At 44.6% G+C, this 208,135-nt stretch overlaps 2 protein-coding genes across 5 annotated transcripts; both read left to right on the forward strand.

Moving 5' to 3' along the window:
* Positions 1-18,052: 18,052 nt before the first annotated feature.
* LOC147623793 (methyltransferase) lies at positions 18,053-146,085 on the forward strand. Of its 4 annotated transcripts, none has more exons than XM_086820407.1 (8): positions 18,053-18,384; positions 44,452-44,525; positions 44,639-44,781; positions 118,419-118,465; positions 118,728-118,836; positions 118,960-119,021; positions 119,170-119,284; positions 144,478-145,424. In XM_086820407.1, the coding sequence occupies exons 1-8, from the start codon at positions 18,148-18,150 to the stop codon at positions 144,498-144,500; spliced, it is 810 nt and encodes a 269-aa protein (XP_086676533.1). In that variant the 5' UTR covers positions 18,053-18,147; the 3' UTR covers positions 144,501-145,424. The 4 variants fall into 4 exon arrangements, with proteins under 4 accessions (XP_086676533.1, XP_086676532.1, XP_086676531.1 ...); XM_086820406.1 differs by lacking the exon at positions 144,478-145,424 and adding an exon at positions 145,440-146,085 and having other exon boundaries at positions 18,054-18,384; XM_086820405.1 differs by lacking the exon at positions 144,478-145,424 and adding an exon at positions 145,431-146,085 and having other exon boundaries at positions 18,058-18,384.
* A 16,982-nt stretch (positions 146,086-163,067) lies between these two features.
* LOC147623794 (uncharacterized) lies at positions 163,068-168,774 on the forward strand. Its single transcript, XM_086820409.1, has 6 exons — positions 163,068-163,369; positions 163,840-163,896; positions 164,031-164,184; positions 168,136-168,233; positions 168,330-168,395; positions 168,524-168,774. The coding sequence occupies exons 1-6, from the start codon at positions 163,247-163,249 to the stop codon at positions 168,560-168,562; spliced, it is 537 nt and encodes a 178-aa protein (XP_086676535.1). The 5' UTR covers positions 163,068-163,246; the 3' UTR covers positions 168,563-168,774.
* Positions 168,775-208,135: the final 39,361 nt, after the last annotated feature.

Here is a 208,135-nt window from a genome sequence, read left to right on the forward strand (position 1 = left end):
CACCTGCTTCTGGGGTCATCGAAAATACCCTAGGTGTTGTGGGGGGGTTCGTTTGGTTCTGTAACTTGTCTCCTACTCACTCTTGGGATGTTTATGAAGCCACGTGATTGGCACACCTAGTCTAGTTCCTGGGTGTGGGTGATGGATGAAAGGACATGTCTACAGGCACATGGATGCAAATGCTCCCAGTAAATGGATTTGTGCTTCAACGTGGAGGACCATCTCTGCAAATCAGCTCAAGCAAGCGCAAATGCATAGTAAACATTCCAAGTGCTTTTTGTCCAAAATACAGGGATGGCAAGATTGTTAATTGAAGAGCATGATTGACCAAGGAATTTCATGAGAGTGTAGAGAAGGGAAAGACCTTGGATGCACAGGTTATTCATGAGGCCATATAGTATCTTTCAAGTTCCCTAATTTTGTTTGATGTTTTCTATTTATCCCTGAGTGATGGGTGGTGTCATTTGTTGGATTAAATGCTATTATTTTTAACAAGAATGCAATTTCGTGCTGGTGTGTGCATGTTTAGAAAGTGTAGCTGTTCTATTCTATTTGAAGGTTGTTCGGCGAGTTTCGCTTGACTTTTCCCTTTGCTCAAAAAAAATCGCTTGGGAAATATTTTTCTTCTAAGAAGGAGAATTTCGGATAGGTGAGAGGGGTTTACAAGGTTGATTCTAGGATGGATTGAGGGAATAAAATATTTAAAATAAAGTAAGCAAATTAATATACCTTGATGTTTTTATCAAGTCAAACCTAATATATATTAATTTCTATTGTTGTCGCACAACGCTTTTGACTTTCGCTTCGGCTTTTGTCTTTAGAGACCTTAATATTGGCTTCTGCTTTTTTGGGCTTTTTGAAAAATCTTTCCTTGCTTTTTCCTCTTTAGCTTTTTGGATGACAATAATTTTTTCTTCAATGATCTTCTTGAGTTTTTATTGGTAGCTTGTTTTTCTCCTTCCTCCTTTGGTGGTGTCTGTTATTCTTTCCTTTGAACTTGTATGGTGTTGTTTTTTTGTAGTTATTTATCTTTGAATCCATAGTCTTTATTTGGCTTCAATGGCTTGTTTTTAATCTTCACCTTGAGCTTTTAATCTACCCAAATATGCTTTCTAAGCTGCCTTTCAATAAAGCTTCAAAATAGTTTTTTTTCTACCTTTATTAGGCCTTCTTCTTTTCAAAACAAGAATTTAAATATGGCTTTAGCAAGCCTTCTAATCGCCTTCAAAAACATGTTTGATAGACCTCTATATGCCCTTTTCCCAAAGCTTTTGCTAAGTTTTTGTATTGGGAGGGGTCTCAAACCCTCGAACATGAAGGACATCATTGGCAAACATGTGGTTTTTTTAACCCACATGTGAGGGAATTTTTGGATGTATTCATTATACGGGTAAGAGGAGCCTTAGGGTAATGAAGACAATATTGTGACACCTAAGATAAAAAATCATTTCTTTTGGGGGGATTTCAAATTTTAGCTCCAATCTCACATCTGAGCATGTTTTTGGACTCACGGAGTGAAGACAAACTAAACTAGCCCAATATTGAAATTTTTATGTTAAATAAGTCTCTCCCTATTTTAAAAAAAAGTCACCTTTAGAGCTATTGTGGTGACATAAAAGGACCAATAAAATGACAGTTCTAGCAAATCACTAAATGACACCTACACAAAATTTCATGAATTTTTTTTGTCATGTTACTAGGGCCTTGACTATGTTATTAACACTTGTGATGTGATTGGCTCTTTTAGCCTATGCTGCCTTTTTTAACTCTATGTGGGAGACTCTCTCTCCCCCCATGATAACACACTTGGCATGCTAGAGGCCTTTGAACTTTGTTGTTCGTTGCCATTGTCAGCGCTTGTTCGCCAACATATTGTTGTTAGCTCTGCTACATTTGGTTGGCATGCTACTTGGCTGGTGTGGATACAAAAAACCCCTTTTTTTCCTTGTGCTCAAACTTCAACACAATCTTCAATGCTAGAGATGATGACACTAGCTCCGATACCACAATTGGAGTGCATGCAAAAGAAAATAAAACTTTGGAAGCCCAACTCTCAATTCTTGTTATTGAATTATGATTGGCTAAAGCCCTTTATATACAAACTTTGTGGGAAAAAAAAAGCTAAAAGTGGAAAAAGCTTCTAAGCCTAAAAAAACAACTTTCACACACATAACCCTATTTTTTATTGTGTTCACATGCACAATTGATATTATGTTGTACACATCTATTTGCCTTCCTTCCAAATGTGTTGGATTTGTGCTCGCATCCTTTACGCATTTTTCTTAAGCTTTTATATTCTATGCTCACTTCTGGTCACCAAGACCCCATGCAAATACAATATAATTGTATACAATCAAGCTCTCGCCCATGTTCCAAACTCAATTTAGGTTTGTTATTTCCAACACCTTTGATGATGAGATGCATTATAAACAAACTCAACTAAGTGTAGATAACCATTTATAGGGTTTGCATGACTGTAGTAAGGTCTAAGGATATATTTGACTACTCGATTCACCCTCTCAGTTTTCCCATCAGCTTTGAGAAGGTATGCACTAAGCATATCCAAGTGGGTGAAAATGGCTTCAAGTAGAGTGGTCCAAACCCTTTAGGTGAATTGAGTATCGCGATTTCTAACTATCCTTCTAAATATTCCATAAGATATAGTTTTAGAATACCAAAAGGGTGATATAAGGAAGATTCACATAAGTTTAAGTGCTGGTGAGTATTGTATACTTCTAGCCACCCATGGCTCATAATCCATTGATAACTCTGGGCTACCACCTCGTAGTTGGCGGTGTTTCGGGAATATCATCTGGAACAAACAAGTCTAATTTTTCGATGTTGTTGTCTAGGATTTTAGAGTTCTGGAGTACCTGACACCTATGAAGGTTTAGCACAATTGGGTGCAAGGAATAAAAGTAAATATCATGTGGATTAGTTAATACTACATCCCCTCGAAAAATTCCCATAATGATAGTGGGATCAGCATTACGTTCAATATTTTTCTTAAAAATGAGTGTTAGTTCTCCTAGGCTTAGGTCCTCAGACAAATTTATATCATATTGAAGCAATATTGAAGCAATGAGAGGGTTAGTGTAAACAAAAAAAGAGTAAGAGTTTGAGAAGGGGCCCGAGGAGTTACTGGCAACAACTGACCTATCTCTGAGGCTCGCTCAAGGAGTAGGCGCATTTCATCTATAGGTTCTTGTCTTTAACTTCGATCTTGTATGGCAAGTTGATGTTCTAATTCTTGGATACAGGAGTCCTTGGTGCTGAGGAGGTCTGATATAACTGTTTCTCTAACCATTCTCACAGCATCCAGCTCCTCGAAGTGCCTGTTGCTTCTTCTTACACACGTCTGGCGGTAGCCTCCCTTCCCTGAGCCGCTGTGATTCTTTGAAGTCTTTCGGCATACCCAATCTTTGACTATCTTGTAACTGTTGGGTGACTTGCGCCATTGCTTCTTGGTGTGCAATCATCATTCTCTGCATTTCACCTTGATTGGTGTTGATGATGTCATTAAGCACTCTAACCTTCTCCGCATTTGCCTTGTTGTTCTGTTCTCTTTCTTGTTGCAAGTGGGTCACTCTGCTTTTTGCTCCCTTCAAACTTAAGGATAGCGTTTGGATCTGGCTTTGTAGCTCTTCTTCTTTGGCTACTAGGGAAGTGTGATGGAGCTCCTGTACCTCTGCTAGGCATGGATAGCTGCTAGCTCTTGATTATGGGAGACTTCCTTCTAAAGTTGCTATGTAGCTTGCTCCAGCTACGCTTTCAAATCCGTATTCTCTTTAATTCTTTACACAATAGTTTGGTTGAGAACCAAATTATTGTTTTCCAGCGCTTGGTACCTGGCCTCTTGCTCCTCGATTGCCTTTAAACTCTTCATGATGATCACATCCCTATGTGTAGCCTCCGTCGTTTGCTGCTGTTAGGTGTTCTTGCAAGGTCTGTACTTGGTTGTTTGACTCTTGAACTTGCTTCTAGAGTGTGGCATTACAATCATGAAGCATATGTGTCATGAGGAGATGGCACTGCCAAACTCGTTGCTCCTGCTCCCACACAATGATGCACTTGTGGCCACTGCCTATTCCAATCCTGCATCATGCAGCAGATTTAGTAGCTCATCCAGTCCTTCCACAGTTTCCTAAAAGAATTTTTTATAGTCCAGATTATGTAGGAATGACGTCTCTAGTATCACCTCTTCATGCTCCAAACGCGCCTCCTCTTGCTGCTTGGACTAGGTGTATCTTTAGCCCTTGGCCTTTTACCTGTATCCAATGGTGCTGCTGTGACTTGCACTAGGAGCAATGTTGTTTCTTCAAGTTCTTGGGTTTCTTCCGCTGGCACTGCTTCTGCTTTGGTCTCTGGCTGTGCAGCCCTGCAGGTGTGTCTGACATAGTAGAATCCTTTAGAGGAGACAGGTTTTTATGATTAACTGAGCTGGGCTTTGAGGAGGAGTCCTTTGATGTGCTTCTTCGTGTGTGGCCTCGCTGACAATGGCTTCTTGTTGCTCCAGTACTTCCTGGTACGACTTGATTTATTGTGCGAGCTCAGCCTCAATTCTTTGTGTTTCTTCAGCCACATCTGGTATGACACACCTCATCTTTCTTTCAGTCTTCTTTTTTCTTTCAGTCTTCTTTTTTCTTCCTCTCTTGATCTCCTTCATTATCACCTTAGTTTCCATGAGGACATCTTGTCCCTCTTACATTGCCCAGATGTTTCTCTTCCCTCCTTTACCTTCAATTTTTCCAGTATTGCATTACTGAGTTCGTCCACCGTCATGCTTTCGACTTGCTTGCTCGGAGTTTCAATCTCTTGGTGACTCGAAACACGCGAAGTTGTTTGCTGCCGAAGATATTCTGACATCTTTCGATTGTGGCAATTCCAGCACATTATCTTCATATTCAATTGCCAATTTGCAACATGTATCTAGAGTAGCCGGTCAGGCTAATACCAGATAATCATGCATCTTGTGGTCTCTAACTCCTCTCTGGAAGCAAGGTAATAATACTGATCTCAGTTAGCCTTTCCCGTAGTTTGCACCTTGAATTTAAGTGCTTTATTCGAGACACAGTTTCTCATCGACTCCATTTCCTTTTGTTTGATGTTGTGCAGTTGTGCCACAGGACTCCATCTGTCGCCACTTCTGGCAAAGTTGGGCACAAACACATTCTTGAGTCGTGTGAAGTTGACCTTATCCTCGAGTTTGAGGATTCGGAACCATTAATGCGCTTTCCCTTCTAGGGTTCGGAACCATTAATGCGCTTTCCGTTCTAGGGTCAGTGAGAAAGCATGAATCATTATTACATCACTACTAAGGGAACTCAATGTATTCACCTCCAAGAGGGAACTCAATGCATTCACCTAAGGGAAGAGCAATAGAACACAACTGTCATAGGGCATTGAGTCCCTTGAGGCCTCTAAGCTCACTTGAAGCCTCCAAGCTCCACCTCCACGCTGTCACTGTAGAGTCGCTCACACTATAACATGAGGTAATAACACTCTCTCACTCTTCAACACAAGAATGCAACATACAAGCATAGAAGAGGCACAAGTGCTAGAATGCTCTCTCTTAATCTCTCTTAAGACACAAAGAAGAGCTCTCAATAGCACAAAGGGGGATTGTGTCTATTCATTATGAGAAAATGCCTTATATACATTTGGTCCTTATTCACACTTGGGTGTCCAAAAATTACTTAACTAAGGCCTTGGGTGGCCAATATCTCATAACATACAACTTTTATAGTGCCTTAGAATGACACTTATTAATGTCCTCAAATGGAGGAGCATACTTGTTAATCCAAAGATTAACATATTTAGATGATGGTAAAGTGTTAATTTGGGTGCCGTTGAGCAAGATCTCATTAGCATGCTATCATGGGCAAATTGTAGCACCAATACCTTCTACAAGACTTGAGGTATAGCTTTTGGTATGCCAATAGCACACTATGGGGGCGAGCCCCTTCATGTTGTTCCAGCATGCCAATGCGGAGGTTACCTCAAGCCCCACTCCGCCGATGCTTGGCCCATCACACTTGACCTCATGGGTTTGGCCATGCCCATTCCTCCTCAAACCCTACATCTGGATGAAGTACTGCAAGGCCCCTTGAGCACTCCGAATTAATCTCGCTTACCTCCCCATCCACCAACGTTGGGCTTCGAACTTGTTCCGAACTGAGAAAAAGGAGAACACTAAATTACAATTCAACTTCTCCTAGTTCGCTCCTCCTACATCCCAAAGCCCATGCACGGAGGATAGCATGCTCACTAAGATGCACGCATTCATTACCAGATATGATTAGGTTCCTGATCCACTAATCGTGTGGCCACCATACATTTTTTCAACCTCATCACACTTCTGGAAGCCTTTCCACAGTGGCACCACTACCATGAGGGAGCTTAAGGCCTCGCCTTCAACCTCAACAAAGGCCCGACCCTGAGGTAGCTCTTCGGCTACTCTACGACTGCATCCAATGGATGCCCGCCTAGTATCTCAAAAAATTCAAAGATATGATGGAGATGGCCTTTTGGAACAGCTGCAATGCTTTTCACAGATCCCCCCATATCCAAAATCATGGTATGATTTTGTCCGAACATACTCCATCTGCTATTGGTGATTCTCTTTGTTAGCTCTAAGGATAGACCTAAATTAGGGAGGGGGTATGTTAATCACACTGGTTAACATTATTTTTAAGCATGGTTATGCTTCGTGTAACTCGTTTTTATGTAAACCACGCTAACCACTTTATGTAAAAGATATGTGGGATGACCGAGCTTTACGACTTGTGTAATGCCGGCCAATGAGCATAAGCCTAGGTGTACATTAGAGCTAGAAGAACCAATTTTGGCCCCCCAATTATATAATGGGCAGGTAGCCATTGTAAAAAGAGTGCTCATGTATATAAGTGACTTATGAAATATGAAAAGGGGCAATCCCATTATCACAATCGAGTTTCCCTCTCTCTCTCTCTCTCTCTCTATCTCTCTCACTCTCTTGTGGCTATGGTGGTAAGCTTGTATGCATTCATGTTTTCTTGCTTGATGTGCAAGCAGGTGAGGTTCTCATTGCTTGCCTCCTCTTCTTCTACTTGCTCTTTCTCTCTCACCTTCACTCTTGCACACATGAAGGTATTGAGTAGGAGTTGAGTTATCCATAGCTCCTTCTCTGCTCCTCACCTAGCTTATGGAAAGCTCCACTTGAGTGACACAAGTGGTGGTGGTGTGAGCCCCTAGCAGTCTCACATCAAGGAGTTAACTCTCAGTAGGGTTGGCTAAAGTCGCACAAATAGATTAGGCATCCAGATATCTTTGTCATAAGTGGTTATGTCGAATGGTTCACCGACGTTCTATAGACTAAAAGGTTATGTCGAATGGTTCATCGACATTCTACAGACTAATCTTTAGACCAAGTTTTGGTTTGTAACTTTCAATATTGAACCTCGAGTAGCACCTTCATATACTTGACTGCTTAATGACTATACCATCATCTTGTTGTTCTCTATAGACTAAAAGGTTATGTCGAATGGTTCATCGACATTCTATAGATTAATCGTTAGACCAAGTTCTGGTTTGTAACTTTCAATATTGAACCTCAAGTAGCACCTTCATATACTTGACTGCTTAATGACTATACCATCATCTTGTTGTACAAATCATATACCCAAGTAGTAGTGTAAAAGACCAAGATCTGACATCTCGAAATTTGAGGCAAGGTTTGTCTATAAAAGATGTAATGAAACCCTTATTAGTGTCTATAATAACATGTTAGAATGACAATAAGCAAATCTTGCTTGTATTATATAAAGTGCCTTTCATAAGACTATTTTAAAATCCTTGTCTAGTCATTAAGCATGAATCTTCTGGTACCAAGATCTGGGATCTTGTTTCAAACCATATAAGGCTTTATTAAGATTACATACCTTCTGGGTTGGGCAAATCTAGCTGGTTGACTCATAAACGTCTTCTTGTAAGTCACCATTCAAGAATGTTGTTTTGAATCAACACACTTTCCATCCAAAATGGGTTGCCAAAGCAATAATAAATTGGATAGTGGTCATGCGGGAAGTGGGAGCAAAAGTTTCATCTTAATTAATCTCTTTTTGTTGCTAGGTGCACAACCTTTTGCAACAACAAGTTTAGCCTTGAATCTGTCTCAATAAATCCATCGACCTTTCTCTTGACTTTAAAAACCCACTTAGTATTGATAGCTTTTTTGCCAAGTGGTAGATTCACTAAATCCCAAGTACCATTTTTCTAAATGGCATGAATTTCATCCTGTATAGCTTTTACCCCAATTTGGATATTCTTAAGCCTCTTCTAAGGATTCATGTTCATCTACATTATGTAGAGAACTAAGAAATGCAAACTTAACCATATCTATTGAAGAAGTGGTTCTAGCATTGGATTTGGTTCTACTCTGCAAAGGAGCAGACAATTTGCTATCATGTAAGGTGCTTCTAACCCATTTAGCCTCTATCTGAATAGAGAGTTTGAACTTTTAAGCCAGATTCATTTTCAACCATAGTAACAGTGTTAAAATACCTCTAATTTTTCCTTCATAAGGTAAGATCAGTCGTACTTGTTATAGGCATCATTGAATATATTAAAGTATAAGTTTCCTCCCAAAGAAGTATCCTCATTGGACCACACACATCATTGTGTATGAGCTACAATTTGTGATTAGCTCTATCTGTACGTACTTTGGGGGAAAGTTTGCCGAGAAAGTTTGCCAAGGATGCATCCTACATAAACATATCTCGATGGTGGAGGATCAAGTTTAGCAAGATTCTCTAGCAAGATTCTCTAACATCCTATGTTCTTGTAAAAGCATCAAACCACCAATAGAAGTGTGGCCAAACCTAACATGCCACAATTGGGCATCTTTCATTACATTAGAAGTGTCTACCACCACAGCAAAGACAAGCAACATCACACTTGTCATACATTAGCCAATTTATACAAACCACCAAATGGTTAAAGATATAATAAGTACAATCTATTTTTCTTGTTCTCTATCACCGACAATGCATTCATCATATACAAATTCAATATTAAGATGTGGACATGAAAAAGCAGGTTCTTTTGAATTCCTTGAACAAAAAGTATATTTTGAAGATAAAAATCCTCACCACTAACATTAGTGAGAACTACCTCACTAATACCTTTGACTGGATAAGAGGCATTATTAGCACGTGATAGTGTGACCACCTTGCATAGAATTGCACTGAGACATGCATCTTGTTCAGGATTATAATTGCAAACATCCATTAGTGAGAAGTCTTCATGGACAATGACATTAGCAAAGACCTCTTTCTTTGAACTCTAATTGTCAGAGATAGAATTGCTAGAACCCTTATTGGATTCCTTTTTTTTTTTGAAGTTTAAAGAAAATTTCAATTGCATGGCCAGGCTTTTTGCAATACTGGCAAGTTACCATCCTTAGCTATTTAGAATCACCCGTAGTCTCATAAGTTTTATTTAAATTGGTCTTCCACAAAATTTCTTACCCTTATTCTTGGCTACAAGAGCCTATAGAACTCTAAGAGGCATTCTTCCTAATTTTTACATAAAAGCATGGGTTGAACTGGGTTCTCAACAAAGACAACATCTCTAGTCACCAAACTCTGCTTTGTGGCCAAATGGTATAGTCTATATCCTTTAATTTCTAAGCTATATCCCACAAAAATACATTTTACCACCTTATCATCCAACATATTATGTTGTTGCTTAAGCACAAGAGCATAAGCAAGACAACCAAAAACATGCAAATGAGGCAAATGAGCCACATAGGGCTTCCTGCCATTCTAAGCATCATAAGGGTTAATTGTCTGCAAAGCCTTAGTGGGGCATCTATTTAGGATATACGTGGCACACTTAACTGATTCTAACCAAAAAAACATGAGATAAATCTCGGCCTTTAACCATGCAATGTGCCATCTCCATGGGAGATCTATTCACAAAACCACACCATTTTGTTGAGGTGTATAAGGCACCGTGCATTGATGTTGATCTATTCTTCCTCTCAGTCACACCATTTTGCTGAGGTGTATAAGGCACTAGACATAGATGTTTTATGCCTCTTTCAGCCATATATACATGATTTTTCTTTGACATATACTCCCCCCCTTGATTTATATGAAGGGTGCCAACTTTACATACATACACATTTTCAGTCATAGAAACAGTGTCTAAAGCATGTAAAACCTCTGGCTTTGTCTTCAATGGATACATCGAAGTATGCCTAGAGTATTCATCAATAAAACTCATGAAGTAGAGATATCCCCTGATTGATGGTGTCCTTGTGGGACCACATACATCACTATGTATAAGGTGTAATTTCTAGATAGCCCTAATTGATCCATCTTTTGGGAATGATGCTCGTTGTTGCATCTTGCTCAAAATGCTACCCTCACATACATGTTTGATGGGGGCCTCAAGCTTTGGCAACTCTAACATCATTTCTTACCTTCTAATGGTGGTGCTGATGCCATAACCATGCCTGACTCTTTCTTCTTCTCCTTCTCCAACATTTTTTTGCATTCATTGACGTAATGGTGTGGCTTCTGCTAGTAGTTGTATTTGCCTTTCTTTTTAAGCTTATCACTCCCCTTTTTGACATCTTTTCTAGAGACTGTCCTAATTGTGCCTTTGGCTTATAGCCACCTTGAGAAAAGGCTTTACCTTTACCTTTTTGACTGACAATAAATGCTTGATCTCCCACATACATACACGTTCAGTTTTACCTTGCTCTTCTTATAAGAGTGCTACAACTAACTTATCAAAATTAAGGACATTGGGGTCGCTTTTCATCTCATGAGCCAAAGTGTAGATGCAAAATCCTGGTATGAATCCGGTATAGCTATGAGAACAGTAAATAACAAAGAACTATCTGGATATGCCTCATCAATACATGCCAGTATAACTATGAGAACAATAAATACCAAGGAAGTGTCCAGATAGGCCTCATCAATACATGCCGGTATAGCTATGAGAACAGTAAATACGATACAATCAAAAGAGCATCTTGAGGAGAATATGACAATAGGGTGAGAACTAAGAGAACCTACTCTAATACTAATTGTTGGAGTGGAGATCAATGTAGTAACACACACATAGATGCAGCAAGTAAGGAGAGATATATGGAACACTCAAAGTAGATTGATAAGACTGAGTGAAGTGTCATGATGAGGTCACTTAGACACTCATAAGAGCGCGTACATATGCTTGGGGAAAAAACCTCCTAAAGAGGGAAAAAGTGTCCTGACCCATTATTAGCCTACATCCACACATCACTACCATATAAATGCTATAGAAACAACCATAAAAATATAGTTTGTCCAACTATTTAGAAGTAGAACTATCTATTTATCATAAAAAGCCTAATGGTGTATACTTTGATGAAACATATATACATGAAAAGTATAAATTATTTCTAGAGAGAGAGACAGAGAGAGAGAGAGATTTTATTAACGTCTTCCAAAAGACCAAACTCAGCCTATGAGACAGATCAGTGTACCTGTGTGGGGTATCCTCTGTCATCTCAACAAAATGAAAAAGTACTAAACTAAAAAGCTGAATCTAGGTATGCAATAAGTACAATGAGTGGGGGAGGGGATGGAGCTCTACTACTAGGAGAATGCAAAGCTATATGCATGGAGTATACAATCATGATATGCAACCTAGCTAGCTCAGAGTTTAGAGAGAGAGAGAGAGAGAGAGAGAGAGAGAGAGAGAGAAATGAAATGATATATTAACATCTCTAAGAGGCCATAATGGCATATGAGACCAAAACTGAGAGTACATTTGAAGTTGGTGTCTCATCAAAGAGAACAACTAAATGAGACTAAAAAGTACAATAAACTACAGTTATAAGAACACAATTGTAAGACTCTGAGATACTGAGTAGAAAATACTCGAAAATGTATATCAGGTAGATCCATGTATGCTGATCAGTTGAAGTGTTGCCCTCTCCTTAAATCAAGTATCTCCGCCCATGGGGCTGTCTAGAATGGAGAGGTCGTAGAAGCGAGGTAGGAGCCTCTGATGCCAAGCAATAATGGCTCTGATCTTTTGATGGTGAGGATGCGTGGTCGGGATCCGGTGGGTGTGGGCCGATGAGCAGGACATAAGATGACTGCTCTATTAGTGGTGACTCCTTGTTGGGAGCGTGGTCGGTGCCTTGATGGCCCAATGGAGGAGGTATCAGGAGGTGTGTGGGCTGGGTTGCTGTGCTGGTGCTGAAGAAATCTATTAGGGTCCTCTGTCTAGGTACATCATGGCTCGGTCTCCTGTCTACCAAGAGGGTCTCTCTGTGTCTCCTGTCTACCAAGAGGGTCTTTCTGTGTCTCCTGAGCTCAAGTAGGAACAATTCCAGGCATCTCTGATCCTCAAACTCCATGACCCTACGTAACGGCCCAAAACCTTCTCGGAAGAGGCAGTGATATCTCCCTCAGACTCATAATAGACTGTACATCGGCAAATGTAGTGCTCCTCTGTCTCTCTGCCTCCTAGTAGCATAGCTGACAAATGCGATCATCCAAGATCTGATGCACACTGTCTCAATCCGCAGCTGGTGTGATGAGGTTTGGATCTGTCCAATGGCACAACGTATCCCATGTGATAGGTGTACATACATGTACGCCGGGTGATAAAATCACCTGGTGAGAGGTGTAGAAAATGGCTCTTGTAAAATGAGCCATTTTCGTGCCTAAGGGCTCAAGGGGGCTAGTCCATGTCCTCTCTGTGTCCACTCTAATGATATCCATCCTGATCACGTGGTTTTGCTCTGAGCAGGTGAGATCCAAAAATGGACAATCTAGACTGTACTAAAAGGGTGGTAGTGCCTCTATCTGCAAACCATGTAGGCCAAACCATGATCTCATTTGAGCGTACCAGCAATGTGAGTATCTCCATCCTCTGCCAACTGTATGGATGAGGTTAATGCCAATCGAGAGTACCTCTGCTGAGGGGGATCCCATAGCCACTGTAAAAAGGTAACTGTTTGGAATAGGGCCTCGGTTACTACTGGTGTGCGGCACCCAGCTCAGCTCGAACAATCTCATGTGGTACTCATGATTTGCTCCGAATCATGCGGGCAATCATCATAATCAATGGTCTCTCCATTTGCCTCCATCCCTCATCTGTCCCTCTCTGAGATATGTGATGTATGCTGGGCCCCCAAATTGGAGCTTCGTACAGGAGGGTAGGTGTGACAAGCGTATCAAATAGCCACAATTTGGTGTGTGGCTCTTGAAACTGTATGTGTGCACACTACCTCTCAAGTGCCCCCAAGACTGCATGCCCTTGAGCTAATCTAGTTGTTGCTGCCTCCTTCAGGGAGAAATGCGGTCCTATGAAAGCAACTCCCAAGTAAACATATGACTTGATGTACTCAACCAGCTCCCCTCGAAAAGTGAACTAAGGCTCTGATCTCGTCACCCATGCCTATATGGTGTTAAACACCATAACCTTGGTTTTCCCAAGGTTCACTGTTAGATCTCTATCCGCACAAAAAGCTTGTAATGCATCCAGGTGTCCCTGTAATCCCTTCGGAGAGTCTGAGATTATAACAATATCATCAGCATATAACAAGATGGGTATCAACACCCCTGCCAGGCATGCCATTGGGCCCCCAAATCTGTCTACATAATCAGAGACCGCATCAATGTATAGTCCAAAGAGGGTGGGCGATAGCGGGCATCCCTGTTTCATCCCTATCGTGCTGGTCACCATATCGGATAGTCCGCGCCTGGAGCTCAGACTCTGCGTGTCACAGACTTATACAAAGTATATATCCCCCAATGCATATCCTCGAGTACCTCAATGTCATGCAATCTGTGTGTAAGCCTGGCACGTGGTATGGTATCGAAGGCTTTGCAAAGCAATAGTATATCCTTCTCTTCTGTGCCCAACCCTCTTCAATAAGTGCTTGAAGTGTCAGTATGTGATCTAAGGTAGTAAATCCTCTCCTGAAGCTGGCTTGTCCATGTGCTCGATGACCATGACTCTTTGCCCAGCGGCTCAGCTCTCCAACTCCAATATAGAGCCATATAGTTTGGCCAAGTAATGACCAATCATGATCGTCCTGTAGGTGCCTGCTCTGGTACCATGGGGTCCCCACTCTTAAAGATTGGTACAATGATATGCTCTGTCCAGCTTGCCAGGAAACCCTCACAAATGGCACGATCAAACACATGTACGATGAGCGGAGCCAAAGTGTCGCGCGCATATGAGAAGTGCTCTCCAATTAGCCCATCATGATCCTGTGCCTTTCCATTCTGTAACCTGTCTATCGTATCTAGCACCATCCACATAGTAAAAAAGGTGCTGCTAGCCGGTCTATCTCCCAGTGGAGGGGGGGTGGGGGGTTGTCCTGGTGCATCATATAGCTCTCTAGCATAAGTATGCCATGCCTCAGGTTTAGTAATCGGAGTACGAGGCTGTCTCTCCTGAAACATCTTCCATGCCCTCTTGTTGTCCTTCCCCAGGAAGAGTTGGTAGATCTCCTCCTCTAGCTTAGCCCGATAGGCTCGTTTCTTCCTCTCCACAAGGCGCCAAAAGATCATCTTGGCCTGTCTATGCGTGTGAGTCCGAATGGCAATCTCATGCTGTAGCTGTGCTTGTGTCTCACGACACTCATCATCATACCAACTGTTTTGTGGGACAGTGCTGCAAGGGTGGGTGGAAGGGATCATAGTGCAGGGAAAAGCATATGAGGTAGATGCATGTAGTACACTTGCCAATCCTCTCGTGATCTCATCTAGAGGGCTATACGGGTCTAAAGCGAACAAGCCATCAGATACTGCATCTCGGTAAACCCCAACTGTCTCACGTCATGTAAATTGATATCTCGGGTACCTAGGTAGATGAGTGGCTGGGCCATCTCTCGAAGATCTACCTACTAGTGTGAAACTCAGGTATGCATGATCAGCTACTATGCCAATGGGCCGACAATCGTGAAACCCCGCACATCAGGTATCAATGAAGGAGATCCCATCAAGTAGTCCACTGTGCTCGCTCCCCCTTTAGAGTTCCAGTGTGTGAGAGCATCTGATCCTTGCCATCTTGATAAGCCATTGTATATGACCAACCCATGTGCACTCCCAAGTGTGAGAAAATGCCTGCCATAATCTGTAATCTCCTCCTCATCCTGTGTTGATCTCTACAACCCTACATCCTTTGCTGTGATCTCCCGGTACATAGCCTCTTGAGTATCATACAGCTATGTCTACTCTGTGCCTGTACGTGCATAAAAGTCTCCCCCAATAGTAATGTCTCCCATGCTAGCAAACCTCATGATATCATCATATAGTGGCATATAGGGCGACTCTCCTGATGGTGTGCAAACCTGGAAAGGGCTGGGGGAAAGTAGCATACCGCCACATATAGCTCGCGGAGCCCCTCTTTGCATATTCGGACCCACATGTACCTTGCATCTGCATCTATGTACCACATGTATTTTGTCATGAAGCTCCTCCCTGAAAAGTATTGCCACTCCTCCAGATCCTCTGGTACCTCCCACTGTGCGTGGCTGAGGGCGAAAAATTGATTCCCATCTATAACCCCGCACGTCAGGAAGCCTCTTGTTTGTGCACTGATGGGTCTCCGTATACATAGCAATATCACTATGTCTGAAAGTATCCTCAAAGTATCCTGCATTTGTTCTAAGGGCTCCGTTGCAATTCCACACCGTGAATCGTAAGGTCTCATAGGCCGCGCACCGTCAAGCAGGCCTCCTCCTCTCCGTAATGATGACTCGGCCATCTCTATATACTGCCCATTTCCCCTCTTTCCTTGCCTCAAGCACACACGGCATGTGTTCCTTCCGGTGTGCTATCTGTGTCGGTGTAAGGTCCTCATCCAAATAAATCTTTCCCCCCTTAAGGGTCATCCTTTTGGAGAGGAAGGCCTTTCGGTGAGCTATCTGTGTCGGTGTAAGGTCCTCATCCAAATAAATCTTTCCCCCCTTAAGGGCCATCCTTTTGGAGAGGAAGGCCTTCTTCTTCTCCAAGTCACCAAACCTGATGATCCATATCTTCACCTTGGTTTCATCTCTGCCTACTCGCCATGCTCTGGTAATGGGTACATCAGTAGCTCCAATTTTTGTTGCAAGAGCTTTTGCATCCTCTTGGGGATTTGCCTTATCTTCCCACCCAGCTACGCGTACATGTAAGGCACGTGCCCGTCTATTGGCTTCCTCTTCCAATGTATCCTTCTACTTTTTTACTACTTCAATCCATGGGTTGACTTCCTTAATTTGTTTCGTTGTGGCATTGGCAATTTCAGCCTATGAATGCATTTCCTTCTCACTTGCAGCCACTTTTTCTTTACATGATTCCAAAGTGTTTTGCATTTCTGTGATGTCTTTTTCGCGGGTCAACCATACATGTCTTCAAAGTGCCTTCGTACGATGTGCAACTGTTGTGCCAATCTCCCGGAGCATGTTATCCTTCCATTTCTGCATCTCTTTTTTCATTTCCGTGTGCATCAAGGCTTGGGCTAATTCCATTTCAACCCATACTTGGGCTTGCATTTCTCCCTTAAATTGGACATATATCTCTTCCTTCAGCGTTTCGTATATCACTTTCCTTTGGGCATGCATCTGCTCGGTCCATTCCTTTTCAAGTTCCTGTCGCATGGTGTTCATCTCTGTCCTTATGTGAAGCTGTATCTCCTCATAAAGGGCCGCATCTTCGCAAGCCTTCGTGAGCCAGGGGCCATGATCCCTTCCCTTAGTCTTCTACAGTAGGCATTTGGTGCCTTCATGGGGGTGTGAAAGGTTGTCTCACCATCCTGTTTCTCCCTCTAGGGGTTGAGACATGTTTTCCCTAGTTGCTGCCTTGGGGGCCTAAGCAAGGGTCGGTGGGAAAAGGGAGGGCGACTGCTTGCACACAAATCAGAGCAGAGCAGAGAGGCGGCAGAGGTGCGCCGCACAGAGCAGCGAGGCGGGTGACTGCCTGCGCACAAATCTGAGCAAAGAGGCGGGCAAAGGTGCGCACAGAGCAACGAGGCAGGCGATTGCCTGTGCACAAATCAAAGTAGCAGGCGAGCAGGTGGGTGAGCATAGAGCAGAGGCGCATAGGTCATTTGAGAGAGAGAGAGAGAGAGAGAGAGAGAGAGAGAGAGAGAGAGAGAGAGAGAGAGAGAGAGAGAGAGAGAGAGAGAGAGGACATGGAGTACATACATGAATAGTTATAAGTGCATGTGCACCAAAGAGATTGTTGAGATATAAAGTTAAAGAAAATCTAATAAAAGTATGAGAATGATGGAAAGTACACATGGTGATAACATGACAAAAGCAAGCAGATATGTATTATAGAAAATGATCAAATCTTTAGTTGTCACATTTTAAGTATATCATTCATATATAACATGAGTATGAGGTACATTGGCTACATATAGTGTGATAGTATTAAAGTTGTCACATTTTAAGTATGTCATTCATACATAACATGGGTATGAGGTACATTGGCTACATGTAGTGTGATATTATCAAAGTTGTAAATATCAATCGAAGAAATGTTACCTAAAAACCTTACAACTTTTCATCATCCCCCTTCTTACTACATAAGCCTGCGTATAAGCTATTTTTATAGAGCAACATGATGGCCAACCTATTTTTATAAAAAATATTATCATTGCCTAGAAACATCGCTATTTTTAGCTCGAGAGGATCTTCTTAGTTTATAACTTTTGAGAGAATATAAACCATGTAACTCATCATAGTACCCTTAATGCAAGCAATTGATAGCTTTTGTTAAGTCTCTTGGTCATGTGTTCATAGTTCATAAAAACTATATACAATGGAGCTGAATATAATTGCAAGTTAAAGTGCAAACTTCATTTTCTCACACTCTAAAAGGCAACAAAGTTCAAAGTATTTTAATTAAAATTGAGCTCCAATTTAGCATTTTAATTTAAATTTAGCTCCAATTTTAGGTATAATCCTATATAGTTTTGGATTTGCAAGTTTAAGGGGGTGTTGAGTAAAATGTTTTCTATGAACATTGCTCTAGCCAAGGAAGGTAGTAAAGAACAAAAGCTATTATATAAAAAAAAAGTTTTTAGATTTCAGAGAGAATATATATTTTGTGATAATATTTATATATTAGGGAAAACATGAATATATAGTCGAATACCTAGCTGTCGATGCCAGCCATGGCGTCAAGGACATTTTTGAGTGTTTTTACTAGTACACTGTCTGCTTCTAGGGTTTCGAAATTGTCCAGAGAGCCCCTTTCATGTAGGGTTTCTCCTTTCATGAAACAATCCACAGAAACCCCTCCGGTTAGGGTTTCTGCTTTGGGAAAAAACTCCACCGCATCCCCAGACCAAGCGAGGGGTGGCCTCCCCCGTTTTTATGTTGAAGAACTTCCGTCTTTGCAGGTACATTTGAGTCATCTGCTAGATTTATTTGTTTCATCAGGTATAATAATGCTTGGAAAGGTTTTCTCCAAGATTTCACAGCTTTTATCTTGCGGAAAAATGGTTTTACGTAATTATCTAGTCCATTTGTTTTTGGAATAGTGCAAATTAATTCTCTTTGTAGAATTTGATTATTTAGAGATTTTCAGGTCCATTGTATACAGTTGCAATAAGTTTTGTAATTTTAAAATTTAATTTTGGAAATTATAGTTTTGAAATGATAGTTGCTTTGGATTGGTAATCTCATGGGCCTTCTATGTGGGTATTGGAGTTTGGCATATGAACTTCATCACGTCCTCTCCAATAAAATCATATACATCATCCTTTGCTATCCGTGGTTGAATGTTTGAGATGTCTGCAGGCTCAACAACAATTTTTTTATGGTCTACTTGCTTCATCATCCAGCTCACGGTGCCTGCACTATCCAATCCTCCAATTTTCTCTAATATTTGAAGGCATTAACATATGCCAACTTGTCTAGCTGGGAGGTGTTGAGTTTGAGAACATTAAAAACAACAAGCTTTGTTAGCCATGGCTCACCACTCACTCAGCATAAAATCTTTCGAAAGACTCGTCACTCATGACTCATGAACAAGTAAATTGTAAAACTTACCTATTGCGATTCTTTGTACGTATGTCGCCAGTAATGCTCCACAATCTCTGTGCGCAAGAGCAGCTTACCTCGCGTGAGAGAACTTGCATAGCCAAAGCCTGGAGAGTGGGATTAAAACCTCCTAATTTCTCCTACCAAGAAAGTGGAAGGGCCCGATTCTCAAGATTCCTTGCAATTATATGTGAGAAATTACCCTTGATACCTTTGTACTCCAAGAGGTCCTCCTCAAGCTGATTCCGCACTCTTCCATCATTATGGTAAAGCCTTTTCACATAGTCATTCAAACCAGAAAGCAGCACACGATCTGATCTATGCGCATTACTTCTCCACAAAGGGTGGAGGAGATGAGCCACACAATGAATTTGCCGTCGAAACCAAGACCATCTTCTGTCAAAGATCTCCAACATAGAGGCCACCCTGTGTAGGCAAAATAACATCATAAACTTAGTGAACTAGGAATTTAGAAATCAGGATCCAAAAGCTCATATAAAAATATGTACGTCTTAGCGCTAACTACTCTTCAATCACATATGGCACACTCGAGTCGCTCCATGAACTCATAAAGTTGTCCCATAGTAGATCTCTTATTGTCACATAAGCGCAACATTGAGACAATGGGAAAAAGTGCAGTCCGAATGGCATTTGCATCTGCCCAGAACTCATTGTTGTAAATGGTGTTTTGGATTTGACCAGCATCGAGCAAGTCCGACTCAATCCAAGCAAGCCACTCCTTGTCAACCACTATACGTCGTAAATCATCCTTGCATTTGACCAGGTTGCAAAACCAACGTACAAGTCTCGACTTTCAAATGGAAAAGTGCAGTCCGAATGGCATTTGCATTTGCCTAGAACTCATTGTTGTAAATGGTGTTTTGGATTTGACCACCATCGAGCGAGTCCGACTCAGTCCAAGCAAGCCACTCCTTGTCAACCACTATACGTCGTAAATTATCCTTGCATTTGACCAGGTTGCAAAACCAACGTACAAGTCTCGACTTTCAAATGGAAATACACACTTTCATTAGAATTTTCAATTGCTATATTAGAATTTATTACTTACCAATACAAGAGATATAACAAAATCTTGTCTTTGTCGGCTTTTTGAGAGCCCATTTGTAATGGTGTGTAAACAAACCAAAAGCAAATGATTTGTGTGTGACAAAGTTTATAAGCTGTACGGCTTTATCAACCACTTAAGCAACCCATGGAAGCTGTCCTGTATCTCCATTATAAGGTGGACGGAGTGTGCCGCACATGGAATCCACACAATATGCGGATATGTAGCTTCCGCTAGCTCTCCCATGAGTTTGCAATTACTAGCATTATTAGTGATGACTTGAACCATGTGTTGTGGCCCAACCTCTTCAATAGCCTCCGGTATGTGTTGGAAAATCAACTCTCCTATATATGAATCATGATACATGTTACATATACAGTTATACTTTAGACTGTAGAGTCGAGATTCGAGACATGTCAAGATAATCAGAAAACAAGACATGTCAAATTTAGAATCTTGATTCTTACCAGTAATTTGGACACCACAAATCGACACATCTATGGGCCATAGAAATGTCGTTCTAGTGCAACATGCCACTAGAACATTCAGCAAATGACACTGCAGATATCGTTCGATCCATCCGATATGATGGTGTAACCATATAGTGCCCAAGACTCGCTATGACATCCAACTAATCATGCACCATCTCAACCTGGCAAGTTAGCCTCGTAGTATGAAGGACATATGAAGCTGCAGGAGTGATCGAGACTATTGCACCCCTGTCGTTGAAACAACTGTAACAAATCTTTTGTATGCACCTAAGCGTGTAACATGAAATGCAATGTTACACTGATAGAAGAAGCGCTCCTCTTCGATCTCAGCTTACCTCTGTAAGCTTGGAGGCCAAACTTCATGCAATGTGCTAGAACAGGCATGGGCCCTCTATTGAGAAGAGGGAGCTATAGATGGCTGAGCTGCTTCTAGAGTTTCAACATCCTGTGTGCCACTAACACAAGGAGTGGTAGTCGCAGTACTAGTGCCCATACCAATAGACGTGGAGCGCCATGGACACCAGCGCGCAGCGCGAACAGCGCGGAGAGAGAGAGAGAGAGAGAGAGAGAGAGAGAGAGAGAGAGAGAGAGAGAGAGAGAGAGAGAGAGAGAGAGAGAGAGAGAGAGATGAAATGAAATGATATATTAACGTCTCTAAGAGGCCATAATGGCCTATGAGACCAACAAAACTGAGAGTACATCTGAAGTTGGTGTCTCATCATAGAGAACAAGACTAAAAAGTACAATAAACTGATTGTCCTACAATTATAAGAACAAAACTGCAAGACTCCGAGATGATTCTGAGTAGAAAATATTGGAAAATACTGGAAAATGTATATCAGGTAGATCCATGTATGCTGATCAGTTGAAGTGTTGCCCTCTCCTTAGATCAAGAATCTCCGCCATGGGGCTGTCTAGAATAGAGAGGTCGTAGAAGCGAGGTAGGCGCCTCCGATGCTGAGCAATAATGGCTCTGATCTGGCGATGGTGAGGATGCCGTGGTCGGGATCCTGGTGGGCGTGGCCGACGAGCACGACATAAGATAACTGCTCTATCAGTGGTGACTCCTCCCTGGGAGCGTGGTCGGTGCTCTGATGGCCCATCAGGTGTGTGGGCTGGGTTGCTTGTGCTGGTGCCGAAGAAATCTGTCAGGGTCCTGTGTCTAGGTATCGGCCTCCTGTCTGCCAAGAGGGTCTCTCTATGTCTCCTGAGCTCAAGTAGAAACAATCCGAGGCATCTCTGATCCTCAAACTCCATGACCTTGCGTAACGGCCCAAAACCCTAACGGAAGAGGCAATGATATCTCCCTCGGATGTCATTATAGACTGTACATCGGCAAATGTAGTGTTCCTCTGTCTCTACCTCCTGGTAGCATAGTTGACAAATGTGGTCATCCATGATCTGATGCACATTCCCAATCTGTCTACATAATCAGAGACCGCATCAATGTACAGTCCAAAGAGGGTGGGCGATAGCGGGCATCCCTGCTTCACCCCTATCGTGCTGGTCACCCTATCAGATAGTCCACCTGGAGCTCGGACTCTGCCTGTCACAAACTCATACAAAGCATATATCCCCCACTGCATATCCTCGGGTACCTCAATGTCATGCAATCTGTGCATAAGCCTGGCACATGGTACAGTATCGAAGGCTTTGCGGAAGTCCACAAAGCAGCAATATATCCTTCTCTTCTGTGCCCTGCCCTCTTCAATAAGTGCTCGAAGTGTCAGTATGTGATCCAAGGTAGTAAATCCTCTCCTGAAGCTAGCCTGTCCATGTGCTCGATGACCATGCCTCTCTGCCCATCGGCTCAGCTCCGGCTCCAATATAGAGCCATATGATTTGGCCAAGTAATGACCAATCATGATCGTCCTGTAGTTGCCTGGTACCATGGGGTCCCCACTTTTAAAGAGTGGTACAATGATATGCTCTGTCCAGCTTGTCGGGAAACCCTCACAAATGGCACGATTAAACACATGTACGATGAGCGGAGCCAAAGTGTCTCGTGCATATGAGAAGTGCTCTCCAACTAGCCCATCATGATCCTATACCTTTCCATTATGTAACCTATCTATCGCATCTAGCACCATCCGCATAGTAAAAAAGGTGCTGCTAGACGGTCTAGCTCCCAATGGAGGGGGGGTGGGGGGCTGTCTTGGTGCATCATATAGCTCTCTAGCATAAGTATGCCATGCCTCAGGTGTAGTAATCGGAGTACCAGGCTGTCTCTCTTGAAACATCTTCCATGCCCTCTTGCTGTCCTTCCCCAGGAAGAGTTGGTAGATCTCCTCCTCTAGCTTAGCCAGATAGGCTCGTTTCTTCCTCCGCACAAGGCGCCGAAAGATCATCCTGGCGTGTCTATGTGTGTGAGACCCAATGGCAATCTCACGATGTAGTTGTGCTCGTGTCTCACGACACTCATCATCATACCAACTGTTCTGTGGGGCAGTGCTGCGGTGGTGGGTGGAAGGGATCATAGTGCAGGGAAACGCATATGAGGCGGATGCATGTAGAACACCTGCCAATCCTCTCCTGATCTCGTCCAGAGAGCTATGCGGGTCTAAAGCGAACAAGCCATCAGATACTGCATCCCGGTAAACCCCAACTGTCTCACGTGTAAACTGATATCTCGGGTACCTAGGTAGATGAGTGGCTGGCCCATCTCTCGGGGATCTACCTACTATTGTGAAACTCAGGTATGCATGATCGGCTGCTATGCCAATGGGCCTACTGGAAATCGTGAAACCCCGCACATCAGGTATCAATGAAGGAGATCCCATCAAGTAGTCCACTGTGCTCTCTCCCCCTTTAGAGTTCCAGTGTGTGAGAGCATCTGATCCTTGCCATCTCAATAAGCCATTGTATATGACCAACCCATGTGCACTCCCGAGTGTGAGAAAATGCCTGCCATAATCTGTAATCTCCCCCTCATCCTGTGCTGATCTCTGCAACCCTACATCCTCTACCATGATCTCCCGGTACATAGCCTCTTGAGTATCATACATATCATCATATAGTGGTATATAGGGCGACTCTCCTGATGGTGCAAACCTGGGGGAAAGTAGCATACCGCCACATATAGCTCGCGGAGCCCCCCTCTGCATATTCGGACCCACATGTACCTCGCATCTGCATCTCTATGTACCACATGTATTTTGTCACGAAGCTCCTCCCTGTAAAGTATTGCCACTCCTCCCGATCCTTTGGTCCATTGTGCGTGGCTGAGGGCGGAAAACTGATTCCATCTATAACCCCGGACGTCAGGAGGCCTCTTGTTTGTGCACTGATGGGTCTCCGTATACATAGCAATATCACTGTGTCTGAAAGTATCCTCAAAGTATCCTGCATCTGTTCTAAGGGCTCCGTTGCAATTCCACACCGTGAATCGCAAGGTCTCATAGGCCGCGCACCGTCAAGCGGGCCTCCTCTCCGTAATGATGACTCGGCCATCTCTGTATACCGCCCATTTCCCCTCTTTCCTTGCCTCAAGCACACGCGGCATGTGTTCCTTCTGGTGTGCTATCTGTGCCGGTGTAAGGTCCTCATCCAAATAAATCTTTTCCCCCGTAAGGGCCATCCTTTTGGAGAGGAAGGCCTTCTTCTTCTCCAAGTCACCAAACCTGATGATCAATATCTTCACCCTGGTTTCATCTCTGCGTACTCGCCATGCTCCGGTAATGGGTACATCAGTGGCTCCAATTTTTGTTGCAAGAGGTTTTGCATCCTCTTGGGGATTTCCCTTATCTTCCCACCCAACTACACGTACATGTAAGGCACGTGCCCGTCTCTTGGCTTCCTCTTCCAATGTAGCATTCATCACCTCTACTTTATTGACTGGTGTATCCTTCTGTTTTTTTACTACTTCAATCCATGGGTTGACTTCCTCAATTTGTTTCTTTGTGGCAGTGGCAATTTCAGCCCATGAATGCATTTCCTTCTCACCTGCAGCCACTTTTGCCTTACATGATTCCAAAGTGTTTTGCATTTCTGTGATGTCTTTTTCGCGGTCAGCCATACATGTCTTCAAAGTGCCTTCGTACGATGCAACTGTTGTGCCAATCTCTCGGAGCATGTCATCCTTCCATTTCTGCATCTCTTTTTTCATTTCCATGTGCATCAAGGCTTGGGCTAATTCCATTTCAACCCGTACTTGGGCTTCCATTTCTCCCTTCCTTTAGCGTTTCGTATATCACTTTCCTTTGGGCATGCATCTGCTCGGTCCATTCCTTTTCAAGCTCCTGTCGCATGGTGTTCATCTCTGTCCTTATGTGAAGCTGTAGCTCCTCATAAAGGGCCTCATCTCGTTGGGCCATCTTCGTAAACCTTCGTGAGCCAGGGGGATACAACAAGTACAATGGCTAGAAATCATAATAAATGATTAAATACCCTTGCCTTCAGTATTTCTTCGCGATGGAAGCCTCCAAAACAATCCCCAACAGCCGGTATTCTTCATGGGCAGCCTTCAAGAGAGAGAGAAAGAGAGTAGCCATCATTAGGGCAGCCTGTAACGGTGGTAGAGGCTAGTGTGCAGCAAGAGAGCCTTCTTTAATGAAGAGAGAGGACTCCAATTTATAGATTTGGGCCTCCCATGAGCTAAAATGGCAAGAGAAGGCTACAATGATAAGTGGAGAGCCACACAATAGCTGAAGTGACAAGTGTGAGGCCACTTGTCTCACTTTGGTTCACTTTCTTGCCACATGTCCCAATCTAAGAGATGGGTCCTTTCATAAACTTTATCTCTAAAAATATCCCAACTGGTAGACATTCTGTCATAGGCACTTTGCCAACTCTTGGTATCTGCTCAATTCCAGATGTAATGACGCGAACAGAATTTCCATCAGAGTCGGGCCAAAAATAGCAACTCTCCTAAATTATAGGAGTGTGGTCCTTTGTATTCTAGGATAATCCCCCATTCCCAAAGCTTGTACTTTCCAAATATTTAGACATCCTGGAGTCCACCAGACCCCTTTCATACTGGGAAATGTCCAGGTTGGTGACACTATCAGACTACAGGAGCTGGACATCACTGACACAGGGCTGCAGCAATCATCACAGGACCGTGAGGAGGTCACAGTGTCCGGGAGATATTTCTTAGAGCTCGGAGTTGCACATGGTCTCGTTATCTATAACGGGATGTCCCGATGGCCCTCCTCCGGCGCCCTCATCTCCTTCCCTCGCTCAGGAGGTACTAGCACTGTGGACTACCTTATGGGATCTCCGGCTTTGGCACACCTTATCCCCGACTTCTCCATTCCGCCACCCCATTTTGAAGCTGACCATGCTGTCAGAATACGCAGCGGAGATGATGACAAAATCTGGAAACACAAGAGCAAGTGTAGAAAAATAGACAGTAATGGAGAGAGAGGCGTATAACTCTACTGTATATACACAAGATCTCGGAATACAATACAAGATTGGCAAGGGGCTGTGGGGCCATTTTATATGGCCCCCAAACAGCAGTCGGGCGGCCTGCTCCAAAGGCAGCCGACAGGACCAGCTATCCCAAGTCGGCCAGCAGCTATCCCAAGTCGGCCAGCTATCCCAAGTCGGCCATCATCTGAAAAAGGTCCACGACCTGTCCAAGACAGTCGGCCACCTCTAGCATAAACAGATGCAGTTGGCGAGCATCAGAGGTCCACGTGCCACCACAGGACTGCCTCCCAAGTCACAGAAAAAATGGGAAAAAATATGGGGAGTGAGGAAAAATGAAAACAACACCTACAAGGGTAGGCACACCCACAACAGAGGCCCTGGTGTCTCAGTAAAGACAGGAGATGACTTCTAATACTCCCTGTCAGCTCCTGGCTGTGAAACCAACCATAGGGAGCTGGGGTGCCGCTTGAGCAAATCCTGAGATAGTGACTTCGTGAAGAGGTCCACCGTACTGTCCCTCGTCGAACAGAACTCTAGCAAGATGTCATCAGCAAACGAACTGTTCACGAACAAAGTGCCTCTGGATGACTGTGGGTTCCTCCAGTGGAAGCCCAATCTTGCCGTGCAACCTTTGCAACCTTGCCACCTCACAAGCAGCCCGGTACTCTGCCTCTGTCGACGACAAGGCAAAAGATGACTGCCTCTTGCTGCTCCATAAAACTGCTCCTGGGCCTGAAGTAGATCTCCTTGTGTCTGGATCTCCTCCCCAATCTGAGTCACTCCAACCGTGGAGTCGGACTCCATCCATCGATCCCCTTCCTATGTAAAAGAGTCCATGATCCTTCGCATGCTGCAAAAACCACGAGATACGCAATCCTGCCTCCCAAAGAGTCATCTGCAAACACGAGCTCAACAGCCTCATCAGGAAGCTCCCGTCCAATCTGGTATCCATCAACCAAATCAATGAACCATTCTGCTTCCGAGTCAAAGAGACATCACACTGCTCACAAGGATCAACACCTGTATGGTGGAAAGCCAAGTCCTGGAAACCTGCTAAAGACCACGCAAGGCCTTCTGAAACCTGTCAACCACCCCCTCTGAACCCGGAACCACAAAGCCTGGAGAATCCACCTCCTTCTGCAAGTAATCAACTGCCACCTGCATGGCTTTCCATGAGATCTCCGTGGAAAGAACATCCTCATCTAGAGGAGTTTCTTTGTCCCGAATACTACGAGACATCAGAGCATAAGTTACCTGTTCAATTTCCTCTGACTGACGAACACAAGAACCACCAACATCAGTACTGGAAAGTTCTTGCCAACTGTTGCCATCAACTGGCAAGCTATCCACCATCTGGTCCCGGAAAGCTTGCACCCACCGCGTATCCACACTTAAGTGGCCATTACCAGACTGCCACTCATCACAAAACTGAAGAGAGTGCTGAGAGCTTGTAAACTCCATTCTCCACTCCGCCTTCCCACACTACCTGGCTTGTTGCTTTGTCTCGGAGAGCAACAAAATGCTCATCAAACTCCACCCGTACGCCAGTCTTGCAAAACTGATGCACTGACAACAGACGAAAACCAAGTGTGGGAACATACAACACCGGGGAGGAATGCTTCCCCCTCTGCCATCGAGAACTATCTCCAACCTGCCCTCACTGTGAATTGGGATAGTGGATGTATCCCCAGTAAGAATGTGACCAGAATACTTGCAGAGATCCTGTAAATCTGAATGGGAAGGAGTCATGTGCCTTGAAGCACCACTATCTAGAATCCACTCCCGAGTATCCGTAGGGGCGAGTCCTCCAACCTCCTCCCTGCCTGAAGAAAATGAAACATCGGTGTCCATCACCTCCAAGTGCACAAAAACCGGAGTCTTCACGATTGTTGCTGAGGAATCTTCACCCTTCTCAGTCTTCCGCTTGGGACATTGCCTTTCTCGCCACAATCATTACAGGTCCTCTCTGCCTTTAGTTTCTCGCGGTCAGTGCGGACTTCTTCTCAGAAGACTTCTCCGATGAAGCCTTCCCTTTGCCCGTGTTACGGCCTTTCGACCGTTGGCCAGTTAAGGCCTCCGAACCTCCACCCTGAGGAGGGTTCCTGAATTGTTCCTCCTGGTCCAAGACCATGGGCACAAGCTGTCAGAATATGCAGCGGAAATGATATCCAAACTTGGGTAGACAAGAGCAAGTAGACTGCAGAAAATAATCAGCACAAGAAACACAGAGAGATGTGTGTAAACTCTTCTCTATACACAAGATCCCGGAGATAACTGAATGAGAAAGTGGAGGAGGATGGGGGGCAATATATACAAGCCCATGAGGGCAGTCGGCCAGCTCTAAAAGAGGCCCACGACTGGACAAAACCCACGACTGCTGAAAAACAGCAGTCGGCCAGCATCTGGTGCCCCACGTCTGCACAGAACAAGTCGGCCAGCACTCAGACAGCCCACGACTGCTACAGATGCAGTCGGCCAGCTTCAGAGTGCTCCTGGCATCACCTGGCAGCCCTCCAGCCACTAGGAAAAAATGGGAAAAGTAGGGAAAAAAATACGGGGAGTGTGGAAAAATGATATATGGGCAGGGCACACCGACAACAGAGGCCCTGGTGTATACAAATAGACAGGAGATGACTTCTAACACCCCCTCTCAGCTCCTGGTTGTGTAACCAACCCCAGGGCGCTGGAGTGCCGCCTGAGCGTAGCCTGAGGTAGAGACTTCGTGAAGAGGTCCGCCGCATTGTCCTCCGTCGAACAATAAAGTAGCAAGATGTCACCCGCCAAGATCTTCTCACGAACAAAGTGATACTGTATCTCTATATGCTTGGTCCGGGCATGGAAAACCGGGTTTCGAGCAATAGCTATACAACTCTGGTTATCACATTGGATGACTGTGGGCTCCCTCTGTGGAAACCCCATCTCGCCAAGCAGCCTCCTGTGTCGAAGAAAGGGCAATAGTCGGCTGCTTCTTGCTGCTCCAAGAAACCGCTCCTGAGCCGAGGGTAAAAGTGTATCCTGAAGTAGATCTCCTCGTGTCTGGATCTCCTCCCCAATCTGAGTCACTCCAACCTTGGAGCTTGACTCCATTCCCTCCTGTGTAAGAGTCCCAGATCCTCGTACTCTGCAGATTCCGCAAGATCCGCAATCCTGCGTCCCAATGAGTCTTCAATGGCGTCTGCATAAAAGAGCTCAACAGCCCCACGGAGAAGCTCAAGTCCAATCTGGTGTTCAGCAACCAGATCAATGAACCAACCAACTTCCGATACTGCGAGGCATCAACTGGCTCACAAGGATCTGTAACGGTTAACTTTGTGTTCGGGTCCATCGGCGAAGTAATAGGCTTGCAGTTCTCCATCCCAAAGGCCTCAAGCAACTCATGAACGTACCGCTGTTGAGAGACGAAAAACCCCCTCTGGGTTTGCCAGATCTCCAATCCCAAGAAGAAGTGGAGTAAGCCTAAGTCGGTCATCTCAAACTCCTTTGACAAGGCAGCCTTCGTCACTCCAATGTGCTCCACATGACCGCCGGTGAGAATGAGATCATCCACATAAAGGATGATGAGTGTGACCATGCCGCGTTCCCGAAAGAGATACAGGTTCGGATCTGCAACCGATCTCTGGAATCCAGTCCGAATAAAGAAGGAATCAATCTTCTGATTCCAAGCCCGCGGAGCCTGCTTAAGACCATACAAGGCCTTACGTAACCTGTAAACCATCCCTTCCGATCCTGGAACAATGAAGCCTGGAGGCTGCTCAACGTACACCTCCTCCTGCAGGTCACCATTAAGGAACGTCGATTTTACATCCATCTGGTACACGGGCCACCTCTGAGAAGAAGCAAGGGCAAGAATGGTCCGAATCGTGGTCATCCGCGCTGTCGGTGCAAAGGTATCCTCGTAGTCGATGCCTGGCCGCTGAGCATAACCCTTAGCCACGAGCCTGGCTTTGTGTTTGTCCACCGACCCATCAGCCGCGTAACTTGGTCTTAAAGACCCATTTGACACCAATGACTGACCGCTTCGACGGCCTCGGTACCAACTCCCAAGTGTTGTTCTTCTCGATGGCGTCAAGTTCCACCTGCATGGCTTCCCTCCAAGTATCCTGTGAAAGGGCTTCCTTTACGGAAGTGGGCTCTTTATCCCGCATGATACGAGACATAAGAGCATAGTTCACCTGAAGAAGCTCAGCCGTGTTGCTTTTATCTCGAACTCGATGTGATCTTCGAGGGCCGTCCTCTGTGGTCCACTCGGAGGGTAGCTCCGTGACACCTGACTCCCGAAGGGTGTCCATCAACCACCTAGGTACTCGAACAGATCGTGGAGCCTCCTGTGGTCGCGGGGGCTCAACTCCAGCTGCGGGCTCAACCTCCTGTGATGATTGAGGTGGATCAACTGGAGTGGTAGACTGGGAATCATCATCAGACTCTGGATCTCCAAGAAGTGGCGGCTCCTCGACAGTGGATGCTGGAACATGCTCGTCAAAGACCACATCCCGGCTGACAACAATCTCGTTCCTCTCTGGATCATACAACCTGTATCCCTTGGAAAGAGAGTTATACCCCACAAATACCAGCTTGCGGGACTTGAAGTCAAGCTTCCCCCTCTGCTTCTTCGGAATATGTACATACACGTCACTCCCAAAAACACGGAAGTGCGAGACATCGGGTTTCTTGCCAAAATATGCCTCAAATGGAGTCATATGGGGTACAGAAGTCGTCGGAGAGCGGTTAATGGTATGGACAGCTGTCGCCACAGCCTCACCCCAAAGTGGACGAGGAAGATCTCGATGCTCCAGCATGGTCCTCGCCATCTCCACCACAGTCCTGTTCTTACGTTCAACAACTCCATTCTCCGAAGGCGATCCGGTATTGGCCAATTCCCTCTTGATGCCATGATCTGCACAAAACCGAAAGAATACAGTCGAGGAGAATTCCCCTCCTTTGTCAGCCCTGAGAGTCTTGACCTGAAATCCAGACTCTTTCTCCACCATCACGTGCCAATCCTTGAACCGAGCAAAAGCCTGGTCCTTCTGTGAAAGAAAGTAGACCCACGTGAATCTGGTACAATCATCAACAAGCAGCATGAAGTAGAGAGATCCTCCCAAGGATGGTATCTGCTGTGGTCCACACAAGTCAGTGTGAATCAACTCCAAAGGTTTCGAATCCCGCCTGGAAGCTTGCTTCGGAAAGGATTCCCTGTGCTGCTTACCACGTATGCAAGAACTGCAACGTCCTTGCCTACTACCAACATCTGGCAAGCCAACCACCATCTGGTCCCGGAAGGCGCGCCGCAAAGCATCCACATTTAAGTGGCCAAAACGAAAGTGCCACAAGTCTCCGACCTGAGAGCCTGTCAGTGAGGAGAGTGCAGAGAGTTTGTAGATACCGTTCTCCACACCGCCTTCCCAAAAAACTTTGCCTGTCTCACGGTCCCTTAGAGCAACTGAATGCTCCTCAAATTCCACCCGAAAGCCAGTCTTGCATACCTCATGCACTGACAAAAGATGAAAGCCCAGAGCAGGGACATAAAGAACACGGGAAGCATGCTTGCCCCCCTTGCCGTCGGGAATGATCTCCATCCGGCCCTCACTATGAATCGGAATAGTGGAGTTATCACCAATAAAGATACGACCTGACTGCCGCTTCAGATCCAGGAAGAAGTCACGGGATGGAGTCATGTGCCTGGAAGCACCACTGTCGAGAATCCATTCCCGAGTATCCTTTGCGGTGAAGCCAACTGCCTCCTCGCTCGAAGACGATGAATCATCGGAGTCCACCATCTCCAAGTGCACAAATGCCGGAGTCTTCGCAGCTGAGGCTGAGGACTCAGCACTCTTCCCTGTCCGCTTAGGGCACCAGAGCCTAGGGCTCTGATACCATGTCAGAATATGCAGCGGAAATGATATCCAAACTTGGGTAAACAAGAGCAAGTAGACTGCAGAAAATAATCAGCACAAGAAACACAGAGAGATGTGTGTAAACTCTTCTCTATACACAAGATCCCGGAGATAACTGAATGAGAAAGTGGAGGAGGATGGGGGGCAATATATACAAGCCCATGAGGGCAGTCGGCCAGCTCTAAAAGAGGCCCACGACTGGACAAAACCCACGACTGCTGAAAAACTGCAATCGGCCAGCATCTGGTGCCCCACGTCTGCACAGAACAAGTCGGCCAGCACTCAGACAGCCCACGACTGCTACAGATGCAGTCGGCCAGCTTCAGAGTGCTCCTGGCATCACCTGGCAGCCCTCCAGCCACTAGGAAAAAATGGGAAAAATAGGGAAAAAAATACGGGGAGTGTGGAAAAATGATATACGGGCGGGCACACCCACAACAGAGGCCCTGGTGTATACAAATAGACAGGAGATGACTTCTACAAGCTCCTGCCACGTGATGGTGCTAAGCCTGCCACTGGTAATCAAAGACGAGTAAAATGCTGAGTACTGAGAGGGCAAATGCGACAGCAACGTTATGGCCATGTCCTCTGACGATATCTCCTTCCCAGCCTGGAGAACTTCCTGTTGAAGAGCTTGCAGCTTGTTAATATGCTCTCGCATTGTCGACGACTTTGCAGGGCTCATAACCCGCATCTGTACTTCCAAGGATGAGGAAGATAAATGAACAGACCCTGGCGTTGGCACGATCCCACAACTGTGCCTGTGCCTCGCGGTCCTTTCGGATCAACGGTAACTCCCCTTCCTCTACTTCCGGCAGTGGAACCCCAACAACGATGAAATCAGCAAGGTCGTAAGACTCGAGAACAGATTCCATCATAACCTTCCATATGCTGTAGTTGTTCCCGTCCAACTGACGGTCCACCGGGAACGTGGGGAGTGTAGGGATCTTCACATGCTTCTCAGCCATCTCTAACAAATCTGCCATTGTGGGGATGTAATCTGAAAAAGGGTGGGTGGGCGGGAACAAAGAAGAACTTACACCTGTAAGTGGCTGTCCAGCAAATCAGCCCGCTGTCCTCTTGCTTCTCCTCTTCCCGAACAGTCCACCAATCAGCAACACAACAGTCCCCCTCTTGCTCACACAAATCCCAAGAACTATCAAGAGCCTAGGGCTCTGATACCATGTCAGAATACGCAGCGGAGATGATGACAAAATCTGGAAACACAAGAGCAAGTGCAGAAAAATAGACAGCAATGGAGAGAGAGGCGTATAACTCTACTGTATATACACAAGATCCCGGAATACAATACAAGATTGGCAAGGGGTTGTGGGGCCATTTTGTATGGCCCCCAAATAGCAGTCGGCCTGCTCCAAAGGTAGCCGATAGGACCATATATCCCACGACCAGTAGAAAGCACCAGTCGGCCAACTATCCCAAGTCGGCCAGCATCTGAAAAAGGTCCACGACCTGTCCAAGACAGTCGGCCACCTCCAGCATAAACAGATGCAGTCGGCCAGCATCAGAGTTCCACTTGCTACCACAGGACTGCCCCCCAAGTTACAGAAAAAATATGGGGAAAAATACGGGGAGTGAGGGAAAATGAGAACAACACCTACAAGGGCGGGCACACCCACAACAGAGTCCCCTGGTGTCTCAGTAAAGACAGGAGATGACTTCTAACACATGCCTACCTCTCTTTCACTCTTACTGCAAACCACCCATCCCTCCACCACCTCCCCCCATCTCACATTATACTCAGGTCCTCTTTGATCACGAGCTTGACCTTGTTTACTCCAACCACATCTACTGCCAACTCCAGGATGTGGAACCTAATGTCCCCCTATCCACCCTCACAACACAACTCACCACCATACTCCACACATCCGCCACAGCTTCTTTCATCTGCACGTGGCGGTCTACGGCCAAGCCACCTTGTGGTTCCATGCCCCAGAGCTGTTGGTATGATGACGAATGTCGGGCCACACGCTCCCGTCTTAAGCATGAGGTACGGATTGGGCAAATCACGAAGCGCCAAGCGCAATGGATTTCTCAACGGCTCACCCGACGTGAGAAACGGGAGTTCTATGCTCGGAAAGAGGATGAGTTATAACGACTTTTCTTAGGGCCGAACTGCAAAGAGGCATGGAGGAAACTCCGAGAACATCGCCCTCCCACACCTATCACTTGCCCAGGCACATGGCACTCCTATGCATGCTCCCTCTATCATATCTCCCATCAGCCACCCCTACCCGCACCTGTTACGACCCTGTGTTTTTCCGTTTGGACAACAAGCAGGTGGGCACGGGCACAGGCACGGGCACGGGATGGACAGTGTGAACATGCATCAGTTTGGATATGAAAAGGAAACCCATATGTGTGGCCAGCCCAAGTGTGAAAGGGGGCAAAAAGGAGTTTTAAAGTTTATAAGGTTTAATAACCTTTGGTGATAAAAACATTATTATTATTTGAGGCATGCGTTTTTAATGTTGCTTTTGGCGTTTTTGAGAAAAGCGAATCACCTCTTTTTAAAAAGGGCGAAGGGTGGCGCATGGAGCATGGCGCATCCCCTTGAGCAGGTCGCCGTGTGGAGCTGACGTGTGGAGCTGACGTGTGGTCGCTGTGTGGGCTACAGGGAGTGCTGGGCGCTGCTGCGCATGGGCTATAGGAAGTGCCGGGCACTGCTGCGCATGGGCCACAACAGGGTGCTGCTGCGTAAGGGCTACAGGGGCCAGGCTGCTGCGCGCATGGTGGGCTACAGCCAGGCGGGGGCTGCAGCTAGCAAAGGGGCACCGGGCGGCTGGGCTACAGCCAGTGGGCTACAGCTAGCAACCGGCGACCAAGTGGGCAGCAACGGGCAGCCAGAAGGAGGCGCCAGGGGGGAGGCACTGCTGGACAGAGACAGCCACTGTATAACCTCTCTCTCTCATCATAAGGGCCTGGTGTGTTTTCTCTTTTGTGTACCATGGATGTACGAGAGACCTTGAACAGGAGAACAAGCTATAGATGCACGAGACAATGTTCATGGGAGAGATGGTGTGATTTCTCTTCGTGTCGAACTTATATGTGCTCAGGGATTTGCTTACAGGTTCTCTATTTTTCTCTCGCTTGGAAAACAATCGTGGGTTTTTGGCACCGTGATTGGATGGTGCATATGTGGATTTTTCTCATGGAAACAGGACGTTGGCTTTTCGAGAAGAAACAGGGCTTTGGTATCGAGGAAAGAGGCCTATGGTTTATGGGATACAGGTCTTTGGTTTATGGGATACAGGTCTTTGGTTTATCGAGGAAAGAGGCCTATGATTTATGGGATACAGGTCTTTGGTTTATCGGATACAGGTCTTTGGTTTCATGTGGAAAACATGTCTTTGGATTCATGTGAACAGGTTATAGTTTTCTTGAGGTTACATGCTGTGACTATAGGAAGGTCATATGGTTTGGTACAGGTTATAGTTTTCTTGAGGTTACATGCAAGCTGTGACTATAGGAAGGTCATATGGTTTGGTACAGCCCTACTGTTGTTTGGGAAAGGGTTTGTGGGATCCATGGTTGAGATGGAGAAGACCTTTTCAAGCAGGGAGGTGTTGTACAGGTGTGCCTTCTCTATGGAATGCTTTGCTGTGATAACGAGAGTTCTTATTTGGAAGTCCTGGGTGAAAAGCTTCGAGGGATCCTATTGGTAGAGGATTCTACGAGTTGTACTATGTACTCAAATTTTTGTTCAAGTAAAGAAATACCGCAAGGGGAGCCACTGCGTTTTGGGGCCAATCGGTGTCCTTGTACTATTTGCAGGAGCACTCTAGCTCCCCCTGTTTGTTTCCTTTTCTAGGTTCCCATGGGTGATGAAGTGGTTTGTGTGCGAGTGTTTGTTTCATCGCCCGTCAGATTTTTGAAGGCTGGTATCACCACCACCAGACCCCCGCCCCACCACCTCCACCTTCTTCACAAAGGGCATGGTCCGCAAGGCCATTCGTAGACTACGCAATGGGTGAGCGCCCAAGATCACGAGGGACTCATTGCCGAGTATATCTCGCATGCCCATGATACCCTAGCGCCCCTACTAGCCTACATGTTCAATAGAGCCCTTTGTGAAGGATTTCCACCCTCTTGGTCCACCAACACCAGCCTTGATGTATGGAGCAGCTTTCCAGGGGCCAGATTTATCCGATGAGGATTGGCAACGAGTTGAGAGGCCCCAGGTCATGATGTTCTCCTGTATGATCCGTAGCAAACCATCAGTCCCACACCAGATTATCCAGGCAGAGTTTGCTGCAGTCTTGATGGTAGTGGAGGCACTCTTTCAGACAGTCACGTACCTCCCATCGCATCAGTCACATGGATCCCCACAGGTACCCGAGGCTTGCCCTGGAGTCCTCCAGACAGCTAGCACTTGAGGGACACTCTGGTGTATGGTATGCACTAGTTTCCACTTGGTTCTCAGTATATGGGCTCTGCATGGACCGCCTACCCTCCCTTTTGGACTCCCCTTTTTTCCGGCTGTCTCACGAGGATACCAACCGGGTTATCCGGTCAGATCTTCTTAGCCTCTACACACATTGCACATGGATCACACCCCTGGAGCTCCCCACGAAGATGCACTTTTGCAGAGACCACTTCCTCACACTCCCTGAGTGTTCACATATCCCATGCCATGCGGATTGTGATTGGCCAGATACAGGTTTCTTCCCACCGCCTCAGACTGGAGACAGGTAGAGCTGAGCGCATCTTCAGAGCCGGGCTACTTGAGTGTTCACATATCCCATGCCATGCGGATTGTGATTGGCCAGATACAGGTTTCTTCCCACCGCCTCAGACTGGAGACAGGTAGAGCTGAGCGCATCTTCAGAGCCGGGAAGCTCGTACGGACACCTAGAGAGGAGAGGATCTGCAGACTATGCCACACAGAGGTTGAGACAGAGGAGCATTACATATGCCGCTGCCCAGTATACTATGAGATCCGCGGGAGGTTTCACTGTCTATTTCGTGAGGGATTCGGTCCACTCTCCAGGATCATTGACTTCTAGGACGAGCGTTGCCTGGGCCTCTTCTTGCTTGAGCTCTGCAGACACAGGGACACCTTCTTGAGACACAGGCCCTAGCCACCCCGCCCCCTCCTTCGGCAGCCAACCATCACCAGTTTCTTCCGGACCCAGGAGGTGGAGGACACCGACATAGTGGATCTTCCGGACCCAGGAGGTGGAGGACACTGACATAGTGGATCTTGTGGACCCTCCATGAGTTGCTCTGGACCTACCTCGCCTGAGAAGAGTTACCTCAACCGAGCCTCTGCACTTCAGCATGCTCGACGCCCTCGACCCTCCCGTTGGCCACGATCACCTCATCAGCTCTAGATCGAGGACATGCTCCATCGCCATCGAGCTACCTTTCCACGTGACATAGCTGAGGGAGACCTCTCGGCCATACTCGTCAACCCCATGCCTGACATTTTGGAGAGTGGTTTACCATCTACTCGGAGCTGATGTTGCTCCCATGTTTTTATGTTCTTAGTATTCCATGACGAGTTTCCATGGACAGTTTTGTATCACCCCAGTGAGATAGCTATATTTATGTTTTCATTCTGTTTTATTTTCCATTCCATGATGAGATATCCTATGGACATTATTGTACCACTTTGGTCTCATAGGCCCACTGGGTCTTTAGTAGACGCTTAATATATCTTTCTTTCTTTCTTTCTCTCTCTCTCTCTCTCTCTCTCTCTCCATATCCAGGAGCGGCTAGCTCACTTACACTCACACCCGAAGATCATGCTCCAAGGTATTTTTGCCTCGCCATCGCCTATGTATCACATATTACACCCCCATTATGGTATTGGTTGGAGCTAGACAGATCTGCATTGCATTCTTGTATACCCTACGCATATAGGTTGCATACTGAGCCTCTAGTAGAAGTGCTCCATCCATCACACCCCCCCACTAGCTTAGTACTTTCAGAGTTTGTTTCATGTTCATTTTGTCCTTTTTTTTTTCTGGACATCCAGAAGACATTGACAGTTGTACATTGATTTGTCTCATAGGTCGAGTTCGGCCTCTAGTAGACGTTAATACAGCTTTCTTTCTTTCTTTCTTTCTTTCTTTCTCTCTCTCTCTCTCTCTCTCTACCTCATGGATATGATGTAACCTTTTGGTCTCATAGTTCATTTTGGCCTTTTGAAGACGTTAATACAACGTTCTTTCTTTCTTTCTCTCTCAGACCCTAACCCTGCCAAATTTGTGGGGCATTGCCCAATGTTTCCAATTTTTCCCAAATTTCAGATTTGGGGAAACTTTGACATAAGCACAAATCCGAAATTTGGGGGAAATTGGACACAATGTGCCCAATTTCGACCATCGGCTGAACTCTGAATTTCTAATTCCCCCATATCTCGGATATAGGCTTATGTCGGAGCTCCTCCAAATTTGAAATTTGGGGAAAATTAGGCCCCATGTGCCCGATTTTGGGCAAATTTCAGATTTCTTCCAAATCTCAATTTGAGGAAAATCTGAAACTCACCCGAAATCGGGCACATGGGGCCCAAATTCCCATTTTTCCCCAAATTTCAGATTTGTGGGAGCTTTGACATAAGCCCAAATCTGAAATTAGGCCAAAATTAGGCCCAGTGTACTCGAATTTATCTCAGATTTGGGCTTATGTTGGAGCTCCCCCAAATCCGAGAACTTTCTCAGATTCGTATTGAGTCGCATTGAATTGCAATTTACAAGAAATCTGTTCGAATTTCGTGTAGCTTCGTGTTAAAGCGTAGCGTGTGTTTTTGTTTTTACTACAGGTTAGTGAGGTGACAGGTCACCATGGCTAGACATTCATAGTCTAGACGAAGGGGCGCCTCCGCCTCTTGTGGGAGAGGCAGTTTGCCGAGCACGATCCTTGGTCAGAGACAATGCTCTTAAGAGAGTACCCAGGTTCGAGTTTCAGAAAGACTAATGCAGTGGATGGCTGTGATGATGTCACATCGATAGTAGCAGGATGGATACTATGAGGGGATGGACCACTGGTAGAAGCTGAAGCACAAGTAGACTGAAGTCGAGTAGTAGACTCGGGTTGTAGCATGTCCACCACAAGTGTTGCTCTCTCCTCATTGACAATCTCCTCAAGTCTAGTGGCTTTAATAGGAGCCTCCAATTGTCCCATAAGATCAATGTTTCTCTGTCTATCTCCATCATATGATAGCCACACCTCCTCTGGCACAGCTAAACATGAATTTGTACTGTTGCTACTAGTCCAAGTCAAATGAGCTTTCACATGTCACACTCCTAGTCAACATGAATTTGTACTGTTGCTACTAGTCCAAGTCAAATGAGCTTTCACATGTCACACTCCTAGTCAACATGTTCCTACAATGCACACAAACAGTCGATAGATGTGTCAGGCCGTGGTGTCCGAATTATTGGTAAGAATCTAGATTCTAAAGTTAACATGTCTTGTTTTCTAATCATCTTTGACATGTCTCGAGTCTCGACTCTAGAGTCTAAAGTATAATTTTACATGTAATATGTATCATGATTCATGTGTAGGAGAGTCGATTTTTCAACACATACGGGAGGCTATTGAAGAGGGTTGGCCACAACATGTGATGCAAGTCATTCACTGATAATGCTAGTAATTGCAAACTCATGGGAGAGCTAGTGGAAGCTATATATCCGCATATTGTGTGGACTCCATGTGTGGCACACTTCCATTGACCTTATGATGAAAATATAGGATAGCTTCCATGTGTTGTTGTAGTGGTTGATAAAGCCTTACAGCTTATCAACTTTGCCACACGCAAATCATTTGCTCTTGGTTTGTTTACACACCATTACAAATGGGCTCTCAAAAAGCAGGCAAAGAGAAGATTTTGTTATATCTTTTTCGTCTTGTGTCGGTAATTAATAAATTCTAATCTAGCAATTGAAAATTCTAATGGAGACGTGTATTTCCATTTGAGAGTCAAGACTTGTACGTTGGTTTTGCAGCTTGGTCAAATGCAAGGATGATTTACGACGTATGGTGGTTCACCAGGAGTGGCTTGCTTGGGTTGAGTCTAGCTCGCGTACTACTTGTTAAATCCAGAATACCGTTTACAACAATGAGTACTGGGCAAGTGCAGATGCCATTCATGATGCACTTTTTCCCATTGTCTGAGTGTTGCGCTTATGTGATAGTGAGGGATCTACTATGGGGTTACTTTATAAGTTCATGGAGAGACTCAAGTGTGCCATATGTGATTGCAGAGTACTTAGCACTGAGATGTACATATTTTTATATGGGTTTTTGGATCCTAATTCACTAAGTTTATGATGTTATTTTGCCTATGCAGGGTAGCTTCTATGTTAGAGATCTTTGACAAAAGGTGGTCTTGGTTTCTACGGCCAATTCATTGTGTGGCTCATTTTCTCCACTCTTTGTGGAGAGTGATGCACATAGGTTAGATCATGTGCTGCATTTTGGTTAAAATGACTATGTGGAGAGGCTTTACCATAGTGATGGAGAGTGCAGAATCAACTTGAGGAGGACCTCTTGGAGTACAGAGGTAATAGGGATAATTCCTCACGTGTAATTGCAAAGGATCTTGAGAATGAGGCCCTTCTAGTTTCTTGGTGGGAGAAATTTGGAGGTTTTAATCCCACTCTCTAGGCTTTGGCTATGCGAGTTCTCTTACGAGAGGTAAGCTCCTTTGGCGGAAAGAGATTGTGGAGTATTATGGACGACCAGTTCATATTGTGCTAATTCTTTCTATCTTTAGCGGTGCATTTGTCCTATCAACTACTTATTTGTTGTACTAATTCTCTCTATTTGCTACTTCCCTTAGTTCTAGGCTTCATTATGGTTGAGTCTGCCCTCCATCTCCGGAGGTTTGACAGAAACTCAGTACAAAGGGCTTTGTGTGAATATATGCTCTTATGTGTGTGTGTGTGTGTGTGTGTGTGTGTGTGTGTGGAGTGCGTGTGTGAGTGCATATCTTGATACAGAGTTCTACACCCACTATTGGGCACTGATAACGTTAGTGGGGATGTCGTAGTATCTAGTCCATACTATGTATAATGGAGTTCATAGTTATATAGTCTTGTGGGTTGACTACCATGAGTATATAACATGCACGTTCCTAAAAGGTGAATTTGGGCATGTTCCTGGATTCATCTAGGTATATAATTCAGCCGTATTAGTGGACATGCAAATGCAGATTTCACATTGTGAACTTTTTGTCTGATTTGTGGCTAGTTGATATCGTGCTAATTCTTTCTATCTTTAGTGGTGCATTTGTCCTATCAACTACTTATTTGTTGTACTAATTCTTTCTATTTGCTACTTCCCTTAGTGCTAGGCTTCATTGTGGCTGAGTTTGCCTGCATCTCCGGAGGTTTGACAAAAACTCAGTACGAAGGGCTTTGTGTGAATATATGCTCTTATGTGTGTGTGTGTGTGTGTGGAGTGCGTGTGTGAGAGCATATCTTGATACAGAGTTCTACACCCACTATTGGGCACTGATGACGTTAGTGGAGATGTCGTAGTATCTAGTCCATACTATGCATAATGGAGTTGATAGTTATATAGTCTTGTGGGTTGACTACCATGAGTATATAACATGCACGTTCCTAAAGATGAATTTGGGCATGTTATTGGATTCATCTAGGTATATATATATTATGGGCGACATACATACAAAGGATGGCAATAGGTAAGTTTTACAATTTAGTTGTTCATGACTCATGAGTGACGAGTCTTTCGAAAGATTTTATGATGAGTGAGTGGTGGGCTGTGGCTAACAAGGCTTGTTGTTTTTAATGTTTTCCGGCTCAACACCTCCCAGCTAGACAAGTTCGCATATGTCAGTACCAACCTTCGAGTCTTGGAGAAGGTTGGAGGATTGGATGGTGCCGGCACAATGAGTTTGACGATGAAGCAAGTAGACCATAAACAGACTGTTGTTGAGTGTGTAGACATCTCAAACATGCAGTCACGCAAAACAGAGGATGAAGGACATGATGAGGTTCACACGCCAGACTCGCTTTACTATGCGACGTCACCATGGAGAGGCATCTTCTATTGCTGCTACGGAGACATCTGCTGTTGTTGCTAGGGGCCGCTCTAGACAAAGAGTTGTGGAGCCTTCTAGACTTACTTCCACTCCTTCAGAGTGTGAGAATAATTCTGAGCGTAGTGATTTTGGTGATTTCACGGATATATAGGCTTGTAGCCATGGCTGCAGCCTACTACTATAGTAGTTCAGTACATGATTTATTATTTTGGATTTTGTAATTTTGATGACTAGTGACTACTAGTGACTAGTCACTAGTCTTGACTCTTGACTTTTCTACATAGATGATATCATGATAGTACATTGGAGTCTTATATTCCGTATTTACAAGTTATGTAAACAGTTTGTTATGTTTCCTTTGAACTTTCAGAACTTCTCATGAGTCATGACATATTATTAGTTATTGGCAAATGCTCTATAGCATATGCTAAATTGTGATGGAATCTGGAATCTAGATTCTAGATTATAATTTATGGAATTTAAATGTCGTTTTTTATTTTCTTGTCGTCAATTCCAAGTCTTGTTTGTTGACTCTTCATGTTAGAATTACAAGTTGGAACTTTGAGGTTTAAAGTTTAGAGATGTCTTTTGTACTTGTTTTTTGGACCTTGGGCTTTGTTTATAAATTATGATGTGAATCATTGTAAGAACGTAATGTGAGTCTTAGTGGGGGGGGGATGGAATGCACTTGCAAAGTAGTTGAACCCAAGCTAGGTAGTTTTGGTGAAGGACAGGTTGCTTATAGGCATTGGATAGAGCAGAAACTTAGTACGAAGGGCTTTGTGTGAATATATGCTCTTATGTGTGTGTGTGTGTGTGGAGTGTGAGCATATTTTGATACAGAGTTCTACACCCACTATTGGGGGCAGTGATGACGTTAGTAGGGATGTCGTAGTATCTAGTCCATACTATGCATAATGGAGTTGATAGTTATATAGTCTTGTGGGTTGACTACCATGATTATATAACATGCATATTCCTAAAAGGTGAATTTGGGCATGTTCCTGGATTCATCTAGGTATATAATTCAGCCGTATTAGCAGACATGCAGATTTCACATTGTGAAGTTTTCATCCGAGTTGTGGCCAGTTGATATTGTGCTTATTCTTTCTATCTTTAGTGGTGCATTTGCCCTGTCAACTACTTATTTGCTGTACTAATTCTTTCTATTTGCTACTTTCCTTAGTGCTAGGCTTCATTATGGTTGAGTCTGCCCTACATCTCCGGAGGTTTGACAGAAACTCAATACGAAGGGCTTTGTGTGAAAATATGCTCTTATGTGTGTGTGTGTGTGTGTGTGTGGAGTGCGTGTGTAAGAGCATATCGTGATACAATGTTCTACACCCACTATTGGGCACTGATGACGTTAGTGGGGATGTCGTAGTATCTAGTCCATACTATGCATAATGGAGTTGATAGTTATTTAATCTTGTGGGTTGACTACCATAATTATATAACATGCATGTTCCTAAAAGGTGAATTTGGGCATGTTCCTGGATTCATCTAGGTATATATATTGGATAGAGCAGCTAGGTGGTGGACAACATTAGGCAAATGTCAGGCAACCGTCAAATAGCAGCAATGGGCCAGCCAAGCAGCAGATGGAAGGACCGATTGCCATATAAATAGGTCCCTCGCCTCGCCTCCCCTCCCCTCTTCATTCATCAATCAACATCTTCCTGCTTCAGAAATCGAGCAGCCTTCTGAAGCTCATGAACGTGCGTTTGGATGCAAGAGTCAGCATAGAGCAACCAACATTTGAGGAAAGTGTTGAATGCTCCTTAGCCAAAGGTTGAAGGGAGAGCTCACTATGCCTAGATGGAAGCAACAAGAGATCTCTACAACATGTGCAATGAACAAGCTCTCATGGAAGAATTATAAGTTCCTTATGTGAGCTTCTTTCTGCATAGAATCCCATGTTGATATTAGGCAAACAGGCTTCAGAGGAGCAGTTCCAGGATAGGGAAGTGTAAGCGATTGTTATGCCTTCAAAGGTCATAAATGGGCTGGCCTTTAATGATGATGCTAGATTCACAGCCAGGGGTGACCTTACTGATAGAGTCATTAATTATGAGTTACTGTAAAGTGACCTTAAGGACACTTACTTGGATTCTATGAGGCTTAGGGTTATCAACTAGGGTAACTTGTAGAATTGTGTTTATTGGCAACCATGCACACACCATATTACCTGCCCATGCACCCATGAAAGGGTTTGGTCACTTTGTTTGTGCGTATAAAAGAACTTTGCTCAATTGCTTTAGTGTCTGCCTATCATGGATTTAATTTCGCAAGTGTTTTCTAGTGATGGTAGAGGGAAGGTGCTTACTTGTAACCTATGCAATAATGCACTTTGCTGAAGATCATGGGACTTTTGTGAGCTCTATTCAAGAATGTGGCAAGGCTTAATTTGCTTGTGAAAACTGTAGCTCTGCACCTCACCCTTATCTTTCTCTTTTTAAAATGCGTCATTTGTAATGTATACAAGGGTAGATGCCAATACCAGAGGTTCAAATCTACTTGGCTGAGAATCATTGAAATGGTTTCTCTCCTTCTGGTTTATATAGTAGGGTTTGACAATTCCAATTCAAGGGGATGAGTTTTGGCACATGTCCAAGGTCTTGCGGCTTGGTATAGATGACAGGTATACATTAATTTCTGATGCTACGCTCAAGGCATAGTTGCTTTTTTCTCTTTCTGGTAATCTCACTATTAATAAGTAAGAAATCTTTGCACTGAATCGTTTCTCTTTTGAAGGGTGGAGCTATTTGATGGGAAAGGAGGCATTGTTGAAGGGGTCGTGGCAAGAATTGGTCGCAGCCGTATAGATATTGCGGCTGCTGGAGATGCTCGCTATCTCTCTCCAGCTGGGCCATACTGGCATGTGGCTGCCGCCTTTGGTAGGTAGTATTGCTTCAATTTATAAGTTTTGGGTAGCACATTTCTCTAGTAGGATATTCAACTCACATTTACACTTATAGGAAGCACCATGTAAAAGGACTGTTTCTATTGCAGTAGAGAAATAGACTATCATAGGCTCTCTAGGGTAGTGGTCAGAACATGTGCACTAAGTGGGAAGCCTAGAGGGCCATGTGTACCATTGTGGGTTTAGGGTCAAGGCAACAATGAGCTTTAAACTAAGGCAAAGGCTCAATGAGTTGTGACCATAACACCACAGGAAGCCAGAGCTAGCACAACATGGGTTAAAGAAGCTTCTTGAGAAATTGAGTGGAAGCTTGGTGGACATTGTGTAGTGTGATTTCATGCTTGGCTGAAGCTAGGCTGGACGGTGAAGGGAGGTTATCAATGAGCTATAAACCAAGGGAAAAGAACTGCAAGCTTAAGGCTAGAAGAAGCCAATTACCAGCCACAGGATTAGGGGGAGCTGTAACAATGCATTTTCTGTCTAGGGGAAGAGCATTTTCTCATGGCAGTCTTGCTTCAATCCACAAGGTGTATGCATACAACTGGAAAGCCATGCAATCAACATAGTGAAGCTCACAAAGGCAACTAGGGATAACCTGCACACGGCAGTCTCTCAAGCAATACGCTTTCTTAGGCAAGGAGTGTGCCTCCTCATTGATTATCCACGTTATACTTATATGGTTGGTAATGTCAGCCTTTGACAATCATGCACAAGTAACCTATGCTAGCCCAATTGTACAACTAGTAGAAGTACAAATGGGTATCTTGAAGAGATCAACACTGTAACCTCAGCCCAAGTTGCAAAGGAATCCTGCTGTCTGGATGAAAACGCTGGCTGGCTGTGTTTTTCCTAGTCTTCAAGTTCACCCAAAGGTCGTTTCTACAGAGGAGAGGAAAAAGTGTGTGATGATCATGAGGGGGGCCGGAAGGCGGGCTTATAGGATGAAGCCATGACCTTTTGTTATGGCCATTCAGCTGTTGGGGACTTTTCAATTGTTGTGGGACTCTTCAGGTCTAAATTGTGCGCGCGAACTGCTTTTGAATGTGGACATTGCCTGGTTGTAATGTATGGGAAGGGCTTCAGGGATACCCAAAACTCCGAAGGATGGGTGTGAATTTAACATTGTGGTTCAATCTGCACACATACCAGTTGTTTTTGGGTTTAACAGGTGGTGAGTATGAAACCGAGCCCTTATTTTATTATTATCATGTGTGTTCTCACCTTGTAATGTGCAAGCATGAAAGGGCCAGGAGTAAATGTTGGAAAATAATGTGAAGCTATCAAGGTATCGCAGACACTAAAGTTATTGGAGGCCAGGGAATTAACGTGGACCAAATGACAGCATTTAATGCCAAGTGGGTGGCAAGCGCCACCACATGGGGATATGTCATGCATGGAGGTCATTATGTAAAAGGTCAACCAGCCTTGAGAAGGAAGGAGACGTCACTTTTGTTTGTTGAGAGGAAGAAGTGTGCGACCTGCACATTTGCTGTGCGGCTATTGTATGGAGCAGGATGGACCCATATCCATCCACTGTGCTGGCACTTTGTATTAGCCACATGACTACCTGTATTACCTTTTTTTCAGTGACACATGTTCATAATATAGGTAACTAGTTTTCTTTTGAAGTTATTAGTTTTCCCATGAATTAGTACTTTCATGGAGTTATTGTACTACTCTTTGGGTCTCATAGACCCTTTGGGTCTTTTGAAGACGTTAAAATCTCTCTCTCTCTCTCTCTGCCCCAGATTGATGAGTTCCTCACCCACCATCGAGCATCTGTAGCTGCTACCTCGTCCCAGCTTCTCCTCGGCCCTCCAGATCTAGGGGCCCTCCTCACCCCCTCGCCGATGTTGGACATCCTTTATGGACCCCTACCACACATCGATGGATAGCTCTCTCCGCACTCACACCCCCGTATCCTCTACACCCACTTTGTATCCACGATGATGAGGATGGTGATCCTCCATGATGAAGATGATGATGATGATCCATACATATCTACATTTACCTAGGGATTAGTGTTAGTTCTTTTTGTTATGTTGTCTTTTTTCCCATGTGGCATGATGAGATTCCATGGACATGTTGTACACCTTTTGTCTCATAGGCCTGCTGGGTCATTTGCAAGACGTTAATATTTCTTCTTCTTCTTCTTCTTCTTCTTCTTCTTCTCTCTCTTGGCTTCTCCAAAATATATGTAGAATGGGGAGTTAGGGATGTCTTTTATAGGAAAAATCCTTGTTCAACTACTCCAGTTGGCTAGCCTTTTGTAAGCCCAAAAAAACATGTCATAAAATTCATCAATTGTGTTCACATTAAGCTAAGAAGGTGCCCAACCCTTGGCCCCTTGGCCCCTTGGCCATGCAAGTTCTACACATGCTTAGACTGCCTAAAATTGGTCCATAACTGCCCAAACCTGTCCATTACTACACCATGCTAATTTACTACTGATTCTACCATAACACTAACCCTAATTAAAGTGTACAAGCGTTCTATTATCATGGCCCATGCGTACAGGACTGATGCATGTGACAAAACCCCTCTTGCTTATTTTGGGCATAGGGAAACATCATCATCCCAAAGCTCTGCGTGGATCATCCATGCCTCAATCATGTCCTTCTTCAAGTCTTTTGTCGGGTGCTGGACTGAATCTTGAAAACAACTTCTCAATCTTCACGGAATCTTCTCGACAAAGATTGATGTTGTCTTGAGCTAGTTGAATGGGTACAATCAAATTTCTGTTTGGTAAATTTGATGGCTTTGAAAACTCACCCTTTTCCGGTAGCTCTTCCTTTGGATGCAATTTAAGAGCCCTGTCCTGCTCCCATGTCCTTGCCATTGGTTCACCATCAAGCAAATCAACATACTTGATCATTGGATTCCTTTCATTTTTATATACCTCTACATGATTAAAATCTAAGTTTGCCACAAGCTCATTTAGCATACCGATCTCCACGTCTCCCATCACTAACTTCACATGTGATGTCTCCACTAATACAGAATCTAGAACATTGGAAACCTGTGAAACTGTCGGAAGTGTATGAACTTCTTCTTGAATGCTCGAAACTTCTGAATTGGCTAGAACTTCTAGATTTGTAAATTGTGAATGGATACTGTCATCATCCACCACTGCAGTCTGTTGTTGGTGTTGCCACCACACTCTGGGTAGTGGATTGATTTTGAATCTTGAGAAATAGAAAATAGCACCTCCTCTTGGTCAATCACTGGTCCAAACTCCTAGGTTTTCCACTCCTTGAAATTTTCCCTCTTTTGACAATACTCCCTCGTGTGCTTTGGTGAAGCAACAACCTTTGTGCTTGCTTCCATTCTTATTTAATCTAAGGCAACTCGCCAAACCATTTATAGACGAAATATGAAGTCCTTATGTGTTTGGCTACGCTAGAGATAGTACTTGTGGTAGAGGTGTGCCTAATGTGTAAGTGAATAATAGAGAAGATAGAACAATAGAATAGAGAAAGACAACTCTTTCCTCAAACCCACGATTGGAATTTCCTTGATTTATGCTACTTTCATGTGCAGGCCATACACCTCCTTGCCCAATGCTTGCCATGTGGCCAATTAATCCTCTAAGGTATAAACCCCCTTGGGGCTTTCACCTTTTTTCTTCAATTAATGCCTTAAGATTCCCGTAAATGCCCTTGTCACTTTGGTCTGGAAGAAGTCGGTGAGCTCTTTGTACTGGTCCTCTGACGGGTACCGCTGGTCTATGCGCAAAAGGGACTCCCTGTGTCTGCGAAGCTTCAGGAGGAAAAGTCCGAAGCATCTCTGGTCTGGGAAATCCATGATCCTGGAAAGTGGTCCAAATCCTTCTCGGTAGAGGCAGTGGAACCTCCCTAATCTCATAGTATACTGGGCATCTGCATACATAGTGGGCCTCTATCTCAGCCTGTGTGACAAAGCTAACATATCTTGTCCTCTCGTGCAGCTGCCCTAGGCCCCCAGATCAGGCTGTCTCCACTCCCAATTGATGGGATGAGGTGCGGATTTGTCCAATAGCACATCGCGCCCCAAATGACAGATGTGTGTCCATGTAGTGCGGGCGGGTGATGAAGCCATCATTTGTCAGGCGAAGAAAATGGTCCCTTGTAAAAGGCCATCTTCGTCCCAAGGGGCTGGACGGGTGGGTGTCAAGTCCTCTGAGTATCCAGTCTCACGATGTCCTTCCTGATGACCCTGTTTAGCTCTGTGCGGCTGAGAGCAAAGGAGGGCGCCTCTATGCTATACTGGGACGGAGGGAGTGCCTCCATCTGCATGTCATGCATACCAAACCAAGTGCTCACCTGGGCATACCAACACTGCGTGTCTCTGTCTAGTGCCAGTTGTCTGGAGGACTCTAGGGCAAGCCTGGGGTATTTGTCCGGTGGGAGCCTCCATAATCTGTCCAGTATGTCACTGTCTGGAAAATAGCCTCTGTCACAATCGGTGCAGCCCCTATCTCCACCCGCACAATCTCGTGAGTCGTGTGGCAATGATGGCTTACTTCTAATCATGCGTGAGATCATCATCATAGCGGCCTCTCCATCGGCTTCCACCCATCATATACATCCTCCGTGTCTGTCTCAGCTGGCTCCTCCCTTTGTCTCCTCCTGTGGTATAAACTAGGACCCCAGATGGGAGCTCCATATAGTAGTGTGGGCGTGACTAGTGTGTCAAATAGCCAGAGCTTCGTCCCTGGCTCTTGAAACAGTATCTGTGAGCACTGCCTCTCAAGTGAGCCCAAGGATGCATAGCCTCACATCAATCTGGTTTCGGCTGCCATCCGCATAGAGAAACATGGTCCGGTAAAAGTGATCCCAAGGTATACATAAGAGGTCACATGCTCCACTAGCTCCCCACTATATGTAAACTGTTGTGCAGATCTACGTATCCACTGCGAGGAGGTGTTAAAGATCATAACCTTGGTCTTCCCAAGGTTTATGGTGAGGTCCTAATCCTCGCAAAAGGCGTGTAATGCATCCAAGTGTCTCTGTAGCTCCTTTGGTGAGTCAAAAATGAGGACAATGTCATCTGCATACAATAGAATGGGTATCAAAACTCCTGCCAAAAGTGCTCCTGGACCTCAGTGTCTGTCTATGTAGTTAGACACCTCATCAATGTAGAGCCCAAATAGAGTGGGAGATAAGGGACAGCCCTGTTTCACCCCGATAGTGCTATGTATGTCCTCTGATTCCCCCTCTTGGGCTTGCACTCTGCCATTGACAGATTCATAGAGTGTGAGGATCCCCCAAAGCATCTCTGTTGGTACTCCCATGTCCTGCAGTCTCCTCATCAATCTGGCCCGTGGGACTGTGTCAAAAGCCTTGCGGAAATCCACATAGTAGCGGTATATCCGGTGCCCATGTGCTCTCCCCTCCTCAATGATACCCCGTAATGTGAAGATGTGGTCCAGTGTGGGGTGCCCTGTAAACCGGCCTGACGGGCGGTGAAACAAACACTCGCACATAAAACACTTCAACACCATTGAGGACCTGGAAAAGGAAAACAAACAAGGGGAGCTAGAGTGCTCCTGCAAACAGTACACGGACACCGATTGGCCCCAAATCGCAGTGGCGCCCCTTGCGGTATTTCTTTAATTGATTATAAGAGCTTTGATTACAATATAAGGCTGGTAATTCAGCCGTCCTAGTAGAACTCCTGAAGCCTGCAAAGAACCTGCATCGGGCTTCTTGTCCACACGGCATCCACAAACAAATCCAGCCATTGTTCACATCGAAAGACTCTCACATTGAGTCTGCATACAGAAGCTTTCTCCCATGATCAAGGCTGCCACAACCATCCATAGCCTCTCACACTATGAACAGCATCACACCCTGACACATCCAGTGCTTCTGCATCACAATACAGACTCCCAAACTGTCTCTCAAAAGAGAACTCGTATCAGAGCACAACATACCATACAGTCGACACACCTGTACCAACCCTCTCTACCTTCCAAGGGTATTATCCATCTCTGTCATGGATTCCCTGTCCCCTGTCCAATCAGTAGCAAGGCTGTACCAAACATGTGTCCACTCCTGTACCTGCTGCCTGCATGTGACCTATCTCCTAGAGAAACCCAAAAACATGTTTCCTCGAGAAACCTACGACCTGTTTCCACATGAAACCCTTAGGCCTGTTTCCCTTTGAAACTTCTGTCCTGTTTCCATACATCTAGTTACCTGTTCCCTCATGAAACATCTGGCAACATAGAGATGCCCTTAACTGTAGGTCCCTCTGTTCCTTTCTAGCAGGAAGAAAACAATCTGCTCCATGAGCACGCAGCCATGCGAGCTTGCATCACTCCCATGCCAAGAAACATAACCAAGTGACCTTGTACTTGCAGCCAAAAACCCAAGCACATAGCTGAATTTGCAGCCAAACAAAAACAGCCCATAAACTGTCCCAAAACAGTCCCGAACCCAAAGCAAAGAGAAGCTGAAAGTTCCATCAGATGAACGCCATCGACATGATGTCTATGTTCATGAAAAACCAGCCCTTGTTCACCTTTATGTCAAGAAAAAAACCAGCCCCTCCTTTCTGTATCAGCTGTCGTACAGCAGCCGCCTAGATCAGCTGTACCTGTCCGTACAAATATGCCTGCAGCCGTACAATCGTACATCTGAATCTGCAGTCGTACAGCTGCCACGTGGACTGTACCTGACTGCGCCGCCTGTACCTATAGACAGCAGCCTGACCTGCCACGTGGACTGTACCTGCAGCAGTCGTATAGTTCTGCACAGGCTCTTCTATGCGCAGCCAACATGCAGTCCACCTCTACTTAGCCACCCAAAAAGCACATGCGCCTCATCAAGGGATAGGCGCCTCTTTTGCTTGCCAGCCCCCCGTTTTCCCAAAAAGCACACGTGGCCCCAAAATAGCATAAGGGCCACGTTTTTCTTTAATGAAGGGCTTTATAATAATTTTTAAAGGTTTTTAAACCTTTGTCCCCTCCAAACCCCTTTGTCCCCATGGGTTATGAGAGACTTTAATCAATCGGCTCCCTTCACACTTGGGGTTGTCCACACACATGGGCTTACTTTTTGACTCCAACCTGATGCCATTCACACTGTCCACCATGTCCCCGTGCACACCTGCATATTGTCCAGAGAAAAACACAGGGTCGTAACATACCCCCCTCTTGAAAAATGGCAAGCGTCCTCGATTGCACTCAATGGCACAGTAAAGCATCTCATGAGCAAAGACACCCCATATGGCAAAAACAATGGCCTTCCAATGCATCTGGGTGATAAAATAATCATCCTGCACAATAAGCCACACTGTCCTCTTGCTTGTTCCTTCAGAACCTACAGCAAAAGTCTAAAACCAAATGGAAACACGTTACCTGTGTTAGCCAAAAACAAAACCATGCATCAATCGACATATGACACACATATGCATGACACACACATGCATTCGCAAAATATGCTCCTCAAAATGCTCTACCTACTCCAAAGTAACAGTGTAAGGGCTGCTCGCAAGCCTTACGCCCATGGGCATCCTGCAGGACCCGCGACTGATGGTAAAACATGAGCATATGAAAGCACTCAATGCATCCAAACACTACATCCACTAAGTACTTTCCCACATATGTCTCATGGCCATCCCGCAGGAGTTACACCCAATGGTGCATCCATGACATAATAAAGCACTTGATGTATCATACCAACATACATGCAGCACATGACACAATGTAGAGTATTTCCCAATGTATTCTCAATGGTACCAGGATCCAATGGCACCAGAATACAAAAATACCTCTACCTCAAAAAGTGTATGCATACATGCACAAATAGGGTTCAATCCATATATCCATGAACCAAACCAACTCTAGGACTGCTCGCAAGACTTATGTCCTCCATAGAGTTATCCATAGTTGCAGTTATAGTTCAAGGTGCGCGCGACTGTGAACCATACTCAACCACCATCTCCTGTGACTAGTACACAATATCATAGAAGTCCCATAAGCAGATGTACTGTCAGCCTCAGTACCTTCGGGTGAATACAAAGATGTCACCAAGCGACTCCTAGATGACAACTGAGCCTGTCTGTAACAAGGGAGCGGAGGTGCTACCCCCCTCTTGAGCATCAGGCAATACTCCAGACCTATGCTCTGCTGAACCTGAATGAGCCGTAACAAGAGTCGACTCCAACTCATAGGCATCAAGATAAAGCTGCAACTCCTGAGGTGAATCTGCTAAGTCACCCTTCTCCATCCACTTCGCATCCATCAGTGAACCTCCTCCATCCACTTCGTATCCATAAGTGAACAGCTCTTGAACTTCACAGGATAGCGACGGGAAACCTTACCATGTACCTTTCTTTCCTTATGTGCCAGTATATGCTCAGGAATAGGAACCTCGTCAAGTTCCTCCACTTCCATCTGAGCCTCATCTGATACATCCTCAGGCACCCAAAACCTGCTTGCACTCCACCCAAGTGGTAAGCACAAGTCCTCGATGAAGCATAGTAGATCACCACTGCTAAACATAGAAAGAAACTGTCTTCCGAACCCATGAAGCCTCTATGAAGATACCACCGGTGACAAATTGTCGAAAGCCATAGCCTTCAACGCATCTCCTGCACCATAACACTTCAACTGCTTCTTGTTCCTGGCCGACTACTTCTTGTCCTTGGTGTCTTTTCTCCTGAACTTCATCTTCAGCTCTTGCTCTTCACCTCATATAGGCAAAGACACAATCCTGCACTGTGTCCTGCACTTCCTTTTCACTTTCCTCATGTTGAAGCTTTTGATGTGACAACCACGGGCTCGCCTCCTTGAGAAAGTCGACGATGTGTCCCGGCCAACGGAACCTTGTAAACCGGCCTGACGGGCGGTGAGACAAACACTCGCACATAAAACACTTCAACACCATTGAGGACCTGGAAAAGGAAAACAAACAAGGGGAGCTAGAGTGCTCCTGCAAACAGTACACGGACACCGATTGGCCCCAAATCGCAGTGGCGCCCCTTGCGGTATTTCTTTAATTGATTATAAGAGCTTTGATTACAATATAAGGTTGGTAATTCAGCCGTCCCAGTAGAACTCCTGAAGCCTGCAAAGAACCTGCATGTGGCTTCTTGTCCACACGGCATCCACAAACAAATCCAGCCATTGTTCACATCGAAAGACTCTCTCACATTGAGTCTGCATACAGAAGCTTTCTCCCATGATCAAGGCTGCCACAACCATCCATAGCCTCTCACACTATGAACAGCATCACACCCTGACACATCCAGTGCTTCTGCATCACAATACAGACTCCCAAACTGTCTCTCAAAAGAGAACTCGTATCACAGCACAGCATACCATACAGTCAACACACCTGTACCAACCCTCTCTACCTTCCAAGGGTTTTATCCATCTCTGTCATGGATTCCCTGTCCCCTGTCCAATCAGTAGCAAGGCTGTACCAAACATGTGTCCACTCCTGTACCTGCTGCCTGCATGTGACCTATCTCCTAGAGAAACCCAAAAACATGTTTCCTCGAGAAACCTACGACCTGTTTCCACATGAAACCCTTAGGCTTGTTTCCCTTTGAAACTTCTGTCCTGTTTCCATACATCTAGTTACCTGTTCCCTCATGAAACATCTAGCAACATAGAGATGCCCATAACTGTAGGTCCCTCTGTTCCTTTCTAGCAGGAAGAAAACAATCTGCTCCATGAGCACGCAGCCATGCGAGCTTGCATCACTCCCATGCCAAGAAACATAACCAAGTGACCTTGTACTTGCAGCCAAAAACCCAAGCACATAGCTGAATTTGCAGCCAAACAAAAACAGCCCATAAACTGTCCCAAAACAGTCCCGAACCCAAAGCAAAGAGAAGCTGAAAGTTCTATCAGATGAACGCCATCGACATGATGTCTATGTTCATGAAAAACCAGCCCTTGTTCACCTTTATGTCAAGAAAAAAACCAGCCCCTTCTTTCTGTATCAGCTGTCGTACAGCAGCCGCCTATATCAGCTGTACCTGTCCGTACAAATATGCCTCCAGTCGTACAATCGTACATCTGAATCTGCAGTCGTACAGCTGCCACGTGGACTGTACCTGCAGCTGTACCTGACTGCGCCGCCTGTACCTGTAGACAGCAGCCTGACCTGCCACGTGGACTGTACCTGCAGAGCAGCCGTACACTGTACCTGCAGCAGTCGTACAGTTCTGCACAGGCTCTTCTATGCGCAGCCAACATGCAGTCCACCTCTACGCAGCCACCCAAAAAGCACATGCGCCTCATCAAGGGATAGGCGCCTCTTTTGCCTGCCAGCCCCCCCTTTTTCCCAAAAAGCACACGTGGCCCCAAAATAGCATAAGGGCCACGTTTTTCTTTAATGAAGGGCTTTATAATAATTTTTAAAGGTTTTTAAACCTTTGTCCCCTCCAAACCCCTTTGTCCCCATGGGTTATGAGAGACTTTAATCAATCGGCTCCCTTCACACTTGGGGTTGTCCACACACGTGGGCTTACGTTTTGACTCCAACCTGATGCCATTCACACTGTCCACCATGTCCCCGTGCACACCTGCATATTGTCCAGAGAAAAACACAGGGTCGTAACATACCCCCCTCTTGAAAAATGGCAAGCGTCCTCGATTGCACTCAATGGCACAGTAAAGCATCTCATGAGCAAAGACACCCCATATGGGAAAAACAATGGCCTTCCAATGCATCTGGGTGATAAAATAATCATCCTGCACAATAAGCCACACTGTCCTCTTGCTTGTTCCTTCAGAACCTCCAGCAAAAGTCTAAAACCAAATGGAAACACGTTACCTGTGTTAGCCAAAAACAAAACCATGCATCAATCGACATATGACACACATATGCATGACACACACATGCATTCGCAAACAATATGCTCCTCAAAATGCTCTACCTACTCCAAAGTAACAGTCTAAGGGCTGCTCGCAAGCCTTACGCCCATGGGCATCCCGCACGACCCGCGACTGATGGTAAAACATGAGCATATGAAAGCACTCAATGCATCCAAACACTACATCCACTAAGTACTTTCCCACATATGTCTCATGGCCATCCGGTGCATCCATGACATAATAAAGCACTTGATGTATCATACCAACATACATGCACCACATGACACAATGCAGAGTATTTCCCAATGTATTCTCAATGGTACCGGGATCCAATGGCACCAGAATACAAAAATACCTCTACCTCAAAAAGTGTATGCATACATGCACAAATAGGGTTCAATCCATATATCCATGAACCGAACCAACTCTAGGACTGCTCGCAAGACTTATGTCCTCCATAGAGTTATCCATAGTTGCAGTTATAGTTCAAGGTGCGCGCGACTGTGAACCATACTCAACCACCATCTCCTGTGACTAGTACACAATATCATAGAAGTCCCATAAGCAGATGTACTGTCAGCCTCAGTACCTTCGGGTGAATACAAAGATGTCACCAAGCGACTCCTAGATGACAACTGAGCCTGTCTGTAACAAGGGAGCGGAGGTGCTACCCCCCTCTTGAGCATCAGGCAATACTCCAGACCTATGCCCTGCTGAACCTGAATGAGCCGTAACAAGAGTCGACTCCAACTCATAGGCATCAAGATAAAGCTGCAACTCCTGAGGTGAATCTGCTAAGTCACCCTTCTCCATCCACTTCGCATCCATCAGTGAACCTCCTCCATCCACTTCGTATCCATGAGTGAAGAGCTCTTGAACTTCACAGGATAGCGACGGGAAACCTTACCATGTACCTTTCTTTCATTATGTGCCAGTATATGCTCAGGAATAGGAACCTCGTCAAGTTCCTCCACTTCCATCTGAGCCTCATCTGATACATCCTCAGGCACCCAAAACCTGCTTGCACTCCACCCAAGTGGTAAGCACAAGTCCTCGATGAAGCATAGTAGATCACCACTGCTAAACATAGAAAGAAACTGTCTTCCGAACCCATGAAGCCTCTATGAAGATACCACCGGTGACAAACTGTCGAAAGCCATAGCCTTCAACGCATCTCCTGCACCATAACACTTCAACTGCTTCTTGTTCCTGGCCGACTACTTCTTGTCCTTGGTGTCTTTTCTCCTGAACTTCATCTTCAGCTCTTGCTCTTCACCTCATATAGGCAAAGACACAATCCTGCACTGTGTCCTGCACTTCCTTTTCACTTTCCTCATGTTGAAGCTTTTGATGTGACAACCACGGGCTCGCCTCCTTGAGAAAGTCGACGATGTGTCCCGGCCAACGGAACCTTGTAAACCAGCCTGACGGGCGGTGAAACAAGCACTCGCACATAAAACACTTCAACACCATTGAGGACCTGGAAAAGGAAAACAAACAAGGGGAGCTAGAGTGCTCCTGCAAACAGTACACGGACACCGATTGGCCCCAAATCGCAGTGGCGCCCCTTGCGGTATTTCTTTAATTGATTATAAGAGCTTTGATTACAATATAAGGCTGGTAATTCAGCCGTCCCAGTAGAACTCCTGAAGCCTGCAAAGAACCTACATCTGGCTTCTTGTCCACACGGCATCCACAAACAAATCCAGCCATTGTTCACATCGAAAGACTCTCTCACATTGAGTCTGCATACAGAAGCTTTCTCCCATGATCAAGGTTGCCACAACCATCCATAGCCTATCACACTATGAACAGCATCACACCCTGACACATCCAGTGCTTCTGCATCACAATACAGACTCCCAAACTGTCTCTCAAAAGAGAACTCGTATCACAGCACAGCATACCATACAGTCGACACACCTGTACCAACCCTCTCTACCTTCCAAGGGTATTATCCATCTCTGTCATGGATTCCCTGTCCCCTGTCCAATCAGTAGCAAGGCTGTACCAAACATGTGTCCACTCCTGTACCTGCTGCCTGCATGTGACCTATCTCCTAGAGAAACCCAAAAACATGTTTCCTCGAGAAACCTACGACTTGTTTCCACATGAAACCCCTAGGCCTGTTTCCCTTTGAAACTTCTGTCCTGTTTCCATACATCTAATTACCTGTTCCCTCATGAAACATCTGGCAACATAGAGATGCCCATAACTGTAGGTCCCTCTGTTCCTTTCTAGTAGGAAGAAAACAATCTGCTCCATGAGCACGGAGCCATGCGAGCTTGCATCACTCCCATGCCAAGAAACATAACCAAGTGACCTTGTACTTGCAGCCAAAAACCCAAGCACATAGCTGAATTTGCAGCCAAACAAAAACAGCCCATAAACTGTCCCAAAACAGTCCCGAACCCAAAGCAAAGAGAAGCTGAAAGTTCCATCAGATGAACGCCATCGACATGATGTCTATGTTCATGAAAAACCAGCCCTTGTTCACCTTTATGTCAAGAAAAAAACCAGCCCCTCCTTTCTGTATCAGCTGTCGTACAGCAGCCGCCTATATCACCTGTACCTGTCCGTACAAATATGCATGCAGCCGTACAATCGTACATCTGAATCTGCAGTCGTATAGCTGCCACGTGGACTGTACCTGCAGCTGTACTTGACTGCGCTGCCTGTACCTGTAGACAGCAGCCTGACCTGCCACGTGGACTATACCTGCAGAGCAGCCGTACACTGTACCTGCAGCAGTCGTACAGTTCTGCGCAGGCTCTTCTATGCGCAGCCAACATGCAGTCCACCTCTACGCAGCCACCCAAAAAGCACATGCGCCTCATCAAGGGATAGGCGCCTCTTTTGCCTGCCAGCCCCCCCTTTTTCCCAAAAAGCACACGTGGCCCCAAAATAGCATAAGGGCCACGTTTTTCTTTAATGAAGGGCTTTATAATAATTTTTAAAGGTTTTTAAACCTTTGTCCCCTCCAAACCCCTTTGTCCGCATGGGTTATGAGAGACTTTAATCAATCGGCTCCCTTCACACTTGGGGTTGTCCACACACATGGGCTTACGTTTTGACTCCAACCTGATGCCATTCACACTGTCCACCATGTCCCCGTGCACACCTGCATATTGTCCAGAGAAAAACACAGGGTCGTAACATACCCCCCTCTTGAAAAATGGCAAGCGTCCTCGATTGCACTCAATGGCACAGTAAAGCATCTCATGAGCAAAGACACCCCATATGGCAAAAACAATGGCCTTCCAATGCATCTGGGTGATAAAATAATCATCCTGCACAATAAGCCACACTGTCCTCTTGCTTGTTCCTTCAGAACCTACAGCAAAAGTCTAAAACCAAATGGAAACACGTTACCTGTGTTAGCCAAAAACAAAACCATGCATCAATCGACATATGACACACATATGCATGACACACACATGCATTCGCAAACAATATGCTCCTCAAAATGCTCTACCTACTCCAAAGTAACAGTCTAAGGGCTGCTCGCAAGCCTTACGCCCATGGGCATCCCGCAGGACCCGCGACTGATGGTAAAACATGAGCATATGAAAGCACTCAATGCATCCAAACACTACATCCACTGAGTACTTTCCCACATATGTCTCATGGCCATCCCGCAGGAGTTACACCCAATGGTGCATCCATGACATAATAAAGCACTTGATGTATCATACCAACATACATGCAGCACATGACACAATGCAGAGTATTTCCCAATGTATTCTCAATGGTACCAGGATCCAATGGCACCAGAATACAAAAATACCTCTACCTCAAAAAGTGTATGCATACATGCACAAATAGGGTTCAATCCATATATCCATGAACCAAACCAACTCTAGGACTGCTCGCAAGACTTATGTCCTCCATAGAGTTATCCATAGTTGCAGTTATAGTTCAAGGTGCGCGCGACTGTGAACCATACTCAACCATCTCCTGTGACTAGTACACAATATCATAGAAGTCCCATAAGCAGATGTACTGTCAGCCTCAATACCTTCGGGTGAATACAAAGATGTCACCAAGCGACTCCTAGATGACAACTGAGCCTGTTTGTAACAAGGGAGCGGAGGTGCTACCCCCCTCTTGAGCATCAGGCAATACTCCAGACCTATGCTCTGCTGAACCTGAATGAGCCGTAACAAGAGTCGACTCCAACTCATAGGCATCAAGATAAAGCTGCAACTCCTGAGGTGAATCTGCTAAGTCACCCTTCTCCATCCACCTTGCATCCATCAGTGAACCTCCTCCATCCACTTCGTATCCATCAGTGAACAGCTCTTGAACTTCACAGGATAGCGACGGGAAACCTTACCATGTACCTTTCTTTCCTTATGTGCCAGTATATGCTCAGGAATAGGAACCTCGTCAAGTTCCTCCACTTCCATCTGAGCCTCATCTGATACATCCTCAGGCACCCAAAACCTGCTTGCACTCCACCCAAGTGGTAAGCACAAGTCCTCGATGAAGCATAGTAGATCACCACTGCTAAACATAGAAAGAAACTGTCTTCCGAACCCATGAAGCCTCTATGAAGATACCACTGGTGACAAACTGTCGAAAGCCATAGCCTTCAACGCATCTCCTGCACCATAACACTTCAACTGCTTCTTGTTCCTGGCCGACTACTTCTTGTCCTTGGTGTCTTTTCGCCTGAACTTCATCTTCAGCTCTTGCTCTTCACCTCATATAGGCAAAGACACAATCCTGCACTGTGTCCTGCACTTCCTTTTCACTTTCCTCATGTTGAAGCTTTTGATGTGCCAACCACGGGCTCGCCTCCTTGAGAAAGTCGACGATGTGTCCCGGCCAACGGAACCTTGTAAACCGGCCTGACGGCCGGTGAAACAAACACTCGCACATAAAACACTTCAACACCATTGAGGACCTGGAAAAGGAAAACAAACAAGGGGAGCTAGAGTGCTCCTGCAAACAGTACACGGACACCGATTGGCCCCAAATCGCAGTGGCGCCCCTTGCGGTATTTCTTTAATTGATTATAAGAGCTTTGATTACAATATAAGGCTGGTAATTCAGCCGTCCCAGTAGAACTCCTGAAGCCTGCAAAGAACCTGCATCTGGCTTCTTGTCCACACGGCATCCACAAACAAATCCAGCCATTGTTCACATCGAAAGACTCTCTCACATTGAGTCTGCATACAGAAGCTTTCTCCCATGATCAAGGCTGCCACAACCATCCATAGCCTCTCACACTATGAACAGCATCACACCCTGACACATCCAGTGCTTCTGCATCACAATAGAGACTCCCAAACTGTCTCTCAAAAGAGAACTCGTATCACAGCACAACATACCATACAGTCGACACACCTGTACCAACCCTCTCTACCTTCCAAGGGTATTATCCATCTCTGTCATGGATTCCCTGTCCCCTGTCCAATCAGTAGCAAGGCTGTACCAAACATGTGTCCACTCTTGTACCTGCTGCCTGCATGTGACCTATCTCCTAGAGAAACCCAAAAACATGTTTCCTCGAGAAACCTACGACCTGTTTCCACATGAAACCCTTAGGCTTGTTTCCCTTTGAAACTTCTGTCCTGTTTCCATACATCTAGTTACCTGTTCCCTCATGAAACACCTGGCAACATAGAGATGCCCATAACTGTAGGTCCCTCTGTTCCTTTCTAGCAGGAAGAAAACAATCTGCTCCATGAGCACGCAGCCATGCGAGCTTGCATCACTCCCATGCCAAGAAACATAACCAAGTGACCTTGTACTTGCAGCCAAAAACCCAAGCACATAGCTGAATTTGCAGCCAAACAAAAACAGCCCATAAACTGTCCCAAAACAGTCCCGAACCCAAAGCAAAGAGAAGCTGAAAGTTCTATCAAATGAACGCCATCGAGATGATGTCTATGTTCATGAAAAACCAGCCCTTGTTCACCTTTATGTCAAGAAGAAAACCAGCCCCTCCTTTCTGTATCAGCTGTCGTACAGCAGCCGCCTATATCAGCTGTACCTGTCCGTACAAATATGCCTGCAGTCGTACAATCGTACATCTGAATCTACAGTCGTACAGCTGCCACGTGGACTGTACCTACAGCTGTACCTGACTGTGCCGCCTGTACCTGTAGACAGCAGCCTGACCTGCCACGTGGACTGTACCTGCAGAGCAGCCGTACATTGTACCTGCAGCAGTCGTACAGTTCTGCACAGGCTCTTCTATGCGCAGCCAACATGCAGTCCACCTCTACGCAGCCACCTAAAAAGCACATGCGCCTCATCAAGGGATAGGCGCCTCTTTTGCCTGCCAGCCCCCCCTTTTTCCCAAAAAGCACACGTGGCCCCAAAATAGCATAAGGGCCACGTTTTTCTTTAATGAAGGGCTTTATAATAATTTTTAAAGGTTTTTAAACCTTTGTCCCCTCCAAACCCCTTTGTCCCCATGGGTTATGAGAGACTTTAATCAATCGGCTCCCTTCACACTTGGGGTTGTCCACACACATGGGCTTATGTTTTGACTCCAACCTGATGCCATTCACACTGTCCACCATGTCCCCGTGCACACCTGCATATTGTCCAGAGAAAAACACAGGGTCGTAACATACCCCCCTCTTGAAAAATGGCAAGCGTCCTCGATTGCACTCAATGGCACAGTAAAGCATCTCATGAGCAAAGACACCCCATATGGCAAAAACAATGGCCTTCCAATGCATCTGGGTGATAAAATAATCATCCTGCACAATAAACCACACTGTCCTCTTGCTTGTTCCTTCAGAACCTACAGCAAAAGTCTAAAACCAAATGGAAACACGTTACCTGTGTTAGCCAAAAACAAAACCATGCATCAATCGACATATGACACACATATGCATGACACACACATGCATTCGCAAACAATATGCTCCTCAAAATGCTCTACCTACTCCAAAGTAACAGTCTAAGGGCTGCTCGCAAGCCTTACGCCCATGGGCATCCCGCAGGACCCGCGACTGATGGTAAAACATGAGCATATGAAAGCACTCAATGCATCCAGACACTACATCCACTAAGTACTTTCCCACATATGTCTCATGGCCATCCCGCAGGAGTTACACCCAATGGTGCATCCATGACATAATAAAGCACTTGATGTATCATACCAACATACATGCAGCACATGACACAATGCAGAGTATTTCCCAATGTATTTTTAATGGTACCAGAATCCAATGGCACCAGAATACAAAAATACCTCTACCTCAAAAAGTGTATGCATACATGCACAAATAGGGTTCAATCCATATATCCATGAACCAAACCAACTCTAGGACTGCTCGCAAGACTTATGTCCTCCATAGAGTTATCCATAGTTGCAGTTATAGTTCAAGGTGCGCGCGACTGTGAACCATACTCAACCACCATCTCCTGTGACTAGTACACAATATCATAGAAGTCCCATAAGCAGATGTACTGTCAGCCTCAGTACCTTCGGGTGAATACAAAGATGTCACCAAGCGACTCCTAGATGACAACTGAGCCTGTCTGTAACAAGGGAGCGGAGGTGCTACCCCCCTCTTGAGCATCAGGCAATACTCCAGACCTATGCTCTGCTGAACCTGAATGAGCCGTAACAAGAGTCGACTCCAACTCATAGGCATCAAGATAAAGCTGCAACTCCTGAGGTGAATCTGCTAAGTCACCCTTCTCCATCCACTTCGCATCCATCAGTGAACCTCCTCCATCCACTTCGTATCCATGAGTGAACAGCTCTTGAACTTCACAGGATAGCGACGGGAAACCTTACCATGTACCTTTCTTTCCTTATGTGCCAGTATATGCTCAGGAATAGGAACCTCGTCAAGTTCCTCCACTTCCATCTGAGCCTCATCTGATACATCCTCAGGCACCCAAAACCTGCTTGCACTCCACCCAAGTGGTAAGCACAAGTCCTCGATGAAGCATAGTAGATCACCACTGCTAAACATAGAAAGAAACTGTCTTCCGAACCCATGAAGCCTCTATGAAGATACCACCGGTGACAAACTGTCGAAAGCCATAGCCTTCAACGCATCTCCTGCACCTTAACACTTCAACTGCTTCTTGTTCCTGGCCGACTACTTCTTGTCCTTGGTGTCTTTTCTCCTGAACTTCATCTTCAGCTCTTGCTCTTCACCTCATATAGGCAAAGACACAATCCTGCACTGTGTCCTGCACTTCCTTTTCACTTTCCTCATGTTGAAGCTTTTGATGTGACAACCACGGGCTCGCCTCCTTGAGAAAGTCGACGATGTGTCCCGGCCAACGGAACCTTGTAAACCGGCCTGATGGGCGGTGAAACAAACACTCGCATATAAAACACTTCAACACCATTGAGGACCTGGAAAAGGAAAACAAACAAGGGGAGCTAGAGTGCTCTTGCAAACAGTACACGGACACCGATTGGCCCCAAATCGCAGTGGCGCCCCTTGCGGTATTTCTTTAATTGATTATAAGAGCTTTGATTACAATATAAGGCTGGTAATTCAGCCGTCCCAGTAGAACTCCTGAAGCCTGCAAAGAACCTAAATCTGGCTTCTTGTCCACACGACATCCACAAACAAATCCAGCCATTGTTCACATCGAAAGACTCTCTCACATTGAGTCTGCATACAGAAGCTTTCTCCCATGATCAAGGCTGCCACAACCATCCATAGCCTCTCACACTATGAACAGCATCACACCCTGACACATCCAGTGCTTCTGCATCACAATACAGACTCCCAAACTGTCTCTCAAAAGAGAACTCGTATCACAGCACAGCATAGCATACAGTCGACACACCTGTACCAACCCTCTCTACCTTCCAAGGGTATTATCCATCTCTGTCATGGATTCCCTGTCCCCTGTCCAATCAGTAGCAAGGCTGTACCAAACATGTGTCCACTCCTGTACCTGCTGCCTGCATGTGACCTATCTCCTAGAGAAACCCAAAAACATGTTTCCTCGAGAAACCTACGACCTGTTTCCACATGAAACCCTTAGGCCTGTTTCCCTTTGAAACTTCTGTCCTGTTTCCATACATCTAGTTACCTGTTCCCTCATGAAACATCTGGCAACATAGAGATGCCCATAACTGTAGGTCCCTCTGTTCCTTTCTAGCAGGAAGAAAACAATCTGCTCCATGAGCACGCAGCCATGCGAGCTTGCATCACTCCCATGCCAAGAAACATAACCAAGTGACCTTGTACTTGCAGCCAAAAACCCAAGCACATAGCTGAATTTGCAGCCAAACAAAAACAGCCCATAAACTGTCCCAAAACAGTCCCGAACCCAAAGCAAAGAGAAGCTGAAAGTTCCATCAGATGAACGCCATCGACATGATGTCTATGTTCATGAAAAACCAGCCCTTGTTCACCTTTATGTCAAGAAAAAAACCAGCCCATCCTTTCTGGATCAGCTGTCGTACAGCAGCCGCCTATATCAGCTGTACCTGTCCGTACAAATATGCCTGCAGTCGTACAATCGTACATCTGAATCTACAGTCGTACAGCTGCCACGTGGACTGTACCTGCAGCTGTACCTGACTGCGCCGCTTGTACCTGTAGACAGTAGCCTGACCTGCCACGTGGATTGTACCTGTAGACAGCAGCCTGACCTGCCACGTGGACTGTACCTGCAGAGCAGCCGTACACTGTACCTGCAGCAATCGTACAGTTCTGCACAGGCTCTTCTATGCGCAGCCAACATGCAGTCCACCTCTACGCAGCCACCCAAAAAGCACATGCGCCTCATCAAGGGATAGGCGCCTCTTTTGCTTGCCAGCCCCCCCTTTTTCCCAAAAAGCACATGTGGCCCCAAAATAGCATAAGGGCCACGTTTTTCTTTAATGAAGGGCTTTATAATAGTTTTTAAAGGTTTTTAAACCTTTGTCCCTTCCAAACCCCTGTGTCCCCATGGGTTATGAGAGACTTTAATCAATTGGCCCCCTTCACACTTGGGGTTGTCCACACACATGGGCTTACTTTGGAGTCACCTTCTTTCAGAATGGGCACAATGATATTAGAAGACCAACTGGCGGGGAAACGCTCGCATAGGACCCTGTTAAATAGATGAACCAGCAGTGGAGCCAATACATCCCTCACATGTGAGAAGTGCTCGGCAATCAGTCCATCACGATCCTGTGCTCTCCCATTCTGCATCCTGTCAATAGCATCTCTCACCATGCTCAAGTGGAAGGAGGAGTGGGGGGGGCGAGGCTTAGGAGGGTGGGGGAGAGGTGGTTGTCCGTGGACGTGATAAAGGGAGGTGGCGTATGCATGCCATATGTCGGGTGAGGCGATCGGGGTCGGTGGGCGACGATCCTGGAAGAGCCCCTTTACAGTCCTGTCCAGAAATAACTGGTACAGCTCTTGCTCGAGGTGAGCTAGGTAGGCTCGCTTCTGAACGTCCCACACCACGGATGGTGTATTTGCTTGTATTGTTGAATGAGTAGATTACTGACTGTATGGCTGGAATCTTGCACTCATACACTGGCGTGGATACTTGCAGAATACCCGCAAGTGGGCTGCCCTTGCTGTCTTCCACCTTGTGCTGCCTGGCAACACCTTGGCACTTGTGTTTGTAGACTTCGAGACTTTCTCCTTGCTGCGTTTTTGGAAATGCCGCTGGCCATCCTGGATCAGGACCTCTCTCCCTTGTGTTTGGCTATGCACAAGCCTCACACTTTGCAGAAATGTCAGATGCCTGACCCAAGGGACGGAGCCATCTATATATAGGGGATAATTGGGCTGAAAATGCTGGCCTACTTGCACATAAAGCCCACGACTAGCACAAAGGACAAATAAATGATGTGCTTTCACACATGGCCTTCTACAACTTGGCGCCTAGGGTTGTCTGCCCCTCTTGGTCCCTAATATGTCTTGGGCCAAGCCACTAGGGCTGCCCAAAGTGCTACCGACTGTCCTCATGCCAAAACTGGTCCGAATCCCCTAATTGGTGTTGCTAGTTACCATGCATACATGGGTTCACACACATCGTGCTCTTGGACATTGACTCCTACGACTAGATGGGTTCACACACATCGTGCTCCTAGACATTGACTCCTATACTGGACTAGTGCTCGTACACCCGGCTACAAGCCCAATAAGTGCTTAGAACACCTCTACATCATTCCAGAGGGTTGCGGGACATGCACTAAAGTCATTTGCACGACTTGCACACCTAACCATGACCATGTACGGGACTTGTACACTTAACCATGACGCTTTACAATGGATCTGTGGCTCAAAAGAGACCAAGTAACCACCATAGGTCTTGCATCTAGACCTTGCATCTAGACTGTACAGGTATGTCGATGTGGCATCCAAGTGCACGATGCATGTGTGAAGACATCCCTGAACACACACATCATCATGCGGTGAAATGTTGTTGGGACGTTCGTCAGTCCGAAGGGCATGACCACAAACTCCGAGTGGGCCCGTTGAGTGTGGAAGGCTATCTTGGGGAAGTCCCCTTCGACAATCCGGATTCCGTACTTGAAGCATCGAAAACACGTTTTAATCCACGTTTTAGATCAAGCATCGAAAACACCTTGGCTGTATACAGCCTCTCCAGGATATAATCAATCCAAGGCATCGGGAAGTTTCTCTAAGTGTCAGCTTGTTTAGAGCATGATAATCCACACAAAGTTTGGAAGATCCATCCTTTTTCTTGATAGAAAGGATCGTTACTGGCCAATGAGTGATAGCTCAAGTGCTGAAGATGTTTGCCTAGGACCAGGAGGTCTTGGGTTCAAAACCCCTCAAGGTGCTTCCTTGACGGCAGCACCTATGGGCGGATAAATTGTGCCTACTACGGGTGGTGAAAAATGGTAACTATGGGAGGATCTTGGGCCTAAGGCTAGTCTAGAAAAAAAAAGGATCGGTGTTGCAAATGAAGACACAGTAGAGCATGTGAAGCCTGATTGCAACAATTCTTGGAGTTGGCGGTCTAACTTTGATTCCATAGCCTTGCTATCGAAACTTACTCGGGGGATCCGAGCTTGGGTGGAGATCAATCTTGTGATCCTCTGGTCTAGATAGGGGGAGCTTGGGAGGGAGATTGCCCAGAAGAAAAATATTTTGGAATCGGTCATGTAGAGCCTGTTACTTTTCTGAAGCACTGGTAACGGTTTAGGCGGTGTAAACATAGATCAGTGCGCCCTATGTGCCTTTCCTCAGTTCTCGTTTAGCCTGCATGTGGTTGATGAGAGGAAAGTTAGGAATGGTTGGTTCACACTTTGATGATGACTGGGGGTTTGGACACACGTTCCAGAAAATCAAAAAAGTGTGCTGTTCCCAGTCAAAATCGGGGTGAAATTTGTGAAACCACCGAATCCCTAAGGTTATGTCTGCTCCTATAAGCGGAGCAACCATGAAATCTCGCACAAATTTTGTGCTCTGGATGACTAACTTAGCACTATGAGCCTCAAACTTGATACTCGTGGTTATTCTTGTGCTAAATCCCTCCACTTGTTTGTGTACTGAAGGTAGTGGGTGTGCTGAGCAGCTTGATTCGTGATCACATCCTCCATGTTGCTGTCGCTGTCAAACAAGATAACGACTCTTGGGCCACCTATGTCGCTGAAGGTCTTGAGCAACTCATTGCGCTCATACTCCTGGTCCTGGGTGCCCTTCCGCTTATCTTCGAGCTCTCAGCTGACAATGGCGCCAACTGTGGGATGTGAAGAAGTAGAGGCATCTTGGGTGGTTTGTGTGGGAGCCTAGCTCACCACTGATGTGGTCAGGGTTGGTGGTGTGGTTTGGGCAAGGGGTTTCTTAGGGCATGCCTTAGAAGTATGCCTTATTGTTTGACAATAAAAGCATCACCTCTCCTCGTTGTATTGGTTTTGCTCATCCTGGCTAAGCCTACCACCTGTCTTGCTTGGTTGCGCTTTCTAGTCTGGATTAAGTTTTGGGGCACCTAGCTGAGCCTACCACCTATCTTTCTTGCTTGCGCTTTCTGGTCTGGAGTAAGTTTTGGTGCATTAGTCGAGTTCTTGGAGTCAGAGGCTCCCATGCTCTGTCTTGGGGAAGACCTTGCTTGGTTTCGGGACTTGCCACCGGCAAGAGTTACCTTGGGCGCTGTGGGCTGGAAGTTCTTGGGCTTTCCAACATTGCACTTCATCTTGGCACTTTGCTCGAGTGCTAGAACTTGTTCGAAGGTCAGCGGTTCAAACATACGCACATCCCATTGGAGTTGCGTGTCTTAACATATAGGAATTACCGTTTCTTGTCCCTTCTCAGATTTTTGCACTGTAAAGCTAGGTGACCGACTTTATTGGCAAATTGGAGGACCGGTTTTTGGGTTTTGGCGCAATCCCCTACCATGAGCCGCTCAAGGTAACGAGGTAGTAGAAATCACTTCTTGAGATCAACGACAAATTGGTCCCATTCATAGGTAGCAAGCCCAAATTGGGCTTCTTTTGAAGCAATATCTTAGTGGACTCATTGGGCCTAGGCAGTAGAATTTGCCTAGGCCCAATGAGTCCACTAAGATATTGCTTCTCCTTCTATGTAGCAGCTAGCTAGCACAATTTTTTGCACATGTGAATTTCTACCAACATCAAAGTAAGCTTCAAACGGATGAATCCATGAATACAAAGATGTGGGATTGACTTTACCCAAAGTACTTAGTAGAATTCACATTCTCGTGAAGGTGAGTCGAGGAAGTCGCAGGTACCACCCTTGCATCAAGAGCTGCAAGGAAACACTCATGCTCCATGTGTGGTCTTTGTTCCTCTTGTGCGGCAACGCGAGCTGTTGCCTGTCTCCGAAGATCGAACTCCTATACCTGTAAGTCACGTAAAGTAGGGGATTGCTATGTCAACTTTGCAATGGAGTTAGCCAGGGCAGAGATTTGGGAAGTGGTATGGGAAGGGATCTCGTTGAAAATAACAGTTTCGTCGGGGGTTTGGTGTTCTCTCTCATCATCAGATTTTGCCATAGTGGGAGTCGTCAAGTTTTTCCTTGACTACAAATAAACCATGGACTGTGTGTGGGAGACGTTTCCGGTCGCTTCCGAAGGCTACTGAAGGCTAAAAGCCAACCGTAATTCGAGGGACAAGAGTCATACTGGAATGGGAGTGCTACCGGCGCCTATGAACCAACCACACAGGCGATTCTTTTTTCTTGGCTGAATTTCTTCACCAAAGGCAAAGCTCTAATACCATTGTAACATGCGGAAGCTTAAAGCCGAGGATTCTACTTTGATAAATACTTTCAAGTTTCAACCCTCGGTTCTTGACAATGAATAGCACAATGTAGAGAAGATAAGAGTGCAAAGAGAGAGAGAGAAAGAAAGAAAGAAAGATTTTATTAACGTCTTCCAAAAGACTGAACTCGACCTATGAGACAAATCAGTGTACCGGTGTGGGTAATCCTCTGTCATCCCAACAAAATGAAAAAGTACTGAACTAAAAAGATGAATCTGGGTGTGCAAATAGTACAATGAGGGGAGAGAGAGAGAGAGAGAGAGAAAGAAAGAAAGAAAGATTTTATTAACGTCTTCCAAAAGACCAAACTCGGCCTATGAGACAAATCGGTGTACCTGTATGGGGTATCCTTTGTCATCCCAACAAAATGAAAAAGTACTGGACTAAAAAGCTGAATCTGGGTGTGCAATAAGTACAATGAGTGGGAGAGGGGATGGAGCTCTACTACTAGGAGAATGCAAAGCTATATGCATGGAGTATACATGAGATTCCCCCGGTCGGGGTTGAGCACAATCTTGGCAAACACTTAAGCTATTAACATAATTAAACAATTTTAAATGGCGCAACACAATAGAGTAAGAAGCTGAATTTTATTTTTGCACACTGCACTAGGGCCGGAAAGGGCCGACCCCCCTTGTAATAGATTTTATTATCAAGGAAAACTGTTACAAGCCTCACGGGCATTCACATGCCAAACTGTTCAAGTGCATCCATGATCATGAAAACAGCATTGCAAACAAATTTGTCGCAGACGATGGAATCCATAGCTTCACTTGAGAGTAGCTTCGTTCCTTGATTCCTTGAAGCTTGTCAAACGCAGCTATGCTCCACTGGCATCCATACACATACACATGTGTGTGCCAGGACCGAGACATAGGAGACCATATTGACAAAGCATTCGAATCTCAAATTGAAAATTGCTTGCAAAATGCTCTTACCAAGTATTGGACGATCAATGTCGAGCTCCACCTCCGTGCGGACGAACTACAGCTTGAATGTGACCGTTTTCCACTTCCAGCTGAAATTAGGGTTTCTGATTTTTAGGGTTTTAAGCAGGTTATATGAGTCCAAAATTGGGCATTTTGGGCTCTTTAGATGCCTATGAGTAAGGGGCACAGCTTGGTATGGTTTCCTTCAAAATTAGGGTTTTTGAAATTAGGGTTTCTGCAGAATTAGGGTTTCTGAAAATTAGGGTTTCAGCAGAATTTGGGGGCGGTAGAATGGTTAGGAGACTCCATATTCATTTAGAAGAGAGAGATAGAGTGAAAAGGTGAGCAACTGGAGGCTTAACTGTGAAAGGAAGAATCTTCAAGCTTTCCATTGGAGCTGGGAGCAAGAGGGAATGAAAATCAGCACTCTCACCAAGCAAAAAGTTAGAGAGAATAACAAAAATAGGCTCTCTTGAAGGGGGGCGCCTATTTCTAGAGAGAGAGAGTGTAGAGAGAGGTAATTTTCAAAATGAGTAATAGCATGGTGGGAGGTCCTCATACTGCCACCCAGTCCATAACCATCCCTTTTCCACACAAATTTAGTGGGAAGGGTGCCTGGACACTCGCCTAGCCGACCGGAAGGGAATTCTAGTCTATTCTTACTTATAGTTTGTCCGCCCGAGCTTTAATGAAGTGTGGACGCCCAATCTCACTTATAACTTGGGCGGACACACTTATTAAAGTGTGGACCTGCAAAACAAAGAATACATTGCTTTAACTCATAAAAGAGTAAAGTGGTGTACTTACCACCTGTCTACAGCCCACAAACGAGGTCAGAATACAGTTTCACTCGCACGGTTCACAAGAGGGCGTCCCCTACATGTGAACTACACAAACAAATCTTGCATGCAATCAAATAGTTCATGCAAAGACAGGATTTTTAACTTGCAAACATGTTATGCAAGGATGCATTGAACAGTCTCCCTATTCATTTAGCTTGTAGTCTGTGGTACCACACTCTGGATTTGGGCGCAGATACACAATCCCAACCCATATATCCAGCCTACTGGCTCTCGGTGTAGACATAAGTCCCCAACCATAAGATGCCAGTCCATCCTACAGAACTCGTCCATAGGCCTGAAGCGCAGAGAATGCCCAAATAGTGACATCCTCCCCTGCTTCTAAACAGTTGACCGCAACTGAAATGCTTCCAAATATGCTTGGAGGAGCTGCGGATACTCCTGGAAGTATGTTTCATCCATCCATTTTGCATCCATAGGAGAATAGTTCTTGAATTTCACAAGGTAGCGCCTCTGGAGTTTGCCACCTGCAAACTTTCGCTCCTTATGAAACACAATTTGCTCTGGCTGCAATACCTCTTCCAGCTCTTCCACCTCTGGTGGATCTTCCATAACCGGTTCCAAAGGTTCCGGTCCCACATATTTGCGCAAGAGGCTCACATGGAATGCATTATGAATCTTCCAATGATCCGGTAAAGCAAGTCGAAAAGCCACATCATTGATCTTCTTGATCACCTTGAAGGGTCCATAATACCTGGTAGAGAGTTTTGGGCATGCTCTCTCCTTGCCAGACCTCTTCCTGAGTCTAGCTTTCTCAAATTTTAGCAATACCAAGTCATTCTCTTTAATGTCCAATTGCCTTCTATGCTTGTCGGCAGCTTTCTTATGCTTTGCTTGAGAGCGTGCAATGGCTGTCCGAACTTGTGAAAAGGCAATATCAAGGTCCCTGACAAAGTCATCAGCAGCAAATATCTCATCTTTTGTGCGTAAGATAGGTGGCAATACCACTTTGCCATAAATGATCTCAAATGGGACCTTGCCTGTAGAAGCATGTACCGTATTATTGTATGCAAATTCTACAAGCGGTAGATACTTTTCCCAAGAAGATTTCTGATCTGTCACATAGCATTTAAGCAAATCCAACACAGCTGAATTTGCAGCTTCACTTTGTCCATCCGTTTGAGGATGATAAGCTGAAGAAAAATTCAGCTTTGTGCCCATGTTATCAAAAAGAGCTCTCCAAAAGAGGCTTGTTGTTCGGGGATCCCTGTCTCCCACAATTGATTTGGGCATACCATGGTGTTTAAATACCTGTGACACAAAAATTTTGACCATATGTTCTGGTTTTATGGTCTTTTTGACAGGTAGAAAATGTGCTTGTTTACTAAACCTGTCCACAATTGTCCATATTGCATCATTGCCATTTGGGGTGCGGGGCAAATCCATAATAAAATCCATTGCAATGCTTTCCCATGGCTGGTCCGGAATAGGCAAAGGCTGAAGCAAACCAGGAGTCTTTTGCCTATCAAATTTTACCTTTTGGCAGGTGACACATGCACGTACATAGGCTTCTATATCTTTCCTCATACCTGGCCAAAAGAAGTATCTCTCAATCATTTGAGTAGTAGGGAGTATCCCTCTATGCCCTGCATAAGGTGGTGCATGACATTCATCCAAAACTTTTTGTCTCATGTTTGAAACCACACATAAGCAGTTATCCTTCATGATATAACCATCTTTGACCACATAAGAAGCATGTGTATGACCAGTCATTAAATCAGCCCATAAATCTGAAAAATCAGCATCCAAATGGTACATTTCTCGCATAGTAGACAAGTCTTGATGAGAAGCAACCGAAATTGCAGCCACATATGGTTTTCTGGACAATGCATCTGCTACCACATTTTTCTTGCCAGGAGTATGCAAAATCTGAAAATGAAACATTGAGAGAAAATTGGCCATTCTCATTTGTTTCTCAGAGAGTTTAGTTTGCGTAAGAAAGTACCGCAAACTTTGGTGATCAGTTTTGACAACAAATTCAGCTCCCAATAAGTAATGTTTCCATACTGTGAGAGCATGAATGACGGCCAATAATTCCTTCTGATAAACATCAAGAGTAAGTTCAGCATTTTGCAATCTCCTGCTTTCAAATGCAATGGCATGTCCTTCTTGATTTAAGACGGCTCCAATGCAATTGCCACAAGCATCACATTCTACCACAAATGGCTTTTGCAAGTCTGGAATGATTAAGACTGGCCCTGTGATAATGGCATTTTTGAGCTTATTGAAAGCATTAATCTCAACCTCTGTCCATTTAAACATAGGACGTTTCTTGGTGAGTTCATGCAATGGCGAAGCAATCATTGCAAAGTGAAAGATAAATCTCCTGTAATATGAACATAGACCAAGAAAGCTTCGGACTTCATGAATAGATTTAAGTTCTGGCCAATCTTTGATGGTTTGGATCTTTGCAGGATCCATTCGTACACCATCCTTTGATACTATGTGTCCCAAGTAGTGAATCTCTGAAAGGAAAAATTCACTCTTTTTGGCGTTGATCATAAGCTTATGCTGCCTTAGTTCTTCAAAGACCACTCTTAAGTGCTTTTTGTGATCCTCCTCATTCTTGGAGAATACAAGAATGTCATCAAAGAACACACCTGTAAAAGTTCTATGATTTCTGAAAATTCGGTCCATCATGCGATTGAAGGTAGCCGGGGCATTTGTAAGACCGAATGGCATAACCAAATACTCATAGAGACCAAAAGAAGTGCGAAATGCTGTCTTATGTACATCCTGTGGCATCACTCGCACTTGATGATAGCCGCTTTTAAGATCAATGCGACTAAAACAAGATGATCCATCCAGCTTGTCCAAGATATCATCAATCCTCGGTATGGGAAACCGATTCTTGATGGTAATCTTATTTAATGCCCTGTAATCCACACACATACGGAATGAACCGTCTTTCTTTTGTACAAGAAGAACGGGTGAACAAAATGGCGAAGAACTAGGCCGCACCAAGCCTTTCTTAAGTAGTTCACCCACTTGTTTCATAATCTCTTCTTGTTGGCAAGCACTAACACGATATGCTGGCCTATTTGGAGGTGAATTCCCTGGAACTAATTCAATGCGGTGATCTTCTGGCCGTGAAGGAGGCATTACATTAGGTAAAGAGTCAGCAAAACAATCCCCGAATTCGCTTAAAAATTTCAGCCTCTCTTTAGTAAGAGTGTCCACATGTACATTACTGTGTTCCACATTATCACGTACAAAAACCAAGTACGAAGAAACACTCTTTTTCATTGCTTTATTGATTTGTATATGAGATACAACGGGGATAGTATCACCCGACACACCTGCATCTAAATGATGCTCTCTACCTTTATACATAAAAGTGATTTTGTTGGTCTTGTAATTCTTGGTAGGCTCAAGGCGTGCATGCCAAGGTTTTCCCAGTAATACATCACATCCACTAAGAGGGGCAACGAGAAAGTTCTCGTGGTCGAGGTATCCTTGGATATGTATTCGCAGCTTTCCAATAAGGGGTGTAACCTTCACATCTTTTTCCAGAAAAGCTGAACATGCATGAATTTCGGGTCCCATGTCACCTACTTCAATCCCCAAGGCAGCAGCCATATCAGTGGAGATGAAGTTGTCAGTGGAGCAGTCATCAAACATGAATAAAGCTGGCTGGTCTTTTAGTTGTCCCCATGCTTTGCATACCATTCTATGCATGTTTGCATGTCCCGTGTTGCCCTGTACATCATATACCATGTTGACATGCACTTTAGGCTCTTCTGGCTTCTTATTCTTGTTAGGGCATTGTGGAGAGATGTGATCTTTACTACCACATCTAAAGCATTTGCCTTCACGAATGTATTGTACCCTTTGTTGAGGAGTCAAGCCATAAACACCCTTTTTCTGCCACGGTTTCTTTTCTTTTGCATTTTCAGCTCTTTGAGGGGCTTTACATCCTTCAAATCTGAATTTTCAGCTTTGTGCATGGCTTTGAAATCTCTTCTAAAGGGCTGTCCACCCTTTTGCACATTAAAACCAGCTTTCTCCTTACCCTTGCCCAAGCTTTGGTCAATTCTAGATTGCACCCATTTGACATTAAGCTCTTCGGAAGCCAAGACCGAGTTTATGAGTTGACGAAGAGTTTGGTTTGGATAGATTTGTAGTCCTTTTTGGAAGATGGGTTGCAATCCTGACTCAAATTTCCTCTTCTTTTCTTCTTCAGTAACGGTCATGAAGGGTAACACTTCCATTAATACCTCCCAAAATTTGGAGACGTAAGAGGTAATGGATTGCCCTTCTTTTTGCTTCAACCTGTCCCACTTCCTGCATATATCCTGAGTAAAATTTGGAGGCAAAAATTGATCATAAAACTTTTGTTTGAATTCAGCCCATGTAGAAATGGTGTTGCCGGAAAGCTTCTCGGCCAACCACCAATGAGCAGCAGTGCCTTTCATGTACATGCCCACATGTCTGAGTTTTGATGATTCTGAAAATTCTCCCTCATGAAAAGCAATTTCAAATTGGGAGATAAAAGATAGAGCTTTGGTAGAATCATATTCTCCATGAAAATACTCAAACTTAACTGTTTTGTCACCTGCAGTAAACTCTTTAGTCTTCTTCTTCTTATGTTGATGCGTTTCCTCTTCATCTCTCTCGATTGGTTGCTTATTTGCTTCATTAGTAGGAACATATCGCTCAATTCCATCATGAGGAGGGGCTGATTTATGAGTCGGTTCCTTGAGAAGACTTTCATGAGCTTTAATAGATGACCTGTGGGGAGGAGAAACATGTGCGGTAGAGGCATGATGAGAGGTAGCAGACGCCTCTTCTCTTTCCTGTCGCACAATAGATTTAAGCTTTGATGTTTCAGCTGCATGTTGATTCATAAGAGGAGGCTTTTTAAACCTAAGCCCTCCTTCCTTTCGAGTAACTACATCACCTTGTCCCATGAGGTAAGAGACAGCCATATCTCTTGGTTGAACCCCCAATTCCATGGCAACATTTTCCAATGCATCATTCACAAAAGGAGAATGCTTTGACACACGAGATACATGCCTTGACTGTGAGTCTTCATGCATATCCTTGAGTTGTTTTTGCATCATACATAATTGCCTTTTGAGATCTGCAATTTCAGCCTGCATAGCATCATGTGCATCACACTGTATAGCCTTCTCCTTACCTCGGGATGGCTGTCCCATATATACATGAGTTGCATTTCCTTCCCTTCTAACATAAGATGGCTGTCCGGCATGTGCAATACCATCATGTGACCCAAGAAAAACATTTTCAGCAGTGTATTGTTCATGCATTTGAGTATCATCATGCACATTGTCTCCTCTTGGCTTCACATATGTACTCTTCCTTGGATTTACATCCCGTGAAGTACCTGTTTGGCTCGCCATAATGCTTAAGAATGCTAACAGCTAGTGTAAGCTAGATTAGGACCGTCTTCCACACAGAAAGGAGGAAGATCCTAGGCTCTGATACCAATGAGATTCCCCCGGTCGGGGTTGAGCACAATCTTGGCAAACACTTAAGCTATTAACATAATTAAACAATTTTAAATAGCGCAACACAATAGAGTAAGAAGCTGAATTTTATTTTTGCACACTGCACTAGGGCCGGAAAGGGCCGACCCCCCTTATAATAGATTTTATTATCAAGGAAAACTGTTACAAGCCTCACGGGCATTCACATGCCAAACTGTTCAAGTGCATCCATGATCATGAAAACAGCATTGCAAACAAATTTGTTGTAGACGATGGAATCCATAGCTTCACTTGAGAGTAGCTTCGTTCCTTGATTCCTTGAAGCTTGTCAAACGCAGCTATGCTCCACTGGCATCCATACACATACACATGTGTGTGCCAGGACCGAGACATAGGAGACCATATTGACAAAGCATTCGAATCTCAAATTGAAAATTGCTTGCAAAATGCTCTTACCAAGTATTGGACGATCAATGTCGAGCTCCACCTCCGTGCGGACGAACTACAGCTTGAATGTGACCGTTTTCCACTTCCGGCTGAAATTAGGGTTTCTGATTTTTAGGGTTTTAAGCAGGTTATATGAGTCCAAAATTGGGCATTTTGGGCTCTTTAGATGCCTATGAGTAAGGGGCACAGCTTGGTATGATTTCCTCCAAAATTAGGGTTTCTGAAATTAGGGTTTCTGCAGAATTAGGGTTTCTGAAAATTAGGGTTTCAGCAGAATTTGGGGGCGGTAGAATGGTTAGGAGACTCCATATTCATTTAGAAGAGAGAGATAGAGTGAAAAGGTGAGCAACTGGAGGCTTAACTGTGAAAGGAAGAATCTTCAAGCTTTCCATTGGAGCTGGGAGCAAGAGGGAATGAAAATCAGCACTCTCACCAAGCAAAAAGTTAGAGAGAATAACAAAAATAGGCTCTCTTGAAGGGGGGCGCCTATTTCTAGAGAGAGAGTGTAGAGAGAGGTAATTTTCAAAATGAGTAATAGCATGGTGGCAGGTCCTCATACTGCCACCCAGTCCATAACCATCCCTTTTCCACACAAATTTAGTGGGAAGGGTGCCTGGACACTCGCCTAGCCGACCGGAAGGGAATTCTAGTCTATTCTTACTTATAGTTTGTCCGCCCGAGCTTTAATGAAGTGTGGACGCCCAATCTCACTTATAACTTGGGCGGACACACTTATTAAAGTGTGGACCTGCAAAACAAAGAATACATTGCTTTAACTCATAAAAGAGTAAAGTGGTGTACTTACCACCTGTCTACAGTCCACAAACGAGGTCAGAATACAGTTTCACTCGCACGGTTCACAAGAGGGTGTCCCCTACATGTGAACTACACAAACAAATCTTGCATGCAATCAAATAGTTCATGCAAAGACAGGATTTTTAACTTGCAAACATGTTATGCAAGGATGCATTGAACAGTCTCCCTATTCATTTAGCTTGTAGTCCGTGGTACCACACTCTGGATTTGGGCGCAGATACACAATCCCAACCCATATATCCAGTCTACTGGCTCTCGGTGTAGACATAAGTCCCCAACCATAAGATGCCAGTCCATCCTACAGAACTCGTCCATAGGCCTGAAGCGCAGAGAATGCCCAAATAGTGACAATACAATCATGATATGCTCCATCCTGTACCATACTGGGGGTATAAAATGGTATACATCAATGAAGGGGGTGTCCACAGCTCTTTGAAGAACATGCTTGGGTGTGCTCTGAAGCGAGCCAGTCGTTCCGCACCCTCTTTGTGAAACTGAGCTCTGATCTCTGTTATCTCTCTCTGGTATAGGCGTGGTGTCCGAAAGCCAGGTGTCCTCTGTCTCCTGCGGGCTCTGAGTGTCTCTGCTCTCTGGAGAGTAATTCCCTGCCGTGTAGGGGCTCGGAGTGGGATGGATCTCTGAAAAAATGTAGTAATCTGAGTCTGTCGTCCCCCCTCTAGAGCTGTCTGAGCTTGTAATGATGTCTTTCTCTGTGACGCTGTATGTCTAGAATGAATCTCCCCAGTATGCGCTGGTCTGCTGCCTCAAAGATCTGGCGTAGGGAATGTGGCTCTCTGAATAAAATGGGATCTCTCTCTGATGGTTGTATATGCTCTGCATCTGCATACATAATGCTCCTCACTCTCCACCTCCTCTCTGCACAATCTGCATACCCTCTCCTCTCGGGGGATCCGTGCTGCTTGCCAGTCTCAATCTCCAATCGATGTGATGAAACTCTAAGCTGACCAATAGCCACTTGGGAGCCGTGTGGTAAAAAGCCCTCCATGTATCTAGGCCTCTCTATAAATCCATCATCAGTGATACTCATGAAGTGATCTCTGTAGTATAGCATCTTCGGTGGAAGAGGCTGTGTAGGCGATATCCATGTCTCTCGTGTATAGAGCTGCCATAGGTCCTGTCTCAATACTCTGTTCCTCTCACTATGAGAGAGACGGATATGTGGTGCATCCCTGTCATAGTGGAATGGTGGTAGATGATCCATGTCTATGCTATGCTGTGAGAACCAATGTGTGACCTGTGCATACCATGATCCTCTGTCTCCCACCTCAGCCAGCTGTCTAGATGCCTCTAAAGCTCTGTATGACAATCTGTCTTGTGGCATCTCTCTGAATCTGTCTAGCAGGCATATAGTCTGAAATATGGCCTCTACCATCATAGGAGGCGCAGCAAACTCTGCTCGGATAATGTCATGAGGTACTGACGGTTTGCTGCGTATCATGCGTGCCATCATGAGGGCCTGTGGTCTCTCTATCTGTGTCCACCAATGGGTAGCAAGGCCTGGCGCCCATACCGCTGCTCCATACATCAATGCCGGTGTGACTAATGTGTCAAATAGCCACCCCTTCATCCGGGGCTCCTGAAAATGCGCTTGGTGGCACTGTCTCTCTAGCATAGCCAATGCTGCGTATCCCCGTGTCAATCCAGCTCTGGTTGCTGAACCCATGGTGAAGCGTGTGGCTGCTGTAGAGAAGGTAACCCCTATGTACACGTATGATGTCACCACCTCCACCTGGCGTCCTGCAAGAGTGAATGTCAGCTGACTCCTGCCCTGTCTTGATGTATGAAAGACCATAACCTTGGTTTTCCCAAGGTTCACAGTAAGACCCCTCTCTGTGCAGAAATCATCGAGTGCATGTAGATGCTGCTGTAGACCTCCTGGAGACTCAGACACTAATACAATATCATCAGCATAAAGCATAATATGTACTGAGGTACCTGCTAAATCAACTCCATCTCCGCCTCCCCGTGTAATGAAGTCAACCACCTCATCAATGTATAACCCAAATAGCGCGGGGGAAAGTGGGCATCCTTGCTTCACACCAATGGTGCTAGCAATAGTCTCGGACATACCTCCTGGACATCTGACTCGCCCAAAAACCTACTCATATAATGCATAGATGCCCCGTGTCATATCTGCTGGTATGCCAAGAAACTGCAAGCGCTGAAAGAGCCTCTCTCGTGGTATTGTGTCAAATGCCTTGCGGAAATCCACAAAGCAGCAATAGAGCTTTCTCTTCCTCACTCTGGCCTGATCAATCATACATCTCAAAGTGAATACAAGGTCAGTGGTAGAGAAAGCTCTCCTGAAGCCTGCCTGCCTTGATGAGCGTAAACCTACTCGCTCAGCATATAAGCTAAGCTCTTGCTCCAACACTGCACCATAGAGTTTGGCCAGCACGTGGCCAACCATAACTGTCCTGTAGTTGCTCGGATCGAGCATATCCCCTGTTTTGTGAATCGGCACAATGGTGTGCATCGTCCACTCCGCAGGCAAACCCTCTGCTAGTGCCCTGTTAGACAGGTGTGCAAGAAAAGGAGCCAAAGAATCTACTGCATATATGAGATGCTCACCCTGCAGGCCCATATGGTCGGCGGCCCGTCCATGCTATAGGCGGCGGATAGCTTCCTGTACCATCGAGTGGGTAAAGAAGCTAGCTGTGGTAGGTCGAGGCTCCTGTGGCTGAGGTATAGGTGGCTGCTGTGGGGCGTGGTATAGGCCCTTTGCATATGTGTGCCATGTTTGTGGGTGTGCAATAGGTGTCGGTGTCCGGGGCTCTCTGAAGTGCCGCCATGAGATAGGGCTATCTCTACTCATGAAGAAATGAAAGATCTCTAGCTCCTGTATCTCTGCGAAGGCCCGCCTTTTGCGGTGAGTAAGTCTCCTCATCTCTCTCCTCGACTCCTGCTCTGTGATGGCTCCCAAGGCTCTCTGTATGCGGAGCCGTGAGTATAGGGCTCTGCACTCGTCATCATACCATCTGTTCTGGGGCATAGTCCCAGATCTCGCAGGCTCTGCTGAGTGGACAGGCCTTCTTGCCTTCTCTCCTCGCGTGTAAGCTATTGGACAAATCCGGACCTCATCACACTAGCTGCGGATTGAGACAGGGCGATATGTGCATCGGATCGTGGATGACCGCATTTGTCAGCTATGCTACCAGGAGGTAGAGACAGAGGAACACTACATTTGCCGATGTAGAGTCTATTATGAGATCCGAGGGAGATATCACTGCCTCTTCCGAGAGGGTTTTGGGCCGTTACGCAAGGTCATGGAGTTTGAGGATCAGAGATGCCTCGGCGGATTGTTTCTACTTGAGCTCAGGAGACACAGAGAGACCCTCTTGGCAGACAGGAGGCCGAGCCATGATGTACCTAGACAGACAGATTTCTTCGGCACCAGCACCAGCAACCCAGCCCACACACCTCCTGATACTTCCTGCATTGGGCCATCAGAGCACCGACCACGCTCCCAGGGAGTCACCACTGATAGAGCAGTTATCTTATGTCGTGCTCGTCGGCCACGCCCACCAGGATCCCGACCAGGACATCCTCACCATCGGCACATCGGAGGCGCCTACCTCGCTTCTACGACCTCTCCATTCTAGACAGTCCCATGGCGGAGATACTTGATCTAAGGAGAGGGCAACACTTCAACTGATCAGCATACATGGATCTACCTGATATACATTTTCCAGTATTTCCCAGTATTTTCTACTCAGTATCATCTCGGAGTCTTGCGTTTTGTTCTTATAACTGTAGGACAATCAGTTTATTGTACTTTTTAGTCTTGTTCTCTATGATGAGACACCAACTTCAGATGTACTCTCAGTTTTGGTCTCATAGGCCATTATGGCCTCTTAGAGACGTTAATATATCATATCATTTCATTTCATTTCTTACACACACACAGACACACCCCGTCTCTTTGTTCAGACACCTCTAAGCACAAGCACAAACACAAACACACTAAACTATTTCTCTCTCTCTCTCTCTCTCTCTCTCTCTCTCACACACACACACACACACACACACACACACACACACCATTTTTTGAGAGCAGGAAGGCAAGAAGACTAGCTTCTTCCCTACCAAGTGTAGAGAACCATTTTTCAAGAGAGAAGGCTATCATGTGAAGACGGAGGTGCTACTCAAGAAGAGGCTTTGAAGAGTTGAAGAAGAGCTTGCTGATTTTCTTCATCAAAGGACTTCACTCTTGTGAGCATCCTTGCCACAAGAGAGGATAACCGGTTGTGTGACCCATTGGTAGGCCATTGGGGTGGCACACATTCGGGTGAGTTTCTCCAACACTTATTTGTGTGTGGTAGGCCACCACATACAAACTAGGAGATTACAAAGGCTTTGTTTTCTATCTTGTTTGATGGCGGTACCATGCTGATTCAAATCAGCCCATACACTTGTAAAATTCTGGAGGAATAATTCATTTTCACAGACAAAGCTCTAGAGGCATTCCAGGCAATGAAGAAAGTTGCCTTTGAGTCACCAGTTTTGAAGTTGGCGTCATGGGATGATGATCCTTTCGAGGTGATTACCGATGCCAGTAACCTTGCCATTGGAGTTGTTTTATAGCAAGATAGTAGGCCAGTGACTTATTATAGCTGCAAGTTGAAAAATGCTGAAAAGAATTGTTTGGTGTATGACAAAGAGCTTTTGGGAGTGATGACTGCTCTTAATTAAGCATTGGAAGCACTTCCTTTACAGGAGGGACTCCACAGTTCAGACAGATCACCAGGCATTGCAAGCCATGCTCAGTGCCCAATGGAGTGATAGGTAGTCCAGATGGAGTCAACTGTTCCAACAATTTGGGGGAATGATTGAATACGTCCCTGGCAAAAACAACCTGGTTGTTGATGCTTTTAGTCGAAAAGTCACAATTCAGACATTGCATGAGTCCACTGTGTTGGAAATTCAAGGCAAAAACAAGTGCGGATCTGGGCTCTCTCTTCCTCCTACATTTTTCCAGCTACCTGTCGCTACTACATGCAGCCCCCCTTTTGCCTCGCCTACCTGTGCATCCCCCTCCAATCTCTGCATTGCCCTCCTCCCCACCCCCCCCCCCCCGCTTTGCGCACGCTCTCCCTTGCCGGCCCCCTTCCCTGCCCGCGCCGCCTTCCCCCTCCCCCCTTTCCGCCTGCGCTCCCCCCCTCGCACCCCCCCCCCCCCCTGCCCGCTTGCTCGCCCTGCCCGCTTGCTCGCCCTGCCCCTACTCCCCCTCTCGCCCAGTTTCCCGCCTGCGCCCTCCCCCTTCCCCCCCCCCCCCCCCCCTTTTTTTTCTCTCTCTTCTCGCGCATTATGCCCCCCCTCCCCCCGTGTCTCTCCCTTCCCTCCTTTGTAGCCTCTCCTCTGGTTTTCTCGCCCCCTCCATCTTTTGAGCTCTCTCAGTTCTTGGGGCTTTCTCCATTCGGCAAGTCTCGGAATTTTTTGGTCTTCACTCTTAGGACGACTCTATGGCAATTGCTCCATCAACCTTGTTTGAGGCTGCTGTTACTTGCTTATCCTTCTCTGAAAGTGGACCTTTAGATCCTCGCTACGACTATTGCATCATTAAAGGTCTTCACTTTGGTATGCAAGATTGTTGGTAGCCGCCCAACGTGCGGACAACTGAGAGATCTTTTGTAGGCGAGCCTCATCGGTGGGCCTGCAAAGATCATAGACATTCATCCTCTTGGGCGTGGCTACTATTAGGTTGAGTTTGACTCGCCACAAGCAGCATCAGATCGAGTCATGTAGCCGAGCCATGTTACATTGTGTATGGCTGAGGTCTTCTTTGCATGGTGGCAACACACCTTCTTTGCATGGTGGCAACACACCTTCGATCCCGTGTCTGACCCACTGGCTGGCGTGTCAGGCTTTCTAGTGACAGTCTGCTTCCTAGGCCTCAGGAAGCTATACCTTTCTCTTCTCCCGGTGATAGATGGAGCCATTAGGAGAGTGAGGGAATCCTCCCCAGTGTTGCCTCGTCTCTCGCACGAGCGGCTGGGATTCCATCCCTTTGCATTTGTAATGCCTCGCTGGAGATAATGACTCATGTCATATCTCTACCATGCCTTTTGGGCAACCCCATCATTTAGCGAGCGGAGTACTTAGGCCTTCAGGGCCAATGTTTCATTTGTAGGTAGATGGGCCACCTCGCCAGAGCTTGCCCTCACCGCCGGTCCAGGAAACCACCTCCGCTGAGGAACCCCCCCCACCCCCCCACCCCCCCCCCCCCCCCCCCCCCCCCCCCGGGCGGCGAGACCCCGTTTAGATCCTCACTAGGGGGTAAAGAGAGAGGCAGGCTCTTAAGCAGCGGAGACCCTGCTGTCGGAGAGTGGTGGACGGTTGGCCTGTGCCGAGGCCGTTAGCTGACTATTAGAGTTGAGCGCCGCCGCTGCGCGCACCAAGCTGGTAGAGTATAGGAGGATTTGGTTCTCACAAAGAACCGTTTTGAGCATTTATCACAGGACCCAACTATCAGTGATGGGCCCCCTCCAATCACGGAGAGGGTCCCTGTGGCCCCTCTGGTTTGGCGGCCGCTTCCCCGCCGAGATTCCTCCTCTGGTTCCCAATTTCCGATGAGGCCAGCTGGCCCCACTGAACCCCCGTCAGGCCCCTCCCTGCAACCTCCCTCTCTGATGGATTACTCCGAGCCGGTCTCTTCTCCTTCCTCTCCACGCCCCCCCCCCTCCCCCCATCCTCGCCTCTAACTCTTCCCGCATCAATCCCCTCTGCTCCGTCCTCCTCCTCTGAGCCCGCACTCCCCCCTCCCTCCGCCTCTCTAGAGCACGCCCTCCGCCCTCCAGTCGCACCCGACTCGGAGCGGAAGCAGTCGGTGAGCTCCGTTTGCCGCTTGATGCATAGATTCTTTGAACCGGTAGAGATGACGATCGTTGCTTCCCCGGTGAGGGCTCTCCCGCCAGAGTCCCTAGATGGACCCCCCAGGATCTTCGGGTTGCTTGTGGATTACAATTTCTTCTGATGTCTTCCGATGGAAGGGACATACCTTTTTGAGGAGACAGTAGTGCCGATTCGGATGTGTGTGGTCTTTCATCACTCCAGACCTTCTACGCTAGAGAGTGGCGTGATGATCTTCTCTTTTCCTTTGAGTGTAGCCCTAGAGACGGAGTGGGACTCCGAGTTAATGGCTATCTCCATCCAAGGGCAGGTAGTTGAGCTTTCACACTGTCACCAGCCTGGACATTTCCCAATATGAAAGGGGTGTGGTGGACTCCAAGATGTCTGAATATTTGGAAAGTACAAGCTTTGGGAATGGGGGATTATCCTAGAATACAAAGGACCACACTCCTAAAATTTAGGAGCGTTGTTATTTTTGGCCCGATGGAAATTCTGTTCGCGTCATTACATCTGGAATTGAGTAGATACCAAGAGTTGGCAAAGTATGACAGAATGTCTACTTGTTGGGATATTTTTAGAGGTAAAGATTATGGAAGGACCGATCTTTTAGATTGGGACATGTGGCAAAAAAGTGGACCAAAGTGAGACAAGTGGCCTGACACTTGTTAGAAAGTGGATCAAAGTGAGACAAGTGGCCTTACACTTGTCACTTCAGCTATTGTGTGGCTCTCCACTTGTCATTGTAGCCTTCTGTTGCCATTTTAGCTTATGGGAGACCCAAATCTATAAATTGGAGCCCTCTCTCTTCATTAATGGAGGCTCTCTTGCAGCACACTAGCCTCTACCACCGTTGAAGGGTGCCCTAATGATGGCTACTCTCTTTCTCTCTCACTTGAAGGCTGCCCATGAAGAATACCGGCTGTTGGGGACTGTTTTGGAGGCTTCCATCGCGAAGAAATAGTGAAGGCAAGGGTTATTTAATCATTTATTATGATTTCTAGCCATTGTACTTGTTGTACCAGCCCTTGTATCAGCTTTTGTACTTGTTGTACCGGCTGTACCAGCCACCGTACCTATTGGACTAGTCACTATACATGTTGTACCAGCATTTGTACTTGCTGTACTGGCTGTATTAGCCACTGTACCTACTGTATCGGCTGAATGGAGAGTTGTACTTGCTGTACCTGTCACGACCCTGTGTTTTTCTCTGGACAATATGCAGGTGTGCACGGGACAGTGTGAATGGCATCAGGTTGGAGTCAAAAAGTAAACCCATATGTGGACAACCCCAAGTGTGAAGGGGGCCAAGTGATGAAAGTTCTCTCTCATAACCCATGGGGACAAAGGATTTTGGAGGGGACAAAGGTTTAAAAACCTTTAAAATTACAAGAACCCCTTTTTGGGGATAATCGTGGCCCTTATGCTATTTTGGGGCCACGTGTGCTTTTTGGGAGAAGTGGGCTGCAAGGAAGCATGGGGATGAACCGTAGGCTTTCTCTCTCTCTTGCTAAGAGTCGACTGCAGCATACACACGTGTTTTTCTCTTGGAAAGGGTGGGCGGCTGGACTGCAGCTACATGCAGGAGATTTGGTTCATGGGAAAGCTGGCGACTGGTTGGGCTGCACGCTGAGGACACACAAGCTTTTCCCTCTTTGCCACAAGCTTCTGTACTGGTCGGGCAGCACACAGTCTCTCTCTCTTTCGATTTAGGAAGGCTGGCGGGCTGGACTATTAAGGCACAGAAGCTACAGGTGCAAGTGAATAGTTCCACACGCATGCTTTTTGGGGAGAGAATACTGGCTGGCTGCTGCGCTACAGAAAGCACAGGCGCAGACTGAACCTCTCTTTCTCTCGTGGCTTTTGGAAGGAGGTTGTCTGGCTGCTGCGCAACAGTACACAAAGGCGTGGACTGCAGGACAAGAAGGCAGGACACAACGGGGCTTTTCCTCGTGTCTTTCTCTCTCTTGTGGAAAGCGACATAAAGACTGTAAGTCTCTCTTTCTTTGTGAGCAAGTGGGACTGCAGGTGATGTCTTTCGGAGTCTCTCTTTTCACTGGCTCAAGACTGTTCCAGAGTGGTTCTCTCTAGCCCTTTGTGAGAGGAAGGGTTTGGCAGTTCAGAGGGTGGAAACAGGACTGTTTATGGGCTGTTTTTGTTTGGCTGCAAATTCAGCTATGTGCTTGGGTTTTTGGCCGCAAGTACAAGGTCATTTGGTTATGTTTCTTGGCATGGGAGTGATGCAAGCTCGCATGGCTGCGTGCTCATGGAGCAGATTGTTTTCTTCCTGCTAGAAAGGAACAGTGGGACCTACAGTTATGGGCATCTCTATGTTGCCAGATGTTTCATGAGGGAACAGGTAGCTAGATGTATGGAAATACGACATAAGTGTCAAAGGGAAACAGGCCTAAGGGTTTCATGTGGAAACAGGTCGTAGGTTTTCTCGAGGAAACATGTCTTTGGGTTTCTCTAGGAGATAGGTCACATGCAGACAAAAGGTACAGGAATGGACACATGTTTGGTACAGCCTTGCTACTGATTGGACAGGGGACAGGGAATCCATGACAGAGATGGATAGTACCCTTGGAAGGTAGAGAGGGTTTGTACAGGTGTGTCGACTGTATGGTATGCTATGCTGTGATACGAGTTCTCTTTTGAGAGACAGTTTGGGAGTGTGTGTTGTGATGCAGAAGCACTGGATGTGTCAGGGTGTGATGCTGTTCATAGTGTGAGAGGCTATGGATGGTTGTGGCAGCCTTGATCATGGGAGAAAGCTTCTGTATGCAGACTCAATGTGAGAGAGTCTTTCGATGTGAACAATGGCTGGATTTGTTTGTGGATGCCGTGTGGACAAGAAGCCAGATGCAGGTTCTTTGCAGGCTTCAGGAGTTCTACTGGGACGGCTGAATTACCAGCCTTATATTGTAATCAAAGCTCTTAGAATCAATTAAAGAAATACCGCAAGGGGTGCCGCTGCGTTTTGGGGCCAATCGGTGTCCGTGTACTATTTGTAGGAGCACTCTAGCTCCCCCTGTTTGTTTTCCTTTTCTAGGTCCTCAATGGTGTTGAAGTGTTTTATGTGCGAGTGTTTGTTGCACCGCTCGTCAGGCCGGTTTACAGTACCAGCTCTATTGCATGAAGACTCGTGGTTTTTGGGGAAGAATCAGTACCCACATGGAGGTATATGGATATATTGTTGGCTCGGCATTTCTACAGCTTGTGTTCCGGCTTGGTTGCCTCGTGTTGGGCTGTGTTATGGCATTTGTATATGGATAATCCGGCATCTCCCGTGGGGAGAGTAAGGCCCTCAAAGCTTGTACATGATATTATTCTCCTTGGGTAATAAAATACTCCAAGGGGGGGGTCGGCCCATTCCGGCCTCTATGTGGTGTCACATGTGCAAACTCCATTTTTAGCATTTGTGGATGTTATGTCCAACTTTTATGTTTCATGCAAAGTGATGATGATGGATATATGTTAAGGCCGTGGCCATGTTTAAATGTTTTAATATGCATTGATGGTATCAACAAGTGTGTCAAAGGCCCTAGTCCCCCGCCCACCGCCTGCGAGTTTCATTGGTATTAGAGCATAGGCTTTTTGGGAAGCGGAGGCTTCCTTCTATCAATAAGGAAGAGAAAAGATCTGAATTGGGGATCACACTTACCATCATTGCTATTAACCATGGCCAGCCACTTCAGAGCCTATGAAGCAAGAGCATGAGGAATAGATAGCTTGGTCTAAGGATTTATGAATTCACAAAATTTATCTTGGAAGTATGGAGTTGGCTTTATGTGCACACGCTTAGCACTCTTTCCATATGGATATTGTGGATTATATTATCAAGCTTACAGGCAAGCTATATGGAGATTTATCTCAGGATATCTTAAGGATATGGTGACGAGATATTTCTTCATGACCTACCTGGCAAAGAAAAGCTAAGTATACTTTGACTTTGCAAAGTTGGTGCTTTTGCTATTTACTATGAAGTGTTTTTGATGTTCAGTAACCCTTGTATAGCCATGCAAGGAGAAAGGTGGTGTTGTTTGCCTTGAGATGGTTTCAGGGAAACATTGTTTATGGCTCTCTTTATTGGGATGGATGACATGACGCCTGGTTGGCACGGGACTTATGTCTATGCCAAGGGTCATGTGGACCGATGTCTTGTTGACAGGAGACTTAATTTGTCTCGCCCATTCACTTGGGACATGGATTATGATATCTGGACTTATGGGACTGATTTGTCTCGCCCATTTACTTGGGACATGATTATGATATCTGGACTTATGGGATTGTTTTGTCTCGCCCATTTATTTGGGACATGGATTGTTTTTTATTTTTTATTTTTAAAAGCCATATTAGAATCACTATCTCTCCATACAGAGGCCAAGAGGTTCATTGTTCATCTCACCATGCATGTGGATTCTTGTTGGGATTGTGAGAGGGCAATTCAATGAACACTCCACCAGACACATGGATTCGTATTGCGACTGTGTCCACACCATGCTTGTTGATCAGAGTTGGGATTGTATGGGAGAACATGAGAACTGTTGGGATTGGGAGAAAGGATTGCCAGAACTATGGAGAACCAACTTTTCTGTCACCATGGTTTGTGCTCTTGAATGGCACCAGTTTGTGTGCATAGCACATGTTTTTGTGCGAGGCACTAGTTTCTTGTGCATGGCACTTATTTAAGTGTCTTAGCACCTGGTTCGTGATTTTCATTGGCATATGATTATCTCGTTGATATTGGTGATTGAGACACAATTGGCTCTTGTGCCTGTGTTTAGTATATCTTCCATGGAATTCTCACCCATTTATTTTGGGACATGATTTTGATATTGGTATTATGGAGACTTATTTAGTCTCACCCATTTCTTTGGGACATGGATTCTTTAGTTATATTGGATTTTTGAGACTGTCTCGTCTCGCCCACTCGATGGGACATGATTATATCTTGAATATATGGCTTGAAGCTTAAAGTTGCGGACAACTTTTAAGAAGCTGGGGAGGATGTCACCAGCTTGGACATTTCCCAGTATAAAAGGGGTCTGGTGGGATCCAGGATGTCTAAATATTTGGAAAGTACAAGCTTTGGGAATGGGGGATTATCCTAGAATACAAAGGACCACACTCCTAAAATTTAGGAGAGTTGCTATTATTGGCCCGACTCCGATGGAAATTCTGTTCACGTCATTACATTTGGAATTGAGCAGATACCAAGAGTTGGCAAAGTGCCTATGACAGAATGTCTACTAGTTGGGATATTTTTAGAGGTAAAGATTATGGAAGGGCCCATCTTTTAGATTGGGACATGTGGCAAAAAAGTGGACCAAAGTGAGACAAGTGGCCTGACACTTGTTAGAAAGTGGATCAAAGTGAGACAAGTGGCCTTACACTTGTCACTTCAGCTATTGTGTGGCTCTCCACTTGTCATTGTAGCCTTCTCTTGCCATTTTAGCTCATGGGAGACCCAAATCTATAAATTGGAGCCCTCTCTCTTCATTAATGGAGGCTCTCCTGCAGCACACTAGCCTCTACCACCGTTGAAGGGTGCCCTAATGATGGCTACTCTCTTTCTCTCTCACTTGAAGGCTGCCCATGAAGAATACCGGCTATTGGGGACTGTTTTGGAGACTTCCGTCGTGAAGAAATAGTGAAGGCAAGGGTATACAATCATTTATTATGATTTTTAGCCATTGTACTTGTTGTACCAGTCCTTGTATCGGTTGTACCAGCTTTTGTACTTGCTGTACCGGTTGTACCAACCACCGTACCGGCTGTACCAGCCACCGTACCAGCTATACTAGTCACTATACATGTTGTACCAGCATTTGTACTTGCTGTACCTGTTGTACCAGCCATCGTACTGATTGTACCAACCATTGTATCGGCTGTACTTGTTGTACTAGTCATTGTACCTGTTGTACCGGCTGAATGGAGAGTTGTACTTGTTGTACCGTGGTTTTTGGGGAAGAATTAGTACCCACACGGAGGTATATGGATTATATTGTTGGCTCGGCATTTCTACAGCTTGTGTTCCGGCTTGGTTGCCTCGTGTTGGGCTGTGTTATGGCATTTGTATATGGATAATCCGGCATCTCCTGTGGGGAGAGTAAGGCCCTCAAAGCTTGTACATGATATTATTCTCCTTGGGTAATAAAATACTCCAAAGGGGGGGTCGGCCCATTCCGGCCTTTGTGGTGTCACATGTGCAAGCTCCATTTTCAGCATTTGTGGATGTTATGTCCAACTTTTATGTTTCATGCAAAGTGATGATGATGGATATATGTTAAGGCTGTGGCCATGTTTAAATGTTTTAATATGCATTGATGGTATCAACAAGTGTGTCAAAGGCCCTAGTCCCCCGGGCATCTTGAAACCGGCCTCTGGTGGAAACCAAAGTGCGGTAGACTAGCAGTCACCCTTCCACTTGTAGTCCAGATATAAAAAATGTGATTGGAGCTAGAGTGCCCCAAATCTGAAAATAGAACGACACCTGTTGGCCCCAAAGCTTGGCGCCCCTTGCGGTATTTCTTTATTCAATTTCAAAAATATGTAAGGCTGAGTACAACAAAACCAGCCAAGAGAATACACCTGTATGTCCAATCTGGCAGCCCATAATACCTCTTAGCACAGAGGATTCACACACACAGATCTGTGTCTCGAAGCAACACTCTGTGCTTCCCTCTGATCAGCCAAGACCATTCAGCAGGACAGCCTTGAGCATACATCTGGCATATCTCATGCAGCACAAACATACATTCACTGTCCAATCTCTGTTTCCACCCTTTTCAATCTGCCATACCCCTCCTCTCACAAGGGGCCAGATACCACAACTCTGCAGCAGACATAAGCCAATGGAAAGAAAGACAGATGAACAAGTTCAGAGCTTGCCAAATCAGCACGTGGTTCTGCACCCGTGAAACAGTTCGTACCAGTCTGCACTTGACAACGACTGTCGGTACTGTTTCCCCTGCAACCACTTGACTATCGCACCAACCAAGCTCTGGAAAAGCTCTGCCTGCAACTGGAAGTGCTGTACCTGTCTGTACAGACCAGAAAATCAGCACTGTACCTGTCCGTACAGCATGTACCAGCAGTCCACGTGGCACTGTACGTGCCTACGCTGCCTGAAATCAGCCTCTGTATCCGACTGTACCAGCTGGTACAGTTCTGTACCTGCAGCCAGTTGGCTGTCATCAGCAGTCGTACAGCTGCTTGTACCTACTGTCCGTACGACTGTACCTGCAGTACAGCCTCTGTTAGTACTCACAGCGCCGCCTGTACTTGCTCAACCTGTCAGCGCCGCCTGTACCAATAGATGAACCTGCAGAGCAGAGAAAACAGCCGCCTGACCTGTAGTAGCTGTACACGGTACCTGCTGTCCGTACAGAGCTGTACGGCTGGATTGTACGGCCTGTTTTGCACAGAAAACTCCAACAAAAACACAGCAGCCAGCAGTCCCACGTTTCTTCTCCTCTTCTCCACGCTTGACCTTGCACGATTCCCCAAAAGCAAGAGAGAGAGAGAGGTGAGAGAGGCATGCAACTCCAAAAGTGGAGTGGCCTCTCCCCAAAAATGTCCTAGGGCCCCAACTTTAATAAACATTAAAGTTCCCTAGGGGCCACTAAGGCCTAGGGGCAACCATCAATAAAACATTAAAAACATTAATGTCTTGGTCCCCCCTTTCACATCTGAAGTGTCCACACATCATTTCATTTGTCCGGGCACCCGAAATGTGAATCTTTTAATATTTTTGCTTAGCAACCACCATGCCCACACTTGTGGTGTTCCATTTTCACAGGGCCATGACATACCCCCCTCTTGAAAAATGGCAAGCGTCCTCGATTGCATTCTGGTGATACAGCAAAATATCCAAAGTGAAATATACAATATGGCAAGATCAGCGTCCCAATCTCTCTAAGCCATGCACATGTATCAACATCATTCACTGCAAACCAATGGCGTAGTAGTAGTTCAAGTTGTATACCACTGTGAACCATACACAACCACAACACCCAATGTGACTAGGACACATATATCATAGAAGTCCCATAAATAGATGTACTGTCAGCCATCAGTACCTTCGGGTGAGATAAAAACTGCACCAAGCGACCTCTAGATGTCATCTGAGCCTGTGTGTATCAAGGGAGTGGAGGTGCTCCCCCCCTCTTGAGCATCAGGTAATGCTCTAGACCCATGCTCTGCTGAACCTGAATGAGCCACAACAAGAGTCGGCTCTAACTCAAAGGCATTGAGATAAAGCTGCAAAACCTGAGGTGAATCTGTTAAGTCACCTTCCTCCATCCACTTCGCATCCATCGGTGAATAGTTCTTGAACTTCACAAGATAGCGACAGGAAACTTTACCTCGTACCTTTCTTTCCTTATGTGCCAGTATCTGCTCTGGAATAAGAACCTCATCAAGTTCCTCAACTTCCGGCTGAGCCTCATCTGATACATCCTCAAGCACATCCCCACGGAAAGGTCTAAGGAGACTCACGTGAAAAGCATTGTGAATCCTCCAGTGATCTGGTAGCTTCAAACGATAGGCTACCTCACCAATCTTTTCCAATACCTGAAAAGGTTTATAATAACGCATGCTCAACTTAGGGAATAAGCGCTCTTTACCCTTCATCTTCTTGAGTCTAGCCTTTTCAAAGCGCAAAAGAACCCAATCACCCAATGCAAACTCTAAAGCACGTCTGTGACGGTCTGCGGCTTTCTTTTGCTTCTGCTGAGTTTTCTGGAGTGCCAACTTAACTCTCCGATAAGCTTCATCCATGTTTTCCACATACTGATCAGCCTCAAAGATCTTATCCTTTGTATGCAAAATGGGTGGTACCTTCTTCCCTCCTTCCATAATCTCAAAAGGCGCCTTGCCTGTCGAGGTATGAACAGTGTTGTTATATGCAAACTCCACCAAAGGAAGATACTTTTCCCATTGCTGCTTGTGTTTTGACACATAACACTTAAGAAGATCCAACATTGTAGAGTTAGCCTCTTCTGACTGACCATCTGTTTGTGGATGAAATGACGATGAAAACTTGAGAGTTGTACCCATGTTGTCAAACAATCCTCTCCAGAACAAACTCGTCATCCGTGGATCACGGTCACTAATGATAGATGTAGGCAAGCCATGATACTTGAAGATGTTCGCCATGAACAACTTCACCATATGATCCACTTTGATCGTCTTACACACGGGAATGAAATGAGCCTGCTTACTGAACCTGCATATGATAGTCCAAATGCCATCATTGCCCGTTTGTGTCCGTGGAAGATCAAATATAAAATCCATGGCAATGCTCTCCCAAGGTCTATCTAGAATAGGTAAAGGCTGTAATAACCCTGGTGTCTTTTGACGGTCAAACTTTACCTTCTGACATACGATGCATTGCCTAACAAAGGCATCAACATCTCTTCTCAAGGTTGGCCAATAAAAGAAAGTCTCCATTGCTTTTACCGTGGCGTCAATACCTCTATGATTTGCATACGGTGGAGCATGACTTTCAATCATAACCTTGAAGCGCAATGGCCTGGTAACACACAGTCTGCCATGCATCAATAAAAACCCATCTCTGAGAGTATAATGCTCATGCCGCTGACCCTCAGACATCTGATCATACAATCTTTCAAAGTCCTCATCATGTGCATACTACTCTTTCATTTCATCAAGCTCATGATGATAAGCAAGTGAAACTGCGGAGACCCGTGGCTTGCGTGACAAAGCATCTGCCACTACATTCTTTTTGCCTTCCACATGCACAATCTGGAAGTGAAACATAGACAAAAAGTTTGCCCATCGCATATGCTTCTCTGAAAGCTTAGTTTGCGTGAGAAAATAACGCAAGGTCTGATGATCTGTCTGCACAGTCAAATCAGCCCCAAGCAAATAGTGTTTCCATGTAGAAAGAGCGTGAATTACAGCCAACATCTCTTTCTCATAAACCTGTAAATGCTTCTCGGCATCTTGCAATATTCTACTCTCATAGACGATCACATGTCCCTCCTGCATGAGAACTGCCCCAATGCTACTTCCACATGCATCACACTGGACAACAAAAGCCTTTCGGAGGTCTGGTAACACCAATACTGGATCCGAAGTAAGCTTTTCTTTGAGCTTTTTGAAGGCTGTAATTTCCCGATCAGCCCATCTAAACGGAGTTGCCTTCTTTGTTAAGGCATGAAGGGGCGAAGCAATTTTAGCAAAATACCGTATGTACCGCCTGTAATAGGAACACAATCCTAGAAAGCTGCGTACATCATGCACGGTCCTCCAGGCACAGCAGTGCGGTATTTGGGATGCCAGATTGGCCTCGATTTGTCACCTGAGCAGTAGATTGCCCCGCTTCTTCTGAGCATTCGAAAGAAGCTATTGTATTGGAGTACAGCTCGACTATCCTTGGCTGGGAGGGTGGTGGTGGCAAATCAGGTGCTGTTAGCGACTATGTGGTACATTACTTCTTGCTGGATTTTCTCGAGCTCTTGCATCAGCCAGGTACAGAGGTTGATCAGGAACTTTCTGTGGTCTGGGCGGGACGGTCAGCCAGCTCGGGCAAAGGTTGCATGGGCAGTTATTACACTTCCGCTGGCTCAGGGCGGTTTGGGCATTATAGATCCAGTCGATCAGAGTAGAGCCTTATTGGGGAAGCTTATTGTTCGGGGGTTGCTTCCAGGCGCTGAGCCTTGGAAAGAGCTCCTCTTGCAGCGACTGCAGGCCCGGGCGCATCCTGCAGGGGGTACTTGGGCACGAGAGATTCGCTGGATCTTCATAGAGATGAGGAGGACAGGCCTCAGTAGAGGATGGGAGGACAGATTTGCTTTGAGTATCCTGAGAGCTTGGGAGCTGCTGAGACCGGGGCTCTCTCTGCGGCCTCCTTCTTGTGTTGAGGAGCGGGCCAGGCAGCCGCTCATCTGGAGCCCAGCGGTTCGTACAGAGCAAGGTCACATGCTGGGTTCTCGGCCTCGTCTAGCCTGGGGACCTTTAGCGGCAGGCACAGCTCGTAGTTTTGGAGACTGGCAGGCTTTTTGCAGTCTACCAGAGGAGACTCAGGTGGAGAGGCTGAGTCACTTCAGAGGGGGGTTGATTATGAGGGGTGATATTCAGGAGGCACTTACAGAGGAGTGGTTCACACCTCTCGAGCCAGTGGCCCCACGGTGGATGGGAGCCTTTACACAGTTGGAGATCCTGATTGTTGTCAGAGCTAGCACTGAGGATGGCAGATGCCTCTATTATGAGATTCAGGATGAGGGCAGACTCCAGAGAGTGGAGGTGGAGTCGCCTTTGGTTGCAGAGTGCACCTTTCAGAGGATTCGGGTAGTGGCTGCCGCTTCTCGGAAGTGGCATATTGACCCCGACCCTGCTGATGTGCTCCCGGATTGGCGCATATGGGCATATGCAGCGCGCCCCTTGGCCCGTCTACAGTGGGACCCCGGGGAGTACGAGCGGCATGATCCTTATGCATCCCTTGAGGCCACAGAGATCACCTTTTTCCAGTATACTGTTCGGCTGGGACGGCATATTTTGACGGCGAGGAGGACGGTTTCTCCAGCGGCAGCGGGGCATTGGCGATTGCAGGGACTATCACAGGAGTTCCTGGAGGATTTCTGGGCTCGGCTCTGGGCTAGTCGACAGGCCCGCAGGATCTCGGCTTTTCAGTGGGCTCAGCAGTTGGCACTGGGCTTGTTTACAGCGGTCTTCCGGCGGCCTGCGTCCGATGCGGCCACCCTATGGAGACACAGAGACATTGCCTTTGGGACTGCCCTCAGGCACAACAGATTTGGCTGCGGATGCTGCGTATTCTGGCCCCCCTCTCTCCAGAGGGTATGTTTACGTGGGGTGCCGCTGCTTGGTCGACTTCGTCAGGGCCTGCTATGGGCTATGAGATGGAGCAGGGCAGTCAGGCCATCAGATTTATTAGGGGCCAGCCTCGCCTGGTTCCGGCACCGGATTTCTCGTCCGCCAGCTGGACACAGGAGAGGGATTTACGATGGGAGCTCCTCAGCAGCCTCACCATCTGGTTCACCTGGAGGGCCCGGTGCTTTACGGCCTTTGAGGGGAGATTAGAGCCACCAGCAGAGACTGTTCGGGGGATTTGGCAGGAGTTGATCCACACCCTGCGAGGACAGTACGACCGCATCCGGGGAGACTCGGATGAGGCGATCTTACGGCGCCAGGCCTTTCACACCACTTGGCGCTGTAGCCCGTTCTACACCCTACACACGGGATCCCCCCGTTGGCACTACAGGCCACCTGTTTGGCTCTTTCCCCCCCCCCCCCTATTGTATGATTTAGGCGCTCAGTTCTTTAGACTGATGCTTGTATTTTGCAGCACCTAGGGAGAGTCTCCCGGGCTGCCATGATGTATTCACTGCTCTTCTCTCTCTTAGGAGCAGGAGAGATCTTTTGTAGCCCTACGGGCGTTTTTTACATAACTAATGAAAGGATCTTTTCTCGGAAAAAAAAAAGTGACGCTTGAGGAAGGGCCTGTCGAACTCTGTTCCAAAATATCGCTCTACCTGCTACGACATTCAGGGCATATACATTGAGAAAGCCCACACAATCCTCTCCAATCATAACGGTAACCCACTATGCTCACTCAAAGACTATGCCACCTGAGCCTGTCACTGCCGGCAAGAGCTCCTCACTTACAGAAATACAAACTCCTCCCTGCGTCCTCGAGGGGCAAAAAGAGAGACCATAAAGTGTGGCTCCTACCTGGTAAAATCTTCCCACTAACGGCGGGTACCCCCCTCGGAAAGGTGGTGCTCCTGGAGGAAAAGAATGTCGATGGGTCCCCCGACTGTAGCTCTGTGAAGCTCGCCTCTGAGGATGCCTCACCTCTAAAAGCATTGAGGCTCCCCTAAACCCTGAATGTTCCACGTGGCTATCCGCATATCAATCTATGTGGGAAGCGGAACTATCGGGACTTCTCTCCACTCAAAGAGTCCTGGGCATGGGTTTAGATGGGGAATAATCACAATCTTTCTTGGGGCGAAGGCGCGCCAAGTGGGTGCGGATCCTCTCCTCCATGTGTTGCCACTCTGTTCGAGCGCGAGAGTAGGCATACTCCAAACTCCATCGATCACAATGGAGGTATCTGTAAGAAGGGGTGAGTGGTACTACGATTGAAATATGCAAGAACACAAAGAGCAGCACCTCCAGGCTGCAGGCAACCACCTCCCCGTCCTAATCCCTATGGCTTGAGCCTCCAAGCTCCATCCTAGCCAAAAGCCAGAGGTGGGTGAGCACATCACTGATGCGATAAAAAAAAACAGGCCGTACAGTCCAGCCATACAGCTCTGTACGGACAGCAGGTACCTTGTACGGCTGCTACAGGTCAGGCGGCTGTTTTCTCTGCTGCAGGTTCATCTACTGGTACAGGCGGCGCTGACAGGTTGAGCAGGTACAGGCGGCACTGTGAGTACTGACAGAGGCTGTACTGCAGGTACAGTCGTACGGACAGCAGGTACAAGCAGCTGTACGACTGCTGACAGCCGACTGGCTGCAGGTACAGAACTGTACCAGCTGGTACAGTCGGATACAGAGGCTGGTTTCAGGCAGCACAGGCAGGTACAGTGCCACGTGGACTACTGGTACATGCTGTACGGACAGGTACAGTGCTGATTTTCTGGTCTGTACAGACAGGTACAGCACTTCCAGTTGCAGGCAGAGCTTTTCCAGAGCTTGGTTGGTGTGATAGTCAAGTGGTTGCAGGGGAAACAGTACAGACAGTCGTTGTCAAGTGCAGATTGGTACGAACTGTTTCACGGGTGCAGAACCACGTGCTGATTTGGCAAGCTCTGAACTTGTTCATCTGTCTTTCTTTCCATTGGCATGATCCTGTTGATGAGGAGGAGACTTTGGATGCCCCCTTTTTTGCATATACAGTGTGGCTAGGCTGCAAGATTCAGATGCTAGAGATTGATGGCACCCCGGTAGTAGCAATACATTGGCAGTCACAAGGTCTCTCCTAGCGTTTCCTCTCAGATTTTTGGAAAAGGCTTTGGGACAGTTTTCGGCCTTGAAAGATCACCCTCTTCCTTTGGCTGATGGCACACAAGAGCTTGGCGGTCGGCATGAGGTTGGCCATTAGAGGTTGACCAGCAGCTTGCACGAGGTGCGGCCACCCTTAGGAGTCTCAGTGACATTGTCTTTGGGATTGCCCGAAGGATCAATAAATTTGGCAGCGGATTCTCTGCATCTTCATGATGGATAGGGCCTCGTCCCGGATCATTACATGGGGCACCGTCGCATGGGCCACAGAGGCTGAGGTTGTTAGGGCTTATGAGGAGGATGGTGGGGGGGCTAGCCCTTCTTCAGGTTTCTCACCTCTTCATTTCCGCAGTACCAGTCACACAGCCACCATGTACTGACCTCTAGAGGCCGGGCTCATGTGAGAGAGAGGAGATTTGCAACAACATTGCAACTTGGCACATATGGGCGAGCTAGATGTAGCGAAGCCGTTGGGGGTACCCACACTCCATCTGCAAAGTCCAGTAGCAGGAGCATTTCACTTGACATCACCATACCCTCGCGGTCAGTGGGGGAAGTTGCAGGGTGGCTTTGATCGCATGTGGAAGTGGTGGGAAGCTTTCTTGAGGCTCTCGCGGCCTGGTCCTTTTCTCACCGATAAAGGACGTGATCCCACGTGGCATTACAGACCGCCTGTGTGGTTATTTCCCCCCCTCCCCCTGTATGAGATAGTCTTCTCATAGAGTGGCCAGTCGGAGGGGATGTAACTATTTGGTCCTCCTAGCTCTATTTCACATGATGAAACCCATGCCCGGACACCAGACAGGTGGAAGAAGACATGGGGATAGGGTCCATAAGGTTTGATTAAGAAAAAGCATGAGTTTTGGTCAAAAAATAGGAAAAAGCAAAAAGTCAAACTAGGTTGACCACGTGCTAGGGACACCACAGGCAAGAGGAGACTGAGCCTGACCAAAAAGCTAAAAGCCATTTTTCAAAAAGCTGCAGGGCCAAATTAGAAAAGCAAGGCCCTGGAATCAGAAAAGAAAAAGCTAAATAACTTTGACAAAAGTTGAGTAAGATTTTATTATTGAAAAGCAAAAAGGGAAAAGCAAAAAGGGAAAAGCAAAGAGTAAAAAGGCAAAAGCAAAGCATGGATAAGCTTTTGGCAAGAAGTAGGGCCCTCTTCAAGTATAAAAGAAGCATGAGCCTTTCTTAAGTATCAAGTTGGAGAACAATCTCTTCATCTTTAAGGCATTGCCATCTCCGTTGAAGCTTGGAATTCATCTTCTTGATCATGAACCAAACCATGGAGTTTTTCATCGTTGCCCGCTAATCCAGAGCGCCTTCATCGGCTGTAGTGCCCATCATATGCCCGTGCGACTGTACGGATCCGTACAGCCATGCGGAATTGTACGGACATATGCAAAGTTGTACGGACTAGAAATTTCAAAAACCCTATAAATTTCAAAAACCCTAAAACTACTCCATAAACCCTAAAAACTGATTTTTGGAGGTTTTTATGGCCCGAAAACCATTAAAACAGGTTTTATATCAATTTTCTTGCCAGAAGGAGCTTTTCCATGGTTTTCTTCATTGACAAGGCTATAGGAGTTGTGGAGATTACTCATGGGATGCGTTAGTGATTCTTAGACTTGAACTTGGACTTGGTCTTGGACTTGGGACTTGGGACTTGGAACTTGGTGGAACTTGCAACTTGGAACTTGGACTTGAACTTGGGCTTGGATCTAGACTTAGACTTGATCATTGGATTGGAACTAGAACCTGGACTTGATCATTGGATTGGAACTAGGACTTGGATTGGAACTAGAACTTGGGACTTGGACTTGGATTTGGATCTAGACTTGGATTCATTGGATTTGGACTTGGACTTGGACTTGGATTTGGAGTTGGATTTGGAGTTGGATTTGGAGTTGGATTCATGGGATTTGGATCTGGACTTGGATTTGGACTTGGACTTAGATTTGGATCTGGACTCGGATTCATTGGATTTGGATCTCGACTTGGACTTGGACTTGGACTTGGACGTGGACTTGTACTTGTACTTGGACTTGGACTTGGACTTGGATTTGGACTTGGACTTGGACTTGGATTTGGATTTGGATCTGGACTTAGATTCATTGGATTTGGATCTAGACTTGGACTTGGAATTGGACTTGGTCTTGGATTGGACTTGGACTTGGACTTGGACTTGGACTTGGACTTGGATTTGGATCTGGACTTGGATCTAGATCTGAACTTGGACTTGGACTTGGACTTGGATTTGGATCTGGTACTAGCATTCTTGTGGGTCATTCCCGTGGTGTGCACGGCATTCGAGATCTCATACCTCGACACCGACTTTGACTTAGGCATTCTACATCGGCATATTTGTTTGCTTTTGTATTCATTGATTGTATTGATCTTGGCCAGCGTGCCCATGGATTGTTCCTGAATAAATTCGTGAAAGGGGACGGGGCATGTTTCTCGCTCAGTGTGGTGTATTGTGCAAGATTCCTATGCCCTTCTCTCTCTCCCTTCTCTCTCTCTATATCTTTATCTCTTGGATACGTGGTTGAGTCTATCACGGCACGCCCCGGTTGGCTTACAGTGGTATCAGAGCAAGATTTCTCTTGAAGAAACTTTCTTGGGGTGACAGAGCCATGTCGAGAGCAGAGGGAGACCAAGGGCCTAATGAAGGTAACAACTATGAGGCCAATACAAGACTTCAAGATGGGAACCAGGGTCGCTGATCCTTTACTCATGAGACCACGGCCATGGCATTAGAAGAGTACCATGACTTTCAACAGTTCAGAGAGTTTCTCCAAGATGAAGAATTCCTAACATGGAGAGCCAAGAAGGAAAAGGACCAAAGAAGGACTCAAATGTTTGAGGATTTCATCAAGGATCAAGCCACCGAAGCCGAAGGAGTTGAAGCTGCTAAAGCCTATCTTCGGGCCAAAGGAGTTATCATTGCAGAAGGATCTAGAGCTACCTGCTCTATTCCTCCTGGTGGAGACAAGGAAGTTACTCCCTGCTCTCTCAAATGCAGTTTCCTTAGGATAGGTAAGGGAAAGGAAGGTAATGAAGCTAGAGAGATCGGAAGATCTTCAGATTGACATCATACCAGGAAGTTTGACGAATGGTTTGCAGTGGTGCTTAGCCCATTGCATGTTTCAACAAATAAAGGCGTGGAATCTTTGTGGACCAAAGCTGAAACAGAACCCTTTTGAAGCATTGAGACTTTATGCTAGCAAACGACCGATGTTTGTTATTCTAGACCTTTTGGTGGTTGAACATGATGAGATTGCATTGGAGTAGGCTTGAACCAAGTTGGCCATGTTGTGGCCTATGAATGTCAAAGACAACAAGGAAGCAGATGCATTATCTCGGAGACCCTTGAGCCATGCGGTTTCTATGGGTTACCATATGGATTTCACTTTGATGAAGGATCCTTATGCTACCAAAGAGGATTTCAAAGATGTTTTGGAATAGATTGCAGAATAGAATTTTTTATGTCATCAAGTAGAATTTTCGTATAATGCAAACCCAGCTTATGTGTGACACAAGGAATTGAGGCCAAAGTAATGGAAAAGTGCCATGCTCCTCCCTACATGGGAGTCGGGTCCATAGTTGTTACGAGGCACGCCTCTAACAGTTCGAGTTGTTCGAGGCATACGAGGCGTTCGACTGCTTGATCGAGGCATCCACCAAAAAAAAATAAAAAAAATGTTGATTTGAGTCTTTAGACGAGGGCTTTAAGGGCCCAAGGCAGCCCCTCTCACACACACTCTCTCTCCCTCTCTCATACATTCTTTCCCTCCCTTCCTTAAGCCTTTCTCAAGACCCAAATACACACACTAGGATGATGATGTTTTTTTTTTCCCCCCAAGAAAAGACCCTTTCATTAGTTATATAAAAAACGCCCGTAGGGCTACAAAAGATCTCTCCTGCTCATAAGAGAGACAGAGCAGTGAGTACAGCATGGCAGCCCGGGAGACTCTCCCTAGGTGCTGCAGAATACAAGCATCAGTACAAAGGACTGAGAGGCTAAATCATACAATAGGGGGGGGGGGGGGGGGGGGGGGGAGAGCCAAACCCGTGGCCTGTAGTGCCAACGGGGGGATCCCGTGTGTAAGGTGTAGAAGGGGCCACAGCGCCAAGTGGTGTGAAAGGCCTGGCGCCGTAAGATCGCCTCGTTCGAGTCACCCCGGATGCGGTCGTACTGTCCTCGCAGGGTGTGGATCAACTCCTTTCAAATCCCCCGTACTGTCTCTGCTGGTGGCTCCAATCTCCCCTCAAAGGCCGTAAAGCAACGGGCCCTCCAGGTGAACCAGATGGTGAGGCTACTGAGGAGCTCCCATCGTAAATCCCTCTCCTGTGTCCAGCTGGCGGACGAGAAATCCGGTGCCGGAACCAGGCGAGGCTGGCCCCTAATAAATCTGATGGCCTGACTGCCCTGCTTCATCTCATAGCCCATAGCAGGCCGTGACGAAGTCGACCAAGCAGCGGCACCCCACGTAAACATACCCTCTGGAGAGAGGGGAGCCAGAATACGCAGCATTCGCAGCCAAATCTGCTGCGCCTGAGGGCAATCCCAAAGGCAATGTCTCTGTGTCTCTAGAGGGTGGCCGCATCGGACGCAGGCCGCCGGAAGACCGCTGTAAACAAGCCAAGTGCCAACTGCTGAGCCCCTGTGGGCGACCAGCCACTGAAAAGCTGAGATCCTGCGGGCCTGTCGACTAGCCCAGAGCCGAGCCCAAAAATCCTCCAGGAACTCCTGTGAAAGTCCCTGTAGCCGCCAGCCCGCTGCCGCTGGAGAGACCGTCCTTCTCGCCATCAAAATATGCCGTCCCAGCCGAACAGTATACTGGAAAAAGGTAATCTCTGTGGCCTCAAGGGATGCATAAGGATCATGCCACTCGTACTCCCCGGGGTCCCACTGTAGTCGGGCCAAGGGGCGCGCTGCATATGCCCATATGCGCCAATCTGGGAGTACATCAGCAGGGTCGGGGTCAATATGCCACTTCCGAGAAGCGGCGGCCACTACCCGAATCCTCTGAAAAGTGCACTCTGCAACCAAAGGCGACTCCACCTCCACTCGCTGGAGTCTGCCCTCATCCTGAATCTCATAGTAGAGGCAACTGCCATCCTCAGTGCAAGCTCTGACCGCAATCACGATCTCCAACTGAGTAAAGGCTCCCATCCACCGTGGGGCCACTGGCTCGAGAGGCGTGAACCACTCCTCTGTGAGTGCCTCCTGGATATCATCCCTCATAATCAACCCCCCTTTGAAGTGACTCAGCCTCTCCACCTGAATCTCCTCTGGGAGACTGCAGAAGGCCTGCCAGTCTCCAAAGCTTCGAGCTGGGCCTGCCGCTAAAGGTCCCCAGGCTAGACGAGGCGGAGAACCCAGCATATGACCCTGCTCTATGCGAACCGCAGGGCTCCAGATGAGCGGCTGTCTGGCCCGCTCCTCAACACAAGAAGGAGGTCGCTGAGAGAGCCCCGGTCTCAGCAGCTCCCAAGCTCTCAGGATACTCAAAGCAAATCTGTCCTCCCATCCTCTACTGAGGCCTGTCCTCCTCATCTCTATGAAGATCCAGCGAATCTCTGGTGCCCAAGTGCCCCCTGCTGGGGGCGCCCGAGCCTGCAGCCGCTGCAAGAGGAGCTCTTTCCAAGGCTCAGCGCCTGGAAGCAACCCCCGAACAATAAGCTTCCCCAATAAGGGTCTACTCTGATCGACTGGATCTATAATGCCCAAACCTCCCTGAGCCAGCGGAAGTGTAATAATTACCCATGCAACCTTTGCCGCCCGAGCTGGCTGACCGTCCCGCCCAGACCACAAAAAGTTCCTGATCAGCCTCTGTACCTGGCTGATGCAAGAGCTCGAGAAGATCCAGCAAGACGTAATGTACCACATGGTCGCTAACAGCACTTGATTTGCCACCACCACCCTCCCGGCCAAGGATAGTCGAGCTGTACTCCAATACAAAAGCTTCTTCCGAATGCTTAGAAGAAGCGGGGCAATTTGCTGCTCAGGTGACAAATCCAGGCCAATCTGGCATCCCAAATACCGCACTGCTGTGCCTGGAGGAATCCATCTAAAACTAGGGTCCAGGCTCCATGCCGGAGTAGGAGCACTACTGATCCAAAAGGCCACTGTCTTGCGCCAATTGATCAATGCTCCCGAGGCTGCACTAAAAACCTGGAGCGACTGCTCTGCCCGAAGAAGATCCTAACCAGTCGCCCACATAAAAGCGATCAATCCGAGATAGATTAGTCCCTCCCTGTCGACGATCCGACCGAGAGAAACTAAGACTGTCCTGAGAGCGGGAAAAGGCCCCATGCTGCCATGCATCAGTGATCCTCAGTGTCATGCAAAACCGGTCCCAAGCTGCAAGCTCCGTGCCGTGCACTGTAACATGGCTGCCTCCCACCCTATCGGCCGGGTCCTCAAGCATGTTGAAGTCTCCCCCGACACACCAATGTGCGGCCTCTGGCAATGCATCCATAATTTGGGTCCAGAACTCTGCTCTGGCACTAGCATGATTAGGCGCATAGACGTTGAGCACGCCCACTAGCTCATCATGCATCCTCAGAATGACATACTGTGCTCTGCCAGGCACAATGATCCCTCGATCCACAATGGCCTGCCGCCATGACCATGCAAACTCCTCCCTGTCCACCCAAAGGACCAAACCCTGCAGACCAAAAGGTATCCCATCTACCAGGCATCACCGAACCATATCTCCGGATCTTGCTCTCACCCAAGTGGTGCTACTGCATCATCAAAATATCAATGCTGCCACCAACCAGACATCTCTGAAGCTGCTGCCTCAAGCAACCTCGATAGTGTATAAAATGTGCTCCGCCCAGGCCCTGTACATTCCATGAGATGATCCTCATGGGTGACCTGCTGAGGTGGATGCTATCTCAGCCGTACGGCGGGCCTTCGCAAGCGGCTTGGATGGAGAGTAGTCCCCATTTGAGGGGCTTCAAATCTCGAATCTGCCCACCCGGTGTACCACAAGAATCACGGAGCAGGCGCCAGTGGCTGTGGCCCATGGCGACTGCCTCTTGCTCTGACAGAGCAACCTCGTGTATACATACATATCCAGGGTCGCGTGCTTGGATGGAGAGTAGTCCCCATCCGAGGGGCTTCGAATCTCGAATCTGCCCACCCGGTGTACCACAAGAATCACGGAGCAGGCGCCAGTGGGCTGTGGCCCATGGCGACTGCCTCCTGCTCTGACAGAGCAACCTCGTGTATACATACATATCCAGGGTCGCGTGCTAAGTCTGCCACTATACGCACGACCAAATGACGAGTCCCTGAGGCATCCACACTCCCGAGATCCAAGAAAAAATGAGCCAGCTCCCAGAGCCGGCCTATCACATCTGTCACCTCCAGGTCGCTCACATGATGAGAAAACTCAACTACCTGAGTCTTCAAAGTGCTAAGAGCGAGCTCTAGAGTCCACTCCCGGTCGCAAGGGCCACATAGAGGGAACGAGAAGGCCACCGCTGAATCAAGTGCCTCCTCCCCGCGGGCCGGAGGTATCACTACATGAACTCGGATGGGTGCTGGCTCATGGGGGCCCTCTGCTCCAAAAAGCCGAGTGAAGGTGTAATCGAAAGCCTCCGATCGCTGTCTAACACCGAGACGACTCAGCCGACTGCGGATAGATGATATCCGTGAAGCCCGAATCGGCATGGTAGGTCTCCTCTGTGGTGCTCGAGCGAGGTCGGTGCTCAGCGCCCTCCGGACTGCGGGCGAACGCCAGGGGACTGCCAGGGTCTCCCGGGAAGGCGAGGCGGGTGGGGGGGGCGAGGGGGGTGGAGAGGGAGCCGCTGCCGCAACCAGAGCGGGGACGGGAGGAGGCGAAGGTGGAAGCGAGGCGGTGGGAGGGGATGGGGGTGGGGGGGGAGAAGGAGGGGGTGCTGGCATCTCCTGGTCCTCAGTCGTCTCTGCAGGTGTCTCCTCCTGGAGGGGAGCGAAGCTGTTCCTCACGGGAACCCAGTGAGGCTGAGACTGTGGCTTCTGCTGCAGCGGTCTCTGAGCGTGCTGCTGTGGCTGTCTCCCTCGGCGGCGCCCCTGTCCAGGCTGCCACTCCGAAGTCTCTGTGGCCTGAGCAGGTGTCCCGGAGGCAGCCTGTCGTGCCGCATCTGTGGGCGGGCCATCAGGGGCCTGCTGCTGTGGTGAGGGTCGAGGTCTCCTGCGAGGGCAAGCCTCGGCCAGATGGCCGACCTGCCTGCATATGAAGCACTGGTTCGGGAGCCTCGAAAACTCCACTCTCTGATCAATCCATCCCCCCCCCCTATCCTAGGTAGCTGAATGACCTTAGGAAGGGAGGAGATGTCAGACACCAAAACTCTGACGAAGGGTAGCCCAGCTGCTCTGGCCACCACTGAAGCTGCTGTGGGGCCAGTCTCGAGTACCGAGCCCACCAATGCTCCTAGCCGAGAGAGGAGCGGAAGATACTCCCGACGGAGTCCAGGGAAGCAAACTGTAACATGAAAAAGGCGCTCTCCCTGCTCAGCCGCTGCTCGGTCAAAGCCATGCTGCCAAGGTCTGAAGAAAGCCCGAGCACCCCGGATGTCAAGGGGACTATGGCAAGGACCTTGGCCACACTTTGGGCGGTCTCAAACTCGATCTGATAATGTCCACGGCCCAGTAGCTGTACGTCCAGGATCTTGCCCACATCTGCAAGAAGGCGGGCCTGGAGAAGATCCCGGATCTCCCCTCTGCTGGGGCGAGTGCCGACTATACGGCAGATGGTGGAATGAGCCTGAAGGCGTTCCACCTCTGCGGTGAGGCTCGCTTCCTCTTCCGGCGAAAGAGAAAGCCTGATGGGGATGTCCTCGGGGGCGGGCGAGGGGGCTGCGGATGAGTCCCTCTGAGGCGAGGCGGGAGGAGTCTCCATCAGAGTCTGAAGCTCAGGCGAAGGCGAGGCGAAAGCGGAAATCCTACAAGAAATGGGCTGCACACAGAGAGGCGGAAGACCGGAGGAAAAGGAAAAAACAAAACCCCCTGGGGGCGAAAGATAGCACGAAAGGGGAGGGGGGGCGGAATGTCGAAGGAGAATCCCCCCTTGGGGGGTGGGCGGCAGCTACGCGAAAGAGGGGCGGGGAGGAGAAAAGCTGGCGGAGGGGGGGGGGCGGGGCGCTGCAGAAGTGGGGTGGGCGCGAAGAAGGGGGGGGGGGGGGGCGAACAAGCGAAGAGGCTGGGGGGGGGGGGGGGGGGCGAGATGGCGAGGAGGGGGGCGCAGCAGCGAGGGAGGGGGGGCGCAACAAAGAAGCAGGCGAAGGGGGGGGGGAACAAAAATGGCGGCGGGCAGAGCAACAAGGGAAGAGGGGCTCAAGACCTACAGCAGGCGGGGGGGGTAGGAGCAACGCGAGGGGACCAGGCGGGGGGCGCAGCAGTGCAGGACGCGCAAGCGGGGGTGAGGCGGGGCTTCAGCGCGAGCGAAAAACTGAATTGGAATGATGATGTTTTTGATTCCCACTTTTGGAGCTATCTCTATACTCTTATCAATTCATTTTAGTTCATTTCATTTTACTTTGTACTCTTGATGATGATGTATCCAGATGATGAGGATGTACTATTTTGGTCTCATAGGTCATTTTGGCCTTCTGCAGATGTTTAATACAACTCTCTTTCTCGGCCCCTTCTATACCCTACACGCGGGTACCCCCCGTTGGCATTACAGGCCACCTGTTTGGATTTTCCCCCCTCCTATTGTATGATATAGCCTCTCAGTTATTTGTACTGATATTTGTACTTTTTTGCACCTAGGGAGAGTCTCCCTAGCTGCCTTGATTGGATCTCTGCTCTGCCTTCTTATGAGCAGGAGAGTTTTTGTAGCCCATCGGGCATTTTTTATAACTAATGAAAGGATCTTTTCTCGGAAAAAAAATAAAATAAAAAAATACAACTCTCTTTCTTTCTTTCACACACTCACTCTCTCTCCCTCTCTTATACACACCCTCTCTCTTCCTCCCTCAAGGCTCATAGATAAACATTTTAGTCTCTCTCTCTCTCTCTCTCTCTCTCTCTCTCTCTCAACTTTCACTATACGTCATAGGAGGCACACACACACGAAAACAAGTCATGCGAAAATAAGTTTATGCATATAAACACAAATGCATGTGCACATGTAATGGACGAAATCTCTCTTTCATGAAACTTGTACAAGGATTTCTTGTCGGGCACAAAACTGGCGTGATAGAAATGTGAAGTCCTGATTTTCCTATGGAGTGACAGTCCCATAGGCAAAACACACATCCTGGCACGGGCCTTCCTATGGAGTCCTACCATGGAGTGATAGTCCCATGGATAAGACGCAATCCTGGTCATACACGGGTAGCAGCAAGCAGGCTCCTGTCCATATGGCACAATACTGGTCACACACATGGCACAAAATTGGTTCCCGTCCATGTGACACAAGATAATTGACCCTTTCACATGGGGCTCTGGCTTGGCCACATGTGAACATGGTACAAATCTGGCTGCTTTATAGAGTGACAATCCCATAGAAGTGGCTCCAGAAATGGAGATGGACAAAATGGTGACATCCCCCCCGGCTTCTAAACAGTTGACCTCAACTGAAAAGCCTCAAGATATGCCTGCAAAAGCTGTGGGTAGTCATATATATATATAATATAATATAATAGACGCCTCTAATGTCTCTAAAAAATACGAGTCTTTCGAGGCGCGTACCATACCTGCCTCGTACCAAACGCCCTTGACGCCTCTAACAACCATGCATGGACATAGAGACACCTTGACTACACTTCAAGCTTTGTAGAGCTACTTCTATTGGCCTCCTATGAGAAAGGACATTGAACTATATGATTCGAGAATGTTTGGTTTGTCAGAAGGTTAAGTTTGATCGACAAACACCAGCAAGACTATTGCACCCATTGAATGCTCTACGGGAGAACATTGCTATGGATTTTATCTTTGGATTGCCAAAGTCAGGATTCGGGAATGATGGAATATGGACTATTATTGATAGATTCAGTACGCAAGCCCACTTTAACCCCATGAAGAAGACTATCCGCACAGAGCATATGGCGAGATTGTTTATTTAGTAGATTTTCAAACATCATGGATTACCCAAATGCATTGTAGGGGATAGAGATCCTCGGACTACTAGCTTCTTTTGGAGAGCTCTTTTTGACAGCATGGGGACAAAGCTGAATTTTTCTTCGGATTATCATCCTCAAAGAGATGGACAAAGTGAAATTGCAAACCTCACTATTTTTGGATATGCTAAAGTGTTATGCTCTCAAAGCAAATGATCAATGGGAGAAGTACTTGCCATTGGTTGAGTTTGCTTACAACAACACCATTCACTCCTCAACAAGCAAAGCTCCTTTTGAGATTATCTATGGCAAACCATTGTTGTTGCCCATTCTAAAATACAAGGAAGAGATCTTTCATGCAGACGAGTTTGTTCGAGATTTGGATACAGTCTTTGCACAGGTTCGAAGGGATATTGAGGCATCTCAACCCAAGCAAAAGAAAGCTGCAGATAAGCACAGTAGGAAGGTCACCTTTGAAGAAGGGGATTGGGTCTTATTGCAATTTGAAAAAAAAGCTAGACTTAGAAAGTCTAAAGCTAAGGAGCACAAGGAACCCAAGCTTGCCCCTAGATACTATGGACCTTTTCAGGTTACCAAGAAGATCAACGATGTATGTTATCGATTGGACCTTCCAGATCATTGGAGGATACATAATGCCTTCCATGTTAGCTTATTTAAGCCATATATAGGACTACCCCCTGAGAAGCCTGTATTGGACGATCCACCAGGGGTGGAAGAGCCAGAACAGATGGAGTTTCACTCTGTGAGAAAAAGAGGAAAGACAGTGTTCAAGAAATTCCTCTTGAAGTTTAAGAATTATTCGCCTATGGATGCGAAATGGATGCCTGAAGAGTACTTCAAGGACTATTTAGATATTCTTCGAGCTTATGAGGAAGGAGTTGGTCCAGATGTATTTGAAGTACAGGCTTGAACGTCTTGTGATCAAGACAAATTTAAGATGGAGGGATTGTGCCTCTAGCCCTCTTCATTGTATATATATATATTGGAATGAAACTGACGAGTATTATGCTTATATAATGGTTACTTGACATGCTCTAGTTTGGGTGGCAACGATGCCCAATAGCCCAAGGAGCAAGATTTATATACGGGAGGCAACGATACGAGATGACCCATTGACGGCAACGATGCCAGAATGAGATCTGATATGGGAGGCAACGATGCGAGATGACCCATTGACGGCAACGATGCCAGATATCTTGGACTTCGCAGTCGGGCGGTCATTGCGACCAAATGGCCCGGATGACTGTATTGGACTTCGCAGGTGGGCGGTCATTGCGACCAGATGGCCCAGATGATTGTATTGGACTTCGCAGTCGGGCAGTCATTGTGACCAGATGGCCTAGATGATTGTATTGGATTTCACAGTCGGGTCGTCATTTTGACTAGATGGCCCAGATGACTATATTGGATTTCAAAGTCGGGCGGTCAATGCGACCAGATGGCCCAAATGACTATTGATGAATTGTCGGGCGGTCCTAGTGACCAGATGACCTTGAGCGATAGTCTTAGCGGTTTTCCTCGGGAGCCAAATAGCTCAGCACGGTTTTCGATGATACCAGATAGGACAATCCATGAACACTAGGATCATTCCTTGTGCACTACATACTGATGTATATTTGAATTTCTTTGACCTTGTGTGTGCTGTTTTTGATGTGTGGACAATGCTTGGATTTATGGCATGTGATAGTCCATTGGGCTTTAGACTACCTGGCCAGTATCTGGAATATCTAGTAGACGCTGATGGCTTCGGGAGATGCTGCCTCTATAGCTCCATCCAAAGCACACCATTTTGTGAGGAGAGTATTACAAGCACCACAGCTCGCCAGCAAAAAACAACACTAGAAGGCACCAGAACACCTAGCTAAGATCCCCTAGTCCTCAGCTGCCCCAATTGGATACTTCAATACTCTCCTAGCCTCCCTACTCAATCCAGCTGCTTACTCAGGTTGTTCTCTAAGGTCAACCCCCACTTCCAATACCTCTGATCTTCCACCTAACAGCCTCTCCTGACCATAGCCGACATCCAGTTGACTAAACTCATCTCCAGCTGACACAGAATTGCTCAGATTCTGCCTCCAAAGTCCTCTTTTTGTTTCTTGTCAGAAATCTGCTCTCCAGAGTCCCAAATTGTCCTCCACCGTCAGGATAGCTAAATCCTAGTCTTAAAACCTCTCAGAACTTAGCAGCTGCCCTCAGCTGACCATTGGCTGACAGTCTACTCTCTCAACTGCCACAGACGAGTCAGATACTCACTGTTACCTCCCTCCGAATTCTGATGGCTTTCCCAATCCAGAATCGATCCTCCAACGTCATCTATGATCCCCGTGCGTCTACAGACCTTGTAGCTACACTCTCTAGACCTTCCTGGTTGTCATGCCGACCCTCCTCTGACTGTCCTTTGATCTTCCTCTTGCAGAATTCTGCCACAGAGCTGTCTGCCTCCGAAGTCTACAGTAATTTTGAAACTTCCCAAAATGTCCTTTGATAGATACAAACCCTTAGATGTCTCTCCACTTAACAAAATATCACCTTTCAGGCTCTCGGCTGACTACTACAAGCCCATAGCTGCCTCCGAACAGATTGTTTTCACCCAACTAACCAAACTGACTTGGCTAACACAAATTCTCCCAACTTTGAGTCAGCTAACACCACAGGAGCCTCAAAACACTTAAACAAAACTAGAACCCAGAATCAGAAACTCTCAGCTAACCACTAGCGTCAGACTGTTGCCACACAGAAACCCTGTAAGACAACAAGCCTTCTGATAGTTGTCCCCAGATAGACCTAGAACCGTTAGTTGTGCTTTAAAATTGCTTCCCTTGAACTCAAACAGGACAAAACAGGATTTCCATACCCCTTGCCGACTATTATGATGTCTGGCTGACAATGGTTGTCCCCGACACAAGTTGACTGTCCTAACACAGACTCAACCAGAGTTAATTCTTCAATAGAACTCCATCCAGACTCAACCAAAGTTAATTCTTCACCTGTAGCCTTTTCTTCAATAGAACTCCATCCAGGCAACACAGAATTGAACCAAAACCACAGAAGAACTCTTTAATACCACACAATTTGATTCATTGTGTATATTAAGAAGACTGTGCACCACGCAGCAGACCGTGAGACTTGAACAGATGAATGAAACTAGCAACAGATCAAAAGAAACTCTCACACAAATGACCACAAAAGAAACCCAAATATATATTATCAACTTCAATTAGATCATCAACAACTATATAATCTGCAACCACAACTTGCAGGCTTCTGTTGGCAAATACAACTGGGAAATGCTTATGAGCAATCCTTAATATGGCCCAAGTTCCAACAGTATTGCACTCAGTGAGGTTTTGGGACATTGTCTCCCACACAGAACCCCCAACCACTCCTGCAATCCCCTACTCCGGATAGATCAAGTCTTCTCAACAATCACCCGTCACCTTCTACACAGAAGAAGTCCAAGATAACTAACTAGTTTCACTGCAATCTTCACATCCAAACACTGGCTCTCTGAGCAAACTCTTAATATGAGCAATCCTTAATATGGCCCAAGTTCCAACAGTATTGCACTCAGTGAGGTTTTGGAACACTCTCTCCCTTAATATGAGCAATCCTTAATATGGCCCAAGTTCCAACAGTATTGCACTCAGTGAAGTTCTAGGACACTGTCTCCCACACAGAACCCCCAACCACTCCTGCAATCCCCTACTCTGGATAGATCAAGTCTTCCGAACAATCACCCGTCACCTTCTACACAGAAGAAGTCCTAGATAACTAACTAGCTTCACTGCAATCTTCACATCCAAACACTGGCTCTCTCAGCAAACTCTTCTTCAACACACACAAGCTTTCACAATGCTCTCTACACTGCTCTCTCTCAATGCCAAACTTGCTTACACACCACTCTCTTACCCGTCCTCCTTGTGCAACTATGCTCTATCTCCATGCAAACCTAGGCCAATAAGACAACCGAGACATTCTCATAAATCATCGAGTCAGTTAAGGAGCGCCTTGCCAAAGCTCATGAAGCATATACCCGGCAAGCCAACAAATCCAAGCGAGATGTCAACTTTAAGGAAGGGGATTGGGTGTATCCCGCATCATGAAACAACGGTTAAAGCAAGTGTGCAAGTGTCGTCCCCAACTTTCATTCCGAAGTTTCAACCCATTTCCCGTCATTCAAAAGTTAAGTGATGTCTCTTTAAAGCTGCCGGAAAGTTGGACTATGCACAATGTCTTTCATGTTTCTTGGCTGAAGCCATATGTAGGACTAGCATTGTACGATATATCAGAAGAGCAACAACCAGATATGATCGACGAAGCTGAAGTCATGGAGCCAGAGCAAATTCTCTACCGTAGATGGAAGCATGGATCCAATCGAAGAATACGACAATTTTATACGAAGTTGAAAGACCGAGGAACCCATGAAGCAGGATGGCCGGATGAAGAGTTCTTTCAGGAGTACTCCCAGTTGTTGGCGGACTGCTTGGAATCCCTGAACCTACTGGCAAGTTAAGCAAGAAGGAATGTCATGTGCACCCTACACTGGTGTACACAATGACACACTAGCATGATCATCAGTGCAACATTTTGTATAGAAGTAGTACCTTTTGTAGAAATATTTGTCATACGCTGTGACCCATTGTGAGCCCTCAATCCAGGGACAGTCAGGTGGCACAAGCTACGTGGGCCAGTCTCCGAGCCTTAGAGGTCAGTCGAGAGTCAATCCTCTTAACCATAGTTGCATCCAAACTACGTTTGGATGTAATCCAAACGTTGCAAACGTTTGAAACGTTCACTACGGTTTGGAAACGTAGTGAACGTGCACTTTTGATTTTATAGGTTAAAAAACGGACGCAAGTCAACGTCGTTTTTTTTCGCTTTTCTTTACGTGCGTGTGGCAGCCTCTTTGCAGCGCTCAAGTCTTCTCCTGCGAACGTCTCTATGCGGCGCTCAAGTCTCTCTCTCTCTCCCTGCCGCAAAATTGAAACTAAAGGTTGTATGGTATTAGTAGGTGCTTTAATGTTCATTGATGAATCTTCGAACTTCATATTTCAAAATTTTATAAGTAAATTATAAATTTTGTATATATATATATATATATATATATATCGGGGGCGGCATTCACTACGTTTGGAATCTTTTCAGCACGTTTTCCAAATGTACTAAACGTATCGTTCACTATGTTTGGAACCACCTTGCTCTTAACCCACTTGGAGAATTCACCAGATGAGTGCATGTAGAAGTCGGCCTTAGTAGTAGGTCTTGCATTAGCAAGCATATAATTGCATTAAGGTGCTTATGGGACAACCAAGGCCATCCCATGAGCATGGCAGCCCATCAACGGCTGCACCTAGGCCATAAAGGGGCCTGGGCAGCCAGTCAGCTGCCTACATGTGCCCTACATACAGTCGGCCAGCATTAGAGCCTCTCAACATAATGTCGGCCATCATGGCAATGGGAAGGCAGCAAGTCGGGTTCATATGGTGCAGTCGGCCAAGCATAAAAAGGGACTTTTTGTTGCGCAAACATAATGCCTATTTTCTTGGCATTATTCGTCCACAGCATCTGGCCGACAGCCTAGAACTGGCCGACCAGCAGCCTTTGTTCATATTAAAGCCAAGCGCATTATTCCCATAAATCATTCAGTCATTCAGCAAAGTATTCATCGTTTAGTGAAGTTTAGCAACAAATTAAGTAGCAGCTAGTCATCCTACTCTCTCCAGGCTAACAAGGAAGATCCTCTTCAGCATTTAGCCAGCATATGTGCAGTAGTCCTACAGCTATCTGGACCTTGCATCAGTGGCCCGAAGAGTCTTCAGCACAGCCTTGGATTGGTGGATACTCAGCCAACATACGGTCTTCCTTGTCCTTGCGTAGGGCATTCATATCGCTTGTTTTCTCAAGCATTGTACGGCATTCTCCAAAGAATAATATGAGCAAATACTCTTGCTTGTAGGGGGGGACCCTTCAGTGGGTATTTGGGACCGAGTAAGGTGTCATCTACTTCACTCTCTCATTCTTTTCTCTCTCTAATCTCTGAATTGGGTGCTAAAGAATTCTCATCACATAAAGGTATAAAGAAGGCCCTGCTGTGCGTTACCACGATCAACCTCAGTTCATGTAACATGTACACCTGTCCACGGATTCTAAAGTGGATCCTTGGCTGACTCGTCCCGGACTAGGGCTCACAAGGGGCCAGTTACCACTCTAGGTCCTGTACCTGCTATAGAGATATGGCCACGTGGCATCCAAGTGCAGGATGCATGTGATAGGGGTCATCTCTCGAGCTCAACTGGTCTCTCACCATCCAACTTCCCTTTGAAGTTGGGAGGCTTCAATATCTTAAGGTTCTGGTTTTATGGAGCTAGACTACACCAATTCAATGTCAAACTGTGCCAGGGCGAGAGAAGGAACTTGATGAGGAGGAATCTTGTGAGGGGGGTCTCATGTCCAAAAAACGGTAGCTGCGATGTGAAGGACGACTCGTATGCCAGCTTTCATGATGATGGTTTTTTTGAGCCCGAGAGTGTCTCTTTGTGCTTATTGTGTTGCTCAAAGAGACTGGCTGCTCCACCTCCTGCTCGAAGTCGTCTTCCACATGCTGCGAGCGACGAGCAACAACCAATACAGAATCTGGTGCTCTGAGAGGTGGCGCCCTTGTTGAGCTACAACTCCTGTATGTGGCCTGCCATGTAAGACATTTGCTCTGCTAGCATACGGATTGAAGCCGCCATGTGGCCTCTGAAGTCATAGTGGGAGAATGAAATATGAAAAACGTGGATCAGCAAGATATCCAAAATTGTCTCTTCCCAAATCCTAAGGTTCTTCTCATTCTAACCTAATTAGGCAGGCAACACACATGGGATGTTGGAAAACGAAATTTTGTAGACATCCTAGGATTTGATACCAATTGTAAGCATATTGGTGCTATGAAAGTGTGAATAGAGACGGGGTATAATGGAAACACACTTATTTGGAAGTTGCAAAAGAGATCAACACTTCGATCTCACCCCAAGTTGCAGAGGGGATGCAAACGCTAGCTGGTCCTTCTTTTCCTGCTCTTCAAGTTCATCCAAAGGTCGCTTCTACAGAGGCAAGTAAGTAGATTATAATGCCAATGAGGAGGATTGGGGGCCTATTTAGTATTTATAGGCTGAAGCCCATGTGACCTTTCAGTTCTAGGCATTGAGCTGCTGGGGACTCTTCAATTTCTGTGGTATTCTTTGGGTCTAGGCTTTGGATTGTTTAGCAGCTGTCTGCCCAGTCTACATCATCCAATCCACCCCACTGTTGGGCCTGCTGCCCAGCTGCCCAGAGTGCTATCTTGTGAGTATCCTGCAGGTGTGTTACACTCTAGCTCTTGGTTTGCATATCTTCATCCTAGTGCTATATGGACTCATGCATAAGCTTTGGAATCACCCTTTTTTTAATGTTTCTTTGGTGGGGATTATGCATGATGTAGGCTGAAGTTAAATGGGATTGAGAGGTTGGTTCTTTATTTGCGATTTTGCGACTACACTAGTAAGACCAAATCACCTTTAGCAAGCTCTCTCTCAATGTGTTTATCATTCTAGAACTTTCTCCTATTTTGCGTGTGGTGCCCTGTGCTTCCATTGGCTGTGCCATGTAAATATCTCTTTTTTTTGGAAAATAATTTTAAATTTTAGTGAAAGCACCCCTGCCTGGACAGCAAACTGTGGGCTAGATTGTAAGGCTTTAATGCGAGCCTTGTTTGAGGGGAGGAAAGACTGTGGAGAGCGAGGAGTGAGTGGTCACTCGAGTGAGTGGTCACTCGAGTTAGTTATGCAGGGGTTACAGATGAACAAAAGGGAACTTAAGGCAACTTCCATTGGTAGCCACATGGTGAAGGGTTGGAGACTAAGGGTTATACATGTGGTCATTCTATAAACGTGCAATAAAATCATGTGGTTGCAGATGAATAAAAGGGAACGTAAAGCAACTTTCATTGGTAGCCACAGGTGAAGGGTCGGAGACTATGGGTTATACATGTGGTCATTCTATAAACGTGCGATAAAATCATGTGCTAAATTCCTCATTAAATATTAGAAGTGAGTTGTGTGACCTGAAAAACAAAAGCTTTACTCACGTTTAACCCCCTTAACATGTATAGGTATGTGTGCATGCGCAGGGTCATTGAAAGGTGGCCGGGGAGATTGGCTCGTTGAAAAATGCACTGTAAGTCCTAGCCATTTTTGCATTGTTTTGAACATTTTATATGCTGTGTAATTACCCTGCCTCTGTTTGAAAGTTTACTATTATTATTATTATTACTTGTGAGACACATGGACACACCCCTATTCATGTTTGGACATCCAATCCTTGCTGTCAGCTTGACGAAGGGCTGCGATAGCAAGCCAGCTGAGTTTTTGTGTGTTAATTTCAACTAGTCGGTCTATGTTGGATAACGCCAATCTTTACTTCCAATCTACATTTGTAGGAGTTAGGTGCAAAGAGTGTCATACCGTTGTTGTCAAAGAGGTCTCCTGTTGTCAGTGAAGGCCGGAGCGATCGTTGGAATCGTATGGTTGTGGCCGCTACCAAACAATGTACCTTCCATATAAACTGAAACTCAATCTAGAGCACGTGATTACTTAATGGTGGCGGCAGATGAAAAGACAAAAATACTAGTTTCTTTTTTGTATAATGGCTTACATTTTGTCTTAGTGCAGGTCAACGATTGCACTCTATGGATGTGAAGAGCCCAATTCATTTGAGCTCACTGCTTTCAGAGGTGAGATTCAAATTACCTGCATACCTGCATACATGAGACTGAACCCTCTAAAAGGAGTATCTAGTTAAAATTTGATCTAATATTATTTACCGTATCTTTTTGAGCAAAGCAAGCCACACTACATGAATGATATACTATCTGAATGCAGAGTTCGTCTTTCGAGGTTGTCCTCATGGCAGATGCATATGCAACTCCTCTTGCTAAAGCTTTCCCTATAATTGAAAGGGACTGGAATGGCTTGCTCTTTATCGGACCTGAAGGAGGTTAGTGTGTCCCCTAGCCCCATCAATATACTTTCACAGCAGTTACATTCGGTGTCAATTTTCAACTAGTCCTAGTTGAAAATTTAAGTCTTTCAATTTTCAACTAGCACTAGAGGAAATTGAAGGCTGCCAATGCTGATGTTACATTTCATGTATTGAGGGGATTTACTGAAGGGGGGTCAGTGATTAAGGAAGCTAGAGATAAGTCAATGCTTCAGGTGTCAGAAGCGAAGAGAAAAGGCCTAGGGAACACCTAAAGGCATCAATTGATGAACTAAGATGAAAGTCCCAAAGGGGATTGAGCATGACAAAAGTAAATGGCCGCATGGCAAGCATTGGGCAAGGGGGGGACTTGGCCCAGCACGCGATAGAAGCCTCTTTTGTGAAAAAATATGAAGAAAGGGGCAAAGGTATCGTACATGCTTGGAGGTCTGGTCAAAGATTCTTGAAGCAATCAAAAAATCAATTGCTGGTTGATAAATAGGGTTTGTGGGCTGCATACCTTTGTAATTGATGATGAATGAAATGAAGGACATGTTATGCTGGTGAACCCACACGTCAGCATTACCATTCAAACAAAAAATCTTCTGTTGACGTGCAAGAAATCAGCTGTCGACTTCAGCGAATCCATAGAAAGTCCATGAGAGATGCCATGGAATGTGTGGTCTGTCATACTAATTCCATGGAGGAAGATATATTAGTTCAGCCATGGTAGTTTTTATCTGCCTTTGAATGTCTCTCGTATGTGATGAATTCTTTGAATGTATGTAACCAAGTGAACGACAATGCATTTATGTGAATGGGGTGAGTTACAAACTCGGTTAGGATGATGTGATGTGGGATAGCTAAGTAAAAGACTAGCTGCTGAAAACATACTATGTAGACCCTGTGCCTACAACAATGTAGGCAATAGAAGAAACTCATGTGTCCAGACTCATAATATGTCCTCCTCATGAACCGTGTATCTTACCTCAATTTCCACCAATTGTGATGAAGCCTTTGTATGTCGCTGAAGCAGGTGTCGGACTTGGAGCTCTGCTCTCACAGAGCGTCCCTTGAGTGCATGGTGCTAGTGTGCTGCGGGCTGGAGGGGGGAGTGCTCGCTGGGCGGGGTCGTGTGGCTCTGTCATGGGTTATCTGCCTCACCAGGACCTGCACGGGGGTGTTAGCCGGGGTGGGTGCCAAAGAAATCGGTGATAGGTGTGTGTGTGATATCCAGCCTTTCGAATTGCTGCCTCAGAAGTTTGTCTCTGTGATGCCTCAGCTCAAGGTGTACTCTGAGACATCTCTTGTCTGTGTAATGCATCATCCATTAAGGTCCGAACCCTCTCTGAAGAGACAGTGGTAGCATCTCCGTATCTCGTATTAAATTGGGCATGTGAGTATGTGATGCTCCTCTAACTCTGTCTCCCTAGTAGTGCATAGCCTGCATATCCATCTGTCCCGCGAGATCCCCTTTGCTCTCTCGTTTCAATCCGAGGGGAATGTGACAAGTTACAACACCCTCAGCTGATCAACGGTAATTCTCATGGGATGGGACGTGCTAATGGAGGTAACTGAACCTCGCAATGAATCTATCCCCAATGACCCTCAAGAAGTGCTCTTTATATGACTAGAGCTTTGGGGAAATCTTAGTCAGGGATATCTTGTTGGGTGTTTCGGAGCTAGTGGTGTGAACACTCTTTGAGTGTGAATTATCCCATATGTTATTTTGATCAGAAGATAAGGCCTAGTGCCTATAAAATCATTGTACATGGTGGGAGTGTTATCAATCATAATACAATCATTGTGTTGCTGTGCAATCCCCCTCTCGTGTCCATGATCTGCAGGATGATTCAGGCTAAGGCCTCGGTACCCCATGCGATTATCAGAGCCGAGATGGGAGCACCACCGATCCTAGTCGAGGCTCTTGCCAGATCAGTGTCCTTCATTCATAGCACCTGGGAGCTTCCCCGACACCGGTATGCATGACTTGCTTTAGAGTCCTCTCATCAGCTAGCCATGGAGGGAGACACTTCATGTTGGTATGCGCAGATAGCATCTTGGTTTGAGCTCCATGGGTTCAGTTTAGACAGACTTCCACCCTTCCAGTACTCTCTGGATGCACCCTCTCTCACCTTGACACATTCTGAAATTAGTAGAGTCATCAGACAGGACCTCATTCAGTTGGACACTAGGAGTACATGGCTAGAGCCCTCACAGGAGTTGGGGACGAAGATGGCTTTCTATAGAGACCATCTTCTATGCACCATTGAGGATGGCTTTATATTTAGACCGAGCTACATGGATACCCATCTGTCTCATGGATTGAGGTGCACCATTGGGCAGATCTGCACCTCTTCACATCAGTTAGAAAGAGAGACAGGCAGATTTAGAGGCATACCTCCAGGGGACAGGATTTGTCAGATTTGTTGGATAGAGCCAGAGACAGAGGAGCACTACATCTGTCGCTGCACAGCATATTATGAGATTCGAGGGCGCTACCATTGCATTTTCAGAGAGGGATTTGAACCACTGGCTAGAGTCATGGACTATTGTGATCAGAGATGCTTGGGTTTTTATCTCCTGGAGATCCGCAGGCTCAGAGAGTCCATTATCAGGAGCAGACGCCCGACTGGTAGGGAGTCCACACAGAGACAGATTACTGACTTCTTTAGAGGGACTACCCGGGAGGACACACAGCCGACAGTCCCGTGGGACTCTAGTTGAGAGAGCTATCCAGTTGGGCAGATCCAGACGCCCGAGGGTTCGCGGACCCTCACATCGGAGACAGTGCCTACATCGGAGGATTCAGAGCATCATTGCGAGGCATCGGGCTCGTCCGACCAGGCGTCTCACTATGGCAGATATCCAGGCCATCCGGTAGAGACCCATGCTAGAGCTCCTAGGATGATTACCACTCCAGCCATATACTGTTGTACTCACTGTCGCTTTTGTACTCCCCCATATTCATGTATTCATGTATCCATGTACTCATGTACCCCATTTTTGTTGAGATATCGAGCTCATCTAGTGAAGCGGTGGACACTGATGACCCGCCTGGGGGATAGGTCCCACTTACACCACTGGCGTGGTTGGTGAAATCATGGGTGATATGCAGCCAATGGGATGACAGGCTGTGTGACAACCATTCTAGAGACTGGCATAGTTATAGCGCTAGCTCATTTAGTTGGGTTCACACTATAGAGAACCCTAGTATGTATTGAATGGGAGAGAGATTTAGGGTTAGAGTTCATGTGGGAGACATACACAGAGAAAACAAGAGAGAGAGAGAGAGAGTTGTGGGGATAAGTCAACTCATCAAGATGTGAGTGTGTGACTCTCCTATCACACGTGTATATTGCACTAGTACACATAGTGCACTTAGTACATTAAAAGTACTAAGTGTACTATGTACTATAGCTTATGGGCTTGTACACACTATAAGGGTGGGCATTATGCCTTTACCCCAACAACCTCCCACTTAAAGGCAAAGTGTCCTTAAGTAAAGGAAAAGAAAAATCAGCATGTACATGATAATATACAAGGCCATATCAAGGCTGAAACTGGCCTCATCCAATGCCCATCAAGTGTCTGCAATGAGCAAACCGCTCCGGAGGCAAACTCTTTGTCAACAGATCAGCCGGGTTGTCATCCGTATGAATTTTAACAAGCTGAATTTGCTTGTTCTCTATCACCTCTCTGATGAAGTGATACTTCACATCCACATGCTTCGTCTTTGCATGAAAGACAGGGTTCTTTGCCAACTGGATGGCACTCTGACTATCACAATGCAACAATGGAATATCCCCTGTATAACCCAAATCAACCACTAACCGAGATAGCCATAATGCCTCCTTGCAAGCCTCTGTGGCTGCAATATACTCGGCCTCTGTAGTAGATAAGGCTGTGCACTTCTGCATCCTGGATATCCATGACACAGCACCTCCTGTGAATGTAAATACATAACCGGTAGTAGACTTCCGGTTATCTGGATGACCGGCATAATCCGAATCCGTGTAACCATGCACTAATGCATCCTGTTTGCCAAAACAAATGCACATATCCTGTGTGCCCTTCAGGTATCTCATGACACCTTTCACTGCTTCCCAATGCTTCTTGCCAGGTTTGGCCATGTATCTAGAAACCACTCCCACTGCAAATGCAATGTCCGGCCTAGTAGCAACCATGGCATACATGAGACTGCCACAAGCTGAAGCCTACGGAATCTTGGCCATATCAGCCCTGTCTCTATCCGACTGTGGGCTGTCCATAGCACTGAGTTTCACATATGGAGGCAAAGGAGTACTAGTCTTCTTCCCCCCGTCCATATTGAACCTCTGCAAAACTTTGCCAATGTATTCCTTCTGAGACAAATACAACACATGCTGATTTCTGTCCCGAAGTATCCGCATACCCAAAATGTGATTTGCATCACCCAAATCCTTCATATCAAAGGTTTGATGCAACCTTTTCTTCAAGGCATCCATCTCTTTACGAGATTTCCCGGCAATCAACATATCATCAACATACAAGATGAGGATCAATAGCTGCCATCCAAAGCTTTCTTGGTGTATAAGTAGCGATCTATGTCACTTCTCCTGAAATTCTGGGATTTCATGAATGTATCAAATTTATGATACCATTCCCTTGGTGCCTGTTTGAGCCCATAAAGACTCTTTTTCAGCTTGCATACAAGCTTCTCCTTTCCATTCATCACTGCATAACCCTCTGGCTGTTGCATATATATCTCCTCATGGAGATCACCGTGAAGAAAAGCAGTCTTCACATCCATCTGAATCAAGTCCAGATCATCATGAGCAACCAAAGCTAATACAGCTCTAAGTGTGGTCATTTTGACCACTGGAGAGAAGATCTCATCAAAGTCCACACCATATTCCTGCTTGAAGCCCTTAGCCACTAACCTGGCTTTGTATCTTGGCTTTGCATCTGGTGCAACTTTGAGCCTGTAAACCCACTTGCAAGGCGAAACCTTCTTGCCTGCAGGCAAATGCACCAACTTCCATGTCCCATTTTTGTGCAGAGAATCCATCTCTGACTTCATAGCACGCTCCCAAAGAGCCTTGTCTGCCCTCTGTAGCCTCCTTGTAACATGAGGGCTCCCCACAGTCAGTAAGCATCAAGTAGTCAACCCCTGGAACAAACCTGTCAGGGGCTCTGGAGGGTCTAGTGGACCTCCGTACCCAAGGACCATCATTTGCAGGTTGCTGTCCAGCCTGCATATCACCCATTGGTGGCTCCTGTTCCATGCCATAAGGCTGAAAAATCATGCCCGGTATCTCCTCTAACTGTGGCATATCCATAGGGATATCTTCTGCCATCTCTGGCTGTCCATTTGGACCATTTTCAGCACCATTTAAGGGTTGGTTTTGCTGCTGTAATGGCTGATTTACAGCCCTTGGTTGTTGTCCATGATGTCCATCATCATCAAAGATGACTCTGCTAGGCTCCTGTTGCCTTGCAGGCTCCTTATGCATGCATGTTTCATAAAAAATGACATCATTGCTGCGTATAATCTTTCTATTCACGGGATCCCAAAGTCTATACCCCATTTCACCTTTGTCACCATATCCTAGGAATATGCATTTGTGAGACTTAGGATCAAGTTTGGTGCGCATTTCCCTGCGTATGTGCACGTACGCAACGCAACCAAACACTCTCAAGTGCTTGTATGACGGAGGCTTCCCTGTCCATACTTCCTCTGGCACTTTCCCACCAAGCCTCGTGTTAGGTGACCTGTTTATAAGGTGAACGGCTGTCATAACAGCTTCAGCCCAAAAACCATGAGGTAACGCAGCATGTGACAACATAGAACGGACCTTCTCCTGAATGGTCCTGTTCATCCTCTCTGCTCGCCCGTTTTGTGGAGGATCATAAGGAGTAGAGAGCTCCCTCTTGATGCCTTTAGCATCACAAAAGTCCTGAAACTGTTTGGACATATACTCTCCACCATTGTCGGAACGCAAAGCCTTCAGTGTTTTGCCAGTTTGATTCTCAACATGAGCAACAAACTTCTGAAACACTGAGAATGTATCACTCTTCAAACGAAGAGGATAAACCCACACCTTGCGTGTGGCATCATCTATAAAAGATACAAAATATTTTGCCCCTCCCAAAGAAAGCTGAGGCATCTCACATACATCTGTATGCACAAGCTCTAACTGAGCATCTTTCTGTCCAAGAGCTTTCTTGTGGGGGCACTGGAGTTGCCTGCTATATATACAATGCTCACAAAACTGAAAACTTGAAAACTTTAGAGAAGGCAAGTAACCCAAACGAGACAATTGCGTTCCTTTGACACTCATGTGTCCCAACCGGCTATGCCACATAGAGATTTCCGGCAGCTCGGTTGCATTTACATTAGCATGGTGACAAACACCTGCATGCATGAAGTAAAGAGTGTCCACCTTAGAGCCTCTGGCAACAACCAGTGAGCCCTTACTAATTTTCCACTTTCCACGACCAAATGTGGTAACATAATCAGCATCATCAAGCTGTCCAGTAGAAAGCAGGTTCTTCTTGATCTCAGGCACATGCCTGACATCATGGAGCATAAGCTGTGAGCCATCTGAAAACACAAGCCTCACATCACCTCTGTCAAGAATCTTGCATGCATGGTTATCACCCAAATAAACTACTCCTTCATTGCCAGCAGTATACTTGACAAACAAGTCTCTACAACCTGTGACATGAAAGGAGGCACCTGAATCAATGATCCATGAGTGCATACCATGACCATCTCCTGTAAGAAGTGAATGGGCATCAAGTGAAGACGTGAAAACCTCATCCTCACTGTCACCTGCATGTGACACATTGATTTCTTCAATCTTGACTCCACTTTTGCCCTTTGGCTTTACATCTTTGGCTTCATCTTTGTCTTTGTCTTTGCCTTTTCCCTTTTCCTTTTGATCATTTTTCCATTTGTAGCATTGCTTTTTGATGTGTCCCTTCTTGCCACAATAATGGCATTCCAAGTCCTTTTTGGAGCGAGACTTGCTCCTTCCCCGTTCTTGGCTTTTACCCCTTTGCTGGGATCTCCCACGTGCATTCATTGCATTGGACTTTCCAACAGAATTGTTCTTCCTGTTCATCTCTTCTTGAAGAAGAGCACCTTCCACATCTGCATATGACAGCATAGCATTCGAATTGCTAGTGGCTGTCCTGAATGTGTCCCAACTCTCTAGCAAAGTGCATAAGAGAAAAGTGGCTTTGAACTCATCGTCCATTGCCAACTTTTGATTAATAACTTGGTTGACAATACCATTAAACTCATTTAGATGGGCTGTCATAGACGCCCCTTCCTTCATCTGAAGACCTATGAGTTTCTTCAACCAATACACTTTGCTTGAGGCACTTTGTTGGGCATACAAGTCTTGCACAAGTCTTGCAATCTCTGCCACATTCCCCAAGCTGTCTTCTCTTCACGGATGCTGAAAAGTAAAGAGTCTGACACAGATAACATGATAGTAGATCTTGCCAGCTCATCCATATCTTCCCACTCTTCAGCAGTAAGAGAAGCGGGCTTTACACCCCTTTCTTTGATAGGCTTGTGCTGCTTCTTCTGGAGCAACACATTATAGCACTGGGTTTGCCAAATATCATAGTTATGTGAACCTTCAAGCTTCTTGATGTGAAGCAATGAAGAGCTCTCACCTGTGGTTGCCATAGCAATATGCAACCTGTCAATGCCTGACTCCCTGCAAAATGTGCAAACACTGCACCAAAAGCACACAAAGTGCTCACAGTTGTTCTCCCAAGCTTTATCTCCCACTGCGGAAGCACGAATGCAACTTTTCTCCCAGTTTATGTGATGAAATCACCAAAATCTGGTTGCTGCAGATTTAGAACAGCACCTTAAATGTGCTCTGTTGCCCTTCCAAAGTACTGTACAACAGTACCAAGTGCTCACCAATGATGTACCAAACCTGTACCGGCAAGTATAGCAGCTGAAATTGAACCTTTTCCTCACTCAAATCAGTGTACAGCCATGCCAAAACTTGCACAAAGTTGTGCCAAATCTGTACCAGCAGGTACAATAGCAATAAATGCTCTCCTGGCTGTCCAAATGAGTGAAAATCAGACTTTTACAGTTCCGAACACTGCATACAACAGTTCCGAACAGAAATTGGGCAAAAGCCCCTTGACTGCAATCTGATTTCTGAGGATTCAAGGCATAAAAGTCTTGCCTGCTGTTTTGCCAAACTTAACAAGCATAAAATCTTGAAAAGCCCCTTGATTTAAGATCAATTTCTGATCATACATGGTACATTGACGCACATGAAGGCATCTAGAGTGTTCACAGTGCTTCCCCCTGGCCACATATACATCCAATACATGAAAGCCCCTTGATTTACAGGCACATTGAATGCTTGCCAGGCATCAACACGTTGCCCAAAGCATCAACTGCGAGTGCCTGCATGCAAATCAATTCAATCGGCACAAAAGCCTCTTGATTTGCACTGCAATTTGCTGCAATTTTGCCCAAATGTGTGATTTCTCACATCATACAGCATGTATGAATGCTTAATTGCACAATTACATCAAAAGCCCCAAATTTCGACATCCAATTTCCTGCAAATTGATCCTGATTGTGACCAATGTCACCCAATTTTGCCAATTTTGCTCAGAAATTGAGCAATTCGGCACCGTACCTGCTCAATTGATTGAATTGATAAGAAATTCCCAAAATTGAAGGCAAATACCTCTTTTTTTTTTTGAATTTCTCTGATCTGCAGGCTGAATTTTTTTTGTGATGCTGTTGCAGAAATCTGATGCAGAAAGAGGGGGGGGGGGCACTTCTTGCTGATGTGCCTGCAGTGCTGCAGTTGTACGGATGGCTGCATCTACCACCAGCTTGTGTGACCGGCTACACTGCTACAGTGATACACGTATGCTGCCTGGTTGGGCTGCTTTGTAGTCGAGCTTCGCAGGCGTGGGGTCTACACAAGAGAAGGCGAGCCGGTGCTGCTGCTGGCGACTCAATGTTGCCGCCTCCGTTTAGTGGCTTGCGCTACACGTGTTGGCCCTCACCGAAGCTGGCGCATTCGATGGATGCCCGCCTCCGACTTCGCCTAGTAGCCAGCCAACGACTAAAGCCTACGTGTCCGCCTGGTTGCTGTAGGCGCCTGACTACGTGTCCGCAGCCAGTTACGTGTCCACCTGCTTTCGCCTGTGTTCGCTCGCTGCTGAGCGCCACTCGCCTAGTAGCCAGCCGACCAACGCTTGAAAGCTGCAAGCGCACGAGTGGTGAATTCCAGCCTCGCTTCTTTGTTACGCTTTGTGGCCACCAGCGCCTTGCTGCTTACACTGCCTACGACTTGCTGCGAGCGCTGCCGCCCTGCACTGGAGGTGTGTGAAGCGACCCAAGCTCTGATACCAGTTGAATGGGAGAGAGATTTAGGGTTAGAGTTCATGTGGGAGACATACACAGAGAAAACAAGAGAGAGAGAGAGAGAGTTGTGGGGATAAGTCAACTCAGTGTGTGACTCCCCTATCACACATGTCTATTGCACTAGTACACATAGTGCACTTAGTATATTAAAAGTACTAAGTGTACTATGTACTATAACTTATGGGCTTGTACACACTATAAGGGTGGGCATTATGCCTTTACCCCAACATGTATTTGGTTGAGTACCTTTCATATTGTGTGTACTCTTATCTTTGTATATGGTGTGTTGAGTGTTGTGTGAAGAAGAAGAAGATTTTCAGCCTCTCACCTTGTGTGTTCTCTTTTAGGGTTTTGTGAGTGTGTGTGTGCTTGCAAGAGCTTAAGCTCTGTTGAGATATCGAGCTCATCTAGTGAGGCGGTGGACATTGATGACCCGCCTAGGGGATAGGCCCCACACTTACACCACTGGCATGGTTGGTGAGATCATGGGTGATATGCGGCCAGTGGGACAGGCTGTGTGACAGCCATTCTAGAGACTGGCATAGTTATAGCGCCAGCTCATTTAGTTGGGTTCACACTATAGAGAACCCTAGTATGTATTTGGTTGAGTACCTTTCATATTGTGTGTACTCTTATCTTTGTATATGGTGTGTTGAGTGTTGTGTGAAGAAGAAGAAGATTTTCAGCCTCTCACCTTGTGTATTCTCTTTTAGGGTTTTGTGAGTGTGTGTGTACTTGCAAGAGCTCAAGCTCTCTTCTCTCCTCCTTTTCATGGTATCAGAGCTTGGTTCATGCTAAGGGCTGAGCTGCAAGTAAGAGAAGCACAAGAAGCGGTACGAGGGTAAGAGCTTCATCTACTCTTCCCTATTTGTGTTGGCGACTACACCCTTGTCGGGAGATCTACGGGAGGCACCGGCAAACGATCTCTGATTGAGGAGCTTTCTTCGCGGGAGTAAAGCTATAGAGCAACTATAAGTTCTATTGGACAGAGATTTTCAGGCCAAAAACGCGTTTCGGGCGCGTTAGGACCTCCGTTTTTCAGAAAGCGGGCGATTTCGGAGGACTGCGGGTAAGTCATCGATTCTGTGCAGAACTTTGTTTTAAGAACTGCAGGAAGACAGATTGGTTGTGCAGACATTGTGTGTGCTGCAAGGAGGTCAACAGTTGCCATTGGGTGTATATATGCACATTGAGGTCACTGGTTATGACATTTGAGTGAAGTACAGTACCGCTACAGAAAATACAGCAGTTTGTGTAGGACAAACTAGAGTGCTGTTTCTGGTAAATTTGTGTGTTTGGCAAGATGTCAAATGATGGCATAAACCAAATTGTTACTGAGAAGCTTGACAAGAACAACTTCCATGCTTGGAGGTTCAGGTTGACAAATTTCCAGATGGGAAAGGGTTACTGGGACTACATAGAAGGTGAGCATAAAGAGGCACCGGAGATACCAGAGCTCAATCCGACTGCTGCAGATGTGAAAGAGTTCAAGGATTGGAACCAAGGAGCCAGAAAAGTTATGTATTGGCTCTCTATCAGTATATAGGACACCATGATTGGGCACATACAGGATACCAAGTCCCCCAAGGAGGCGTGGGACACCTTGGTAAACCTCTATGAAACGAATACCAAGGCACGAAAGATAATAAACTTCATACTGTGGAGAAAAAGAGTATATCTGTGAATGACTATGCATTGAAGATAAAGGGTATTGTGGAATCCCTTGCATCTATTGGCGTTTCAGTAGATGATGATGATAAGGTGGAAGTCTGTCTACGTGGTCTCGGGCCAAAGTACAAGGCGTTCAAGACGTCTATTCAGACTCGGGAAAACATTCCCAATTTCACAGATTTGGTGTCTGTGTTGATTATAGAAGAGAAGAGCTTGGGTGAAGACCAACCGTCTTCACAAAACAAAAACAGTTCAGAGCAACAAGCCTTCTACACAAGTTTAGTAAGAGGACGAGGTAGAGGAGACTGTGGACGCGGTCAAGGAGGTGGCCGAACAGGTAATTAGAATTATGGCCAGCAGTAGCAACAACAACAGTCCCAGAATTCACAACAACAACAACAACACGCAGGTGGAAGAGGCCAATTCAGAGGCAGAGGGAGCCAAAGAGGTCGTGGAAATTGGCAAAGGCAGTATAATGATACACGTGGATGCTTTTATTGTGGTAAGCCTGGACATGTGCAGGCAGATTGTTATAAGAAGCAAGCTGACATTCAAAATGGGAAATTGCAACAAAACAACTATGGATCCTCGAGCAAAAACAATGAGGATAGTGAAAGGTTGTTTGTTATGCAGCATGTCGTTAATGCCATGTCTAAAAATCTTGAAGCAGCACATAAAGATGATGTATGGTACGTTGATTGAGGTGCTTCGAACCACATGACAAGTCATGGGGGGAGTGGTTCAAGGAGATGAAAAACCTTGAAAGACCAGGTTTTGTGGAAACAGGGGATGACACTGCTCATCCAATTGTCCATGTTGGAGATGTGCCATTGGCTATGCAGGATGGCAAAGTGAAGTACCTTGCAGGTGTACTTCATGTTCCGAATATAACAAAGAATTTGGTTTCAGTTGGCCAGATGATTGAGCAAGGTTTGTAGGTTCAGTTTAACCCTGATGGTTGTTATGTTGAAGACTTTAAAGACAAGTGCAGGTTGGTTGAAAAAGGCAACAGAGTGGGTAGAATGTTTACATTGAATGTAAACATGCCTAAAGTGAGTGCTGCGATGTTTGCAAATGGTTCAGGAATTGTTGCAGACACAGATATTTGGCATAAAAGAATTGGACATGTGAATGTGCAGAGAATGAAGTCTATGCAGACTAAAGGAATTGTGACAGGGCTATCAAAGTTTAAAGTTGAAGGTATGCAGGAAATATGTCAAGCATGCCAATTTGGAAAGCAAACAAAGCATGTATTTCCACGTGACAGAAATATAAGCAAAAATGCACTAGATGTTATGCATTCAGATGTATGGGGTCCTACGAAGACCATGTCTATGGGAGGCTGCAGTTATTATTTGACATTTATTGATGACCACACAAGGAAAGTGTGGGTATTCTTCATGAAGGAGAAGGGTGAGGTGTTCACTCATTTTCAGAATTTCAGAGTTATGGTTGAAAAGCAAACAGGGAAATATGTGAAGTGCCGAAGGTCAGATGGAGGGGGAGAGTACTTCTCCACCAATGAGTTCTCTAAATTTTTGAAGAAGAATGGTATTCGGAGACAGTTTACATGCAGATACACTCCACAGCAAAATGGAGTTGCTGAGTGGAAAAACAGGCACACTGCTGAGATTGCGCGAGCATTGATGGGAGAGAAGAATATGCCGCATAGCTATTGGGCTGAGGCTATTTCTACAGCAGTTTACATCATGAACAGGACTCCAACTGCAGCCATACATGATGTAACTCCAGAGGAGAGGTTTACTAGCAGAAAACCTAATTTGTCTCATCTTAAAGTCTTTGGATGCATTGCATATGTGCATGTGCCAAATGAGCTGAGAACTTAGCTAGATCCTAAAGCTGAAAAATGTGTGTTTATTGGGTATTCCCTTGAGCAAAAGGCATACAGGTGTTATAACCCTGTTACACGTGAGTTGAGGGTAAGCAGGGATGTTGTTTTTGATGAGATGAGCAGCTGGTATGCTGCTGAAAAAGAAGCTGTTGGGGCTGATGTGAGTGGAAATGTGATTGCACAGAATGCAAGTCAGCAATCACAGTCTTTGAGTGGACCAGGAGAGTCCTCATCTAGTGGTTCAGTTGATAGACCATGGAGTGGCAGGCTGCGTCATAATACCAGTCCTGCAAATGTGATTAGTACATCACATAAAGGCAAAGAGAAAGTGGTTGAGCTTCTTAGTATGCCTGACATTTTTGTAGTGCATTCTCATGTTGATGGAGAGTCTAGTGGCTCAGAGATGAGTCTTGATGAGGATCTTGGGATACGAGCTATGAGAACACGTGGTGTAAAGAAGGCTATGGAAGCCATGAATGCAAAGCTGCGAAGATCTGGGAGAGTGAAGAATCCTGTGCAGAGGTTTACCTATGATGGTTATGTGGCACATCACTATGCATACATAGCAAAAGTTATACAGGTTGTAGAGCCCACATGCATTGATGAGGCTGTTGAAAATGTGTGTTGGGAGAAAGCTATGGATGAGAAGATGGATGCACTATATAGAAATGAGACTTGGGATTTAGTGCAATTGCCTGAAGGCAAGAAAGCCATTGGATGCAAGTGGGTGTACAAAGTAAAACATAACAGTGATGGAAGCATAAGCAGGTACAAGGCTAGATTGGTAGCCAAAGATATGCGCAGACATATGGCATTGATTATGAGGAAACTTTCAGCCTAGTTGCCAAGATGGCAACAGTGAGAGTTGTGATAGCAGTGGCTGCATCAAAGCAATGGTCTTTACATCATATGGATGTAAAGAATGCATTCTTGCATGGGGATTTGCAAGAAGAGGTGTATACGTTGCAGCCACCTGGTTATGAGGATGTGAGTCACCCCGAGCATGTTTGCAGGTTGAAGAAAGCCTTGTATGGCTTAAAACAAGCACCAAGAGCATGGTCTGACAAGATTTCTGAATATCTTGTCACTATTGGCTTTCATGTAGTCAATGCAGATTTCTCGCTGTATGTGAGACACCGTGATAGAGGGGTTGTGCTTATTGTCATCTATGTAGATGACCTGATCATTACGGGGGACCATGATGTAGAGATCTTCGATGTAAAGATCTTGCTTAGACAGAAGTTTGTGATGAAGGATCTGGGGAAGCTCAGATATTTCTTGGGCATTGAGGTGATTAGGTCACCACATGGTATTGGATTACTGCAGAGACAGTATGGCTTGGACATGTTGTCCAAGTATGGTATAACAGGCTGTATAAGCCTATCTCAGTGCCATTGGATTAGAATGGCAAGTTGAGTGCAGATTCAGGAGAGATTTTGGAGGATCCTACTATGTATAGACGCATAGTAGGAAGCTTGATCTACATGACGATCACCAGGCCAGATTTGAGCTATGCTGTTGGGTTGGTGAGTCAGTTTATGCAAGTTCCTCGGAAGCCGCATTGAGACGCATACTGAGGTATGTGAGGTCTACTTTGCATTGTGGACTATTTTATGAAACTGGGACAAAGATATGTGTACATGGGTACATATGTTGATTGGGCTGGTAGTATCTCAGATAGAAGATCTACTAGTGGCTTCATGTTTTCTTTGGGGAGTGCTGCTGTGACTTGGAGCAGCAAGAAGCAGCTCTATCGAGTACAGAGGCCGAGTACAGAGGTGCTGCTATGGCAGCATGTGAGGTAGCTTGGTTGAGAAAGCTACTTGCAGATTTGGGTCTATGAGTGAATAGACAAGTTGTCATTTTCTGTGACAACATCAGCAGTATATTGTTGGCCAGGAACCCAGTTTTTCATGCTCGCACGAAGCATATAGAGGTCCACTATCATTTTGTCAGAGAGAAGGTTTTGGCAGGAGACGTTGACCTTGTTTATGTCAGCACACAGGATCAGGTCGCTGACATCTTCACCAAAGCATTGGGTACAGAGAAGCTCCGCAGATTCAGGGCTTCGCTTGGTGTACATGAGATGGAGTTGAGCTAGAGGGGGAGTGTTGAGATATCGAGCTCATCTGGTGAGGCGGTGGACACTGATGACCCGCTTGGGGGATAGGCCCCACACTTACACCACTGGCATGGTTGGTGAGATCATGGGTGATATGCGGCCAGTGGGACAGGCTGTGTGACAGCCATTCTAGAGACTGGCATAGTTATAGTGCCAGCTCATTTAGTTGGGTTCACACTATAGAGAACCCTAGTATGTATTTGGTTGAGTACCTTTCATATTGTGTGTACTCTTATCTTTGTATATGGTGTGTTGAGTGTTGTGTGAAGAAGAAGAAGATTTTCAGCCTCTCACCTTGTGTGTTCTCTTTTAGGGTTTTGTGAGTGTGTGTGTACTTGCAAGAGCTCAAGCTCTCTTCTCCCTTGCATCTTTTCAATTTTGACTAGTAGCATTGGCTTCCCACTCTCCCTAGTTGCTGCTTCCGGATGCTGCCTACTGATGTATTGTAAGGCTAGATACTTACCTTCAGTTCTTTCTTTTCTTTTCCAAACAGTGTATCAGATTTCACATGGTTGTAACTTTGGTCTCATAGGTCATTTTGGCCTTTTGAGGACGTTAATATATTATTTCATTTCTCTCTCCATCCCTTACCATCACCATCACCATGGGTTGAGCATCCATCTCCACCTCCACTCTCACTCTCTTGATCCTGGTACAATGGATTTAAACATGGTATCAGAGCACATTCCTAAAAGGTAAATTTGGGCATGTTCCTGGATTCATCTAGGTATATGGTATCAGAGCACGGTTAACCTTGGTCCGTCTTCCCTCTGTTTTACATGAGACACGTGCCTCTTCTTTATGAGCCCGGGTGACCAGCCAACATACCTGCCTTTTTTTTTCCCCTACTACATCACATTTTGCGTTACTGTTCTGGTCACCATCTCCTGACTCGAGTGTCTCCGCTGATGCGTTGAAGCTCTCCTGTCGCGAGCTACTCTTGCCCTTGATCCTCTGCGTTCACGGCATTTGCCGCCTGAGTGCCCCCAACCAGAGTCGTCACCTGTAGCTGCCCCAGCCGAACCGCTGTTTACACCACCGAGAGTTGGCGGGGTGAGTGTCCAGGCCTCCGCCGCCACCGGCTGGTCCATTGGCCAGCCTCTGCCGCTAGTATCGGGGCCTCTAGTGCTGGGGTTTCATCCTCCGCCAGCTGAGCACCACCCTTTGCCCTGCTTGGCCATCGCCGCGTCTGTAGCTGCTCCTGCCTGGACCTCTTGACCACGAGCCTCTCCTTTGAGTGTCCCCTCCATGGCCCCCCTATCTGGCCTGCGTTCTGCCCTACGCCGTGGCCAGCAGCCTCTCCTTCTTGGCGACTTCTCCTCCGACGGGCCTTGCTGGCCGACCTGCAGTGTTTGGCCATTTGATAATCGTCGCCTGTGCAGGCTTCACTCTAATCCAGATAATCAACCTTAATCAGCTTAAGGGGAGGTTCACATGCGGTAACAAACATCTAATTAAAACTTGTGGATGCATAAAAGTTAAAGTTTTTTTCCTGCAAATCAATTTTCAGCATCAAACATTGAAGCCAATGCAGCTTTAAATATGGTTGTAATCATCAACATGAAGCTTCTACAGCAGCCACCGATTGGTGGTGTTAACACTCTTTGAGTGTGAATATCCCATATGTTATTTTTTGTCAGAAGATAAGGCCTAGTGCCTATAAAAGCATTGTACATGGTGGGAGTGTTATCAATAGAAATACAATCATTGTGTTGCTGTGCAATCCCTCTCTCTTGCTGTGCCCGAGGGTTCGCGGATCCTCACATCGGAGACGGTGCCTACACCGGAGGATTCAGAGCATCATTGCAATGCATCGGGCTCGTCCGACCAGGCATCTCACTATGGCAGATATCCAGGCCATCCGGCAGAAACCCATGCTAGAGCTCCTAGGATAATTACGACTCCAGCCATATACTGTTGTACTCACTGTCACTTTTGTACTCCCCCATATTCATGTATTCATGTATCCATGTACTCATGTACCCCATTTTGACTAGTAGCATTAGCTTCCCACGCCCCCTACTGATATATTGTGGGGCTAGATACTTACCTTCAGTTCTTTCTTTTCTTTTCGAGAGACAGTGTATCACAAATGTCACATGGTTGTAACTTTGGTCTCATAGGTCACTTTGGCCTTTTGAAGACGTTAATATAACATTACATTACTCTCTCTCTCCATCCCATCCCTTTCCATCACCATCACCATCACCATCGGTTGAGCATCCATCTCCATCTGCACTCTCACTCTCTTGATCTTAGCACCATGGATTTCAGCATATCTGTCTGATTCATATGTGAAACTGGACGGTGGCCAAGGGGCTGGGGACTTTGACACACTTATGGTTCCGTCAATGCATTTCAAACATTAAACATGGCCAAAACCACTTAACCAAAAGCTCCTATGCAGGATGTCGTGAAGGTGAACTTGCGCTGCTGCCCCCGCCTGTCCCTCTTCTGCCCCTGCCTGCTCCTCTGCTGCTCCCGCCTGCCCTCTGTTGCCTCCGCCTGCTCCTCTGCTGCTCCCGCTTGCCCGCTGTTGCCTCCGCCTGCCCCTTTGCTGCCCTCGCCTGCCCATCTGCAACCCCCCGCCTGCCCATCTGCAACCCCCCGCCTGCCCCTCTTCAGCCCCCGCCAGCCCCTTTTGCTGCCCTCGCCTCACCATCTATTGCCCCCGCCTACCCCTCTGCTGCCCCCTTGCCCATCTGCAGTCCCCGCCTGCCCCTTTGCTGCCCCCACCTGCCCCTTTGCCCTTGCTACCCCAGCTTCTCCCGCCCTTCAGCTCCCTCCTCTGCCCCCCTTCCTCTGCATCCGCCTCTTTTTCAGCAGCAATTTTATCTGGATTCAAGTCGGCTGCCCACTTTTCTTGATTGGTTTTATGGCTTCTTCTGCCGCCGCAGCCAATCTCTCGTCACCCCCACTGGCCGGGAGAATCATCAATTTTTCACAAGACGAGCTCACCTCTCTTTAGCACGACATTGACCTTGAGGTCCAGACCACCCTTGTTGCGAGAGTTTATGGTTCCCACCCCTCTCATTCGTCTCGCAGGCCCGTGAATGGCTTCTAGCAGCTCTCCCTTCGGAACTGATTGTGCACTTACAGGATACTCATTTGCTTGGTCGAGGCTTCTTCCAGGGGTGGACTTTCATTCTTCAAAAGCTACTTCTCAGGCTTTGGTTGGCAGTCCCTTCCCTCTTGGTGTCCTAGGAAGATTTTCTTCTTTCAATACCAGGTGGGCTTTGATCCAGTGGTGGAGAATTAGCGCCTTACCCCGGTCTCACTATGGTTCCCTGCTCTTCCTCAGTCCTATTGGAAGCTTTTAGCTTCCATAGGGGCATCCTTTGGCCAGGTTCTAGAGGTACCAGTCCTTCCGAGCTCTCCCGCCTCAGCTTCTACGGCCGCCGTTACCACCACTCTTGATGGTGTACCCCGGGTCCTTGTGCTTGTTCCTGATCCATCGATTACTGAGATGATCATGTTATGCTTCAGAGACCTAACGGATCTCATTTCCGCCAGAGGATGGAGATTGCAGGCAGACCTGACTTGACCAGTGTCGGATTTGTCGTCGATAGGATCACATTGCTAGAGATTGTCCAAGATGGAGGGGCCATGCTAGGAGGCGGTGTCGTCCTGCCCATCAGAGGCCTTCTACAGATGCCGAGACTCCAGCTGCTCCTTTGCCACAGCAGACCACACAGCATTGGGTTGTGGTTAGGGATGGTAGGCACCCTTGGACCCCCGTACCTGCCCCTTCACCCACACCCGTTGTGGAGCACCCTAACCCCTATGCAGCTCTTGCCTCACAAGATGTTGATGCTTCTTTGGAGGATGAGGCCTTGCAGGCACATGATCTGGATCCCGTACAGGAGGATGCTGCATTACAGTTACAGGATGATTGTACCCTTGAGGATGATGTTGTGCATTCGCATTGTCATGGTACCTCTCCAGTTCTGAGGAGTAGCCCTGGCTTTTCCTCGGAGTGGGAGAGAGAGGTAAGGTTTACATCATCAGATTTTCCCTCCCTTACCTATGCGAGACGTACTTCCGCCTCTAAAGAGGGTCCTGACTCCTTCGTCGACCACGAGATCTGTGTATTACTCTTGCAAGAGCATAAACTGGATGCTAGTCAGTGTGGGAGATCAGGCAAGCTTCTCTCGGGACACCTTTTGGACACCGGTTGTTGGTACCAAGGGTGGTGTTTGTATCTCTGTTTCAGCTTTGATCTTGCCTTGCATCATTGGACATGGTGTCATTTTGCTTGCGAGAGCGCAGTGGATCCTTCTTATGCAGGGTACTACACGCATTGGTATTCTCAACCTCTATGCTCCTAACCATAGAGGTGAGAGGATTGCCTTTTGGAAATCTCTCACTGCATTGATGCCTCTTGCCAACCATCGGTTTATTGGTGGGGATTTTAACATGGTTGAGATGCCAACGGATAAAAGAGGTGGACATGAGGGCTTGGTGCATCCTCTTGAAAGAGCGTCTTGGGAGAGATTTATACTCTCCATTCATGGCAGAGATTGTTGGCATGAGGATGACATTTTGAGGAGTCCATCCACTCTTCTTTACTCATGGTCTAACAATAGAAGAGATGCAGGATGTATCTATGCACGGTTAGACAGATTTTATGTGGATGATTGGGTGCTTGACAGAGGTGGATATACTTTCATTGCTACAGGCACCTCCAAATCTGATCATTGCCCAGTGGTTTTATGTATTAGAGATCCGAATTGCCATGGATCAGCACCCCATGTACGCATCCCTGATCATTTGTTTTCAGATGCAGAGCTATCGCATCGTATGCTTGATATTTGGAGATCTCATGATTTCTTACAGGCCTCTCAAAGCCTGGCCTCTGCTCTCTGTGATATTAGTGACTTTTATCACACATGTGCCCTATCTAAGAGGCAAGAGGCCTTGGACTTAGAAAGGGCTATAAGACATAGATTGACTGCCTTGTAGAAAGAGTACGAGAAACATCCTCATGCTCAATGGGTTGCAGACTCTTTATGTACTGTTAGGGCAGAACTTCATCACTCTCTTGAGCAGCGCGCGGAGTACCGTTTCCATGTCTAGGAATCCTTTTGGACACAGATGGGTGGTAGATGTTACAAACATTTCTTTGCTTCTCACGGCCCATCTCATGCATGAGATAGTGTCAGGCAGTTGCAGGATTCACATGGCACTCTTCACTCAGATCCTCTTATGGTTAGATAGATTGCCACTGATTTCTATCGCTAGCTTCTCAGTGCTGAGCCGCATTCTGATTTGAGACACAGGGCAGAGAGGAAGTTTTGGAATGCATTGTCACATTTGATCACTGAGGAGATGTATGCCGCTCTGGATGCCCCTTTTTCTATGTATAGGAGTTCAGTCATGCTCTTCATGCCTTACCTCATGGCAAGTGTCCAGGGAACGATGGCCTCTCCCCTGTTTTTTTCATTACTTTTTGGGATGAGATCGGGGCTGAGATCACATCGGCTTTGTAGGAGATGTGGGACACAGGTTCTATGCCTTCTTCTCTCACTAAGGGCCTTATTTATCTTATTCCTAAGAGCGGGGATAAGACATTGATTGCCCAGTGGAGACCTATCACCTTACTTGGGACTGCCTATAAGATTCTTGCTAAGGCAGTAAGCATCAGATTGCAGCCAATTTTGCAGGATGTCATTCATGATACTCAGAATGGATTCTTACACGGCAGGAGCATCTTTGATAACATTTTCTCGCTTTGGGAGGCCGTCGAATGGGCTAAAGCGAGCAATCAGCCCTTAGCCATTCTGCTCTTGGATTTAAAGAAGGCCTATGATAGAGTGGATTGGGACTTCCTTGAGGGTACTCTTAGCCATATGGGCTTCTCTCAGATGGATCAAGGGAGTTTCATGCATGTATCGTGATGCCCACAGTAGAGTTACGACAGGACTGCCCTTTAGCCCCATTATTATAAGTTGCAGAGGCCATGAGCATCTTTCTCCGCTCCACTGCTGGTATTTCGGGATTGAGGTTGCCTCTTCGTAGTCAAGAGGAATTGGTTGACTCTGAGTTAGCTGATGACACAGCCCTGTTTTTGGAGGCTTCACATCTATACTTATGTTCCTTCCGGGTAGCACTAGAGGAGTTCTGTTTGGCAGTAGGGGCCACTCATTAATTGGCACAAATCTATTGGTTTTTGGGTTAGTGATTCACCGAGAGTTGATTGGGGTGCAGAGCTTGGTTTTACTTGGATCAGCAGAGGATGCACTGCTAGATATTTGGGATGCCAAGTTGGGATTGATATCTCCTGCACAGCAGTTTGCTCCAGTACTTCTGAGTATCCGGAAGAAGCTCCTCCATTGGAGCTCCAGGAGATGAGATTTAGCCTCTAGAGCTTTGGTGGCTAATCAGGTTTCACTTGCCTCAGCTTGGTTTATTGCCTCTTGTTGGTGCTTCTCTCGTGCGTGCATTGGCCAATTGTGGAGATTGATCCGCAATTTTCTTTGGTCGGGTTTGGATAGCACCTCGGACACTTGTGCCAGGGTAGCTTGGCTCACGGTTATTCAGCCCAAAAGAGGGGGGCTTGAATATTATCGATCCAGATGTTCAGTGCAGGGCGTTGGTTTGCAAACTTGTGGTTAGAGGTTTCCTAACATGCACTGAGCCTTGGAAGGATTTTTTCTTGTCTCAGATTTCCAGATGTTCACCCAGGGTCGGGAGAGACTAGATGCCCAGCACACGTTTTTTGAGAAGCATGAGACATTTTTTGAGACAAAGGCTTCCTAGGTCTTTGGACGAGGCTGACCAACAACCTATTATGTGGAACGAGTTCATTAGGGATGAGGCTGGTCGGCCACTTGGTGCATCTCGTTATATGCAGTGGTCAAGATGGGGGAGATGTGCATACACAATTCTTGCTTGGAATACCTTTAAGAGTCTTCCGGAGGATCGGAGAGCTGTATCCATTCAGCATCTTAGAGGCTCTCACATTCGTATTGATCAGATCGATGCAACTATTCCGCATGAGTGGCTTTCTGGGACCTTTCACGAAGACTATCATCCGAGTTGGCTGAGAGTTTCTTCGAGGATAGGCATACCTCTGGAGGTCATTGCTCTCCCGGGCCAGGAGGATACTGATTGCCTCATTTACTCTATCATGCCTGGTGGGAGATTGAGGAGATGTAGTATGGAGGAGATCATCTCAGATACTAGGCTTAGTCCAGTGAGGATTGTTGGTCGCATAGGGAAGCACTAGTTCATTGACCCTTCTCCTCAGATAGTGACTCATGGCTCTTGGTGTTTGTGGTTATATGGTGGCAGTCCTATCAGATATCTTCAGTGGGATCTAGGAGAGTGGGAGTGGATCGATGCCTTCAATCCTTTGAAAAGCCTTCCTTTTTTCAGTTTCACTGTTCGGAATTCCAGGCTTCTCCTCACTCGACAGATGCATAGGATCCCTACTCTCAGGCCTCATTGGGAGAGCTATGATATTTTTCCAGTGATACAGCACAGATATTGGCATAAACTTTGGCACTCATACAGAAGGAGCCAGATCTCTCATTTCTTTTGGTTATTCTTACATGGTGGTCTCCCCACCAATCAGTGGAGATCAGTTTTCGGTGTAGCACCTTCCTGTCCTAGGTGTGCGGCAGATTCTGAGACCGTACAACATTGTTTATGGGAATGCAACAGTGCACAGCAGATTTGGGGTTCTGTAGCCTAACTTATGGGCAAATTGAGTGGCCGAGCCATGCATGTGACTTGGGGGGCAGTTGCTTGGCTCTCCCAGTTCGGTACGCAGCTTTTTTATGAGGGCAGTGGTACAGATTTTGCTATTTTCATTCTTAGAGATATTGCCCAGCATGGTTTATTGCAGGATGTTCCTCACTCTGATTATACACCCCCTAGATAGAGGATTGACACCAGTTGGGAGATTATTGCCAGTATTACAGCATGGCAGGTCTGGAGAGCTAGATGCACGGAGGCTATTGAGGGTGTCCAGATTTTTGGGTCTCAGTGCATTAGTACCATATGGGGTGATATCATCCATACTCTTATGGCTACTTGGGCTCACATTCAAGGGCCCTCTCGTTCTGTGCAAGCAAAGCGTGTGATATTTATGCGGGAATGGGACCATGGCATCTTCTTTTCCTTTAGTACCACAAGTCTTACACGGCATCATGATGCTCCTCAGTGGTTGAAATCACCTTACATATTGGGGTGATTCTATTCTTTTCCGGCTTATAGCTGTGATTGTTGTATGTTTTTCTCATACTTAATAGAAGTCTCTTTCTGAAAAAAAAAAAAAACCCCCCACTTAACCACAATCCACAAATTACTTTGCATAGAATGAAATACTCGAAACATCCTTGAAGAATGCTGAAAATAGACTTACACTGGTGACACGACAACAATGCCCATTCGAGCATAAACTCCCAACAACAGGCAACCATAAAATTCAGGCTTCTGGCCCAATACTCATACGTGGGTGGTTATGCCCATTCAAGGCTCAAGCATAACCACCCATCAATGGGCAACCATAAAATTCAGCCGTTTGGCCCAACACTCGTATGTGGGTATTGATCTTCTCCATAACAAATATACCAAAGTATTCCAAAATATATACAAATATTAAAATTTTGCCTAGGAGTGGTTGAGCACAATCTTTCTCTTTATTGTGGGACGGCTGTTCTTCAAACACATGGTCAACATGGTCTTTCCCTTTACCACGGGACGGCTTTCCCCCATGTGCATAATCACCATGGAATATATGATTAGTTACATTTTCAGCATAGTGTTTGTAAGGCCTCCATAGACCTAACCAAGGATCATCTGTCGTAGAACCACATAGAACCCACTGAGGACCAAAGCTGGGTGCACATACTTGAGTAACCCTCACTAGGGTAAGAAGACCTGATGTTGTACACATCGCATGACCGCAATAAATTGTAGCTAGCGACTCACCACCCAATTGTAGGTTCAATACCTCAAACCACTCCCGAGCTTGAGGTCTGATTGCCACGAGCCTGCCAAGCCCAAATGATCCTACCCTTACATCCCTTACCACCAGGCTGAGCCACCCGCTTGCAGCTCCATAGCCTTGAGGTCTTGCACGTCCCTTGTAGCTTTCTTGTCTACCGCATGGATACCTCTCATAACTCATAAGCGCCCCCAAGGTCACTTATATAGCAGTAACCCATGCTCTCATGGATCAGTTTTGGAGTCCTATGGAGTTTGTTTTTGAGTTTTACAGGCATATGTAATGAAGTGTACTTGTGAATAGCGAATATGCGTCCTTGTTTTATTTATAAGCTTTCCTGCTTTATTTATAAGCTTTTGGCTATAACTAGCTCCTTGCTCTAATTTATTAACCCATGGCCACTGCCAACAAGGTGTTAGTCCACATGACCCTTGGCATAGACATAAGTCCCCTGCCATCCAGGTGTCATGTCCACTCCGTGTTGGTACTCTGAATACACACCTTGGAGGAGAGGTGGGCTCAAGTGTGTAACACAAGATAAGAATCACTCACATGCATAGATATCCTGATGCTCCATAAACATGTTCTCATTAGCGCCAACGTGATTTTCCATATCGACCTACGTAGCTTCAGTCTGAGAGGTCCTCGGCCATCAATAGTTTTATAGGCATTTCGGGCCGCCAATAGAAATCCATAGAAAAAGCCTTAAGCCATGAGTTGTCATGCGCTCCATGAATCCTGTACTTTTGTGCTGGAAATGTGTCACACGTCTCTACAGCATGAAACACGTCTTGTATCACCATGATTGTGACAGACCACTGTTGTTGCATTGAATTTCTTGAGGGCCAATCAATGGAAGAGGAGGATAGCAGATGTGGCAGCCATGTGGACATTTAGATAGGTGGACAGGATTGTACCAGGATGAGAATGACAGCTAGGCCTTTAACCCATAAAGAAAGGGTGGAAGAATGCACCATTGATGGTTGGAGTGACACAAGGAGGTGATACATCTGTGTCCTTGTGGCTTTAAACCCATAAAGGAGGGATGGAAGAAATTTGCTAGCATCGTTATTTTTTATGATTGAGTGACCCAAGGAGGCGACATATCATCATCTTTGTTTCCTCTTGCATTGGCATTACTTGCAGTCAATGATGACAAGGTAGGTGAACAGATCATAGCTGATTTTATCTTTCTATTTGCCAGGTTATTGTGGATATGGGGATTGAGAATGTGGTTTATATTGTCACCAGTAATGCCTTGGATGGCCAGGGTGATGGGAGAAATGATCTAGAGTAGTTTCACAATCCCAAGCATTGTGGGGCTTTTAGTGGGTCTCACCCATCATGAATGATATTTTGTTGTCAGGATTTATGCTAGTTGCAAGTTTGCAACATGTGCCACTCCCACTTTTGTTACTGTCTTTATATTTCTAGTTCCTGAATATGATTTTGACGAGCATTAGATTTTTATTTGTTTGCTAGTTCTTACGATAAATCATTCATGTTTCATATATATAATGTTTATGTTTTTTAACTGAATGCGTCTCATGTTAACCTGAAGCATACTTTCCGTACTCAATACAGAACATGTTCGAAACATAATGTACCTAATGTTTCCAACCAGCTTGGTGCGTAGGGGCAACTAGCCATCTGAATATTGAGGATGAGAATATTGAGCAACTTTGCGGGATATCCTCATCCTCTTCATGTGTCTCTCTCGCATTGCCCTGACCTGCACGCTAAAATATGAACAAGCAATGGAATCTCTTGTGAATCTCATAGTATGCTGAGCACATAGTAAGGTGGTATTGTCCTCGGGTGTGTGTTGATCTGGTAGATCAGCAGAAGGGGGGGGGGATATAAAAAGGGAATTCCCCATTCATTTTCAGCTTGCTTGTATGCTTGTGATTTGTATGGAAAACATTTTGGCTCATATATTTTAGCAAAATATTTAAGGTAGTTCAGAGTAACTGCAAGTCCTCTCCTCTTTGAAAAGTTGAAGTGCAAGTAAGTCCTACAGTTATTTAATGTTCTTGTGCATAAGAGCCCTTTTCTTTATGATGGATGCTCTGTGTAGTTGTTGCTTTCCTTTTTATATAATGTTGAAATACTAGGATTCTTAATGCATTCTGTCCTTTACTGTTTTGGACTTGGAAGATTTTACAGAGGAGGAGAAGGAAGCATTAATCAAAGCTGGTGCTGTGCCTGTTGGTCTGGGACCCCGTCGGCTGCGGGTAGAAACTGCAGCAATAGCAATGCTCTCTGCTGTCACACTCTTAGGCGATTCACAATGTTCAGATTCTTTTACTGACAGTTGAGTTAGGTGAGGTCATGTATATCAACAAAATGGAGGGTTATTCTTTTCAGAACCTGGAGCAACAGTTAAACAAGTATTTACAGATTACGCCCTGCCCATTGGAAAAAAGGGACCAGAACCACCCATGTATCTTGGACAGGATCTCTGCCGTTGACGGTCCCACCTGTTCAATGGACAGGGGATGTTGTCATGGCCCTACCTAAAGAACACAATCTTCTCTTGACAGCTACATTTTGTTTGACAGGATAGAAAGCAGAGATTAGCTTGTAGTTTCTAGTTACATTTTGTTGAAATTGAGCTAGTGCTAGTTTTCATATGTAGCAAGCATTCTCAATCATGTGTCTTCCCCATTTCATCTTTTATGCATGATGCGAGGGGCAAATCTTTTTGTAGGTCCTTCACAAATTCCCTAAGAGCAATGTAAAGAGATGGCCTTCTTTCCTCCAAGGATTATCAGAACTGTTCTAACCATATGAAATGATTTGTGCCAGTGCCTATCTTTATGCAGCTCTCACTGGTCCATTGTATGTTCCTGTAGTGGCTTCACACATGTCCGAATTTGGACATATGTAGCAGAAATGACTTTTTTGGTAGAGGTGTGCATTTAATTGGAAAAAAGATAAAATGTTTTCAACATGTTTTGGAGTGTCAGGGTGACTGCAAACATTTTACAAGGACCCCATGAATGCAAATAATTAAGAAATAATTGTAGACTACCTTCGTATGTATGTAATTCTCTCACTCATGTGGGTTATTCATAGTGGGTCCTAATCCTACTTGAAATGCTAGCTCCATATAACTCGTGAGAATGTGGCAAAAGGCATGAAAACTAACTAAATATATATATATGTGGCAAAAGCCAATATATTGCAATATATTGGCTTCTCTTAAATTCCACAAATTTTTTGGCCATCTAATATTTTTAAATCCATATGAAGAAAAAAACAAGGAAGTCATTCTCTCTCTCTCTCTCTCTCTCTCTCTCATGCTCTCACGGATGATCCGGAGCAAACCCTCCGTCCCACATGACATTGTCTGAGCGGAGTTTGCTGCACCTCCTATGCTAGTAGAGGCCCTCTTCCAGACGATTTGCTTTATACAGAGGATCAGAGATATGCCCATCAGATCGACTCTCACATAGAGCTTTTGAGGTGTCTAGGTAGCTCACAGAGAGTGGAGATAGAAGATCATGGTATTCACAGATATACAGTGGCTCACTTAGCATGGTCTCAACATAGGTCACCTGCCACCTTTCCAATATGATATACATGCACCACACATCCAGCTCTCTCACAATGAGAGGAAGAGAGTCCTTCGGCAGGATTTATGGCAGCGATACACTCAAGAGACTTGGATTACACCTAGTCAACCTCTACCGTCGAAGATGCTATACTATAGAGATCAGTTTATGCATATCTCAGTGGATGGATTCATTTAGCGACTCGGATATATGGATGTGTACATGCCTCACAGTGCTCGAGTGGCGATTGGCCAGCTTAGAGTGTCATCACACCAGCTTGAGATTGAGGCAAGTAGGGTAGCACGGATCCCCAGAGCAGAGAGGATATGCAAACCATGCCAGGAGGAGGTTGAGAGTGAGGAGCATTATGTATGCAGATGCAGAGCATGTAGTGACATTAGAGAGAAACACCACCATCTTCAGTGGACATCCCTCACTCCGCCAGATCATGGAATCTGCAGACTAGCGCAGATTTGGCCAGTTCTTGCTAGAGACATAGCGCCATAGAGAGGCACTGCTACGGACTCATACCACAGGGAGAGGTGGGCGACAGCTCCAACTCACTGATTTCTTCAAGAGATCTATCCCAGTGCCTACCTTGACACAGGAGGGAGTTACACTTCAGCGCACTGTGGACCTCCGAGCCAGACAAAGACCGAGAGCACCAGGCTACCAGACTCCCAGACTACATCAGAGGGAGATCACAGAGATACGGGCTCGACATCAGCACCATATCCAAGGGCGGTTAGCTCACTTACACTCACACCCGGAGATCATGCTCCGAGGGATTTTTGCCTCGCCATCGCCTATGTATCACATATTGCACCCCCATTATGGTACTGGTTGGAGCTAGATAGGTTTGCATTGCATTCTTGTATACCCTACGCATATAGGTTGCATACTGAGCCTCTAGCAGTAGTGCTCCATCCATCAAACCCTCCCCCCCATTAGCTCAGTACTTTCATAGTTTATTTCATGTTCATTTTGTCCTTTTTTTTTCTGGACACCTAGAGGACATTGATAGTTGTACATTGATTTGTCTCATAGGTCGAGTTCGGCCTCTAGTAGATGTTAATACAGCTCTCTCTCTCTCTCTCTCTCTCTCTCTCTCTCTCTCTCTCTCTCTCTCTATGCATTATATGAGCAGGTTTTTGGGCGAGTCAGATGTCCAAGAGGTATGTCCGAGACTATTGCTAGCACCATTGGTGTGAAGCAAGGATGCCCACTTTCCCCCACGCTATTTGGGTTATACATTGATGAGGTGGCTGACTTCATTACACGGGGAGGCGGAGATGGAGTTGATTTAGCAGGTACCTCAGTACATATTATGCTTTATGCTGATGATATTGTATTAGTGTCTGAGTCTCCAGGTGGTCTACAGCAGCATCTACATGCACTCGATGATTTCTGCACACAAAGGGGTCTTACTGTGAACCTTGGGAAAACCAAGGTTATGGTCTTTCATACATCGAGACAGGGCAGGAGTCAGTTGACATTCACTCTTGCAGGACGCCAGGTGGAGGTGGTGACATCATACGTGTACCTAGGGGTTACCTTCTCTACAGCAGCCACACGCTTCACCATGGGTTCAGCAGTCAGAGCTAGATTGACACGGGGATATGTAGCATTGGCTATGCTAGAGAGACAGTGCCACCAGGTGCATTTTCAGGAGCCCCGGGCGAAGGGGTGGCTATTTGACACATTAGTCACACCGGCATTGATGTATGGAGTATGGAGCAGCGGTATGGGCGCCAGGCCTTGCTACCCATTGGTGGACACAGATAGAGAGACCACAGGCCCTCATGATGGCACGCATGATACGCAGCAAACCGTCAGTACCTCATGACATTATCTGAGCAGAGTTTGCTGCGCCTCCTATGATGGTAGAGGCCATATTTCAGACTATATGCCTGCTAGACAGATTCAGAGAGATGCCACAGGACAGATTGTCATACAGAGCTTTTGAGGCATCTAGACAGCTGGCTGAGGCAGGAGACAGAGAATCATGGTATGCACAGGTCACACATTGGTTCTCACAGCATGGCCTAGACATGGATCATCTACCACCATTCCAGTATGACAGGGATGCACCACATATCCGTCTCTCTCATAGTGAGAGGAGCAGAGTATTGAGACAAGACATATGGCAGCTCTATACACAAGAGACATGGATATCGCCTACACAGCCTCTTCCACCGAAGATGCTATACTACAAAGATCACTTCATGAGTATCACTGATGATGGATTTATAGAGGCCTAGATACATGGAGGGCTTTTTACCACACGGCTCGCGAGTGGCTATTGGTCAGCTTAGAGTTTCATCACCCCGATTGGAGATTGAGACTGGCAGAGCAGCACGGATCTCCCAAGAGTAGAGGGTATGCAGATTGTGCAGAGAGGAGGTGGAGAGTGAGGAGCATTATGTATGCAGATCCAGAGCATATACAGCCATGAGAGAGAGATATCCCATTTTATTCAAAGAGCCACATTCCCTACGCCAAATCTTTGAGGCAGCAGACCAGCGCATATTGGGGAGATTCATTCTAGACATACAGCGCTACAGAGAGACATCATTACAGGCTCAAACAGCTCCAGAGGGGGGACGACAGACACAGATTACTACATTTTTTTCAGAGATCCATCCCACTCCTAGCCCCTACACGGCAGGGAATTACTCTCCAGAGAGCAGAGACACTCAGAGCCCGCAGGAGACAGAGGACACCTGGCTTTCAGACACCACGCCTATACCAGAGAGAGATGACAAAGATCAGAGCTCAGTTTCACAGAGAGGGTGCAGAGCGACTAGCTCGCTTCTTCAGAGCACACCCAGGCGCACGCACGCACACACACACACACACACACATTTAGTCCTCTCCTCCTCTCTTTATGGCTCTTCTTCCTCGCTCTTTATGTATAGCTTGGTTCTTGGAGCCACTTGCATTGTAAGATATTAATAAGCATTATTTGATTGATAGACAAATCATGCTTTTGATGAACAAAGCAAAGCATTTTAATAAATCACTACAAGGAAATAGAGGTCTACTAGCGAAAACTGACCAATGTTTCTGCTAAATGATGATCGCTATTACAATCACTAGATATGAGCGAAAACATCGTTGGTATTTAGCAATATTTTTTCGTTGGTATTATACCAGCGATTTGGAAAATATTCGTGTGATGCCAATGCGAATCTAGGTTTTCAGCGATTCGTGGGTACTCTCTAAAATCTATCCCCCTTTCTTGCATTGTTTCCTGCTGTAGCCTGCAACCCTCTCCTTTCCATTATTTCTCCTTCACATCCAAGTCTCTTCCTTCTTCCCTCTTAATCTTCTTCACTTGCCTCTCTTCCCCGATTTGCCCATATATTGCATGTCACGGTTCTCCCTCTCCCTCTTACATCCTCTCTCCCTCTTTCAATAGGGTTTTTCCTTCTCTATTTATCTCTCAATAGGGTTCTCCCTCTCTTAAGAGATGCATGCACTGTTTATCCATTTCTCTTATCCCCCATACATAAAATTCTAATGGTCAATATTAGGGTTTCACTAGCATGGTGCAGGGAGTGGAGAGTTTGGAGAATAGATTAATTAATATTATCTCCCATGCACAAAACCCTAATGGTCAATATTAGGGTTTCACTAGCATGGTGTGGGGAGTAAAGAGAGTTTGGAGAGTAGATTAATTGTATGCATTTTGCATATGGCTTGTCTATGCTTGCATACACTTGCCCATGGCTTGCATAGACTTGCTTATTCTTGCCCATGCTTGAAAAGGCTTAAGAATGCTTGCCCATGGCTTGCATAGGTTTGCTCATACTTTCCCATGGCTTGCATAAGCTTACCTATGCTTGCCCATGGCTTGTATATGGCTTGCCCATGACTTGCATATTGCTTGCTTTCATGCATGCCCTCATTTCAAGCATGTCCTCCTATGCACATAACCCACCTATGCCCATGGCTTGCCCATGGCTTGTATATGGCTTGCCCATGACTTGCATATTGCTTGCTTTCATGCATGTCCTCCTATGCACATAACCCACCTATGCATGCACCCTTTCATTCAAGCGCTTGGTCTTGATTCTCACACACCTACTTGTTTGTGTGTGTGTCAAAACACGAATCGTGTGACAAGCTACGAATCAAGTGTGTGTGAGGTAAGCATTCCATGCTTATGCCTAGTTTGATTTTTTGGTTAAGTCAAAGGCTCTATGGCCCATGCACAATCTTGCATGTGAAAGTTTGCCCTCGAAGAGAGATGGTGGGTAGGAAATACATAGCCTAGTGCTTAAATAGACATGCCTAAGCTTGCATATGGCTTGCCTATGCTTGCATACATAAAGCTTGCCTATGCATACATAATTCTTGCATAATCCATGCATACACATAGATTGCATAGACATGCCTACGCTTGCATATGGCTTGCATAGATATGCCTATGCTTGCATATGGCTTGCCCATGGCTTGCATATGTCTTACATAAGCTTGCATAGGCTTTTATAGGCTCTCTTAATCTTGCCTATGCTTGCATAAGGCCTCTTAGGAGGAAACACATATGCTTGCATAGATGCCAATGCTTGCTTACATATAACTTACATACATAAACTTGCCTAAGCTTGCATAAGGCTTGTATAAGCCTCCTTGCATAATCCATGGATACGTATAGATATGCCTATACTTGCATATAGCCATGGCTTGCCTAAGCTTGCATGGGACTTTCCTTGCCTATGCTTGCCTTTCCCTGTGCTTGCCCTAGGCTTGCATTGCATAGGAGCCTTTCATACGCTTTCCAATAGCCTTGTATGCATATCCCAATAGCCCATAATCCTAGCCCTAACACAATGTCCATAAGCATAGCCCTAACACAATGTCTTAAGCCCCATATGCATAGCCTTATGTTTTTGCCTAACTCATCTATATTCCACTCTACTAGATGTCTAGAGGAGATGGTTCTCAAGATCCTCGTCAACCTCAAGTAGTGGGCTCCATAGTGGATGATCACAAGTGGCTGCACTATGGGAAACCAAAACCTCACATTATGGGCATGATATGTGGAGCCAATTCACACAATCAGTACTAATAGCCATTAAAAAATTGTGAGGTCTTTTGTATGTGAGTTAATTATAATCTATATTCTTTTTTTATGGCATAGTTCCCTCCTCATACTCCTAGTGTATGCACCCCGGTCTGGTACATTGACCCTAATCACCCTAGGTCCTTCCATGTCTCCTAGCTTAGGATCCACCCCTCCATGGCACACTTATAGTAATCCTACTAGCCATGCACGGTGTGATTTTGAGATTATACAAACCACACCCAATCCATCTACTATCCCCATCCCATGGCCTTGGCTCCACCTTCCACGGCATCCTCCCCACTTTGATGGCGTGGGTCTGCTTCTCAAAATATAAGAGAGAGACGGGCTTCTTGTCGAAGTAGTGGCGGTGGGTGTGGATTTTTGTGCTTTGGTGGGTCTTCTACTAGATCTCCATAATCAATTGGCTCAAACACAAATCCACCAATGCTTGCCTTTGCTGATAGAAATCATCCATCAGAGTTCAGTGAGCCCTCTCAAGAGACAGAAACAAGAAGGAGGCCCATCTTCCATTATGAGCCCAAGCACTTATCTTACCATGTGGATAGTGAAGGGGGGATAATTTCCGACACCAAGGGTAATGGCAAGGATGCACAACTTAGTTAATTTAGAGATCCCCTATTGTTTTAAGAGTTAGTGAAAGGTGGATCAGATATCTAAGTAATACATGCTAGATGTATTAAGAAATGAGTTTCCACAACCTCACATTGGCCTCCAGTTCTCTGATAAGTGGATGAAGAATAGAATGAGTCTCTCGCTATTTAATAGGGAGAAACCATGTGAGTAGGTGTGGACGAGAACATAAGGCTCTCCCTATCTAATAGGAGAAACTATGTGAGTAGGTGTGTATGAGAACATAAGAGGAAGCCGGATGGATGTTCTACCCGAGAGTGGAGGTATGCGCTTAAAATGGTTCATGAGAAACCATCTACAAGTGAACAACACTCGGACGCAAGCAGAATAAGGATGCAAAAGTGGAGTGCTTCCTAGAGGAGGAAAGTCGGCATTCATAGCACGCTTTGTGAGTAAAAATTTTAGTTGAATTCTTTTATGTTTTAAGTCTAATAAATTTTTAGTATATTAAGTTAAAAATTATCTTCATTTACTTTATATGTAGAAAGAGGTTATTGGCCGTCCACCAACAAAGGATGAGTATGCATATGGATTTAATCATAATCAATCCGATTTGTGGAAATGGCTCTGTGAGAATGGTGTGGACCTTCATGATCATATTCTAATTCATATCATCGGTATATTGTTTCTTGCCACATGATAGCTATTGATATTTGTTGTTTTCTTGACATGTAGAGTGATGAAAATGAAGATGATAATGAGGATGATGAGGATGATGAGGAAGGATGAGGACGAGTAGCTATGGCGAGACGGACAAGCCATCAACCATTATGTGTTTCATCCCTTGTGCAATGTTTTGGCTCTTGTGCTTTTGTGTCACCGCATATACTTTGTATGCCATTCTTAACCTTCTGGTCATCCTTCCTTACTTGGTGATCCACTTTAACTTGGCAATAGTCAATTTTAAATATAATGCAAAACTTGTGATGTTGTTTTTGGGACTCTCTCTCTCTCTCTCTCTCTCTCTCTCTCTCTCTCTCTAGTGCGAGAGAAGAAGAGGGCTTATCTTGCTCAGTTAGAGAGGGATTTGTATCAGTTATTTATGAGTCAGGACTCAGGCGAGGCATGGAGACTATTCCATGAGCATTCACCATCACCAGCCATTACCTCCATAGAGATTTAGGGTGAGTACGTAGCATCCCTGTACACAGCACCAGGACTGCCACCCCTGTCAGACCCATCGGAGCCATGCCCAGAGACATGTGCTTTCTTTACTGCTAGGATGGTAAGGAAAGCTATTGACAGGATGAGGACTGGGAGAGCATATGATCATGATGGTTTGGTAGCAGAGCACTTTATTCATGCCAGAGATATGCTTGCAGAGCTTATTGCTATGATGTTTGACCAAGCCATGTGTGAGGGTTTTCCTGAGACTTGGAATATGTCCAAGATTGTTCCTATCTTCAAGTCAGGGGATCCCATGCTTCTTCCTGGGAATTATCGTATCATCATGATTGGTCACACATTGGCTAGATTATATGCTTCTATTCTTGAGCAGGAGTTGAGTAGATGGGCAGAGAGAGAGGGCATACGTGCATCAGGGCAGGCAGGGTTCAGGAGAGGTTTCTCCACTCTTGACCATATCTTGACACTCAGAGCTATTATTGAGAAGGGCAGATCATATGGTAGGAGGATTTATTGTTGCTTTGTGGATTTCTGCAAAGCTTTTGACATAGTACCGAGAGCCAAACTGATGCGCAGACTACAGGAGATGCGAGTGCCCACAGAGCTGATTTGGGGAATCATGGCTTTATACAGGACAATTGTGGGGCAGGTACATACTACTCATGGTATATCTGAGATGGTTCACTCCACTATTGGGGTGAAATAGGGCTGCCCCCTTTCTCCCACCTTATTTGGGATGTATGTGGATGAGGTTTCGGACTATGTAGAGCGGGAGGGTGACAGAGGAGCACAACTAGCAGGGACATGGATTCCGTTGTTATTGTATGCTGATGATATTATGTTGATCTCAGATTCTCCAGAGGGGATGCAGCGTCATTTGGATGCATTGCACACGTTTGCACAGGACAGTGGATTGTCTGTTAACCTTGGTAAAACCAAGGTGATGGTGTTTAACACCACAGCAGAGTGGGTTAGGAGGTCAGCACCCACCTTTACATATGGTCAGGAGACAGTGGAGTATACAGATGCATATACTTACCTTGGTGTGGTTTTTAGTGGCCCACTATTTTCCTTGAGGAGAGCAGCGGAGACCAGATTGACTAGAGCTTATGCAGCATTGGGGAGACTAGAGAGGATGTGTTCGTAGGTTCAGTTTCAGGAACCTCGAACAAAGCTCTGGCTCTTTGACACTTTGGTCATTCAGCCATGCTGTATGGAGTGGAGATATGGGGACCCTCAGTGGATCACCTCTCTCTCTCTCTCTCTCTCTCTCTCTCTCTCTCTCTCTCTATATATATATATATGTATGTATGTATGTATATGTATATATATATATATGATTTCTCTCTCTCTCTCTCTCTCTCTCTCTCTCTCTCTCTCTCTCTCTCTAACTTGAACTCTCTCTCTTTCTCTATAAGTCTATCTCTTTTGAACTTTGTATGTATATCTCTCTTTCTAACTCTACATGTCTCTCTCTCTCTTCAACTATCTCTCTCTCTCTCTCTCTCTCTCTCTCTCTCTCTCTCTCTATGTATGTATCTTTCTCTTTGTAACTCTCTATGTATCTATGTCTCTCTCTAATCCCAACTCTCTCTCTTTCTCTGAGCTGGTAGCACTGATGGATGGAGATGTATGGAGAGGCCCTTGGTTTCTATGATTTCTCGAATGATTAGGGCCAAGGCCTCCGTACCACATGATATTATCCGTGCAGAGATAGCTGCCCCCCATTGGTAGTAGTAGAGGCACTCATTCGATCAGTCTCCTTTATACATAGCACTTGGGGTCTCCCTAGAGACAGATATGCTCGCTTAGCCCTGGAGTCTTCACGACAGTTAGCATCACAGGGAGACGGATCATGTTGGTATTCATAGATGACAGCTTGGTTCCAACTGCATGGCTTTAGTATGGACATGCTACCTCCATTTCAGTACTCCTTGGATGCACCCTCCCTCTCTCTCACACGGGCAGAGATTACCAGACTTATCAGGCACTCAGTTGGACATTAGGAGGACATGGATACAGCCGACACACGATCTTGGTACGAAGATGGCTTTCTATAGAGATCATCTTCTCCAGCTCACGGAGGATGGGTTTGTGATTAGACCCAGCTACATGGATACTCATCTTTCTCATGGGGTACGGTGTGCTATTGGTCAGATGCGCACATCCTCACACCAGCTAGAGATTGAGACTGGCAGATTTAGAGGAGTACCAGAGCTGAGGCCAGGATTTGTCAGTTGTGCCAGATGGAGCCAGAGACAGTTACATTACATATGTCACTGTCCAGTATATTATGAGATACGAGGCCGTTTTCACTGCCTGTTCAGAGAGGGTTTCGGACCACTTTCCAAAGTCATGAGATACCAGGATTAGAGATGCCTCGGATTATACTTGCTGGAGCTGCGTAGACATAGAGAGGGTCTCTTGAGAGGGAGGGGATCAGAGAGGGAGAGACACCTACAGAGGCAGATTACAGACTTCTTTCGACCAGAGATTGAGCAGTCAGGCTAGCAGGCATTGCAGCTAGCCCCAAAGTATAGCCGCACCAGAGGTACACTGATTGATCGGGCTATAGAGCTGGGGCGGTCTAGGCTCCCCAAGATGAGAGGTCATCTCGACATCGACGAAGACTACAATAGAGGATCAGGACCATACTAGCACGGAGACGTCCAGTCAAAGTACTCACCATGGAGGACATTGAGGATATCCGCCATCGACCGATGAGAGACATCTTTGGATAGTGATGTATATGATGCTTACCTTTGTTGCTGGAGTTTTCCTTCCCAGATGTTATCCATTACTTAGGAGCTCCTATTACCTTACTTTTCCTCATAGTTGTTGTTTTAGTTTCAGTTAGTTGTTTAGTCGTTTTAGCTTTTCTTACACAGACATTGTATCAGATCGACCAATTGTTGTAACCTTTTTGGTCTCATAGGTCATTTTGACCTTTTGAAGACGTTAATATATCATTTCATCTCTCTCTCTCTCTCTCTCTCTCTCTCTCTCTCTCTCTCTATATATATATATATATCTCTCTGTCTCTCTCTCTGAACCTGGGGCAGACTGGGGACATACTTAGTAAGTCCCCAGTATGTCCCAAATTTTTTCTTGGTGTTGGTAAATTCATATCGCTAGGCATTGGTAAATTCACTGGTAGAATTGCTAGTAAGATCGTTGGATACTAGCGATCCCATACCAACAATGCTACCCCAGCGGTTGTACCAATGATCTCAACAAGTTTTAAAACCTGTAAAAATCGATGGTATAGGCATTGGTTCACCCTTCTCTCCTTGTAGTGAATAAACAAAACTTATTAGCCGATGGGAGAAATGTGTGTGTGTGTGTGTGTGTGTGTGTGTGTGTGTGTGAGAGAGAGAGAGAGAGAGAGAGAGCTACACATGTTCTCACTTCATAGTTCACACGATACTACAAGAAGATAGGCATGATGGTAGCTTTCACATGAGATTGCAGGACTTTCTTTGAGAGGAATATTTAATGATGAAGTCTTTGTGATCATGCTGCTTTTACTAGAATGCATAGGTATCTAGGATGTAATTTTTCATCTTACTTTTAAATAGGTGGTAGTGGAAGAATTAAGAATGCATTTTTGCTTGATACATATGAGAGTTGTTGCATTTTCAACATATGCCATAGGTATCTAGAATGCATTTTTGCATCTTATTTTATATTAGATGGCAGTGGAAGAATTAAGAATGCATTTGTTCGTGATACATATGATAGTTGTATTTTCAACATGTACCATCCGATTGCAATGATTCACGCATGGCTAGGAGTGTTTCCTTGTCATTTATCCCCACATGGGTCGAACTCTCGAAGGGCTAGGGAGAGTGTGGGGAGCAACAAGCGCTCTTTTACCTCGTAAAAAAGAAGAAGAAAGGGCTTAGCTCTCTCTTTTCTTAGCCATATGGTTTTTAAGGAGAGGGTATTGTTCCAAGCTTATGCTATTCTTGGAATGTGACAAGACAAACATATGAGACACATGGATTTCTTGACTTTGAAAGAATATTAAAACTAATGTAGTGTACTACAAGTTTTCATAAGTGCCATGCATGCTACATTTCTCTGACTTGATCTACAAAATCTAAATTTTTGATATAACATAGTTTTAAAGTTGAACGTTGTCGATGCTCAAGAATTAATCTCCACATAAAAAACAGTTACACAATCACTTTGATTGTCTACCACCTGTTTAATTCAACTTGCATCAACTAGAAGATAGCATTAAGAATTTTACATTTTGATGGAGATTGCTATTGAAAAACACGCGCACAAAAAGAGATACACGTTAGAATTATTATCAACTTACATAAACTATTATCAACATACAAAAGTTTTATGCTCTCTATCTAATGTGTGTGGGAAAAATACAAAGTGTATGGTGGAGAGGTAGCATAAGTCTCTCAACTTTATAAACATAGTAGGGAAACCTGACTTTTTCTCGTTGCTTTTAGTGCTAAAAGTGCATCAAGTGTTTTTTTTTCAATGTTGCATAATGTATAACTTTGTATTTATGTTGTAATTTTGTGCTCCAGTGAGCTAGTTATTCGATCTTGTTGCTTTTGATGCTTTTCAATATTTGAAATGGTAATATCAATGTTGTTGATAACCTTACTATCGCGCTAGGTTGTTTTTTTGCAATGTTATAAAGACTTGCTATTTATTATAACATCGAAAGGTGAGTTAGCCCTTGGCTATGTAAGAATCTGCATATACAATGTTGTATCAATAGGAAATTTTGGTGGCTTCAATTTAAAAGTTTCATATACTACCCATGTAAAGAATCTCTCGATATCCTAAAGCCATGTCAAATAAGTGACCGTTAAGTTTTAAGCACCCAAACTTCATTAAATGATGTCATATTTATGAACACCTAGAAATCTAGTGGCAACATAATTTTGTCACGATTATGTGTAGCTTCACAAAGCTTGTAGTAAGGTAGGAGTTAGAAACCAACTCTAAAAGCAAAGAAAAATTAATGTTAGAGCAGTAGTAAGGTAGGAAGACCAACTCACAGCAAACTCTCTTATAAGCTCTCTTACGTATAATGAGAGCTATGCATGAGCTCTCAATATGGGTCCCAAATTCTTTTTCACTATTAATTATTTAGTGAGAGGGTGAGAGGGAACTTGAACCTTAGTATATAACCTAAGGTAGGTATTGATATTTTAAAAGGTTTATTTGTAAGTGACGGGGGCGTCTAAAGGCGGTCACGATTTCTCTGGAAGCGCCTCCATTCTGGAGAGTTTCGATGGAGGCTATAAAAGCTTGTTGGGTCTCATTTCTAGCCTAGGCGCACTAAGCCCCGTCCGTGCACAAGAGGGAGAAATAGAGCGATGGCAACATAGGTGATTACACTTTGAGAGAGAGAGAGCGATTACGATCAATCAATTTTTTTATTTTTATTTTGCTATGCCTGATAGTATCCACTTACACCTAAGTGAGAGATTAATCAATCCTTTTTATAATAAGAGTAAGCAAGTGCCTACATGCCTGAGCGAGTGAGAGAGAGAACACAATTAATCAAGTGTTTTTATTCCTCATTAAATACTTGCTAAGGTTTGAACCTTAGTAAATACTAAGGTTTGAATCTAAGTAATGCATTAATTAATTAGTCATGTTAGGGGCTAATTAATTAATTAGAGGCAAATATGGGCTCTATTGCATAATATCTCATGAGTTATGCATGGGCTCTCATAAGCTACACATCTCTTGCATAACCTATGCATGAGCTCTCAAAAGTTGTGGAGTCAATCACAATATAAGCCCATGTAGAAAAAGGCCAAGTTGAAAGTCACGATATGCTACAATAGCTCCAACCATGATCACGATGGAATATGAAAAAGCTTTTTTACACTTTAATGAGCATAAAAGTGCTTAAAGCTTAATAGCCTTTCACCATTAAAAATAAGCAAATGGCAATTTACAAAATCATAAGGGAGGAGAAAGCATCAAAATTATCCATAGCTTGAGGCAAGCTTTTTTGCAAGTTCTGCTTGAGCTGATAGGAAGAATGGACCCTCTAAAGCTTGCTAAATCCACCTGCGATTGTGATCGATTAGCTTGAGGACGAGAGTCTACCGAAAATTGCTTTTGCATATAAGAGGGGCTTTTCAATATGGTTTGCCATCTCCAAAACCACTTGCTTTTGGAATTGGGTATTATCCAATTTAATCCAATGGATAAAAGTCCAACTCTATAACCTTTAAAGTGAGTCCTCTGAGATAAGTTAATTGAAGCTTTCTATTGCCCCATAGTCTTCCTTTCCTAGACCTAAAGCTCTAATTCCAATGATATGGAGGATCTATGAAAGATAGAAATTAACAAAAACAAAAATACATGCACATCAATAAGACACAATGCTCAAAATATTCAACATAAACTAAAGTAAGTGAATAAAATAATAAAAATAATTCAACACACAAGAATGGGTACAATCTTTCCCCCCAACGCATGTGGCCTTCTCCCATGCATTATTATTTATATATTATTGATGCCAAGCCACTTTAGGCCAAGACTATACATTTATTATACAACGGACTGGCTTGCATGAGTTCTACTTTTTCATGCATAAATATGTGGCTTGCGTTCTTTTTCTTTCACAACTTTAGGCCAAGACTGTACATTTATTATTACAAAGGTGTGGCTTGCGTGAGTTCCACTGTTGCATGCATAAATATGAGACTACATTCTTTTTCTTTTACAAGTTCAAGCGCGGCTCTTTCTTTCAAGCACATGTTTTCCAAAAAGGAACGATAATTATAAACTATTTTAGGCTTGGAATATGAGGGTCACTTTCTTAAAAGGAAAGATAACTACAGCTTATTTTATGCTTGTAATTCAATCTATGAATATACAAGGGTATTATTCAAAAATGAAAGTCCACACTAGACTAAGGTAAGATAATTATTCTCTAATGTATACATGTTGCAGATTGTGCTTATTGTGCAACGGCTTGGAATTCAATCTATGAATATACCAGGGTATTATTCAAAAATGAAAGTCCACACTAGACTAAGGTAAGCTAATTATTCTCCAATGTATACATGTTGTAGATTATGCTTATTGTGAAACGCTTTGAACTTTATTTCATGTGCACTTATATATGCCTTCAATCACATTCCTCTTCACTTATTCCACAAATGCAAATGTTAGTTTGCCAATTAATTGATAAATTTAATTAGTACTAACAAATGTTTTAATAGGTATAAACTATGCACTAAGCAATAATTGCTAGGGATGTAAGTGCAAAGGTATCACCCACTCATACAAACAATCTAGTGACATAAATACCCAAGCTATCATCCATTCACATAAAATAATTGAGTGACATAAGTACCCTGAGAGCAACAAGGTATTACTGTTGAATATATGATGACACTCAAAATTACATGTACGGGTTAAGAAACTCACAAACACCACAATTCCAAGGTCTACAAAAGGCCATATGTGTAATTTTAAGGACTATTTCCTTGTGCCGATGAATCTTATTGAAGGGGCATGTTTGTAAACCCAAACCCTCAACGGACACCTATCCCAGTGCCTATTTTCCTATGACAACCCCTAATATAACTCTAGTTACCAACATGGTAAGGGAAACGTTTCATATAATTACTTTATTAGATATCTTAGGGATGCCTAATTTATATTTGCACCATGCTAAATTAAATTAATATCATAGATGATTTCATATTTAAATATTAAATACTTTTAGTGGACACAGTGGTGTATGCTTGGGGATTTAACAAATTGGTTGATTGGTTTGTATGAGAGGGTCACACCTTGGGTACTTATGTCACTAGTAATTAACAAGTAGTGTATAGTTTGTATGAGAGGGTGATAGCTAATGGGAAGAGTCATTACATATAGAACACCATACTTAATCAATCTTGGCAAGCTTATAATTTAGGAAACTTGGAACCTTTAGTTGACGTTTAGTTGCTCCTATAGTAGTGCCCTTATGCCTTTGACTGCCTTTTTCATCTCTCTTTGTCTCTCTCCATACCACGTGTGATTCTAGCTCCAATGTTTTCACGTAAATCAAGATGTGTATCATGTTTGTTTTCCATATCACTCTTCACATCAGAATTGAACTATTGTTTCACATTTAGAATTATAGATTGAAATATGAGTTCCTTGGGTTCTCAATATGCATAGTGCCATCTTGACTCCTTGGCTCTCTACGCTTTAAGTTTTTTGTTTTTTATTTTACTTGATTGTTGTTGATGTGAAGGAAACACTTGTGCACATAGTGACATGCAATTTTGATATTACTTTGAAATCACAATGTTTTATGCAGATGATTAGTGATGCAAGGTGGGTCCTATTACCAAAACCATGTCTAATTGTGATACTTGATATAGGTATGTAGCTTCTTCTAGTCTACTAAGAATGAAAATTGTTGTGATAGAAGTCATAACGGTGTAATTGATGTCTGAATGTGTTATAATGTTTAGGATCAACACATGGAGTTGTGGAACTCCTGTGCAATAATGCAACTGTATTAATAGGATCATTCACAAAAGATTGATGTTGGGATCATGGAGCAAAGTGATTATTCCATCTTGATTTTATCCTCAATGAATGATCCCTATCCTCCAAGGTTATTGGATCACTACCATGTCCATTGGCCTTTCTACTTCCCACTACAAAGTTTGATTATCACCACATGCTTAGAATTCAAGGGTTTACATATCGGGTGGATGAAGGGAGAGCAATAAATGACTGCTTGCAAAAAAAACATCTAAAATTGGCTATGTGTTGACCAGTGTTTTTTTTTTTGTAATGCCCTCCTTGACTTATGTGTTCTTGCATTTTGGATACATGTGTATGACTCACACATTATTTAAGTAGAAGGGAAGAGCTTCAAGTTTCTTTGAGAGAAAATGCTCCAACCTTGACGCATGCGATTTTTATATTTTTACACAATGTAGAAACATGGCTCTAACTCAAGTATATGAAAGGCATGCTCTTTGTCTTTTTGGTTCTTTAAGAGGAAGTACACCATTTCTTATATGTGATTTTTTCCCCCTTAGTGATGACATTTGGCACATTACACATATGGCTAAGATAGAGAACACGGAGAGAGAGAGAGAGAGAGAGAGAGAGAGAGAGTTGTCACTCCCTCTTTCTCTCTACCCGTTGACAGTGAAGCACATGCTGGATACAAAGGGGACTACAATTTTCTGAGCTAAAACCTCAAAGCTTTTAAGCTTGGAAGAGCTTTGCGAGATTGTTAGACCTCCAAGAATGCTTAGAAAAGTGTGTTAAACTATAGAATGTCATTTATTTCAAACAAATTTTATTTGTAAAAAAGGCACTTTTTAATAGGAATTACTACGACAAAAACAACGCTTTCTCAATGCCTTTTTTGGGTGCAACGAATTTATAAGAGAGGGGTATTGTGGTCGTCCGCCAAGGTGTGTAACCGTGGAGAGGAAACTTGCGCGGCCGGACACAGAAAGAGAGGCGAAGTATTTGAGAAGAAAACAAAGCAGGGAGACGCTGTGCTGTGTTGAGAAGTATTTGGGTGGGCGGGCTGCTGTGGGAAAATGGAGAAGGGGGCACCAAAGGGAACAAGCCGCAAGTGGGCCATCGATCTCTCAGAGACATCCTCTTCATCTTCTCGAGATGTGCCCGATCCTCCTGGCTTCTCTCGATCTTCTCTGGATCTGGTAAGGGCAATATCAAATGCAATGTTTTTCTTCTCATAATAATAATAATAGTTTTTTTTCTTTTTTCTTTCTTTTTTTGGGGGGGGGGGAAGGGGGGGTGGTTATACATACATACATTCGGGGGTGTTATGTATACATACATACATATAGTATACTAGCCTTTTCTTTCCCCCTTTTTTTTTTTCTCTCTTGGGACATATACATAAATACTTTTTTCTCCCTTTTTTTGGGAACATATACATACATACATACATACATACATACATACATGCATGCATAGAATATGCATATACGTACGTACGTATGTATGTACATATGTGCTTTTGAGTTGTTAACATTTTGTGTTGCATGTTTCCCTCTGTCGCTTATTTGCCACAGATGCCAGTCTTCTATTGAATGCAGGCATAACCGTTATCTGGTTCCTTAAAAGTTTTCTTACTAAGATGGTTGTTCATGGATGATGCTTTTAGGATGAGGCTGTAGCTGGTCGCCAAAAGAAGGAGACAGATACATCGTGGAAGCAACAAGTAATAATTGAATATTCTATTTGTGCAAGCAAGCATAATCGGATGTTTGGTCAAGCAGAGCAAGGGTGCTTGTGGTTTGTTTTTTATTTCGAAGCCCAAGCCTGAATTTTTTTGTCACATTTATGTTTTTTTAGAAAGCATGGGAGGTTGCGCAAGCGCCTTTCAAAAACCTGTTTATGATGGGCTTCATGATGTGGATGGCCGGCAGCACTGTTCACCTATTCAGCATTGGTATCACAATCTCTGCCCTATGGCAACCCATAAGTGCACTCCAAAGTGTTGGCAAAGGTAATATCTTGTTCTCAACTATCTTATTTTCAACTCTCTCTCTCTCACGCCCCCCCCCCCCCCCCCCCCCCGCGGCAGCAATACTAATATTGAAAATTTTCTTACGAGGCATGGTTAATCCTTGTTTTGCTTCATAGGCTCCTAAGGCATTTTTGATACTTTGATGGCTTAACACAAGGGAAAAATTGCTATTTAAATAATGGAAGGAAAATTAAAACTCTCCTTTTCGTTAACTCTCTCTCTCTCTCTCTCTCTCTCTCTCTCACACACACACACACACACACACACACACACACACAACACACGTGAGCATTGAGAGCTACGAATATGTGAGGTATGTGACATGTATGAGATTGATACGAAGGAGCACACTATCCTTCAATGTTTGTGAATTCTACGAATTCTTAGCCCTTTGTTTTTTCAAAGAGGGGTGTGTCACGTGCACGCATGTGCCATGGCTAATCTTCAGCATGAACAGCATTAATCCTTGATTAATCCATTAGTTAGGACAACATTTAGGTCAGCTTCAGTATCATCATCATCATCATCATCAACACCAGCATCATGGAGGGCATGGATGCCCAGTCGGCAGCCAGGAGAAAATAGCTGAGTTTTAGTATATTCATAATGTACAAGTCTTGTAGCCATAGGTTGCCATCGAAAGGTGTACCTTACCTAGTCTAGTCCTAAATCTGTGACTCAGCCCAAGAAAGGACTGAATGAACAAAATGATGAGCAACTAATGCCTTAAATAGGCTTTGGAAGTCCTAGTGGACTGGCCGACCTGGTGTCGGCCAGGTCTTGGACAAAACCCTCTCAATCTGCTGCTGCAGCCGACTGGTCATAGACCCTTTCATGCGCTGGCCAACAGCCCTCCTTTGTCCTCCACAAGTCCTTCCCTGTCCACACACGCAGCACATGCTCCTGCAATTGGTCCAAATGCATATCTTTATCTGTTTCCCTTCAAGGAGCAGCCTTGGGTTCAGCCTGCACATGTCTTGCACATGACAGGGAGAGAGGCAAAGAGAAAGAGACATCAGACAATGAACATCTTATTATGTAGCGTGAGGCTTTTACAATGGCAATACCAGCCAACAGCAGATGGTGTAGAGAACAAGTGCCTGTGAATAGGAATGTTGGATTATAAGTAACGAGGGAAAGTGGCCTTTATATAGGGAGACATGTAGGTGGCCGATTGCCCTCAAGGAGCTAGCCGACAGCAGCCCATGATCTGTAAATCCCCACGACTAGAGAAAATACAAGTGTCCAATAAAAGACTTGCTCCCAGACAACACACTAAGATGCACAAATTCTAACACAGACAACCAAGAAATTTCCTTATCTTGTTGTCACTAATAGACTAGCACGCCTGTCATAGTTACCATCGATTAACTATGCCCCTTGCCACCAGCTACCTGGTGGCTATCCGAATGATACCAAGGGTTCATGGTAAATGTTGGTATCCTTCCCCTTTAAAAAAGCCATGTTTACTAATGTAGAAAGCATGCAAGATGATAAATTCCATCACAGCTCCACAAAAGACCTCTAAAAATTAAATATTATGAATGAGGGGTTTTACAAAAAATACGTTAAACATAAAAATCACGACTTAAGATTTGTGAAGTCAACTATTGAGCCATCCTTGGCATGCCAAGGCTCTTGGTGAGACCGGCACTGTGGAGCTACCACCTGGTGTGCCTCACTCCAACCTCTGAGGCTTGAAACGCTACATGTAGACTCAACCTTTCCGGGACGAGATTCCTTGTACATGTGAAATACTTGGAACCAACGAGCGACGTCGGGACTCGGCCTCCAGAAATCCAAAGATCTCCAACGTGATCCACGCTTCCAAGAGTTCTCCATGTATCCAGCAAGTCTCTGGATGACAGCCAGTAGTGATGGCAGTTGTAACATGGGTGCTTGCGGAACAGTGTTGCATAGAAACGCGTTTCTTATCCCTAGACGAATGATCAATCGTGATTTGTGATATCTTACATGTATATTGTTTGTTTATTGAAATGAATTCAATGTGGTCTCTTATAAGTTATGTCATAGGGCTAAATACATGTTTTTTTTTTGGTATATTCCTAGTTAAAAATATACATATTTTTTCTATTTTGTTTGAAACTTTTTTGGACCCGTTTCTTACCTTTTAGGAAACGTTTCAAAACGTATGAAACCCGTTTCATACGTGCTGTTTCAGAAACGCTTGGCAACACTGTTGTAGAAGCATGTTTATGAATCGATTGATTGTGATCAACGCCTAATCAAAGACTTAAACCCATGCACAAATTGCTTCTTCTTCATGCTGAACACAGAGTAGAGAGATGACCTAATCTACCGTGTATTATAAACATGGAGTATATACAATGCTGAAAAGAGATACACAAAGGTAGCATTGCTCTTGACTTCTCAATGAGGTGGAAACGTACGAAACATTTCGTATTGTAGGAAACACGTTTTTTTGCAGCCTGATTTTAATAATGCATTCAATGATGTCTGAATGAATATGGCTAAAGCCTAGACTCCTATTTATAGTGTCTAATGTTGGTGAGTTGGCTACGAACTCTACCAACCCTAATAATAATGTCCAGCTAAGTGTTTCACACAATAACCAAATAACTTTGTCCACACTTGCATGCTCATTGGGTGCTTGGATAATATTACAATGATCTGGCACAATAGCCCTTACAAACACATGAATCCAGCCACGTACTTGACCTATGAGGTGGCCAATGGCTAGAAGCATGTCCACATCACTTGGGAGAGCGTGCATGTCACAGCAGCCCTCAGGAGTATGCTACTGTCCAGCAGTACGGACAGAAACATACTGTATGATACAGTCCAGCAGTAGACAGTGTGTAGGTACGTGATCAGCATTGATCACAGAAGGTGTCTGTACAGTCTCGTAAGACTGGCTGTGCAGTGGCCGTACGGGCAGTTTCAGAGTCACGCTCTTTTGTTGACGAAGAAGGCAGTGTTCAGGTTGACAATGGAGAGAAGGTGATGTGCTAGAGGTACCCGATGCTTTTACTTAGCCCATATAAATATACAATGTTGTTTTTGTGTGGGGATAAAATCTTAAAGGAGCTTTTCTTTTATTAATAAAGCTTTATCCTCAAAGGATACAAAACCGTAGACTTAACAAGATACAAGAAAAAATGGATGCCCATACTTTTGTAAGTTGACATGGGCAACTGTGCCCACCCATATTACTCACAAAGTGGAATTACAAGGTTTTAAAATATTTACAATATTTTTAATGGAGTGTCTCCAACAGGTAAACATGTCAACAAGCAAGTCACTCCGCACACCTTGGGGCTGCGTAGTTCCAGGCGTCCCCAGCTCCTTAGGATGACACATAAACAAACCAAGCAGGCAGCAACATAGCATCCACATGCTCAAGCATAAATCTAGTGTCACACTTATGCTAGTGCAAAAGCACTTGTGAAGAAATCTCTGTTCACAATGCTTGTACCATGCAGATAGGTCAAAGTTGGGCCTTACCGCAAAGCATCATGTGGTTGTTTCTCCTTCTAAGGTTTATTTAATCAGAAGTTCTAGTGGCGATTGAGAGTGGGTGTTGATCAAGGGATTGGAAGATCTTACTTGAGGAGGACATGGAGTTGGTCAAGGTTTGGAGTAGATTGTATATATGGAGGTGTGCATGGAGAGATCCTCCAAAGGTACTGGAGAGAAGAATAAATTTAAATATACAATAAATATAAATATATATGGACGTGTTTATGGATCCTCCAAAGGTACTGGAGGGAAGAATAAATATAAGTATACAACAAATTTTGATATTTGTATGTATAATGATATACCCTATATTACATAGGACACCTCTTGACTTAATACGTATGTTATGCTCTTTTTGCGCGCGTAGGAATGAATCAATTGAACTTGTCACTTATTTTTCAATCAAGATACTAACAATCAAATTTGCAGTGTTTGAGCCTTTTCAGGATGCTCGGACAGACATGTTACTTCCCAAGCTTGTTTACATATGTCTGAACATGGCGGGTTTACTTCTAGGTCTTTGGAAGGTATGTTGTTGTATTCTTACATAGGCTGGCCGCTGCATGACGAAGCTCAAAAACACAATTATGGGCTCTGTTTATACTAGTATTTATTGTATGCAGCTTAACTCGCTTGGCCTTCTTCCAACACATGCATCTGATTGGGTGTCTTCACTTCCACCACCACAGGTGAGTTTTATAAAGGCTGTTTTGATGTATAACAACCCCCCCCCCCCCCCCCCTTTCTCCTTTCAAAACACAATTAATATTTTTTTAATGAAGTATACTTACATTTCATAATTCAACCTTGGTACCAGATGGTTGAGTTCTCTGGAGGGGGGTTTCCATTCAAGTAAGTGGGCCTACCGATCTCTATGTGGCTTCACCTTTCGTTCACATGCAGGGCCACTAGATTCTGAGGTACCTTAAGTACCCCAATTGGTCTCTATATTTTTACCAGATGGTTGTCCGAACAGTTACTGCAAGGTAATGATGACATTATGATAACCTTGTATAAAGTAATTCACATGCAACCTTTTTGTTTGTTTACATGAGATGTTTGATAGTAGTCGTGCATATACCACTGTCAAAAGTTGTTCAAATTGAGTTTGTGTACTTGGCTGGTGCTAGGAATTTTCTTGTTTGAAGTTATGTGATGATTAAATTCTGATTGGGTCATGGCTAGTAAAGATTCAATAGTAAACATATTATCCATGCTGCAACAGCCTGCTAAATGTAGTTGTAAATCAGTTAAAACATTTTCAAACATTGATCTTGTGATAATTCATTTTGTAGCTAAGTCTACAATTGATTTACATGCACTTGCACTTACATTGATGCTGGTGCTCTATGTATAGTATGATGAACAGCTTCTAGATGATGATCCCTTTTTCTTTCGTTTTGTGTGTGTGTGTGTGTGTGTGTGAGAGAGAGAGAGAGAGAGAGAGAGAGAGAGAGAGAGAGAGAGGTTATTATTAACATCTGTGAAAGATTGAAGGGTCCATTGAAACCAAAAAGATGTTACATAAGCACCACGAGTAAATTATTTGTAAAGATAACATGGAAAAAGTAAAGATTAGCTGTCTCCTTAAGAGTGACATTCCCCTCATGGACCAAATACAATTTTGTGATCTCATAGAACACCAGGGTGATGGGTTGAAATATAAGCTCCTTTCATGAGCTGTTTTGTGGTGGTCTATTTTGCATGACTCTTCTATTTGATGCCCTTCATGTTTTATAGTTGTATTAGTAAGCAATCTTCCTTTTGTAAATATATGATTATGAAAGGAGTGACGGTGCAGTTGATATTTTGCATTGGATAGTTGAGGTGGTATGCTTGAACACTTGTGTTCATATTGTGCCAAATTGGAAGTGATTGGGCATTAAGTGCCCTTTGTCCTAGCAGTAACTATCACCAAGTAATCTTTTAGCACTTAATGTTAGGAAAATGCATCGATATCAATTGAAAGTCTTGTTAGCATGGCCTTAAAAGCACAACAAAAAGGGGTGGTGATTTAGGTGGAAGTGAAGTTGAAATTAGGCTAGACTTACATTTCTCTCATACCTACACCTTATGCAAATAATACCGAAAGAGGGACTCTTGTATCATTCTACTATGCTTAATGAAGATTCATGGAGTGCCCTTGTATCAATGGAAAGGCCCCATATACGCCCACATAGTAATTTATATTTTTTCCATTGTGTGCAGTTTTATATACATTTGACCTTTCCAATGGCAAATGATCACCTTTTACCAATGGGGATAAGTGAGGTTTTGTGTTGTAAGTTTTTGCACTAATGCAATGACAATACAAAAATTTCATGCTTGGAGCCAACCACTAATATTGAATTATTATCCCTTGTGTTGCCCAAAACAAGCTATAGTGTCATGGTGTTTAGGGTTTAGTCAAGGTACTTAAGCATTTCAATATTAGTGGTTGGCACCAACAAGCAAGCCCAACCTTCTTGTGGTTTCTTGTAGAGTAAGTCATGCTATAAGTGTGGATTTGAATATGCTATAAGTGTGGATTTGAGTATGTCTCCAACAAAATGACTATTGCAATAGTGGATGGAGTGTCATCAAACAACTAGTTTGAACCTATTGGGTGTGCGACATGGACTAGTAATAAGGCTTGAAGACAAATCAAGAGGAGTAGCATGGAAAGCAATCAATGCTTCTCCCAAGTAAAAATCTAAGGCCTTAAATTCATAGCAACTTACTCTAAAGATGACTCCTAAAACAAGATGTGCAAGATTTCCAAAGCAAAGAAACGGTTGACCAAGGAAAGGCATTTGGTAACTTGAAAAAGAGAAGGCATTTAATACTCTACCTTAGAAAGAGAGAACCTCTAAAAACACACAAAGGTGCAGATCTTTTGAATGACATTGATAATTGAAAGTAACTTTGAGGAGCATTTGCTAACATATCCTTGTAAGCCAAGAAGCCAGAGGAGAAGCTTGTTATGCTGCTTTCCTACCTTGAAAACAAGAGAACTCTATTGGCACAAAGGAGGATGGTATTTTGAGAAAAATGACTCATATATTCATACTTGGGTGCCCAAATCTCAAAACTTAACTACGAAATCTTGGGCTTGGCCAGTTTTTTTGTAAAGATCACAACTTCTATAGTGCCCTTGTATTACACTTACACAGCTTGCTCTCGTGTGTAACGGAGATAACCCTTCGATAAATGGGGTTAACGTCCCTCTCTACCTATTGCGGGTCTTATCCTCAAGTGCCTATTATGGCTTAAAAGGGTCAACAAATATGTACCATTTAAAATTTTCATTTTTATTTTTTGCGCTTTTATAGCCTTTGAAGGGTTTGGCTAGAGTATGGAAAGGTTGTCTAGCATATACTTATTTGGTTTCTTCATGGGCAATGGTGGTGAAACATGTCTTTCTTTTCTTGCTATACCAGCTTATGTATGTCTTTTGAGTAATGGAGTTTGGCATCTAGTCCTTGTAAACCTAAGGCATGGTCCTTATTACTCCTTTTGCATAGCAGCATGCAAAAGGAGTAAAAATAGAGGCATTATCCTTTTGCATAGTATGCAAAAGGAGTAGTAAGGAATGGTCCTTATTACTCCTTTTGCATAACAGCATGCAAAAGGAGTAAAAATAGAGGCATTATCTTCTTCAAGTTCCTCTACCTTTACTTCCACTTGTTGCTTGTCTGTGATAATGGCTTGTGTTGCACCTTCTAGGTCTCTCACTCTGGCTTTTTCTTGACGTTTTTCTATAATAGTGAGATCTAGTGTTAAATTTTCAGCGATGGATTTGTTAAGGCATGTTTCCAAACCTGTGGAGCTTGTGAAATTAGCTATGGGTTGGTGGATCTGACTGGAGAAGGTGGCAGTTAGTTGTGGGCTTCATCAGCATGGACATTGCCCTACCATCTATCTTTGGTTAGTTGTATCTAGAATCTGATGGTTTTAACTCTGTGATTTTCAAGGTTTTTCACAGAGTGAATTTGCAGGGTTAAACTGCCAGTTGGATGATTAATGCGATTCCTTTGCATCCCCTGAATGTCTCCATAGCTTCATTGGCTCAACAGTGAACTGCGGTTTTCCAAATTACTTGTGGCCTGATTGGACCTACATCTCACATTCAATTGTTTCTATTTTTCTTCTGTTCTTCAATTCATTGGTTCATTAGGGTCTTCTTAAGCATGCCTATGCTTAGTCAATCAATTGGAATCTTTTGCTACTTTTACATGTTTTCACGGTGTGAAAATCCCTATGTGAAAGCTTTTACACGGTGTGAAAATCCCTAAGTTTTCACGGATGTGAAAACTTTGAAGATGATAAGTTCAGCTTGATGAGTTCATTAGGGGCTTCTTAACATGTTTATGCTTAGTCAATTAATCATTGGCTACTTTACTTCATGGTTATGCTTAGTCAATCAATCATTGGCTACTTTACATTACAAATATTACACCCATAGTCTTGATTGGACCTGAATGGAGGCCCTTTATCTCAGCATTAAATTACATTTTGACATTCTCCATTTTTTTTCCCACGATGGGTTGAAGCCAAAGTATCTAGAGTTAATTGCCCATAAAGCTTATTGAATTGATATAACCATCCATCTCTACATCCTCAATGGTCTCAATTTTGGCTGAGCCTTGTAGGGTGAGCTTCGTGATTCTAAACCCACAATACTTTAACTCTTCTTTTATTAAAAGCCATTCCACACAATAAGAGCATGACTCAATCCCCTTCCTTGAGTTTTTTTTTTCAAGTTTTGGTCATTTCTATTGAAATAGCAATGTGTGAGGATACAACATGAGCAGAGCATGCACAATAGAAAGGAAGAAAGACTAACGGTTCTAACTCAATGTCACGTAGGCTGTAATGCCTGTTGACCGACGGCGGCAGACCGGATGGCCATGTCCGAGGTTCAGTGGGAGAGGACGCCCATGCGGAGTCATGGGTGGCCAGGCTAGTGTGGACGGCAGGCCACACACTATATAGCCTGGGGGATGAGGGGCAATCCTCATTCTTCCTCTATGGCTGGGTGGTGAGCCAGAGGCCCGTCCCCTCTCGTGGTAACGCCTGGGGGATGAGGGACAATCCTCATTCTTCCTCTATGGCTGGGTGGTGAGCCAGAGGCCGTCCCCTCTCGTGGTAATGCGCGTAGTGGCGTTACGGATATCTAACACTGGTATCAGAACGTGGTTCGATGGGGTCGTCAGAGTCCGCGCGCGACCGGGGGGATCGGAGCCCACTCGATGGTTTTCAACCATTCATCTTCTCACCCTTATCTCCACAATGGAGTGTGTGGAGGGAGGCGGCCAAGACATTTGAAAGGGAAGAACTCTCTCTCGCTCTCTCTCTCTCTCTCTCTCTCTCTCTCTCCCCGTCACACACAGCAACGCAGGTAAGCAATTTTTGTTTTGTTTTTTTTTCTCTGCGTTGAAATTGTCTGCCAAAGACTTCGTTAATGCTTGTGTGTGGGGGGGACGGACACCTGCCCCACTGTCTGCAGAAGAGATTCGTTGAAGCTTGTGTGTGGGGAGGGGCGAAGGCCAGCCCAGGCCCGTTGCTGAAATGCCAGACCAACCACCAGCGTTGTGTGTGAGGGGGGGCGAAGGCTAGCCCACGTTGGCTGAAATGCGACGTGTGTAGAGGGGGGGCGACTTGTTGACCCTTTGCTTGTGAGACCCGGCCTGCATGGCCAGCCAAGCCATACCCTGCCTGCGTGGCCAGCTAGGCAAACCAGGCCAGCCAGGGGCGGCGGCGGCCAGCCACCATCAGCGGCCACCAGCGAGAGGGAAAAAAAATAATTATTTTTTTAATATATATTTTATTATTCATTTTTAATGAAATTAAAAATGAACTAAATTCAAACAAATCCTCTCTCTCAGATGGGGAGGAGGGATAATCCCCGCAAGGGATAATCCCGGCAAGGCACAGCCTCTCGATCATTTTTATTTTTGTTATGAAGACTCTGGGAGCATAGCCTCGCCAGATTTCAATTTCCACTTTTGCGAACGTCGTCTTTCTAGAGTTAAAGTTTTTGTTCGGACAAATTTGTGTTTGTTTTGTAGTGACAAACAAATGTGTTCTTCTGTAGACACACCTTCTCTGCAGTGTCACCACTCAGGTCTAGTCCGGAGTGACTTGGTCCTAGTTCGAAGTGAATTGAGGGTAGCACATGTGGTGATCACACATTTGGTTCAGAGAGACTAAATTTAAGCTGAGCATAGACTTAGTATTGACCATCAAAGTCACGTAGTTTGGCTATAGTGTAAATCTAAAACTGCGGTGTGTTTTACTTGGGCTAAGAGGACCGGCAATGGCGTCAGTTGTGCCCAAATTAGACGAAGTGCTTATCACGAGAAATCAAGGTAAGCCTAATTGAGCCGTAGTGCTCATAACCCTTCACAATCTTTTAACAGTTGCTAGAAGATTGTGATAAACTTTGGCAAATGAGAACCATGTACAAGCGTAGTCTTGATGTGGTTATGCCTTGTGTCCAAACAAGTTGCTTACTGTTTGTAGCAACAAGAGAGCCTTGGCCCGTAGAGGCAAGCTGGCCCTTGTTGGTAGTAACAAAATAGTGTCACTACTTGGGCCTAGAGAGTAGTGACTAGTTTGATTTAGTCACGTAGATTGCCTTGTAAAAGTAATCCCTAAGGTGTGTATTACTTGGGATAAAGGGGCTAGCAGTACTCAATTGAATGGTTTATCTAGGAGTACTAATCTAAGGGATTAGCATACGCCTAGATAATAATAGTAGATTTAGAATTGATTTGTAGAAATCAAAGGTAAATCTAAAGGGGTATAGTCTTGAGATGTAATGCTCAATGCCCTTATAGAAGTTGATCGAGAAGAGAACTGTTCTTAAACTTACTAGCATGGTTTTCTCTTTTTTTTATTGCCATGCGTCGACATCCCACTGCTCGAGAGTTTGTGGTGATCTTTCGAGGGGGAAAAGAGCTTTTTTATATGTCACATCAATTGGTTTGGTGGTAATTTGATGGTATGGGACATCAAATTCTCACGGAATCGATTGTAGTCTTGGTGGAATGGGACGCCAAGGCTTGTGCATGTAACTTGACTCTTTGGCAGGTCTATATGTACACTTGTCTGTAGTGATAAAGTGTGCAAGATAAAATTTGAACTTTGAAAATTACCAAATATAGCCATAAGTTGGGATAAAACCCAGTTACAGAGTTCGGAGAAGCTCTAGGTAGCAAGACCATGATGGTGTACTAGTGCTAACAGAGTGATTTAGTTTCGGAATGATCTAAATCTAGAGGTTAGCAGTAAGACTAGTTTGGTTGGACAGTTTCATGCATGGGGGATGCCCTATAGCATTTTGCAAGCGTAGTCTTGCCTATGTTCAACATAAGTGTGCGATTGTGAGCACATTTTAGTTGCTACCATATGAATTTGGAAAATATATTACTTTCCTACATAAGCAATTGTAATATTGCATGACAGGCTATTTTGCTTACAAAGTTCATGTGCGTGCAAACCCTATAAGTCGTATGACCCTTGGAGAATGAGTGGAGCATTTCTAGGATTTAATAAGGTTTTACATGGCAATAGTGAGTAGTATCTCACTCTAGACGAGCATGGTTGTTGTTAGTATCGGATCCGACATATGTAGTGTACATAAACTCAGGCTGAGTTAGGATAGGAGGCTAAGCCGGAGAGCTTAGTGGTAAATCCTACTGTATCTGGTGAGTTTTGACTTAACCGGAGTGTTAAGAAGTAAACTCAAAGTCTGGGGCTGAACTGGAGTATTCAGAGGCAGACATATCTTTTGTTAAATCGGAGAATTTAGCAATAGATGTGAACCATGGTACCCAGGAAAAAAGCTCTTCACACTAAAATAGTACACAATAATTTTAGGGTGATAAAAATCCATCGCAGGAATGTTTTACAACTTTCCATAGATGATAGATGAAGACCATGTACTTTACAGAGTTAAAGTACATAGGTGGTGACTTCGGCGCCACATTTTTTGTAGGAAGTCACCAGGGGTGTGGTTAGGTCAGCCGAGACTCCACAAGACCTATGCACTAGTTTTTAAGTTGACCTCTATGATAAGGACGTCCAAAAATTCGTGTTGTAATACCAAAGATTGTACTGCAATGTGCAATGGAGGGGTCAATTTGTGTAGTCACAGCAAGTGACAAGCATCTTGTTATAGATGGTTGTATATGGTACTCCCACTCGGGGGAGGTACGCCATTGGGTACGGAGTTACTCACAGACTAGTATGGAGCTACTAGTGTGATGATAGTGGGTACGTAGTTACTCACTACTAATACATAGCTGCTAATAAAAATTAAGATCCTCGAGTGAAAGATACTCTAGATCAACATTTTAAATTACCGAACCACAATCCATGAGTATCAAGGTACTCATAAATATGTTGACGTTGCTCAAATCGAGGGACCGATTTGTTCGATGGTATGGAATAAGCAAGGAGAGTCGAGTAACTTAAAAGTTACACATCACTAGTCCTAGTGAGTTGTCGAGGTCATCCGTAGTTTGATGATCCCCTCTACCTATCAGACAACATTCAATTTTGCAAGCCCTGGCATTTAATCCGTAGTGATTATGAGTTTGGTGTGAGATATGGTTATGAAGTTCTTACAAGAGTACTAGTTTATTTGCTTGTCATTGGTTATAGCTTGGTAGAGATTGCCACCTGTGATGGGTAGGTAGCTTTGCCGCTATAATGAGAAGGCAGCAAATAATGTTCTCATAGTTATACTTCATACCAACACCAAACAGGGATAGGATGAAATTCCTAAGTTCATCATCACGAAGTACTGTGATGTTTGCATTTATATTGAATGTATGATGTAATGAGACATTGGGCTTGTGTAATTACCATCAATTATCTAGCAACCTATGGCTTCGCAGCAAGCTCAGTCATTATCTGTGGATTGATAATGTGGTTATTAGTAGTTTGGAATTTTCTTGATAGATGGTACAACCCACCCAAATAATTCATAAGTGTGTAACCGCTTATGAAGGGTAATAGTATGCAACAATGAAGCACTTTGTTACAAGTGTGAAACCACTGATCTGTTGCAAAAGCAGTTTATCAATAGTACCACCATATGTGCGTAGACACTATACCACATCTTCGTTGCAAGATGTTTAAAAGTTTCTTGGAAGGACTCAAGAATATAACATATGATATTAAACACGGTCTAGATTTGTTCTTAGACCTATGACACTAGCGCGTAGTCCGCTTGAGAGTAGAGTTTTTGAGGACAAAAACCTTTCTTGAGGGAAAGGAGGGATATCCTCAAATATCACATAAACTCGAATAGTTGTGTGAGTCCAGACAATACTTGAAGGGATGTGTCTGGTAATAGCAACAAAGAGTTGTAAGTGATTGGATGTAATTCCAGACACCCGTAGTGGTGCAAGAATCTTTATCAAACATCTCTACATACTATATGGTCTACCTGCAGATATAGTATGGCATAAGAGATAGGAAGTTTGATTGTTATATTTGAAGGGAAATTTTCAAAACTTACATTTACTGTGAGTGAGAGTGGAGTTTAACCATCCGTAGATTGATGGTAGTTAGCAACTCAACAAGATTCTAGAGCATATGCTTGTGCAAAGATGTTACTCTAAGAGAGAAAGTATCTCTCAACTTTGGAACTAATCCTTGTAATGATTAGATTGGCTCTAGTTTATTTCTCCTATGGCCGTAGAGCGTTCCAAGGAGAAGTTTTAACAAGTTGGTGATGCAACATGGTAGCGTAGTCTACAAATATCTAGTAGCATAGTCTAAGAACTTGCGCTACTAGAGTGCTCTCCAGTACATTAGCTTCTGTGCTAATGACATGATGCAAAATCAAGGCATAAGATTTGCCTTGGGGTTTTGGTTGAAATACCAAATCACGGCTTGCGTGAGTACTACTAGACATTTGCTTACCAATGACTTCCCCAGTTTGTTTTCGAGGACGAAAACTCTTTAGCCTGTAATGGCACGTCGGATTGCCCGTAGCGGCAGTCGAGCTCGACCGGACACGTGGGAGAAATATGCTAATTACTCCATTGACGCGACGGGTACTTACTTTACAAGGGTAGAGTATGTGTACCAACTATTGGTGACTTTCGGGCCCAAATTCTTAAAGAAAGTCATGATAGTCCAAGTGCGGGTCATCCTGGGATTCAGAAGACCTATGCACTAGTAAAAAGATAGTTTTATTGGCCTAGTTTGTTTAAGGACGTCTAGACTTATGTGCTGAAATGCAGTAAAAAGTGCCAGGTCAATAAACATGAACGTCTTAAGGTTTGAGGACTACTCCATCCGCTGGAGATTCCTCAAGGGAAATGGAAAAGCATTTCCATGGATTTCATTACCGGTTTACCCAAGACGAGTCGAGGGAATGACTCGGTGTGGGTGGTAGTGGACAGGTTAACTAAAATGGCAAAGTTTATTGTCACGAAGAAAACTGTAAAAACGCCAGAGTTGGCAAAACTCTTTATTGAACATCTCTACAAGCTATATGGCCTGCCCGCAGATATAGTGTCGGATAAAGATAGAAAGTTCAACAGTCATTTTTGGAGAGAAATCTTCAAAAAGTTGGATACTACTCTGAGTATGAGTACGACAGATCATCCGGAGTCTGATGGTCAAACTGAAAGAGTTAACCAAATTCTAGATGATATGTTGCGTTCTTATGTTAGTAAGAAGCAATCTAATTGAGAAGAGTACTTGCCCTTATTGGAGTTTGCCTATAACAGCTCCAAACACTCAGCGCGACTGGATTTACACCATTCATGTTAATGTATGGATTCCAGCCGAGATCTCCGATGGCTGTGTAGGCCTAGAAAAGGAGAAGATTCAATCTGTCAAGGATTTCCTTGAAGATATGAATGATATGCTCAGAGCCGCACGAGAGAGCATTCATAGCGCTCAGGATCGCGCTAAAACTTATGCGGATAAAGGACGAAGAAAGGTGACCTTTGCAGAAGGTGACTTTGTATTCCTCAAGGTTCCTGCGCAGTCAGAAACCATGAAAACGAGAAAGTGTGATAAACTTTCACCGAGATGTTGTGGTCCTTTTAAAATCCTTAAGAAGATTGGGGACGTAGCATATAAACTTGAGTTACCGGAGAGTTCTCAAGTCCATCCTATCTTCCATGTCAGTAAACTGAAGAAATCAATTCACGGGTTAGAGAACGCAGTTTCTCCAGAGATTTTGGTGGACTTGATAGAGCCACCAAAGACACCACATGAACCTGAAAAGATTCTACAATATCGTGACAGACAAACCCGACATAAAGTGTACCAGGAGGTACTTGTTAAATGGACAGATAAGGATGAGAAGTTGGCAACCTGGGAACGCCGTAGTGCAATTTCCAAAAGGTTTTCCCAGTTTGTTTTCGAGGACGAAAACTCTTCTTAGGGGGGGGATAATGTCACGTAGGCTGTAATGCCTGTGAGACCGACGGCAGACCGGATGGCCATGTCCGGGGTTCAGTGGGAGAGGACGCCCATTCGGAGTCATGGTGGGCAGCCACACACTATATAGCCTGGGGGATGAGGGGCAATCCTCATTCTTCCTCTATGGCTGGGTGGTGAACCAGAGGCCGTCCCTTCTCGTGGTAACGCCCGTAGTGGCGTTACGGATATCTAACACTCAAAGGTTAGTTTGTATAGTTACATGTAAAAGGTAACGTCAATAGTCAAAAGGTAGCACATCGAAAGCACAAGGTGGCATATGGAGTGTGAGCACTTATTAACACATGGATGGCATAAGGGTGCATGTATCTTGTTGATGAGGGCTCCTTAAGAACTATAAAATTATGTACTTCTTGCCTCATTTTGAGAGAGCTAATTACAATGAGATTAGTGTCTTGATTTGTATCTTCATTTAGTACTTCTTGCCTCATTTTGAGAGAGCTAATTACAATGAGATTAGTGTCTTGATTTGTATCTTCATTTAGTCCTTCTTCGAGTTGTTTAAGTAGTCTTAAGAACTATAAAACTATGTGCTTCTTGCCTCATTTTGAGAGAGCTAATTACAATGAGATTAGTGTCTTGATTTGTATGTTTATGTAGTCCTTCTTCAAGTGGTGTAAGTAGTCTTCAATTGTAGAGGTTGTGATTGCTAGTTATGATCCACTATAATCCCACCCAATCATGGCATACCATTTTGCAATCCATTCTAAGATGGTAAGTGATATCAAGACATCACTCAAGTTTTCAAAGGCATCTAGGTCAGTAGGGTTAAATTGGTTTTGTTCACTAGGACTTGCATCGTTAGTAAGTGATTAAGGATTCTGCTTGCATCGTTAGTAAGTGATTAAGGATTCTGCTTGGTGGCTTTTAGATTTATATTTACGTAGTGAGTAGGGGCCGCTCTCTCTTCTTTCTCTTGTGAGAGGAGGGTAGCATTGCAGCAATTCTAGATATGTGGGGAAACCAGGCTTCATCAGCTCCTTCGTTGGCATCAGCCTGTGCGTAATATCCATTATTTGTGACAGCATCGACAAAGCAAAACACACTGACATATACAGTAATAACAACCAGGCACATGTTTTTGAGCACCAAACTTGGTAAATCTTAGCTACATCCAATGCAAGCTCTATAAGAGAAGGATGCTCTTGTCTTGGCTCTCACACCTCTCTCATGGAAGCTGAGCAGAAGAAAGAGAGTGGGAAAGCGTAGGTTCTGTAGACTAGAAGGTGGCGGCAGCACTGCACAGGTTGTGTAGTAAAGCAAGCACCGGCCATGAAACAACTGTGGCTGCAACTCCTCTCTCCATCACTCAGTATTCTGCAGAATTACCATGATGCAACCCTAAGAAATAAGGCTTATCCTTCATGGAAAAGAACCCTACACAAGGGTGAGTTCACATGGGCATTTTCATTTGGGCTTCCTTATTAACTTATGTAACCCTATCCACATAGTAAGCATTGAAGTTCTTCTACAAGATCAAGAAAAGCATCAACAAACAACTCCATTCAAGGCGATCATTTAATCTTTTTTGTACCGGGACACAAAGGGGGATTGTATCTTGGTATTTTGAGAAAAATGACTTATATACAACTAGCACTTATTCATACTTGGCTGCCCAAATCTCAAAACTTAACTGCTAGTTCTTGGACATGGCCAGTTTTCTCATAAAGATTCCAACTTTATAGTGCCATTGCTTGACACTTACAGCCTGCCCTTGTGTGTAGTAGCGGAGATGACCCTTCTATAAATGGGGTTAACATCCCTCCCTACCTACTGCTATACTGTAGGTCTTATCCTCAAGTGCCTATTATGGCTTAGAGAGTCAACAAATTGGGTTAACATCCCTGTAGGTCATGTCCTCGAAATCCTGTTATGGGTAGTAGCACATGATGGGTCTCTTAGATGGGCCTGCATCTATTCATTTTTTGAACTAAAGTGTGCTTTAGTTGTAGGAGTCATATCTTTCCTTTGGTTAGCCAATGAGTACCACTATTAGATTATGTAGCGCGACGATTGCTGGAGAATCGGGTACACTCCTCCAAGATTTGATGAGTAAGGGTATGTGTTGCCTCTAGAGTTGGATGTTGCCTGAAAGAATGCGAAGTTGAAGCAGAAGTCCATATCTTTTTATTTTTAAACACCAAATTCAAAGGAGCGTACATGCAACGAATTGACATGTGTAGTTCTCAAGGCTGTGTGCTTTCATGTATTCCATTGCTGTGCTGCATGCTCTGGTACTGTAAGAAAGTACTTGATCCATCCTAGTTAAATGCCAAAGTCTTTAATTTGGATAGGCTTGCTTATATGAGCATTTATGGGACCATAGCCTCCCCTATTATTGGTGAGATGTTTTGCCTTTCACTTGTGGGATCTGTATACAATAATGGTCTAATTTCCAAAACATATGATAATTGCAAGTTGGCCAATGTTGTGTGCTTTTTTGCCACATTTTCTCACAATGTTCCATATCCGGTGTTGAAGCTATTCTGATTAGATATAACATCCAAGGATTTTATGGTATAAAAGAGTAAGCATCTACCCAATTCCATATCCGGTGTTGAAGCTATTCTGATTAGATATAACATCCAAGGATTTTATGGTATAAAAGAGTAAGCATCTACCCAATTCCTTGTGGTGGGATTGAAAGGTTTGTTGAAAGGCATATCTACACTTTCATTACTAGGCATGATGGAGTTTTGGAGTATTGTACACATCGAAAATTTAATAGTATGGGATGCAAGTGATATACACATATAACAAGAGGATCAGAGAGCTGTAGGCTTGCATGGAATATAACCAATATGAGAGTGGGGACAACTCTTCTTGTGGCTCTGGTCTTGTGAGGTTAGAAAGTTGTTGTTTCAAAGAGATTACCTAGTTCTAATGCTCTTGCATCATAAGGTTTTCTATGACCTTAATAGCCTCTTGTGAGGTTAGCAAGTTGTTGTTCCAAAGAGATTACCTAGTTCTAATGCTCTTGCATAAGGTTTGCTATGACCTCTTCTCATTCTTGTCATGCTAATAACAAGTCCTCATATGTCTTTGAGTGAGCCCCAGCTTCTTCTTGTTGCACTAGTTGTGGTCGCGAGCTTCTCTGAGGGGGGGTAGCCTATACTTGTTTGGTTTCTGCATGGGCAATGGTGGTAAGACCTGTCTTCCTATTTGATTAATGGAGTTTAGCATTTAGTCCTTGCAAACCTAAGGCGGTCCTTATTCCTCCTTTTGCATAGCAGCATGCCAAAGGAGTAAAAATAGAGGAAGTTCCTCTACCTGTACTTCCACTTGTTACTTGTCTGTGTGGTAATGGCTTGTGCTGCACCTTCTGTGTCTCTCACTCTGGCTTTTTCTTGGCGTCTTTCTGTAAAAGGTGAGATCCAATGTTAAATTTTCAGTGATGGATTTGTTGAGGCATGGTTCCAAACCTGTGGAGCTTATGAAAGTAGCTATGGGTCGGTGGATCTGACTAGAGAAGTGGTTGTGGGCTACATCAGCATCGACATTGCCCTACTAGCTTTCTTTGGTTAGTTGTATGTAGAATCTGATGGTTTTGACTCTGTGATTTTCAAGGCTTTTCATAGCGCAGGGTTAACCTGCGGGTTGGATGATTAATATGATTCCTTTGCTTCCCCTGAACTTCTCCATGGCTTCATTGGCTCAACTGTGAACTAGGGTTTTCCAAATTACTTGTGGCCTTACTGGACTTGCATCTCACGTTCTATTTTTCACTTCATTGGTTCATTCGGGTCTTCTTAAGCATGTCTATAAATTGGGGTCTTGTGCTGCTTCTACATGTTTTCACGATGTGAAAATCCCTATGTGAAAGCTTTTACATGGTGTGAAAATCCCTAAGTTTCCACGGATGTGAAAACTTTGAAGATGCTTGATGAGTTCATTAGGGGCTTCTTAACCATGTTTATGCTTAGTCAATCAATTATTGGCCACTTTACTTCATGGTTATGCTTAGTCAATCAATCATTGGCTACTTTACATTACAGATATTACATTTTAAAACACCCATAGTCTTGATTTTTCCACGATGGGTTTAAGCTAATGTATCCTGAGTTAATTGCCCATAAAGCTTATTGAATTGATATAATCGTCCATCTCTATACCCTCAATGGTCTCAATTTTGGCTGAGCCTTGTATCGTGATTCTAAACCCACAATACTTTAACTTCTTTTTTTATTAAAAGCCATTCCAAACAATAAGAGCATGACTCAATCCCCTTCCTTGAGTTTCTTTTCTTCAAGTTTTGGTCATTTCTATTGAAATAGCGATGTGTGAGGATACAACACGAGCAGAGCAAGGGGTTGAGCATGCACAATAGAAAAAGGAAGAAAGACTAAGGGTTCTAACTCAAAGGTTAATTTGTATGGTTACATAAAAAAGATGAAGTCATTTTTCAAAAAATGTAGCACATGGAAAGCACAAGGTGGCACATGGAGTGAGCACTTATTAACACATGGATGACATAAGGGTGCATGTATCTTGTGGATGAGGGCTTGTGAAGAGCTATAAAATTATGTACTTCTTGCCTTATTTTGAGAGAGCTAATTACAATGAGATTAGTGTCTTGATTTGTATCTTCATTTAGTCCTTCGAGTGGTTCAATTGTGAGGTTATTGCTAGCTATGATCCACCCTAATCCGCCCAATTTTCAACTTGGTAGAAGAACCACTATAGGACTTGGATCGTTAGTAAGTGATTAAAATCTTAGCTAGATCCAATGCAAGCTCTGTAAGAGAAGGATGCGTTCGTCTTGGCTCTCACACCTCTCCAATGGAGGCTAAGCAGAAGAAAGAGAGTGAGAAAACATAGGTTATGTAGACTAGCAGCAGGTGGCGACAGTAGCACGGCATAAGAAATTTGAGAGGTTGTGTAGTAAAGCAAGCGCGGCAACTCCTCTTTCCATCACTCAGTATTCTACAAAACTACCATGATACAATATCCATTCACTCTTGAGCAAGTGATCGAGGCAAGCTCACCACCCGATGCCAATGTTGACGACATAACAAGCAGCTCCTCATGTTTTTTTTTGGGTGGGTTGTTTAAAATCCCTAAGAAATAAGGCTTATCCTTCATGGCATTGATGTAAAAGAACCCTACCCAGGGTGAATTCACATGGGCATTTTCATTTGGGCTTCTTGATTAACTTATGTAGCCCTATCCACATAGTACGTATTGCTTCCACAAGTCAAGAAAAGCATCAACAAACAACTCCATTCAAGCGATCATTAACTCTTTCTGTGTACCACCAGGGCTGTACATTGGCTTTGAGACATACTCAAGTGCAAAGGCCTTCCCATTCACCTCATTTACAAACAATGGTAACCCAATTTGTGTTAGCGGGAGAAGGGTTTCATACTTGGAAAGTCAAAGTCAAGTTCTTGCTAATGAAGGAATCACTTTGGGCGATTGTTAGTGGGAGAGAGAAGTGCCCCAAGGATGAAGGTACTAAAAAGAATATTTGGTTAAGTTGGGATGAAAAGGGCTTAGGATTTATCCATCACATTACATCACAAGATACATCTAAGGGTGCTTGGACAAGCTAGAGAAATTGTTTGGGACAAGACAAAAGAATCCAAAAATAAGCTTGAAAATACAATTGTTTGGCTTGGACATACAATGACTTTCTGTTAGTACACCTTAATGTAAGAATTTGTTAACATAGGGGCACTCATAGAAGAAGAGGATGCCATGGCTATATTTTATAAAGTATATTACTAGACGAGTATACTCCCTTTTGGTGGCCACACTCAAAAACCTCCCAGATCCAACAATTGTAGGAGTTGAAGCAGTAGGAATAAAAGAAGAGAAGTGGATTTGAGGGAAGGCAGCCCAAGCTACATGAAGTGAGGATAAATCATTCTTCTCAACAAGACCAGGACCGAGAATTAGGAAGGACTAAGGACAAAGATGACTTGGCACTACTATGGAAAGGTACGCCACCTAGCAAAGGCAACCCAAGGTACATGAAGTGAGGGGAAATCATTCTTCTCAACAAGACCATGACCGAGAACTAGGAAGGACTACGAACAAAGATGACATGGCACTACTATGGAAAGGTAGGCCACATGGCAAAGGATTGTTAGCACAAGAAACGAGCCAAAGCAAAAAATATCATGATCTAGGATAAAGAAAAAGGTGAAGTTTCCAAAGATGGAAGCAATTCAGAGTAGCTATTTTGAGCATGAGAGGCATAACTTCTCACCCCTAGTTATAGCCCCATCCTCTCATGTGTAAAGTGCTAAGTCAAAGACAACATTGTAACCCATATGACAAGTTGAGAAGTACCACTCTAGTATATGACCAAGAGTGTAGGTCTAGTGTAGCATGTTAGGTGATAGACCCTGATCACATTGAGGGGGAGTGTTGAAATGGCAATGTGCAAGCATACATCGAGTACAACAAGGGAGAGAGCATACACATTAGATAGGAAGAAAGACTAAAGTTCCTGACTCAAAGGTTGATTTGTATGGTTACATATAAAATGTGAAGTTAATGGTCAAAAAGTTAGCATATGGAAAACACAAGAGGTTGCACATGGAGTGTGAGCATTTATTAACGCATTGATAGCACAAGGGTGCATGTATCTTGTGGATGAGGGCTCCTAAAAGAGCTATTTAATCATGAGGGATCCTTAAGAGCTATTGAATGATGTAATTCTTGGCTCATTTTGAGAGAGCTAATTTGCAATAAGATCAGTGCCTTGGTTTATATCTTAATTTAGTATTATTTAATCCTTCTTTATTTAAATGGTTTATATCTTAATTTAATATTATTTAATCCTTCTTTATTTAAATGGTTTACTTAGTGTTTACTCATGGAGGTTTTTGCTTGCTATGATCCACTCTAATCCCACCCAATTTTCAACAATTTCTTGCGCCGATACTTCTCTAGCCATCAACAAGTGTAGGACTAGCAAGACTAAATCCCATTCCTTGAGTTCCTTTTTCTTTAAGTTTTGGTCGAACCATTTCTTGAATCGATACTTCTTGGTCATCAACCCAAGCACAGCTAATCACCCACATTTCTTCTAAATTTTTGGCTCAATTACTAAGCATGTGCAATAATTTGTTTCTTTACTGCAATTCTTAGGCTGGATACCAAGGATTCCATAGGCATTACTACCTCCACTCTATACATCATAAAGAGCGTGTGAACCATAACTAACTTGTAAGTGGTACGGTAAGAGGTACAATAATATGTAGCAGTGAGCTTACGTTCCCAATAACTTTGATTGGCTCCTATCGTGACTAGCTTCTATCACCAGCACATAATGTCGTGATCTTTGTTGGCTCAAAAAAATGATGGCTCTTCTTTACCACATAAACCATGGCTAATCCTTTTTTTTCAATTGTAGTGTAGCTCATTTTATGTGTATCACGCATCATTCCATTTGGCTTGACCAATGCTCCCGCCACTTTCCATGCCATTTGGCTTAATATTTATAGCCTTCAAGGATATCTTTGAAAGGTCCTGGAGATAGATTTTTATAGATGATCTTTGCATGCACTCAAAGTGGAAAGAGCATCTGGCATGTCTTAGTTGCCTATCTATCACTAAGTTCCTTTACAAAAATGTTTTTACTCACCACTAGAAATAGTGAGTAATTGAGGAACATATTTTACAAATGAATTGGTGAATTTCTTGCTCAAGGAATCCCTTGTGGTGCACAAAAAGTCAACACCTAACTATCCACAAGCAAATGGCCAAGCCGAAAGCACAAATAAAATGTTGTGTACTATCCTTGCCAAGATAGTAGAGGCATCTAGAAATGATTGGGAGGAGCATAAGTTATATTCTTTTGATCTATGGACCTATCGCAATGCCTATCATGTGGCTGTCAACAACACACCTTTCCTAGCTTGGATTCGCATGTGATATGCAGTCATGTTAAATGGAACCCTTGGTTTCAAGCCTTCAAATTATAGCTAGGTATGATCTTCAATCCTCTCCATAGATACATTGATTTCCTTATAACAACTAAGCGAGCAATGATTATGATCCGCTTACAGATTGATGGGTGATAAAAAAACTACGGTGTAAGTAGTTGGTTTGGTGACCAACTAAAAAAAAAAGATAATACATGAATAAAAGAGGTGACATGGTACTCATGTAAAGTGTCAAGAAGAACGAATGAAAACTCAAGTACATAGGCTTATATCCCTATTATGGAGTGTGCAGTGAAGATAGAGACCTCGGATGAAGCTGAGATAGAAGGATACTTCATTGGTATTAAGCTGAAATGCTACTATGGACCTCTCACACCCAAGACATGCTCTATCAAATACATAAGAAAAAGGAAGAGAAAAAACATGAAGGCAACAAAAAATGAAGAGCATGCCTTGAGGTGATTGCCTGATAAAAAAAATAACTAAAGAGGAGGCTACATGCTCACAAGTGTAGAGATATTTGTACACAAAGTTAACCTTAACCTTCAAGGTACGGAAGCTATTTATAACTTATTATCTTGGGGAGATGTGAACCTTATTAGGCTACCCACTTAACAACTATCCACACCACTGTATAAACAATTGTCAACTCATAGCCACCATCAATTTTGAATCAGAGTTCTACATTAGAACTAAATGTGCATCTTGCAAGTTATATATGACCCCTAAAAGTGCAACCTTTGACTATAGGATTATTTAGTGGAAGAGGACTACAACCATTGAGCTCCATGATGATGCAACAATTTTATCGTACCCTTGAAAGGCCAAGATTGTTAACCACTCTATTGGTTATTATTAACATGGTTTCACCTACCATGTGCTTTGCCATCTTACTTGTGTAAACGCGCACTTATCTTTTGTAAGATAGTGTTGGAACATATAAAGTGCCCTTACCCTACATTTAATGTCAAACAGAAAATTTCTATAGACTTCAAGTACATAGTTGCCTAAGACTAGTAATGAAAGGCCAGACCAATTTTAAGTTTGGACAGCCTAGTGTGAAAACTAGCCATTTATATATAAGTCATTTTTTACAATAAGAAATGGATAATCATTCCCTTACAATAGTTTACTTACAAGCCCCCCTCCTTCCCTCTTCTCGCTTGCTTGCTTGCATGTTATTGGATTCTTACATGCTAGATGAATGCTTGTTTGAATGGGTTTGATTGTTTGATTGTTACATGAATGCTTGTTTGATTGTCAGGTTCCCTCTTCCATAAGCTTCTTCTTCTCGTGTCTTTTGTGATAGAGAACTATCGTGAAGGGCCATCTCTTGTTGCCTCCATCTAGACAGGGAGAGCTCTCCTTTCATCCCATCGACAAGGAGCATTATGATATGATAATGGAGTGAGGACGCAACGAATGAGCTAGTGCATCCACATAGGCTCTAAGGCAAGACCCAATGACACATGTTTCGCAAGGCTAAGGAAATCTCTTGACTTGGATATATTTGGTGCCATACAACTGGCGCGCAACTAGCCTGGTGGTGATTGTTCCTTCTCTAAATGTGTAAGCACGTTCAATGGCACTGTGGCCAGTTGCCCGTTTTGTACACTTAAGATATTAAGGGTTGTATTTTATGAGACAAGTTGCATTGAAGCAACTCGTCTTGGGCAATCTTGGAACATGTGATCAATGCCACATTGTTCACACATTGGTCGCAAGATGTCAGTGTGACTATGGGCATGGAAATATTCCAAACTATGTAGTCTGCTACCTTGTGAGGTCCACGACAATAGAAACACTGAAGTGTTCGATTAACTGCTTCCTGATTAGTTTCTACTCTTTGGACTGTTTCTGTTTGGTGCAAGGGAGATGGAGGTTTTGAGTACATTGTGGATGAAGCGGGACACTTTTTAGTATCATGGTCAAAGGTTTTACAATATATGCAGTATAGAAGAATAGGTGCCTTGTATGCACAATGAGGATTGGGATGATTGTAGTGTTTGCACTCAACACAAGGCATTTCGTCCTCTCTTAGAGATGTTTGCTGTAAGGTTTTAAGCAAGGCTGCATAAAATTTGGGGAATGTCAATTCCGAGATCGATCTTTCTTTTGCCATTGCTTCACTTGGTTTAGATGAGGAACACCTCGTAGCATGATCATCTTCTAGCATGTTGTCATCTAAACGTATTGCTTCTTTGCAACATTGATCAAATGTTTCCAGATTGGATACAATGATAAAGTTGTGTAAGTTGTTATCCTTTAAGCCCATCATGAAACATCTCTTCAATTGAGCATCGTTTAATTTTTTCCATGACTCACAACGTGAGTCCAAGAGTTTTATCATAAGGATAAAATCTCTAATGGATTCATTTGGTTGACGCTCAATTGAATAGATTCAGTTACTGCACTCCATCGATCACCTTGTTTGGAAAAGCCATGTATAAAGGCTGATTTCAAGGTTTTGAAGTTGGTCTTGATCGCCAATATATCAATCAGATGAACCATCAACTAGCTTGTCCCTCTAAGCATAAGTTCACACATATACCTTAGTGGGGCAGTTGGGATTTCCAAAGGGTTCACATCTCTGTTCAAACATTTGAATGAATTGAACAGGGTATGTTGTTCCATCATATTTGCCCATAATTTTGGAAATTTGTATGGTCGTATTTCTGTATGAGTCACTGAGGCCGTATGTGGGTGAGTGCTCTTGTTTTGGAAGAGATTTAGTGAGTCCTTGGGCCACCCCCTTCCTAGATTAGTCAGTATGTCCAAGGTGTGGGCACCAGGAAAGGGTTAGTACTTATAGGATTTGTAAGAATGTTAGGCAAGGGGGCCAAAGCTCGGTGGAATCGAAGTGATAGGGGGTGTAAAACCTGATGACACGCTTGTTATATTCATGGCCAATGGCATTGGGAGGTAAATTTGTGGCATAGATCTCAATGGGTCGAAGATGTCAGCCATTAGGTTTGCTTGTGTGATCCCTGGCACTCCCTCTATCATGGCCATGTAGGAGCGCCTAAATGCTCCTTAATGAGCAAACATAGTTTTTTTTTTCTTTTTATATTCTCCCACCACAACCTGTTACAGTCGCAAGAGGCTTGGCATACTCTTCGTTGAGTCAAACGCGTGTCCGTTTGGATACAGAAGTGATCTTCCTTTATTTTAAAGAGAAGAATATAAAAAAACAACAATCTTACAATAGCATGAACGACCTGAGATATTTTTCCAAAAAAAACGTATTCTAGGAACTTCCTAGATGGAAGAGGAGGTCCTAAAACCTATTTTTCATCATTGTTTCAAGACGAAAAAAATTTCGAGAATTTTTTTCATGTTTTGCAGCAATTTTGAGGGTGTTCCAAAAGGAATTTTGAAAAACTCCGTATGAAAAACTCCGTATGAGGAAGTTGTAGTATTTTTGGAGTACTACAACTTTGTTTCTCTGAGTCGTCCGTGATTTTATTGTTTAGATCCTCTAAAAGTAGGCCGAATATGGCTCCTCGTCATTTTTACGACGCTGTTTTTTTTAAATACATTTTTTCGTGGTTTTTGGGCTGTTTTTTGCCTCGATTTTTGGGTAGAATTTTGAGGCTACTGGTCGGAAGTCAATATGGTCGATTTTGACTTCGGACGACCTATTCCAAAGTCGAAGAGCTTGATATCAGCTTTCCGATGAGCCCTAGAGCGCCTTCATCATTGGATACTACTCATATGATCCATTTAGACCCCAATTAACACATTTTCTAATTTTTTGGCCTCTTGGAACAAGATTAATCACCCTTAATGACAAAAACCACTCTATTAAGAGAAATTATTCAAATTCAAGGGTTTTTTTATGGTTGTAAGAAATTTTTTGAAAGATTAAGCTACTCTTAATGCTTGCTACACTCTAGTCCAAACAATTTCAACAACAAACACACAATTAAACTAGAATTAATGATCTTAGTTCTATGTTTAACACTAAAGAGAGCTAACATTCACATTACATTCTATTGCATTGTTTGATGCAATGGATGCAAACTAAGCCTAATACAAACTATGTGCAAGCCCTAAGAATATGAAAAACCACAAAAATAACAAATTAATCTAAAATTAAGCAAAAAGCATTCTTTTCAAAAACAAAAACGAGAGCTATTCTACACCAAATCTCACACAAATCACCATCAAATCCATATCTTTTTCATGGGAAACAATTAATCAAGATAATGGGCAATGGGTTATGTGTAGATTAGAGGCAAAACGATGGAAAAAGCCAAGGGATGGCTCCCTGGCAGCGGCGCCAAAAATGTTATGGCTCACCCTAACCCTCCTTGAAACACATCTAAAAAGAGGTTACCTGGTGAGCCGCAACTATTGTGAGGATTTTTCCAATGGCTGAGCTCATAACCCTTGAGGTTTCCAAACTCTACAACTCCTTGAGAAGCAATTCCACCGCATTGTCACACCGCCACGTTGCACTACGGGCCCTCATTCGCTTCACTCACACACACTCACTAGCATGCATTAGGGAGAGAGATTAGCAAGAGCAAGACTCAATTGCACAATGGGAGAGTATCTTGTATTATGAGAGAAATTCACTTATATACATGGCCATAAGTGTTCACACTCACTTAAACTGTGGTGGCTGGTCGGGCACTTTAGGCTCATAAGAGGCCTAATGCTATTATAATTACTCTCATAATATATCCATGAAGTACATCACTTAGGACTTCATCCTATCTTGCTACCACACGCTCTTAAAGCGAGAATTGCCATAAATACTCCGTCACACCATTACCAGCGCCCGTCCAAGTTGTAGCTTTGGACACTATTGCTTCATATCTTGAATGTATGACTCTTTGGTGTATTTACTGTGACTCCTTGATGTAAGATAATGGTGGTAGCTCTTGTTAATCCTAGAATTAGATCAACACCCATAGTTGCCACACAACCACTACCACCACTAGAGTGATGCCTCTACTTGAATGTCCACCACAGAAGTAGTAAACTAAGGGATATTAAAAAATCAAGTAAAATCATCACATTAGAGCTCTTGCACTCACTCAAATTTGGGGGTTTTACAAAATTCAAAATTCTTTATCAACATGGACGTCAACATAAGCTACACAATGCTTAAGAAATTCAATGGGGCCAACTTCCCAACATGGCAAATAAAGTTGACCCCATTAGAGCTCTTGCACTCACCAAAATTTGGGGATTTTACAAAATTCAAAATTCTTTATCAGCATGTAAGTTAACATAAGCTACACAATGCTTAAGAAATTCAATGGGGCCAACTTCCCAACATGGCAAAAAATGATGCATCTTTTGGAGGCCTGGCAGAGAGTATAAGAATATGGCACAGCGGAAAGAGATAGCAAGACAAAGCACAATAGACAATGCAATAGATACACAATCGAGAGAATTTAAAATTTTGATTATACTAAAGAGGTACTAGTGATGGTGTTGTCCACCTGTGCGCTCTCAAGTGGAGCTTAGATGGCGATCTAGATAGACTCTTGATGGAGTATGTACGAGGTGTAGAAGGGGGTGGATACTCACAAGCATTGGATGCCTTAGCTCATGGCAACCATGTCCATATATAGTAATGTAGGCGTTGTGGTAGACATGTATACAATGAGGGCGTTGTGGTAGACATGTATACAATGAGGGCGGTTGCATAGACACGGCACCGCCCATGTATCAAGAACGCGGCCCATCGACCACTAATGATGGATTTGGTATCTGAGGGAATATTCTCGAGCTAACAATCATACCCCTGACCATCTCCTAACCATCATCAATGGTCACAATAATGACCCCATTGGCATCTAAGCCAGGGTTCCCACTAAAGACATATGCACCATGGCTACTCCTCATAATGGGGACCTAACAAATGTGCATTATACATCAAAGTGAGATACATGCTAAGAGGCGAGCATTGAGTGTATACTAACACCCCCCCTCAATGTCCGAACTAGGTTTTTGGCCCAACGCCAAGTCGATGAAGATGCCGAATGAGCTGGTCCTTCCTAAGAGCCTTGGTGAAGATGTCGATGCAGTTTTTGTTGAAATTTGAGCATAATGATGAGCTATGGTGAATCAAACACTAGAATCAACATCATTAACAAAGTGATTAGCAAATGATTATGATGTAATTAGTGAATAATTAGCAAATAGATTAATGTAGACATGGATACTCAAAAACCAGCAAATTCTCATTAGGGCTATGCCTCAATTTATAGAGTTTACATCAAGCATCTAATCCCATTGATTTCTCCATGATTCAGTCCCAGAATATCTCCACCTCTTGCCTGATTCTCTCCACCTCTTCTGTTTTCCCTGAATATCTCCCAGAATAACTCCACACTCCTAAATTCTCTCATGCTACCCTTTATTCTCTCCCAGAATAACTCCACACTCCTAAATTCTCTCATGCTACCCTTTATTCTCTCCCAGTAGATTCTTCTCACCTTTTCACAGGTTCTTTCACAATTACATCTCCTCTTTTACAGCCTCTAACCAAGGGCTTGTTCCCACACACATCCTATTCACTTGTATATTTCAACACCTCCCCTCAAGTGAATAATCCTAGCACACCTGGACCCTATACCAAGTTTCCCTTTTACTTGACAGCCCGCGACCAGTGCCTCAAGTCCTTAAACTCCATAGTCCTTGACACTCTCTCTCTCTATGTGTCCAAGGCTACTATAAGTGCCCGCGACCTTGACTAAAGTGCTTACACATACATCTACCACGTGGCCTACATCATCGGTGGCTCAGAGGTGGTTTTACTTTGTTGGGGCAGGTTACATTGGGTTGTGGGGTCTCTCTCTCTCTCTCTCTCTCAGAAAAGATGATCCGACTCCACTTCCTTTGGAGCCTCCATGAAGTTTGCCGATGTCGTTCCTTCTTCACTGGGTTTGCTGTAGCTGTCTCTCGCCATGTGTCCTGGCTTTCCACATTTGTGGCAAGTGAAGGTCCTCCCTCCTACTCTGCCTCTTCCTCGTCCTCGTCCTCGAGAGAATCCTCCTCGGGTGAAGAATGCTTTTTCTTCTCCTACTGTTGAGTCGAGCCCTTTCTTCTCTTTGCCTCTGCTCTCTTGCTCTAGTAGAGCTCCTTCTATCTCGTGTATCTTCAATTCAGGTACATTCTTTAGTGTTGCTACAATGTTTTCATAATCTCCTTTGTCCACACTCTTCAGAAGTACAGCTAATGCTTCATCATCTTCTACGTGTTTGCCAATAACTGCCTGCTGCTTAATGCTTTTATATTTGTTCAAGTGTGTGATTAAAGGTTCACTTTCCTTCATGTCCAATTTGTAGAATTGCATTAACAGATTTATCTTTGAATTTTTTGCTTGTGTACTAAATAATTTATTGAGTTCATCCCATGCATCTTTTGCCCATTGTATCCCTGTGATGTGATGAATGATTTCATCATTTAAACTGAGTGCAATAAGTCCCAATGCTTTTTCATTCCTGCTCTTCCACTCATTTTTCCCTCTCTCTGGGCATTCATCTCTCCCTTCAACTAATCCCCACAGATTTTTCCTCATTAGCAAATACATGGTTTTTGTCTGCCATGTATAAAACTGTTCCCCATTAAATTTGGCTATTTCCTGTGCTGAACTCATGGTGATGTGAAGGGGGTCTTACCTCTTGATCCAATTTCAAGATTCAAGGGTAGTGTCTACCCTTTTACAACTCAATCTGGTGTTTAATAGATGATTACAATAATTTTATCAGCATAAAATCACCAAAAATTACACTAAATCAAGGATAACCAATTTGTACGGGATGGTTGGAGTATCAAACCAACTCCGATTTGCAATTTGAAGCTATAGGGATCTGTATCAGATACCTAATGGATAATTTGAACCCTCAATTGCACCAAAAAATAGTGATTAGCGCACTGATTTATCACTGATTAGCAAATTAATGCTCTGTTTTGTGTTGTGCAGAAAACAGAGTATGCGGGGAGTCTAGATCTGGTGCCTTCCACTTCAAATGAGCTCAAATGCTTTCAAAGGAATCAATAGCAATGAGTCTAGTAGAGGATTAAGCCAAGAAACACAAGATTTGACCAAATATTGAAAGTTTAATCTCTGTTTTACCAAAGTCACCTGCAGATTTGATGAAGAGCTTGGATCTCACTGTAGACTTGATGAAATTGAATTCTGTCTTCACCAGCTTGTAGAGCATGCTGAAAACCCCCGGGGCTAAGAGGAATTGAAGCAATTTGATTTGATGAGCACAAGATCTGCAAATCACTCAGAAAAAACAGCGCTGACTTCATCGTCGATTTCTCCTGATTTACTTCGCGGTTTGCTGCGCCGTTTTGTAGCCAAAGATGTTAGCTACCATATGCTAGAAGCTTGTGCCCTAATTTAGAGTGTGCAAGCTGAATGGGAATTTCCTCCACTGGCTGGGGGTGAAGGGGTGAAGTGAAAACTAACTAAAAAATTGATTTTTTACTAATTATCTACTAATCTAGATTAATTAACTAATGGGCTCATAAACTTGATGGATTCTAGGCATGGCTCTGATACCATGTTGAAATTTGAGCATAATGATGAGCTATGGTGGATCAAACACTAGAATCAACATCATTAACAAAGTGATTAGCAAATGATTAAGACGTAATTAGTGAATAATTAGCAAATAGATTAATGTAGGCATGGATACTCAAAAACCAGCAAATTCTCATTAGGGCTATGCCTCAATTTATAGAGTTTACATCAAGCATATAATCCCATTGATTTCTCCATGATTCACTCTCAAAATATCTCCACGTCTTGCCTGATTCCACCTCTTCTCTTTTCCCTGAATATCTCCCAGAATAACTCCACACTCCTAAATTCTCTCATGCTACCCTTTATTCTCTCCCAGTAGATTCTTCTCACCTTTTCACAGGTTCTTTCACAATTACATCTCCTCTTTTACAGTCTCTAACCAAGGGCTTGTTCCTACACACACCCTATTCACTTGTATATTTCAACAGTTTTGCTTTGTAGAGCAATACTCCAGCTCCACTATCTCATCCTCTATCAGCTCCTGTACATAATGATACTGAATCTCAATGTGCTTCGCTCGAGCATGAAACACAAGGTTCTTGGAGATAGCCATGCAACTCTGATTGTCGCACCACAAAACTGTAGCTTCCCTGATCTGAACTCCCATGTCAACCAAGATTATCCTTAGCCATACTACCTCACATGTAGCAAAGCAAGATGGCTTATACTCAGCCTTTGTGGAAGAAAGTGCCATTGTAGGTTGCTTTTTGCTAGTCCAAGAGAAAGCACCAGAACCAAGCGAAAAACAATATCCAGAAATTGATTTCCTAGAATCACAATCTCCTGCCCAATCTGAGTCACAATAACATGTTAGTCACCCATGCTGTAAGTGATGCCATACCTCTAATGTACCTAAGTACCCTCATCCCTTCCTTCCAATGTCTCTCTCGTGGCTTGTTGGAAAACCTGCTCAACACACCAACTGTGAAGTTGATATCAGGTCTAGTGTTAGTGACAAAAATCAAACTCCCCACCAACTTCCTGTACTTCTTAATGTCAACAAGTGATGAAGAATCCTTTGCAAAAAGCTTCATGTTCACTTCCAGTAGTGTAGACACAGGCTTGCAGTTTGTCATCCCAAATGCTTTGAGAATCTCCTAAGCATACTTTTGCTGCAAAATGAAGATTTTACTTGACTCTTGCCAGATCTCAATCCCGAAACAGAAATGCATAAGTTCCAAGTCTGTCATCTCAAACTCATGGCTCAGAATATCCATTGTCTTCTGGATCATCTCTTCGTTGTCACCTGCAATGTTTAAGTTATCTACATACAAGACAACCAAAACAATCTTGCCAACCATGACTTTTTAGAACATACAAGTTAGTATCAGAAGCACTTCTTTTTGAAAAATCGGTCTATCCTATGATACCATGCCCTTGAGGCCTGTTTTAGCCCGTTCAATGCCTTCTTCAGCTTGCAAACTTTGTTTTCTGATCTGAGTATCTCAAATCCTGGTGGTTAAGCTACATATACCTCCTCTTGAGATGGCCGTTCAGAAATGTTGATTTGACATCCATGTGAAAGATTGGCCACTTTTTGTGAGCAGCCAAGTACCGCCTTGCTAGTTGTCATACGAGATGTTGGAGCAAAGGTTTCATAAAAGTTGAAACCCTCTACCTGTGTAAATCCCTCTGCAACCAACCTAGCTTTGTATTTTTCAAGTGAGCCATCAGCCTTATACTTAGCTTTCCAAACCCATTTGGTACCAATTACCTTTTTGTTTTGGTGGTCGATCAACTAGCTCCCAAGTGTTGGCCTTTATGATGCTGTCATACTCAGACTGCATCATGGCTTTCCACTTTGGATTTGCTAAGGCTTCATCCAAGGTGACTGGCTCCTTCACTGTTCCCATTATCTCAGCCATCAAGGCCATATTGACAATGAGATCAAATGGTCATCTCTGCTCCTCTATTCTCCTTGATCTACGTCGTCCATCTGCTAAAGATTTTGGCTTCTCAAGTACTGGATTATGCTCATCAAAGAGCTGTTGTGCCCACTTTGGAAGTGGCTTTCCTTGTGTGGTGTAGCAATAGGCTGTTGTGACGTGTGAGAGTCTTCATCCTCTAAAAACTCCTCCTCCTCCTTGAGGAAATTCGATTGGTGGGTTGGGCTCATGGTGTACTATTTCTCCGGCTGATGATAGAGTGGACGGACCTCCTTCCTCCACATTTTGCAAATACCACATCTTGGCTCGCCACAATCTTCTTTGCCTCTGTATCATAGAGCCGATATGCCTTCGACTCTTGACTTTGGCATCTAGCTTAGTCCTAGATGCATCTGGAATATGCACATAACATTTACAGCCAAATGTTTTGAAATGAGAAACTAAAGGTTTCTTACCAGAGTAGGCCTCTTGAGGTGTAACATCCTTGAGTGCCTTTGTGTAGCTCCGATTGAGGGCATAAACTGCTGTGTTGACTGCTTCAACCCAAAATGTATTGGGTAAACCCTTTTCCTTCAACATGCATCGAGCCATCTCCATGAGACAGCTCGATTGTTGCGGCATTCTATAATACCATTTTGTTGAGGTGTGAGAGCAGTGGTGAGTTGGTGCTTGATGCCATTCTCCTTACATTAGCTGTCAAATTTCGTTGAAAGGAATTCTCCTCCTTGATCTGTATGAAACTTCTTCACCTTCTTTCCTATCTCATTTTCCATAACCTTATGCCATTGTTTGAACTTGCCAAAAGCTTCAGCCTTATCCCAAAGGAAATAAATCCACATCTTCCTACTGTAATCGTCGACGACTAACAACATAAAGTAAGAAGATCCCCCTAATGCAGTAGTAGTAGATATTTTACCACAAAGATCAGCATGTACTAGCTCTAGAGGAGTCTTTGCCCGATTGCTACTTTCCTGTGGAAATGCCTTGCATTGTTGCTTGCCTATCATACAATCTTCACATGGTTCCTGCAATTCTGAAAATGCAGGCAAATTAACTACCATACCCTTTTTCTGCATCTCCTTTAGCACAAAAAATCCAATGTGACCAAATCGCTCGCGCCAAAGCTTGCTTGTGCTCTTATCTCTGTAGACATTATAAGGGCACTTAGCTCGCAGATATTGTTGCGTCTTACTCCTTTGCCGACTACCTTGCCAACAACATCTAGAATTTCTGCTTCACTTTTCTTGAAGCGTACTTCAAGCCCACAATCTATCATCGCAAGCAAGTAGATTTCTCTTTATCTGGGGTATATAGAGAACATTTGACAGCTTCTTCTCTTCACCTATAGCTGCCACAAAAGATATGGTTCCAAACCCTTCGGTTGGACATTTAGCATTATTCCCAAAACAACAATACTGATGGGTTCCTGTGTAGAGGCTTCCAAGAACTATACCAGCCCTTCTTACTGGTCATGTGTTGGGATGCTCCACTATCCAAAATCCATGAATCATCAACTGGAGCCTGAGTAGATGAACATACATCTTCAATGTGGAAACCCAAAGTTCAAGCTCGGTCTTAACATTGTTGACTAACTCCTTTCCCTTCTGTGAAGACTTCAAGGTGCCGTTCTTCTCGTCTGCCTGGTTCTTTCTACAATCTTTGATAGCATGACCCTTCTTGTCATAGTAATAACAACTCTCTTGAAACTTCTTCTTCTTCTCATCAAAAGATGTGCCTTTGCCTTTAGAATTGGCCGAAAATGCAACATCACTACCATCGTGGGTCTTTAGCCGCATCTCCTCCTCAAGTAGCATAGTACTAAATTCTTCAAATGATAAAGATGGTACTCTAATCTGAGTGTTTAGTGATGTAGCCAAGCCATCATAATTCTGTGGAAGAATTCAGATGCACCTTTGGGCCAACTCCTCACTAGTGTGTGTAATCCCTATAGCAACCATTTGATCTCGCAAATTTTTGATCTGGGAGATAAATGCTTTAGCAGCTTCTCCTTCAGCAAACTTTTCAGCAGCAAGTTGATTCTCCAGGTTCAAAATCCTAGTCTGATTTGCGAGTCTCATATTGATTTCTCCGTATGATTCAAGCCTCTGTAGCCTTGGTAGTATGTTGAATTAGAGTGAGAATAGAATCACTTACGCTGGTGACGATGGCACAAAGTGCATCAGCATTGCGCCTTCTCCATGCCCGAAGAAGTGTAGCATCTGGTAGAAGCATGTTTGCAGGGTTGTTGGGGTCGGGATTTCCCCACCACTGATTCTGCATCCACTCCTAGAACAGTTCTCTAGGAGCTCATAAGAGTCTAGAATGGCATTGATTTTGAATTTCCAAAGAGTATAGTTCGTTCCATCAAGCTTGCCTTCCGTGAAGGAAGGTGGACGAATGTGCAAGACTAGTGCAATAGAGGTAGAAGCCATCACTCCTAGGGTTCTATGGAAAGAAAGACTAAACTTTATGCACTATTCCCGCTAAGAGCACCTAAGCTCTGATTCTATATAAGAATATGGCACAACAGAAAGAGATAGCAAGACAAAGCACAATAGAAAATGCAATATATACACAATGGAGAGAATTTAAAATTCTGATTATACCAAAGAGGTACAAGTGATGGTGCTGTCCACCCGTGCACTCTCAAGTAGAGCTTAGATGGCGATCTAGATAGACTCTCGATGGAGTATGTACGAGGTGTAGAAGGGGTGGATACTCACAAGCATTGGATGCCTTAGCTCATGGCAACCATGTCTATATATAGTACTGTAGGTGGTGTAGTAGACACGTATACAACGAGGGCGGCTACACTGCATAGACATGGTCACTGCCCACGTATCAAGAACGCGGCTCACCAACCACCGAACACTGCCCACTAATGATGGACTTGGTATCTAAGGGAATATTCTAGGGAATATTCCCCATACCGTCGCCTCGGGGGGCTCCCGCCCCCCAGCTAATGCTCGTAACCTTGACCATCTCCTAACCATCATCAATGGTCATAATAATGATCCCATTGGTGTCTAAGCCGGGGTTTCCACTAAAGACATATGCACCATGGCTACTCCTCATAATGGGGGCCTAACAAATATGCATTATACATCAAAGTGAGATACATGCTGAGAGGCGAGCATTGAGTGTATACTAACAGAGAGCAAGCATGGTCAAGGGAGATTTTGGAGGGAGCTTCTTGTGTCAAACTCTCTCTCTTAAAAATTGATATTCTCTTACTAGCCTTCTACAAGTAGCTCCTCCCATCTTCACCACCACTACCATAGCCTCGCCACTCAACCTAGCCCAGCTTAGCTCCTTCACCACCACTGCCACTTAGCTTAGGTCCCCCTCGACTAACTCTGCTCTCTCTCCCTATCTGTCGCCCTCTCACCATCTCTCTTGTTCTTGTTCTCTCTCCCTCTTGTCTCTGTCTTTCTCCTTGTCTCTCCCTCTTTTTCTCCATCACCCTCAACCCTCTCCTTATTTGTCACCATCTCACCCTCTCCTCCCTTACACATCGTAGTTCTCACCCTCTCCTCCCCAAGTCTCCCCCCTCACCTTGTCTAAGATTTTGCAAAGTTATCGTAGAAAGATATTAAAATCCTTGTTCTTGCTCTCTCTCCCTCTTTGTCTCTGTATTTCTCCCTCTTTTTCTCCATCACCCTTAACCTTCTCCCTATCTGTTGTGCCCTCTCCAACCTTGCATCAAATTTCTCACATTGTCCTCCCAAGTCTCCCCCCTCATCATCTCCCCAGTCTCCCTCTATCTCTCTCCCATGACGCCCCCCACCCCCCCTCATCATCTCCCCAGTCTCCCTCTATCTCTCTCCCATGACGCCCCCCACCCCCCCCCCCTCTCTCTCTCTCTCTCTCTCTCTCCCATGACGCCCCCCACCCCCCCCCCCCCTCTCTCTCTCTCTCTCTCTCTCTCTCTCTCTCTCTCTCTCTCTCTCGCTTTCTCACTGTCTCCTCCCTTGCATCATTGCTCTCACCCTCTCATCCCACTTCTCCCTCTTTATCTCCCCAATCTCCCCCTCTCTCCCCCTCTCTCCCTCCTTGTCTCTATCACCCTTAACTCGTAACCCTCTCCCCTCCTCTCTTTCATTAGCTGTCTATCATTGTCTCTCCCTTTCCCACTCACTCTTCCTTCCTGTCATTTTCACTCTTCCTTCCTCTCCTCTCTTTCATTAGTTGTCTATCACCATCTCTCCCTTTCCGACTTATTTTCACTCTTCCTTCCTATCACTGGTCTCGCTCTCTTGGAATCGTTCTTATGATGTTAAAGGGTGTTCTTCTTCCCCTCTCTCACCGTATGACTTCCATTCTTCTTCATGATTTTAGTGAGCGCACCCCTCTTACCTCGTTTTAATATTGTAATCCCTCTCCCTCTCACCGTATGACAATTCCATTCTTCTTCATGATTTTAGTGAGCTGTTTTAATATTGCAATCCCTCTCCCTCTCACCGTATGACAATTCCATTTTTCTTTGTTTGTGATTTTAGTAAGCGCACCCCTCTTTCCTCTTTTTATATTACAATCCCTCTCGCTCTCTCTATCTTTTTCCTCTCTTCTTCTCCATGTTGTCACCTCTTGTATCTCTCTTGCTCTTCATGTTCTCTCTCTCTTTTCCTTCGGATCAATTGAGCCTACAAATTTATTATTAATTTATTTACATCGTATATAGTATACACAGCATCATAACTTCATTTATCCCATGATTCAATTATCCCCCCTACAGATTCCTCGAGTCTTCAAACTTAACATTGCTTTATTCATTTACATAATATACACAATTTCTTTACTTTATTTGTTTATTTGACATGCTGAGCACAAACATAAAAGAAAATCTCATTCTCGTTTTATTTTAAAACTCAGCACACATCTCTCTCTCTCTCTCTCTCTCTCTCTCTCTCTCTCTCTCTCTCTCTCTCTCTCTCATTGAGAAACATGGACCAAGAGCTAGGCTAAGCTATGGTGGTTCAAACACAATGCTAACCATGATTACTTGATCAAATGGCAAGACCAAAAAAGATGGACAAATATGAACCAAATAGACTTACTCACTTGAAATTGATGCTTGAGTTGAGTTGATTTGTGTTTACAGTTCTTGAAGGTGCCCCTTTTATATGATGTGGCTACTAAGTTGCTTGAGAGCTCATGTGGGATAAATTAGCTGTGGCAACTTGCTAGATGACCTTGTACCTTACTCACCCCTAATCTCTTCCTTGTGCTCTTTGGCACCACATTTCTCAACACCCCCCTTGGTGCCAAATCTTTTGGCTACTCAATGTGGTTGGATGCGAGGTTTTACAACATATTTTCACCCCCCCTTGTTGATGGTGACTTGACCTATCTTTGAGACCTAGAGGTCATCTCTAAGAGTGAGGTCCCCCCCTTGATAAAGACTTGACCTATCTTTGAGGTCTAGAGGTCTCTTCTAAGAGTAGGGTTACAACAATCATTACCCCCCCTAGGTGCTCAATTGGCTACTCTCAGGTGGGTTGGGTAGATACACATAACAAATGATTTTTGGACTACTCATTTGGTGGCCTTTATAATGTTGGCTTGGGTAGTGAGTTGATGGAGTTTTCCTCTTTGTTGACTTCATGCTTTTCTATATCTCTTTAGATTTTTCTCCTTGAATTATTTTCTTCTTTTTATAATGTTGGCTTGGGTAGTGAGTTGATGGAGTTTTCCTCTTTGTTGACTTCATGCTTTTCTGTATCTCTTTAGATTTTTCTCCTTGAATTATTTTTTTCTTTTTATCTTCATTGTGCCTTTGGTTCTTTTTCTTACACATTGATGCGACATTATGTCATGCATCTGGTGGTCTTACGATGAGCTTCTTGCATCTCTATGGCAGTATATAAGACTTAGTAAATGTAAATACAACTATAATATTTTTACGGGAAGGTCTTAGCCTCTATCCCTAGTGTCTAATCCCAATGGGAAAAATGGAAATAAAATATGTCACTAGGACATGCAATATGCATGTGGATCACACTTATTTTTAATGCAAAAAATGTGTGATTACAAATTGAGTGCATGGGCACTAAAGCATGTCGTCATCTTCCTTCTTCTCTTCCATGCAACCCTGGCTTGGAGCATAGTCATAAGTGATGAGACGACCACCATGATGAAATAATTGAAGCACATTTTGTATAAGGCATTGGTGTGCAAGGCTCACAACTCATAAACATCCATCTGTGTGAGAAATCCATATGTGCAACCTTATGTTTTAGCCTTTTCCAAGAGAGTGTATAAACAAGATTTTGATCACAAGGTGTGTGTGCTTTAAACTCTTTCATCTCCACCGTGTGAACAAGATTTAGTGAATGTGTGTGTGTTTCAACTTTCTATTTCTATGTGAGCAAACTCTTATAGAAGAGAATTTCCACCACACATAAGGATGATAAGAGAACCTCTTCTGGACAACGTGGCGAAAGCTGGTTGTCGTAGCGCTCACTGAGAAAGGCATACTTCAAAGAATGCCCAAAGCCTGTTGCACTCACTCACTACCCTGCTATGCCTCTCTTCTCACCTTGGCTGTAGCCGTTTGACTGCTAGAGTGTGACTATCTTATTCATTGATGTTGCCCAAACGTTGGACTGTCTAGCCTTATGGCCTTGTAGGTTTTTAGAGTGAGCCACCTTAGCCTTGCTTATGTGCCGTGCAACACTTTGAGCCCTTTTGCATAGCACTTTGTGCAATGATTTACTTGCTGCTTAGCTATGCTACACTCTACACTCGCTTGATGATGAGCACCTGAATTGCTGATTAGTGTTGGCTATTGAAGGCTATGGAGATGTGTAGAAGAGAATGGATAAGAGAGGGTTGGTGAGGCTAATGAAATGTGCTTATGCAAGACACAGGTGCATGAAAAGGAAAACTAATGCAACCCTAATCTCCCTCCACACCTTGAATAGCAGCACTTCTATTTGGTGGCAACACTTTCCAAGAGTGGAAGAGAGAGAAGGACCTAACCCTAATGACCTATCAATCCGAGCCTAGCCATCCCAGCTTTGATACCATGTTGAGAAACATGGACCGAGAGCTAGGCTAAGATATGGTGGTTCAAACACAATGCTAACCATGATTACTTGATCAAATGGCAAGACCAAAAAAGATAGATAAATATGAACCAAATAGACTTACTCACTTGAAATTGATGCTTGAGTTGAGTTGGTTTGTGTTTACATTTCTTGAAGGTACCCCTTTTATATGACGTGGCTACTAAGTTACTTGTTGAGAGCTCATGTGGGATAAATTAGCTGTTGGCAACTTGCTAGATGACCTTGTACCTTACTCACCCCCAATCTCTTCCTTGTGCTCTTTGGCACCACATTTCTCAACATCTCTTTATATGTAAAATAAGATCATGACATAATCACAAACAATTGTTAAACCCAATCACTTGAATATTTGTAAACACATATGTTCATTTAACTAGAATGACATGTTTGTCACAAGACAGCCTTCCCAACCTCCTCTTCGGGATCAATACAAACTATGTTCATGGCTAATTTATGGGCTACCATAGTGTAATCTCCACATCCTACATAAATCTCCACAATCATTTTCCCTTCTTTTGCATGGTGCTTCAAGAGACTATCCCAAAACTCTTTTCCACGTTGACATCCACTTGAAAACATTTGTCTAAATTACATAATGTGCACAATTACTTATATGTTTATTACTTACCTTGCCATGCAGTCCCATCTAGGTGTCTTCCCCATTGCATAGTGGAGAAAGGATCAATGATATAATTGGGTGAAAATGGTGTGCATGGTTTGTTCCAACTATGCGATGAGGGTATGTATCTGCACAAGAGTATTAAAAGATTTAGTGTTTAATAGAACTCAATGACAACCTTTTATAAGGTTCATAAGTACCTCTATGGTTAGTGTTACTTACCTCTTGTCCAAATGCCTTTCCAATATTTGTTATACAATGCACATTCAATATCATGTCCAATACGATGCCACATTGCTCGGGCTTGCCTATCATGGTTGTCACTTGATATATTGTACTAATGAAAATAAGGGAGCTATTGTCATCCAGGATGCTCTCACAAATCTTGAGCAATAAAGGCTCGTCTCCATCTAGGTGACATTGATGTGAAAACATTGATGACATTGATCCCATTGATCCTCTTCATCTTCAAACATCCCCTAGGTCTTTCGTAAGCTCTTTGACTTTTCCTTTAAGATCTGATTGGTCATGTATAATTCGAGTCTTCAAAATATAAAATTGCTTGAATCAATAGGATATAATATTAGATATTTACTCAAAATTCTAGTTGTAAGCGAGTATATATATAATACATATCATCTTGGATTGCTTGGATTTACAAGCCCGAGTGTACGTCTCCTCTCCCCTAGAAAATTTTCCACTTAGAAAGTTAAGGAATAGTGGATATCTTTTATTACACCCCTGCATCCCAAAGTTCTTGAACTTGTTTTATTGTGTGTACTTGGGTTCTCATGTCTTGGATCCCACCACTCATGTCTTAGATCCCACCACTCATTTAGGATGGTTGGCATAATTGCAATGTAATTCTTGGCATGGAACTTACGAATCCATCTACATATGATTGTTTTTGTTCAAGTTAAGAATACAACATCATAAAATAGTAGTGAGTGGTCTTTCTAGATTGTTACACACCTGAATACAACACACTTAGTAGCTTTGATGACAGTAGGGTGTGAAGTTAATATGCCTTGTTTTTTTAGGTACCCCACCATTTCCTCAAACAACTTTCCAAAATACAATCTCTTGAGCTCAGAGATTTCTTCCTTAAAAGTATTTGGAAATTGTATTTGGTACTTATCCATAATTTATGTAAGGATTGCCACACCTTGTTCTCTAATCTCATGCCATATCACTTCTCATCTTAGCCAATCTTTGAATCAACCTGCATTTCCATTGAAAGTGTTCTTATTACAAGATAAGGTGCTTTGTATATAATTACTTACTCTTTGGGATTTTCAAGTCTTCAAGCATCTGGGAATCTCCATCAATCAAGACATCCAAAATCATAGCTTTTTAATCATTGAAAGTGTTCTTATTACAAGATAAGGTGCTTTGTATATATGAAGAAAATGTAAAAATGATAATTACTTACTCTTAGGATTTGTAAGTCTTCAAGCCTTTTGGGAATCTCCATCAATCAAGGCATCCAAAATCATAGCTTTTTGGTCATTTAGCAGTGTTTGTAATCATGGCTAACTGTCTAGTAGCACATGCCTCCACTTTCACTTATCTTTATAAAAAACAATTCTCCTTTTATCCTCAAACTCCTTTACTACAGGCATGGTATCTACAAGGGGGTGAATCTCTCTAACGTGGTAGCGAGATACTCATCCTACATTTCACAAGTTACTTTCCTAATATGAGAATTTAGGGATACTAATCTTATATTTCAAATGTTACATTTTTTTATTACACTACCAAGCTATATAGAGAATGTACGGAGAATACTATTTGTGATAGCTTAGAAAGTTCACAATTGTACTAAGATGGGTGACCCCCTTTTTTTTTTTTTTGCTTCGCAACAACATGCTTCTCCATCCATGCCTTATTCATCACTCTTGTATGCTTCATAATTGTTTCTTTGTTTGTTAATCCAAGCACCGTATTGAGGCACACCATATCCATGAGGGATGGTAAAACGTAGCCCACTTTATTCATCCCCTAAGTCAAATATATTTAAAACAAATGATATCCTAATGTATATAAAACACCTTCTTTGCCAAGAATGCTCACTCTGTATCCTTGATCTGATTCTCAAACTCCTCGTTTTTCATTCACCATATATCATCCCATCTATAATATCATTATGTGATACTTCTCTAATAGGATTATGGGATAAGGAGATGGAGTGAATGAATTTGCATTCCCTTGCAAGATTCTTGTACCTAAACTGCACTCTCCTTATGGAGGGTTTGCAGACAAGTCTACACAAGGGAATAGGTGATAAAGAGTGGATCTTTTCACATGTAGTGTATATAAAATGTTTGTGCTTATTGTTTGCTAGTAGTAAAAGCGAGACCTTTTGTAAGATTATTCTTAATGTGGAGCACTTACATTTTATCTATTTAGGCTGTCTTGTAGAAGTTCAAGTGAAGATGACTTGCATGTGTAACCGTGAACTACTCTTCATTATCACCTTCTTTCTCAACACCCTTTTCTACCTTTTCTACTTCCTTTGATTCCTTCTTAGATTTTGAAGATGATCCTTTTTTTGAAGATGTGGATGTTTATTTTGGAGTTTTTTAGAAAGATTATCATCTCCCTCGTGCGTTAATTTCCTTCTCTTCTTAGTGCTTGAAACGTCTTGGCTTGCTTGTTACGTAGGAGTGGACTTTATTTGTTGTCCATGCTTTGGAGATTTACCTACCTTTTGTATTTGATCAATCTAAACATGACATATATAAGATAAATTCATTTAAATAAAATTTAAAAAATACTATTAAACCACCCTATTAATTATTAAATGGCATCACAATTAACCTTCCCTCAATTTTATTACACTAGTAAGCTCCTTATAGAGGACCTTTCCTCAATTATTGCACTAGTAAGATCCTTGTAAAGGAGCTCCTCCTCGTTGACATTGATGCACCCATAAGTACGACATATTC

Source organism: Cibotium barometz, chromosome 26 (assembly GCF_041138505.1).
Source record: "Cibotium barometz isolate CiBa-2024 chromosome 26, ASM4113850v1, whole genome shotgun sequence".
Lineage (NCBI taxonomy): Eukaryota > Viridiplantae > Streptophyta > Polypodiopsida > Cyatheales > Cibotiaceae > Cibotium > Cibotium barometz.

What these genes read in the sequence shown, in the direction of transcription:
- LOC147623793 (XM_086820405.1), top strand. Translation starts at nt 18,148, where the DNA reads ATGCCAGCCATGGCGTCAAGGACATTTTTGAGTGTTTTTACTAGTACA. An exon ending in TGAGCTCACTGCTTTCAGAG is followed by an intron (nt 119,022 to 119,169) that starts GTGAGATTCAAA and finishes ATCTGAATGCAG; the next exon opens with AGTTCGTCTTTCGAGGTTGT. An exon ending in CTTTATCGGACCTGAAGGAG is followed by an intron (nt 119,285 to 145,430) that starts GTTAGTGTGTCC and finishes TGGACTTGGAAG; the next exon opens with ATTTTACAGAGGAGGAGAAG.
- LOC147623794 (XM_086820409.1), top strand. Translation starts at nt 163,247, where the DNA reads ATGGAGAAGGGGGCACCAAAGGGAACAAGCCGCAAGTGGGCCATCGAT. An exon ending in ATACATCGTGGAAGCAACAA is followed by an intron (nt 163,897 to 164,030) that starts GTAATAATTGAA and finishes ATGTTTTTTTAG; the next exon opens with AAAGCATGGGAGGTTGCGCA. An exon ending in ACTCCAAAGTGTTGGCAAAG is followed by an intron (nt 164,185 to 168,135) that starts GTAATATCTTGT and finishes TCAAATTTGCAG; the next exon opens with TGTTTGAGCCTTTTCAGGAT.